This window comes from Odocoileus virginianus, chromosome 3, assembly GCF_023699985.2.
Source record: "Odocoileus virginianus isolate 20LAN1187 ecotype Illinois chromosome 3, Ovbor_1.2, whole genome shotgun sequence".
NCBI lineage: Eukaryota > Metazoa > Chordata > Mammalia > Artiodactyla > Cervidae > Odocoileus > Odocoileus virginianus.
Genome location: NC_069676.1, coordinates 61,981,979 through 62,189,832, shown reverse-complemented (window position 1 = coordinate 62,189,832; position 207,854 = coordinate 61,981,979). Strand labels below are relative to the sequence as shown.

The 207,854-nt window shown below is 46.2% G+C and overlaps 4 protein-coding genes, 1 long non-coding RNA gene and 1 pseudogene across 10 annotated transcripts; 2 read left to right on the top strand and 4 right to left on the bottom strand.

Moving 5' to 3' along the window:
- Positions 1–3,834: 3,834 nt before the first annotated feature.
- Positions 3,835–42,788, bottom strand: CNOT8 (CCR4-NOT transcription complex subunit 8). Of its 4 annotated transcripts, none has more exons than XM_020905691.2 (7): positions 42,600–42,788; positions 12,536–12,717; positions 11,212–11,405; positions 7,596–7,757; positions 6,750–6,894; positions 5,943–6,053; positions 3,835–4,317 (listed from the first exon to the last, which is right to left on the bottom strand). In XM_020905691.2, exons 2-7 carry the CDS (start codon positions 12,650–12,652, stop codon positions 4,168–4,170), a joined length of 879 nt encoding a protein of 292 aa, XP_020761350.1. In that variant the 5' UTR covers positions 12,653–12,717; positions 42,600–42,788; the 3' UTR covers positions 3,835–4,167. The 4 variants fall into 4 exon arrangements, with proteins under 4 accessions (XP_020761350.1, XP_070321789.1, XP_020761333.1 ...); XM_070465688.1 differs by lacking the exon at positions 42,600–42,788 and adding an exon at positions 20,205–20,343; XM_020905674.2 differs by lacking the exon at positions 42,600–42,788 and adding an exon at positions 19,883–20,072.
- Positions 24,099–45,385, top strand: FAXDC2 (fatty acid hydroxylase domain containing 2). The gene is given in 12 exon segments (XM_070465687.1): positions 24,099–24,228; positions 28,998–29,045; positions 31,520–31,611; positions 31,743–31,761; positions 31,763–31,847; positions 36,697–36,815; positions 42,466–42,649; positions 42,927–42,954; positions 43,465–43,529; positions 43,532–43,566; positions 44,177–44,337; positions 45,051–45,385. Coding segments are annotated over 11 exon segments (1,155 nt in total). The 5' UTR covers positions 24,099–24,228; the 3' UTR covers positions 45,370–45,385.
- LOC110145435 (phosphatidylinositol N-acetylglucosaminyltransferase subunit P) lies at positions 39,886–40,477 on the bottom strand. The gene has a single exon (XM_020905763.2). The coding sequence runs from the start codon at positions 40,354–40,356 to the stop codon at positions 39,970–39,972; it is 387 nt and encodes a 128-aa protein (XP_020761422.2). The 5' UTR covers positions 40,357–40,477; the 3' UTR covers positions 39,886–39,969.
- A 2,443-nt stretch (positions 45,386–47,828) lies between the features above and the next one.
- On the bottom strand, positions 47,829–106,094 carry LARP1 (La ribonucleoprotein 1, translational regulator). 3 transcript variants are annotated; one of them, XM_070465684.1, is made up of 19 exons: positions 105,199–106,094; positions 70,317–70,378; positions 69,975–70,040; positions 68,899–69,073; positions 67,873–68,001; positions 67,596–67,796; positions 67,334–67,496; positions 66,359–66,503; positions 63,265–63,439; positions 62,971–63,140; positions 60,424–60,816; positions 59,490–59,613; positions 59,176–59,381; positions 58,595–58,701; positions 57,566–57,717; positions 55,126–55,270; positions 53,294–53,403; positions 53,041–53,168; positions 47,829–51,470 (listed from the first exon to the last, which is right to left on the bottom strand). In XM_070465684.1, the coding sequence occupies exons 1-19, from the start codon at positions 105,635–105,637 to the stop codon at positions 51,267–51,269; spliced, it is 3,294 nt and encodes a 1,097-aa protein (XP_070321785.1). In that variant the 5' UTR covers positions 105,638–106,094; the 3' UTR covers positions 47,829–51,266. The 3 variants fall into 3 exon arrangements, with proteins under 3 accessions (XP_070321785.1, XP_070321786.1, XP_070321787.1); XM_070465685.1 differs by having other exon boundaries at positions 67,674–67,796; XM_070465686.1 differs by having other exon boundaries at positions 67,695–67,796.
- On the top strand, positions 88,646–88,903 carry LOC139034438 (large ribosomal subunit protein eL37 pseudogene; annotated as a pseudogene).
- A 15,486-nt stretch (positions 106,095–121,580) lies between the features above and the next one.
- Positions 121,581–152,124, bottom strand: LOC139034439 (uncharacterized). Its single transcript, XR_011486942.1, has 5 exons — positions 151,828–152,124; positions 147,504–147,613; positions 137,290–137,359; positions 133,279–133,591; positions 121,581–122,937 (listed from the first exon to the last, which is right to left on the bottom strand). It is a non-coding gene; the product is annotated as an uncharacterized lncRNA (long non-coding RNA).
- Between the last annotated feature and the right edge of the window lie 55,730 nt (positions 152,125–207,854).

Genomic DNA, 207,854 nt, shown 5'->3' with positions numbered 1-207,854 from the left:
GTAGGGGTGTCCTGCATCCTCCTTGATCACCGCTTTGGTAAGAACAAGTATTGCTCTACAACTAAGCAAGGGGACTTCCAAAAGCAAAGACGAAAGAAATGACACAACTCCATTTCCTCTCAAACCCCTTTTTCCAATTCCAGATAATGTATTGTATCAAACTATTCCAGGAGTTGGTGATGGACAGGGAGGCCTGGCATGCTGCAGTCCATGGGGTCGCAAAGAGTCAGACATGACTGAGCAACTGAACTGAATTCTAATTTGAATACATGGTTTTCATTTCCATCTTTCTAATTATCAGAACCACAGAGAAGTAACTCAAGCTTTCTGAGTGGATAAGATACACCACTAAGCAACTAAAGATTTAGTTTTGGTACTTTTACCCCACCCAAAGTAACTTTTTGTCTAATATAAACCACCATCCTATTACCCAGAAGGCTGCACTCACCTCCCAGTATCTGAACCTGCTTTCTTTTTCTTTTTTGTCGCATGGCTTGTGGAATTTTAGTTTTCCAACCAGGGATCACACCTGGGCCCTCGGCAGTGAGAGCACCATGTCCTAACCACTGGACCTCCAGGGAATTCCCTAAACCTGCTTTCTTTTTACTAATTCACCATTCTTCATATACCAATGACTAGTGTAACTTAAAGATCAAATCTTGTCACCCCTCACTAAAAAACTTTTATTTTCCCATTGGTATTGGAAAGTTAATTTTGAATTTGGCTTATAAAGCCCTGCCTAATCCTAGCCCTTACCTGTCAGCTTTGTGCCTAGACATTCTCATCCTTGCTTCAAGACTCTGGTCACACTGGTCTCTGCGCTGCTACCAAGTCCTCTTGTCATCTCAGGGATTTCTGCCTATGTTGTTTCTCTGCCTGGTCCAGTTGTGCCTATCTCTTAGATCTCAGCTTAAAAGTCCTCTCTTGGGGAATTTCCTGGCAGTTCAGTAGTTAAGACTCTGCACTTCCACTGCAGGGGCCATGGGTTCCGTCCCTGGTCAAGGAACCAAGATCCCACATGCTGCACAGCACAGCTGAAAAAATGTCCCTTCTCAAAGACTGTCCTTCAACTTCAACCTCAGAGACATCAATATCCTGTACTTTACAGTTCACAAATTATATTTTTGTGATTTACTATCTGGCAGCACAGGTAGATTGTAAACTCCAATGAGGGTAGAGATTGTTTTCCATTTACTACTTTATCCCTAGTGTGCACTTAGAATGTCTAGTATTTAGTAGGTGCATAATTCAAACTTACCAACTGAATAAGCTGGGAAACTGAAAAAATGCTCATTAATAGCTTGAACTTAAAGACCTCTAAACAGCTCTTTCATACTAGCACTGGCCGACAACTAAGGCTTGTTGAGTGGAAGTCAACCTTACTGCCTTAGCAGACCGCAGAAATTCAATAGCTGGGATTACAAGAGCCCTTCCACCCCCAGCCACAATTTCACTTTCCCCCCAGTCAACAGAGTCCAAAAATATTAAATGGGAAATTCAAGGAATAAACAATTCGTAAGTTAAACTATGGCCATTCTGAGTAGCATGATGAAATCTCACAGCCCTCCCAGTCCATCCCACCAAAACGTGAATCATCCTTTTGTCCAGCATATCCACACTGTATACACTACCTACCCATGAGTATATGAAGATACAAATCATACATTATAGGGCTCAGTACTATCCATGGTTTCAGGCACCCACTGTGGGTCTTGAAACATTTCCCCAACAGAGAAGGGGGACTACTGTATGTGGAGGGGTTGAATCACACCCAAGTTAGTATTCTCTTGGTTATTCTGCAGGACCATCCCTTTCTGAGGATAACCACTGACAGCCCTACACACACTCCTATATATATGAAGTTCTTTCCAGTCTACTAGACCTGTGCCCCTTCTTTTGCACTTTAAATAAGTTATCTCTATGCAGTGAGTACACCCCCACTCAACACTGAGATCCTCAACCCTTCATCTCAACATTTCTCCTGACATGTCAGTAAGCCTGTTCTTAACTGTGGCAAAGAGAAATGCCTATTTTACGCTTGACCTTAGTCAAAAGACTGAGAAGTGATTAAATACCTATTTTAATCCAAATTTTTTAGGACATCTGTGTAGGGCTCATAGTCACCAGTGTGCCAAAGCACCTTGATTCAGAGCCGCTGACCTAAGCTGCTTTACCACAAATCTTACAATATATATTGCAGTCAAAATTCTAGCTCTGCTCCTGTACCTGACTTACTGTGTCCCACCTGACTTACTGTGTCCAACTGTTTGCAACCCCACGGACTGCAGCCTGCCAGGCTTGTCCATAGGATTTCCCAAGCAAGAATACTGGAATGGGTTGCCATTTCCTTATTCCAGAGGATCATCCCCACCCAGGGATTGAACTAGCGTCTCATGTCTCCCACCCTGGCAGGCAGATTCTTTACCACTAGAGCCAGTTGGGAGACTTATTACAACCCCATATTGTTAGGCTAAGAGAAAGGACTGGAAACAAAGTCCTGAACCAAATCTAGAAGTTCAATTTGTCCCAAAGTCCAGTCATTAATAAGCGAATCCACCACATACAATGGAGTAGCACCAGGAAATAGAATTAAAACCGATTTCCAAGTAAGGCCCAATAATCAGCAAAGCATATGAAGTAAAGAGACAATTCCGTTAACACAGTCACTCATTAAGAGCTTTCTACAGAGTGAGACATTTTGTATGCAAGCCAACTTGTGGAAAACAGAGGCAAGTTGCATCCATGTCAACAACCATCTTCTAGAGCCAGCAATTCAGAGTTTTGAAAAACCAAACCTTCATGCCAGTGGTTAAAAAGAAATCTTTATTTTACAAAATTAAAAACATAAATAATATTTACAAGCATCTTAAATACCAGCTTATAATACTTGACATTTTTTAATCATTTCAAATTGAGTTTTCCATAAGCTTTTAAAATGCAAGACTATGCATCCACTTCAGTGAGTTACCAGTTTTCATTTCCACTATTCCGAAGGAGTTTTTGGTTTTTGAAATTGTCCATACTGTAGTCATTCAAAAAAAAAAAAAAAAAAATACAGCATACTTTTTAAATGACCAGTTTAAAAAAAAAAAAAATCACAATCCTGAGCTTCCTTACCCCAGTTGTGCATGGGATATTACTCCAAGAGAACCCCTATAAACCAAATTCCTTACTGCCCTGTTTACATGTAACCACTGTGACTTTTTAAAGACTCACCTTCCTGGTACTCACATTAATCCATGTCCCTAACTTCTCAGTTTGCTGAAAAGGAAAAGCACAGAAAACAGAGAAGAGAGGTGGGAGAACAGAGACAACCATCTGAAATCACATTACTGAAAATGTAACAGACTTACGACCCAAAACCTGCTCTCAGTAATTTCCAAGATATTTTATGAAATGAACACTTAAAATGATTTCAAATGATGCATGTGTCACAGCAAATCTCAGTGGCACAATGGAACAGATTTGAAGACATTTAAGTGGTTAACTTAATACCCATTCTGGAGCTCCTTGTACATAATGTGTAGACAGATGCAGTAGAAATTTGTTTTTAAGGAACATTTTCATTATCTGGTCTTCATATTTCAGCACTAATTCATTTCCACATAATAATACATAAGACCAACAAAGTGTGAGGAAAGCAAATGTCCTCAAGAAAAGTCAAACAAAAGAAAGGGAAGAAAAGAAAAGGCTCGACATCTGTAACCCACTTCACAAGCCCATCACTTGGTTCTACTTTCGCTGGAGGCCCTCAGCTCAGCTGAGGTTCACAGCAAGAAGTCTTCATCCTCAGAGATCAGCAACAAATGTAAAAGAAAAAGAATGACAACAGGCAAGAGTTATATACATTTTACTAGTTTGTTTCCGATTTGTCCTGGGTTTTAAAATGTGTCGAAGGAGCCATGGATGCTGGTGGCAGGAGGTAAGTGGAGAAGAGAGGCTTAGGGATGAGGAATAGGGCAGACGTTACAAATTCAGAGCAAACTTCTTCTGGATCTAAAATAAAGTCATCTTTTGTCTTCAGTAAAACAAAAGTCTGTCAACACAGATGGTAGGTACAGTTTGCTGAAAAAAGGCGTCTTCTCTTGGGGAGGAAGGTAAGTATTCACGGTCAGCACAGGAAGCACCGCTCTGGGACCGGGCCCGCCCTGCAGAGCCTCACCGCCATCACTGCTGCATGTTGTTGATGATCGCCAGGATGCTCATCTTCTCCTGGGCAGAGTCCACATCCTCATTCTGCTTCTGGGCCACTCCTGTGCCTAGGCCATAGAGCCGCCCACAGTACTTGGCATCATCAATACTGTCCTCAAAAAACAACTGCAGAATAGGACAGAGAACCCCTGGTGAGAACCATGCCAAGAGTCATGCCAAGAATCAGGCCAAGCCGCAACACTATCACATCAGCACCTCCCAGCTTTCTTAAGGCCTTGAAAATCTAGCCAACTAGAAGCTAACTTCATAAAGAAAGGCTCCAAACCTCTCCTATGCATAGTCTTTTTATGTTCCTTTCTCTATATATAGGTTCTCCTTTGAAAACAGAATTCTACTAATAGTTTCCATGAGTTTTCACTGCCAGGATCCCTCTGCTGCTGCTTTTAGTACAATGGCCTCTATTTCCTCCCTTGTCTTTAACAGGTAACACAACGGTTAAGAGCTTGAGCTCTAGCCTCAGACTGACTCACTGTGTGAAAGTCACTTCAGCACTCCTTAAGGCACAGATTCCCATCCATAAAGTGGGTAATACAGTAAGTAATAGGTTGCTACGAAAATGGACGTGAAGTACACACAGCAAGGCATCTCACCCTTCTGAGCACTAGTGGGCAGGAGAAGGCTCTGCTGGGGGCTGAGGAGGTGCTCCAGTGTATGGGAGCACTGTGGGGTATCCAGCAGCATAACCCCACTCCCCAGCTTATGACAGCCGAAAACGTCTGCAGACACCGCCAAGGGTACCCCAGAGGGCAAAACTGGGAGCCTGATGTTGCCAGCTTTGTTCTTCTTTTTCAAGATGGCTTTAGCTATTTGGGGTCTTTCGCGGTTCCATACAAATTTTAGGATTATCTGTGCTATTTCCGTGAAAAAATGCCCCACTGGAATTTTGATCAGGACTACATTCACTCCGTAGACTGCTGAGTAGTATGAATTAACAATATTAACTCTTCCAATCCACAAGCTCAGAACATCTTTCCGTTGACTTACGTCCTCAGTTTCTTTCATCAGTGTCTCACAGTTCTCAGTGTACAGGTCCTTCACCTCCTTGGTAAAATTTATTCCAAGGTCATTTTATTCTTTCTGATGTAAATTAGGCTGTTTTCATAGTTTCTCTTTCTGATAGTTCACTATCAGTGTACAGACACAAAAGATATTTTATATTTTTTTATCCTGCAATTTTACTGGATTCATCTATTAGTTCTAAAAGTTTTTGATAGAGTCTTTGTAGTTTCCTATATACAGTATGTCATCTGCAAATACTGACAGTTTTCCTTTCTGATTGGAATGCCTTCAGTTTCTTTTTCTTGCCTAACTGCTCCAGCTAGGACTTCCAAAACCTTGTCGAATAAAAGTGGCGAGAGTGGGTATCCTTGTCTTGTTCCTCATCTTAGAGGAAAAAATTTCAGCTTTTCACCACTGAGTATGATGTCAGATTGGGACATTTGATAATTAATCGAACTTAGCATAGAATGAGTGGGTGGTTTAACAAATGTGTTCGTATTACAGAAATCAGAAGCAAAGCAAATAACTGCAAGAATGAGAGCTGCAAGGGACACCAAGCACACTTCTAGACTTGAGCATGCTGAGTAGCCTCCATTTCAGAATGTTTCTTTGCCTCTCAAATCATAGTGTGTCTAACATATGCATAACACACACACCAAAAAACCCAGCTTTCAAGGTGGCCATCAGATTCTAAGAGAAACTATAAATTTCCAAAAAGCCTTTTGCCTTACCTCTTTCATCCTGAAGAATGCCATTCCCGTCAGCAGTGAGTCTGAGCCTGCCTGGTGCTGCCTTCCAATTCTCTGCAAATCCAACTGATCAGCAACTTCCTGAAGACCTCCCTGGAGATGGAAGGAAAACACATTCAACACTACAGACCGAACTTCTCTACTAGAGTCAACTGTGTCTGTCAACTATGTCTGTCTTCCCTACTGGAGTCAACTATGTCAACTATTTACCTAACAGGCCTCACCCCAGACTACCCCCTTTTTAACCCTCCAAATGATACACTGTCTTATAGTCCACCACTTTTCACTCCTTTCTGTTCTATATTAATCTTGTCAGACCTCTGCCATTCAAAGTCCTCACTGCTGGAAAACAAGGTTGGAGAAACAGTAAATGCCAGTGCAATTCTAGATGGAAGCCTCTAAGATTAGCGATTTTTAGGGGAGAGAGTTCTTAAAATTGTTTAGAGCTAAGAACTTCTCTGAGAGTCTGGTAGACTGCAAACCCCATCCCTAACAAACTGTACACACACCTCATGTCTCCAAATGTTTCACTAGGTTCCTGGGCCCTGAGTGAGGAATGCCTGCCTTAGGCTGAGAGAAGCAGAAGGCTCCATTCATGCCCAGGTCAAAGACAGTTACCACACAAATTCCTGTGCCAATCAACTCTATATACACCCTGTCTAGCACCAGACTGGCACCCAGCAGGATCTCAAGGACACGTGCTCAACAAACTGCAATAAAGCAAAATGACAAGTCTACATTTTTATCTTTTTCTTGTTGTTACTATATATTAAGAAAAATACTGTGTACCTTAAGATTTTTACAACTCTTCATGAGGTATTTCACATCATAAATGGATGGGAAGAAAAGATTCAGAATATGAAAGAATTCATGTTCTTCTTCTGGCAAACGAGAATCTGTAAGCAACTTCACCATGTAGCCGAAATCATAGCCACTATAAGGAGAGAATGAGGCAGTAAGGTAAGAGTTATCAGCAGTTATCAGCCCCCAGCATTCAAATACCTATTTCTCAGAGCTTACGGTGCTACCTCATGTTAGGAACTTCAGTTTTCCAAAGGACTACAGCTGATCCTATACTCTGAACTTTCCATTATATGACAACCTAACAGATTAAGATGGGATGTATGTAAGTGAACCCAAGGGTTTATCAATGTGGGTTTTACACATCAGAAATTTAAAAGCAGTGAAAGGTAGAGAGTTCTTTAGTGGTCTAGTGGTTAGCAGCTTTCACTGTGGACTGGGTTCAATCCTTGGTCGGGGACTGAGATCCTACAAGCAACGCAGCATGGCAAAAAAAAACAAACAACCTCTCAAGGGGAATGTGGTTTTTGAGTACCCAGGAAACTCCAGGCCAGCCATTTAAATGACAAGAAAAGGTGACCAAGTCTTCTCTCCTTTCCACCCTCCATCTTTCCACCTGACATATACCCATTGACAGCCACGGGACACAGCCTAATACTGTGTGAAATAAACCACTATAAGCTCCAAAGTGTTTTTTGAAAAACTGAAATGTGAGCAACAGTTATCATTTCAACTTTATAACGGCTAGTGAACAAGAGTGCCAAGAGGACTGCAAACGTAATGTAAGAATTCGACTGCCTGCTCCCAAAGCAAAAGAGAAACACTGAGACTGACCTGTGAAATGAAAGCCATTTGACGTTGTCACAGAGAACCACCCCTGATGTCATAAGCAGCTCTGCAAAGTGCAGTGTGTCGATCCCTTCCTCTTCATGCTTCTGAAACTGCAGTCCTGAGTTAGCGAGGAGATCTATGGAATCCTGGGAGTACATGTCCTCTCTAAAAAAGAAAGGCATTCATTTCTTAGCTCCTAGTATAGTAAAAGAAGGAGTGGGCAACAATATTACCATCACTTTATAAATCACAGAACAAGTATTCTTGAATTGCTTTCATACTTTACAAATAAATCAATTCATTCCTTCCAGTATTCTAGCAAACAAAGTAATCTTATCTGTAACAGAAAGAAAAATGGGATTTTTCCCCTGCAAAATAAGTGTATTCATTATGAAAGATCCACATTTTCTCATTTAAAGAAAAGCAGAATCAATCAATACAAAAATTTAAAAATAGCACAAAGTGGAAAAATAATTTTATTATAACAATACCACATAGAAATAACTTCTCTTTCTTTCATCTCAGTTTGGTTGGTCGGCTGGTTTAGTCGCTATGTCGTGTCCGACTCTTGCGACCCTACAGACTGTAGCCTGCCAAGCTCCTCTGTCCATAGGATTCTCCAGGCAAGAATACGGGAGTGGGTTGCCATTTCCTTCTCCAGGGGATCTTCCTGACCCGGGAACCGAACCTGGGTCTCCTGCATCACAGGCAGATTCTTTACCGACTGAGCTATGAGGGAAGCCCTCATCTCAGTTTACACACCCTGTTTTCTCTACCCACAGACACACCTCCATCCCTGTATCTACACATCACAGACTGTCTTTCCAGATCAACACTCACAGATATAACAGTCTTTGTGTCTCTGAAACAGCATTCCACTGTAAAGATCCATTAATCTAAACACAGGAATATTTATAACACCACAAAACACAAATGTAGGTCTGTGTTTTCCTCCTTTTCCACTAGGTTTCACTGCTTGCCTTTTGTTTTTCATGTAAACTTAAATTAGAACAGAACACTAGAAAGCAAAACAACACAATCTCAATTTTTTCCACTAAACTGAAACCAGTGTTGAATCACAATCTTATTCTTACTAAAATAAACACTATTTTAAATACAAACACCAACTGTGCAATAAATATAACCCTTATTTTTCCTGTGTACTAAACTGTCGTCACGGTACAAATAATAAGCTCTGGCTTGGACGCAAAAACTGCAGTTAAAGGAAAGATCCAGATCATCTCCTAAATTTATTCTCTGAACCTCAAAGAAAGCTCCAAAATAAATGAACAATAATCAAAAAATTATTCCTGACCTATCAGATGCTCCTGGTCCCAATTAAACAAAGCAGTTTTCAAGAACTGGGGCCCAACAGGAAATATACTAACACCACACCTCATTTAATGAGCAAAACAATGATCTCCCCAAATTTTCCCCTTAAAAATTACATCCTCCTCAAAAACTTCAAAGAACTATGACATGATCCAGAAATGCCACTTCTAGGTATAAACACAAAGGACAGAAAACCAGTATCTCGAGGAGATATCTGCACATCCATGTTCACAGCAGTGCTATTCACAACAGCCGCAAGGTGTAAACAGCCAATGTCCATCAGTGGAGGAACAGATGAACAATATACAGCACATACGTACAGCGGACTACTACTCAGTTAAGGGAGGCAATTCTGCCACATATGACAACATGGATGGCCCTTAAGGACATGCGTTGCTGTTCAATTGCTAAGTTGTGTCCAACTCTGCGACCACATGGACTGGAGCACACAAGGCTTCCCTGTCCTTCACTATCTCCCGGAGTTTGCTCAGATTCATATCCATTGAGTCAGTGATGCTATCTAACCATCTCATCCTCTGCCGCCCTCTTCTCCTTTTGCCTTCAATCTTTCCCAGCATCAGGGTCTTTTCCAATGAGTCGGCTCTTCACATCAGGTGGCCAAAGTACTGGAGTTTCAGCTTCGGCATCAGTCCTTCCAATGAATATTCAGGGTTGATTTCCTTTAGGATTGACTGGTTTGATCTCCTTGCTGTCCAAGGGACTCTCAAGAGTCTTCTCCAGCACCATTATGCTAAGTAAAATAAGCCAGTCACAAAAAGACAAATACTGTATGATTCCACTTATGAGATATCTAAAGTAGTCAAATTCATAGAAACAAAGGAGAATGATGGTTACCAAGAGCTGGGGGAAAGGAAAAAGGTGAGCTCTTGTTCATTGGGTACAGTTTCAGATTTGTGAGATGAAAAAGTTCTGGAGGTGTGCTTCACCACAACTGTATACTTAAATATGGTTAAGATGGTACATTTCATGTTGTGTGGTTTTTACTACAGTTTTTTTTTTTAAGTGCATAAAAAGTACATTTGCCCACTATCAGATAGGCTTCAGTTTCAATTACCCTTGATTGGCATATACTCTATACTTCATTTCTATTATGAAAGATAGTAATAACACTATTTACAGATAAGGAAACTGAATTACAGAAGGTAAAATAACTGACCGAAATTTACCCAGCTAAGAAATGGCAGAACTGCAATTAGAATCCTGATCTAATTGGGGAACTGATTTCCCTTTTACATTTTAAACAGCCCTACTAAGATGTAATTCACATACTAAACAATGCCCTCATGTAAAGTATGCAATTCAATAGTATGTTCACAGAGTTGTATGACTACTATCAATCATGTGCCACCTCATCAACTCAAAAAGAAACCCCATACCCATTAAGCACTCACTCCCCATTACCTCCCTGCTGTCCACCCTGGACAATTACTACTCTATTTTCTAGAGGGCCTATTTTGGACATTTCAAATAAACAGAATTATAGGATATGTGATTTTTTGTGTCTGGCTTCTTTCCCTTAGCACGATGTTTTCAGAGCTCATGCATGTACAGCACATGTCAGTACTTTATCTCTCTGGACAGTCCAGTAACATTCCATGGCATGGAGATAGCACATAGAGCCATTCCTCAGATCACGGACACTTGGACTGACTGTTTCTACATTGTGGCCTTCATGAATAATGCTGCTGTGAACACTCACAAGTTTTTACATTGATGTATGATTTCATTTCGTTTAGGTGCAATTGCCGGATCATAGGGTAACACCATGTTTCACCTTTTAAGAAACTGCCTGTTTTCCAAAGAGGCTGCACCATTTTATGTTTCCAACAGCAATATATGAGAGTTCTAATTTCTCCACACCCTCATCAACATCTGCTATTATGTCTTCTTGATTATAGCTGCCTAGTGGGTAAGAAGTAGTTTACTATCTCATGGTTTTGATCTGCATTTCCCTAATGACTAATGATGGTGGCCATCTTTTCACAAGCTCATTGGCCATCTTTAAATCTTCTTTGGAGAAATACATATTCAAATCTTGTGCCCATTTTTAATTGAGCTGTCTTTTGATTGTCAACTTGTTAGAGTTCTTTAAGGGAGGCTTTTCTTTCTAATATTTGTTACTCCATCTTCTGCTTGATTACCCTGTCTACCCCCTACTTGGGTTTGAGGGAAACAAAACTTAAAATTAATAAAATCAGTTAAAGTCACAGTCTGCACAAATGTAGAAAGTCTAAGAATCACACTGAGCAGTGTCTCAGATACTTACGTAAGGTTGAATTTGAAGTTGAACTGCCAGGTGTTGATTCCAGAAGGATATTCTCCCTTCTCATTGGTGAATGTAAGGCCCAGCTGGATAATTTTTAAAAGGTCAACATTGCACCGTAAAAGCTGATACTGGTAATCTATGGAACTACGAAATTCACCAATGGGTCGCACCACAACACCTGGAAATTCTGTGTCCTGGAAAAGGAAAAAGTCTCATCATAAGGTGTCACAAGACACTGGATGCTGACTTGATCATTCATAAAAAAATTTTTATCTCCATTTATAAAAGCTATACAACAAACCCCAAGCTCAGGCACGAAAATTCACCGTAAAATACTGATTCTATTAATCTACAGAAGCACAAGAATCATGAAGCTTTACACAACAACCTGGATATCTAAGCAGAACGTGATCAGAGGTAGCTGACTAGCTCTGGGTCCATTAAGAACATTCTCAATTTGGTTAGGACTCAGCGCTTTCATTGGTTGGCAAATTAAGATCCTACAAGACATGCAGGGTGGCCAAAAAAAAAAAAAATAAACACCATTCTAGGTTCATACAATTAACTAGGAACAGTCAAGGTTGAGAACAGAACTCTATGAATAAACACAAATACAGGAACATGAGACAGCCATTAAAAAACAATAAGCAAGAGCCACGCTTGGCTTAAAGTAAAAAGCCTGGAACAAGATCAGAGAGAGAGTTCTGAATACCAGCCTGAAGACATAATTCCATACTCTCCACAGCAGGAGTCACAAACTCCAGGCAGTCAAAGTAACAGAGTAAAGCACAAAGAATATGAAAAGGGTTATGAGTAATGCAGACTGGAACAAAATGAAGAGTATGCGCCTCCCCTCAAAGAGGGCCGTGACTTCACTAGGACACATGTCTCCCTCCAGCCACTCAACACTGGACAGGAAAGTGGACCCAATGGTGCCCATTTTTTCCAGAGATACCAGAAATCTGGAATTTGAGTAAGATCTCTTGACTTTTTTTTTTTTTTGATCTCTTGACTTTTAAATGCTGCCAGCTACTTTTTAAAAAGTGCTTTAACACTGTCAAAGTCACCATACCTATGAATATATGTATCCTACTGGCTGAGACAACTTCTATTTAAAGACAGAGTGACATCATCAATAATCTAAGATCCTGGAGGTTACATCCTTCTCAGACACACTGGCTACCCTGATGTTTCATAAAAGCAACATAACCTGCCAGCATGTTTAATTTTCCATGGCTTTAGTGTAATCATTTCTTTCAAAATCTCATATTAAATATTCCCTAAGTCCGTTTCAGAAGGTGAGTCAGAGAGCAGAGCTCCTTACCATGGCAATATAACTGTAACTGAGCACAATTTCTCGGATCTTCCTCATCTCTTCTTCCAGATTGCTGGCCCAGACTTCACAGATGACCTGGCTGTTCTCCACAAGTGCCGCAGGCATCCTGAAGAAACTTGAAGGGGCTTTCAGCAGACTACGTTGGAGGGCAAATTAATGGCTGATCTAATCTACATTCAAAAACATATTTTGAAATCACATTAATTTACACACTGGCATTAAGATGTTAACAAAACAAAGACATCAAAACAATACCATCACGTCATCAGCTTAAACTAAAACATTATAACTATTGTATTTATTCTCCCATTTATATAATGGAGGAACTTGCCTTTGTCAAGAGACAGATACACACACAAACACATACTTTGGCTCCGTTCCTCAGTTCTTTAACTTGAAGAAAATAAATAAAATTACTTAAACATAAAAAAACTCTTGCCTAAACTGCCCTTTAGCAGAGAAATGAAGCTATTACCCTAATCCAGTTTTTGAGCCCTCTCCAGACTAACTGAAGACTAAAATAATCCCCTGTGAGCACAAATATATCCTTACCCAAGACTTTCACATTACTCTGATCACTCTGCACACAAACCAAATCATGGAAACATTTCTTTTTTTTTTTTTTTTTCAAATCATGGAAACATTTCTAAAGGAATCACTTCAGGAAGTTTAAATGTACCAGGATCTCTGAAAGCCTGAAAGAATGTGGACCTGAACTCTTATGCTGAAGTCTTAACACCGTGTGATGAATATGGGCATGGGAATAGCCACTCCAATCCCTAAAAAAGGAAATTCTTTTTCCCCACCAAAAAAAGTCAAATACAACCAGAGGCAAATGGATCAGGAAGTGAGAGACTTAAGTTGTCAAAACCAATCCCAAGGGCTAATTTGAGCAACTATAATGAAAATCAGAATTTGAATTATTGTCTACTTTTCGCCATATAATAAGAAACTAAGCAGCAATTCAATAATAAAAACAGAGAAGATAGCAGGTATAAATAATTCAACCAGAAGCAACATGATTTACAATGTATATTCTGGTAGGAAACTGGGGAGGCAACAAGATAAACTCAACCTGGTTCAGTTTTAAGAGTAATGCCACTACTATAGCAAGGATGTGCTTGGTTACAAAATGACAAAAAGGAGCTTATCATAAGGGTATTTACTTAAAAAAGCAAGCCCACACACAGATCTTCAACACAATATAAGAGTGGGCTCACTGAATATATTCAAGGGAAAATTACTAGAAAGAGTAAAATGAATCTTTGCTTGCAAGATGCTGTTGTTATTCAGTTGCCAAGTCATGCCCAACTCTGTGACCTCATGGACTGCCACACACCAGGCTTCCCAGTCCTTCACTATCTTCCAGAGTTTGCTCAGATTCATGACCACTGAGTCAGTGATGTGATCTAACCATCTTATCTTCTGCCATACCCTTCTCCTTTTGCCTTCAATCTTTCCCAGCATCAGAGTCTTTCTTTTCCAATGAATCAGCTCTCTGCATCAGGTAGCCAAAGTATTGCAGCTTCAGCTTCACCATACTGGAGATTCAATTTCACCATCAGTCCTTCCAATGACTATTCAGGGTTGATTTCCTTTAGGACTGACTGGTGTGACCTCCTTGCAGTCCAAGGGACTCCCAAGAGTCTTCTCCAGCACCACAATTCAAAAGCATCAATTCTTCAGTGCTCAGCCATCTTTATGGTTCAATTTTCACATCCATACACGATTATAGCTAGGCAGATGCGTAGCTACAGTCATATAGCTATGACTATATCAAGACCATAGTTAGGCAGATGCAAAAATAAGAATCTGGATCAAAACAAAATTGGCATTCCCACGTGCTATCATTTCTCTGAGACACTTCTGAGAAACCAATCTGTTAGTATGTTACCAACCTCTGAAGATTTCACTTATTCGAGTTACTCGTACTTTGACAGATGTTTCTCTGAAATTATAGCAGATTTTCTGTAATCACTCTGAAACTTAAGTAGACTATGTAGTAGCTTCCTAACAAATATGGGTGAACACTTCTTAAAGGCAGAATTCATATCTTCTCATTTTTGTTCTACACACAATAGGCATAAATTAAAGGCATGCAAATGAACTAATCAAGAACATCGGAAAATGGCAGAAGTTCAGACTAAGTGTGGAGTAAATTCCAATATCTGACCATAATTAAGAAAATGCTGGGGAATTTTCTGGTGGCTAGTGGTTAGGACTCAGCACTCTCAATGCGGGGGGCCCAGATTTGATCCTGGGTCAAGGAACTAAGATCCCACAAGCCATGCAACATGGCCAAAAGAAAGAAATAAAGAAAATGCTGGAATCCAAAACCTTAGATTCTAAACCCCGCTTGAGATGTTCCCCTGCAATAGGGCATAAAACCATTTCTATGCCCATTAATGTTATATTAGTACCCCTTCACGCACTTCCTTTTTGGTGTCACATCAAACACAACCATAAAACTACTTTAGGGGTAGTGGGTATGCCTAGTGAGACATTTACATAAAAACAAAACAACAAAAGCAATTCAAGCAAAAAATGTCTTTGTCCTCCAAGCAGCAAAGATTAGGCTTAAATAATTAAGATTATTTAAACCCTTAGAACAAGGTTCCCGAGCTAAGAAGCTCTAATGTCAAAGCGTTAGTTGCTTAGTCTCAGTTGTATACAACTCTTTGTGATTTCATGGTCTGTAGGCCACCAGGCTTCTCTTGTCCATGGAAGTCTCCAGGCAAGAACACTGAAGTGGTCAGCCATTCCCTTCTCCAAGGAATCTTCCTAACCCAAGGATCAAATTCACGTCTCCTGCATTGCAGGGATTCCGAATGTTTTATTAAAAGAACGCAGGGAACAATCTGAAGAGGTTCCCTCCGGTCAAACAAAATATGATCTGAATATCTTTATGGATAATTACTACGATGTATCATGACTTCTCAGATAGAGATTTAAATCCAAGAGTTCATAATGGGGCTTCCCTGGTGGCTCAGTGGTAAAGAATCCGCCTACCAACATGGGAGACACAGGTTCGATCCCTGGTCGGGGAAAATCCCACATGCCACTAAACCCACGCACAACTATTAAGTCTGTGCCCTAGAGCCCATCTCCGCAACAAAAGAAGGCACCACAGTGAGAAACCCTCACACCACAACTAGACAGTAGCCCCGGCTTGCTGGAACTAGAGAAAAGTCCAAACAATGAAAACTCAGCACAGCCAAGACTAAATGAATAAATAAACACATAAAAATCTTTTAAGAGTTCATAATGAGCTAAGAAAATACATTTAATTGGGCACCATTAGAGAATGAGAGTGAATGGACTTATTTTTTAAAATATGTATCCTGTCTTTCCTATATAAACTATAACCCCAAAAAAATCAAATAGTTGAAGGAAAGTTTCTCTTCACAGGTTGTATAGCTAAAAATAAATATGGAGTAATAGACTATCACTGTTTTGTAACTCCTAATGAATTTAAACATCTGGCATTTATATGGAATATCCAGAAAAGGCAAAAAAAAAAAAAAAAATCTATCAAGACAGAAAAGATTACACGGTAGAATGGGAATTATGTAATTCCCTAATATAATTATATAATTCTACTATTACACAGTAGAATTCCCATTATATAAATGGGAATGAGGTTTATCTTACTGAGGAGACAGAAATGTTCCCGAACTCCATAACAATGATTATTGCACAACTCAAAAAACTTACTAAAGAAAACTCACTGAATTTTACATGAAATAGGTGTTTTTATAGTATGTAAATCACATCTCAATAAAGATGTTAAAATAACCACTATGGCTGTAATCATCACAAAAAGTGACCACCAGGTATTATGTGTCTCAAAAACAAAACACATCACCACAATGAAGTTGTCTTGCAAAAAAAATTTAACTTGAATCTGACCAAGTCTCTATATTTAACTACTAATATACAGAAAATAAGGACACAGGAACACGTTAACTGACACCAGAGAAACTCAAGCAACAAAATCCAGAAACTTCTATAGGAAACTAGAGAATCCAGCTTCTTCAACAAATAAATTACAAGAAATAAAGGTAAAAGACTCTCAGGATACCTATCAATCAATCAAAACATACAGACCTTAGATAAACTCTGCTCTAAACAACTCATAAGAAAAAAAATTCTAACATTTTTGAGACAAGTAGAAGTCTGAAAAATGTCTGATTTTTTTGGTTTCAAGGTTTTCTTTACTCCCCCTTCCTTTTTTTTTTTTTTTGGTGTTACATAGCAGTTAATAGTTTTTGGGTTTTTTTTTAAGTTCTCACCTTTTACGGATAACGCAAAATAGTTGTAAGTGACTGGACATAAGATGTGGGATTTGCTTCAAAATAACAGTGAAGAAAACTCACAACAACTTTTACAGTACTATCATTCTCTACAGGCTTCCCTGCTGGCTCAGTGATAAAGAGCCACCCACCAATTCAGGAGACTCCGGTTAATCCCTGGGTCAGGAATATACCCCTGTGAAGGAAACAGCAACCTACTTATCATATTCTTGCCCTGTAAATCCCAAGGACAGAGGAGCCTGGAGGGCTACAGTCCATGGGGTTGCCAAGAGTTGGAGATGACAGAGCAACTAAACAAAAGTAATCTTTCTCTGTATTTTACAGACAAGAAAACTGAAACTCAAAGACACTAATTAAAAAGGTAGCATCATGACTTCCATTTCCAAGAAAATTCTTTTTATAATATAGCGATTGGGGATTAAGAGTACAAACTATTATGTATAAAATAAACTGTAACAATATACTGTACACAAGGAATATATATAGCCAGTATTTTATAATAACTATAAATGGAGTACAACACTTAAAAATTGTGAATCACTGTTGTACACCTGTAACATATAATTTTGTACATCAACTACAATAAATTTTTTTTTACTTCTTTTTAAAAGCTAACCGTTGTTGTATGTGTGTAGGTATGCTCAGTCATATCTGACTCTTTTCGACTCCACGGACTGTAGCCCACGAGGCTTCTCTATCCATGAGATTTTCCAGGCAAGAATAATGGAGTGGGTTACCATTCCCTTCTCCAGGGGATCTTCCCGACCCAGAGATTGAACCCAAGTTTCCTGCATCTCCTGCACTGGTAGGCAGATTTTTTTTACCACTGAGCCAGCTGGGAAGTATGTATAATCATTGTTATAGTACTGACAAACAAGGAAGTCAAAACCAGACCACTGGCAAAATATTTAACACATGCTTCCACCAAACCCTTATCTAGGAAAACTATGCAAAAACAAACAATAGCTCAGAAGCAGCAAAATGTAGTGCCACTCAAAAACTGAAAAGGAACATTACACACATTTAGTTTAGCGTATTACTAGTGTTAGCCGAAAACGACAGAAATAATGATGATAAAAATAAATAAAGCTAACAATTCTGCCTGCCACTTTGCACTCAGTGAGCACAAGCTCCAGTATGAGCCTAAAATGGGGATCAATAAACATACTTTTCCCCGTGGTCATTAGTCTTCTTCCTAAGCCTCTCAGTGCCAACACAGCACAGTACAGGGCGCCTCATAGTGCAGAATGACTCTATGCCATTCAACCGTGTGTATCTGTTCAACACAGCCCCTAAAGGTAACCTAATTACCTGGATTACAACCAAAGAAACCATAGTAAGTTTCAAAACTGAAGGAGAAGACTTCTCTAGTGGAGCAGTGTTAAGACTCCATCTGCCAATGCAGGGGACACAGGTTTGATCCCTGGGCCAGGAAGATCCCCCGTGCTGCGGAGCAACTAAGACTGTGTGCCCCAACTACTGAAGCCCGCTTGCCTAGAGCCTGTGCTCCACAACAAGAGAAGCCACCACAATAAGAAACCCACACACCGCAACTACAGAGTAGCCCCCAATCTCTGCAACTAGAGAAAAAGCCTCCACAGCAACGAAGATCCAGCAGAGCCAAAACTAAATAATCTTTTTTTAAAAAATGAAGGCGAAACAACTGTGCTAGATTTTCTGAGAAACACAATGGCCATTTCCAATTCTGCACTTTCCTAAGGAATTTTTAATGATAATTCTGGTTGCATGCAAGGTTTGCCCCGCAGACTGACTTGAAAACCTGACTCCCACACTAGCTACTCCACTCTATAGGAAAGCAAAATACAAGCCCTGATACCTGCTGTTTGCCAGTACCAGACTGTGTAAGGCCTCTCAGGAGTTCCTGAGGTGTCTGCCCTGTGCTTATCTGTAAAACAAAATGAGTAGATCGCCCCTCAATGATCTACAGGGAAACTTCTCCAAAATGAAGCTCCTTACTGACTCAGGAGAGCTCTGAAGAGCAACTCAGGAAAAAGTCAACAGACCGCTTTCTCTGCAAGCAATCCAGAGTACCAGACCTTGCTTGGGAAAAGCATGTTTTGATTTTCCTGGGTTTGTTTTGTTTGAGGCTGTGTGTGCAGTTCAGTGCAAGCAAACAATAAACAAGACTTCCCCATTCTAGCGGACAGGACAAAGGCTTTGCAGCGCACGGCTAAGAAGGAAAAGGAAGTAGCAGCACTTCAGAAGAAATGGCAGCCTCCTGAGGGGGCGGGGGGGGGGGGTTCTCCCTATCCCGGCAGCAGGGGCCGACGTCCTCCGCCCCCGCCAAACAGTGTCCCAAGACACCACCCTGGACCGAACCGCAGTTCAACCAGTTTTAAAACCACCCTTGTGGCCCGGACCTGTGAGCTGGCTCCTCCAGAGCCAAGAGCTCTGGTTCAGAAAGTCACCGAACAGCAAGGAAAAGTTGTGAGGCCGCAAGAACCAAGAAGGGGGAGGCGCGCGAGGTTCCAAACTCAGGTCCCCTGCCTTACACCTTCTTCCTTCATCCTTCTCGCCTGTTCTGGATCACCCTCCCACTGCAAACCACCCTCACCCCTCTCCTCCTCCTAACCCCACTTCTTTTTTTTTTTTTTTTAAAACAAAGGTATTTAAATTACACCCCTTAGGGCCAGAGAGACCTAAGTTCGAAGCGAGGACGCGAAGGAGCTATGGGGCTTTGCCTAAGTTACTTAACCTCTCTCCTGCCTCAGTTTTCCCTTCTTTTAAAATGGGTTTAATGATGGCATACATCTCGGAGGGCTGCAGTAGGGGTTAACAGAATGAAGCACATGAGGTGCTCTTCAAGCTCCGGTACATAGCACTTCAATATGACTGTCGTGTGCTAGTGGTGATTATTATGACTACTATTTGATGGGCCTCTTTCTCTTCTCATACCCTCTCCCTCACGCACGCTCCCACTCCCTTTACACCCGCAGGCCCCTGATGGCGTCCCACACTCTCTCATCTCTCGCTCCTCCCTGATAAGCCTGGACCCGCTTACCCTGACAGGCAGAGCCCGCAAAGCGCGGGCAGACGGGCTGGCGGGAGGACTTCCCGGGAGCGGTTACGGTGGCCCTTGACCCGGTGTTCTCCTCCCCCTGCCCCGGATCGGGTCCTAGAACCGAGCGGCCCAGTGAGATGGGCGCCCTCGGGCCCAGAGCGGCCTTACGCACTGCCTCCAAACAACCTGGCTGTACCGCTCTATCCATCCGATCCGCCCGACTCGCCTGCTCCTTTCGCGTCCCTCCTGGCGCGCGCGCGCCTGACTCCGCCTGCCCCTCCCCTTCTGCGCGCCCCGGCGATCCAGTGTTTGTTCGTCCAACCTGTGGCCTCGCGGGAGCGCCGCGCGGGCGCGAAAACGGCGGGGCGGGGCGACCTCGAACGACGCACGCGGAATACAGGCCCCGCCGGCCTTCGCGCGGTTAGCTGCACTGGTTCATTTCATCAACACTGCTGCTCCTCCCTTTCGGTTCGCCTTCCGCGCGCGCTCAAGAGAAGGGGCGTGGTCTAAGGCTAGCCTCCCCCCGGTGGTGGGCGTGGCCTAGCTAGACTAAAGGCCGAGGGAAGGGCTTGGTCTGTCTGACTCAGTCTTCACAATTACGACGTCTGGGTTCTTTCTCCCTTCTCTGAAGGACCATTAAAACCGGCGGCCGATGGGGGTTTGTCCTGACCCCTTCCTATTATACTAATGAGGCCCTCTGGACACTTCAGTCACAAGACATCTACCTTACGACTTCCTTTCTGACAAACAATTGGTTGGGAGTGGGGCAGCAACCCCAAATAAAGTCTAGGGGACATCCACCAAGGCCCGCTCCCCACCTCCCGGGCTCAGGGAGCCGAGCCAGCGCCGCTACTATAGCAACTAGCCCTCGGGTCTGTTCGAGTCACAAAGAAGACGCGGCCTTGGTTGAGGAGGCACAGGGCGAATGCTGGTGGTGCCCTCCCGCTTTCCGAGAAGCTCCGAGACGTGGCGGATGCTAAGCGAACTCGCCAGATCTTCGCTGTAAGAGCAGTGAGGCCCAGGCCTAGCTTAGGTTCCTTCAAAGCCCGCACCTGCCCTCTTATTATCCGTAAATCTTGTTTGGAAAGAGAGCTCTTTGCCAACTCCTGTTCTTGGCAGCTTGGCCGAGCTCGGATGCAAGGCTGCCTGTTCTCCGATGGTGGGAGAGAACGCAGAACACTGACTTCCTGAACAGTTATAAATTCCAAGCAGCCCTCACAGTCACTCACGCAAAACCTCCACCCCGTCCCTGTGAGAACGTGCAGGATCCCCAGAGCATAGAAAGTCATCCTCCTTGAAGCTCCTTCCCTTGAAGGAGCTGTTGGTAAGTGGATAGCAAATTCAACCCCAGTGATGTGAACGTTCATCCCATTAAAAATGCACTTTCTGCACACTCCTTCCCTTTCCATCTCTGAAGGAGTATCTGTCTCCTTATCCTTAAGAGGGTTATGAAAAATCATCTCACAAGATGTTTGTGTTAATAAATGGAAAAACGCTGTACAAGATATAGAAGTGTATTCAATAAAGCATTGTTTCTGGCCTGTCTCTGTTATCCTTGAAATATTCAGTATTTGTTAGCACTGCTGCAGGCTTAACAATCATTCCATTCAGCAATACTGTGATGGAGAAGGCAGACAAGACACTCCCTTCTCCCTGTCCTGTGAGTTTCTAATATCCTCTTATCTACTCTGTCATTACATTCAGTACAGGGTAGCTCTATCAAGAGCTAGTCACAGGAAGAACAGCTTGTATTCTCCCCACAGCACTGGGCCTGGTGTGCACTGAAACAATCAAGTAGGAAACATACCCCATCTTCTCCCCTCTCCAACACCCCCAAACCCAAAACTGACTGTTCATTTCTCAGGTTACACAAGTGAAGTGTAGAACGAACACCCTGATGGCTTGTATTTCCGAAGACCTTGGAGTGTTTGTTGCAAACAATGGATTTTATGCTGCACTTGCTTATTGCAAAATTAGAACAACTGTGTAAATCATAGATTCTTGATGGGAGGGAAGTCCCAGATGAGTAAGAGGAGAAGAATATATTCAATAATATCACATTATGAATGGTCATTACAGTAAGTAAGACTTAAACATCTTCTGAGCTGGGAGAGTATATAGGTTTTAAAAAACTGAGGAACATTGGTTGTAAAATCAGTTCTCCTTAAGAACAAGACAGGGTGATTTCCTTAGCCAGCCAAGCCTTTCTGTTATTACTAATTCTCTTGCTCTCTCTTCCTCTCCCTGTTCATGAATGTAACAAACTCACCTTTAGTTTTACAACTAGATTTCAAAAATCCCTGTAATTTTTTTGTTATATGACCAGCATTGAGAATCTTTTTTGAACTTCTGCATTATTCTGTAATGCAGAATAATGCAGGAGCAATGGGACCCCAAGGCTTCAGAATATCTCTGAAGATTTTAACCAGATGTGTTTATTTGGAGTTTGGGATGAGGGATATATTCCAGAAAAATTGGTAAACATAGTTATAAAAATCTAATTTCCATTAGATCTGGAAGGGGCCTCCAAAATACTCTTATCAAACTCATTCATTTTATAAATGAGGAAATTGAGACCCAGAGAGGCCGAGGTCACAAAACTGGTGAATGACAGTGTTCAATTTGAGACCAAATCTACCTTCTTTCAAGATCTCAGAATCTGTCTTCCCTTTAAAGGAGATCAGCCAAGGAAGGGACCATCTTATACAACCTTGAATTAACAAGAAAGCTAAGCAAATCCTCAAAGACAGAATGGAGAAAAAAACCAGAGGATCAGACAAGAGTGTCTCATTCATGCAAACTCTACTGCAAACTTACTATGTGCCGAAGTTATTAGTGTCACGAAGATATATAAAGCTCCTATTTTCTGACATTCCTACCTCCACATAATTACTTGTACTAATCCTCCCAACCAGAATTTCCTTCCTTGTCTTGACCACTACTCTGCCTCTTTAAAATAGAAAAAAAAAATTTCTGCATATAGTGATCAATAAATATTTGCACATGGCAGTAATTCTTAGAGCATAGGAAAATAGGACATAGTGAGGAATAACATTAAAGGAGCGAGATAAGGCAGACCTTGGAAGTAAGGTTTGATCAGTGCAAAAGACAGACTTGAATGGCCAGGAATATATATATTACACAAGTATCTGGATTATTGAACAAATACTGGTACCTCTAAAAAGAGCAATGATAAAAAAAAAAACATGAACAAGTTGTACAAGATGTATTTTCTGAAGAAGCATTGAATGTTTACTGAGCTTTGTGTTGTACAGGGAATTAGGGAAAGATGACTAAGATGTGGTCTTTTAATTGGCCAGATAAGGTATGACACATCTAGACAAAGGGACAGCGTGCAACCTTAAGAAGAACATGGTAGCTCTTAAAGGTACTAAATGGAACAATTTCTGCATGTGCATCTAAGTGAAAAAGCAAGGAGCATAACAAGTATATATGGCGAGCTGTTCCTAAGAAGGGGAGACATATATGTTAGTATTTACAGAGACAAGCTCTGGATGGAAATACAAAAACATTAGTTCTAGGGGTTGCCTCTTGGGAGAAGTAGAGGACTGGGAAGGATGAAAAAAGACTTGCTTTTCACTGTACACTCTTTTGACCCTTCTGTTTTTTATATCAGATATACATGTTGCCTAATCAAAAATAATTTTCAGAAACTTAAAAATAAAAATTCAATTCTTTTTCAAAAATCTCACCTTTTCACATCACAGGTCATGCTGTATTCTAATTTCACCTGTTTCAAAGTGTAAAAACCTCACCTCTCCAGGGAGGGGTTCCTTTTCTGCATCTAGACTCAACAGCAGTAATTGCTCCATCTCTGCTCCCTTGGCTGCCCTCAGCAGCAACAGAAGCGATCAAAAGTGAGACAAGGAGACCTTGTGGTCCAGGTTATCCACTTGGACAGCCCATCTTCTTCGTTGACATTATCCCACGACTCTTATCGAAACTGCCTCCTATAGGACAGCAACATTTTCTTAAGTTGAGGAAGATGTAAGGAGTTTGTAAAAAGAAAAAAAGACAAAAGCTTAGAGCTCAGCCAAATGTGCTTTTCCAAGCCATGGCCTGAACTGAGTATTTCCCTCTTGGTTTTCAGATGTCCTTTGGCAAGAAGGGCGTTTTTGTCTCTCATCAAAATAGACCCAAATTCTTTTTCCCATTACGTTCACGTGCCTGGCCTGAGCCAGCCAGTCAGCTTGGCCAGCCTCCCAGCCCACCCGAGGACTAGCAGGGTGAGAAGGCAGCAGCTGCCCACTGGGGGCTGAGGGAAGAGAGAGCTGGCTTGAGCTGTGCTGGGACCTGGAGGAACTGGGAGACAGCCAGCTGCAGAGGTGAGTGGGAGCTGGGCAGGGAAGCTCGTCACCAAGATTAGGATGCATCCAAGTTCATTTAAAGAAAGGCCAAGCATCCCCTTCTCACCTCTGCACCTCTCTGTCTTGTCCACTTACAGTGCAGGTGAGATCAGCCTCTGAGAAATGTAGTGGGATGTTTTCTTAGGACACAGAGTCCTCTCCTTGCTAATGTCTACATCCTCTGCCTGTGTTTTCACCATCTCCCTCCTCTGTGCAGCCCCTTTTTTCTAGCAACTGACAGATAATTCTGTCAAATGGATTGGGTTTGGCTTCAAAACCATGTGAAGGAGAAAACCCCAAGTTAGAATTCGAAAATCTGACTGTAAAAGACTGCCAGGAAGCAACTGTGGTTGAATTGCCTCTCTGTAAATTGGTAGGGCCACCTGGAAGGGACGGGGCCAATTACAACAAAATCGCAAAGGCACAAGGTATGTGTGTGGGCTAGGAGCTGGACAACCACATCCAAGCTGTTTTCAAGCAACGTACTGGGATTTATCAACAGCTATTCCATGTCTAGATTTGTGGATGTCCTGGCAGTACCCCAGGATGGATTCCCACAGAGGTTACCAAGGGAGAGAATAGTGTGTATAGATGGGGGTGAACAGTGGGCCACTGGTTTTCAGGGTGCTCATATGGATCCTTTGAGGTGTAAGGCAAGCAAGACAAGATAGAGACTTGTAAGTTGCTTCAGTTTCATAGACATTCCAACTAAATTTCTCTAGCTGGGATATAAAGAGTCCATTCAATTTGGCAGAAACAAATGCTCTGAGCATTAGCTTCTGACCTTAAAAAGGAAAGTGTATAGTGTAGGAAAAGGTGCTGAAATGTTTGACAGCAAATGTTAGACACATTCTGAGGGCAAAAAAAAATCTTTTTCCCTTCTTTTGTTTATTCAACAAATACTTCCTGAGTATGCTAGGCTTGTGTTTGGTGCTGTGGATCTCAGAGTAAACAAACAGGCATGCTTTCAGCCTGCCGGCCATGCGGTCAAGTGGGGCAGTAAATCTGAAGGGGTATAAGTATCCACAGCAAAAGCAGTGAAGAGAGCATTGCTAAAACTGTCCAAAGGGGGTCATTTTTGTCTGAGTTTAAACTTTTCCTTTAAGCATTTTACCTTCTTGAATGAATATCTTTTCCCTCTATAAGAGTTTCACTTACATGAGACCTTGTCATACTACCTTCTCGAAACCCTCTTTATCAGAAGCTTTAAGCTGCAGGCAGACTGCTCAGCTTTTCCCAAGACTACAAACAGCCTGAGGACAGAGGCTGAAGTGATGGCAGTTTCAGTCCTCAAGAGGCAGTAGCCCTCTCCCTCACGAAATAAAATTTATGTTATTCTGAAACCACTTGTGACACCAGGCAAAGTGTTAGAAAGCCTGGATTTTGTCAGACACTGTGTGGAGTTTGGAACAAGTGAGTTTTGCTATCTAAGCCTATCTCTTTACATAAAAAGGAAAGGGGTTGACCAGATGGTCTATCAGGTGTTCCATTTCCCTAATAATTTTTTTTCCCAAGTAATTTCACAAGATATTTACAAAGAAACCTTGTACATTCACATAAAACACTCTTGAGTCCCCTGGACTGCAAGGAGATCCAGCCAGTCCATCCTAAGGGAGATCAGTCCTGAGTGTTCATTGGAAGGACTGATGCCGAAGCTGAAACTCCAATACTTTGGCCACCTCATGCAAAGAGCTGACTCATTGGAAAAGACCCTGATGCTGAGAAAGATTGAAGACAGGAGGAGAAGGGGACGACAGAGGATGAGATGGTTGGATGGCATCACCGACTCGATGGACATGAGTTTGGATAAACTCCAGGAGTTGGTGATGGACAGGGAGGCCTGGTGTGCTGCAGTCCATGGGGTTGCAAAGAGTCGGACACAACTGAGCAACTGAACTGAACTGAACTGATCTTTTACCTATCAAATGAGAAACTTCATCAACCATGTAGAATATCCAGGAACCTAGAATCTGAAAGAACCAGGCTGCAGACAAAACTGTCTGTTTCTCCAACCTTCATCCCATTCCCCTGCCCTGTCTTCAAATTTTCAAGGCTGTGAACATCCACTATAGCTTCACTCTGTCATTTATCTAGATTCAGGATGCTGCAATAAAAAACTGGCTTAGTCAGAATCATCTACTTTTAAAAGAACAACACTAAAAAGCATGTAATTTGGATAATCTTATAATACCTATCGAAATCCCTTTAAGGGAAAGTCAATTCAGAATATTTACTTTTAGTGCATATAGTTTCTTTCTCTGAATGTAGTCCTATCATAAATGCCATTTCCTATCCTCCCCCTACATATTTTCTCATGTGGAAAATCAAAGTTATATAGTATTATGTTATTAAATAGGGCCAAGAAGCATGTCTTATTCATCTTTGTATCCTCTGTGGCTAACATTGTATCTAGCACACAATAAATGTTTCTCAAAATAATGATTAATATCACAGAAAAACCATGCCCTATTTTAATTTTGGTATTAAAAAAGAAAGCATGCACACACAATATCTAATCCATTATTTGCAGCTAATAGAGGCTGATCTTATTCCTTTTTGTCCCTGTACCACCTGAATGCCACCCTGCATTCACCAACTTCAGCACATTCTATACACTGTCTGCACAATCAGTATAATAAGCACTGAGTTCAAATTCTGCCACTAAATAACTGTAATCTGAAGCTGAGTAATGAAAATTTCTATGCCTCCATTTCTTCAAATGGAAAATGAGGGCAACAGAATAGATGAGATTGGGACTTTCATGGTGGTCCAGTGGTTAAGACTCCATGCTTATGATGCGGGGGGCCTGGGTTACATCCTTCATCAGGGAATAGAGCCTGGGTGTCACAACTAAAGATCCTACATGCCAAAAATAAGAGCCTGCACAGCCAAATTAAAAAAAGAAAAAAAGAAAAGTTGAACTAAAGACAACTGGTAGTTCTTAAATAGGAGACTTTAAAAGGTAGAGAAAAAGACAGGAAGCACAATAAAAATGTAATGATTATAGTACCTTCAGTTCAGTTCAGTCACTCCGTTGTGTCTGACTCTTTACGACCCCACAGACTGCAGCACACCAGGCTTCCCTGTCCATCACCAATCCTGGAGCTTGCTCAAACTCATGTCCATCAAGTCGATGATGCCATCCAACCATCTCATCCTCTGTCATCCCTGTCTCCTCCTGCCTTCAATCCTTCCCTTCAATCTTTCGATCAGGGTCTTTTCTAATGAGCCAGTTCTTTGCATCAGGTGGCCAAAGTATTGGAGCTTCTTCTTCAGCATCAGTCTTTTCAATGAATATTCAGGGTTGATTTCCTTTAGGATTGACTGGTTTGATCTCCTTGCAGTCCAAGGGACTCTCAAAAGAGTCTTCTACAACACCACAGCTCAAAAGCATCAATTTTTCTGCACTTAGTTTTTTTTTATGGTCCAACTCTCACATCCACACATGACTACTGGAAAAACCATAGCTTTGACTACACAGACCCTTGTTGGCAAAGTAATGTCTCCACTTTTTAATATGCTGTCCAGGCTTGTCATAGCTTTTCTTCAGTGGAGCAAGCATCTTTTAATTTCAAGGGTGCAGTCACCATCTGCAGGGCCCAGATGGTGCAGATGTTTTTTTGGAGCCCAAAAAAACAGTCTGTCACTGTTTCCATTGTTTCCCCATCTATTTGCCATGAAGTGATGGGACCAGATGCCATGATCTTAGTTTTCTGAATGTTGAGCTTTAAGCCAACTTTTTCACTCTCCTCTTTCACTTTCATCAAGAGGCTCTTTAGTTCTCCTTCACTTTCTGCCATAAGGGTGGTGTCATCTGCATATCTGAGGTTATTGATATTTCTCCTGGCAATCTTGATTCCAGCATGTGCTTCTTCCAGCCCAGCATTTCTCATGATGTACTCTGCATATAAGTTAAATAAGCAGGGTGACAATATACAGCCTTGAAGTCCTCCTTTCCCAATTTGGAACCTGTCTGTTGTTCTATGTCTAGTTCTAACTGTTGCTTCCTGACCTGCATACAGATTTCTCAGGAAACAGGTAAGGTGTTCTGGTATTCCCGTCTCTTTAAGAATTTTCCACAGTTGTGATCCACGTAGTCAAAGGCTTTAGCATAGTCAATGAAGCAGAAGTAGGTACTTTTCTATAATCTCTTGCTTGTCCTATGATCCAATGGATGTTTGGCGATTTGATCTCTGATTCCTTTGCCTTTTCTAAATCCAAGTTGAACATCTGGAAGTTCTCGGTTCATGTACTGTTGAAGCCTAGCTTGGAGTATTTTGAGCATTACTTTGCTAGCATGTGAGATGAGTGCAATTGTGAGGTAGTTTGAGCATTCCTTGGCATTGCCTTTCTTTGGGATTGGAATGAAAACTGATCTTTTCCAGTCCTGTGGCCACTACTGATTTTCCAACCTTGCTGGCATATTGAGTGTAGCACTTTAATAGCAGCATCTTTTAGGATTTGAAATAGTTCACTAGCTTTGTTCGTAGTGATGCTTCCTAAGGCCCAATTGACTTTGCACTTAAGGATCTCCATGTAAATTTTAGAATCAGTTTGTCTCATTCCAGGGGAGTTTTTGGTGGGTTTTTTTGGTTTTTTTTTTAGTTTGTGTAACTCTTGTGTGATTCTAATGAGTAGCCAGCATTAAAAAATCACTGATGGCCATTCACTTTGACATTCTCTATTACCTACTTAGCTGGTTGCATGTGAAAATGACACCTAGGCTCACCTGTACTTTCTTATTCCAGATGAAAGGAGAAGCTGGACATATGCTACACAATGAGAATCCAGACCAGGTAAATATGAGTACCCTACCCACCAAACTCAACTTCCCTGAATGTTCAGATGGTAAAGAATCTGCCTGCAATGCAAGAGACCCATGTTCAATCCCTGGGTCAGGTAGATCCCTTGGAGATGGGAATGGCTACCTACTCCAGTATTCTTGCCTGGAGAAATCCATGGACAGGAGCCCAGGAGGCTACAGTCCATGGGTCGCAAAGAGTCAGACACAACTAAGTGGCTTCACTTCACTTTAACCCATCAAAGTGGTGAGCAGGCAGCCAGTGCTCTCTCCCATGTCTGTGCTTGCAGCATAACTGACAGCCTCACAGGGTGCTGGGGTAGCTGACATGTTAGTGAATTGATCCCCTCAGTAGCTGAGCAGAATCACTTGACTCCAAGCTGCCTCATTATCACTCAAGCCCCTTTGCCTGCATGTAGGGCACTGAAGAGCCCCACAGCTGTCCCAGCAAGGTCTCCTGACCCTTAGAATGCCCCAGGCTCAGGCCTTTGGAACCACCACTACATCAGCTCTGGGGACAAGAGAGGTCCACTCTGGTCTGGGGCTGTGAATTGGGGTGGGGAACAAGCTGCAGCAGACTCCAATAATGTCCGATCTGTATGCACCTGCCCTTCACAGAGACCTTTGTTCTGTATGTGTTCCTAGCACTTTGGGTTGCAGGAGACAGAAAACACCATGATCCATGAAAACGCATCTAGTCTTATACATGAAAACGAGGTTTTAAATTTGACTACACTTGCTTTGATAGAACTCAAAGGGAAGATTCTTAGGCCATCTGGAAAAGCTCATGAAAAGGGTCCTTTGAATCCTAAAAATGGAGTAATTGCAAAAGCCCAAGATGAACTGACTGGCAAGTTTGGGGGTGATCTTTAAACAGCCTATGTAAAAGAACGAGTTTTGGAGTGGGGGAAGAAGGAAAAAAAAAAGAACAAGTTTCTGTGGTCCTGGTGATCCAATCCACAATGGCAGAGACAGAGAAAGAGAGAGAGAGAGTGAGAAAGAAAGAAGAAAAGGAGGTCATTTTTCATAACTCAGGACCCTGAAGAGTAGTAGGTGTTTGAAAACATTTCACTGGCCCTAGAAAATAACTTACAAACTTCTTCTGATTGAAAGTGGAAAGCGGTAATCAGAGAAGAAGAGTCAGTGCAGATTCAGGTTGCTCTGAATGAGTCCATCAAAACAGTCTACTAGGGGACTTCCCTGGTGGTCCAGCTGGCCAAGACTCTACACTTCCAATACAGAGGGCCCAGGTTCCTTCCCTGGTCCGAGAACTAGATCCCACGTGTTTCAACTAAGAGGTCACATGCCACAACTAAGAGGTCACATGCCACAACTGAAAGTTTCTGCATTCCACAATGCAGCAAGTATTAAAAAAAAAACAAAAACCCACTCCTCCAAATCTCCAAAGTCTAGGTTAAGACATGGCATCCTATTAGATCAGTTTCCTGTACAAGGGTGTTTGTGGTCGGGTTCACTAACTGCACACCTTTAGGGACCACCACTTCTCGTTCTCTCCCTTGAAGGAATATGAGCAGACTCCATCCAGGCTTATAAACATAAACTGTAATGGACATTTGTCAGCCCTGTGCAAGGTACTTACTATGGAAATTGGTGACACACCAGGGATTTCCTTCTATAAGATTGGACCTTCTTATTTTACCATCAGGGTTGCTACCTTTGATGTTTTAGGCTTCTGCAGAACATGTCAGGACCACCAAGTGATGGCCAGTGCCTATTCTTTGCCCAGGGAGCCTCTCATCAGCCTCAGACATAGGATGGCAGCCCAGGCTTATGTCTATGGGAGGCAGAGGACTTATTACAAGTCAGAAAATGTGTTTGTTTACTCTTTTCTTCAAGGACAAAAGAGTGATGGGCACTGGAAAGCAGTTCCCCAGCCAGTTCCCTGGCTGGGGAACACAGTGAAGTCCCCACGGCCTCATCAAAGATCCTTCTAATCCCTCTGTGATGGCTGTCCCAGCCTTGCTGCTCACTGGATTTCAATGGGGAGCTTTAAAAACAGGGGAGCCCATGCTCCACCCCAGAAACTCTTATGTAACTGAGCTGGGAAGAAGCCTGCATATTGGAATTTTTTAGAAGCTCCCAAGTGATTGCCATGTATAGAAAATCTGCATCTCTGTTCAACAAGAGGACTGGTCATGAAATCCCATGGCTCTTGGAAGGCTCCTCTGTCATTATCTAGGTGACAACACTGCCTGCTAGATTCTCTGGGGCAGGTATGCACTCTTCCTTCCCCCCACCCTTAAGCTCTAACTTTCATGCTCACCTCCGCACAAGCCTGAGAGCTCTTGACAAGGAAGAGCCTCCTGTGGAAGCTGGGGAAGGTCAGCAGATGTGCCATGCTGGCATGACAGAACCTGATGGCCCATCACCCTTGCCAGGTTTCAGCAGTGAGCCGCCTGGGAAGGCAGGAGTCTGGTTGGGGCCTGACATTTTCTTGTCCTCCCCTAGGAGGGACACATCTGGGGATCCATGAGGAGGAGGGCTTTCATCCTGGGCTCCAGCCTTCTCTTGCTGATGGCCCACTGGAACTGCGTCACAGGGCGAGTCTGCTCGGACAGCTCTAATTCAGGATCTGGGGGCCTTGTGGTGGAGGTCCGCGGGCAGAGCTTGGGTTTAGGAGCCGTCCACCCACCAGTCTTCACTCAGAAACGTGAATGAGTTTTCTTTCAAGGCATCTTCAGAGACTCTGGGGGTGTTTCCGGCTACTTTTGGCAAGCCCAGTGGGAGATGCTGCTGTTTACATTTGAAGGGAAAGAGTGGCTGCTCTACATTCTAGGTAAGATTCCCAGACACCAGCCCTTAGGGTTTGGGTATGGGTTATAGCTTAATTCTGTTTGTTTTGTTCTCTACTCTGAGACTTCTCAGCTTATTACTCTAAGGAATGAGGACCGAAAGACAGTGGTAACCCCAAAGAATACTAAATCTGTGGGCAATCTTGAATGGATGTTTAAGGAACTTGAGAAAAAAGAACTTGAGACATCCCCCTAACTATGTCAAACAGAAAGGAAAAAGAAAGAAAAGGAATTTTAAAAGCACTAAAAAGAACTAAAATGAATCCAGATTGGAAAAGAAGTAAAACTCATTGTTTGCAGATGACATGATGCTATACACAGAAAACCCTAAAGATACTATCAGAAAATTACTGGCTATACACAGAAAACCCTAAAGATACTATCAGAAAATTACTTAGAGCTAATCAGTGAATTTAGCCAAGTTGCAGGATATAAAAATCAATACACAGAAATCTCTTGCATGACTATACACTAACAATGAAAAATCAGAAAGAGAAATTAAGGACTCAATCCCATTCACACTGCCACAAAAAGAATAAAAAAATACCTAGGAATCAACCTACCTAAGTCATTCAGTCATGTCCGACTTTTTGTGATCCCATGGACTGTAGCCTGCCAGGCTCCTCTGTCCGTGGAATTCTCCAGGCATTACTGGAGTGGGTTGCCATTTCCTTCTCCAGGGGATCTTCCTACCCCAGGGACTGAATCCAGATCTCCTGCTTTGCAGGCAGATTCTTTACATTCTGAGCCACCAGGGAAGCCCCACACAAGAAGACAAAAGAGCTGTATTCAGAAAACTATAAGATATTGATGAAAGAAATCAAAGACAATATAAACATATGGAGAGATATTCCATGTTCCTGGGTAGGAAGAATCAATATTGTGAAAATGACTATACTACCAAATGTAATTTACAGATTCTATGTGATCCCTATCAAATTACCAATGTCATTTTTCACAGAACTAGAATAAAAAAATTTCACAATTCATATGGAAACATAAAAGACCCTGAATAACCAAATTTTGAAAATAACCAATTTTGAAAAAGAAGAATGGAGCTGGTGGAATCAACCTTCCTGACTTCAGATTATACTACGAAACTACAATCATCAACATAGTATGGTACTGGCACAAAAACAGAAATATAGACCAATGGAACAGGATATGAATAAATATACCCATGAAATAAATATACCCAGAAATAAACCCATGCACCTACAGGTACCTTATTTTTGACAAAGGAGGCAAGAATATACAATGGGGCAAAGATAGTCTCTTCAATAAATGCTGCTGGAAAAACTGGACAGCTATGTGTAAAAGAATGACACCATACACAAAGATAAACTAAAAATGGATTAAAGACCTAAATGTAAATCCAGAAACTATAAAACTCTTAGAGGAAAACATAGGCAGAACACTCTATGACATAAATCACAGCAAAATCCTCTATGACCCACCTCCTAGAGTAATGGAAATAAAAACAAAAATAAACAAGTGGGACCTAATTAAATTTAAAAGCTTTTGCATAGCAAAGGAAACTATAAACAAGGTGAAAAGACAACCCTCAGAATGGGAGAAAATAACAGCAAATGAAACAACTGACAAAAGATTAATTTCCAAAATATACAGGCAGCTCATACAAGTCAATACCAGAAAGACAAACAACCCAATCAAAAAGTGGGGAAAAGACTTAAACAGACATTTCTCCAAAAAAGAAACATGCAGATGGCTAATAAACACAGGAAAAGATGCTCAACATTGCTTATTATTAGGGAAATGCAAATCAAAACTACAATGAGATATCACCTCACACTGGTCAGAATGACCATCATCATAAAAAAAAAAGATGATCAAAATTCAATAAAGAGGGAAGATGAATGAAAATATAAAACAATAAAAAATTATGGACCTTAAAAAAAAATCTACAAACAATAAATGCTGGGAAAGGTGTGGAGAAAAGGGAACCCTCTTGTACTGTTGGTAGAAATGTAAATTGATACAGCCACCATGGGAAACAGTATGAAGATTCCTTAAAACATTAGGAATAAAACCACCCATATAACCCAGCAATCCCACTACTAGGCATATACCCTGAGGAGACCAAAACTTAAAAGACACATGTACCCCAATGTTCATTGCAGCACTGTTTACAATGCCTATGACATGGAAGTAATCTAGATATCCATTGACAGATGAATGGATAAGGAAGGTGTGATACATAAATACAATGGAATATTACTCAGTCATAAAAAAGAAGACATTTGAGTCAGTTCTAGTGAAGTGGATGATCCTAGAGCCTATTACACAGAGTGAAGTAAGTCAGAAAGAGAAAAATAAATATTGTATACTAAGGCATATACATGGAATCCGGAAAGATGGTACTGATGAAATAAATTATTTGCAGGTTAGTAGAGAACACGAAGACATAAGAGAACAGACCTGGCACATGGAAGTGGGCAGGAAGGAGAGGGTAGGACGTATGGAGTGAGTAACATGTAAACATACGTTACCATTTGTAAAACAGATACCAATGGGAATTTGCTGTGTTACTCAGGGAACCCAAACCAGAGCTCTGCAACTACCAAGAAGTGTGGGATGGGGAGGGAGGTGGGAGGGAGGTTTAAGAAGGAGGGAACATGGGTAAGCCTCTGACTGATCCATGTTGATGTTTGGCAGAAAACAACACAATACTGTAAAGCAATTATCCTTCAAACAAAAATAAATTTTAAAAACGAACTTGAGACATCTCCCACATGCACCAAAATAGAAAAATAATAAAAGTTTATGTATAAACGGAAGCATGTGAGAGCAGTACTCCAGCTTCTAGCTGTCAGGTTCACAAGTACAGAGGGATGCCGTGTCTCATGTGAGGCTATGTCCTTGGACCTGATGCAACCTAGCTCTTGGGGCCTGACAATATGTGTTCAATCAGCAAATATCTACTGATAGTGCCACTGGCTCTAAAGAGTCCTAAGGAAACAGAGTAGAAGAAAAAGCTATTTTAAGATAGATATCTATAACAGCATTATCTACAATAGTGACTGTCCTCGATTATATATGCATTCAATCAAATAGTATTTATTAAGTGACTTTGTGCCAAACTCATAAGTAGGATATAGAGAAATTCAAGATAAAGTATTAACATAGTCTAGCTACCCCATTCAAATTATGTCACAGTCTGTCTGGAAGAAAATAACTACAAAGCAAACCTCAGCCAAAACTATGTCACAGCCTAGAAGGGGAGATAAAAATGTATCAGTTTCACAAAGCAAATGTAGAGATAAATAAAATATTTCGTGTTTCTGACAACGGTTTTCTTCAAAAGAAAACTCTGAAAATGGGCTGAATACTAAACATGACAGGTTAATGGAATCTTAAGGACTCACTGAAAAAAAAAATGCAGTTGCAAATGTACATGGGGAAAGTGGTGGGAAAACATTTTATGTTTCTGTTACAATGATGGGGAAACTACCTATCATCTGTGATAGGTAGTGATAAGCAAATACAAGACAGAAAAAATATTTGCAATTTGACAAGTTAGAGCTGAAAAAAATGCTCAAGAAACCTCTTGCAGTTTTCACTCTGTATTCCTCAAGGAGCCCTTGGATGAACAGGTAGGCAGGCACCTCGATGGATGGCCCATTAGGCCTAAGGGCCAAACGGCCACGAGGATCTTTATGCCAGTCACATTTCCCCACTGTGTTAGCCAAATACTTCCCAGGCATCAACTGGCACAGGCAGGGTGCTTGATGGAGCAAGAAGGCTATGCAAGGAGGATGGAAGGAAGAGACAGGGAACCGAGTAAAACACCCTTGCTCCCTGGGATACTGAAAGTACAGGAGGCAGCAAGTCAAGGAAAAATACACTTAACAGCACAAGAGTTAGGTAACACTGTGATGTCACCTGGATAACTGCCACTTGGGGTGGACAAAGTGCTTATGTGTTCACTGGAGGAGATCAGAGATACTTGGGGTGACTTCATGGAAAAGTGGGATGCGGAGCCAAGAGCTCTATCTAAATTTGTATTGATCGGCATTTTCTAAAACATCCTGCCGAACAACAGCATTTCTGTAGGAGGTTAATGAGGTTGGGGGGAGACCATACAAGGTATCATCCAAATGGGTCACGTGTGAGAGTAAAGGAGGGGTTATTAACAATGATGCTGGAATGATAGATGTAAATTGAAACTGTCCTGGCAGACAGGGACGTATGGCCATCCTATTCTGAGCTATCTGGGAAAACAGTACTGGATACAAAAAAGCCTGGGAAAGGCTGAGTTTAACAAAGTCAAACAGGAAATCTCAGAGTTGTTACCACACTCATCTGGACCCTGGCTCTCTAAGAGGGCAGGGTGTGAAGACTGTTTAGCCAAGGAGCCCCTCAGAGGTGGGTTTTCCACTTTGGGACATGCCCCTGGACACCTGAGCCCCCTCTGCTCATGGCATCATAGGCCGTGAGGACTGGGGGACCCTAAGTGCCCACCATGAGCCAAACTGGTCTCCCCCTGTTCCTCCCTTCCTCAGCTATTCTTTGGGCTCAGTGGGCAGACACCCAAAAGTCAACTGAAAGTCAATTCTATGTGGAATGTATCACACATCTTATAATGTTTTGTTCTTCTGTCTCAAATCACCCAGAAGTCTATTGCCCCCCTACTACAACTAAGAAAAGAAACAGAGACACTCCTTAAGTGACCCATGCCAGTTTCCAGAGCAGGCTTGTCACCCGAAGACTAAAAGCAGGGCCCCGGCCCTGGGCCTGCCCACAGTGCAAACTTAGTCACCACCCTGCCAGCTCCTGAAGCCCTGATGTTCTCCTTCTGCTTCCTAACGTTAGGGGTCACCCAAGTGCCTCTTCTGGTCTACTGGACCTTCAGTGGACTTCTGGTGGCAGACGTGACTGGAAAGCCTAACTTCATCTCCCGCTACCGAATTCAGGTCAACAACAATGACTGTGTAAGGGTTGCTGCAGCTTCTCCAGGTTGGAGCACAGACAGCGGGGGCTAAAGCTGCACCCTCCTAACTCTGCTAGCCAGCCCAGGACACAGCATGGCCAGAGGGAGCCCAGAGCTTCTGTAAAAGGCTCCCCCAGATTAGAAGCTTAGAGAGAGTACATAATATGTCTCAAATCTCAGAGCCAGCCAGTCAAGACTCATGTCTGGTCTCCTGACCCCTAGACTTGGCTCTCCACCTGCCTGTTCTGGCCCTTGACACCTGGGTCGTGGGTCAGCATTTTAGGAACAGAAATGACTGTCTCAGCCCAGCACTGACCAAGCCCCAGAGAAGTCAGACAGGTCTCCCCTTACCCATGGGAGCAGGGACAGCAATGGCAGATGCTGAAAACACAGATATCAGTTGGCCTTCTTTGGGATGGACGCAGCTGCTGAAACAATGGATAAACCCCCATCATGAATTCTGACTGTGTGCATGGTGGTTGTTTTTTAAGCAGGGACCCCTTCCCAATTATTTCATTCAACCAATTGAACAGAGCTGCCAGATTTTATAACACCAGTCCATCCTCTGCTTACCTTCCCTCTCTTCTGGACAGGATAGCTAGTTCATGCTTCTCCTCCCTCTTCAAATCCTCAACACATCCTCCTAGATTATGGCCTTGCCTTCACGTAGAAGAGACCCTTCACAGCCTCGCACCACTGCAGCCTGCGGGGAGCAACTGCACACATGCGCTCCCTGCCCACCTGGGGGAGCACGTGGTCTCTCCTTGTGCCTCCTCCAGCTGTTCCTCCGCCACCTGGACACTGCCGCCACCGCCTCCTGTTTACTCCAGCAACTCCTCCTTCTCTTTCTTGCATTCTTTTAGTTTTTCCTCTTCTGCTGTCTTCAGTCCAGTTCAGTTCAGTCGCTCAGTCATGTCTGACTCTTTGTGACCCCATGAGCTGCAGCACACCAGGCCTCCCTGCCCATCACCAACTCCCGGAGTCTACCGAAACTCATGTCCATTGAGTTGGTGATGCCATCCAACCATCTCATCCTCTGTCGTCCCCTTCTTCTCCTGCCCTCAATCTTTCCCAGCATCAGGGTCTTTTCAAGTGAGTCAGTTCTTTGCATGAGGTGGCCAAAGTATTGGAGTTTCAGCTTCAACATCAGTCCTTCCAATGAACACTCAGGACTGATCTCCCTTAGGATGGACTGGTTGGATCTCCTTGCAGTCCAAGGGACTCTCAAGAGTCTTGTCCAACACCACAATTCAAAAGCATCAATTCTTCAGCACTCAGCTTTCTTTATAGTCCAACTCTTACATATCCATACATGACTACTGGAAAAACCATAGCCTTGACTAGATGGACATTTGTTGGCAAAGTACTGTCTTTGCTTTTTAACATACTGTCTAGGTTGGTCATAACTTTCCTTTCAAGGAGTAAGTGTCTTTTAATTTCAAGGCTGCAATCACCATCTGCAGTGATTTTGGAGCCCCCAAAAATAAAGTCTCTCACTGTTTCCCCATCTATTTGCCATGAAGTGATGGGACCAGATGCCATGATCTTAGTTTTCTGAATGTTGAGCTTTAAGCCAACTTTTTCACTCTCCTCTTTCACTTTCATCAAGAGGCTCTTTAGTTCTCCTTCACTTTCTGCCATAAGGGTGGTGTCATCTGCATATCTGAGGTTATTGATATCTTTCCCGGCAATCTTGATTCCAGCTTGTGCTTCCTCCAGCCCAGAGTTTCTTATGATGTACTCTGCATATAAGTTAAATAAGCAGGGTGACAATATACAGCCTTGATGTACTCCTTTTCCTATTTGGAACCAGCCTGTTGGTCCATGTCCCATTCTAACTGTTGCTTCCTGACCTGCATACAGGTTTCTCAAAAGGCAGGTCAGGTGGTCTGGTATTCCCATCTCTTTCAGAATTTTCCACAGTTTATTGTGATCCACACAGTCAAAGGCTTTGGTATAGTCAATAAAGCAGAAATAGATGTTTTTCTGGAACTCTCTTGCTTTTTTGATGATCCAGCGGATGTTGGCAATTTGATCTCTGGTTCCTCTGACTTTTCTAAAACCAGCTTGAACACCTGGAAGTTCACGGTTCACGTATTGCTGAAGCCTGGCTTGGAAAACTTTGAGCATTACTTTACTAGCGTGTACTCTCTTACTCTCTGCTTTATCACAAACCTGTCATAATTTACCCCAGCTTAAAAACCAAACCAAACTCAAAACTGTTACCTCCCTCTCCCATATGCACTCCCAGTCAAATTTTTGGTCCCCTTTGCAGAGTTGTCTCTACAGTTTCCAGTTCCTCTCTGTCTACTCGTACTCCCCATCATTTCACACTATGAAGAATGGAAAACACATATACAGAAGGTGAGAAGGTAGTACACCCTGATCACTCATTTACCCACCACCTGGATTCACCAATCTTAAACATTTCAAAATGTGTGCTTTTGCTATATATAAAAATATAAATATCTATATAAATATCCATGCATCTATAATTTTTTGTTTTGTTTGAAACTAAGACATCATAAAACTCTAAATCCTTCAGCCTGTACCTCGTACAAATAAAGACAAAACTATCCTCTCACCTGCTCTGCTAGAAACCTCCTCCCATCAGGCCTTAACCTCCACGGCTCCTCAGAAAGTATAGGTCGCTGGTGTCCCTGTCACAGGCTTGTCTCACTAGACCTAACAGGACTGTTTTCACATGCTCACTGCCACCCTGCTGCAGCTTCCTTCTACTGGCCCCCAAGGCCCTGCTCTTTCCTCCAGCCTCATAGCTCACCCCTTCACAGTCTGCCTTCTGGCTCCACCTCAGCCTAATCTCCCCAACCTCTGAATGTTGACACCCAGGGCTCAGACTTGGTCTGCTTCTCTGCCCTCATCTCTTCAGTGTCATGATTTTATTTTATTTATTTATTTTTTTTATGGTAATGCAGTATTTATTCTGCCCATTAGTAACTACTATTTGATAACATTTATAATATTAATAGAACTTAATATAAAAGAAGTTCAACCTACTTTTTTTTTTTAAACATTTCAATACTGGATATTAATCAAAAAGACAGTCTAAATTAGTATGGTCAAAACCTTTATGTCAAAAATTTATAATAAATGTTTGGTATTAGTCCACATACAGTTAAGTTTTTGGTGTAAAGTTATTTGGCTTCAAGAAAGAACATTTGGTTTACTTCACTAATAGGAATATCTCTTAGTGCTGGGATGGCCTCTTCTTGGTCTTTCTTGTGCTGTTGATTTTTGGCATAGTTATCTGTGATATTATGAATGGAGTCGAGTGGAGAGGTACTCATCATGTTTATTCCAAATAAGAGGATGTAACTGCTGACTACGGAAATGAGGAGATACACAGGCAGAGCAACGGCCCAATACTTTTGAGGCCAATAAATTAAGCCTAAGGAGTTTAGCCAAGATTCAGGAATAAAAGCCCACACAAGATACAGTATGAAACCAAATTGGGAGCTTAAGAAAAGAACAAAGCCATAAATCGCTCTTTCTGGCAATGGCGACGGTGAATTTTCCACCATTTTCCCCGTGGCTTTAGATATTCTTGGGTCCTCCAAGCGCTGACTCCCCCCGCGGCACGTTCGGCCACCTCAGGGCCGAGGCCAAGGCGCCCTGTGTCATGATTTTAAATAGCACCTAAACTCTGACAGCTCACACACATTTAGCTCTCAAATCCAGGCTCTCTCCTGATCCAGGATCAAATATCCACCTGCCTCACAGACATCTCCAATCCAACATGATCTACAGACCATTTCTGAACTTCTACTCCCTCCAAAGTCTTTGCTCCCAACAGCCTCCCCCATCTCAGTGGGCAGCTTCTCAGACCCAAAGCCTTGGAGTCACCCTTGAGAATGCGCTTTCCCTTACACTCCACCTCCAGTCCATCAGGAAACCTCCAGAATCCAACCATTTCTCACCACCTCCATTTCCACCTCCCTGGTCTGAGCCACCGGCCTCTCCTGTGTGTATTTTTGCAATTCTAATTAGCGTCCCCATTTCTGTTCTTGGTCTTCTACTGTCTATTCCCACCATAGCAGCCAGGGTAAGCCTGTACCTGCTCTCACTTCTCTGCTCACAACCTTGGGATGACATCATCCTCTCGGAATAAAAGTCCAAGTCCTCAGCGCGACTTCAGGGGCCCTTACGCAGTGGCTCCTCCCCACCTCTTGACCTCACCCTCCACACTCCTCACCCCACTGCTCACCCCTCTCCAGCCAATGACACCAGGAGTGTGTGCCTTGGAGCCTTCTACCAGCTCTCCCCTTTACCCGAACACACTCCCCTTCCATAAATGCTTCCTCTTCGTCATTTGTTCAGATCTCACCATCGAGGAAGCTTACCCTGATCATTCTATTTAAAATGGTAAGCATATAAGTTCAGTGTGGGCAGGAATTTGCTTTGTTCGCTGTTTTCTTCCCAGCACACAAAACACTGCCAGGAACATAGAAAGTACTCAATAAATATCATTTGAATGAATGAATGATCATACATCACACTCTCCTTTCGGTCAAGGTTGCCAGAAGAGGTGTTTTACTTCCTCTATAGGTAGTCTGAAATGAGGCCAGCCAGACTTGGCTTTGCCATGGGATGAAACTGAAGGTTTAGAGACTGAATTCTGGTCCCTCAATACACACAGTGCTTGGAGAAGCCAGAAAGAGAGCCAGGCCTGAAGTATAAGGACCACTTGGAATCTGGCCTTGCCTTGGGGCCATTGACCTCCAGCTTGCAGAAATTTCTCAGGAAGAAATCCTTTCTGACACCCCCAAACCAGTTCATTAGGACCAGCAAGTGACATGTGGTCATGGGGGTATTCCCTGGAACAAGTTGGTCAAGAGGCCAGACAGTAGCTCCCTGGCTCACGTCCTTCTTCCCTGGGGCCTGATGCAGTGAGACTAGATTGCATGAAGGGAAAGGGGGTGACTGGTCCCCAAGGACAGGTTGGCTGCAGCATTGAGGCCCAGTGGGGTGTGAGCATGTGGAGCCAGCTCTCCACAGTGATCTGGGGGAACACTCAGGCAGGCCCCCATCCTGAGCTGAGGTCACTAAGGGTGACATCCTGTCACCGAGGGTGACGACCACCCCGAACACCAGGAAGATCCACTTACGTAAGTTGGTCAAGAGGCCAGATTGCAGCTCTCTGACTCAAATCCTTCTTCACTTGGGCCTGGTGAAGCAAGGCTAGACCACATGAGGAGGCACATCACCTTGATCTCTGCACCTGACCCTGGCCAAGCCTCCCTGGATAACCAGGGGCCAAAAGGCTGAAGGAGGATTCAGGCTGAAGAAGGATTCAGGCTGACAGCCTTCTCCACACTCCCCAAGGTGCCTGTGTGAATACACGGGGTTGGGCCTGGGCAGAGGAACGGGGAGGACAGTGGTGGGAAGGAGGAAGCAGCAGGCAAGTTCAGACACTCAGGCTGGGGGAGGGAACTTTCCAAAAGCAGGGCACTACCAGGTGGCTTCCCCCTGAGCTGGTCCGCACTCGAGGGCTGCCAGCTCCAGCCAGACATTACTCCTAGCACCCAGCCCAGAGCGAGAGCCTCCTGAGAACAGTCCACAGGGGAGCCTGGTTTCCAGAAGATAAAGACCTACTCTTGTCCACTTCCTCAGTTCCTTCTTTCCCTCCACAGGTGGACCCCATGAAACTACACCAGTCTATCCTCATGATTCTCTTCAATCAATTCGTGATCTCTCTTCCCATGCTGGTCTCACTCTACCCCATCCTCAAGTTGTGGGGAGGCCCCTGCCATCGAGAGTGCCCCACCTTCCACTCGTTCCTCCTGGAGCTGGTCGTCTTCACGCTGATTAAGCCAAGTCGCTTCAGTCGTGTCTGGCTCTGTGCGACCCCATAGACGGCAGTCCACCAGGCTCCCCCGTCCCTGGGATTCTCCAGGCAAGAACACTGGAGTGGGTTGCCATTTCCTTCTCCAATGCAGGAAAGTGGTAAGTGAGAGTGAAGTCGCTCAGTCGTGTCCGACTCTAAGCGACCCCATGGACGGCAGCCTACCAGGCTCCTCTGTCCATGGGATTTTCCAGGCAAGAGTAATGGAGTGGGGTGCCACTGCCTTCTCCATCACGCTGATTGAGGAAGTGCTATTCTACTCCTCACACCGGGGAGCGCACTCCTCCTGAGCACAGCCAGCTCCTCACTCTCCAGGTACACCCGTCACCCAGGAAACAGGGCCTCCTTGGAGTTGTAGGGATGGGACACCACCGCTTGGCCTGGAAAGCTTCTTGTTACTTAGGTTACAGGAGGACCAGTCTGTACTCCATAGCTGACAACCCAAAATGACCCACTTGGGAGTGTTTAAGACGACACTCCCAAAGAAGTGTCTGGAACTCCATTTATGCCTGTGGCAGGGCAGTTTCCCATTCATTCCCCTATGGAATCCTTTCTGGCCATCATCCACTTTGCAGCTCATACAACTGAGGCAAAGACAGGCTACGTCACCCTCCCCAAATTATGCACCACAAAAACTCAAAGGCAGGTCTGTCTGGGTGCCAATCCAGTGTGTTTTCAACTTTGTTCCTTGTATGTAAACCCAGTTTTTACCTTTGCTTTCTCAAGTTCTGATCAGGGATGGGGAGAGGGAGGCTGGCAAATTATGAACTGGTAACTATCTTTCTAGACTCCTTCACCACCCAAAACTCTACAAGAAAATCCATAAGAAACACCATGAGTGAACAGTACCCATCGTTGCAACCTGTCTGTCCACCCTATTGAGCATGTGGTGAGTAGAGCTTGGCTTCCCCAGAGGAGAGGGCAGAGGGCCCCAATCCCCTTCCTTAAGCTAAGGTCTCCTGCACAAAATGGGACCACATGGAGTTTCTTTCTTCTGCCCCTTCCACAGCTACCATTTATGCTGGCATATCCAAGGAAAAACCAGATGCCTAAGGTGAATTATCTCATTTAGTTCTCCCAACAAGCATTTAAAAACAATCATTCTGATAATGAGGAAGTTGAGGTTCAAACAGTTAATACCTTGTCCTAGGTTTCAAGTTCAAAGTGAAAGTTACCTGAAATTCGCTCAGTGGCGTCCAGCTCTTTGTGATCCCATGGACTGTAGCCTGCCAGGCTCTTCTGTCCATAGAATTCCCTTCTCCAGGAGATCTTCCCAACCCAGGGATCAACCCTAGGTCTCCTGCCTTGCAGGTGGATTCTTTATGGTCTGAGCCACCAGGAAAGCTTAAGGACTCCAGGAAATTAAGGTCCAGAAATTCATTCATCTTCCCCAGATCTGAGTCAGGAAGTCTTCCTGGTACCACTCTGGGGGAAGGGGACATCCACCTTGGTTCCCTTCCTCCCCTCAGGCCCCCCTTCAGACAGCTCTCTTCTTGCAGATCAACATGCTGGCAATACTGGGTCCAACAGTAATGGGCTCCCCCTTGTCCTCCATCACCACATGGGTTTCCTTGGACCTCACCTTCACCATGATCTCCCACTGTGGCTACCACCTACCCTTCTTGCCTTCACCTGAATTCCATGACTACCACCATCAAAAGTAAGGCGCCCCTCCCCACTTTGGGTCTCTGGGCAGTTAACACTCACCTTTATCCTGGAGCTCCTGACAGCAGACACTGGTGTCTCAGTGTAGATGTGGGTATAGTGGAGGAAAGGCGTCTGGGGTCAGTATAATAACCACCTTCCTGGGACCCAGATCACCTTGCCATCTTGATTCTGACACTGAATCTTCCTTGCCACTGTTTAAGCTCCATTTACACCTGGACCCTTTGCGTATATAGCGTAAGCTACGGGCACTACCAGAAAAAACGCATGTAATTCCTGCAGGCAATTCAAGGGGAGCTGTGTGCTTTCTGAAAGCCTTCAGTCTCAGCACTGTGGTCTAGGACACTCCTGCATCAGAAATCATCTGAGATGCTTTTTTCAAATGCAGGCTCTGGGGTTCCACTTCAGATACCCAGAATCAAAGCCTCTGGGGGAACAGGGCCTGGCAACTGCATTTACTAAGTGTTCCAGGGGAATCTGATGGATTCCAGAACCTACCTCAACAAGCAGGCTCTGCTGCAGGTTTTGACTTGTGTGCATCAAATCAGAGAGAACTTTTCAAAGGAAAAGCATTGATTTTCACTCTGGAGGGGCCCAGCAATCTGTGCACATCCACTCGGGTGACTCAGAAGCAGGTGGTGGGCACGATGGGGACAGGTGAGATGGACGTGAGCACACCAGCCTTCAGCACCCTCCTCTCCCCTCCAGGGTCGCCCAGTGCTATGGGGCCCTGGGGATGCTGGACTATCGCCATGGGACTGACACCGTGTTTAAGCAGGCCAAGGCCTACAAGAGACACATGATCCTGCTGGGCTTCACCCCACTCTCTGAGCATCCCCGATCCCCTGAAGATGATGGACTAAGAAACAGCCACAGTTCCACATTGGCTACCCCTCAGCAGACAATCCTCTGCTATGCCCGAGGACGCCTACTCACATCTAACAGCCTGCTCCTTCAGCCACACACTGATGGCAACCCCACGAGAGCAGGGATCGGCTTCCTGGAAAAGCAGAGCCACAGAGACTAGGGCTCCCCCAACTGCTGTTATCCACAATGGGTCCAAGCATTCACAGAAGAAAGGAAAAAATACATCTTCCTGGAATGTAGGCCAGCCAGAGGGAAGAAGCTACTGGAGAGGGCTCCTGGGGAGTCCACTGGTCCTCTCCAATGGAAGCGGACAGGCATCCCAGATGATCGCTTGGTGGCCCTGGCAGGACACAGAATGACAAAGGTGGCAGGGAGCTATGCCTGCAGCCATCGCTGCTCCTGGTGCCAGGGGGCGAGGGAACCAGATGCTGCTTTGTCCCTTCCTGTCCCCTAACGCTCCTCTTATACTTTATTCAGGACAGGGTTAGGACACCCTGGCAACAGTTCTGGGATCAAGTTCCCATTACACACACATACAAACGCCCCATTCAACTCAGCCCACTGCAATTGGACATCACCCTCCTCTGAAAATAAGTCACAGTAGCTTCTCCCAGGATAATTGAAATATAAAGAGGTGCAGAGGTTACCCCAACACCTTCAGCCACTCACAGACTCAAAGGCCAAAGCCTGTGGCCCTGCTCAGCTGGGGCCCTTGTAACCAGAGGGAAGGGTCAGAGTGCTGACCTTGGAGGACACCCAACTGAAGTACCCTAGTATCTTCTGTATAAAGGACCAAAAGGGCTAGCACCCTCTTCCTCCAGTAAGAAAGTAGCAAGTACACACCTGAACAGTGGATAAAATCCTCATTTCCACCCAAATGATGAACCAGTTGTTTCAGCACCCTTTTCACAGGCTAATTTTAGCAGTGATGCCTTTTCTGATGAGACCTGTCTACAATGAAACCACAGAGCTACCCAGGTGGAAGCCACCCCCACCCTGGGTTCCCAGGGCTGTCCCCAACATTGCCAAGAAGCCTGTGGCTCCCAAGGTCAAGGTGAAGATCACTCTGACTTGAAAGGCCACCATTATGTTCCCAAAAGTCCAGTATTTTTCTGAACTTTCAGTTCTCCTCTCTCCAGAAAACCACTCGCTGTAGTTTTATGAAATACTTCCATGTCTGAGGCCTCGTCTCCAGGCAGGACTATCAAAGAGGACCTCTTCCAATGGGCCAGACCCAGAGGACCTGCCCAGGAGGCCAACCAGGAACTTACCAGGCAGCATCCTCCTGGGGCCCGGGTGAGCCCCAACCCCACCCTGGGACCGGGCACCCTTAGTTGGTGGTATACAGCTTCCGGAGCATCAGTGCTGTGCGTGCTCACAGCTGCTGGCCCACACCCACAACCCGTCCTACAAATAAACAATTGGAAACCAGCCCATTTTCAGTGAACTTAGCGAGGGTCTGGAGTGAGGAGTGTGTAGAAAAAGGAAGAATGGAGGTCTTCCTCCCTTTTAGGTCTATAGACTGGAGGTAGTGTCAAGCCACAGAGGGATGAAGGGCCTCACATCTCACCCTGTTTCTTGGGCAGGTGGTTGGGCTGGCCCTAAGACTGGTTACCAAATAGGCTCCAGCAAAGGCTGGTCTCAATCATCCCACCAGAAAATGTGAAAGGAGAAAGCATGAGAAATAAACTGGTCTCCTTTGACCTGCAGTGGATACTTCTGTTCTGAGTTGTTCTGGCATCATGACCTCGTGACATGTAGGAGTCACAGCAGCACAAGGAGCACTCAGCCCTCCCAGCCCCTTTCAGTGTTCCCAGCAGGCGACAGAAGGGAGGTTCCTCGGCCAGGGAGGCCTGCAGAAGCCCTGGCTAGTGTCTCCTAGACTCACCTCTGCCCCCTGCAGGCCGTCGGTGGTATTAAAGTCCCTGCTCTCCTGACACAAGGGGAACTGGCTGGAAAACCATTTCTGAAGGGATGCTGACATGCCAGGCCCAGGACACCTAACAGCTCTCAGTGAGTAAGGCACAGATTTAGTTTTGTCAGTACACACTGCAGTCAGACTGGCATTCGGTCACTACTGCTGGTTGGTGCCCGGCCTCATGGGTCAGACAAAAGCCATCAGCAGCCTGGGGACAAGTCGTGGTGGGGGTGCTCATCCTTCCTTCCCAGGCGTAAATCCAGGGCTCATCTGGATTCTGTTGGGCCAGAGCGCTGCTCCTCCTCTCCAGTCCATAGGGAAGTGTGCTCAGTGAGGAACCACAGCAACTTCTATCTTCCTGGCAGCGTCCTGATACAATGCCAAGCCACAGCCAAGTGCATGAAATCCTGGAATTCCAGCTACTAGACTGGGGAGTGCTCTGGTCTGTGGCACTGGCTGTAGCTCCCCCGCCCTCAGACACAAGACAGAGACATGAGCTCAAGACACGCAGAAGTTCTCCAGACCCCTGAGGAAACACCTGAACGCTCCAGGAGCCTCAGACACAGTCAGGAGACCCCGCCCTGGAGAGATTCCATATGCATATGCGAGGGCAGGTTCCCACGGATTTGAGGTCAGATCATGAACCAGCCTCCACCCAACACACCCAATAGCTGTACCCCTTCATGGGAGACCAGCCAGGCTTCTTTTTTTTTTGCCTTTTCAAGTTTTTATTTTTATACATTTTTTTTTGTATTAAAAAGAAAAGCATAATTACCACAAATTACAAACGACTAAAGCAGGACTAGAATAATGAATGAATCACTTCAGCCTGGAAAGCAGATACTCTCAATAATATTAATGTTATAATACAAGCTCATTCAAGTATTTTACATTTTTTTTCCTTGTAAATGTGATATCCTAGCACATGGTAAAGATAATGTACTATGAGCATAAGGTGGAACCTTCTCCGCAAAGCCAGATGACAAGTTTTCCTCTCCAGTCAGAATGGGCTGTATGTTCTGATCTTCTCTGCCTCTGCCATCAATGTGGCTGAAGGAGAGGGTGGGGCTGGGGCAAATCCTGGGACCCTCCCACACGAGATACTTTGGGGTCCCATTCGGGAGGGTGCCAGATGATCCAGACCACTCTACCCAGGCTTTTGGCAAAAAAACCAGCCCACCCTCCCTAACTAGTCTTCTTTGCCCCTCCTCCCACTGCCAGGGCTTTCTGAGCAGCTTTCTTTTGTAAAATCAATCACCAGGAAAGGGGAGAGAAGAACTACAATAGAACAGAACAAAAACATAACAATTTTGACATGGGGGCTCCCTGCCGGGATCTGAGCCCCAGGGGTCCAGGCTGCTGCGGCGTCGGGCAACCCCTCTCTACCCGGAGTGCCTTTCCTCCCAGGTTCAGGAGACAGCAGGAGAAACCTGCCTCTGAGCAGAGCTGAGGTACACAGACCTTCTGATGTTTGAGGCCCAAAGGTCATGTTGGTGTGGACCCATCTCGGAAAGGTACAGGATGAACGGAAGGATTGGGGCAGGCTGTTGCTTCTGTCTCAGATCTCGGATCCCCATAAAGGATGGTAGGTGTGAAGTGGCAAGCCCTGATGTCCTTTGCCACTCCTGGCATGCTTGTCACAGATACATCGGTCCTAGATTCAAGTGTCTTCAGAAAGTGAAGATGTAAACTACTCTTTGCAACATTAACTCCAAACATGTCACACACACAAAAAAAAAAAAAGAAAAAAAAGGAAGAAAAAAAGCCCCCCTCCCCATCCCCAGCCTGTATTGAGATGAAGTCCTCACCTCCCCACCCCAAAGGGGCTTCTTTCTGGGGTGTTTGTGGGGAGGGTCAGAGAGGGGATGGCAGCCCCCGGGCCTAGGAGTAAACTCTAGAGAACAGCCCTTCCCCACACCCTCCAGGCTTCCTGTGACCCCAAACCCAGCAGAGGACAAACACTGAGGTTACTGTGGTGCTGCAAACAGTACAGGGCCGAGCAACCTGAAGAACAGGGGTGATTAGGGGAGGCGGAGGTCCGGGTGTCCCATGTGTGGTGCAGCACGGGGCAGGCACCGGGAGAGGCCTCAGATTCCACTGTCGGAGCACAGACCAGACACTCATCTCGGCTTTCCAGACAACCGGCTCACAGGAATGGAGATGGGCTTCCCCATACTGGGAGGGTAGAGACTGGAGGCAGGAGGGGGTGGCACAGCAATGAGGTGCCCAAGACAGAAGACAAGGCCTTGCCAGCCTGAGATACTGGCCCCTACTCCCAAATTTAGGGCCCAACAGAGGAAGCAGTTGAAAAGGGCTGAGAGTGAGCACATGAGCACCACCCTGGGGTGAGTGTGCCATCACGCCCGCACCCAGCCCCCAGCCCAGTCTGTGAAGGTCAGTCACGGGTCACTGTCCCTAGCTTTGGCTGCCAGGAGACCAGCCATTCCACTAATCATCCGCAGCCCAAGACAAGCAGTCAGTGGCTGGAGAAGTGAAGACAGGTATACTCTATGTCCACATATACCTTTCTGCCGTGGGGCTTCTCCCACTGGCAGGATTCCCCATACCCTCATGGCCTCCTCATCACCTGTTCCCAGGCAGGGTCAACTGGAAGGTGGGCAGAGATGGCTCGCAGAGGGGTGACGCAAGATGGGGAAACCCACCCGGCCCACGGGAGGAGAACAGCATCTCTCTCCACCTTTTAAGAGACAAAGCCTCCTGGAGGTCTCAGAGCTTGATCAAGGAACGCGAGAAATGTTTCCAGGCCTCAGCTGCCGTGTGTTCACCTTTCCCCGCTGAGGTGGGGGAAGACGGTCGGGCTGAGGACAAGTGTGTCCCAGATCCAGGCCAGTGCTGTCCTCCCGCAATCTGAAGCAAACTTGGCCTTGGGGTTCCAAAGGCAGGATGACGGGTGTCACGGCAGGACGGAGCCTGGCGAGAGGACAGCACGCAGAGCGAGGACACGACGCGGCAGCAGGGTATGGACACAGGACGTCAGCTTCGAATGATGCGACAGCGGAGAAACTTTGGGCACGGCTCTGATCTGAACCGCTCCGGACTCTCTTGCCTATAGGCAGGAGGTGCTGTACATGCAACTCAGTCAAGAGACAGATTCTAACCAATCCAGCCCAGGCACATCCAGAGAAGGTGGGAGCTCTTCAAGTTGACCCCACTGAGGAAAACAGGCATTTGGGTATTTCAGATTCCCACTCCACAATAAGGCAACTTTTAAAAAAATACTATTTCCAAGAACAAACAAAAAAAATTCCAAGAGTAGGGGAAAGACATCACTTTCTGTGGATTAGGTGGGGGTTTTCTGATGGTTTTTTTTGGTCTTTTATGGTCGATTTTGTCTTTTTTTTTTTTTTTTTTTCATTTTCCCAAGGATGGAAAGGTCAGAGAAAAATAAAATAAATCATCTTTCAATAGTCTTTTCTGGTATGAGCAGCGTCTGTCTGGGCTGGAGTAAGGGGCATGGGGAGAGGGGGATGGAGAGAGGCTGAAACCTTCCCTCACCCCCACTTCTAGATCCTTTGGTTTCCTCCTCCCAGAAGATGGCAGAAGGGTGTAATGGGGACAGCAGGGGGAGAACATGGTGATGGCAAGCCCCAGATGATCAAGGGGCTGGTGCTTGTAGGGCCCAGGGACGCTGCCAGAGCCTTCTATGAAACAGTGCTGGGCAATGGGGCCCACAGGGCCTTTTCGTGGGCTGCATAGTTGGCTTGAGGGGGAGCAGGAGGCAGCTGTGGATGGGGACCAGGGTTGCGGCCTACCAGCCGCAGGCAGGGCTGCAGAGTGATTTTGGTAATCCAGACGAACTATCAATAATTTAAAACTTGATATATATATATATATATATATAAAAAATTTCCCCCCTTACCCTCCCCCCCTTAGAAGAAGCTAGGATGTGAAGAAGAGTCATGGAGAGAGAAGAGGGGAGGGGGAGTGTGGAGGCTCCTGCCCAGGGGTACCTCTGATAGCCCAAATGGTATACACATTGCTACTCAGCACGAAGGCCCATCCTAATGACTACAGGCCTGTCCCTTCTCTGTCCCCTCTCCTGGGACTGGGCACCCCCACAGACGCTCACCTACCCCCTCCATCCCTTCTCCCCCAGAACCCCAGGGCTAAAGGGCTTTTCACTTTCCCAAAGTCTGCGTATCCGAGTGCTGGCTTGTCCGTTTAGCATCTTCCCGGATGGGCTGGCCAGCAGGTGGTGTGGGGGGCTGGCTGGTGGTGGGTCTGCTGGAAGACTGGGAGGGGCACCGTTTCCTGCCCTCACCGCTGCCACCTCCTGCTGCCACTGGGTGTCGCTTGTGGTTGCCCTCCTCACCCATGGGGGGCTGTAACAAGGAGGGAGTCACAGGTGATTAGGGAGCACTACCCACACCCCCTCCCTTGCCAGGGCTATTCAGAGACCCCCTACTTCCTACCTCCCAGTGTAGATAATAAATAGGTTTATAACCCTAAAAACTAGTCACTAGTTTTATTAAGCACATCTCCACTCCAAGATGCCAAACCTTGTGCAGATTTATGCACATTTACTCACGGGGTCTACACCACCAACTAATGTAGACAGGACCATCTAGTTTCACAAATGACAACAGTAAGGCTCAGAAAAATAATCTGCTGCCTAGGGGTCCAGAACTTTTAACTGGTAAAGACAAAATCTGAACAGGCCTATCTACCACCGAAGCCCAGGCCTTTATCCATACATCTCTCCACTCCCCTTCTGGGAAGTGGCGGCTGCTCAGGAGATGGTACATGGAACATGGCATGCAATACACTAACATGCCTCCACTCAGAAGGCCCAGAGACTCCTGGGGACTGCCTCATGGCCCTAAAAAGGACACTGATCTTAAGAGTCAGACTGGGATCCAGTCTAGCCTCACCACTGCCAGAGGTTTTGTAACCCCAAGGTCACCTCTCCCCTTTCTGGGAGCCAAAGCTGAGCCCTTTCTAGGAGCCAAGGCTGAGCCCTTTCTGGGAGCCAAAGCCGAGCGCTTTCTGCTCTGCTCCCAACAGGTCTCCCTCCCTATTCTCTGCACATGCACCCCACTCTCCAGCCCCCAAAGGAGGAAGTCCTTAAGGATGGAAGAAGACGGACCCATCTTTTTGTCAGGACACCTGAGCAGTGCTGCCACTATCTCACTGGCTGGCCATGGGCTCCTGATCATCCACTGCTATAGTGATGACAATAATCCTGCCTGCTTCACTTTATAAAGGTTAAAAAGGTCAGAGCACAGTGTCTGACACACAATAAAGTCAAATTTTTTAATGTATGTGAAGACTATTACTTACTTCTATTTGTGCTTTTGCTAAAAGGTTTCAAGGGAGTAAGACGATTGGCATATCCCTACTACATTATAAACACTTTGAAGGAAAGAGTTTTACTTATCTCTGGAATCCCTGATACACTCAGGACAGAAGAGGAACCAACAGTCAGAACTCTGACCCACCACTGGATGTCACTGTTGAGTCAGTGCCAAGGAGAAGTGGGAGGAACTAGAAGGAAGGAAGAACTAGAAGAACTAGATTCACTTTATCAAGTTCTGGGGTTGGAACAGACCTCTCCCAGAAAGAATAAGAACATTTACCTAGGGTACTCATTCTGATCACCTCTAAATAGGGCATACAGGCAAAGAGGGATGGAGATAAGACAGAAAGGGCATTATGATGGTTTTAGCCACATTCACTATGGGAAAGGGAGTGAGGAGCAATCACAAACCCTCCAATGAGCCTTCACTGCCCACTTCTCACACCTTCTGTTTAAGAAACTAAAGGCCCAAATAGGGACAAGAGGAGTCCCTGAGCTAGTGGCCCAGCTGGGATCAAAACCCAGGTATACAGATCTCTGGTCCAGCTTTCTTTCTAAGACAATCAGGGTGGGAAAGATGAGAGACATCCACTCACATCCACTCGGAAGTCTTCGAGACGTCGGAATTTGCCGAGGTATTCTTGAAGTTTGGGGTCAATGTCCAAATTTTTGGCTTTGGAATATTTCAAGAAGGCCCAGAACTTCTCTAGCCCATACAGCTGACCTGCAGGGAAAGAGAGAGGTAGAAAGAAGCTTGGACGCTGAGAAGAATAGAGAGGCTCAGAAGAGGGATATATGATGTGATACAGACAAGCCCAAGGCTCACAGAGTCCCAACTCTGACTCTTACCCGCTTCATAGTCCTTCACGGTTTCCTCCTGAAAGTCCTTAAATATGTCCAGCCGGAACTTCTTCTCCAGGCCATAACTGTAGTATCGAAAAAGGCACTCCAAACCATATCTGTAGGAGATCACAAGTCAGTGAAATCAGGACAGTTTCTTTATCTGTAAACAGGAAATACATCTGGATGATAGATGAACTATGAAACCATTTAAAATCTATGGATTACTGAGAAAATGGTAAGTGTTCTCAGAGAAGGCTGGCATTTAATGCTAGTCTAAATGAGTCCAGCATTAAACGTTTGCCAAGGCTCAGCAAACTTGGGCCAAATGAACAACAGCCTTCTGCCCACACCCGTTTGCCTATGAAGTATCACTGGTTACTTTCTACTGCTAGAGCAGAGGAGTAGTTGTAACTGAGACTTTATGTTCCACAAACCTAAGATATTTGTTGTCTGTCTCCTAAGCAAAGTTTGTCCATCACCAGCATGAGCTCTCTGCAAAGCCATTTGACCATGGTAATTAGATCATCTATTCACTTACCGGACTCAGAAATTTCAATTCTAGCAACGTATACAGGGAAATAACAAAAAATGTATACAGGGAAATAACAAAAAATGTAGATTTAGATTTTATAGATGTACCAAAATTGTTCGGAGCAGCATTCTTTTGAAAAACTTAAGTCTTAGAAAAGTGATTAAGAAAAATCATGGCAACTGTATAACAAAATAATACAATCTATCTAAAATTATAATTTAAGTATACACCGATGGATACACTTAAGGAGATGTTGATGATACATTATAAAGTAGAAAAGACATGTTTCAAAGTGTTATGGGTAGACAAACACATTTTGTAAACAAGTAAATTTTAAGTCTACACATGCACACAAAGTCTGGAAGGGCACAGAGCAGTATGTTAAATATACACTGACACTGGTTATCTTCAGAAGGTAGGATTTTCAAATGATCTTATCTCTATTTTCTAAACTTTCAGCCAAAAGCATAAAACTTTTTTAAGATGGCAAAAAGGTTAAGTATTTTAACAACATGGAGAAACGCTCATGCTTATAAATGATGAAGAACGTATTAAAAAAAGCATTCCTTGCATGACCTGAACACATAAATATGGCAGAACATTAACATTGGTTGTCTCTGGACTGAAGGATGTTATCCCCCAGCTTCCTTAAACATTTGTCCTTTTCAGATTGTTGACAGAAAACATTTTACTTGGGAAGAAAGTGTCCCATTAGTTTTTTTTTTTTTTAAATAGCAAAAACATTAAAAACCACTGAAGTATCTATTAATAGGAGGCTAGTTAAATAAATTATAGTTCATCTATACAGTAAGACTACATAAGCCATAAAAAAACCCAAGAAAGTTATTTACATGTGGATATGGAATGATCTCTAAAATACAGCATTAATTAAAAAAGCAAGGTGCAAAAAAAAAAGCAAGGTGCAAAATATTACCTAACAGAGGCCATCTTTTACATGAAGAGGTGTGGGGAGAGAGGAGACTACACAGGTCTGTCCTTGCTCGTGTAAGCAAAGTATTTTTAGAAAGAACTCACAAGATTCTAACAATACTGGCTGCCTGTGGGGAAAGGAACCAGATGGCCAGAAAACTAGGATGAGATAGACTTCTCAACTATATAACCTTATGACTTCTTTCAATTTTGAATATATTACTTACTCAAAAGTACTAATTTTTCTTTTATAAAGTACATGAAATATATACACAATGGATTTCCTATCACAGTTCTGGAAGCGGACCCAACACAGATAGCCTCTCTCACCATCCCTCAAGCACCAGTCAAGGGTCTTCACCCCAATCTCACTCACCTGTAGCCTTCTTTGGCATCCTCCAGAGCCAGCTGCTTGAATTCCTCATACATCTTTTTGTTGAAGTGATCTCGGAGGAAGAAGGACCAGAAGCGGAAAAGAGTGTTCATCTCCTGAGACTGGCCAATGCCCAAGCGTTTTCGCTCTGATTGGGGAGGAAAAGAGGAAAGATATGTTTTAGAGCCAGGCTGCCTGTGCTGTGGGGGACAAATGATCCTGTGGCTCAAAGACATCGGTCCTTTCTCCTCCCAATTCCCCTGCTCATCACTGTTAAGTCTCGGGGAACTATTTACTGAGGACTAACTACTCTGCAGCAAGCCCTGCTGCTGGGCCCGGGGCCTGAACACCCCCAGAAGTAGGCTGCATCTGCTTCTGAAGCAGGCATCCTGGTCCACCTCTCCACCTCAGTGTAGTTAGAACTGCTCTCAGTGTAGTTAGAACCAGGAAAAGCACAAATAAGTAATCCGTGCACTCAACAAATTATATTCATCATATCATCGTTACCAGTCATTTTAGGAGTCCTACAACATTAAGTAAAAAATGGTACGTGTGAGGGAGGTTCAAGAGGGAGGAGACATGTATATACCTATGGCTGATTCAAGCTGATGTATGGGAGAAACCAACACAATATTGTAAAGCCATTATCTTCCAATTAAAAAGTTAAAAAGATATACACACACACACACACACACACCACCAAAGAACAAGAAACAACAGATAAAGTTTTTAAAATCTGGTATCATTTAAAAATTAAGAACCTTTGTACTTCTAAGGACATGATCAACAAACAAGGTGAAAAGACAACCCTCAGGATGGGAAAAATATTTACAAGTTATGTTATCTGATAAGGGACTTAGAATAAAAACTCATTACAACTTAATAACAAAGACAAATAATTCAGTTAAAAAACAGACAAAGGATATGAATGGACATTTCTCCAAAGAAGATATACAAACGGCCAAGAAGCGTATGAAAAAATGCTCAACATCATATCAAATAAAATAAAAACTATTACAGGATATCATTGCATACTCACTAGGATGGTTATACTCAAAAGACGACAGTAAGTGTCAGGAGGATATGGAGAAATCAGAACCCCCATACACTGCTGTGAGTAATATAAAATGATGCCGCTACTTAAGAAAACAGTCTTGCAGCAGTTCCTCAAAAACGTTACACAAAACTACCCTATTATATGACCCAGGAATTACACTCTTCCACTCAAGATAAATGAAAACCTATGTCCACACAAAAACATGTACAGGAATGTTCAAAGTAGCATTACAAGGCAGAAAAGACAAGGCAGAAATTTTGTCCATCAACTGACGAATGGATAAACAAAAAAAGGTGGTATCATCCACAGAATGTTGTTTGATAATAAAAAGGCATTAAGTACTGATACACGGTACAACATAAATGAACCTTGAAATTATACGCTAAAGGAAAGGAGGCAGTCACAGAGGGTCACAAGTTCTATGAAGTCAAACCCACAGAGACAGTAGACTGGTGGCTGTGTGGGTCTGGGAGGAGCTGGGGAGCTGGAGGGATGGGGGCGACTAGTAAGGGGCACAGGGCTTGTAAGGTAACGAAAATGTTCTGAAATGGATTCTGGTGATGGATGCACAGCTCAAATATAAAAGCCACTGAGTTTATACACTTAAAAATAGGCGAATCATACAGTGTGTGAACTGTATTTCACTAACGCTGTTATTACACACACATACACATGCAGAGGGAAGTAAGGTAGATGAATCAAGCATTGAGCAGCCATGTTTTGCTGAATAAAAGGGGGCTGAGTGACCAGTAACTCTAAGTGAGCATGGCTCTGAGCATCTTTAGAGACAACCCAAGAGAAACCTACAGCTAAAAGGTTATCTCCTTTTGTGGTAAAAGGAAACATGTGAGTATCTAGAGAGGTTATCTCCTTACATTCTCATCCAGAGTAGGGGTTAGCCATCTTTTTTTCTGTAAGGGGCTAGAGAGTAAATATTTTAGGTTTTGCAGGTCACATATGATCTCTGTCATAAGTCTCACCCTCCCCACCCCCACCTAAGAATGTTAAAACAAAAACTGTTCTTAGCTCCAGGGCCGTACAAAGACAGGCTGCTGGCTGGATTTGGTCCACAGATCATCATCTTTCTGGAGAATATATGCTGCCTCACGCATATTTGTTTGTGACATCAATGGTTTCACCAGAAACAGGAAAGAAAACGCCTGATTTTTTTTTTTTTTAATACCAATAGAGAAAAATCAAGGAACAGGAATATTCTAAGCACCAGATCCTCTTTGCCGCCTATATTCCAAAACTAACTTCAGTCCTTCCTACTATGCTATGTCACTTCTTGCTCTGAGGCTAGAGGGAACAGTCACCTGCTCCACCAGCCCTTACTCCGGATCTCAGCAGTGGCCCAGGAAGCTCCGCCTTTCCCTCTGTGCTTACCATTAAGGCAGCGCCTACGATACTTGTGGTAGACGTGTTGTGTGAAGCCGTTCTCCTTCAGCAGCTCGTGGGAAGGATGTTGGAACTTGGGCAGCGACTGAGGGGTACAGCCATAGCTGCCAACTGCAGGCGTGCCTTCTGAGGGGCTGGAGCTGCAGATACCATGAAACAGAGTGTCACCAGGTTCCCCAGAGCAGCCAACCATCAGATAGAAGGGGTCCCTCTGGTTCCTTCCAGCCTTCAACATCCAGCCTCTCAGTGTAACAAAGAGGCCCACGTACTGTACTAGATCCTTAATTAACTATATGCATGGATCTCACTTATTATAACCATGGGTCTCACTTACTCAACCTTTGGATTTTTTTTAACATCGAGGACATTGGGGCTCACAGAGACTGGAAGTCTTGCCCTGTCACAGAGCTAATATTTAACATCTCAGCTCTGTACAATGCCCAAACCTGAGCTTTTAGCTGTTTATTTATCCCATGTTAACATTTAACTTTCCTTGCTGAGATGTAATGGGTTAACCCATCCATATTTTTTGTAAAACCACCACCTACCTATCTTTGCAGGGAATAAATAAGAGTGCATAGGTCAGTGGCTCCCATACCTGCTCTGGAATTCAGAACACTGGGGTCATTTTCCTGAGAATAAATAAAAAGGAATCCAGGCCCTACCCCCAGAAGCTGCTCCAGCAGACCTAGGGTGGAGAATCTAGGAAGCTGTACTTTTATTCAACTCCTGAGCTATCCTGAGGGAGGCAGCAGATATACATGTCTGAAATCAACTGAGCTCACCTCCCATGAGAATGCCACGCAGCCACCACACTTCAGAAAGCAGCCTTCTTCTCCCCAGGATCTGGATTAAGCTCTCTAGACTACTCCTGGTGTTTTGGATTTGGATGAGGGCCCCTTCCTTAATTTCCCTTCATTTGCAGACCAAAGAGGTACTCTCGTCTTGGTCTCATCACTGTCACAGCTCTGCTGCCCTCCCTGCAGTCGGCCTGTCGCCCCTTCCCAGGGCCCACACCTGATGGAAGCAGTCCGGGGCCTGTGTTCGCGGGAATCCATCACCCAGCCCACGTGACTCTCCAAAGGTGGGTTCGAGCTGTGTCTTGTCTTCCTTTTCCGAGGTGTCTGCAAAGGTCAGTGTGGGATTTGTTAATACACAGTCATACTCTTATGACTCTCAGGAGCATCAAGTATTTGTAGGATTACGATACCCTCCTAAAGTCTGAGTTATCTCCCAATTTACAAAGCATCTTCATATCTAGTCTCACGTGATGCCCACAGCTGAAGGAGGAACTGGCACACCTACCTGACAGGTGACACGATTGAGGCTTGCGGGGATATGACCTGCTCAAGGACCTGCTGAGTTCTCCTCAGACCTTATCAGGGCTGCATGGGGCCTCCACTCCCACCCCTCATTCCACACTGCAGATGAGGTCACTCAATCCCAGTGGGCCCACTAGCCTAAGAATACAGAACAGCTGGCGGGAGGGGCGGGGGCGGGATGTAGTACTTTCTTAGCTCAAGACAAGGGAGAGAAGCAGAGCCCTAGAAGGCAGTCAAGTGAGCCCAGGACTTAGTGGCTCAGCATCAACGCCTCACCTTAGCATCCAGTGTCCGACCTTCCTTCACCACTGGATAAAACCGTGATGTCTGGCTTGAATCTTTGAGCTGCGGTGTCCGGGGTGTGCGGGGGGTCCTGGCATTGCGGTAGTTTGGCGACTCTGGGACAGTGGTTGGTAGAGAGCGGGCGATGGTGGAAGGCTCGGGAGCACCGAACAGCTTATTAGCCAGGGCATCAGTGGGAACTGCAGAAGCAGAGTGGGGAGGTAGGCCTGTGACTGCCTGTCTCAAGAAGCCCCGTACGACAGCTCCAGACTCTCCCACTCAGGCCAGGGTGGCAGGGTCATCCTCACCTTGCTGGAAGCGAGGTGGTCCAGGAGGGACCTCCTGGTTGGGATCCACAGGGGGCTCAGGGGTTAGCGTGTCAAACTGCTCCCGACTGATCATATTGACTTTCTTGAAGTTCTCGACTTCTTGCTGCAGAGGACACAAGATGGGTGGGGGAAAGAGGCTGGTAAGAGGACTGCCCTAGCCTGTTTTAGGAATCAAGACAGACAGGAAGTTGAAGAGGGCAGTTCCCACGTCCACATACGTGCAATTCTGGTCCCCAGGCTCTCAGCTGCCCATCACCACACCTCAACCCCAGGTGCCCAGGCTTGAGCGTGCTCACCCAGCAGGGCTAAAGACTTGCCCAGGCCTCCCTGCAGCAGAACTGAGGTCAGAACTCCAGCCCCCCCGGAACCTGCTATAGCTTCCCCTCCCCAACTCTCTTCCTGCAATTCTCTCATCTCGAAACACATTACTACCACCACTCACTACAGAGGTCACCAGAAGCCAACTAACCACCAGACACATCCACTCTGTAAAATGCCTACAATGCCAGTTTTGACTCTTTCTAGGCAGCAGTGAGTTTTTAAAAGACCTATCTTTTCTCCATATTCCACACTCAAAAGCAAGTTCCTCAAAAGACCTTTAAACTTTAATACATGCACAAATATTTAAGAATAGAAATGACAATCCAATCTTATTCTTCACAAAAGTATCTAGCCAACCTCTGAAATTAAACATGGATGATCAAGCAGCAGGATGATCACCTCTCACATGGGCAGTTTACAGTGTTTATACACTTCTTCTCATTCTTAATGCCCCCCTCAAACAGTGTCAATCGTCACCCCCTTTTATTAGATGAGGGTGCTGAGGTTCTATGCCCGAGGTCGCGCGCTTGTCAGCTTTCCTCTGCCTCACGTCACAGGCACCCTAGGCCCCCACCACCAGCCCAAGGCTCACCTTGATCTGGGAATACTCGGGTTCGAACTTCTCAGTCCACAGGTCCTGCTCGTAGTAGAAGAGCCCATCATTAATGACCTTGGCCAGCTCAGCACTCATCTTGGCACGAGAGGTATGGTTGCCAGTGCGGTCGCCCCCCGGGTGCCGGCGCATGTAAGGTGGTGTCTGAGTGACAATGAGGATTTTGTTGACATCCCGGTCATCAATTTCATAGTCAGAATCCTCATCAGACCAGGCGGTAAAGGTGTTTTTTCGCCCATCCATCTGCTCCATTTCCTCGTCAAACAGGAAATCCAGTTCCTCTTGCTCATCTTGATCCTTGGACATCAGCTGCTGAGACGGCAGATGCTGAGGCAGAGTGGTTGAGTGAACAAACCTGGGCTCCTCTGACTTCTAAAATGGGGGGAAACCAAAGAGAGACAGAATCACCAGTAAGTCCTTAGACCAGGCTGTCACTGTCCCCTGAGAGAAGCCCTGACCCCTCAACATGGGACTTTTACATCTGCAGCCCTGATAATGACACTAAGTCACAGCTGTCAGCACTGGAGTCACTCACAAAACAATGATGTCCCATAGGACTCTGGGTTTCTCCACTCACAGTTCACATCAGTCATTCACAAACATTGAGACGACAAGTTCCCTTTATGTATGAAGTGCACTCTCATTTACCTAAATACACATCCCTCCACAGCACCTGGCCTCCAAGTGGGTACATGAAGAAGTTCAATAGGCTAATTCATCCATTTCTCCACCCCCAACTCCTCCCAATAAGCTGGAAGCTTCATCAGGCAAGAACCACAGCTGCCTTGCCTTCCATTATACCCTCAGAATTTAGATTGGGACCGAACAACAGCCCACGTTCAACTATTTGCTAAATGGGTAAGAACCCACTGGTACCAGGCCCTGTGAACATGACCAGATCCTTGAACGGAGCTCACAGTTTAGTGGCAGAAAAAGTCAACCAACCAATCAGCTGCAGTGTGATGGTAAAGGCTATAAATAGGCCTCATGGGAGTACTTAGGGAGGAGCACTCAGGCAACCGGGGGTGCGAATGGGGACACTCGGGGAAGGCTTCTGTGAAGAAGTGATTACGAAAGGGCCCGTTTAAGTAAGCCAGGTGAAGGCAGGGACAAAGACTGTTAAGAGGCAAAACAGACAAAAACCCAAAAACACGGCATGTCCCAAAGGCAAAAGAAAAAACAAGACTCTTTTCAGCCAAAACAAAGTATTTCAGAGTGTTGATAGGCTGAATCTATCTGAAAGTTTTTGGAGGTAAAACATCTGTTTACCTCACAGAACATATTTAAACATTAATTCCCTGCTGTGCCAAAAAAAACTTTTCTGTATAAATCTTAAAACTATTCTCTTTTACAAGGGTCAGGGTAGGCCAAGTGGAAGTGGAGGGCTCTAATCCTGGAATGGGGGCTAAGGCCTTTCCAAAGCCTTTGCAGTCTTCAGGACTGGACTGAACCTTGTCAGGTCCTTGTCCACTTACTACCTTGTCCTCACAATTCTAGCCTATCTGACACTTCTTGAACAACCAGAATAGACAGGGAAGTTGGGGGTGTGGGGCAAGAAGAAGACGAGGGAGTCGATCACAGTAGTATGGTTGGAAAGGGGGCACAGAATTCCATAGACCCAAAGTCCAAGGTCATCTGTCATGTCTCCTCTCAAGGCCTAGACCAAGGTATCCAAAGAAAGGATGGCTGTGGGCAGGTGAATGGAGTAGAAGTTTGCTCCTCAAATTTTAGTTTGAGATTGAGACACTTCTCTAACAGAGGACTATATGTGAGCTACTCACTATTTCTAGAGCAATCTAACCCCTCCTTCCTTTCAGCCTAAGATAGAGAAAGTGAGGACTTCAGATACTAGAGAAGTTTCCCAAGATCACCAGCCAGCAATGACAGAAGACCTGTGTTCCAGTCTAGACTCTAACTCTCCAGGCCATGGGTCTGCTCCTTCTCCCTTCCCTTTTCAAAGGATTTGATGGAGTTATATGTGAGCCTGTGAGGACAAATTCAGGGAGAAGTCGCTAAATAATGCAGCCACAAGGACTTAGATGAGACAAAAACAACAGCCAAGGGACTTCCCTGATGGCCCAGTGGCTAAGACTGCATTTCCACTGCAGGGGGCATGAGTCTGATTCCTGGTCAGGGAACTAATAGCCCACATGCCACACAGAGTGGCCAAATAAGCCCCCAAACAAACCCCCCTGAAAAATCAAACAAAAAAACCCAGCCAGGTATTAAGAAACATTTAATTTTCAATGAGATTTCTGCCAGAGGCTGCATGATCTCCTCCTGTGAAAAATGCCACTCAGGAACTACAGAGCGAGAGCTGTCATGAGGGGTGATCCACTGGAAATGGAAACAGGCCATATCAGCCTTCCTGCACTCACTGGTGACCTGCTGCTTACATCACAACCCTGAACCACCTGGCCTGACTGCTACTCCCTCAGAACACAGAGCTCTGTGCCTATGTGATACCCGTTCCGCACTCTCCTGCCTAAGACCCTAGAATCCAGGATAGGGACAGGCCTCACCCACCTTGGGTCGTGCCGGAGAGGGCCGAGGCCTTTTCTTCACTTCAATCCAGTTCTCAGAATCCAGGTCGGGGAGGCTGGCGGACAGGCCCTTGGGCAGTGTCTTTAGGTTGCTGACCTCCTCTGTTTTGGTTGGCACTGGAGTGACCGCACGGGGAGAGCCAGGCGCTGACTCTAAAGGGTGGAAAGGGGAGGTCCTCATCCCACCAGCCCTCCTCCTGATGCCAGCCCTGAGCAGGACTGCTGGCCGGAAGACAAGGGCAACAGGGAGGCATCCACAGGCCAGAGGGGTACCTACCTGTCTCTTTCTGGTAGTGCTGGCGGGGCACAAACTCTGGGCAGTTGAGAAGCTGGGAGAAATCGGTCTGGGAATAGTCCACTATTGGGGGACCAGGAAGAGGCCATTTCTCTGGCTCCTCCCTCCTGCGTACTTTTTCCTCAACAATCTCCACCACTTTGCTGTCTTTTAGGGCCTGCAGGGGAGGAGGAGGGAGAAGATGTAGAGGGAAGACATGGACAGACCGAGATCTTGGAAGCTGGGGCAGGACTGAGCCCCATGAGCTCAGCGCAAAGTCCAGAGTTGGCAGGAGTATAAGAAAACTGGCCCTATCTTCCACAACCAGCAGACGAGTGAGATGTTCAAACTTATAAGAGGTACCAACATGCAAAACACACTTGCCCTTTGACCCTGCCAGTCTACTTCCAGGAATCAATCCCGGGGAAATACTTGTACCAACAGGTGACAACATGTATAAGATATGGATAAAAGGCCATTCGCAGCAACACTGCCTGCAAAACGAAAAAACTGGGAACTACCTAAACTTGCCACTACACAGGCAACCAATTATGGCCATCCATTCAACCCAACACTACTCAGGCTTAAAAATCAGCTTTAAATGTGTTGAGGTGGTTAACAGTCACAAAAACCACGTCTAGGTCAATGAGTTTAAGATTCCACTGATATTGGAATTCTTAAGTAAAAACATGCAAATGCACACAAATTTTTCTAGGATTCACAGGTAAAGGGCTACAGGTATCTATCTCTGGGGAAAGGGGGTGAAGTAATGGAGAGTAGAGAAGTTTTCTTTTCAAATTCTTTTAAATGGAAAAGAAAAACATTTCAACATGTGACAACATACTCTGTTGGTGAGGCTGGGGAAAGAGGCATTCTCATACACTGCTGGTGAGATTGCAGAAAGCACACCCACTAGAAAGGGAATCAGGTAACAGCTAGTAAAATTATATACGCATTTGCCCTTTAGTTCAACCATCCCACTCCTACACCAAAGACACACTGGCTAAACCACAAAAAGATATATATATACACAACTGTAAATAAGAACGAGGAGTATCTTTCTATTACCACTACCACTACTAAGTGGTCAGCTCCCAGATACATTAAGTGAAAGCAAAAAATAGTGAAGAAATATATGTGCTATGTTACCATTCATCTAAGAAAGGGTAAGTATATAATACAGAGAGGCATTTACTTATTTTTTTTTTTAATGGAAGCATTCAAAAAGGTTTGCTTATAGTAAAAGGGGAAAAAGTATTAAGAAAATCTTTTAAGTTGGACTTTCAACATACCATTTGCCTTTGGAACCACATATTTTATATAAATGAAAAACAAGTAAGAAATTAGGGGTAAGAAAGCATTCCCGAAAATGTGAGAGCAAAGCAAAATTACTAAAACTAATATGTACACAGCCACACAAAAATTACTTCGACTTAAGAAAATACTCACTGACTGTACAAATGGGGAAAAAAAATTTTTAGGAGTAGGAGAGGTACTGTAAGAGGTACTGTAAGCATAATGTGTAGAGTAAAACACATGAATAGTTATGTTGATGTTGTTTGGAATCAGGATTTTTGGCATGGGAGAAAGTAATAGTTACAAACATAAAAGATTCTTGGGTTAAGTAAAGACACTGTAGAAATATTAACAGAAAATATCAATGTAATCTCATGATGTATTAAAAAAATGACCAATCGTAGCAATAAACACCCTACAACTCAGGCTGTGATATCTAAATATCAGAATTACCATTTCCCCAAAATAAAGGACCTAGAGTGTCTTCAAGAAAAAAAAAGGCCATTCCAGATCTGAGGCAACAAAAGTACAAGATGAACCAGGGTCCCACTGGCAATGATTTGATTGAGCATAATAACTACAATAAATTAAACAAAATGCTTGAATCTACTAGTCTGTAATGATACTAAAACAAAAACAAACAAAACAACAAACTGAAACCTTACTAGTTACCTTTGAAGGTTATTAGCGATCAGCTCACAATTTTGAGAATTGGTTAACAAAGGAACAGATCAAGCACTTAACTGCCCTTCCTGTACAAACTACACGCTGCTGCTTTTTTTTTTTTTTTACATGCTTCTTGGTAACCAAATAGCTGATAAGACAAAGTACCTCCTTAAAGAGTTATGCCAGCAAACAAATACAGACAGACAGAACATAAACATTCTATAGTTTCTAATGAAGTAACAGGTAATGACTTACAGCTTTTATGACAAAAAAGAGAACCAGGTGAAGCATTCATTAAGTGCCACCTGAGAGAATATATCACTATCTATACAGTATTCTCCACAAGGAGGGAGAAAGGAAGAAAAACACCTGAATCTGATCAGGTCTCTAAATCACTAATTTACAAAAAATCTGGAATATGGAACATGTAAAATGTACCACTGTGTCCTATGGAAAATTCTACAAGCTGTATAATCTAGCATTCCAACAAAAAACTGCAAGGAAAGAGAGAGAAGAAGAGATATCATAAGACAATGTATTGATCTTATCTGGATCCTGATTCACAAACTACTGAAAGAAAACTTCTGAAACGGGGCGGGGGGGGGGGGGGGGTGAATTGGCAACTGAACAAATATCTGGTGATATTGAAGAATCATTAATATTTTTACATGCAATAATGATATAGTGAGTACTTTTCTTTAACAGGTCTTTATCTTTTGGAGATAAATTAACTGAAACATGGATAAAATGTCAGATTACTGGAGATTTTTCTTCAAAGTAATCTGGGCAAGGAAACAGATGAGAAGATAGATGGAATAAGAGTGGCCATGAATTGATAGCTGCTGAGACTGGGTAATGGGCTCATTACACCACTGGATTGACTTCTGTAAATCTTCCGTGTCTGATGTCTTCCATGATAAAGGGGTGAGCAAGAGAGGGGGAGGAAGGTGAGATAGAGAAGGGAAGGGAAGGAGGAGAGGGAGGGAGAGAGAGAGAAGCTGGCCAAGCCTTGGAATCTTAGCACAAGTAATGAGATGAGGACTCTTCTGGGGTTCTTGGGCTTGACCCAAACTCCAGTTCCTTAAGTAAGGATCTTTCTTTCCCCTCCACCCCAGCCCCAGGGAGGGAGACATACCGCAAAGATGAGTGAAATGTCAGTGGTAAGGGCCTGCACTCGGTGGAAGGACGCAATAAGTGTCATGGGAAGGAAACCGTCAGCATCCATTTTTCGTCGCAGGAAGAAGTCTCGCTCTAAATTGTCCACGCTGAAGTAGTATTCACTAGGTGGAGGGGAAAAGTGTGATTGCTCCATCATGTGAGAATATGCCTTCTTTGTTCTGTACATTCCAGGAACCTCACACAGCCTCTGACCAACCCTGTCCCTCTGTATTTACAACCTTAAAGGCTGGAAAGAGATGATGTTATCCTCCCATGGCTCCCTAACCTTGGGTCAAACTGTCACCCGCTGCCCTTCAGCCTCTTGGTACACCTGACAAGCTCCTTATCCTTTAAAACCCAGTCCCAATACTCTCGGTCACTTTCTCTTTTGCTCCTAAACTGCTAATCACACTCTATTGCAATGATCTCTTTCCTTGTATGGCTCCCCCCACCTGACTGAGAGACAGTTCATTAGACAGGTTAGGAGTTAAGGTTTTGCAAGTCAGACAGAAACAGACTGAAATCTGTGCCTTGCCACTTACTAGTTGGGCAAGTTACTGGGCCTGTTTCCTTATCAATAAAAAAGGGATAAAACCCAGCTCATAAAAATTAAATAGGTAACTCCATAACTAAGTAAGAGAATGCCTATAAAGCTGAGCACTGAGCCTCATCAATGAGAACTCAGTGTCTATTAGCATTCTGACAACGTTGCCATTACAAACAGAGGCCCAATGGGAACAGAATCTAGACATTTTCTTTCCTTTTAAAAACACTAACTGATTAATTTTTAAAACAGAAGTGCAGTTCTCTCAAATTATCTTTTTCACCTCCAGCCAGAGGCAGCAACCACTGTGATCCCCAGAAGAGCCTGCACAGCCCTACCCCGTCCTTGGGCACCCCCAACCCCCCCCCCCCCACCGTGTCTCCAGAAGGAAGACGCCCGAACGCTCACATCTGGCGTTTGATGTAGTCTTTAAGCAACTCCTGGTCCACGCTGTACAGCTCGGTGCTGCTGACATTGTCAAAATAGTAGGTGATGTTGTTCATGTACTTGGGTGTGCGAGGCCCCTCCGCACCATCAAACTTTCGGTAGCCAAACTGGTAGTCAAAATGGGCTATGGGGGGAACAAGCACCATGAGGGAGAGGAGATCCCCGCCCGCCGCCCCCGCTGAACTCCCTCAGACATCCCGGAGCCCAAAGGGGCCTCACGTACTTCGAGTGCCACCCCGTCCGCGTCCCCGTCCGCGACCACGCCCCCGTCCACGGCCACGGAAGGAAGCCCGCGCCCCACCAGCCCCATCACTCTTCACACTCGATGTCTCATCCTGGTCATGCCAGGCAGGCTCCGACTTGGTCTCTGGTTGCCAGGCTGGAGTGGGGGGGGCCACGGGCACGTAGGTGACAGGCTCAGACCCTATGGGGAGAGGGGGCATCAGGTCAGGCCTGAGGGTGAGCCCCAGGCCCAGGCCCTCCATAGTGGGAGCACATACCTTTGATCTCCCCGCGGCTGGTGGGGGTGTGTCGTGGCTCTGGAGGACGAGCAGGGCGTGAGACCAGTTTCTCTCTGGGCACTTCCGGCTTCATGTCTATTTGCAACGGAACCCACTTGTGTTTGTTCCCTGGAGAACAGCGTGGGCACGAGAAAGGCTTGAAGGAGAGGCCTCTCCTGCCCATCTCTACCCCCAATCCTCTGTGCCTGGCAGGGCTTTCATTGCCCCCTGGTCACCTCGGGCAAATGCCTTTCCCTCACTGGACCTCATTTTCATCTCTAAAATAAGAAGGCGGTGGGCTTCAGTGTGACGGACACTCTTGATTGACTCCCAACACTGATTTCTCCAGAGCACACGCTCTACAGCCAGACACATGGCAGCCTGGGATCAAGACCACACCTCCAGGCTCCCCGAGATACATGCCGAGGAGAGCTGAGTGGAAGCAGTCAAGTCCAGGGTGCGTCCCTAAAAAGCAGGGAGCTATTCTCCCTTTTCCCCATCCTGCTAAGTAGAGTGAGTCACCTGGAATGAGAAGAGCCAACACACAGCAAGACAAAGGAACCAAAGAGCTGCCATTCTAGGCCTGGCCCACTTCTACCAAGCTATCAAGTGAAAGAAACAATCTTCCATATTGGTTAAGCCACTGTTCCTCTAGATACGTATGACAGCAGCCAAACCTGTATCCTAGCCATTTCAGCCAGAGCAACGGCATCTCCTGTGTTTAAGTGAAATCTAACACAAGGCAGCAATTCATCAAGAGACACGAAGAACACACTATGGGAGGGACCCCCTGTCTTCTGCACTGCTTAAGCCCCAGTGCAGAGGACAGGGCTTTCTAAATGCTGGTTACAGCAAAAGAAATGATGGACACACATAGTTGGAAGGAAGCTTGCCAGCCCAGCAGCCTACACCCATCAGACTAAGCACTTTTGGGGGGCTCCTGAAATTGCTCCAGCAGCCCTTGAGTTCTCCCATTCCCTGATTCTGCCTGCTACCTCCTCTCAAGTCCTGCTCCAAGCCACTCACCTTTCTTCTTCTGTCCCCCTCGCTGGCAGTCCTCGTCCCCATTCTTCTCCTCCCCCGATTCATCCGATTTGGTTTTCGGGCTCTCCTTACTATCGCTCCCCTCTCCTTTCTCCTGTTCCTTCATGTCCTTTTTCGGTGGTAGCTTGCGGGCAGGCTGAGACTTGTGGGCCTGCGGCTGCAGCAGGAAGCAGAGAACAGGGAGGTGACGTGCATCTGAAAGCCACTCAGGATGGGAAGGAAGGGAGCTCCCTGTTATGGAGCACGTGATGCGGGTTGGGGTGGATGTATCCTATGGCCCTGTTTTCACGCCTGACATGCCTTTACTGGGAAGAGTGGTCAAACAGGCGACAGGCAGAGGACAACCTGCCTCTCCAAGTCCCTTAAGTCTAAATGAGAGAGACAACCCCTCAACATGGGCTGTGGCCTGCAAAGGCCAGCTGTTTACTCCCTACGACAGGATCATGTCGTTTGAATCACCTATGGGATAGAGGAGACACTGGCCTCTGGTCTGTCCACATCAATCCTGTCTGTGAACAAAGCCCAGTGAGGAACCTTGCCGTCAGCCCAGAAAAAAAATGCTGGGGAGGAAATGACTGATCAAGGGTCCACCTTCTGCTGGGGCTTAGGAAAGCTATGTAAGCTTCCCCATAACCTGTGTTCTGGAGGTGGGCACTTGCCCTAATGACCATTCTGCTGCACTTACAGGCAATCCAAGTGGAGAACACAGGTTTCAGAACACGACACATGTGGCTTTCAATCCCTGCCTGGCCACCAAGGACTAGTGATTAACCTCCCCTCCCGGCCTCAGTGGCCTCATCTGTAAAACGGGAATTACCAAAGGGCCTATCTAGCAGTCATTGAGGATTAAGTGAAATGATGGATAAACAGCACTTGGCAGTCTCTGTCACACAGCAAGGGCTCAAAGGATGATTCTTAGCTATTTCAATGTTGCCCATATTTTCCAACCACTCCTTTTAAAAAAACAGAAAATTAATACCCGAGGCTCTGAAAGCTTGAGGCCAAATGTGAACATGTAGATGGAGTTCAAACCTGACCATCCCTCCCCACAGACTCACCTGCACACTCTTATGGGCTATCTCTCCAGGTGTTGGCCAGTTGATTGCATCTCCAAAGTCACCAACCTGCAAGGCACGTTCTGTGAGGGGGTTCCAGGGTAACCCTGCCTCCACCATTCAGGTCCTCATCCAAAATACAGCTCCACCAAGAGATCATAAGCCAAAACCAGTCTGTCCACGAGAATCATCCACAACAAAGACCCAGAAAAGGTGCCTCTGCTATTCAGAGAGAACCCAGAAATCCCCTGCAGCCCAGAAGCACTCACTACAACAGACAAGAGGCTACCACCTCCATCCAGGAAGCCCACCCCAACCCCTGGGTTGCCAACTCATGTTTCTTACCTTGCCACCTTTGCGCTGTTTAGGAACTGCTGCCCTCACCACCTTGGCCGGGGCAGAATGTTCTGTGGAAGCAAGAAAGGAGAGGTGGTTATACAGCGCCCATCAGAGAGGGCCCCGACCAGCTCCTCACCCTCATCACTGCCCTACACCACCAAGTAACCTGCAGGTTCCCACAGACGGAAGACGTGGCGGACCGAAGGAGGACACATGCTCAAACTCCGTTTTCTGAAGAAATCATGGAAAGTGAGATCATGGAAGAAGCAGGCAGCCAAAACCCCAGGAATTCAACACTGGTCTCTCATAGCTCTTAACCTCTTGTGTAAGGGGGACTAAGGCCTGGAGACTCCAGGTCCATAGCAGGATTTGCTCTATAGTTCAGGGCTCCTGAATCACAGCAGATCCCATAAAGGAATCTGAAAGACTCTCTTTGGCTCAAACATTCTAGAAGTCTTTGTGCGAGTAGACTTAGGAAGGCAAGACAAAACCCCTAAGTGGGCAATCAAGAAGTCCAAGACCTCTTCTAAGGCCTGTGTATCAGAGTCAGCTCTGTCCTCACTGATCTGTGGTCGCCAACGGGAAGATGTGCCTGCCTTCCAAGTTTCCAGAGGAAAAGTGAGACCATCATCCCCCACATTTGACTCAATGGTTCCACCTTTAGGAATTTATCCTAATGATACAAATTAGACACGTGTTAGACTTATGTGCAAAGATGCTGAAAGAGCTATTCATAATTTCAAAAAAAACTGAAAATAATGTCTAACAGTAGTGAACTGGCTAAATAAAAGTTGAGCAACTTCCAGAGTGTTCTTAAAATGATAATGATCTCTACTGATAAGATAAACACAGTAAACGAAAAAAATTATAATCCCATTTTTGTAAAATAAATTGTAAAGGTATACATATAAATACACACAGTAGGAACTCTGGAAAGACACATAACCAAATATTACCAGGACTTAAGTAGTATATTTACAGTGATTTAATTTTGTTTGGGATTCTCCAGTAGTTTCAACCAGGGTAGAGAGGAGCTTTCTATTTTTATTACTTTTAATTTTTATTTTTTGGCTGTACCGTGCATCACGCAGGGTCATAACTCCCTGACCAGGAATCGCACCTGCAGCCCCTGCAATAGAAGTGCAGAGTCTTAACCACTGGCCAGCCAGGAAAGTCCAGGGGCTTTTTAAAAAGGGGGGAAAAATTTTTTAAGGAAGTGGCTCTAATAAGTCTGGTCCTTTCTACACCTACACTTGTTTTTCCAAGTTGGTTCTGAAGACCAGGAGTTTCTGAACCCTTCCTTCCCAGAGACCCATAGGATAAGATACAACCTGGGCCTCTGCTCACCCATCCCTTTCTCACCACTGTTGGCCAGCCATGCCAGGACAAGAGCTGCCCCCAGTCCCTGAGCAGAGAAATTTGTCCAGCTGGTCTCAACAGGAATGTTCCACTTCTTGATCAGACGCTTGTTCCCTTAATGAGAAGAGAGTCCTTGCCTGATTCCTAACTGTGAGGCCACTGAATTCTTGGCTTCCACCCCATACTGGAGCCACTGCCTCAAGACACTTCACATGCCAAAGAAGAGCCAGAGCTCTATAACCCAACCCACAGCATCCCCCATTCCCAGTGCTGGGCAGTGGAGAACCAGAAAAATCTCTTTTGGTTCCAAGAGGGTAGAGCCTGTAGGCCCAGGGAACTCCTTACTCCACACTGATTCTCTTGCTAACTTCAGTTTGGCCCAGAGCAGCCTAATAACCACGCAGCTCCCTGACTAGGACCAGCAGAGGCAGCTGTTAGAAGATCAACTCCCTCAATTACACATGAGCTATGGCAGTAATCACTTCTCCAGGGACCCAACCTACGGACCCCCAAAACACTCCCTGCACACTACCAGGACAAGAGCAGGCCAAAAGGCCAGCACCATCAACGTCATTATCATGAAGGTGGAATGGGAAATCAGATTCAGAGGGCAAAGTGCTCTTGAAGACTACCTGAAAAGGTTTAAGGCAAAGTTTTGTCCGGTCATTGTCTTATTTCCTCTAATAAAAACTCTTTCAAAACTGGGAAGAATCAGATCCTGTAATTACCCTGCCTAACATCTTGTTCAAGATCACAAATGGTAAAGTACTGCTAAAAGTTCAGGCTCTCCTTAATGGGAGTGCCCTGCTACCACTAAAGACCCCACTGATTCCCTACTCCCCCACCAATCCCAAGCTGACCAGGGGAATGTGACTTTCCTGGGCACACCCAGGAAAACCAATCAGCCAGCCCTTTGTAAAGTTTGTGGAAAAGGCCCCATCCCTAGTTAGCCTCCCTCTCTCCCAACGACAATCAGTACCCTGTTCTTGCTCTGCTCTCAGGTAGGGCCTCGGGCTGCCCCTGCTCTAAGGAAGAATAAAATTCCCCAGAGAGACAGAGAAGTACTTTAGGGAGAACCACTGCTACCTTTAAGCAAAATCCCTATCTCTGTTAAAATCCCGCAGGGCCTAGGGAAACCCAGGAAAGCTCGGATGAGCTATTGTCAGGCCCTGGGGGCAGGCTGGAAAAAAAGACTAGGCTTTCTGGCCTCAATTACACATCCTTTTCTGGGTCCCCTCCCAACTATCCACCTTCACCAGCCGCATGTGTACAGACGTGGGCACACACAGTACAGCCCCACAATATACAGGGCCTAGCATCTAAAATGCCTCCCAATGGAAACCAATCTTTTGTGCAAGAGGCCAGTCCTTATGTCCAGCACCACTGCCAGCCATCACTGACCCAAGCCCAGCTCGGGACACACTACACTCACCATCTCGCACGTGCCCAAGAAAACAGCTGTAGGACATGAGAGCAGCAAAAAAGGCCCGTGGTTCTGACTTCTTCCGTTCAGATAGGCAACTGAGGCTCCCGAAGGGTAGCGAGGGGCTTCCCTAGGGAAGAGCCGGGATAGGCACTCGCAGCCTCAGCTCCCTCTGTCCAGTGCGCCTTCCAGCTCACCAGGGATCCCACGTGCCCACTGGTGGGAAATGGGTCAAAAAGCCTTCCCGGTGCAATCTCAGAGCACCGTCCTGCCATCTCCTGGTGAAGAGTCACTGATGTCAGGAGAGGTTCCCAGGCAGAGGGTGTGGTGAGGTGGGCTGAGGCAAGCCAAGCATTCAGGGGGAGGAGGATGGCAGGCAGCGGCTCTGTGAGTGTCTCCCTACTCCAGCAAGGCAAGCAGGGGTTAGGCGGGATGCGGAAGAGGCGAAAATGGAGTCTGCTAGGTACTGAATGTGATTCCGGGGGTGGGGGGGGTGTGGTGTCAAGGGACTTTCTATAAACACACACTCATTCGTGTATTAAATGGAAGCACACAAAATCTCTCTGTGCAGTCGAGGCGGGGTAGGGGAGGGAACAGGGAGACCAGGAGATTTTTTGTGAAGCTTTATCTGATCAGCAAACTCACTATTTTCACTTAAGACTGTGAGTGGTGAAGAGAAGGGGAGCTAAACCAATACCCTCCTCTCTCAGAGCCTGGCTCTTTTTCCACACACTGAGCCACAGCCCCCCCAAGAGAGGGGCTGGCTCCAGGGCAGGTCTCCCCAGGAGAGAGGAAAGAAGGAAGGGGAGGATTTGCCTCAGTTCCCAGCTGTGGTATAAATCCCTGCCACATCAGAGGAAGGAAGAGCAGAGGGAAGGCCTGAAGTTCCTTTCAGCTGAAGAAATTCAGCCACTCCACCTTTTTCTCAGCACAGAAGAGGAAGAGAGCCTGGCCTCAAGGAGTCTCTGTCAGCCTACAAACAGGCTAAGCCCAAACACACCTGGTATAAACCCAAGTAAAAACACAAAGCATGGGTGACCCCTGAACAACACAAGAGTTAGGAGCACACAGCCCCAACAAGGTCAAAAATCCAACTGGACATCACGCAGTACTGCTTTTACATTGAGAATAACCACATATTAATGGACCCACACAGTTCAAACTCGTATTGTTCAAAGGTCAAGGCCATTTTTTTTAAAAATTACTTTTCATTTATTTTTGGATGCACTGGATCTTCACTGCTGTGTGTGGCGAGCAGGGACTACACTCCAGTTATGCTGAAGCAGCTTCTCGTGTTGCAGAGTACAGGCTCTAGGGTGTGTGCGCTTCAGGAGTTGTGGCTCTCGGGCCCTAGAACATGGACTCAATAGTTCTGGCTCACAGGCTCTGTTGCTCTGTGGGAACCTCCTGGATCAGGGATCAAACCCATGCCCCCTGCATTTGGCAGGTGGATTCTTACCCACTGCGCAACCAGGGAGGTCCCAACTGTATTTTCTACACTGCTATGTTTCAGAAAGATCCTAAAGCTGCTGACCCTTTTGTGGGGGGCGGGGTGGGGGGAGCTACCTAGAAGGGCCAGATGTAAGGTCTTAAGGAGCAAGGACTTGGTGAACTAGCAAGAAACCAGGGAAGGATTTTGGGGGGGAAGGTATGCAGATATGAGTCAAACTCATCAGGTTATAGAAAAAAGAACTGATAAGAGGGGGACTTCCCTGGGGTCCAGTGCCTAAAACTGTAAACTCTTGATCCTGGGTTCGATCCCTGGAAACTAGATTCCTACTCTTCAAAGAAGACTGAAGACTCTGAGTGCCACAACTAAGATCCCATACAGCTAAATAAATAAAGACTGGTAACAGGAAGGGAGCTGGAAATGAAACTGAGGGATGAGTGTAGGTGAAAAGTGAGATGGGGCTGGGCTAGATGGGAGAAGGCTTGAAGGATGGGGCTGGCCAGAAGGAACTACTAGATTTCATGCCTTAGTGCCAAGAGAATAGGGGAAGGCCAAACATTTATTTTGGGGCTGGCATCATCCCCTGGAGATTAGCGAAGTATCTAAAAAGGCTGAATTTACCCTGAGTGCAAAGAACTTCTGCCTTGGAGAACAAGGTCATTTGTTAGGGGCTGCATTAGTGGCATTCGTACCCACCTGCTGACCTCTTCCTATGGCCATTAGGTCAACATTTTGAAGAGACAACCAGATCCCAGGAGAATACCCTGGCTCTGTACTCTCACTGTAATGTGTTAGCTGCCTGGTTACTTATCTATTCTCAACCCCACCCCACCCTCCTTGACAGCAGGTACCAGGCTGCTTTCATAGCAGTGATTCTGGCATCTAGCTCAGGACCTGGCAATACAGCTGAGCTTTGCTGTTCCAAGTGCTAGTTTCTGAGTCAATGGCCTCAATCCTCAGCCTTTAGCTGGAGCCTTCCCCCAGGCAGAGAAACAAGTGTCACAGGCACTGCTGGGTCCCGGCAGAACCTAGTCTAGACTCCAATACTCATCAATTGTATAATCTTGGAGACACTCCCTACCACCCACCCTCCCTGGGCCTCCCTCACCTTCCTCAACTGAACACAGGATATTCCTATCTAGACGGAGAGGGAAGAGAAGGTAATATTGCAACCAATGAGACTTCTCATCAGAGCAGAAGAGATGCTAGCACCAAGCTGTGGTCATAATGTTAACAGTGAGCACTTATGAGATGCCATGCACTGCTCTAACACTGAGTTAGTTCCTCTAACTGGTCTCATTTTACAAATGAGGAAACAAAGGAACACGGTGGAAAGGTTACTTACCAAGATCACAGCCTGCAAGCAACAGAACAGGACTTGAAGTCAAGCAATCTGACTCTAAATCCTGTGCTTTCAACCACTAGCAGGAGGGTCCAATTTACCTCCTTCTTGTGGTCAATAGGATAGGCCCTCAAATCGCCCTACACACTGGAGAAAACCAAGGCCCACTACAGGGAAATCTAAGGTCATGGAGCAAGGCAAGCGACATTCCTAGGATTGAGCACTGGCAACTTGACAGCCCCGTTCTTCTCCACCCAGAGAGAAGCAAGGGAAACTGCCCCCAAACACATTTATCTGGCACCCCCACAGTCCTGTGAGAAAAGAGGCATTGCCTCTAGGCCCACCCTCCAGTTCCCCCATTCCTACCTCTGCCCCAACTAGGGTGGGGGGCAGCTGACATGGATTCTGCCTCCACCACTGCCTGAGCTGGAGCCCAGGACCCTCACTGCGGAAGGCAGAGAAACCACTAAGGGAGGGTGCAATGCCAACAGGACCCACCTGTGCCCGACCCTCCCAGGCCAGCCTGGGGGCGGAATCAAAAAAGTCTGTGTATTCTCAGCTGTTACCCAGCCTGAGAGTGCGGTGGGGTCATAGAGGAGGAGTTTGGGGACGACCCACTTTTCATCCCATCCCCACTGATCCCAACACGAACCCCACCCCTGGCACGAACACTCATCTAAAGAGTAAAAAAAAAAGCTTTGTTAACCATCCTCACCTTGTTCACTGATTCCTACTGTTGCCACCACTTTTCAGACAGCTCTCTCTGACCAGCTTTCCCACCCTGATTTCCCCCAGACGTGAAGAGGAAACACAGGAGGGGGCTGAAAGGTGCCCTTATGGAAAGGAGTGAGAGGAGAGAGGAAACCTTCAGAAGTCCAGCTCATGGGGCTCCGCTCAAAGCAAGCTCCTCAAGAGTCTGCGCCCCTTGGGCCTGGGAGGAGGAGCGCAGGTGGCAGGCTCTGGTCACATGACGCTGCCTGGTCCGGCCCAGCCCCAGTCAACTATCTTTAGCTGGCGGTGACCCTTTAGCCTGCGGTGACTCTCTCTGCCCAAGTAAGCCGCCCTGGGGTGGTCACGCCCACTACCAGTACCAGTCCCTGAAGTCCTGCCCCAAAGCTAATTAATAATCATCACAGCTGAAATATACCAGCAGTCAGTGAAGCCTCTGGCCTTCAAGTGCCAGCTCCCTGGACCCAGCCTTTCTGAAGAGCACATTTGATTCTAGTTAGAACAGTAATCCTAATAACCACCTTTTACTAAGTGCTGACTAGGCGCCAAAAACTGCTCTAAGTTGTTTTGTGCTATTTCATGTAACTGCCTCAAAATGACATTCTGGTTACTTGGAAAATGAAACTGAGGGAAAAGACTTGCCCAGAGTCAGAGTATATATACTGTGTGACATTATTCACAAATTTCAGCGTAAATTCTTCTCAAGGCCTTTCTTAATCGCCCAACTGGCAACTCTGGATCAAGTTCTAATTCAGTCTATCATGTGGGGTCTTTAGAGCACTCATTAGCCCCTGAAATGTTTGCATTTGTGTGCATCTCAACTGCACCAGACTAATCAATTACTAAGTCCATACACTATCCACACAAATTGCTCACACACAGTGGCTCATTTACTTTTCACAATCACTCTAGGAAACAGGTAAGGTGATGATGACTCCCAGTTTATAGATGAGGAAACTGAGGCTCAGAGAGGCCACCTGCCTTAGGTAGACTAAAACCCAAGTAGAGTTTGACTCCACCTTGGGCTTCACCAGCCAGCAACATGCCCTATATAGGCAATGACTGGGATTTCCACAAGGGTAGGGGTCCTTCTGCATTGCTCACTGGCCCCTGGAACCCAGGACTGCAGCCTGTTCATGGCTGGCCCATAGTAAGTATTTGCTGAATGAAGAATTTTACATTGCTATGGGTGCTTCTCAAAGAACTTCCAGAGCATTCTTTTCTGGGTAAAGAGGTTAATTACCCCTTTGCATTATGTCTGAACAGCACAGCTGTGCAGTCTGGCAGCTGCAACCCTTTTGGAGTCTAGACCTATGCCCTGCTCTCCTTCAAGTTGGAAGCAGTGTGCTTCAACCCAAACACCAGACATCAGCTGTGGAAAACAGAACAGAGAGTGTGTACGGCAAACAAAACAGCCCTGGAACTACCCAGAGGTCCCAGACTTCAGACATAAGCCTCCAGGCCCCGGGCTACATCATAAATCACATGGCTGGCTGGCTGGCATGGCAAACTGTGAAGTACAGACACCAGCTCAGAGGGCAGCACCCACTCAAGGGCAGTCGCCACACCACACAGGAATACAAGCTTATGTTGCCAGAGCATCTGAGTTTTCAAGAAATACAGAAAAATAAACTTGGTGTGGAACAGTAATTTTCTGCTTTCTAAATACTGTTAATGAATTCACATTAAAAAACAAAACTTCTTCAAGCTACACCCAGCCTGTGGGCTCCTGCATTGCTCTCCTAAGCCCTGAGGGGCAGGCCCATCACCCAGCAGCCAGGCCCTGGATTTCAGAGCCAATCCCCAGGCAGGCTACAACACTCTGCTGCCCCACTGACACCATCATCCTCACGCATGAGGCAGCTGACATCAAAGCTCCTTTTTCCTCATGCCTGTGGTCACCTACCACTGAGGTAACACAAACTCATTTTAACTGTCCTAAGTCTAAGGCATTCTTTGCTGCAAGAGGCTTCTGAATCTCCAAGAAACTACTCTGGATTATCCCTGTTACTAGAGAGAGAGGCTGGAAGGGACTTGAGAACTCATGCCACTGTTCGGACAGGAAAACTGAGGCCTGGAAGGGACCGGGCTGTGCCCAGTGCCCAGCAACTTGTTGTGATGCTGGCACTGAACAAGTTTCTGCCTTGTGATTCAGGGTTTTCCCCACAGGTCAGGAAGCCACTCGGCACCACAACTACACGAATTCACAGACTGGGGGCAGGGCCTCAGGGACCCGAGCACTCCAGGTACTGCTCCCCACAGCCACTGATGATGCCTGTAACAGAGACCCAGAAGGCCCCGTTTTCAAGAAGAGCTTCTCACATGGAATTGGACTACATGACAGAAAAGGAGGGGTGCTCTGGCTGAAGTGGATCTGGGAGTGCAGGGCCCCACTTTCACCAGCGACCTGACTTCTCCAGGGAAGGCTCTTGGCCCCTCTGGAAGATGTGCGGCAGGCGAGCCCCAGAGGGCCTGACCAGCCATCTATCTAGTGAGGCAGGCTGGGCATCCTCACTGACCCTGTTTCCTGCTCTCTGAAAAGCTCGGATCCTAACAGCTCCAGCCCTGCAGGTTGGGGACACTTGGCAATGGGAAAACTTCAGCAGAAATAGTAGAGACTTGCCAATAATTCCCCTAACCCAATTTAGCCAGACTGGCCTTGCTCCCCACTAAAGCAGTTGATCTGTCTCTGCTGCTGAGTCTGGGCCAGCCTTGGAGGCCTTTTCATACATAAGAAACCCCAACTGGGACACTGCGGATACTGAGGCAGGCTGCCCTACCAGCAGAATCCACATCCTGGCTCAATGGTGACCTAGTCCACTCCCTCCCCTCTTCAGCAAACATAGAGGAGACGTGACCCCTACATTACCCGTCTACCCCACCAAGTAGGCCCCTGGGCTAAGAGGCAGGACAGACCAGCTATCCCGGACTTGGGAGTCCACCTAAGAATGCTCTAACCACCAGGTGCCATCAAAATAAGGAACTCATAAAGCCAAGGGAGATGGTCTTATCTGATCAATTTCTCATGCAGCTTGTAACTCGATAGGCATTAACAGGGCCACAGAGGAATGAAAGCCAAGCAAGCAGGTTCATCAGGAAGCAGAAAAGCACCTTGCATGGAAGATCCTAGAGTAAGACTTAACCTCTCACTTTCTGAAACTATGAAAGGGGTTCATGGTGCCTGCCAGCTCACACGATTGTTTAACAGCTTAAATTAAGGGCAGAAAACAGAAAACTACCATAAATGCATCTTTAAATGCACTTTTTAAATTATCGACAGTGAGTGAAGTGTTCAGGGCATGGGGCTAGTGGTCGGAAGACTGATACCAGTCCTGGCACCAGCACTACAGCCCTTGTTCTTGGGGCCTGGAAGAACTCCCCTCTAGGTGGCTTCAGTTTCTCTACTAAAGTCTATGCTTGGGGTGTGAAGATCCAGTCATCTGCACTAACATCCTTTAATTCTATCCTCATACTCACTGATCACCCTGACCACGACCTTGTATGAAGCCAGTTTCCCAAGGGTACAATCTACCTCTGACACCACTGCTGCAAATGACTTGGGCCCTAAGATTTCAGGATGCAAAAAAATTATCCCCTGAGGAGCATGTCAAAATACAGAATCCTGGGTCCCACCCTCCAGAGATTCTTGCTCTGGAACAGTGGAACCAGGAATCTGCTTAATAATTCTAAGGTAGATTTTCTCTGGACATACCTGAAGTTATAGAAATGAGTTTCACCTGCTAATTCTGACAGGGCTTACTTAGAACCACAACACTGCATTTAGTATTTTTAAAAAAATTTTATGCAGCATAGTTGATTTACAATACTGTGTTAAAGTTTCACATATACAGCAAAGTGATTCAGTTATATATATATTTTTTCAGATTATTTTCCATTATAGATTATTACAAGATACCAAACATAATTCCCTATGCTATACAATACAGTAATCCTTATTTGCTTACCTATTTTATATATGCTAAGTCACTTCAGTCATATCCGACTCTTTGTGACCCCATGGACTGTAGCCCACCAGGCTTCTCTGTCCATGGGATTCTCCACGTAAGAATACTGTGGTGGGTTTGCTATTCCCTTCTCCAGGGGAGCTTCCTGACCCAGGACCCAGGGATCAAACCTGGATCTCCTGCATTGCAGGCAGATTCTTAACCGCCATTTGAGCCACCTTGGGAATCACATTTTATGGACAGTAGTGTGTTAATCTTATACTCCTACTTTCTCTTTCTCCTTCTCCCAAGTTTGCTTTCGGTATCTGTGAGGCTGTTTCTGTTTTGTAAGTATATTCATCTGTATTTATTTAGATTCTACAAAAGTGATACAATACTAGTCTCTTTCTGTCTTACTTTAGTATGATAATCTCTAGGTCCACCTATGCTGCTGCAAAAGGCAGTATTTCATTTTTTACAGTTGATTAATCTTTCATTGTATATAGGTACCATCTTTATCCATTCATCTGTCAACGGACAATTCAGGTTGCTTCCATGTCTTAGCTATTATAAATAGTGCTGCTATGAACATGGCGGGGGGTGGGGTGGGGTGGTGGTTATATGTATCTTTTTGAATTATAGTTTTGTCCAGCTATGTGCCCTAGAGTAGGATAATTGTATTATAGGGTAGCTCTATTTTTAGTTTTTTAAGAACCTTCATATTGTTTTCCTGTGGTGGCAGTACCAGTTTACATTCCCACCAACAGTGTAGGAGGGTTTCCCTTTCCTCCATACCCTCTCCAGCATTTATTATTTGTAGACTTTTTGAAGATGGCCATTCTAACTAGTGTGACGTGATACCTCACTGTAGTTTTGATTTGCATTTCTCTAATAATTAGTGATGCTGAGCATCTCTTCATGTGCCAATTGACCATCTGTATGTCTTCTCTAACAAATGCCTACTCAGGTCTTGTGCCCACTTTTCTGACTGGGTTGTTTCTTTTTTGGTATTAAGCTGTATGAGCTATCTGAATATTCTGGCAATTAACCCCTTGCAAGTTGCACTGCTTGCAAATGTTTTCTCCCATTCCACAGGTTGTCTTGTTTATGATTTCCTCTTGTGCAAAAGCTCTTAAGTTTGATTAGGCCCCATTTGTTTATTTTTGCTTTCGAGGCCTGGGAGATTTTTTAGTATTAGTATTTTAGAACTGACTGGGCTTCCCTGGTGGCTCAGTTGGTAAAGAATCTGCCTGCAATGCAGGAGACCCAGGTTCGATCCCTGGGTCGCAAAGACCCCCTGGAGAAGGAAATGGCAACCTATTCTAGTATTCTTGCCTGGAAAATCCCATGGACAGAGAAACTTGGCAGGATGCAGTCCATAGGGTCACAAAGAGTCAAATACGAATGAGTAAACCACACCACTTTAGAATCAGGGTGTGCTTCTTAAGAAACGGTAGTGGGTACACGGGTTCTTGTTCAAAGTTTTTCTTTTTGTATTGTATTAAATATTGAATAATGTCCTGAAAAGAAAAATACATTGCAGAACTATTCTGGTGGAAATGAAACTGAAGTCTCCTTCTTCCCACTTGACCTCCCACTCTTCTGGAGTCCCTGAGCAGAAGGCTGTATACAAACCCCTCACCCTCGTGACTGTGCAAACAGGAATCCTGAGCTAGCAGGACTGTAACACCACTTCCGTAAGCTAAGAACACCTGAGAATGTGAGGGACCTGGGTTAAATGCAGATTCCTGACTTCCCCCAAGCTCCAAGAAGCAGTTTGCAGAGAGAGGCAAAGCATGGGCATCTGCATTTTTAACAAGTTTCCTGTGCAATGCCAATTAGTATTTGAGAACTGAGCCGTCAATGAGTGAGACTGAAGGGACCTCTGGTCTCCAAGTGCCAATCCAGGGTCTCACACGTATGGACTGGAAGTGCAGACAGGAATTAACCAGCTCAGAGGAGCAGGAGGGAGCGAGTTTTAACTACACAGAGCAGTCAAAGGAGGGATGCACTAAGGAGTTCGTCCACTCTTCACCACCATCCAACTTCTAGCATCAGGAACCAAGGCCTGTCAGACCAAGAAGCCACAAGTGAGCCACGTGTCTTGACAGGCTTGAGTCCACAAGTCAGTCTGGGCTGAGCTCAAGGTTCAGTTTCACAATGAGCCCCCCATCTATGGCTGTGCTACAAGGAGAATGAAGGCTCTGAAGCGACCTGTCTGCCTCTTTCTTACAGCTTCCACTCTCCCTCTAAACCTTGCTGTTTGCTCACCCAGTGCCCTGAGGTTTGGATCCATTAAATAATAATGGCTACCATTTACTAAGCATTTACCTCAGGCCTCCTGCTGTAGGCCTTTTGTGAATTTTCTAATCCTCCCAAGGGTGAAGCTGTTCCAGTTTTATTGGAGGCTAGTGGCTAGCCAAAGGTCACACAGTGAAAAGGGAGCTGACACCACGATCTGAAATTGAAAGCCCAGGCTACCCTCGGTCTCTCAGTACTGCCAGAGACAGATGCTTGGTTGAGATCCCAAAGGGCTCCAGCTCAAGCAGACCCTACAAGGGACTGAAGCCATCAGCACCAGAATCCACTTCTCTGAACCTATTGGCTCACCTGCCAGGCAAGGATAATGCCATTTAGCATCGGGGCCAAGGGCAAAGCCAGGAATCAGTGCACTCTTTATTGCAAAGGCAACGCTCTAGGGCGGCCTGTATCCCAAAGGCCTGGGCTCTGGCTACACCAAGCCCAGAAGAATTCTGCCTCCTCCAGCAGATGAGAAAGGGGAGGATGGAGGAAACTGCAAAGATCCCACAGGACAAAAGACAGACTACAGAGAAAAAGGGAAGTAGAAAAGCAGAGGTTTTATGTAGGTGCTGCTTCAGGGCACAGGGGAGAGCTTAAGAGAGCATAAGCTACCCATTCAGGTAAATTACCCTTTCTGTTTCCTTGGTGACTCATCGGTTCATAAGGTCTCCCTCATCCATCACTGCATCGAAGTCTCACAGTATCAGTTTGAGGTAGGAAGGGTGGACATGCTTCTCCCCAGATGACACAATAAGACAGAACTAAGACTCAGTGAGCTTCCTGGTTTGTTCCAAGAACATCAACTTGTTTTTAAAGATATCAGCCCTGGGCTCCTGCCACTCTATCATGTAATGTGACCACTGACATGAGGGGTTTTGTGTGCCAGGCACTAGAGAAATAACAGTAAACAAGACAGTCCCTATCCTCTGAGGGCTGTTTATATAGAGCCTTAATCTGAACTCTACCTGCAACTGGTTGATCTCAACTGCTTGGGATGCTGTACTGAGGAACCTCAGTAAACAGACTCAGGAAAAGCTTGTGATCCATTAGCAATGTCTGTTGTGAGCAGGAGAAGGGACGGCAGTCACAAACGTATTTATAATTCCAGTTTGGTAACCACTGAAAAATGCTCTTCATCTCAACAACCATTCAGCCCATACCACGTATTGTGGATACAGAAGTGGGTAAGACTGCCAAGGATCCAGCCCAAGAAACCGATGACCGACATGAGAGCTGACATGGGTGGTGGTGGATTCAATGCACTTTCCCTCCAGGGACCACTCTGTCCTCATCCCAGGTAAGACCTGGACCACTCTGTCCTCATCCCAGGTAAGACCTACAACCCTTAGATCTGACCTCTTTCAGAGATTAAGGCAAGGCCCAGGAAAAACAAACTGCAGAAACACAAGTGAGAATTACAGAATGGATATCTCTGGGGAAAGCTCACTGGGCTGCTCCATCCCCAAGGTCAGCCCAGATCCCCTCCTCCATTTCACCAGCAGCAGCGGGGCAGTGCAATGGTTAAGAATGACCCTGGGCTCCAGAGTTCCAGCTCTGCCACTCCCATCTCAGTGACTCTGGACTTCTATAAATGGGAAGTTTCTAACCTACTGGGATTCTGAGGATTAAATGAGCTGCTATTTTTTAAGTACTTGGGGAAGCATGTAAGTCTTCGTTATGTGTTAGTTATTATTTGGAAGTTTAGGTATCTCTGGTAAGACTACTGACAAATTTTTCTACTCCATCTCACTCACTGGTGAGCCTCTTAGGTACTTAATCCTGGATGTTTCTTAGTGCTCCTCATCCCTCCAAGAACCACGTTTCAAGCTCTGTCTTGAAGAGTAAGGCAGGGCTGTGGGGGGCTGGGGGCTGTTTCTAGGAAATTGAGAGCATTCTAAGCAATACCTCCTCCATTTGGGCAGGTTTTCCCTGGCCTTCTCAGGGCTCAGGGTGTATCAACAGCTGGCCCAGTGTCAGGAAGAAAGCTGAAGGCCTGTGTCTGGAGGACCGACTCACAGAATCCGCACTAGGTCACCAGGGGGTTCGTGCCTCCAGGTCGAGTCCTCTTCTAACCTCCGCTCCTACACCACCAACCACTTGCAGGGCCTCGCATGTCTCTATCCTTGAAGAAACAAGGCAGAAGACAACAGAACTAGCACAGGCATCCTGATTCCTCTGGAGCCACCCAGGAGACACTGGTTAACAGATGACCTCAGCTTTCTGCAAAATGAGAAGTCATCAGATGGCTTCCAAAGCCAAACTGCACTCTGACCTTCCTCAAGTTTAGGATCTCCCAAGAGCTGCCACCTCAGAGAGGCAAAAGCAGTGATGAAACAAGTCAGGGACTGGGAAAGGGAAGACCTGGAATGGCAGAGAACATCCCAGAGCAGCTGGAAGCCCAGCTGCAGCCAACCGGGAACTTCAGCAGCCTCTCCACTCCCAACCAGGAGTCTAGCATTTCCAGACTGCCCTCACACTCCTTTCTCCTGCTCAGCAGACAAACTGCTAAGTCCAGGGCAACTCGATAAAGTCAAGTATCCTTCCACAAATGGTTATGGAGCTGTAATACTATCAAGCCCTTAAGTATGACTGTCACTGTGCTAAATGTCTCCTTTGCAATATCTTACTTAATAATAGACTGATGCTTATCTTTTTTCACTCTCCTGGATTTTTTCCTTATTTGTTGTACTTTAAAGGGGTGGGAGGACTAGCTCTGCCAGTTTTTAATTCTGACCCTGGGCAATTCCCTTCATCTCCAAGACCCTATAGAGAAGGAATTTCTCCATAAAAGGGAGCCAATTACCACCCACCTCAAGGGCACTGTGAGATAAGAATAAAGAAGTGTTTCGTAAAGTTTTAAGGTCTAACCAAAGGCAGTACCAACTGTTCCAACCAAGGACTTGATGAATAAGACTACACCCCAGGAGTAATCAAGGATGGTGGCTTAGAATCCTCAGCTCTGGCAGTCCACCTTGGACAGTGTCCCACCTCAGCTCCTCAGAGCTCCAAGAGGGGTACAAACCTGCCAACTCCTGGTACCTGAAGCAGACCCCTCCCAGCCTTCGGAGGCCTGGCTCAGGTCTGCTGGGTGCTACAGTAATGGGATAGGAAGACTGGATATCCTGAATCCACCTGGCCTTCAAAACCCCAATCATCAGAAATCTGACCACCTTTATCTGAAACCCAACTCACGGGCTACTGCTCGTCCCAGTCCTCCTACAAAAATGCAAGGGGTGCACAGAAGCAGGCTAGTGATATGCCTAGAATGCAGCCCCATTCAGGCTGAAAATCTGAGGCAAAGATTTGGGTGTGGAGGCAGAAGGGAAAAAAAAAATAAAACCAGGCTCCTACAAACCTCAGACCTGCTAAGAAATGAGGTTCTTGCCACAAAAGTGGTCTCGTGTGAAACTGGCCCTGCACTAGGGCAACAGCACTGTTCTACAGACTAATCAATTATTTAGAGATTTCTAAGTCCTGACCTCACCCAGGCCAATCCATGCATGTTCCCTTCTGCACTCACTCTGGCCCTGCTGGTTTTTGTCCCATTGCTGGTCAGCCTCTACTGGGGATGTGCTGTGGGCTTTGGGGACATCCCAGGACAAGCCCAAGTGCAGGGCTCTGCCCACCTCTTACTGGTTTCCTTTGTGCTTTGGCTAGTTGCAAACCCAAGCAAGTAAGCTGTTGGAAGTCAGCTGAGTGTGATGGAAAGAGCACTGAACTGGGCATTGGAGTGTTGGGTTTTAAACACCACATCCTGTACAACAGCCCTGGTCACCCAACAGCATCCCCAGTGTGGGCCTGCTTCCCTCAGCAAAGAGTGGTGTGCGTGCGCTCACCCACAGGGTGCAGATCAACTCCAGGTGCCCGCAGGGGCAGTGGAGAGACGTGGCTCCCGCAGAGAGCCAGAGCGTGTGTGTCTGCACTGGCAGGAATGAAGTGTGGCCAGCTCCTTAACCTTTCTCACCAGAGAGACGCGACCCTCCTCACCAAGGTGGCTTGGAGGGTCCTAAGTGCCTTTGAAAGTCTCTTTCTAAGTCGAGGGGAAATTTTGGCTCACAAAACATTATAGCCCTATTTTTTAAAAAGGTGTGAGCATGTAATATATACAAAACATACATGTGTGTGACTCAAGAAGAAAAAATCTAGAAATATACTGTCAAATACAGTAGTCACTAGCTACATGTAGACACCGAACACATGTAATGTAGCCAGTCCGAACTGAGAAGTAAGCACTTTAAGTATAAAAGATATACCAGATTTCAAAGACAGTATAAAGAATAATTTTTATACTGATTACATGCTGAAATGAAAATATTGTGAGTATCTTGGCTGGGTTATATAAGTTCGTTTTACCTATCTTTCTTTTTAAAAATATGTTTACTAGAAAGTTTTAAATTATATATATGGCTTGCACTGTATTTCTATTAGGCAGGAATTGATCTAAAAAGGTATAGTTTAGTAGTATTTATGGCGGTTGGTGGAACAGATTATGAAGGGATTTATTTTCGCTGAAACACATTTGGACATCTTCCTACAATGAACTGGTGCTGCTTGAATAAGCTGAAAAGATTTCCCCTTCAAAAGAAGTTAAAAGACCCAACACATAATAGTATATTTCCCATCCCTTTAGATAACCCAGAGCCTGAGAGCTTCCCAGTGCCAGCAGAGAGCAGTCCCCAACCCTCCCACTGGCTGGGAGGCCATGCCCAAGAAACCACAAGGTCAGCAGGGCTCTTTCCAGCAGGCTGCACGTGGCCTGACAGAGCTGAAGAGGAACATCTCTTCCCCTCTGAGGAACGAGGGGCCAGGGTCCCCAGCAGAATCAGAAGTTCCAGGGCCTGGCTCATATCCACTGAAGGCGGCCAGGACGGGCAAAGCTGGGACCTCCAGGCTGGGCCACCAGGGCCCGCAGAGATTCCTGCTGTCTGAAGATCTGTGTGGGTCCTCTCTCTCCCAGAAAGTTTTTTTCATGTGAAGTATGTATACTTCTGTGGTCCAGGAGAATGCAAACCCAGATGGTAAGTAAGGCAGAAGTCTGGATTCAGTCTGCCACTGGGCTGGAATCCCAGCTACTAACAAACTATGCAACCTTGAGCAAATTACTGAACCTCTCTGAACTGTGGCTTTCTGGTCTGTAAAACAGGATCAGGACTGCAGGAAGATCCCACAGGGATGTGAATATTAACCAAGATAATGAAGAAGATGTGTGTGACGTCTTAGAATTTTGTTCATCACAGAGAAGTGGAAGCTCTGGATAATCTGGCCTGGTTCCCTGGGGCATGTGCCTTTGACAAGGCAAGCTACCCCTGAGGTAGGTTTGAGGACCCCCGGCTAAGCCCAAGGGCAAGATAAAGACACATCAGCAAAGGATGGGCTATGCATTCAAGAGCACGGGATCCAATCCCTCCATACAAATTGTGAGAGTCGAATGTCCAGGCAGGAGAAATGTGAGAGCCAGGCTGAAATCAGAACAGGGACCTCCAGACTTTCAGCTCCGGCAGTTCGCTCGACCCCATCCTAAAGTTCTTACCTGAAATAAAAAAGCCACTATAGCTTCCGACAAGTCAGGAACAGAAAACTGTGACACAGACAGTCCACATCGGGCTCATGCCTGAGCCCATGCTATTCCCCCTCCCCCTCGAGGACGGGGCCTGGGACAGGGCAGGGAAGTTGGACAACACTCACACTCCCCCTGGCTCTTGGGCCAAGAGACTTTTGGACAGTACGAGAAAAGAGGAGGAAGTAAGAAATAGCAATCAGCTCTTTGGTCTCGGCGGCAGAAGCAAGATGACGAAGGGAATGTCAACGTTTGGAAAGCGTGGGAATAAGACCCACACGCTGTGCCACCGCTGTGGCTCTAAGGCCTGCCACCTTCAGAAGTCAACCTGTGGCAAGTGTGGCTACCCTGCCAAGAGAAAGTATAATTGGAGTGCTAAAGCTAAAAGACGAAATACCACCGGGACTGGTCAGATGAGACACCTAAAAATCGTATACCGCAGATTCAGGCGTGGATTCCGTGAAGGAATAACACCTAAACCCAAGTGAGCGGCTGTTACAGCATCCAGTTCATCCCAAGGATTTCAACGATTAGTCGCGTAATAAATGTTCCGGCTTTTAAAAATAAAACAAAAAAGAAATAGCAATCAGAAAACTTCCTCTTAAAGTGACCTAGTCTGGAGGAGGCAAGGACAGGACATTAAGTTAGTCAAATGGCCCAAGGCACTATGCCATCATCTCTTCCTTTCCATCTCTTTTCTGGATGACTGCGGCAGTTTCTCCAGGGGTTTCCCTGCTTCTAACCTGGACTTTCTGCCCCACCGCAATCCACTCTCCACAGAACGGAGAAATCAGCTCCTGCCACCTCCTTCCTTGCTTTTGAACAGCATTCAAACTTCCTAAGCTGGCCTCCAAAAGCCTTGCAGGTCAGTTCCCTGGAGAACTCTAAACTCATCCCCACCTAGCACCTGCTATTCCTCAACAGCATGCTCCTTATCAATCCCATCTTGGCCCACCCTAAGAGGTATTCACTGACACCTTGATTGAAGCTACCCTCGCCCACACAAATCCTTCTCTCTTAGTTACTGTTTCTTTCACAGCACTCACCACTATCAGAAACTGGCAAGTAGTACTAGAGATGGCAGCAAACTAACATTCCTCCCGTTGAAAAGCAGGACCCATGTCCCCTCCCCTTCCTTCTCAGAGGGGTCTGTGACTTCTACCAACACAGTATGACAAAAGTGATACTGTACCAGTGCTCGGGCCCAGGACCTTAGAATACTGACTGCATCTACTTCCTGTCTCTTGGAACACTCTCTCTGAGAGCCCCAAGCCACTATGTATGGATACTAAGTCCTACTACTTGGAAATCACAGTGGTGGAAAGGACACCTGAAGGCACTCCAGTTCTAGATGAACCCAGCCTTCCAATCACCCTGGCAAGGTTCCAAACATGTTGAGTGAAGTTCTGGTGGGCCCTGTGGACCAGGATCTGCCACCTCTATCACTGTCATGTAGCAAAGAAGAATCGCCTGGGCTAGCCATGTTCAACTCCTACCCCATGAAATCAGTGAATAAAAGGGCTGTTTCTGATATAACTAGTAGCCCCCCTATTCCTTCCCAACATCCCAGTGAAGAGAGCTGTGTGCCCTGCCATGCCACCCACTACACGATGAGGTGTGGCTCCAGGATCTTGCTGCAGACATGAAAGCTCCCTCCATCCATTAAACCACCAACTACTGTTGCTGACTCCAGGCTCTTTCTTTGGTCTTGAAGCTGGGCAACAGAGGCCCTGCAGGCCTGTTAGGTACAATCCAACCACCATCAAAGAAATAAATAGTATGACAGGTCAGTTAATCTTCAGTGGAGACCTCTTCTTAGAAAACACCAAAATCACAACCAAATGCTTAACAACCATCAACAACAACACAAAAAACCTGCTGCTGCTAAGTCACTTCAGTCGTGTCCGACTCTGTGCGACCCCACAGACGGCAGCCCACCAGGCTCCCTGGTCCCTGGGATTGTCCAGGCAAGAACACTGGAGTGGGTTGCCATTTCCTTCTCCAATGTAGGAAAGTGAAAAGTGAAAGTGAAGTCACTCAGTCGTGTCCGACTTTTAGCGACCCCACAGACCGCAGCCTACTCCATCTGTGGAGTAGGCTCCTCCATCCATGGGATTTCCCAGGCAACAGTACTGGAGTGGGGTGCCATAGCCTTCTCCGAAAAAACCTGCTAGAACCTACCAAAACAAGATACTCTACATTCAAAGACAAAGAAGCCACAAGGAGATGGCAGGAAGGGTGCGACTGAGATAAAATCAAATCCCATACCTGCCGGGTGGGTGATCCACAACTGGATAACTATTATACCACAGAAGTTCTGTCACAACAGTGAAAGTTCTGAGCCCCATGTCAAGTTTCACAGCCTGAGAGTCCAGCAATGACAGAAGGAGCCCACAGAGAATCCAGCTTTGAAGGCCAGCAGGGTTTGATCTCAGAAATTGCACAAGGCTGGGGGAGACAGAATCTCCACTCTTGGAGGAAGCACACAAGGTCACACACACACCAGGATCCAGGGCTGTTTTTTGTTTTATTTGTGTATACTGGGTCTCAGTTGCAGCACGCAGGATCTTCGATTTTCCTTGCTGCATGTGGAATCTTTAGTTACAGCATGCAAGTTCTCAGTTGCAGCATGTGGGATCTAGTTTCCTGACCAGGGATTGAACCTGGGTCCCCTAAAATGGGAGTGCGGAGTCTTAGTCACCGGACCACCAGGGAAGTCTCTCCAGGGCTGTTTTTTTAAGCTACCAAGCTTTGGGGTGATTTGTCAGGCATTAACAGATAACCAGAACTACCCTGCTGGCTTACGGTGTCACTCCACTAGCATGTAAACTATGAGTGAAGGCCTCTTCTGTCTTATTTCCATCAACATTTCCAAGGTCTAACACTTAGGTTACTGAAATAAATGTGTTAAATGAGTGGTTTTCACTTTGGTGGCAGCCAAACTAGTTCTTTCCAGACAAACAAAGGTTAGGCTCAAGTCCCAGCGTTTCTCTAGATAAGCATGAAAACTCTGAATACTCAACGAGACTCTCTTGAGGGGACTTTCCTGGTGGTCTAGGGGTTAGGTCTCCGTGCTTTCACTGCAGAAGGCACGGGTTCAATCCCTGGTTGGGGAATTAAGATCCTGCATGCCAAGTGGCCAAAACCTCCCTCCCCTCAAAACAGCTCTAAAAAAAATAGCCTCAGGCTACAGTGTCAATTTGGGCTCAAATAAACCTCTTCAAAGTTTTTTGAGAGAGACCATCTCTTTCCCTATCCACCCCTCTAGCCCATGCACCTCGGCAGGCCCCCCCACCTCCCCAAATTAAAGGGGGAACAGCGTTCAGGCCTTCCTTCCCAGGTGTCCTTTCAGGGATCCCTCCCCCGCTTCAGGGGCCAGAGGTGCCCCGATGCTGAGCAACAAGGTGGAAGCGGAGCCCAAGCTCATATTCTGGGAAAGCCTGGAGGCCCCCAGGGCGGGCCACGAATTAAAACGGTATTTGAAGCCCTCTGTGGCAAATGAGTGGCATATGATGCTTATCTGATCTGCCAGGGCATAATTCCAGAGTAAAGGTTATGGATAGGCACATGACAGTGAAGTGGCACTGTATAGTGAGGAAGACATATATGATCTCAGAGTAAAAACTCACCAAATATCTGTGGGAGGAAATCACAGTCTCATGTGATTCTCAAAATCACACCTGCATGCTGCTGCTGCTGCTAAGTCACTTCAGTCATGTCCGACTCTGTGACACCCCACAGGCAGCAGCCCACCAGGCTCTGCTGTCCCGGGGATTCTCCAGGCAAGAACACTGGAGTGGGTTGCCATTTCCTTCTCCAATGCATGAAAGTGAAAAGTGAAAGTGAAGTTGCTCAGTCGTATCCGACTCTTTGCGACCCCATGGACTGCAGCCTACCAGGCTCCCCCGTCCATGGGATTCTCCAGGCAAGAGTACGGGAGTGGGGTGCCATTGCCTTCTCCGTCACACATGCATACATACACACTAAATAAAAGAAAACAATCTCTGGAGCCGGGCTGGTTTACCATCAAACTGAACTAGTTGATACTTGCACTGTGGCCTCCACCAGACCTAGGCTCTCAGTCTCAGGGCCAGAAGGGGAGTCTTAGCAACTGCCCATCTAACCAGGTTCAGGAAGTCAGGATCTTCTCAACAACATTCCTGCCAAAGATGGGCCACCACTGTGTGCACAGTGATGGGGCACTCACCTTGGCCCAGAACTCCCCAAGAGCCTAGGGCAGAATGAATGCCTAAGCAGAAGAATCCCACCGCCTTGGGCAAGATCTTAGGGATGACATGCTAAAGCTGGTCCAATCATGTGGAGGAAAGCAATCCCCATGAGATAAAATCTTTCTCAAACCAGAGACCTAACCTCCAGTTTGATACACAGAACTTAATCCTGTGGGCAAGGACCCTGAAAAGTCTTTTGGCGTGATCGCTTTCATTTACAGAAAAGGGAAAGGAAGTCCAAAGAGGTTCAGACGCCCAAGGTGTTTCAGCACATGAGTCAAACCTCTGAGACTAGAAAGCTGGTCCCCAATTCTCCTGCCCTATCCTACAGGGCTCACACCTACCGCTGCCACAGAGAAGCTTCTTTTCAGTGTCAGCTGCCCCAGAGTGAATTCAGTGCTCCTGTGAGCTTTAGTTCCACTGCCTGAAGAGCAGGATCATAAATAGGCAGGCCCAAGGCCTCTAGCCAGCATCCTCCCCATTCTGCTTGAGACAGTAACATCTGCCTTAGCTGCTCTCATACCCAAAGGGTATCTGAGCTAGAAGGGGTCTTGGAGAATGTTACCAAGGATGCTACACCCATTTCACAGATGCTGGAAAGGGAGTGAAGTCTCACCGGGGCCTGACATAACCGTGTTTCCTTGGCAAGCCCACTCTTCAGCATTCAGAAAGCTTTCCCTTCCTGCCCTGGTGCCTCAGGCCAAAATGCCCAGAGTGTCCTGTCTCCCCATCATATCCACTCTCCCTCAGAAAGGTGGATAAGGAGACCCCCTCCAGGACTGCAATCCCTATCTGTGAACTCTTCCCTACCCTCTCCTAATTCTCCAATAAGGACATGCCTCAGCTTGTGGGTTGGACAGACTGCTGTCCCCTTTCCTTTGTATGATAAAATATACAGAATCTGAGCCCACAGGCCTCACATAGGTGTCCTAGACTAAAGGAAGCTAGATCCTGCCACTGGATGTGTGTGTCATAAAGGAACAGATGTTCAGTGTGGCCAGGTCTTCTCATTTTTTTCCATAACAGTTTTATTGATATAATTCACATTCCATGCTATTGACTCATTTAAAGTAGACAATTCTTTTTTTTTTTTTTTTTGGGTATATTCAGAATTTACATTTTAAAAGAGAAACCAAAAAATCTCTAGGTTTCCAGATACATTTTCTTGATTTTAAAACACAGATGCTTAAATTGTTTTTAAATGGAAGGGTAATCAAACTGTGTCAGGAGGCTGAACTGGATTTGAGGTGGTAAGCAGAGTGAATAACCATTTCTAACTTATACCTTTCAAGACAAAAGTCCCATCATGGCTTTTGTGTCTTGTTTACCCCTGAATTCTGGAGCCCACAAGTACTCAAAAATTTTCAGAATGAATCAATCTAGAAAAGTACTTTGCCAACTTACAGCTGCAGAACCCTACAGCAAACTGCCATCCAAAGTCTTTCAGTACTATCACCATGACAAGGAACCCAGGACCTACAGCGGCAGCTCAATCCATTGAGGGCACTGCCAAAAGTTACTACTCAACCAGAGTCAAAACCTACTGACCCTCCACCTCCCACCTGCCATCAGAGCTTGACCTGTAGGGCCACTTGAAGCAGGTCTGTTCAAATGCTGTACTTTAGAACAACCGCACTGCCACCCACCCCAAGCTTTGATGGTCTGGGAAAAATTATCCTAGTTTCTCAACCATCCCCTCTTCACAGTAAGGGGCATGCGTCACAGTGAGCAGCCGCCTCCGTGTGTTCCTAATTTCCTGTCTCGCTCCCACTCCCCAGAAGTAGCATCCAGCCTCCCATACCCAAAGGGGCTCTCACCATGGCCAAACTCCACCCCCTACACTCCACTGCGGACAAAACCCAGACTAGGTTATTCCATCCACATAACTGGCCTCTCTTCCTCATATCATTGTAAAGATATATAAAGAACAGGAAAAGCAAGGAGACCTCCACTCCTTCACACAAATCCAAGGCTGCAAGAAGATACTACAGACGGAGCGGGAGGGCTTCACTGCAAAGCACCTGGGCTGTCCTCTCACCAACGTTCTACCACGAGGGCACGCCCAAGTGCCACAATGTGGGCTTCTCACGGCAGGATTACAGCCCCCACTGACTCCTTAAACCCCCCTCCACTATGAAGTTGTGTACCAGCCTAGGGCAGGTAGGAAGAGCTGGCTCTAAGTGATTGATATGGGCTGCCTTCCTGTGTATCCCCAGGACCAAACAGCAGGGAAAAGGGGGAGAGAGGACCCAGAAAGACAGAAGACTTAGCACTTGACCTCTGTTAGCAAATTGAAGACCTGGGTTAAATTCAAGACCTCAAAAGAGGAACCGTCAACACTCTTTTTCTTTTTTTTTTTTTACCGTCAACTCTGCTGCTGCTGCTGCTGCTGCGTCGCTTCAGTCGTTTCTGACTCTGTGTGACCCCATAGACAGCAGCCCACCAGGCTCCGCCGCCCCTGGGAGTCTCCAGGCAAGAACACTGGAGTGGTTGCCATTGCCTTCTCCACCTGGAGCGGTCATCACTTGTTATTTGCCAGGCTTCAGCTGAGCACCCGCCTTCACCTAGTGCATATTCACTGCGATCCTAGGACGCAGGTACTCCAGTTATAACTCCTTTTACTGAAGCCACAAGTTACCAATCTATCTGAGGGCACTCACTCAGTACAGGATTGGGCTTAACTCAAACTGGATAACTACAAAGTCAACGCTCTACTTCTTCCTCCAGAGGAGTGAAAACAAAACCAGAATAGGAGCAAAGAGACATGGGTTCAAGTCTCAGCCGTACTCTGAACTGACTGTGACCTTGAGCAACTCTATTTCCTTTCTGGGCCCAAAGTACCTAACCTGTAAACGAATGGTTTAGTCTGATTCAAGGACCTCTGGGGTCTCTTCCAGCTGTAAATACTCCTTCTCCTCTGAAAGGGAGATAAGGACTCTAAGCCCCTTTGTGCAGAGCACTAGGGACAGAGTTGATAATGGCCACAGGTCAGGGTGAACCTGGCTCTCAAAAGCCCACTGTTAGCTCAGGTGTAAAAATGGTTCGAATTCAGCTGAAAGGAGGTGTCTCTGACGGGAAGAAAACTTTGTGCCCGTAGCTATGTGTGGCAAAGCCCACCAAGCCAAGCGGCAGAGATGCTCGTGGAAGACGGTCTAGGTGCGGACCGAGAAGTCCCGCTACATGAGTATTTGCCCAGGTGGAGGTGGGAACTCCTGTAGGAAGCCTGTCCCCCTGCCACTACTTCCAGGGCCACTGCCTCCTCTTCCCGCCTAAACAGCTGCAGGAGTGCAAGCAAGATGGAGCTCTTGGCTCAAGCGTGGACACAGCCTAGGCCAGTCACCAGCAACTGCATTCCAACTAAGCTGGCCCTCTGAAAGGTCAGAGAAATCCCATACACTGGAGTTGCTCCCTACCCTTGAAGGATGACAACCGATAACTGTCCTATACCTACACTTCAGGAATGTCTCAGAAGTTTGCTCCCTTTCAATCTGGGAACCTTGCCCCAAAGGATGAGACAGGAAACCCCAAATCACCTATTCTTAACATAAGAGGTTCTTCCACGTGGCCAAAGCAAACTTTAAAAAATCTGATCCTCACTTAAAATCTTCTAAAGCTCTCCACTGCCTTTCAGTTAAAATCATAATTTATTCCACAGCCACGGGAACTACTCAGTTCCCTGGACCTCTCGGCCTTTCCTCAACCAAGAATGAGTCCTCCTTTCAGGTCTTTTCTCAGATAACTCTTACCTGTCCTTCCCATTTCAGTTTAGCCACTGCTTCCTCCAGAAAAGTTACTCTGACCTAGACTGAACTGGGTGCCCCCAGTTGCACTCCGAAAGAATCCCACAGCCTTCTTACACAGCATCTTCCATATTGCGTCGAAGGTGTGTGTGCTCTCTGTCAACACAACTTTTTATTATTCACTGTGGTATCCTCTGCGCCAGACTCAAAATATGAATGATGCTGCTAAAAGTATAACATTCATCCATTCATTCACTAATTAAATCTTCAATGAGCTGCCTACTCTGTGCCAGGCATATTTAGGTGCTGGAAATAAAGCAGTGATCAAATACCAAAGACCCCTATCCAACAGTGATAAAAACTAAAAGGAAAACTGAGGCAGGGTAAGAGGGATGAGATAGAGCATAAGGTGCATGCAGTTTGCCAGTTAATACAGGGTGGTGGGGACAGGCTTCTCCATCCCCGGGAACGGAACAGGAACCGGAAGAAAGTGAGGGCATGGTCCACATAGCTATCCGGGGGAACAGCACTGAAGAATACAAGGCCTGAAGCACCACGTGCTCCGGGAAGAGAGTCCTGTCATAGGAGGGGAGAGTGGGTAGAGAATCAAGAGCTCAGGGTCAGGGAAGGGGAAGTCTGGGGAGCCAGCTTAAGAAGACCCTCTAAGGACTCTGACTTCTGCTCCACTCTAGAAGCCGTGAGAGGACTTAGAGCAGGAGTGACAGGACACCAGTCAGAGGCGCCTGCAAGCTCCCAGGTGAGAAGCAACGGTACAGGGACCAGGCTGGCAGGCGAGGAGGTGGGAAACGCTCACCTTTGGTCACAGCTGACCTGTTCTGGTCACTTCTCCACATACACTAGCTCACTGAAACTCCGGATGACCCCGAAGTCAGTAACAGTGACATCGCAATTACCCTCTGTAATCTGCTCAGCAGGCATTCTTTTTAGCCCCACTTCAGTTACCTGTTTACCTTTGGTCACAGTTTTTAGAAGCCAAAACGGTGTCCTGGTAAATTAGATATAAGGTGACAGAGAAACAGGGGGCAAGAATGACCCCAAGGTTTTTAGTCTGAGCAATGAGAAGGACAGTTGCTTATTAACCTCTCTGAGGCTCACTTTCCTCATCTGTGAAGCAGGGTTAAAAAAGTTATGCCTGCTGAGAAGATTACGGAGGATAACTGCGATATCACTATTACTTATCTTGGGGTTATCAAGAGTTTCAGTAAGCTAGTGTCTGTTGCAGGGAGACCAGAACCGTAGAGTTCAGGTGGACCGTGTATCTGAGATGGCTCCCGGCGACTATAGGGCTGAATTCAGTTCCTCCAGAACGCCTGGAATTTCATTTTAAAGCAAGGAAAAGAAAAGGCTATCTGGAGTAGCTGGAATGTATGTCCAGAGGGGAAGGTGGTTACCACATCAAATGTGGAGGGTTATACCAAGTTCTCTGAACACCAGGCCTCAGATGGAGGCTCCATCTGGGTTTACCAGTAACACCTCAAACTGAGGTGGATGAAGCTCCTGACTGTATGCCAGATTTCTGTGGACAGTTTTACAAAGTTCATCATAAAAGCCCACATTCCTTACCTTTCACACCTAAGGCTTTGTCAGTCCAAAGGTACAGCCAAAGGAAAAGAGCCCATCAAGACTGTCCCTGATTCTGAGAAAATCCCTCATGAAGACACCTGAGCTAACTCCAAATTATCAATCCTCACTTAGCAAAGGCAAGGATAACCCCTCAGAATGGGTAATTACCACAAACTACTGACATATACACAGTCAATCCCCAAACAACGCAGGGGTTAGGGTACCAACCTCTAGCTCAGTGAAAAATCCACTTATAAGTTTATAGGCTGTGCCAGGAATCTGTTGCTGCTCTCATCTGCAGTTCTGTGTGAGCATGGACTCAGTCAACAGCAGAGAGTGTAGGACTATTTACTGAAAAAAAAACCTACATAAGTGGATCCATGCAGCATGAACCCATATTGTTCAAGGGTCAATTGAACCTGGCTTTGGAATGCATCTTCCGGAATCTAAACCACTTACATCTGTGTGGGACATTTCAAGTCATGAACTGAGCTACCCCATAATGAGGTATCAATTTGATCCTCAGAACAACCTAAGCATAGGGGTTAGTCCCATTCTGTGAACAAGAAAAACAGCATGTTCTGATTTAAATCCCATCACCTACCCCTTTGCTCCTTCACTCTGTTTCCTGTCCTTTTATTAGTGAGGTATCAAAATTTATTTTCTTTTATGAACCTCTAGCAAGTAAGGCTGTCCTCTCCTGGCCACTCCCTTAGATCACTCCGGACCAGCCAGGGAGGTTTGGGAGCCCTCTGGAGGCCCCAACACCCTAATTACCCGCTTTGAGATTGTCTTGGATTTTGCAAACAGGGGCAGTCCCATCTGCCAAGCTCTCCATGTTAAAGAGGTTTTTGTGGTTTCAGGTCCACTGCTCCACCTCCTCTCCCTCCCTCTGGGAGGGAAAGAGTGCTGAGTAACAGCTCTAAAATGCTTACTCTAACCTAGGTTCCACTGCAGAGCCAAGAGATTCCATCCCCCAGGGAGGTTCAGAGTTCAAGACTGCAGAGACCATACCCTACCTGCCCAGGGCCCCAAACCACCTCCAAAGCATCTCTCCCTCCCCAGCAGGCATTATCTCCCAGTGAGTGTAAAACTCAAACACCCTGCCCAGAACAAGGGACAGGTTCCTGGGGAAGGCCTCCTTCCCTTCTTCCCTTCAGAGGGTGCCCCGATTCTTTACAAGAGAAGAAAGTGGTCTGAACTATAGGAAAAGAGCTTTAAGCTCTCATTTATAAAGGCTAACGTAACAGTTCTTCACCCAAAGGTGTACAGTATAACCAGCTATGGAGTTTAAAACAATTAAAAACAACCATAATGCCATTATTACGCTTGACAAACAATTCCTTAATATTATCAAAACTTCCAAAAATTTCTTCTTATATAACCGGTTTGTTTGAATCTGGATTCAAACAAGATCCACACAAGGCATTTGACTGATGTCTCAATTCTTCATCCGTAACAGTTCCCTCTTTTAAAAATGCTTATTTACTTTTTAATTGAAGCTGATGTACAATAATATTATACATAAGTTGTAGGTGAATAATACAGTGAGTCATCATTTTTAAAAGTTATACTCCATTTATGGCTTCCCTGGTGGCTCAGTGGTAAAGAACCCACTTCCCAGTGCAGGAGACGTGGGTTTGGTCCCTGGTTCAGGAAAATCCCCTGGAGAAGAAAATTGCAACCCACTCCGGCATTCTTACCTGGGAAATCCTATGGCCAGAAGGAGTCTCGTGGGCTACAGTCCATGGGGTCGCAAGGAGTCATACACTACTTAGCGACTAAACAACTCCATTGTGGTTATTATAAAATATTGGCTATACCCTGTGTTTGTACAACACATCCTCGTAGCTTATTTTGTACATAACAGTTTGTATCTCTTAACCTAGTACCTCTTAATCCCCTATCTCAACGTTGCCCTTCCCTCCTCCCCTCTCCTCACTGGTAACCACTAGTTTGTTCTCTGTGAGTCCATTTCACTAGTTTTGTTTTATTCATTTATTGATTTATGGCTGTGCTATGTCTCCGTGGCTGCAGTGGGCTTTCTCTAGTTTCGGCGAGCAGGGCTACTCCCGAGCTGCAGTGCACAGGCGTCTCCTGTTGCAGAGCCCAGGCCCTATGGCGCGCAGGCTTCAGTAGTTGCAGCGCACGGGCTCAGCTGCTCCATGGTGTGTGGACTCTTCCTGGACCAGTGACTGAACCCGTGTCCCCTGCACTGGCAGATGGGAGTCTTATCCACTGCGCCACCAGGAAGTCCTGGCTGTATTTTTTTAACACCCCTTATTTACTAACAAAATAATCTGTCCTGTAGCTTCTCACTTTCAAAAACTGAATAACGGCTACCTCATGGTCCATCAACGTACTCCTCTATGCTCACAGATCTGTGATTCTGTTAGATGTGGGTTCAATTTTTATTCGGCAGACACAATTTTTACAGACAGCACTGTGTACTTTCTACTATCACATTCACTGTAAGGCACCTAATGCCTGGCTGCTACACAGGCTGCTCTGATATTCACCTCCAAGCAACTGGCTTAGGTTCCTAAAGCCAGAAAATTGTCTCCAGCCTTCACAGAACTTGGATTCAAAACTGAAATTCTTAACCACAACGGCAGATATAAACACACACATAAAAAAGCTCTGCTTTGTAAAAATTGTGAATCACTGCTATACACCTGAAAATTACATAAATATTATAAACCAAGTATATCTCAATTAAAAACAAATCAAAAAGCTCTACTTTGTTTCTTTTGTGGGGAAGGGGTTTATCAGAGAAAAAGTGCTTTTGATACTAAAAATACTAAACACATTTAGACCTATTCCAATTCCCTTATTTTACAGATGACGAAACACAGGCTCAGAGAGAGTATGGAGGTTGCTAATGCCCACATAGTTGCACACAAGCAGAATTACAAGCGAAATGAACACCCCTAATAATGGTGATGATTTATTACAGCTAGCACTTATTAGATGCTCTGTACTTGACACTAAGCTAAACATCACACTAAATATTTATGAATCAGTTACTATTACTATTCCCATTTTGAGGATGAAGGGACAATGGCTTAGAGAGGCTGAGTTATTTACCCAAGACTGCACAGGAAGTTAGGAGTAAAGTTGGGACTCAAAATTACAGACTGTTTAATCCCACCCAGTCCACTTCTAGTGGTGAGGAAGGAAGGAGCCAGGGTCTGAAGTAGCTCTGACACCATGAGGTCTTCATGCAGTGAAGACTGATAGACACCCCAGACCCCCATCAATGCCCCCCGAGTACACCAGTTGTGGGACTGGTGGGTGAAGGAAGATGGGCAAGGGCCCAGACACAGGAAGGAAATGGAGACTGGGAGTGGAGGTTTATTTGGGGCCAGTTCAGTGTGGCACAAGATTCCTGGGGTTGCCATGGGTTAGCTGGGATTATAATCCTTTTTTATTTCAAGCCACCAGTCAGCTGTACTTCAAAGGGACACAGGAAAAAAAAAAAAATGATACCCAGAATATAAATATGCAAGTCTCAGACCCTGACCCCAACTCTCCTTTAAAGAGAAAAGAAGAAAAAGATCACAGCAATGGTTCATTTCCTTACCACACAAAGTTAGAAGTGTAACACAATCCACCCACTTATTCCCTGCTAGGGGTGCTGGAAGTTTGTGGGGATAATGCACTCTCAAGTCTCTACGTTCTACATGTATACCAGCTACAGCAATTTTTAAAAAAGCTTTTAACACAGCAAATGTTTAGTTCAGTTAGACTCGCCTTTGCCCACAGCCCTAAAGAGCACATGTACACTCTGCCAAAAGCTAATTTTTACGAAAGGCAGATAAATTATAACTTATTTTTAAGACATTTGTCATAACACATTCCAAAGTAAAAGTAGGCAAGTGTTTGGATCATCAACCTTTAAGATTATCCATTCTATGTCCTTCATGTCTGTGGAGAAGCAAAGGTCTACTTTTAAGGAGACAGATCCCATGTATTTCAGGGAGTACTGATAAAATACCAGAAAAGGAAAATACACCATTCTCCAACCTCCTCAGTTTTACAGGTGGAGAAAACGGAGACCAAGAACAAGTCCCAGGAAAACCCAAAGATTCAGTCTCCCAGACACAGTATAAGAGCAAACACATGTAAGGCACCAGACTAAATACTTTATACGTACCATCACAGTGAATGCTCACAATGCTCCCTTGAGGCAGATAAATAATTTTATTTCTAGAATATAATGAGGAGGCTGAGGCACAGAAAGGTTGAGTATCTTGTCCAATGAAGCACAGCTAAGCAACTGGCTGAGCTGGCATTCGAACCCAAGCAGTTTTGACACCAGAACCTTTGCTATCTTCTTCATTTAAAAAAAAAAATTATTTGGCTGTGCTAAGTCTTAGTTGCAGCACACAGGATCTTCGCTGCAGCACATGGGATCTAGTTCCCTGACCAGGGATTGAACCTGGGCCCCCTCCACTGAGAGTGGGAAGTCTTAACCATCATGGAAGTCCCTCATTTCTTCTAGTAAATGAGACATCCTGCCTCTCTCATACTTAAAGAGTTGTGGCTAGGATAAGGAATAGAAATTTTAATGTTTTCAAAACATTCTAGGGGAGGGAAATACAAAAAGCCAAAATGCAAATCCCAAGACTTTAAACCACTAAGACAGACACTTAAACCAGAACAGAGAACCCCACAAGAAAGGGGAGATATCACAAAACATCTTTTATTACTAGTTACTGCCTGTGTCTCTTAAAGAACTAAAATACTAGCATCTGAGCCAAAAGGAGAGCTAAAAATAGGCGTTTGCAGCAAGCTTTGGAAAGCTTTTGGCTTACTTAGGAGGCACCAAAAACATGCATCACAGAACACAAAATTTCCCAAGACCACACTGCCACTCCACTAGTGTAACATTTAAACTTGTCCAAATAAAATCAGGGCTGGAAAAGGACCTTAGTGATCCATGTAAATTTCAAAGAAAGGGCCACTATCTACCCTGACCACAAAATTCTCCTTCAAAAAGCATCCAAGCCCTAACAACAGGCTTAAAGAGAGACGCTACTCGATTAATTCAGAGTTTGTCTGTCGACGACTATTCTGAAGGTTTAAAACTAATGAGCAGACAAGACACTTTCTTGCCTAACAAGAACAGAGTGAGTCTACCGGACTTAGAATTTTGCTTTGGGCACTTAAAGCAAGTTGGCTTTTCCACTCAGAGGTAAAGGCGAGATGCCAGCCAAGCTGTCGTCTTCCCACGATCAATAACCCCGGTGACGCACCCTACCAAGGGCCCCTAGACTTGCACAAAATGCCAGCTCAGGCATCCAACACCACCTGATGTCATGGCTGATTTAAAACCCACAAGGCAGGTTCACCATTAGCAGAGCAGCAGCAGCCAGAGTTAGTAGCCCCATTTAAACTTCTGAGGAGTGCCCTCTCCTGCGGATGATTATACCCCTCAGAGTTTAAAGAGGGGGGAAGGACCAAAGAGTGTCTTCAAATTGCTTTTCCTCCCTCCGTGGGTGGATCAGGAGGGATTTGCAAGAAAATGGAGATTTCAGCACTGCCCTTTGCATAAGAGGGTTCTGGAAGGAAAAGGGGGGGAAGGGAAGGAGGGCAAAAGGAAGAGAACACGGTTTGAGGTACTATTAGTAAACGCCAAAGGTCCCCTCCCCCAAATGAAGCAATGTTAAAAAGAAATAAAAATTACAACATGCCATTTTCAGAATTCGGTGTTCTGGTTTCCCTGGGACTACGAGGGATTCTATTCCCTTGAATGTGAAGGCATTAAGCTGCCCTTTCAACTTTCCCCATTTTGATGGTTTAAACCAGTCAGTCTCAAGCAGAAGGGGAGGAGTTCTGAAAAAGCCGTAGGGCTGTGACCACAGGCCATCGTAGTAGCTCCAATTGGGTTTTAATACCGGCTCACTGCAAGAAGATCCTGAACCTAAGAACCCAGCCCCAGGATGTCTCTACTGGCCGGCAAAAGGAGCAGGCGGGAGCGCCCCCCACCAAAGCCGACGATCTATTTTCGGCAAAGGAAGACCTAGCGGAGACTCTGTATTCCGCACCCCCCTCCCCCCAATAACGAGGCTCTGCGGGGACTTCCCGCACGCCGACCTCCCCCGAGGGGCCGTGTCCGAAAGGACCCAAAGAAGTCGAGGGGGGAGAGGGAGGGCGCGCCGCTCGGCGGTCACATGCCGCCAGCCGCGCGGGGAGGCACCACGTTGTCCCGGCTGCGGAGGAATGCCGGGAAGGGGGTACGCGCACTCACACCCGCGCACACGCACACACCCGGCCGCGCCGCCCGCACCCGCCTTCCGCCCCGAGCGCCGCGGCGGCCGCCGAACGCCCAGGCCGAGCGGCCGCGAGCAGCCCGCGGGCCGGCGGCGCGGCGCATGGCGCCCAACTGTCACCCGCCCGTCCGGCCTGGCCCGGCCACTCCCTCCCCCGCCGCCACACGCCCCTCGCGTCGCCGCATGCCCCCTTACTCGCCTCACATTTCCCCTCACTGGACGCCCCGCACACTCGCCATCCGGCTCCCTCTCAAGGCGGAAGGTCCCCGGGATCAGGCGAGGGAAAGCACCGAATTCAATGACACGTTGGGTTTCCTCTTCTCCCCATTCTCCCCGTAACCGACCCCTGGAGCCGTCGCCCACGGCCATTCTACCGTCTAACACCATCTACTCCAGAACAAACTTGTTAACTTTTAAATCCCGAATCCGTGTGGTCGGTATGCACTCATCGCCGGGCGTTTTGCTGCCTATGACATAGACTCATTAAACATTTACAACACGGGGACGATAGCAACGCTACCAAAACGAGGAACACGGGGCGGGGGGGTGGAGGGGGCTTCCCGAGGAAGGTTCAGGCAAGAAACCGTCTCTCACACCGACACGCGGTGGGGGGGTGGGGGGGCCTTTCACCGAAACCAGCGCCCACCCCTCTCCCCGCGAGATAGGCCGGGACCACGCCGTTGCCCACTAACCGCTGCGGCCCAGGCTGTGGCCGTAGCCTCCGGGAGGCCGGGCCCTCCGGCAGGGGCAGGTTCCCGAGTGTGCTGGGGGGGGGGGGGGGGGGGGGGGAGGGCAAGGCGACCTGAATTAGCCAGGAGATAATGGAAAAAAAAAAAAAAAACCCCGAGTCACCACGACTAGTGGCGGACCCCCGGGCCCTGGAGGCCGCTGGGGGAGGGGACGCCTATGTCCCCGGAAGAGGCCCCCAGTCCCGGAGTACCAAAAGGAGACCCACCTGGAGGAGACTGTCCGTTCACGGTGGCCAGGACCGGCGGCAGCGCGTTCTTAGTCCACGGGTTCACCTTGGGCGGAGGGGCCTCCACGAAGTCTCGGCGCCCGGCGCCCGCGGCTCCGGCAGCTCCTCCGCCAGCGCCCGGCTCGCCGCCGCCGCCCTCCTCCCCGTCGCTGACGGCCAGGCCCTCGGCGCCGGGCGGCTGCGGCGGCCGCGGGCTCTCGCGCTCCAGCTGCCCGGTGCCTTCCTTGTGCGGCTTGGCGCAGGGCGGCCGAGGTCTCCGGGTGCCGCCGTCCGGCTCTCCGCCTCCGACGTCGTTCGCCCCGGGCTCGCCCTTGCCCTCGGGCGGCGGCAGCGGCTTCTTCCTCACCAGACCCCCGTGATCTTCGGCCTGCAAGAGCGGGGCGCCCCCCGGCAGCAGCGGCTCCACCTGAGTGGCCATCTGCGCGCCCGCCCCCCCGGAGAAGCCGGGCGCGCCCGAGGCTGCCTCCCCCGCCTCGAACTTGGCTCTCAGATCGCCCGCGACGCCTTCCTCCGGGGCGCTGGGCCCCAGTCCCGGCGGAGAAGGGTCGGGGTTCACGCTAGGCGCGGCCCCCCGTCCCGGTCGGATGCAGCCGCCGTAGATCCAAGGCCCGCTGGCGGGGCGGGGGGGGGGGGGGGGAGGAAGGCCCCCCACTCTGCGGTCCAGGCCTCCTCGGCGCGCGTCCCCCCCCGCCCGTTCCTCGCAAGGAGCCCCCACCCCGAGCCTGGCAGGCTTCTCGTCCCGTCCCTCCCTCCCCCCCGCCCCCGGGGCGGCCCGGGCTTCCCGGCACGGGGGCTGCAGCAATATGGACGGACGGGGGAGAGGCGCGGCGAGCCGAGCTGACCACGCGATCCGCGGCAGGCGGCGGGCGGGCGCGCGCCTCGCGACGCAGCGAGCAGGGGAGGGGACGGCGCAACGGGGGCGCGCCCGCCGGGGCTGGCCCTGGGCGACGGGCGGGCGAAGGCGGCGGGAGCGCGCGCGCAGGGCCTCGCGGCCCCGCCCCTGGCCCCGCCCCTGGCCTCCAATTCCTCGGCGCACCTCCGGGGCTAGTGGGTGAGGGGTACTCAAACCGGACGGGGGCGAGCACGTGCCTGATGCAATTCGGAAGCGGGGGGGGGGTCAGAGAGCCGGGTAGGAGAGACCGGGTGGTATATAGAGGGGGAAGTGTCTTAAAGAGCCAGTTCGTGAGAGTGTTCGCAGGTGGAGCACATGGGACCACGCCACGCGGCCGGCGGGGCCTGCTGGCGCTCTTTAGGTTGGGTGCGCCAGAATCCCGGGAAGGAGCCATTAATATCACCCTGAGCTTACAGGATGATGGGGTGGGGGTGCTGTCGCCTCACTTGCGTCCCATAGGCCTGGCCCCTCCAGGCCCCGCCTGGGTGACCTTGGGTGAGCCGGCCTCACCTCCGTGGACTGTGCTCGACTCCTCCCAGGCTGCACCGGCCAGGTCACTGTCCCAAGTTGGGTTGACACCCGGCCTAAAAGACGAGTCTTTAACCCTTGGGGGCATCTGGCGTCTAGGAAGTGAGCGGGGAATTACCAACAGTCCCCAAACCTGGCCAAGCCCTGAAACCGAGTATTTACGAGCGAGAAATGTCTTTTTTTTCCCCCCCTCAAATGGATTTCCGTTTTTATAAGAATTGCCTGGGGCGAAGACGAACCAACGCCAAATTGAGAATCTGGAGACCTGAGATTTTATCCTGACCCTGGTCCTGCCCCTTACCAACTCTGCATTAGTTGGGTCTCAGTTTCCCTATTGTAAAATGAAGACAGTGGTTTCAAATTTTAGTGCACGTTCAATTAAATATTTACGGTGGGGGGTTTCTAGGAACAAGGTTTGGAAATAAAGCTTACAAGGACCTCATGGAATTTACATTCTAAGGTAGAGAAAGAGAAAGTAAAACAAACTTATGAACACGAGCTTGTCTCATATCTGTGAAGACAGTAACTACTACGGTAATAGGTCACTAGATCAGTTCCTTTAGTTTGGATGATGAGGGAAAACCTTGGATGCAGATTCCAAAGTATTTGGAATCAGGCATGTCTGGGGTCTGACCCAGAAACTGCATGTCAGGCAAGAACCCTTTTGGGGCTTGTGGTCCCACACCTCACTTGGAGAAGTCCTGACCTCTGGCTGGCTATGATATTACCTGCTCAAGACGGAACAGCCAAGACTGTTAGCCATCTCCAAAAGAATCAGAACACATGACCTGCTGGACAGAGGAGAAGGCTTACTGAAAATCAGCCTTTTGAAACTGCCCCCAAGGGGTGAGGCTAGTTGTAGGGTTGTTTGTAAGCAGGACCACTGGGGAGAGGTGCTGGTGGGGACAACCAGACAATCTGACATGTGGTCCCAACTCTTCCATAACCTAGTGCCCACACCTTGGCCAGCTCTCAGCACTTCACTGGACCTCTCTTCCCTGGTAGACAAATGGGGGTAAATTATGCTTGACTTGCTTCTAACCTCTCAGCTTTTGTGAAGAGTCAAGTGAGACAATGTCAGGCAAAGTGCTTTGTAAATTATAGAGACTGAGACCAGTGCTTCAAGAGATACAAGGAAGATAATGATTAAAGGGATCTTGATGAATTAAAACAGATTCTTTGTTGTTACATTATATATATCCTTAATCAGAAGGTAAATTATTGTACACTGTCACTAGCATTTACTATTTTTTATTTTATTTTTTAATTAATTTTATTTATTTCCTGAAGAGGATTCACATTAGACTATCTCTGAACTTTTTAGAAAAGGACATAATGGTCCTTGGTGGTCATTCTTTTCTATATTCCTGTAGTTGGGGGTAGAGGGTATGCTTTGTGAAGGGAGAAGGGCTCTATGTGGACAAGTAACTTGTTCATGTTACCCAGCATCAGTCTGAGCTGAACAAGCAGCACCAGGCCCTATATGGAGGCCGGAGCAGCACTGAGATCTGCCCGCCCTAGGCCTGCTGTGCCCCAGAGAGGTGCTTCTAACACCCATAGGCCATTTTACAGATGGGCAAACTGGGACCACAGAAGGAAGATAAGACAAGGTAACCGGCATGAGACCACATCTTACACTAAGGCTATTAAATTGTAAAAGAAATTTTAATGATTAGTCAGTCCCTTTGTTTTTCAGGAAACTGAAGTTCAGAGAAGTCAGGTTACTTAACCAGAGTCACACAGCTAGTCCATGGCAGAGTCAGGTCTCACACCTGAATCTTCTGATCCTAAATGCAGTAGCTTTTTCTATTGGAAATGATGGAATTTCAATTTGAATTCAGTTTTTGTTTTTTCAGATTCCTGAACTACTATGGCATTCTATATGCATGTGTTCATTTTTAAATACTATTGATCAAATAGTTCAGAGTAGCTACTTTTATTAAGTAATTACTATATGCTAGGTTCTATGAGAAATATTAATACTTGACATACTTCATCTCATTTCATTCTCACAATAACCTAGTGAGTTAGATACTAGCTTTTCCCACAAATACCTACTGTGTTCTACTATGTGCCAGGCACTAGGCTAGGTCTCGAAGCTATTATTTTCATTTACAAATGGAAGCAATTGAAGTTCAGAAAAAGAAAGTCAGCTGGCTGCCTAGGGTCTCAGGCAGCAGCTAATCCCCAGGCCTGTTTTATCCCCCGCGCTGCGCTGTGAGCCTGCCTCCTTTCTCTCCATGGCCATATCGATGGCATTTGTGGAGCACTCATCAAATACACTGGACTGGGGAAGATATTAAAAAAAGCTGAACACTGTCTCTCCAAAAGGTAAACTCTAATTGGAGGGACCAAGGAGTTAAGCAATAAGTGATCTCAGGCAAAAAAAAAGAAGTTAAACAAGATATGCTTTAGGCAGAAAACAATAAGGATCAAACTAACTTGTGCTTTGCCCACGGCTTGAACACATCATAGTCTTAAAACTCACAGACACACAGAGAGAGAAAATCAAACTTTAAAAAATTAAAATAATAAAGTGGGTCCAAACACCTATTTATAATTATGTGCTTGTTTGCCTCCTGGTGCTGACAGCTTCCTAAAAGAGAGACAGGAGGCTGAAGCAGGTACTAGAGACAGCAGACCTGGGCCCATCCCCGGCTTTGCTGAGCGAATTGGAGCAGCCTCCTCAGCCTGCCTGGGCTTCCATTTCTCTGTTCACAAAGTGAGAAGCATAATACCTGCATCAGGCTCACGGGTAGGAAGAAAGATACAAGTTCCCTGAATCTATTTTTTGGAGGGGAACATAGGTAAAAGAGAGGTGGTTCCTTTATCTGGGCTTGGATATTCCATTTTATTCCTCTTTGAGTTTGATTTTCCAGAGAGCCTTTTGCTTCTGAAAGAACTTGGGCTTTATCATTTATCTTCTTCTGATACCAGGGGCTCCTAGGCTTGAGGCCTCTTTATACCAACACGGAAGAGTAGCTGGGGTTAGCAAGGGAGGGGCATTGGCCAGACAGTATTAGCTGGGGAATGTTTTCCAAAACCTGAAGACTCTTGGACCTTCTGGCACATGCCAAGAAATTTACTTCAGTTCATGAGAGAAGGCTCAGCCTAGATCTCCTCTTGTCAACTAGATGCAAATAGCAACAGTTACAGCGTAAGGGGAATAAGGAGAAGGGGAGGGTACTGACTGTTCCCATGTCTGCGTATTCAGTCGCTAAGTCGTGTCTGATTCTTTGCAACCTCATGGACTGTAGCCCACCAGGCTCCTCTGACCATGGAATTCTCCAGGCAAGAATACTGGAGTGGGTTCCCATTTTCTCCTCCAAGGGATCCTCCCGGCCTAGGGGTCAAACCTGCATCTCCTGCATTGCAGGCAGATTCTGTGCCACTGAGTCACCTGGGAAATCTGACCGTTTCCATAATAACATCGCTAACCCTCAGGGTTTCTGTAAGTATGATTACCCCCATTTTACAGATGAGGAACTAGGCTCAGAGGCTGCCCAAGCCACCCCATGAGGTTAGTAAAAGATGGAGAATAGATTTGTAAAGGTCTGATAGAAAATCAACTTTCTTTCAATGCATTCCCCACTCTGAGTTGAGACAGGCAGCATCCCATGACCTCTTTCTAATTATCCTACCAACACAGCTGCTTCCTCCATTCCCACTTCTCTCCCTGGTGTTCCTGAACTTTCTCAAGTGGTCTCCTGCGGGGCTTCCCCACCAACTAACTGTTCTCCTCCCTGCCATGCAGCCTGAGCCAGTTCTCTGGCTCTTTGATTGATAGGCCCTGCCTTTGCTTAAAATCTTGGCATGCACATGCCTGCCTGTCCTACTGCTTTCAGCCACACAACCTACATGCCAGCAACAGTCGACCACTCACTGATTCTTTTATCCTTTCATTCAACCAATATTTACTAAGCATCTGCAATGTGCCAATTACTGTCTAGACCCTGAACACGGAAAGGTGAGCAAGACACACAAGGTCCATGTCTTCAAAAAGCTCCTGTCTAATTCCCTGTGGGCCCATGCTTTCCTGCCTCAATTCATGTACTTTCTCTGTGACAAAGCTGTTCACAGTGAGGTCCTGAGTGTGAATCCGAACTTGACCATCTCGTGACTTCAGGAGAATAATTTGCATCTCTCTAAGCCTCAGTCTCCCCATCTGTCAATTGGAGATGATAATACTACTTTCCTCATAGAACTTCTGTGAGTCTTAAATGGGAGAATGTGTGTAGTTTAAAAGTACAATGCCTGGCACATAGTATGTGCTAAGTAAATATTACCTTTCATTACTTTTATTACCACCAATGATGCCTTTCCATTTCCACATACCCAGAATTCTACTGGTCCTTCAAGGCTCAGCACAAAATGACAACTTCTTTACAAAAATCTTATTTAATCTCCATAGCTGGAATAGATTTCTCCCCCATGTTAACTCCTAGTGACAATTTCCCTAAAATATTTAGTACTTTCTATCTTCAATTATGGCTATTGATGAATATGTCTTATCCTCTATCTAAATTATATTTCTTGAGGGCAAGGATTATACCCCATTCTTCTTAGTGTTGCTTATAGTAATCATCACTGCTGCCTTCACACAGCAAGCCTTCTGTGTGTTTTCTGGACAAGGGAATGAATGAATGAATGGATGCAAGATCACACCTTATCACTTCAATGTTCTGGTAACTAGAGCAACATTGTCAAGGGCCAAGTACTAAATTTTATACATTTATTTATACATAAGTATATATATATTAATATATATACTTTATAATGTATGTAATAAATTTATTATGTATAAAACATATAAATTACACATATACTTTTAAATGATAAAATATAATACAAAATGGGCTAACTTTTGCAAATAGAAAAAAAAATCGAAGTCTAGCAAAGCAGAGCCCACATACAAGCCCACAACCCAGAGGCAATCACAAGCAAGCTGGTATATTTTCTTCTAGTCTCTTTTCTGTTTGTATTTTACATAACTGAGGCCATACTGCACATTCCACAGCTTTATTTTTTAACACTGTATTATGAGCGTTGTCTGCACATCATTGCAAATCCCCTCCACACAGTCAGTGAGGGTCATCTATTGAGCACCTTTGGTATGCCTTACCTCTCAGCAGCCCACCATCTATTGTGCCACACTGCATTTCTAAAAGGACTTTCATGGAGAGAGGACAGATGTGATTGTCCCCTGAGCCCCACGGAAGTTCAGTGACTTGCTCCAGGATGCTGGGGCAGCAGAAAAGAGATCAGAACTTCAGTCTCTCCCATCCCATTCCAGGCCCCTGCACCACGCCACAGGAAAGAGAGATAGCACACGTCAAAAATGCATAACTCCCATAGCCAAAGGAAGGTAACTATGTTTAAAACTCTAGGGTAAAGAAACATCCAAGTTCATGGGGACAAGTGGAAACCAGAAGTCACAATGAAGGCAGGAAGCAATTTTCCTGGCAATATGATCATAACTGTGCTCCAGGACAGAAGGGCCCTGAGCTAGGGACAAGAAAGGGCACTGCACGTTTTCTGTCCTGGGGCAAAACACTACGTCAGCACACTGTTCTCTTCACAGATCACTGGCCTGTCCTTCACCTCTGGCACAGAAAAAAAGGGCACGGGGTTTGGGGTCAGAGTAGGGTTCAGGCTCAGGTTTGCCCACTTTCAAGCTGTGTGATAATCAGGCAAGTTACTTCACTTCTCTGAGCTTCAGTGTCTCCAGCTATAAAATGGTGAAAAGTGAAATACTTGCCTCATAATTCAGAGAACATTAAATGAACCAGTATTTGTGTAAGGGTGTTACAGTCCCAGCTCTGAACCCACCTGCAAGTTCTTCCACCTCTTTTTGCCTCAGTTTTCTCATCTGTAAAACAGAGATGATAACAGCACCCCCCTCTTAGGGTTACTGTGGGAACTAAGTGAGTTAACACTTGTAAGGTGCTTAGAACAGTACCTGACAAATGTAACTGCTGAATAAATGTCTGCTATTCTTGTAAAAAGGATGGTGGTCACTGGCATAGAGTCAAGGCAACCATTCTTCAAATCTCATGAAGAAAGCAGAGACAGTGTTACCCTAATGTATAGATAAGGAAACTGAGGCTCAGAAAGATTAGGTATTTATCTGGACTCAGGCTGCTAGTGGGGGCAGCTCCAGGACTTCTAAAGATTCTAAATGCAATGCCTTCTCCTCCAGATAATATTCTAGCTATTGGAAGCTGCCAGCCCTCGGGCCAATTTCAGCCCACAGACATGTTTTGTTTGGCCCCCACAGTATTTTTTTTTTAATTGAGTTGAACTGTGATTAGATGAGCCCAACACACACTAGTCAGCCTCAGGCCCCAGCCTCCTCTGGTGCTTGTTCCTTCCAGCCAACGACCTGCATTTAGATCCCTACACAGGCTGATACCATGCCAGTCACTGAACACATGGTACAGACATGTTTAAGAGACCAAGGGGGGGAAGAGAAGAGCACAGACCAGAGGGACAGGGAAAAGGTGGTCAGGGAAGACTTCTTGGAGGTGGCTGTACTTGAGTTAGGACTTAAAATTGAAATGTGGGAATTATCTAGATTAAAAGGGAGGGTAGGGGGTAAGACAGATAAATTTGGCATTTTGTGACCTTTAGGGAGGTTTATGAGTTTCCCTGCCAAGACTTCCTCAGGCCTTTTCCTTGGTTGAGAAGAGGGAAGAAATGAGTGCCCTTTTTATCTCAGATGAGGTCATGTGACTCAGGAGGGTACACTGTCTGTTGATTGGATTACTGATCTGTGTCATCATCCGTAAAAGACCCCACACTGCACAAGGCAACAGGAAGGAGGTGTGATCGCCAGAGTATGAACTCTGCCTGTCTAACCATGGCCATCTGGAACTAAATATCTTTACATCTGAGCAGTCTTGATAGCAGTTTCTAACATTTCACACCTCTGTGGCAAAGATGAGTGCGAGCTGCAGGAATGAGGTGGGGAAAGGCTGTGGTAAACCAGTAAAGCTGCCTGCCTGCCTGTCCCAGTGACACTCACTGCATCAGAGAGGTCTGCTGATGCCCACCGCCTCCCATAGGACCCGAATCTCTGGATCTGTGACACATGGACAGAATAGGGAACTTCAAACAACGTGAGCGGCCTAATTACCTGGGCCTCCCCTGTGGCTCAGCTGGTAAAGAATCTGCCTGCAATGCAGGAGACTTGGGTTCAATCCCTGGGTTGGGAAGATCCGCTGTAGAAGGGGAAGGCTACCCACTCCAGTATTCTGGCCTGGAGAATTCCATGGACTACAGTCCATGGGGCTGCAAAGAGTCAGACATGACTGAGCGACTTTCGCTTCCTTCCTTCACTTCACTTCCTTCCTAATTACCTAATGCAGATAGAGTGTGTAGCGATCACGATCACTAAAGACAAGGAATAGCTGGGTTCACTTTGCACTGATAGCATTGCCTGGCGGGTTCTCTGCAAGCCTAGAGGGTGACAGGGCTCCCAGGGAACTCCGGTACTGGGAAAAGCAAGAAATGTTACAGTGTTTCATGCATAAGCCCTCCCATGGCCTCATAGTGCCATGAAAATGAACTCCAGGCCTCTCATCTGGCCTACAAGATACCATGTGCTCCAGACTCCATCTACCTTGGACTTCACCTTTCTGCTCGTCTCCTGTGCCAGCACCTCCAACACGGGAGCTCATCCCTGCCTGGGGGCACTGCCTGGAACACATCCCCACAGCACAGACACACAAACAGCATACACTCATGCTTCAAGCCTCAGCTGAAGTGGCCCCTTCCCAGAGAGACCGCTCTTGATCAGCTTGGCTGAAGTACTTCATGTTGTTCACGACACAGATAACAATCTCTGATTTTCTGCGTGTACCTGCTTTCTCCCATTTCCTCCACTAATGTGTAAACCCTGTGAGCCTGGAGCTTGTGGCTATTTTGTTCATCCCTAGTGTTCCCAAACACAGACTGTGGCACAGTAGACCCTTAGTATTTTGTTGAAGGAATGCTGTGTGGTCTCTGGCAAGCAGCTTCCCCTCTCTGGGCTTCAGTATCCCCACATGTGAAATCCAGAGGCTGGATGAGGGACTGCAGAGAGCACTTGGCACTCTGCCTGTGGTTCTGTGACTGACACCTGGGCCTTGGGCCCGGGAGTGAGCCTGGCATGCAGCATCTCCATAGTGCTGGACACAGGCACTGATTTAATCAGGTGGCGGACACCCTGTAATTTACTGTTCTGCTGTCCCTCCTCCCTAGTCTCTCGGCTGAAGACCATGCTGTCAAATTTCCAGGATGATCCATGCATAGCCACCTGTTTTCACAGCTCACTGATCCCAGTGCCCACGAGGAGGGGATGGTTGGCAGGCAGGGCAGGCTGGGAGAGGATGTCCAGTCCAGGAGCTCGAGAGCCAGGAGGACTTGTCAATGTCATGAACTGAAAGACTGGGGTCTATGAGAGATTTCATCAAATCCTACGCTCTCTGGTAGGAAGGGACCTTCCAGGACAACCCACCAGCCCTCTGCCTCAACCCTATCTGCCATAAACACTGCTCAGTAATGATCACCATCACCGTGATTCCACTCGAAGTGCCCGGAATAGGGGCCTCACTGCTCTCAGAGCTGTGCATCTTGTCAATGTGAGCTTTTTCCTCAGCAGCACAGTGAACCAGGAGGCAGCATAGCACAGGTGCCAAGGGCTAGGGCTCTGAGCCAGGAGGCCTGGGCAGAGTCTCAGCTCCACAGCCTCCTTGCTTTGTGAGCCCGAGCAAGCCAGGGGCCTTCTCTGTGCTTCCACCTCCTCTTCTGTTAAACAGGGAGAACCCTCACTGGGCTGCTGGGAGAATCCCAAGTGTTAATATCTAATGGGAAGGCGCTCAACTGTCTGTACCTGGTAACTGCCACCTAAGAATGCTCTTCTTGTTGTTATTATAGTTTTTAGTTCTTCTTGGACTCTGTTCTCTGGGTTGGTTGATTTGTCTGCAAAAGAGACGGTGGGGCACAGCCCAAAGACACAGGCTGAGAAATCAGAGGGGTGTGCTTGCTGGTGGCTATGAGAACATTTCACATCATCCTTCCGGGCCTTGGGATCCTCACCTGAAAAAAGGAGAGGGAATAGTCTCTGTCCTGCTTTCTTATCACAGAACCCATATAGAACTAATGAGAAATAGACAAGAAGGTTTTGAAAAGTGAAACGTGCTATCTAAAAGTGATAGCACGTCTCTTATGTTGTCAGAGAAGCCCTTTCCTCTTTCAGCAAGGCACATTAGCTTCAAAAGAGCTAAACTCAGCCTATTTGGCAAACAGTGTGTTTTGGGTACTTGTTGTGAATTTGAAGCTAATCCCCTCAGAATCTTCTTTTATTAATGTACCAGAGCAAACAAATTTGAGAAGGGTTTACTTACAAGTACGTGGTACATTCCTACAAGATGCAGGGATTGGTTTGACTGATTTCTGCCATCTTTGTTTATTGTTATTATACAATTATTATTTCTTCACTTTCTTTTCTTCAGCAATTTGATTGGCAGAATCCAGGTGAGGTGCATTCACTTTGCAAATATCAGCAGGACACAGTAGCTCTGCATGCTCTCAGGAGTCTTCTGTGACCTTTGACCAATACCTGCTGTGTCATGAGGAGGGAGAGACAGCCTCCTCATTGTATGGGAGAGAAACCAGGGCCTCGAGAGGCGAGGGCAGCAGCCCAAAGTCACACAGCTGGTTAATGCCAAAGGCTTGACTTGGTAACCAGGTCTCTTGACTCCAAACTCTATGCTCTTTCTAACAGTTCTGCGGACTCCTGCAATTTCTCTAAATTAGCTGACTGTGTATCAGAATCTTGTAATTCACAAGAGTTCATGTTTGTCAAAGCTCATTGAATTGTACATTTAAAATCTGTACAGTAAAAAGAAAAAAGGAAAAATCTGTACAGCATATTGTTGTAAATTTAACACAATTAAAAAAGAAAATGGTATGGCAGGGTCCCATTTCATGAGGGGGGACAGTGTCTAAGATCAGCATTTATGACAAAAATAATATATAATGGGCTCAAGAAAAGTCTTAGGAAGGTATTAATAGCACATAGGAGTCAGCATAGTTTCTTTGGGCATTTTAACAACCGACTGCTCAGAGGGTTCAGGTTAGATGCTGGCTGGCATGTAGGGGTCGGGATGTGAGAACAAAAAGAATATGTCTCTACAATAGGGTGATATTCAATGTGGTGAGATGCATATGTGGGAACCACATCTGCCAAGGGAATGGCAGCTTATAGTATCTCACCTCAGATACACACACATACACACACACACACACGCACACAAACAGGCAGACCCCCTCTGAGCAGCTTCCTGGAGCAGGTTAACCAAGGGTGGAAGCCAGAGACAAGGATCTGAGGGCTCCCGGGGCCCACCAGCGTGAGAGTGAAGAAGGGGATATTTCAGGGCCTGGCTGGGGAGGGCTGAGGGGAAGGGGTTGGAACAGCTTGGGAAGTTGGAACAATGGAGAACACCTCATTTAAGAGGAGAGGGCAGGGGTGGGAACCAGAAAAGGAGGAGGAGATTAAAGGCTTGGAGGAGATCAAAGAGACAGACAGTGGGAAGCAGCTTGGTTTTTGAGAAGAAAACAAGTACCAAGGGCTGACCTGCTGCAACATTACAGAACTAGTAATTGTCCCTTGATAAGCAAACATCCTAAAATTTGGAGTGATGGGAAGCTCACCCACAAAGCAGAGTATGTCTGATGAGAGTTTGTAAGTTTCAGAAAGGTTGTTAGTTATTAATACATAAAAAAGAAGATTCCACATTTCTTGGTATCAAAATTTGCTCTTTTGAGAATTTTAAACATTCTGCCTAGAATTGTGTTAAAATAATACATATGTTCACCTTGTAGCCTTTAGGATGGCTACTATTGACAAAGAAAAAGAAAATAAATGTTGGAGTGGATGTGGAAAAATCGGAACCCTTGTACACTATGGATGAGAATGTAAAGTAGTGCAGCTATTATACTATGGAAAACAGTATGTAGCTTCTTCAAAAAATTAAAAATATATCTATTATATGATCCAGCAATTCCATTTTTGGGTATGTATCCAAAGCAATGGAAAGTAGGGTCTTGAAGAGCTATTTGCATATCCATATTCATAGCAGCATTATTTGTAATAGCCAACAGGTAGAAACAACCCCAAAATCAATCAGTGAAGAAAAGGATAACAAATATGGTTCATACAAACATACAATGGAATATTATCAAGCCTTTAAATGGAAGGAAACTCTGCCACATGCTACAACATGAATGCAACTTGAGGACATTATGCTAAATGAAATAAGCCAGTCAGAAAACAACAGATACGCCATGATTCCACTTATGTGGGGCAGCTAAAACAGTCAAACCCACAGTAACAGAACACAGAATGGTATTGCCAGGGGCTGGGGGAAGGGGAAAAGAGGAGTTGTTTAGTGAGTAGATTTGCAAGATGAAAAGCTCCAGAGATCTGTTTTACAACAATGTGAATACACTTAACACTATTGAGCTGTATACTTTAAAGTGGAAAATGTTATGTTAGGTGCCTTTTAAATAGTAAGGAAAAAAAAAGACAAACAAAAACCCAGTACATTTACCTACAGACCTCCCTTTACTCACTGAAAAACAGCTGGCTATAAAACAGTTGTTCAGTGTGATATTGCCTGTGTCAAGTGTCCTTTTTTGTTCTAATATATGTGTGTCATCCTCATGAGGATATACACCAAAAAATAAACAGGTTGGTTATTTCTGAGTACTGATTTGTTCTTTTGGCCAACCTGTATAATTGGTCAACCATATAATTTTCTAACTTTTTTTTAATGAGCATTCTGTTAGTATTAAAATAACAACAATTAAAAAACTCCACCCCATTCCAGCCCCTGTCTTGATGTCTACAAAGCTTACAGAAGCTAAATTTGCATTTTTGAGTTTTATTTCATATGTAATTAGAAATCACTGCTAATAATTTTTTTTTTTTTTTTTTTTTTTTTGCTGCACCATGCAGCATGTAGGATCTTAGTTACACAACCAGGAATCAAGCCCACACCCTCTGCATTGGAAGTGCCAGTCTTAACTACTAGATAGCCAAAGAAGTCCTAATAATTATTTAAAACATAATATTAATAGTAATACTTCCTATATAGGGCAGGCTTAATCTGTGCCAGACACTTCTGCTTTTTATGAATTATGTCATACAATAACCCTCTGAAGTAGGTATTATTATGGAGCCCATTCTACATATGAGAAAACAGAGGCTAAGAGGCTGGTACAAATTCATTTATAAATGTCGGAGCTACATTCAGACTCACAGCAGTCTGATTTCAAAGCCTGCGTTATTGACAGCCAGACTGTTCTGCTAGGCCCGCAGGATGTGCTTATCTGTTGTCCAGTTTATGAGCCACATTTGTCAGCCACAAACATGTAATTTCTGTGTTATTTAAATTGTTCAAACAATACCTTTCCCAATGGTTATAGGATATTTCTTTCAAAGATAAAGCAAAGGTCAAGCTCCCTACAGAAATCCCAAGCATGTAACATTCCAAGTGAGTCCAGACAGAGTAATGAATGAGCCAGACTCTGGTCTGGGACTCTGGTATTGTACCTAGGACATTCCTCTTCTTCACCTATAAACTGACTCCACCGCCCACTACGACCAATCAAAATACACGCTCACTTCCTGAGACCAACTTCAACCAGAAGGGAGGGCGCTGTGTGGACAGGAAAGGTGACCAAATATGATTTATCTCAAAAGAATGATTACAATTATATAATTAACACCTTGTATCCAGACATTTTCATCTCTAAGGATCTCTGAGAGTCTTACAGATTATTTAAATATATATCACATACATTGCTGAAGACAAAGTCTATAGTTTCAGAAGATAATTAAAATTCCTTCCCCTTTGGAATTAAGAGAATTGCTTATGGGATGAACATTATGCCCACAAAACACACGAATAGATCTAAGCCTGGGGACTCCAAACATAGGGCTGGAAAGGATCTTGAAGAGCAATAGGTACAGGAAAGACAAATTTCTAATATTCATAATTCTCATTTCAAATCCCCTGCTCATGGCAGAAGTGATTAATCAGTTATAACACTCTTTCCCACTAAGCCTGGCTTTGTCCTCAGAATCTTTCTCAATGTAGCAATTCCAGCAGCCACCACCACCTAATCAGAGTTGAACCCTTGGTCATCCTGTAAATTAGTCCACCATCATCCCTCCAGTGTGGTGGAGAGGGAACTGAAATTCAGAGAGGAAAATTAACTTGCTCACAGTTACGCAGTCAGTAATACAAAGCTGAGGTTTCCAAATGCTTTTTTCTTAATCTTCTCCTCTGCTCTTTGCTCTGCTCAAAACATACTTGGTGGATTATACGTTTTGCACTAGACTTCTCTTTCTTGAATGACCTGTTTAGAATGCCTCTGCCAATGATTTGCTGAGTGACAATGGACCTATTGCTTAACCCTTTCAGCATCAAGTGCTTTTAAGGTGAAAACAGACATAGTAATCTGGGTTCATATCCCTGCCTTGCTTACTGGAAAACTGGGGCACTCTTTTTGAGAAATGTGAGCTGCTGCTGAAATTTATATGCCTACAGAAAAAGGATCACACATTTTGCGAGCACCTTCTCTAGGTGAGGTACTGTGCACCTGCTTCAGTGTGGTTTTTCCTCAGAAGTATAAACATGCAGCAAGACATTGGCTGGCTATGGTCACCTGGCTATGCTCCTGGGAAGGCCACCTAGGAGGTGGCATTTGAGCAAGACTTTGGAGAGCAATACCATTAAATGTTTCTTTTGATTATAAAAGAATGCGTGGTTATTACACGATTACTGGGATGGTATGTGAAGAGGGAAAAAAACCACCCCTATTTCCTTTGTAAACCATGTCAACATTTTATTTTTCTCTTCTAATATCTTTTTACTCTATGCATAGGTGCTTGCTTTTTTTCCTCTTTCCACATGGTTGTTAATCTATGCATGCCATTAAATAATTTTTTATTTATTTTTGGCTGTGCTGGGTCTTCGTTGCTGCGTGGACTTTTTCTCTAGTTGGGGTGAGCAGGGCTACTCTCTAGTTGCAGTGGGTAGGCTTCTCATCGCCATGGCTTCTCTCGTTTTGGAGCGTGGGCTCTAGGTGAGGGGGTTTCAGTAGTTGAGGCACATGGACTCAGTAGCTGCAGCTCTAGTGCACAAGCTCAGTAGTCATGGTGCGTAGACTTAGTAGCTCAGTATCAAGTGGGATCTTCCTGGACCCTGGATTAAACCTGTGTCTCTTGCATTGGCAGGCGAATTCTTTACCACTGAACAACCAGGGAAGCCCTGCATGCCATTTTATATTTTGATTTTATTTAAGTTTTAATATAGTATGAGAATGCTTCATAACCCAATAATTCTACTCCTAAGAATGACAAACCAGAAGCACATACGTGAGACTCCCCTGGTGCTCAAGTGGTGAAGAATCAGCTTTCTAATGCCGGGGACAAAGGTTTGATTCCTGGTTGAGGAACTAAGATCTCATATGCCAGGGGGCAACTAAGCTGGCGCACCAACTAGAGGGCCGGGCGTGCCACTGCTACTGAGCCCACGCACTCAGGAGCCCGTGCATTGCCAGAGACCCTGCATGCCACAATAAAGGTCCTCCATGCCACAACTAAGACCCAACACAGCTAAAATAAATAAATAAATAGGAAGCACATACATACACATGTTCACCAAAAGGCAACTGCCAGCAGTACATATTTGTAATAGGCCAAACTGGAAACAACCTAAATATCCATCAATAGAATGGATAAATAAACTGTAGTATATTCACAAAATTGAAAACTACACAGTGGTGAAAATAAACTATAATTACACATAGCAATGTGAATGAATCTCACAAATATAATGTTGAGGAAGAAAAGTCAAACACGAAAGAGAACACGCTGTATGATCTATTGACTTAAAGTCAAAACCAGGGAAAAACTCACCCTGGTATAAGACATTAGAACAGTGTTTACACAGCTCGTGATTGGAAGGAAATACAGGGGAGGCATCTGATTATAGTTTATAAAGTATAAGCAGTGGGTGAAAATCTATCAAACTATGCATCTCTGACTTGTGTACTTGTGTATTTGTCTACATATGTGCTATCAGTCAGTAAAACATTAATTAAGTAGTTGCAGGAAAGCACATTCATTAGACAGACAGGGCCAAGAACGTTACTTTGGGCAGAGGGAACAGCACAAAGACTCAAGAATGGGAACTGGAAGACGATCAAGATTGTTTGTGACACTAGAATTACAGTATTTTGCATGAAGAAACTATCTCAAAAGAATCTGCCTGCCAGGAGAAGAAAATGGCAACCCACTCCAGGATTCTTGCCTGGGAAATCTCATGGACAGATGAGCCTGGTGGACTACAGTCTATGGCATCGCAGAGTTGGACACAACTTAGCAACTGAACAACAGCAACACACAATCAGGCAGACTGTGATTTGGGGAAATAGTTCTTGATGGAAATGTGGCATAAAATGGAGAGTGAAGTGACCTAGCAATATGGAATAACAGAGTTTTGTAAGAAATTAACATTTGTGTATAGAATAATAGCTGCAAATATTCAAACAATAAAGTCCGTGGCTAAAGGAAAAAAAAAGAATCTGCCTGCCAGTGCAGGGGCTGCAGGTTCCATCGCTGGTTGGGAAAGATTCCACATGCTACAGAGTAACTAAGCCTGTGTTCTGCAACAGGAGAAGCCACCACAATGAGGAGCCTGGGAACTACAATGAAGGGTGGTTCCTGCTTGCCACAACTAGAGCATTCCTGAGCAAAGCAATGAAGACCCAACACAGCCAAAAATAATAAATAAGTAAATAAACAAAGTAAAAATAAAACAACTTATTTTTTTGCCCATAATTCTAAGAGTTAGTAATTTGGCTGGGTTCAGTTCAATAGTGCTGCTAGTCTCATCTAATTTCACTCATGCACTCGCAGTCATGGAGACTAGTTCAGATGGCCTTTCATTCTTTTTTGTCTGCTCTAGGAAAATGGATCTGGGCCCTTTAAATATCCTTTTCTTTTTCCAGCTGGCAGGGTGCTCAATTTTGTCAACAGAGGGAACTGAACAGACATTAAAGTAACAAAGGTTTTTTTGCATCCTGATTTCAGTGTGAAGGCTCACCAGGCTCCTTCACTGCATGTGGGTCTCCCAAGCTCAGCTCCTCTAGAAGACAGCTTCTCCTGCATCAGGCTCCTGCAGGTCACCAGCAGCCAGCAGCTTCTCCAGGAATCCTGGTCAAGTGATTTTGTAGTAAAGTGTCTGTAGTGAGACATTTCTCTATGAATGGATTTTCTGGTAACTGAGAAGGCACATTTTCAGCAACTTTCAGAGGTTGAGTTCCCTCCTCTTTCCTTCCCTTTCTTCTTTCTCCTCCTCCTCTTTGTTCTTCTTTTCCCTATTTCTTTCTCTCTGCCTCCCTATGGCACCTCAATTATTCATATTTAGACATTCTCACCATGTTCCACATCTCTATTTTGTATTACATGTGCTATAGTTTGGATATTTTCTACTGACCTGTTTTTCAGCTCACTAATTTCATCTTTAGCTGTACTTAGCTGTATGGTAAACTCACATCCATCTTTTAAGTTCTTAATTTCAGTTACTGTATTTCAGGCTTAGAATTTTCATTTCTAGGACTTCCCTGGTGGTCCAGTGATTAAAACTGCGCTTCCACTGCAGGGGGTGCAAGTTAAAACCCTGGTCAGGGAACTAAGATCCCACACATAGTGTGGTGAAAAAGAAAAAAAGAATTTCCATTTAATTATCCTTGATAGAGTCTAATTCTCTGCTGAAATTCTCCATCTTGTCATATAATGTCTTAAACATATTAATCACATGTTTTAAAGTCCATGACTTATAATGCCAACATGTGGATCTTCTATGGGCCTATTTCGATTGTCTATTATTTTTTCTTGGTTTTTAGCCACTTGGTCTTGTCTGCTGGGACATCAGGTAAATTGTGATTGAATGCTTAATATTGCATATTTTAAAAATTATAGGAAAATTTGAGGTCTTTGATAGTATTATCTTCCTTCAGAGAGATTTTACTTTTGTTTCTGGGAGGCATTTAAACCTAAGTCATATAAAGGATTTAACTGATTAGATGTTAGTCTTCAGTTTTGCTGGGGCTGGTCAATTTCTAACTCACTTCAACTCCTAGGCCACAGCTCTTTGGGGGTTACATTTGAAAGCCTGGAGTGTTTATTAGGGACATTCCTCCTTGGTAGATCCTGAAATCCTGTTTATATACCCTAGTTTCATAACAATTCCAAATGCTCCGCTCAGATTCTTAGACATCTCCTGAGAGACAGCATACTTAAGGGCAAACTGGCAGCTGAACAGTGGCATCTCCCTTACCTTTGGAATTGTTGCCTCTCAGGTCATTCTTGTTTTGGTAGTTCTCTAATGCCTTCAAATACACGTACATACACACATTTGTTTTGTTCAGCTATTTTAATGATTCCCAGTAGAAGGGTGAATCCTCAATAAGCTACCATAATTATTAGAAATAAAAGACCCTTGTTCAACCAACATTTATGTTATAGTTTTCAGTGGGATGGAAGCATGCCTTATTCTTCTCTGTAGTGCCAAGTCCTCACTTGCTGTTAAGTTCTTAATAGACACTAATTGAATAAATGAATAACAGTTTGTAAGTTGCTTTCAATATTATAATTTTAAACTGTAAGCAGGGACATCCTCGGTGGTCTAGTGGTTAAGAATCTGCCTGCCAAGGCAGAGGACATGGGTTTGATCACTGGTCTGGGAAGATCCCACATGCCACATGGCAACTAAGCCCATGAGCCACAACTACCGAAGCCCGCACACCCTAAAGCCTGTGCTCCACAGCAAGAGAAGCCACTACAATGAGATGCCCGTGCACTGCAACAAAAAGTAGCCTCTGCTCACCACAACTAGAGAAAGCCTGTGTGCAGCAACAAAGACCCAGAGCAGCCAAAATCAATAGTAATAAAATAAATTTTAAAAAACTGTAGACAGAATTTCCTTTCTGTAAATCTAGTTATTGGGCCCAGAGAAGACTTGCCCAAGGGTTCCCTGACTAAGGTCCATTAAGTAGTCATTGGCCTACTGAGGGCTCGAATCTAGAACCAGAACAATAGTTTTTCCCACTCTGCCATATTGCACTACAATAGAATGGTCTAGAGCCTCATGGGCTTGGGTGTCACGTAGACCTGAGCTTAAATCCCACTCAGCCACTTACCAACTGTGTGGCCTTGGAAAAGTTCCATGAACTTTTGGAGCTTTAGGCTTCTCATCTGGTAAAGTGACAATGATAATAATAGGAGATACTCGAGATAGGGCTGTTGACAAGATTAAAGTGAGCCAATGTGTATAAGTAGGTAATCTGTCTCTGGGGACCTTTGGGTTAAAGTGTTGACAATCCCTGCTAAGAGCCAGCACCACACTGCCTAGAAGTGACACATTAAGCCACTGTTGGAAAATCAGTCCTGGGCCAGTTATTCAGTCTCCTGGTAGGAGTTCAGAGGCCAGAGCCCAGGACATGGAGACTGGGAAGAAAATCAGACAGCAGCTCCAGTCAGGGCTCTGCCTCAAACTCTTGTGACCCTGGACAAGCCATCCCCCTTTTCCAGGCCTAACCATTCTGTTTGAAGCAGAAAGGACTTAGACTAGAGGAAATATCCACATGGTCCCTTCTAGCTCTGACCTTCTAAGAATCAGAGACTCTATTAATCTTAGCTGTATTCTGTTCCCGGTGACCTGGTTCTTGCCTCTGATTCAGATAAGCATACCAAGTGGTTGACTCTCCCTGACTGGGCAGTATGCTCTCAACACTGCACCGTTGCTGGCTGCTCTCTGAAAACAGCCTGTCTGCCTGGACAGAGCCACCCCTGCCCCTACCCCTACCAGCAGAACGCCTCAGAGTCCTCTCATGTTCTGCAGTACCTGCCCATCACGTTAGCAGGTGAATTTTCCCAAATTCTTGCATCTTCCCACAGCTCCCAGGGCTTGCACTATCATCTGGGCTCATGCAGATGGCAGGGGAGACCCCAATAACAGAGCAGCAGCCCCCCCAGCGGGAAGAGGTAGGGATGCTGGGAAAGGGAGAATGCCCGGAGGCTGCAGGCAGATCCTGAGGAGTCTGGGTTGCCATGCTCTGGGGGACTTGGCCTTGTGTGCAATGAAAAGATATCACAGGCCTTGACGCAGAAGGACACGGTCAGAACTTACAGTCAGAACGTGTCTGGGCTCTGTGAAAGGCAGGCTGGAACAGAGAGAGAGACTGGGGCGGGCGGGGGTGGGGGGGGGCGTTGTTACAGAAATGCAGGCCAGAGGGCATGACACAGGACAGCAAACGGAGGGACTGAAGAGGCCAGCTGGCAGACGAGGTGACTGGGTGGCTGGGATTGTGCTGTGTCGGGGAGAGAGTTTGTTGGAATTGGGAGAAAGACCCTAAGGGAGAGTTGAGAAAAAGGTCCCAGGCTTAGAGATAAATATATTAAAATCTCTTTAATAGTTCTTTATGTTTCTTAAAATGGTCTCACTTTTGGAATATTACTCAGCCATAAAAAGGAATGAAACTGTGCTATTTGTAGAGACGTGGATGGACCCAGAGACCGTCATACAGAGTGAAGTAAGTCACAAAGAGAAAAACAACTATCCTATAATACCACTTACATGTGGAATCTAGAAAAACTACACAAATGAACTTATTTGCAAAGCAGAAACAGAGATACAAACATAGAGAAAAAATAGGGATACCAAGGAGGGAAGAGAGGGTGGGATGAACTGACAGCTCGGGATCGACTTACATGCACTGCTTAGTGCTCTGCGGTGACCTAAATGGAGGAAATCCAAAAACGAGGGGATACATGTATATGTATAGCTGACTCACTTTGCTCTACAGCAGAAAATAACATTGGAAAGCAACTATACTGCAACAAAAATTAATAACAAAAACTTTCTCACTTTGCAAATGCTATATGATACCACTTATATATGGAATCTAAAAAATACAACAAACTAGTGAATACAACGAAGAAGAAGCAGACTCTCAGACATAGAGAACAAACCAGTGGGTACCCGTGGGGAGAGGGAAATGGGTAGATGGGTAAGAGGTACAAACTCTTAGGTATAAAATAAACTACAAGGATACACTATACAGGGGGCTTCCTAGGCGGCTCAGTGGTAAAGAGTCTGCCTGCCAATGCCGGAACCTCAGAAGATGTGGGTTTGAAGCCTGGGTTGGGAAGATCCCTTGGAGGAGGAAATGGCAACCCTCCCTAGTATTCTTGCCTGGGAAATGCCATGGACAGAGGAGCCTGGCGGGGTCACAAATAGTCAGACTCAACTGAGTGACTGAGAATGCATATGCTGTACCACACAGGGGATATAGCCAATACTTTATAATCACCATAAACAGAATATAACCTTTAAAAACTGTGAATCACTATCTTGTCCACCTGTAACTTTTATAACATTGGACAGCAACCATACTTAATTGAAACATTTTTTTTTCTCATTTTGTCCTTTCAAAATCAATGTATAATTATCTCTGAGAAACTTGAGGTTGTGTCAGATAGAGGACCCTGAATTCAGGTCTCCTGACTCGTGGCCACAGCCGGCTGCTGCTCTGAAGTGGTTTGCAGGCAGAGGTAGCAGGAAGCTCACCCCCGCCCAGCTGCTTCCCTCCACCCCCTCGGGTTCCACGGCCCCAACCCTGCCACCAGACATTGTGTGCCTCCAGCACCCTTCACTGCTCTAGGCCTTGGCTTTGCTTCCTGTCATAAGAAGAGGTGGATGGGGCCAAGTGAAGGTTTTTCACATGCAGACAGGATCAGATAAATCCTCTCCACTTTTTTTTTTTTTTTTCAAAACGATCTCATATGAACCACCAAAGTGAATTCAAATAAGAAATCTGATCAGGCAAGGCAGAGTGGTGGATTCAGAGTTATTTGTCTAGTTGGCGATGGTCCTGCTTTTGCCCCTCACTGTGGCAGCCTCTGTGACACACTCCTTGGGTCTCCAGGGTTCCATGGCCCACAGTTTGCAAACCATGGGACTAGCAGACTCCCTAGAACAGAGCAAGGGAGTCTCAGCCTGGGAGCACAGATGGAATTCAGATGTCTCTAAGCTTGGATGGGAAAACTTCCATCTTTATTTTCTCTAAAATCTAATTCAAGTTAAATACTTTGTTTCATTTGAATGTAGGCAATGGCCACAAGAATACTGATGGTTCCTGTGATTACGTCACTAAGAAAGTCACAGATATTTTTGTATCACATTACAGTTGCTATAAATCATTCAAAACTTCATTTCTGCTCATCATTAGTCTAAAATTACAAGAGTTATTATATCTAATGTTCAATTTCATCTTAAATATATTAATAAAGTACATATTATATCATAAACAATTTAAAAAATATCTTGATAACTATATTTCAGTATGATTGGCTTCCCTCATAGTCCTGTGTATTTTACTTTATGCATATCAAAACATTCTGAGAAGGGATCTGTAGGCTTCACCAGGTTGCCAGAGGAATCCATGGAGTCAGTCAGGTTAAGAACCCCTGTCCTAGGACTTCTCTTCCAGAACAGAGGGGGCTGGGGAGCTCACTGTCAAAAGAGGGCATGTAGGGCCTGGGATCCCAGGAGACAACGTGCACTCTCTGAGCCAGAAGAAAGTGAGACAGGAAACTGGGGCAGGAGCAAGGGGACTCTGAGAAGTGGAGCAGAAGCCAACAGGTCATCAGGCAGGGCTCAGTCTAGTGGGACAGAACTAAATTCCTTAGCCCAACCCCAGCCAGACTTCTTGGGGGAGCCAGGACTCCAGGGTCCTCGGCTTGCTTCTGTCATCTTCCCTTCCTCTCAGCTTTCTTCTCTGAGCTAATATAGTGGAAGCAACGGTGGCTTCCAGGCTAAGAAAGATCCTGCTTCTGGACCTGAGTCTTGTCTTGCTGAGTGATTTCGGGCAAGTCATCTCCCCTTCCTGGGTTTTCCTGTTGGCTCAGATGGAAAAGAGTCTGCTTGCAATGCAAGAGATCTGGGTTCAACCCCTGGGTCAGGAAGATCCCCTGGAGAAGCAAATAGCAACCCATCCAGTATTCTTGCCTGGAAAATCCCATGGACAGAGGAGCCTGCTGGGCTACAGTCCATGGGGTCACAAAGAGTCGGGTATGACTGAGTGACTAACACTTTCTTTCACACTTTCATCTCCTGTTCCCAGCCCATTTTCATATCTGTATAATTTCTGGCATAAGTACTGCTATAGCCCCTCACCATGCCCACAGTAGATATTGCTGACAGATCTCAGTGTATGATCATTCCATGTTCATATGCAGCTTCAGAAGCCATTTCAAGTGCTCTACTGATTGACAGGAATTCAAAAATGAAGTAAAATATATTTGCTATTATTGGGCTAGATGATCTGTACATTTCCATCTCTACTATTCCATAGCTCTAAAGACCTGACCTCAGAAATCCAAACAAGGGACTTCCCTGGTGGTCCAGTGGCTAAGACTCCACACTCCCAATGCAGGGGGGCCATGTTCAATCCTTGGTCAGGGAACTAGATCCCACATGCCACAGCTAAGAGTTCTCATGCTGCAACTAAAACCTGGTATAGCCAAATGAATGAATGAATATTTTTAAAAAGAGAAATCTGAACAAGACACTAGATAGATGCGAAGACCTACAAACCATGGCTATTTTTGACCCTTATGTGCGTGTGTGTGTGTGTGTGTGTGTGTATGTGTGTGTGTTGTAACAGAAAAAGAGAATACATTCTCAGCTGGTCTATAGATGTTCTCTTGTACACCCTATAGCAAAAATAGGGTCAGAAGAAGATATTCAGATTTTGAAATCTCAATCTGGCTTCTTGAAACAGAGAAACAGGCACATGGAAGTCAGACCCTTTGATCAAAGTATTAGGAATGGGCATCACACTGGGGTTGGTGTCACGAGGCCCTACCTATTTCCAAATGTCCTGTATCATCAGGAGTATCAGACATAGTAGAGTGGAATGATGGTGACAAAGAGCAAATGACACCAGCCACCCCTGGTGTAAGGCACACAGACTCAGCCAGGCCACCAAGATGTGGAAGTGCCAGAGAGTTAGGGCTTCCCCCCTCCACCCCCGGGCAGCACAGAAAGCCACTTAGGATGTTATTTCAGAGTGTTACCTCGCTCAGATTACAGCCATAGCCCAGGTAGGTGCCATTACTTACTTAAAGCCATAGCCAGGTCAAGTGCTAGGACCACAACCGAGGTCTCCACAGGCCTGTAGGGCCAGGCTGGTCATAAACAAGAAAGTGGAGTGAGTAGAAGGAGTAGGGAGTGGTGGCAAACTAGAAGTCACAAGCCCTGTTTAAAGGCAGAGGCTGATAAGCAGGTCTAGTTGATTGCTGGCATATGAGAACGTAGACACACAGTGCCACGTCTTCCTTCTGACCTTCAGAGAGAAATCAGTCTAGATTCTTATGTTAAATAGCTGTATTATCAAATGTTGGCATCTAAATTTTTAAAATGTTACAACAAAACAAAATACCATGTAAGCCAAACAAAATGCACCTGGGAACTTCAGTATTTGGCCTGATTTGCAGCTACTGGTAGAATGGCTAAGAGGCCAGGCTCTTGATGTAGTGGTACAAAGATCTGAGTCACAGTTCTGCCACTTGTTAGCTGAGCAATCTTACTCAAGATCTGTAACCTCTCTGAGCCTGTGTTCTCATCTGTGAAATGGGAATAATAAAACACTCTACTGTAAGGATTAAATGCGATAATAAAATTAAAACACCTAGCATAATCGTTAGATCACAATAGGCACCCCACAAATGCAGCTCCTCCGAAGTGCCTCTAAGTTTCCTGGTGACTGCAGAAAACCTCAACCCCTCACTGCACCCCAGTGATTTCAACCTCAAACTTATTTTTCCACAAGGTTTGAGTGCTCCGTGTCCATGGAACTCTAATTCAGACATCCAAGGCCCTCAAGCCTGCACACACACACAGCTTGAGCACACCCTGGGGAGGATTTTTAGATGCCATGGCTGGTTACCAAGGAGAGGTGTTTAGGAGGCTTCCCTGGAGTGTAGCTGCAACCTCTTGTGTTGGTTAGAAGAGACTCCTGCCCCAAGCAGGGGACTGGCTGACATGACCTCTTGGGGGGCCTTCACACTCAGAATTTTTCAACGTGAATTTTTAAAAATAATTTTATTTGTTAATGTTTAGCTGTGCTTGGTCTTCATTGCCGTGTGGGCTTTTCTCTAGTCGTGGTGAGCAGGGGCTACCCTTCATTGTGTGTGGGCTTCTCACTGCAGTGGTTGTTCTTGTTGTGGAGCACGGGCTCTAGGGTGCTCAGGCTTCAGTAGTTGTGGCATTCGGGCTCAGTAGCTTCAGCTCCTCGGCTCTAGAGCACAGGCTCAATAGCTGTGGAGCACGGAGTCAGTTGCTCTACAGCCTGTGGAATCCTCCTGATCAGAGATTGAACCCTTGTCTCCTGCATTGGCGGGTGGAATCTCCACCAGTGAACCACCAGGCAAGCCCCTCCACTTGAACTGTGTTAACTTGTGTGCGCACATGTTCACACTCTCACACACCATCTGCCCAGCTGGACAAGAAGGGTTGCCTCTCCCTTTCTTGCGGAGCTTCTATTCCAGCTCTTCCTCCACCTTACCCTCCCGCAGCCTCACTGGGAGGGAAGGCACTGTCATGACCCCTAAACTTCACTCTCTCTGACTGATTTGCTTAGCAGGAAGTCTCGGGACAAGGAGAATAGAGTGACCAAACAGAAGGGGCCAGGACCTTGGCTGGACCTCCAGAGCAAGGAGAAGCAGCAGCCCCGTGCATTCGGGGGAATTCACTGGGTCCACATGCTTACTCATCCAGCATCTCTCCAGAGCCTCCTGCTGCTGCAGAAGGTGACAAGGGTGATTAGAGCCCCTGGTGGGGAGCTGGCTGCGGTGTCTTGCCCTGAATCAGTGTATCTAGTCCACTTGAATCTCCAAGGATCAGGAGCCCTCTGGATCTGGGCAAATCTAGTGGAACATGTATGTGGGTGCTGAGTCCTTGTCCTACATTAAACCCCCCTCAAGAACATCAGCCAGGACTTGTGACATTCCCCCAACTCCGTTTTAGAATTTAGAAGAGATCAAAGCACAGAAACGCATAGCGATTTATACCCAAGGTCATCAGTAAGTCTCTGGGTCTGCATTTGAACCCAACATTATCTAACTGCAATGTGCATGTTCTAACCACACATCACACTGTTTCCCACACTAGGGCCACATTCCAGGCCTGGGTTTCAGTTCCAGGAATCATTAGAAAATACCATCACTCAATGAGATGTTTCCCCCTGCTTTCTGTTTATGAGTCTACTCTTAAAAAAGTCCCAATAAATGGTACTTTTCAAAAGGAAAAGGACTTGAATAGCGAGCAATCACAATTCCCTCATCATTGAAACAATTCTTTATCATGGAGGTCACATTTTACAAAACATCCATTACTCTGTTGTATCAATTCTAAAAAGCATGTTTGTGGTTCTTTTAATCTCTGAATTCTGGATGCATTTTAAAGACTAGAATCTAAGCTTCTGTGAAATACACAATATTATTTGGCCCCAATCCTGGCAGGTGAGCATTGTCAAGATTACAATCACCATTTTACAACTGGGAAAACTGAGATTCAAAAAGGTTAGGCGACTAGCCTGAGGTCACAGAGCCAATCAATGCAGATTAGCCTGGTCTCCTGATTCCCAGAACAAGCTGTGTTCATGGTATACTGTCCTGGCTTCCAGGCCCAGTGCTCACGCTTACTTGTTCCCATCACCATTCCCCTGGCTATCCCCCATCAGAGGCCTGAGGGTGACCTTGTCTCCCTAACCTAGGGCTGTCCAATCTCAGTCAGAGCAGGGGAATGAACCCAGTGTGGGGACACCTGGGAACAACCCAACCCCACACAGGGAGTTTTCAGGCCAAAGGATCCCACTTTCAAGAATGCATTCCACATGGGAGGCAGCATAGCAGGGATCAAAGCAGGGCCTGGGGTGTGAAGGCAGTGTTTCTACCTGGTACCCCCACACACCATGCATGCTAGATGTAGGGGCTCCCCACCTAGGGTCCCCATTCTCTGGAATTACTCACCGTGCCCTCTTTCTCCTATTTCAAGAGGCCAAATGAAAATCAAATATTGGCTCTAGATAAGATCTCACAGACAGACTGAAACACCACATTTCTTTGCCATGGTTCAACTTACATCAGCTCAGTGGTACTGCCAGGGTTTGGTCTTGCTGACCAGGAAACACTGATCGACTGTGATAGGGCCCCAATTACCACACAAGAGGAAAAACCAATTAACGACTTATTATATAACAGGCACAGCTTGGCAGACAAAAATCTTTCCAAAGAAGGCGTGTGACGGGGGAAAGTAATCAAGGGGGCAAGCAGACATGAGAGTGGGAGCGCGTTTCCCCAGATGGTTCAGGTGAGGTTCAGAGAGCTGGAGTGACTCGCTCAAGGTCACCCAGCAGGACTGGGACTAGCACCCAAGGTTTCTGCCCCTCGGGAGAGGCATCTTTCTACCATACCCTTCTGTGCTGAGGATCGAGAAGGTCAGAGCATCAGGACTCACCAGGGTTCCTGAAGGGGGCAAGGAAATGGCTTCTCCCTGGCACCTGTGGGCTCCTTCCTGGCGGGCAGCTGCCAAGGCCACGCTGTCTTTCCTCCCTGGGCGTCTGCCAGGGCAGCTAGGCGTGGGCGCCTCCTGGAAAACGGGCTCTGGGTAAGGCGGAGGAGGCTGCCCTGAAGCAAGCACCCTCCAGGACATGAGGTCACGGGGTCGCCATGGAGGGGTTTGCTACATCCAGCCCCACAGTTGCCTCCTGGCATCCGCCCCGGGATCTCTTCAGGTCGCAGGGCTGGTTTTCGTGCCAGCTGCTGGGTGCCTTTAAGAGAACAAAAGCAGTTCATTGGCTGAGCAAGGCTCCCCCCACCTCTTTACCTGAGCAGGTGAAGGCTGCGAGGCTAGGGGCAGACCCAGAAGTAAACAAAACTGTGCCAACCCACCGGCTCGCCCCTCCTCCATAGCCCTGGTCCTGGGCTCCCTTCCCCTCTCCCACCCACAACTCTGAGAATAACCTGGGAGTAAACAGAGGCCCAACATTCTGCAGAATGCTTAGTGCTGTTCAGTTCAGGAAGCTTCATTATTTCACAGTCACCCTTGACCAAAGTTAACAGCACACCTTCTCTTTCAGATGGAAAAACTGCGCTGGAAGAGGTAAATGGCTTGTTCAGCTCACTAGCATCTTGTAAGGAAGGTTGACAGAGTAGGATAGTGTGAGGACCCAAACCTGAATCCCCTGCTTTTGAATTCCCACATGGTCATGAGTTTGATCCCTGGATCAGGAAAATTCCCTGGAGGAGGGCACGGCAACGCACTCCAGTATTCTTGCCTGGAGAATCCCATGAACTGAGGGGCCTGGCTGGACTGAGTTACAGTCCATGGGGTCACAAAGAGTCAGACACAACTGAGTGACTGAGAACACACACACACACACACACACACACATGTGCGCGCGCGCACATGCACACACGCACACACATGCCCACGGTGCTCTAGACCAGTGGTCTCCAACCTTTTTGGCACCAGGGATCAGTTTCATGGAAGACAATTTTTCCACTGATCGGGATAGAGGTAGGGGATGGCTTGGGGATATTTCAAGTGCATTACATGTATTGTGCACTTTATTTCTATTATTATTATTACATCAGCTCCACCTCAGATCATCAGGCTTTAGATCCCAGAGGTCAGGGACCCCAGCTCTAGATGATACCGCCCTCTCCGTGAAACCTTTGGCAAGTCACTCACTGCCTCAGTTTCCTCATCTGTAAAATGGTACAGTCATGCTTGCATGTGAGTTTACAATTACTGTGTTGTATATCCTTGGATTTAGAGCTAAAAAGGACTTTGGAGACTCTCCAGGCTATCTATTTACTTACTAGGAATTCAGGCACTCAATAGGTATTACTATTCAGCAACTATATGTGCCTGCCCAGCCTGTCTCAGGGCCTAGGGATACATCAATAAACCTGAAAGTCAAGGATTCTACACCTATTGAGCTCACATTCTAGAAAGAGGGGTGGTGGTGGTGGCTTAGTTGCTAAGTCATGTCCAACTCTTGTGACCCCATGCACTGTAGCCCACCAGGCTCCTCTGTCCATGGGGTTTCCCCAGGCAAAGAATATTGGAGCAGGTCACCATTTCCTTCCCCAGGGGATCTTCTCAACCCAGGGATCGAACCCGGGTCTCCTGCATTGCAGGTGGATTCTTTACCACTGAGCCACCAAGTAAGCAGGGGACTGTTACCTATTTGATCTGTTTACTTGTTTAGGTTCTAGAGGGGGGAACTAGACCTAAACAAGTAAAGAGATCAAATAGGTAACAGTCCCCTGAAGAAAGGAAATAAGCTGATATGATCAAGTAATGGCTATGGCTATTGCAGATTATGTGGTCAGAGAGGCTCTCTCTGAGGAGGTGATATTAAAGGTGAGACTTCGGTAATGACAAGGAACCAATCATTGTAAGAGCTGGATGAGAGTTCCAGGCACAGGGAACTACAAATGCAAAAGCTCTGAGCGGGTGTGTTTGGAGAACAGAAAGAAAATTGCTGTGGTAAGAGTATAGTCCAATCTCTGCCACCCTTTATCAATAGATAAGGAAATGATTAATAGGGATGACTTGACTTGCCCAAAATCCCCTCCTGCAAATATCTCTATGAAATACTATGAAATACACAGATTTGGGAATGGTGACCACTTGTGGAGCTAGGAGCTGGGGCACGTCAGAAAAGATTTAGCTCAACAGATGTTGACCTGGGCCCACTCTGGGCCAGGCTTTCTGCTAAGTGCTCAGGCTTCAGGAGTGATGTCGCTCAAGGGGTTCAAAGTCTAGATATCAGAGCTGGAGGGGGCCTAACACATCATCTAGCCCAACCTACCCATTTCACAGATGTGGAGATTGAGGTCCAGAAAAGTGAACCGACTTGCCAAGGGCACACAATTGGTTCACGGAGGAACTAGAAATTGAGCCAGGTCTCTGATGCTCAATAAATCAAATCTTGAAGCCACACATCCTTAAGTGGAATCCTAAATCTGTAAATCACTAGCTATGACCTTGCCCAAGTTATTTAATGTCTCTTTTCTCAGAAGGATAGTAATACCTATTCATGGATTAATGTGATGATTAAATAAAATGATACACCAAAAGCCCTTGACTCAGTGACTGAAAAGAAATAAGACCTCAATGGATTGGTTATGTACTTGTATTCTTATTGATATAAAGTAAGGCCTTAGCAAAGGGACAAAATGCTACAGTCTATGTTATTCTCAAAATAGTTAATGCCATATTTCTCTGAACTGGGATGGTCAAGGCTCTGTACCAAGCTGAAGGCTTGTCTCAGGAGTTGGCTGCTTTCTACTTCAGGCCCCTCCCCAAGTACCCACATGTAAGAGAATCCTCACCACTCACCCACTCTGCTGACTGTCTGCTCTCTGAGGGCCATGCTGAGACATGACAGGGTAGCACAGCTCTATCATCTGTGTGGATCCTGCTCTACTACCCCGAGCCTCAGCTACCTATATAGTGAGAATAACACCAGAACTTACCTCATGGGGCTGTGGTAAAGATTAAACGAATGAATGCCTAGCAAATAGCAAGCCTTCAATATATGAGACGCAAGACACCTGTCCCAGGGTGTGAGACTTGGGAGCTACAGAAAAGAATCAACTGTGGGGACTTCCCTGGTGGAGCAATGGATAAAACTCCGCACTCCCATTGCAGGGGCCTGGGTTCAATCCCTAGTAGAGGAACTAAACTCCCACACGCCACTACTGAGTCCACACATCACAACCAGAGAAGCCCACGGACCACAATGAACACCTAGCACAGCCAAAATTAAATTAGTTAATTAACTTTAAAAAAATCAATGGCATTCCCCACCCTCTAAGTGCTTTAGTCCAGGAGGGATACAGTCGGAGGCCATTCCCTTCCCATTTCTCCCCACGCTGTCACATTTCAGGCCTGGATCAGGTCCCTGGGACCCAAGTGATTCCGGCTACTTTGCAGGGAGACTAACTCTAAGAATGACTGAGTCAAAACTCCTATATCTAAAACCACCCACACACTCACCTTTACTGCTGAGAGCCCCATTCCCAGCTCTGCAGAATCACAGACTGTCTCTGACAACTGGAGCCAAAGCACCATATGCTCTGAATAATAAAGCCATCCAGAAAGTTCCCCGTGGTGAGCTGGGCGACACACTCCACTTGTACCCGTGGGGTTAGACAACCAGAAATATCACCAAAGGCCTGTCCTCAAAGCCAAGCTCCTGTCTCCAGCAGGCTGGAGCCATGGGGCCCAGTGAGTTTCAACCTCAAGTTCCTTCCCTTTCCTGATGCCTTCTTCTCCCAGTGAATTCATGTGTTTTTCAGCCTATTTTTACAAAGCACAATAAAACATTCTCAGTAAGCTCAATGACCATCTGTCCTGATTTTTCCAACCCTAGAGAGCAAAAGCCACAGGGGATCAGAGAAAGACATGGTTAAGACCAACATGAGGCCAATGGAACAAGTCAAATATATTTACCTGTGGAAGCAGGACTGGCATTGTTCTTTCAAGTGGCTTTCAAAGCTGTAAACTTGCAGTGGTTCACAGTCTGCAGGTGGGGGGGACAGCTGGTCAGATGGTGTATTTGTTGTTCATGGCGGGATCCTTGTAGGCTGAGCCTTGTTCCCTACTCTTCCCAGTACTCAGTACCAAACGCGGTGCCTAGCACTGGCAGTCAATCCAAAAACACCCACCCGATGAATAAAGTTGCTTAGTTAGTCTACCAACGGATTTAAGAGGCTTCTGTTGCCATTCACATTAACAGCCTGAACCAGTGCTTATCATACTTGTAATAATTGCATGCACAATTATTTGTCTCATAGGTACCTCCCTGATAAGACTGGCAGCTCCCTGAAGGCAGGGACTGCCCCCAGTTTCGTTCACTACCTGTATCCTCTGTGCTTAGAATGGGATCTGGCATAGAGCTGGCACTCAATAAATCTTTATTGAATGAATAAAAGAGCAAAGATGGCCACAGTCAGTGAGTCGACCCACCTGATAATTTTTTGTTTTCTTTTATTTTACTGGAGTATAGTTGATTTACAATGTTGTGTTAGTTCCCGGTGTAGAGCAGAGTGATCCAGGTATACACATATCCATTCTTTTCTAGATCCTTCCTCATATGGGTCATTGCTGATTTCCAAGGCCTGTGCTGCTGGAGGCACTGAGCTTCACTAAGCTGGCCTAAGGTTTCTTACTTCAAGATGCCAATAGTATTATAGGAGAGTGTGGGGAAAGGGATTTGCTAACGTCCAGGCTCAGCTGTTCTTAGTAAGAGTCTATCACCTACAAAGTCTGTCCATTTACAAAAGCAACACATACAATGGGAAGTATGCTCACCTGCTGGTTAACCGGGCCTTCCCTATGCCTCTAGCTAGAGGTTTGGGACATCTGCCCTGGGGGTGGGTGGACTGGATTTCAACCTGGAGTTAATAATGGAATCTACTTCATAGAGTTGTTATAGGAAAAAATGAATATATTGATGTGCAAATATCTACTACAGGACCTGACAACACCACCAGTGCTCAGTAATGATATGAGAGTTGTTCCTGCCAATACTCTGCCTTCTAAGGCTGCCCTTGGAATGAAGGACACCACCACCTGATGAAGACCTTTAGGATGGAAGTCTGGTGCTGGGCTTCTCTACGTCATCTCCCATGGCAACCAGGTCAGACTGCAGGGAGGAAGGAGTGGATCATCTATGTGACATAAATACTACTCCAGACAGAGACACTACTCAAATTGACTTGGGTGAAAGGTGGCTCACAGGTCCCCTAAGTCCAGGGTGGAGAATTGCCTTCTGCACAGCTGGCTCCAGGAGCTCAAGCAATATCATCACGATGTTTCTTCCTTGTCTCTATCTGCTGCTATCCCCACTGCGGTCTTTACTGTCTCAGAGAGGCTCCCTGAGGTGGTTTACATCCTCTCTTCTCAGTCTCAGCTCCCTTTCCTGAAGTTCAGACCAGACCACCAGAATTGATTCTCATTGGCTGTAACTAAATCACATGATCATTCCTGAGCCAATCACTGGGGGAAGGGGGTGCAAGGCTCTGATTGGCAGAGCTGAGTCACATGCCCACCTCTAGGCCAGTGTGCTGAATCAGCTTCAGAGAAGGGGAGGGAAGGTACCCAACAACTTAAGGGCTGCTGTTGCCAGAGCAGAGGAAAATGTTGCTGAGTCAGCAAAACAAACATTCTCCTGCAGATTACAAACTTTTCTGCAAGTTAAGTGACAAGGGCAATGTCACAGTGAGACCAAACAAACATCAATTCCATCAGACAAATAAAGTGATAGGATCTGGAGGGCTCCCCAGAGAACAATGGGCCTTGACTCAGCTATCTGCCAAAAGATCTGTTCTGTAGGGCCCAGATTAGGGTGAAGCAAGTGAGGCATGTGCCTCAGGCACCAAGTTAAGGGAAACACAAAAAAACTTAGCAACCTAGACAAATCATACTTGAATGCAACATTTTAAAAATCAAAGTTAATGCCATAAAAGTCCATGATGAACAAGATACCAAAACTTTAAATAAAAGCATGATGAGTAATAGTGCTGTAGAGAGCCATACTGGAGCTTGGGGGCAAAAGGAAAAATCAAGACTACTGGTTCAGTCACGTCCGACTCTGAGATCCCATGAGACAGCAGCCCACCAGGATCCTCTGTTCCTGGAATTCTCCAGGCAAGAACACTGGAGTGGGTTGCCATTTCCTTCTCCAACGCATGCACGCATGCTAAGTCGCTTCTTCAGTCATGTCCAACTCTGTGCGACTCCATGGAGAGCAGCCCATCAGGCTCCTCTGTCCATGGGATTCTCCAGGCAAGAATACTAGAGTGGGTTGCCATTTCCTTCTCCACTACTGATTCTACTTTTATGTAAAATTTTGGTATTTTGTTCATCATGAATTTTTTGGAAAAATGTTATTTCTGAATTTTGGAGCACCACCTTAAATTGTGTGCTGGAGGCAGGATGCCTCATTCCTCTTACCCTAGTCTGGGCCCTACTGTCTTTGTGTGGGATTTGCTGGAGGCAAAGCCATCCTGAAATGAAGGGATGTGTTCTAACTGGCATTCCCTAGTGAGAAGGGCCCAGGGCTGGAAGCGAAGGCCTGGTATCAGCTCTGCTTCTGCCATCAGTATGCTGTCACTCCACTTCCCTGGGAAGATATTTTCCTCTCCAGTCCTCAGTTTTTCCACTTGCATGTGTGGGGCAGGGCACAACTGGTGGTTTTTCAAGCAATGGAACTCAGTATCTTGGTTTAGAAAAAAATTTAAATACAGTTTTTAAAGGGGACATGTGCTGAAGTAGACACATCCACGCCTCTGTATCTCCACCAGCCCAAGAGCCCCTCCAAGTGCTCCATGGAATCCTAAGAGTTCCAGGGTCAGAGCATGAAAACGTCTAAATCCCATGATCTCTAAGACCCCTAAGCAAACCCACTTTTCTGCCTGAGATAATAGCCACACTTTATTTCCTTCTGTCTATGTTTCATTAGGTCAGTGTTCCTCATATGACCAGGCATACCCTGTATCAAGGACACTGCAGATGCTGTATTTAAAATGCAGTTTCCATGGCCCCACCCTAGTCACGCTGAATCTGAATCTCCAGGGATGAGGCATTTTGAACAAGTACCTTTCCTGCCAGTTGATGCCCACTGAAGTGTTTGGATCTTTCGCAATCATTTCCACAGAACCTCGCGAGCTATTTTATCCTGGAGCTTTTATTTACGACTGTCCTTCTGAATGACTAGGGCTAGGAGGAAAAACAAAATCAACAACACAGGAACAGTCAGATGAGCTCAGATAAATGAATCAAGGTTTGCCAAGTGGAAACAGATCACAGCAAGATCTCCAGGGGCCCATCCCAGACAGAACATCCTGGCAGCTCCTTGCTCTGCAATCCCACAGTTTGTATCTGAAAGAAATCATCTGTGCATTTCTTTTTCCTGGAGTAGCACTGGCAACCTCAGGAATTATTTATTGAATTATCAGGTTTCTTATTAGTTTATTAATGGGTTCCTGGAAGCTAAGAGTGAGCATCCCTGTAAGGCTGTCAAGAAAATTAACTTTAGACTTCAGAAATATGGTAGATTTTTGCCCACTGCAAGGGAAACAGCCATTCATTCATTTTTTTCACTCAACTAGCTTGGCAGATTCATTGGTGCATAAGATACTTCCTCTTCTTTTTTTTTCAACTTTATTGAGATATAATTCTTACACAATACAATTCACCCATTTAAATTGTAAATTCAATTGTTTTTGATATATTAGCAGTGTGCAACCTTCACCTCCAATCCCCTTCTGCCTCCTTAGCCCTAATCAACCACTATTCTACTTTCTATGCATTTGTATATTCTGGACATTTCATTTTCATGGAATGAAATAATATGTGATCTTTGGAGATGGGCTTCTTTTGCTTAGTGAAATGTTTTCAAGGTTCATGCATGTTGTAGATTGTATCAGTACTTCATTCCTCTTATGGATGAATAATATTCCAGTGTCTGGACAGACCACATTTTGCTTATTCATTTATCAAGTTGATGGACTTGATAAAAGTTGATGGCTGTTTTCACTCTTTGACTATTCTGAATAATGATGCTTTTAATATTTGTACATAAGTTTTTGTGTGAACATGTTTTCTTTCTTCTGCCTTTGAAGGGTTCTGAGTTCAGCAGATATTGGTGCTAAAACAGGTACCTATGTAATTACCTGTGTTAACAGGATGGTGCCAGAGAGGGACAGGGCAATGGTGTGTGGTAATCAGAACCACATGCTTCTGCCATTCTTAACTGAGTGATCTTGGAAGGAAGTTTCTTCACCTTTCTGTATATCAGTTTATTCATGCGTAAAATGGGATCAATAATTTTCTGACTGTTGTGACAATTACATGAGATGATGCACGTTAGAGGCTTAGGACCAAGCCTAGCACCTGGTAACTGCTTGGCAAAAGTCTGTCATTATCATTTTCACTCTAGCGATTCCCAAGAGGAAGTTTACTGATGAGTCATGCTACTCATGCTACTCATGTAGCAAGAGTAAAGTCTTCATTCAACAAATGTTTATTATTTATTATGAACTTGGCTCTAGAGGAATACGGTTGATCCAGACTTTGGATCCTACTGCCAAGAGTTTGTAACCTGTGATCTGAATGGCAGGACTCACTGGCATACCTCACCCCCATATATTGTGATTTGTTCTTTGATAAAGGCCTCACACCTTCTGTGGGAGCCTTGGAGAAGGAATATTTCTTTAAAAACAAAAACAAAAAAACTTTTTTACTATGAAAATGTTGAAACATACAGGAAAGTAGGAAGAATTATCATCTGAATACCTACACATAATCACATAAATTCAACAACTGTCAACATTTTACTGTATTTACTTCATCTTTGTTGTTTAGTTGCTTGGTCATGTCTGACTATTGTGCAGCTCCATGGAGTATAGTCTGCCAGGCTCCTCTGTCCATGGTATTTCCCAGACAAGAATATTGAAATGGGTTGCTATTTCCTTCTCTATTACTTCATCTTACTATATGTTAAATTTGTGGCTGAACCAGTTTAAAGTTAACTGCAGATATTCTAACACTTCAGCCCTAAACACATCAGCAGGCATTTCCAAAAAATATTCTCCATAACCACAATACACTTACTATACCTCACAAAACTAATAATTTCCTTATACTATCTAACACCTAGTTCATAGTCAGATTTTGCCCATTGTCCAAAAATACAGTCTTTATAGCTTAAAAAAAATAAAAGAACCAGGATATAGTCAAGAATCACATCTTACATTTACTTGCTAGACTCTAGGATCTCTTTGAATCTAGAACCTCTCTTTCAGTGTATCTACTTTTGTTTTGTTTTCACAACTTTTACTTTTAAGATCTCATCAGTTGTGTTATAAACTGTCCCACATTCTGGTCTTGTCATTGCTTCTCTGTGGGTTATATGACTGTGTTCCTCTATCCCCAGTTTGAAATTCTTCTAAACTGAAGCCAGCTCTAAAGACTGGATTTGGTTCAGGCTCAATGTTTGGCAGAAGCAAAAATAGTTTGAGTTGTGTGGTCTACTGCATCCTACTGTTGTTGGTGGTGTTCAGTCGCTAAGTCATGTCCAACCCTCTGGGACCCCATGGACTGCAGCAAGCCAGGCTCCCCTATCCTTCACTATCTCCCAGAGATTGCTCAGATTCATGTCCATTGAGTCGGTGATGCTACTGCCACCCGCTTTCACCTTCAGTCTTTCCCAGCATCAGGGTCTTTTCCAGTGACTCAGCTCTTCACATCAGTGGCCAAAGTATTGGAGCTTCAACTTTAGCATCTATCCTTCCAGTGAATATTCAGGGTTGATTTTCTTTAGGATTGACTCGTTTGATCTCCTTGCTGTCCAAGGGACTCTCAAAGGTCTTCAGCATCACAATTTGAAAACATCAGTTCTTCGGTGCTCAGCCTTATTTATGGTCCAACTCTCACATCCATACATGACTACTGGAAAAACCATAGTTTTCACCATATGGACCTTTGTTGGCAAAGTGATGTTCCTGCTTTTCAATATGCTGTCTAGGTTTGTCATGGCTTTTCTTCCAAGGAGCAAGCATCATTTAATTTCATGGCTGCAGTCACCATCCCACTGAGAGGTGTTTAATGCTGGTTGTTTCACCACAGGTGACACTAAGCGTGGCCCCTGGGTTAAAGCGGTGATAGTCGAGAAAGCATGAAGGGGAAGACACAAGTGTCTTCACAGGCAATGGCTTTTGAATAGGGCTTGCAAGGGTGTGCAGGGGAGCCTACTGGGTGGAGAGCAGGGGTGGGGAAGGGCTTTCCAGGTATGGAGACAGTGTTGGGAAAGAGAGTGCTGAGCTTCAGGAAGTAGGAGATGGTAGTCACATGTGGTTGAGAATGGTCATAATAATAACAATGGCACTTAAAGCCTATTAGAGTTTACTAAGTTCCAGGAACCTGCTAAGTGATTCATTTAATTTCTCATACAGTCCTGTGCAATGGGCGCTACCACCCCCATTTTAAGGGTGTGGAGAGCAAGGTGTAGTGATATGTGGTAACTTGCCTGAGGTCATAAAGCCAGCAACAAGCCTACTTGGGATTTGAATTCAGGTGCCTCTGCTTTTAAAACCACAAAGCTCTATATTAAGCAAGGTGACAGGGCAAAAGAGTTGGGGAGGCACGTTGAGGGTGCGCAGAGGCAGGCCTTCTCTGCCATTCTGAGGAGTCTGTATGTTATTCCTGGGGCAGTGGGGAGCCAGCAAAGGTCTCCTGGGGCTGGCATGGCTGTGCCTGAGAACACTCACTGCCTGGGCTGCCAGGTAAAGGCAGAGAGGCACTGCTGAGCTGAGCGCCCCTTCAGGCGAGTGGGGCCCTGGGGAACAGAGAACTTGGGGAGGAATTCAAGTCCTTCTTTGACTTTGTGCTTGTCCTGTGCCCTGCCCCAGGGGATGAGGCTGGGTGGGTTCTCCACAGGACATCCCAGAGTCTTCCTGCATGCAAACGCTGGGTGCAGAGGAAGGGCAGGGTGCATCCAGCACCCACGGACCCCTGAGCACAGCAAATAGCTCCAGTTTCCCCTGAGTCATCCCTAAGGCCGAGCATTCTGTTGGCCACAGAGCAGTGAAATACAAGTTGCAAAGACCAGGGGAAAGGACCAGCTCATTTAAGCCCTGAGACCCAGAGAGGGGAAATGACTGGCTTAAGATCACACAGTCAGATCTTGGCAGAGGCAGGAGTAGGACTCAAGTTGTCCTCTAGATTCTATTCTCTCATGGTGGAGTTTGTTTCAGAATCTAAGAAGAATCAACCTAGACAGCATATTAAAAATCAGAGACATTACTTTGCCAACAAAGGTCCGTCTAGTGAAAGCTATGGTTTTTCCAGTAGTCATGTATGGATGTGAGAGTTTCTACAAAGAAAGCTGAGTGCCAAAGAATTGATGCTTTTGAACTGTGGTGTTGGAGAAGACTCTTGAGAGTTCCTTGGACAGCAAGGAGATCCAACCAGTCCATCCTAAAGGAAATTAGTACTGAATATTCATTGGAAGGACTGATGCTGAAGCTGAAACTCCAATACTTTGGCCACCTGATGCAAAGAACTGACTCCTTGGAAAAGACCATGCTGCTGGGAAAGATTGAAGACGGGAGGTGAAGGGTATGACAGAGGATGAGATGGCTGGATGGCATCACCGACTCAATGGACATGAGTTTGGGTAGACTCCTGGAGTTGGTGATGGACAGGGAGGCCTGGCATGCTGCAGTTCATGGGGTCGCAAAGAGTCAGACACAACTGAGCAACTGAACTGAAATGAAGAAGAATCAAGACACAATCGCTGAGGATCAGCCATGGGATGCCAAGTGCTCTGGGAAATCTTTATTTTTATTTACATTTTCCCACTGTGGGAATCCTCTTGGAGGGTTCTGGATACCCCTCCTGGCCACAGCCCCCAAGCCAGCATGGTTATCCCTGACACTGCCTTTGCATCCCTCAGACACAACCGGTTGACTGTTGGTGCTGGTGCAGAACAAAGCCTGGGCCCTGCTGCTCATCCTTGGGACAGGAAGGGTGTGTGGACTGGATGCATAATTGTTCTAGAGCCAAGATACCGATGTTCAAACCTCTTTCCTCTTACTTACTAACTGTGTGTCCTTGAGCCTAGCGCTCCCCTTCTGTGTGCTTATTTCTTCATTTTTAAATTGGTGGAAACAGCAGTGATTCACGCAGTTGAGTGTGAGGATTAAATAACATAGGCAGTGTTCAATGGGCTTAGTTAAGGCTTGCCACAGATAAAGGCTGGTTATTACTGTTCACTTGGGGACCAGTAGGCTTGGGTGCTTGCCACTGACCTATCTATTTATTGGACAAACTTTCTAGATGCTGCATAAAATCTGCCTCTTCCATGAAGTACACTCAGATTAACTGTGCTCAGTTTAAAGCCTCTTTAATTCCCAGAATTTAAAGCACAACTGGCATTATTTACAATAGCCAAGATATGGAAGCAACCTAAGTGTCTATCAACAGATGAATGGATGAAGAAGATAAATGGAATACTACTCAGCCATAAAAAGTCCAAAATTTTGCCAGTTGCATCAACATGGATGGACTTAGAGGGCACTATGCTAAGTGAAATAAGTCAGACAGAGAAAGACAAATACTGTATATCACCTATATGTGTAATCTAAAAAATACAGCAAAACAGAGAATATAATTTTTAAAAAGAAGCAGACTCAGAAATATAGAGAACAAATTAGTGGTTACCAGTGGAGAGAGGGAAGAGAGTAGGGATAATTTAGGGTTAGGGGATTAAGAGGTACAAACTATTAGGTATAAAATAAGCTACAAAGATATATTGTACAACATGGGGAATATAGCCAATATTTTATAATAACTCTAAATGGAGCATAACCTTTAAAAATTATGAATTACTGTATTGTACACTTGTAACATAGAATATGGTACAGCAACTATACTTCAACAACAAAAAAATCAAATCATAGGTCAAAAAAAAAAAGCACAGCTGGCATTATGTAAACTAACCGAAATGGGGGTGGGGAAGGGCAACCTGTGTAGGCCCCCTTCCCCTCACAGCACTAAGCTAGACTCAAAAGTGCAAGGGTGTTGCAGTTTTACCCTGGGCTAGCCGCTGGCTAATCAATTTGAGGTAAATCACTTCATATTTGTGACTCAGTTTCTTCAGTAAAATAAGGGTGGTAATATCAGTTTGCAACATGAAAAAAAGTCAGATTTCTGACTATACTTTGAGAATGGAAGGAAACAAACAAGCAAAATGTTTTTTTCAAAGCGTATTTCATAACCCAGGAAAATGATGCCAACATACAGTGTTTCTCTTTTCTGGATTTTCTAAGTTTTATAAGAAGATGAATTAATATAGTCTTATCGTGAAAAATTCACATTGTTGTTAAATTGCTAAGTCATATCCAACTCTTTTGTGACTCCAAAGACTGTAGCCTGCCAGGCTCATCTCTCCATGGGGTTTCCCAGGCAAAAATACTAGAATGGGTTGCCATTTCCTCCTAAAGGGGTTTTTCCCTAATCAGGGATTGAATCCTTTTCTCCTGCATGGCAGGTGGATTCTTTACTACTGAGCCACCAAAGAAGCCAGAAAAATTCATAATATTACAGTCCAGTGGCTAAGAGTCCTGGTCAGGGAACTAGATCCCATATGCCTAAAGATCCTGCCTGCCGCAATAAGATCAAGGATCCCATGTGCTGCAACTATAACCCAGGCAGCCCCCAAATAAATAAATAAATAAATTTTAAGTTAAAAAAGATCAGTTATATATGAAATGTGACCCCAATTTTGTTTAAAAAGGCATAAATACACTGAAGAAAATAAACATAAGGAAATCTACCAACATGTTTACAGTGTTGCTAGGATTTACTGCTGATTATTAACTTTGTTTTATTTTTCTATATTTTCCTTTTTTTCTCTAATTAGTATATATTATTTTCATAAACAGAAAAAGTACAATTATTTTTTAAGAAAAATAATGTATTCAAGGCTAAGCAAAAGCAAGTTGGATGTCATCTACTTGTGAGTCATCAGAAACCTTTAAGATTAAAATTCTGCCTTTTGGAAGTACCTGTTCCCCAACCATGAGTCAGTCCCTGTTTGTTTTTTTCTCTTTGAAAGCTTCACACAGAGCTCCCCATTCCTTTGGTTTCTAGAACTTTACCTCCTTGCCTGATGGTCCTCCTTTTGAGTTCAGGCTTGGCTGTACTCTGTGGAGTTGAAGACCCTTGAAATTCCTGCAGAGTCACCAGTTTACTTCATTAGCCTGGAGGCCTGTTATTCATCAATTTAAAAAAATAAAAGAATTAGAATCCATAGCATTTGTCCGGGTCCCCTGCCCCCAACACCACCCCTTTTGACAGTCCATGAGGATCTTCCTAAGTCCCTCACAGTTTTACTGAACCTCGAAACGCAAAACATTCAATGGCTCCTCATTTCCTTTAGGGTGGGTAGCATCCTACTTTTTTAGTCTGACATTTAAGGAGCCATAATAGAATTCCTTGGTGGCTCAGACAGTAAAGAGTCTGCTTGCAATGTCGGAGACCCAAGTTCGATCCCTGGAAGATCCCCTGGAGAAGGAAATGGCAACCCACTCCAGTATTCTTGCCTGGAGAATCCCATGGACGAAGGAGCCTGGTATGCTACAGTCCATAGGACTTCCACTCTCAAGGACCCATATGATCTGAACCACCTTTCCTTACCACTCCCATAAGGCCATCAAATAGTCTGCTAGCCAGCCACACAGCCAGGCCTGGAAGGAAGAGTAATCAGTGAAGAGAGTTGGGTGTAAAAATGCAATGGGGAGGGACTTTCCTGGTGGTCCAGTGGTTAAGAACCTGCCTTGCAAGGGAGGGGATGTGGGCTAGATCCCTGGTTGGGGAACTGGGATCCCACGTGCTTCAGAGTAACTAAGCCAGCACACTGCAACTAGACAGTGTTTCCCAGTGGCTCAGTGGTAAAGGATCTGCCTGTGATGCATGAGATGCAGGTGATGTGGATTTGAGCGCTGGGTCTGGAAGATCCCCTGGAGGAGGAAATGGCAACTCACTCTAGCACTCTTGTCTGGGAAATCCTATGGACAGAGGAACCTAGTGGGCTACAGTTCATAGGGTCCCAAGAGTTAGACACAACTGAGCATGCATGCAGATTCCTCCAAAAGGAAGACCTGAAGAAGCCAAATAAATACAAGTATATATATTTTTTAAATGCAGTGGGGAAAGGTGGGGGCTATGGCAAACAGGAGCAAAGGCACAGATTTTTTTAAAGGGGCTGTCGCTTCTTGGTGCCAACCAATTGTCTGATAGGATCTTTCAAGAGAATCAAGAAACCTGGATCTTTATTTGACTTTTAAATATTTGCAAGCTAATTCACAAGACATATTTGACCATTCTGCTGATCACAATTTGTGGCCTGTCAAAGGCACATATTGAACTTTCCCCCTCTGTACCTTCACTTCTGCTGTTCTCACTGCCAAGAACCCTGTCACACTCATGTGGGTCTCAGCAACTCCCCCTATGTTGTCAGGCCCAGCTGAAACACCACTTCTTTTGTGAGCATTTCCAGATGACCTCAGCTAGAAGTGACACCTCCCTCCCTGGGGTGGCCCCATTTAGTCCTCATCTCAGGCCAAGGTTATTTTGATGAGCCCTGTCTCTCTTGGTAGATAAAGAGCTCCTAAAATACAGCTGACCCTCGAGCAATGCAGGACTGAGGGGCACTGACCATCCCTGTAATGGAAAACCCACACCTAGCTTTATAGCTGCCCTCTTTACCTGCAGTTCTGCATGCTCGAATTATACCAGCTGTGGATCATATAGTACTATTGTAGTATTTATTGGGAAAAAAGTTCACGTGTTAAGTGGACCATGCAGTTCAAACTGTGTTGTTAAAGAGTCAACTATACTCAACAAATATTTATGGAGCACCTGTTTCATTGCAAGCACCAGGTTAGGCAGCGGGTATACAGCCCTCGGCAAGATGGAGAGTCTTTGCCTTGGAATACAGCATCTAGTACAGGCTAGATTTTAAATGAGTCATTCTCAAGATACCTAATTTCAATGTGTGATGAGTTTTAAGGAATTAAGAGAGTTTCTAAAAGGAACTTAATCCAGGCAAGGGGATTAAACTGGTCACGGGGCTGCTCAGGGAAGCATTAGCACTAGCTGCCACCTAAGGCTGCCCAGTTTATATACTGCACTAAAGTAACGGGTGGGAAGGGTGGGGGAGAGCCTAGATCCCACCCAAGCTGCGCCTTTTTCTTTTCTGGCCTCGATGGGCGACTGCTAGGATCTCAGTTCCCTGACCAGGAACTGAACCCAGGCCACAGTAGTGAAAGCCCAGAATCCTAACCACAAGGCCATCAAGGAGTGCCCCAAGTTGTGTTTTTTTCCTAATTTGCAAAAAAGCATTCGTAGACTCGTGGGGGTACTGTTTAGTTCCTCCTCTCTCTTGACCATCCCCATAACACAAAAAGCTGCCCTAGGAATCTATACATCTACCAGAACATACCCCTTAAACTCTTCCTTCAAAGGCTGTGGGGACCAAGGAAGGCATCTCTGAAGAAGAGACATAGGAGTTGAGACTAAAGGTAAGAAGGGGCCAGGCAGCTAACATCTGAGGAAAACAGCATGTACGAGGCCTCTGAGGAAAGTACCAAAGCTGAAAGATCTCATTAGCAGCCAGTGTGGCTGAAGCCTGGATAGGCAGGGAGCTGGGTAGGCTGGGCAGTGACCACACACCACTCGTGGCCTGGAAGGCTACATTAAAGGGCTCGATCCTCATCCTGAAATGTCTCATATCTCCCCCTCTCTGACCTAACTGCTTATGGGTGTCACTGCCATGGGTGACCCCACAGAGAGCATGATAACACAAAGTACCTTTGCAGAGTACCCACCATGAGATGTGTACTGTGCTGGGGCCACACGTCAGTTCCCTCTTCCTTCCCTACCCTCCTAAGGACGTGTTGATTCCAACTGAGCAATGAGAACACTGAGGCACAGAGAGGATGAGCAGCCTACCCAAGATTACCTGGCTATCAAGAGGTGGGGTGGGACTCCAAGTCTCTGGCTCTAAGCCCTTCCTCCTGGCTGCCTTGTAGCAAATACCCTTGTGAATAAACAGAAGGCAGAAGGAGCCAGGAGCCTGGCAGCTCAGAGGGGTCTGGGGGCTTGCAGCATTGGCACCACTGGGAAGCTTGTCAGAAATGTAGGAGCTCCAGTTCCACTCCAGTCCTACTCAATCACAATTCTCCTTTTACAAGAATCATGTGAATATTTCCAGGCTGAGAAACACTACACTACAGAATAATCCAAGCACACTGGCATATTGCCTTTGCAACTCTTATACAACAGTCTAGTGTCTCAAAGGCCAAGTCTCTAGTGACTTGAGAACTACTTATTATAACCAAATTTGCCAGAACTGCCAACTATGCCATCCATCCACTTGCCCTAGTTCTGTCTCCTATTCCAACTCCAAGGGAAAGATCAAGACGCAGCTGCCATCACCTCCAGAGAGAGGCAACACTTTGTTTCTGCTCAATTCCTTAGCATGGATCTGCTTTCATTCAGAAAGGAACCTGAAGTCTTTAGACCATTGTCCTGGTTAATCACTCTCCAAAACATCTTCTATATGGGGTCCACTCTGATCCCCAGATAGTTTTCTGGAAACTACTTTTCCCACATCAATCCCTTTTCTAAGCCTGCATGCCACGGAAGTAGAATGGTTTGGTGGACAAGATTGGCAGAATGGTTTGGTGGTCAAGATTAGCAGGTGAGGGAAAGCTGGATTCTCCTCCTGTGTTAGGCCAGATGTTGTGTGACTGGGAATCTCCCACTTTCATTTCCTCGTTCCTATCTGAGAAATGGGCAGAAGGACTAGATTAGGAATCACTAAATTGGGGTTTGGCAGGTAACAGGAAATAGCCTGTTAACAGGTAACAGGTAATAGCCCAGGTGAAATAATAAGTAGTGGGGGCTGTGGCAAATTAGAGTATACCATGCCTTGATTAAAAAAGGCAGCCCCACTTAGCATTAGGCTATTGTCGTCTTGGGAAATATAGGTCCAGTGTTGGCATATATGCTAATTTTTCAAGAGCTGGGAATCAAATTTTGCCCAACGAAATATCCTATGGTGTTTAAACATCGGCATCTGGTTAAAACATAAACAAACAACACTGACTGGGCCAAATCAAGATCAGGTGCAGGCCAGATCTGCCCATGGGCTGCCAGTCTGCGATGCCTGACGCGGATGCCGCCTCACGTTACTCAGAAGTTTATGATTCCATCCCACGTGCAGCTCTTCAAAACGCTGCTGTAAGCGCGGCGGAATCCGCGCGTTCTGGGGCCCGCCGCTTCTCCTGATCTCGGTCCTGGGCCGCACCCACGCCCTTTCCCAGCCCTCTCCGGGAGAGGACTGTGCGCCGGGACTCAGCCCTGTCCCTGGTGGCCGGGATGGGTCGCGTGGCTTCTGCTTCTTCGCACCCTCCCTACCTGCTCGCCTGCTCTCCCGGCAGCGCCGCAGCGATGACTCAGCCTCTGGCTGCCCGAGTAGGGAAGGGAGGAGCGGGGGCGGGGGAGGGGAGAGGGGCGGGCAGGGCCGGGCCCACGAAGGGGGGAGGGGAGAGGAGGCCGGAGGACCGCGGGGAAAGGGAGGAGGGCGGAGCAGTGGGGGAGGGAGCTGCTCCTGGGGAAGCCGAAGGGTCAGCCCCCACCTCCTGCCGGCGGCCCGCTGACTCAGGGATGAGCGGGGGCCCTCGAGCAGAAGAGAGGAGCGGGTGGCGAGGGGGCGAGGCACCGAAGGGGAGGTCGTGAGGTCCCGGCGTTCGTCCCCCATCCCTGAATGCCCTTGCTGGCACGCACTTCCCAGCCACGCCTGCGGACTCGCCCCGGCCGCGGTTGGATCAGTGCTGGGAAAGACACCTTCAGACATGGCCCCTTCGTGAGCACCTCCCTCCCTGTGGAGGCCTTGCGGGACGGCAGTCAGAAAAGGACAGCGATGAGGGAGACGGAGCCCTGCATCCTAGGGCGGAGAGAAAACCCACACCACCTGCCCGCAAGTGGAAATTTAAAGGCAGAAATGACCTACTGGAACATTTTGCTGGGCTACACAGTAGCTATAAGGCAAAGATGAATTTGGAAGGTGGCTCCAGGAAGTTTCCTTAGCAATTTTTTTATGATATGGATTAACGAATGAATGAAATGTGGTACAGGAGCATATCTGTGTATAGAGAAGACAGGTTTTGTTTTTCTTTTTTTTAAATGTCGTTTTGTATGTCTGTGCTGTTTACGAGGATGTATATGGGAATCTGTGTATCTTGAATGATGTATGCATGTGTATCTTATGGATATAAGCACACTGATAGCTGGATATATGTGCACTCTGTATGAGTATGTGTGCTCAGACTGTACCTCTGTGTATATGTACAGGTGTTTTTATATGCCTAACTGTTAAACAGCTATATATATATACACACACACATATATATGTGAGATCTATGGGCTTTCCTTGATTTGTATTTAAATATGTGAATGGACATGAATTTGTGGGTTTATGAATGTGACTACATATATTAATACTTGGGTATGTATTGCTATTGTGTGCCAGTGTTGTATGTGTGAGTGTGTGTGTATATGGGACTCTGTGTGTCTTAGTGAGATTGAATTATGTTTGTGTATGTGTGTTAATGAGTGTATGGGAATTTATTTGTGAGTCTGTGAAGAGGGCCAGAGTGTGCTTTAAGGTTGCTTATGTATTTAGATAAGAATATGTGTATATTTTTCTAAGTCTATGTGGATGTGACTAATGAGTCTGGGTGTGTTTCTGTAGCCTCCTACTGGGTCAGTCTGTGATAATCAGTCTGTGATTCTCTTTTTTTTTTTCCGGTTTCATTCACTTTATTATTCTCTTTATAAAATTATGTGGTGGCTACAGCTGGGGCAGCTGCAGTCTGTGATTCTTAAGGGTTAGACTAAATCTTAAGGGTTGCGCTTCTTGGAGGAGGAGGTGCTCAGAGGGTGGGGACTGTGGAGGTAGGAAGAGCCCCCAGTGTGCTGGCCCACTGACCTTCCGGAGCCGTGGGGTCAGGGTGAGCAATGTAGGCTGAAGCAAGACACAGGGAGCTCGAATCCCAGAATAGGTCTTCCTCAGGGACTCCTCTGCCTTCCTCCACCCCCTCAGGTCTGCTGCTCTTGGGACCTCTGTGTTGTCTACCTTGTCAGTGCTCTTCTGCAGAGGTATGACCTCGGTCATTAACAACAGTGACATTATACAAACAGACATTTCTTCAAAGAAAAGGTACAGATGTCCAAAAAGCACATGAAAAGATGCTCAGCATTGCTAATTATCAGAGAACGGCAAATCAAAACTACAATGAGGTGTCACCTCACACCAGGTAGGATGTCCATCATCAGAAATTATAGAAACAATAAATGCTGGAGAGAGTAGAGAAAAGACCACCCTCCTACATTGTTGGTGGGAATGTAAATTGGTGCAGCCATTATGGAGAACAGTATGGAGGTTCCTTAAAAAACTATAAATAGAGCTACTATTGGGCTTCCCTGGTGGCTCAGAGGTTAAAGCGTCTGCCTCCAATGCGGGAGATCTGGGTTTGATCCCTGGGTTGGGAAGATCCCCTGGAGAAGGAAATGGTAACCCACTCCAGTATTCTTGCCTGGAGAATCCCATGGACAGAGGAGCCTGGTAGGCTACAGCCCACGGGGTGGCAAAGAGTCGGACACGACTGAGTGACTTCACTTCACTTTCTGTGATCCTGACATCCCTCCTGAACATGTATTTCAAAAAGATAACATGCACCCCAACATTCATTGCAGCACTATTTACAGTCACCAAGACATGGAAGCAACCTAAATGTCCATTGCCAGAGGAATAAAGAAGTGGTACATGTATACAACAGAGTATTACTCAGCCATAAAAAAGAATGAAATAATGCCGTTGGTTGCAATGTGTTTGGGCCCAGAGATTATCATACTGGGTGCAGTAAGTCAGACAGGGGAAGCCAAGTATCATATATCACTCATATGTGGAATCTAATTTAAAAAAAAAAGAAACAAATGAACTTATTTACAAAACAGAATTACAGATACTGAAAGCAAACTTGTAGTGACCAAAGAGGAAAGATAGGGGCAATGGATAAATCAGGAGATTGGGATTAACATACACATACTACTACATAAGATAGGTGACCAACAAGGACCTACTGTATAGTACAGTTTTGTGATAATCTATATGAGAAAAAAATCTGAAAAAGAATGAATATATGTATAACCAAATCACTTTGCTGTACACCTAAAACTAACACAACATTGTAAATCAACTATACTCCAACGACTTCCCTGGTGGTCCAGTAGTTAAAGCTTCATGTTTCCACTGCAGGGGACATGGGTTCAATCCCTGGTGGGGGAACTAAGGTTTTGCATGCTGCATGACACGGTCAAAAACAAAACAAGACTATACTCCAATAAAGTTAAATAACAATAACAGCAATATTATGGAATACTTACTGTGTGCCTACCGCCTGAAAGCAATGAAATGATATATGTTCAAATGAGTATCCCCAGTTTTACAGCGTGGGCCAACGAGGAGGTGAAGTACCTGTTCCTGGTTACATAGCTAGTCAGGGTGCCTCGGGGTCCAGGGGCTACATGGCCCCTTAACTGCCAGACCAGGCAGGGCCTCACAGCCTTGATATGACTGACACTTGCGGTCAGCAGCGCAGTGTCCCAGGGCTGCCCCGTCTGCCGTAGGACCTTCAGCGTCATCCTTGGTCTCCATGCGTGTGTGCTGTGTGCCGTGTCCGACTCTGTGCAACCCCATGGACTGTAGTCTGCCAGGCTCCTCTGTCCATGCAATTCTCTAGGCAAGAATACCGGAGCGAGTTGCCATTACCGACTCCAGGGGATCTTCCCGACCAAGGGATTGAACCTGGGTCTCCTGTGTCTCCTACATTGGCAGCTGGGTTCCTCACTACCGAGTCACCTGGGAAACCCTTAGTGGCATCTGTATATCAGATGCCAGCAGCACCTCCCTTTCCAGTGTGACAACCAAAATGCCTCTAGGTATTTCCACATGTCTCCTGGGGACAAAATCACCCCTGATTGGGAACCAGTGCACTAGACCATCCTGCCTCCCTCAGTAAATGTTTTCTGAGAGGCTGATCTGCACCCTGTCTGGTGGCTTCAGTGGTTCCTCTTCTTTCACAATGATCTTCACTTCCACTAGGTAGCCCCTTGCCTCTGTTGCAATCAAACAGAAAGTTACCTAGCTAGGCCACCTTGTCTAGCAGCTCAGCCTCGCTAAACCTCAGTCACAGAAAGCATAGGGTTTAGCACCTTGTAGATACTACTATCAGTTCAGTTCAGTTCAGTCTCTCAGTCGTATCTGATTCTTTGCGACCCCATGAATCGCAGCACGCCAGGCCTCCCTGTCCATCACCAACTCCCGGAGTCTACTCAAACTCATGTCCATCGAGTCGGTGATGCCATCCAACCATCTCATCCTCTGTTGTCCCCTTCTCCTCCTGCCCCCAATTCCTCCCAGCATCAGGGTCTTTTCCAATGAGTCAACTCTTTGCATGAGGTGGCCAAAGTATTAGAGTTTCAGCTTCAGCATCAGTCTTTCCAATGAACACCCAGGACTGATCTCCTTTAGGATGGACTGGTTGGATCTCCTTGCAGTCCACGGGACTCTCAAGAGTCTTCTCCAACACCACAGCTCAAAAGCATCAATTTTTCAGCACTCAGCTTTCTTCACAGTCCAACTGTCACATCCATATATGACCACTGGAAAAACCATAGCCTTGACTAGATGAAACTTTGTTGGCAAAGTTATGTCTCTGCTTTTTAATATGCTATCTAGGTTGGTTATAACTTTCTTTCCAAGGAGTAAGCGTCTTTTAATTTCATGGCTGCAATCACCATCTGCAGTGATTTGAGAGTCCAGAAAAATAAAGTCTGACACTGTTTTCACTGTTTCCCCATCTATTTCCCATGAAGTGATGGGACCAGATGCCATGATCTTAGTTTTCTGAATGTTGAGCTTTAAGCCAACTTTTTCACTTTCCTCTTTCACTTTCATCAAGAGGCTTTTTAGTTCCTCTTCACTTTCTGCCATAAGGATGGTATCATCTGCATATTGTGAACTTCCAGATGTTCAAGCTGTTTTAGAAAAGGCAGAGGAACCAGAGATCAAATTGCCAACATCCGCTGGATCATTGAAAAAGCAAGAGAGTTCCAGAAAAACATCTATTTCTGCTTTATTTACTATGCCAAAGCCTTTGACTGTGTGGATCACAATAAAGTGTGGAAAATTCTGAAAGAGATGGGAATACCAGACCACCTGACTTGCCTCTTGAGAAACCTATATGCAGGTCAGGAAGCAACAGTTAGAACTGGACATGGAACAACGGACTGGTTCCAAATAGGAAAAGGAGTACGTCAAGGCTGTATATTGTCACCCTGCTTATTTAACTTATATTCAGAGTACATTATGAGAAACGCTGGGCTGGAAGAAGCACAAGCTGGAATGAAGATTGCTGGGAGAAACATCAATAACCTCAGATATGCAGATACCACTATAGCTCTTATTATTACTTAAAATAATTTTATTTATTTTTGGCTGCGCTGGGTCTTCATTGCTGTGTGAGCTTTTCTCTAGTTATGGCGAGAGGGGGCTACTCTCTAGTTTCGGTGCACAGGTTTCTCATTGCTGTGGCTTTTCCTGTTGCAGAACACGGGCTCAAGTGCATGCTTAGTTGCCCCGTTGCACATGGGATCTTCCCAGATCAGGGATCAAACCCATGTCTCTTGTATGGGCAGGCAGATTCTTTACCACTGTATGTGCTGAGCTTAGTCATGTCCGACTCTTTGCAACATCATGGACTATAGCCTGCCAGGCTCCTCTGTCCATGGGGATTCTCCAGGCAAGAATACTGGAGTGGGTTGCCATACCCTCCTCCAGGGGATCTTCCCAACCCAGGGATCACACCCAGGTCTTCCGCACTGTATAGCTTTTATTATTATCATCCGAGTCACAGGGCTTCCCTGGGGTCAGAGCCAGGAAGAAGAGGGCCCCACACCAGCTGACTCTCTCTGCCCCAAGCTGTGGATGATGCTGGTTCTGCGAGTTTGTTTTCCTGGTTCAGTGAGAAGGACACGGTGCTTCAGAGTTGGGCCACAGCTGGCCCCATGTGATGCTATCATATTTATGCTACTTCGTCTTTACAGTAAAACAGCCTGACTTTTTCCACCAGCAGAACCTGATTTTCACGAGTACACACTGCTTTGCAGCCAAAGCAGGTACTCAGAGGGACAAGGCGGAGCCATGAGTAGGACTACCCCATGTCCAGGCTAGGACTCCGGCTACAGACAAGACACAGGTGGTAACCCCCGCAGAGGCCTTCCACTTCCAGAGTCATGCCTGACTCTGCCACCCAGGAACCTCTCTTCGCCTCTTAACTGTGTGTTCCTTTGCTGCGCCATCTTTCCTGTTCTCCAATCCCTACAGTGTTCCTAATATTTACAGGGCTCTGTACCCAATCCTCTTGGGAAGCTGCAGAGCCAATGGTCAAGGGTGAGGGTTCTGCCGCCTCATTGCCTGAACCTGCATGATCTTGAGCAAGGCACTTTACCCTCTGTGCCTTAGCTTCCTCCTTTTGAAAATTGGGATCCATGCGGACTCCCCTGGTGGTCCAGTGATTACAGCTCCGTGCTTCCAACACAGGGGGCTTGGGTTCGATCCTTGGTTGGGGAACTAAGATCCTACATGCTGCACAGTGCAGCCAAATAAATAAATAAATAAATAAAATGAGGATCCTAGAGAGGCCCAGTCTGGAAGAATGAAATGAGATAGCGCATATAAAGGATGCTAGGCATATAGTAAGCCCTTAAATAAATAACAGCTCCTATTACTGTTGTTACTCTTCATTAACTGTGAAATACAAATGCACACTTACTCATTGCCAGGCACTTAATCTGCCCAGGATTCTCTTCTTATTTGATCCCTTCAGCAGCTCTACAGGAAGGTACTATTGTTAGTCTCAGCAGGGAAGAAGTTCAGGTTCAATGATGTTAAGTGACTGACCCAAGGGGACTGCACTAATTTGAACCAGAACCAAAGTGTTGTTACTGCAAAGCCTGTCTACAGTGAGCTTCTCCACCCAAAGCAGATTTCACCATAGGAAGGAAGGGCTCCTCTCTAGCTAGGGGACCCCTGGAAATCTGAGAGGGCTGGAGAAGAAGGCAGTGAGGGGGCTGGACAATAGGAGGGATTTGGCTCAAAATGGGTAAAGTTTCCCTTTTTAGCTTTTGAAGAAATCACCTAACAGAGTGGGGCTGCGGTCTCATGACCTCCAACTGGTGTTGCCAAGTTTCTCCTTATGTGTAAAGTTTATTTTTATTACAAGCCAGCGTGTATACTGTTCCAGTGCTTTTTGTTTGAATTGGATTGTAGGGAGGCACAGAAAGATGTTAACTCACAGGATGGAGGGGAGCACCATTTTAGAGCTGGTACCAAAGAAAGGTAGTGTGTTTACCAGGAGCTGTGAGATTGAGGCCAGGTGAGTATATAAGAGAGGACGGCCTTGTGGAAGGGTTAGTTCTTCCAACGCATGTGCCAAAGGGGACAGAGAGAGCCATGCGATAACCGTTTTGTTTTCTTTTAAAGATATTCAAGGCATTGTTTTACCTTGTACTGTGATGGTGTATTTATTGCCATGTAGCAAATTACCCCAAAGCTTAGTGGCTTAAAACCAATATTATCTCACTGTTCCTGTGGTTTAGGAATGCAGGGATGATTTAGCTCTGGAGGCTCTGGCTTTGGAGGCTTTCATGAAGTTGCAGTCTAGATGTCAGCCAGGTCTGAAGTCATCTTGACTGGAATTGGGGCATCTGCTTCCAAAATGGCACACTCACATGGCCGTTGGCCGGAGGCTTCAGCTCTCCACCATGTGGATGGACTTCTCCATAGGGCTGCTTGAATGTCCTCACACCATGGAGCAAGGGAAAGCAAGGTGGAAGCCACACTGTCCTTCATACCTAGCTCCAGAAGTTACTCGTCACTGTTTCCTGAATAACCTGTTGCTGACACAGGTCAGCCCTTCTCAGTGTGGGAGGGCACCATACAAGGACGTGAATACCAGGAGGTGAAGATCATGGGGCCATCTTGGAGGCAGCTATGATAATGGTCATTATTGCCCATTTGTTTTTTAATTGGAGTGTAATTGCTTTACAATGTTGTGTTGGTTTCAGCTGTACAATAAAATGAATCAGCCATGTGTATGTATATAAATATATATCCCGTTCCTCTAGAACCTCCTTCCCACCCACTCCTATTCCCACCCCTCCAGGTCATCACAGAGCACTGAGCTGAGCTCCCAGTAGCTCAGCTACTGCTGAGCTTCCCACCAGCTATCTATTTTACACATGGTAGTGTATATAGAATATTTGTTTACTACTGTATGGGAGACTCTGAATTTCAAATCAAATTCAGTATTCAGACTGGGCTGTGAATACCAAAAAGCTGAGAGCTGCTCACCCAGTGGCTTCATTGTATCTGGACCTGCCTGTGAGGTCCTCTTGGGGACATGGCTCCTGCACTGTCCCAGGATGACTCCTTCAGAAGTAAAGTGCTATGATCCCATGACACTGAAAATGTGTTATTTGCTCCAGGTGCCAGCAGGGTGCAGTGGTTAAGAAGTATGAACCCTGTAACCAGGCAGAACTGGATTTAAATCCTGACTCCCTTATTGATGATCTGGAAACTGGGCAGCTGGCTTAACTTCTGAGCCTCAGTGCCTTTAGGTATAAAGGGGATTAAGATCAACTTCATAGGATCATTAGGGAGATGAAATTCTGGATGGCAGAGCGATGATATTAGGAGTCAGGTACTCTGCCAGTGTTGACCCATAGGTTTGCTATTAATAGTGATGATAATACAGTGATAATAAAAGTAATAATAGTTCACATTTATTGAGTGCCTATTATTGTCAGTCTCTGAAGCTCAGAGCAGTTAAGAACCTTGCCTAAGATACACAGCTAGGAGAGCTGAGGCTCAAACCCAGGTCTGTCTGTTTCCAACCAAACCATGGGAGAGCTTACTCTTTTCACCTAATAGTCTGTAATGATGGACTCTACATGGTTTCACCTCTTTCCCTTTTCCCCTTTTTTTGGCTGCTTAGTAATATATATGCTTGCACGTGTGCTGTCGCTTCAGTTATGGCTGATTCCTTGTGACCCTATTGTCTACAGGCCACTGGGCTCGCCTGTCCTTGCGACTCTCCAGGCAAGAATACTGGAGTGGTTTGCCATGCCCTCCTCCAGGGGATCTTCCCAACACAGGTATCAGACCCATGTCTCCCGCGCTTCCTTTTTGGCTGCCTAGTAATACCTGGACAGTGCGTAATTAGTTATCTATTTCCCTATTGTTGGATACTTAGTTTCTAATTCTCTGCTATTAACAATGAGGCTTCAGTGAGCAGCTTTGCTGTCCAGGCCTTTTCTGAGCTCACCAGATGCCAGGGGCCACACCAGGTACTTGACACATGTGCTTTGTTCAACCCTCTGCCGGCCCCAGGGCATCAGCTGGGAAATGAAACTTTAAGGCTGTCGCCTAACACATGGTACTTTTTATAAGGACTGGGAATCCCTTGCTTTCTTAGTGCTGAAGTTCCTTATTCCAACAGAGCCCCCAGGGAGTACCTGTCTTTCCTCTGTAGCACATTCCTGGGAAGCCAGAGGGCTGGAGTCTGCAAACCCAGGTTTATTAGAAGGACAGGCTCACAGCACCCGGCACTCCTCAGAGACGGCTCTGTAACAGACAAGATAGGCCAGATTATGCTGCAGTGACAATCCCAAAAGAATGCCTTAAAACATCCATTGTGGACTTGTGACCAGCTCTATTTTGTGTTGTCCTCAGTCCAGGTCCCAAGTCTGTAGAGCAACCACCAACCTGAACTCTGCCACTAGCCATTCCAGGAAGCAAGAGAGAAGGCAGTCATTTGCACGCTGGCTCTTAAAGCCTTCACCGGGAAGGGTCTGCTTATTTCCTCTCGTTTTTTGTGGTTTTTTTTGGACAAAGCAAGCATATGTACTTGCATATGTAACTCTGCGAAGGTGTACATCTTACTGTGTGCCCTGAGAAGGGAGAACGAGACAATCTGGTGAACAGCACAGACGACCACCACAGGCCTTTCTTCTCCTGACCCTTGGAGTCAGACCATCAGAGCCATGTTTGGAACAACTGAGTCCAGGTCAGAAGTGCCCAAGGATGTCTTAGCTTTCTGTCCTGGAAGAAAAACCCTTACCTCTCAACCCCTCCTACTGACACCCTGAAGCTGAGTTGGCCCTGAATCTCTGGGGCTCTAGGAGATAAGGAGAGCAGAGAATGGTGGGTCTAGGGAGATGGTCCGGGGGTGACCATGGGTGGCGCTCTGTATTCTGAACTCTATATTCTGTATCTGCTGTGGTGTGACTGCGTGTCTGTGCTTTGGGGCAGTAGGAAGGGCATTTGACTCCTGTATAACCTCGGAAAGTCATCTGGGAACAACCTAAACACACCTCAAAGCAGAAGGGCTATAGCAGCCAGGATACTAAATACTAAGGAGAAATGATAAAGAGTGTTTATATTTATACAGATATACCTTGAAAACATGATGTTGAGTGGGAAATACAGCAAGTGGCAGAATAGTATGTGCAGTGTGATACCATTTATGTAACTTAGAAACATATGCAATGAACAGCACTACACATATTGTTCTCTGATGCAGGGGCTACGTAGGACGCTGGTTGTGGGGGTCTGGAGTTTGGGAGACTCAGGGGAGGGGCTGAGACAGAGAATGAAGCAGACAAGTGGGGCTTCAACTCTACTTGTAATTTAAAATAAACATACAGGATAAGCTGATATAATAAGCTTTTAAGCTGTCAATTCCAAGTAGGACGACTTGGATGCTTGTGATATTATTGTCTATATTTTATGTTCTTTTATATTTTATGTTTATATTTATGTTCTTAGGATGAAAAGGGGGAAAGCTTGCTGGTCTCCTAGGTCTTGATGAAAAGGGGGAAAGCTTGCTGGTCTCCTAGGTCTTGGTTTCCTCCTCTCTAAAATGAGGTCATTGGACTTCCCTAGCGGTCCAGTGGTTGGAAAACCGCCAGCCAATGCAGGGGACACGGGTTCAATCCTAAACCCATGCGCCACAGCTACTGAGCCCGTGAGCTTACAGCCCATGCTCCACAATGAAGCCACCACAACGAGCAGCCCTCACGCTGCAACTAGAGAGTAGCCCCTGCTCCCCACCACTAGAGACTGCCGCAGCGAACACCCAGTGTAGTTGGAAAAAAAAAGGTCATTGATCTAGAACAGTGAGGGTGCTTATCACAGACTAGTGAAATTTCAGGAAAGAAAACTGCAGACAGGGATGTTCATTTTTTTAAAAAAGAATCTATTTTATTTATTTTATTTGGTTGCATTGGGTCTTAGTTTCAGCATGTGGGATCTAGTTCCCTGACCAGGGATCAAACCTGGGTCCCCTCCATTGGGAACACAGAATCTTAGCCACTGGACCACCAGGGAAATCCCCCAGGGATGTTCATTTTAAATTTTGCCCACAACAGGTTTTAAGAAAACAGAAGTATCTATTATGATATGAGAGCTGAATATAATTTTATTCTTGTTTTCCAACAACTTATTAAGTAAGAGAAATACATACTCATTGTAAAACATTTGGAAAAGTTATTGTGAATAGAATAAATTCCCCTATTCTTACCACCCAGAGGGATAATCGCTATTTTACATATGTGTGTGTATGTGTGTGTTTATAGTGTGTGTGGTATTTCTAATTTATATACCACTTTTGTTCCTTTTTTCTTATTGTAAAATTAGTACATTAGTGGGGATTTTAAAAAAAGATAAATAGAAGAAAATGGAGATAATAACAAATTGAGCTCTCCACCCATAATTTATTTTTCTCATTTCACCTTGTATCAATGAAAACTTCTCAGACCGGCATTTGGAAATAAGTAGAAGGAATAATAAATAGTATTTATTGAGCCCTTACTAGGTACCAAGCCTTGCACTAAATGCTTTATAGGGCTTAAACCTTAAGTTAATCCCACTTAATCCTCACCACAACCCTACAAGGTAGATATGTTTACTGCCCCCTTTCACAGATGTGGACGCTAAAGTTCAGAAAGATGAAGTAATTTGCTCAGAGTTACACATCACCTGGAACCCGATGCCAGAGAGATTAAATAATCTGTCAGTTTCCGTGTCACTTCCTGAGTAATTTGCCCTGAGAACCAAAGTGTGGCCTGCTCAGGGTCTGAAGTTCAGCCTGAGGTCAGGGGACAGAGGAGCTATTGCACAGGTCCCCGTAGCATGTGGTCAGGAACGTGGTGGCCCTGGTCAGAGAGGTCTTCTCTGAGAGGAGCTTTTGTGGCTTGGTGATGGGGGTAGAATTTTTTCTTCTCATCAGCCAAGGGCAAGGCCAGAGCTGTCTCATCTCCTTGCCCCTCTGAATCAGCCTCTCGGGCCTTGGTCCACGGTCAGCCCTGCCCAGGAGCCCCTGGGAAAGCTCAGGTCTGCCTGCTCACACCCTGCTGCACCTTCGGGTTTGGACCCCAACTCCTGTCTCCCAGAAAGCAGGCAGCAGCACCTTTCATTCGCCTGTCATGTGTCACATGTTCACTCAGTCACCTCCTTTGGACCGAAGGCCTGCCACGTGCCAGGTGAGTGTGGAGGGCGGGTCTGGTGAGGGATAAGGAGAGATCTCTGCTCTCATGGAGCTCAGTCTTGAACAGAGAGTCTGAAGTGGGAAGAGAAGGGTCCCTGGCAATTGTTCTTTGCTCACCTCCATGCTTCAGACCAGGCAGGTCTGCTAGCAACATGCCTACTCAGCCCACCAACGGGCGGATTAGGACAGTGAGTGCCATCCTGCTAACAGGCACAGGTGTAGTGAAACCCGATGCTCACACAATCTTAGGAGCCTTCTTAAGGAAAAGAGTACAAAATCCAAAATTATAACCACAGAATTAGAGCGAATGTTTACTTAGCACATGAAAGAAAGCACAGAAAATAGCAACACTTTAACAAACTGTCAGAAGTTCCCTGGCGGTTCAATGGTTAGGACTCAGCGCTTTCATTGCCAGTGCCCAAGTTCAACCCCTGGTCGGGGAAATAAGATCCTACAAGCCGATGAAACAAAACCCAACAACTACCAAGTCCATAAACCTCACAAAATCCTGAGCAATAAAGTAACAGTTTATTAATTGTCTGACACACCTCTATTATATTTTGTTCTACATTTTTTTGACTGCACACCCTTTGATCATCGTGTAGACGCATTTCCAGAGCCCTTCCCTGGGGAGGTGGCAGGGCAAGTGAGGGGCCCTGAAGTTCAGCTTAATTAGCTTCTTGGTAATCCTTTGCCTCCCCAAATCCTCAGACTAATCCTGTTTCGTAGGTGCCATTATTACTCCATTTCATAGACAGGGCAACTGAGACTCAGAAAGAGAATGGTTTGTCCAAGGTCACTGCTCTCCCCTATGACCTTCACACTATCCTGTCCTGAATACAGCTCCTGGGTTTGGTAAACAGACTCAAACACATCCCCCGCCCAAGTGCTCCCAAGCTAGAAGGAAAAGGCAAGACAAGAAACCTGGAAGAAATAAGCTCCATCACAACACCCTCTTGCCCCTTCCCTCCTTCTGTCAGATCTGATCAAACTTCCACCTTCTGCAGGAAGTCTCTCAGGGCTCCAGGCACCGTTCTGGTCCCTCCCTCTTTGTATCACTGAACGAATTTCTGTCCCAACATTGCTCTTCTTTCCCCATGGCAGGAGGGAGTCAAGGTCCCTCTTTGGGATACAATTTCCCAAACTGGAAAATATCTCTAAGGTCTTCTTCAACTATAGAAATACAGGAATTTTTTTTTTTTTTTTGAGAAAACCTTGAATTCTTCTGGTCCAGTATCGAGGCTGCAGCACCATCCCTCCAGTCTATCACCAAACCCTTTGAACTCTCTGATCCAACCCCCAACTGTGGCCCTGGCCAAGCTGCCACCCCCTCCTACCTGGACTGTGACAACATCGGTCTCCATACAGGTGCTTGAAAGAAAGTGAAAGCTGCTCAGTCATGTCCGACTCTTTGTGACCCCATGGACTGTAGCCCGCCAGGCACCTCTGTCCATGGAATTCTCCAGGCCAGAATATTAGAGTGGGTAGCTGTTCCCTTCTCCAACAGGTGCTTGAGTGACCTTTTAAAAAATCAGGAATTCCCTAGCAGTCCAGTGGTTAGTACTCGACACTCTCACTGCCATGACCTGGGTTCAATCCCTTGTCAGGGAACTAAAGATCCCACAAGCCATGGGGTGAGGCCAGAAACACCAAACCCAAACAAACAAAAACCAGTAAAGACAAAAACTCCTGCCATGGCTGCTGGGCTCCTGGGCCCCTGCTTGTCTCTCTCTGGTGCCCTCCAGCCCCACCATCACATGGCAAGCTTTTTCTCACCTCAGGCCTTTGCACATGCCATTCCCTCTCTCTAGGATGCTCTTCCCCATGCTTCCACAGGTTAACTCCTATGCATCCTTTTCATCTCAGGTACAATATCTTTTCTTCACAGAGGGTTTCTCTGACCCCTCCATTTAAATGAAGTCCCTAAGAACAGAAACTGATATCACCTACTATATAGTAGGCTGAGAAATGGCCACCTAAGATATCAGGGCCTACTCCTTGGAACTTATAAAGGTTACCTTGTTTGGAGAAAGGCTAACATTTGCAGGTGTGATTAAATTAAGAACCTCAGGATGGGGAGATTATTCTGGATTATCAGGGAGGGCCCTAAATGCAATTACACATATCCTTATAAGAGAGCAGTAAAGGGAGATTTGACATATATACAAAGAGGAGGCAATGCAAAGATGAAGCAGAGAGAGATTTGAAGATGCTGGCCTTGAAGACTGGAGTGATGGGGACACAAGCCAAGGAGTGCCAGCAGCCACCAGAAACTGGAAGAGGCAAGGAGTGAATTCTCCTCTAGAACTTCCGGAGGGAGAGCAGCCCTGCTAACATCTTAATTTCAGTCCAGTGATAGTGATTTGGGATTTCTGGCCTCCAGAACTGAGAGAATAAATGTCAGCTGTTTTAAGCAACCAATCCTGTGGTACTTTGTTACAAAGTACCATAAGAAACTAATACACCAACTCACTCTCTTTACTTCTTACAGAATTCTTACTTTATTCAGGATGCTCAGCCCAATTCTTCATTTGCCAGTCTCCTTTCCAGGTAAAGCTATGTGACTATGTTCTGGCCAATGAGATATAAGCAAAGGATGTGCGGATTTCTGAGAAGACACCTTCAAAAGGGATAGAGAACCAAGGTGTGCCCTTTTGCTCTTCCATCTTTCCTTCTTTCTGTCTGGAATACAAACGTGAAGGCTGACATGCCAGCAGCCGTCTTGGAAACATGAGGTACAATAGAGGCGTCCATACCTGAACTGCTAAACCAACACCTCCAGACTTGTCATTATGAAAAAAAATTTTTTTTTCATGTTGATGCCACTGTCCTCAAAGTCTGTGTATATAATAGCTGTTCACAATCCCCCCTGAAAAATCTTTCCTACTTTTCCATATCATGCTGTTTTCTTTTTCCATTGATGTCATCAGAATGTATAATAATATCTATATTTGTGTGTTTAGCTATTTAATGTCTGCTTCCTCTGCTAAACTATAATTTCCATGAGGGCAAGACTTGTGTCTGCTTTCTTCATAGCATAGGACCTGGTGTACAGTAGGTGTTCAACAAATATTTATTGAATGAATGCATGTATGAATGAATAAACTATGCTTCATCTAATAAGGCCCCAGGCTCATTGTAAGACATAGAGCACACTACATTTCTCTTATCTCTAGCCCAGTCCTGAGCCCCAAGTGAATGTTCCTGGAATTCGGATAAAGTGGAATGGAATACAAAGAAGAGAAAACATCTGGATTCCAGTCAGCCTTGTGGCTTAGTGAGAATGGGTGCTGAGTAAAGGTTGGTTGACTGACTTGGGAACAGCCTGGCCCTCTGGAGAAGGACAAGGATGTGGGGGATGGCATTTCAGCTGGGACAAGAGGTCCCGAGAGTCCAGTGTCTGCCACATCTCCTACCAGCCATCAGCTTTGCAGGGCAGGCAGAAGCCAACTCGGAGCTCCCCCAGGCTGTGGCCACTTTAAATTCCTGGTAACTGAGGCTCAGAGAGGGGCAGGGACTTGCCCAGCCACCCAGGATGTCGGCAGAACCTGGATTAGGCCATGTAGCTCCCAATTCAGCTCTTCCTCATGTTGGTTTTCTCACTTCTGCACTCTGGTGCCTTCAAGGCAAGAAGGCCAGGGGAAAGCAGGCCTGCATGCCAAAGGCTTCCTACATTCCAGCTGAAACCTCAGCTGCTAGGGTTCAACCTTCCCATTTTACAGACACCATCACTGAGGCGCTATGAGGCTGTGGGTCCTGCACCGGAGTTTGCAGGGGCTGGAAACCCAGGGCAGGTGACCCCAGTGTTGAGCTTTCCGCACATTCGCATCCTGTCTGTTGACCCTGCCTTAGCGAATCTCACTCCCCAAGCTAGGGGCAGAGTGTGACTTCCCACTGGGGCTCTCAAACTCCAGCCCCGAGGCTGGCAGGTTTAGGACTTAACTGCTCATACTTGATCCACATGTCTAAGGTACCTGAGAAACTTGCTTGGCTGACCATGCCTGTCCTTCAGGTGGAGAAGGGGGAAGCTGAGAGCATTTCAGGGTCTGGTCAGGGTCACAGAGCGACCAGTCATGGTGGAACCAGGGCCAAGGTCTGCCATGTCTCTCTTGGCCAGTGTTCAGCCATCTGTGGTTCAGTAATGACCTCTACACTCAGCCCTGGAGAAAAACAATGATGCATTTTAGCGAGTCCAAGGTCAAAGGCACCTCCTTCCTCAAATGTAGCTGATGCCTTGCACTCACATAGCCATTCTCAAACTTGTTGGTCTCAAGACCCTCTTAAAAATCACTGAACCCCAAAGATTTTTGTTTATGGTGTTTATGTCTATCAACATTTACTATAACAGAAATAGAAACTGAGACACTTAATAAATATCAATGATGTAAAAATAAGCACTCTAACATAAATTTATGTTATGAAAAATGACCATATTTTAGAAAAAAATTAGAGTGAATAGTAGCACTGCTTTACATTTTTCCAAATCTCTTTAGTGTCTTCTTTAATAGAGAGCATCTGGATTCTCACATCTGCATCTGCGTTCAATCTGCTATGAAATAACATGACATGTTGCCTCTGGGAAATGCCAGAGTACACTCATGAGAGGATGAGAGTGCAAAAGGTTGTAGTCTTACAATGAAAACAGCTTTGATCTCAGGGATCCCCTGAAAGTGTCCTGGAGATCTTCGGGGATCCCTGAGCCATACTTTGAGAACTGTTGGTCTACATTCCTGATATATATGAAGTGGATCTGGTTGTCATTCCTATTTGATCGAGGCCCAAAGTGAGGCTCAGGCTTCCCAGGGGGTGCTAGTGGTAAGAACCTGCCTGCCAATGCAGGAGACCAAGAGACACTGATTTGATCCTGGGTCGGAAAGATCCCCTAGAGGAGGAAATGGCAACCCACTCCAGCATTCTTGCCTGGAAAATTCCATGGACAGAGGAACCTGGCAGGTTACAGTCTGTGGGGTCACAAAGAGTCTGACACTACAGCAGGCATGCAATCATGGATTGATCAAGGTGAGGCTCGGCGAGGTTGTGAGGCTTGCCCCCAGACACACAACCAGTGAATGGTGCTGTCGGCATTTGAACTCAAGACCATCACCTCTAAGCTACTGTGTCCTTAATAGCAAAACTGTTCTCCAACCTCTGGCTGATGGACAGGGATGGTTGTAAGAGGGATGGTATCAGGAAGGAGCCGGAGGCTGTGGGATGCCGTTAAGTAGGGAGGACGAAGTAGTGAGGTGGTAAAGGGTGTGTGCTCAGGAACAGCCTGCCTGGACCCACATCCTGGCTCTGACCTGTCCATCCTGTTTGGCCTGGGGCCAAGCACTCAACTTCTCTGAGTTTCAGATACCCACTCTGTAAAATGTGATAGTATGCTATCTGCACCATAGGGTCTTTGGGAAGATTAAATATTAATTCATGTAAATTATAACAGTGCTCAATCAATGTGGGCAGTGTATACATCCTTTGTTGCTATAAATTAGAGGACAGGGCTGGGCACATGATTTCACTGAAGCTGGAGAGAGAGGCAGGGGTGCCTAGAGTATGGGTCCCGAGGGCTGGGGCCAGGGGAGTGAGCAGATATGGCCTGGAGGGCGAAGGAGGGCTCAAAACCAGCAACACGGTGCTTCTGAGTGCTGCGTATCTGCTGATGCCAACTCCATGGACTTCATTCGCCCAAGTCAGCAGTGAAATATGCTGTGACCGGAGGGCCAGCCATGCCTGCCCCAGTGGACGGACGCCAAATCTCTTTCTCAGGTCACTACCCTGGCCACTGTGTCCTGAGATCAGGCCTACAGTGTCCAGCCTAGAAAAGCCCCCAGACTCCCTACGTCTCCTGACCTCATTCAGGGAGTGAACCCACGAGCTCTAGCTCCCTCTCTCCTGTATTCCCAGCTCTAGAAAATAGTCTAGAACCACACTGCCAAACAATCCTAGAGCCACTTTGCCCACTGCCCCCTTTCCCTTTTCGTAGGTGGGGAGCTTGAGTCCCGGAGACAGAAAGGGACTGCTCACACCACACAGCAAAGCTGGGGACACAAAGCGCAGACTGCCTGATGTTTGATTCGGGTTGTACCACCGTGACACGTCCCACTTTCCCTGCTCGGCAGGGATTTAAGGACGATGTGCCTTTAGGACAGTGGCTCCGGAGCTCCCTGCCTGGCACAAGTCTCAACTCTGCCGTTCCTGGCTCTGTGACCTCGGGCAAGATGTTTAACCTCCCTAAGCCTCGTTTTCTTTAATTCTAGAGTGGGAACCATGATTTCACCTCCTTCAGTGAGGTATTGTACGGGCGAATGTGAGCAGATCCATGCAAAGCATTTGAGACGCTGCTGAGCGTTGAGCACTGGTGGTCAACACTGATACCATCACCATCATCGCCGTGAGGGGATACACTGGGGGTGTTCCTTGTGGGGTATTCACCCTACTCTGTGCGAGGGAGAGGTGGGTAAAGGCGGAGCTGGATTCTGACCTCTGCATAGTAACTGATTCACAGGGTGATTCGGGGCACATGGCCTGCCATGTCTGGGCCTCTGGGATTCCAGCTGGAACAAAAGGGTCTGTTTAAAAAATTCTTTTCTATTATACCTCTAGCTTCCTCTGGCAATAATGACCATAGAGGTGTGTAGAGCTGCTCATTACAGTATAAGGTAACAGTGAACACCTGGAAAACAATCTTAATGTCCTTCCACCCTGCAGCTTTAAAAATAAGAGAATCGTCCCAAAGGGAAATAATCCAAATGTCCGTCAACAGGTGAAGGGAAACCCAAATGGACACATCCAAGCGGGAGAACACGCTTCTGCAACGAAAGGTAATGAACTCAGGATGCAACACCGTGGGTGAACCTCGGAAACATCACTCAGAAAACTGCTGGGGGAGGAAGCCTTGCCCCAAAGAGCGCCTGCTGTGCTATCCATTAAAGTGAGATTCTGGAGGACGTCCCTGGTGGTCCAGTGGTTAGGGATCTGCCTGGCAATGCAGGATTCGGTCCCTGGTCGGGGAACTAAGATCCCACAAGCCATGGAGTTACTGAGCTTGAGGGGTTCAACCACTGAGCCACATTACTGAGCCCTGCACCACAGCTGGAGTCTGTGCATCGCAATGAAAGAGCCCGTGTATTGCTATTAGGACCTGACACAGCCAAAAAGTAAATAAATAAATTTCCAGAAAAGGGAAATCTAAACTATCGGGACAGGAAATAGTTTATTGGTTGCCTGGGGCTGGGTATGAGGACAAGAGACTGGTTACAAAAGGGCATGAGGGAATCTTGGGGGTGACAGAAATGTTTCAGGTCTTGATGATGGTGGTGGTTACATGGATGTATACAAATTTGTGAAACTCACTGAATTGTACTCTTGAAATGGGTACATTTTACTCTATGTAAATCATACCACAATAAAATTGGTTAAAAAATAAACAATAATTCGCACATATAAGGAAAGCTTTGAATTTGTCAGGAGTGGGCTACATCTTTGGCACCAATATGGCGAGATGTCCATGTTGTGTTGTTAAAAGAAAACTAAAGGCAGTTACGCAACAAGGCAGGAGACACTGATGGTTATGGAGAGCTCTCTGGGGGCTGAGCCTGGGCTGCAGGCTTCACATGCATTACTTTGTGTCATCTTGACAACGTGCATGCAAGGTTTTATAGATGAGAAGACTGAGGCTCAGAGAGACGAAGTAACACTTATGAAGCCAAGATGCTGCAGGGTTGGAAGCTATCACGACTCCAATCCAGTAAATAGTTGCCAAGGTTACTCTATGTGCACAAAAAATCTGGAGAGATAACCCCAAACTAGGCCTGGGGATTATGCATAGGAAACAGATTTATGGGCACTTTCGCTTTCAATACCACCTATTTCTGTTCTATTTGTTGTAACATGCCTGAACCTTTCTAATCAGAGAAAGCAATATAGGTTGTTTTTTTTTTTAATTACTAAAGAAAGTCCCTGTCCTGTATCTCCTCTGCACAGAAGCTGGGCATCCACTCCCCACTTCTCCCTCCTCCAGACAGGCCCATGTACCTGGCCAGAGCCCCGGGCCCCACTGATAAAGGCCAGGGGCCACCATATCAGGCCCACACAGCCCCTGCAGTCCCATCCATCTGGTGTCCCCAGGGAGGGCGGGCCTAGTCCCAGGAATCAGCAGCCTCGGGGCCCTGGAGATAAGAGGACCTGGAGGGGTGGGTGGTGAGAACCAGTGACTGGGTCAGGGTCTGCAGCAGGGAGGTAGGCTGTGAGCCAGGGATGTTGGTGGACCTCTCCCCACTGAATGGACCAGGCTGCTAAGACCTAGACAAGGTGTGACTAGCCTGGTCTGTTTCTGGATCTGACTTTCTCTGCTGTGTAGCCCTGGGTATATGTCCCTCTCAGATCCTCAAGGTCCTCCAGGATTCTTTGGTTCCAGCCTCGTTCTCTTTTAGGAAGTTCCCTGGGCCTGGAAAACATCCTTGAAAGCCCCCAGTGTATGAGCCAACATCGGGGTGGACACAATGTTCTTGGGACCCCAGAATCAACTCCAAGAGATAAGTAGAGGCCCAATAGCCTGAGCACATGCGCACATGCCTGCTTGGTCATGCCCAAGTCTGAAGATCCCAAGGACAAGCCTGGTCACCCCGGGCCAGGCCAAGGCTTATTTACATGTTCAAAGGTCAGATGCCGCCTTCCAGGGAGGGCCACAGCTGGTGAGAGTCTGCAACTGTGTGCCCAGGGCACAGATAACATGTGCCCTGGGGAGGGGCGGGCACTCCAGAAGGGGCTGGAGGGAGATGACACGCAGCTTGCCCTCCCTGGGGGCTACCTTGGTGGTTCAGTGGTTAAGACTCCACTTCCAATGCAGGGGGCACAGGGAACTGAGCGTCCACATGCCGTGGTTCGTTGCTGTTCAGTTGCTCGGTTGTGTCCCACTCTGTGCGACCCCACGGACTGCAGCACGCCAGGCTTCCCTGTCCTTCACCATCTCCCGGAGCTTGCTCAGACTCATGTCCATCGAGTTGGTGATGCCATAGAACCATTTGGTCCTCTGTCGTCCCCTTCTCCTCCTGCCTTCAATCTTTCCCAGCATCAGGGTCTTTTCTAATAAGTTGGCCCTTCACATCAGGTGGCCAAAGTACTGGAGTTTCAGCTTCAGCATCTGTCCTTCCAGTGAATATTCAGGACTGATTTCCTTTAGGGTTGACTGGTTGGATCTCCTTGCAGTCCAAGGGACTCTCAAGAGTCTTCTCCAACACCACAGTTCAAAAGCATCAACTCTTTGGTGCTCAACTTTCATTATGGTTCAAATCTCACATCCATACATGACTACTGCAAAAACCATAGCCTTGACTAGACAGACCTTTGCTGCAAAGTAACACCTCTGCTTTTTAATATGTTGTCTAGATTGGTCATAGCCCTTCTTCCAAGGAGCAAGCATCTTAATTTCTTGGCTGCAGTCACCATCTGCAGTGATTTTGGAGCCCAAGAAAATAAAGTCTGTCACTGTTTCCCTTGTTTCCCCATCTATTTGCCATGAAGTGATGGGATGGGATGCCATGATCTTAGTTTTTTGAATGTTGAGCAGAGAGGCCAAAAATCTTTTTTAAAAGATTGGGGGAAAAAAAAAAAAAACCTACCCTCCCTCCCTGGGAGCGCTCCTGCCAGCTCTGCTGCTGGTCCCGGGGCACCCTCGTGGCCACGGAGCCTAGGAGCGCCCTGCACTGCCCTCCACCTCACTGATGCCGCTGGATGCAGCCATCTCCCCTGGTCTCAAGTTTCTCATCTGCAAAGTGGGAGAGATCGTTGCTCTCGGCAGTAGGGTATGGAGAACAGGAAGGAAACAGGCATGTTTCTGCCAGAGCAGAGGCAGGGGCTTGACATAGGAGTCTCTCAGTTTAGTGACAGCTCCTCTCCCTGGGTTGGGAAGATTCCCTGGAGGAGGAAATGGCAGCCCACTCCAGTATTCTTGCCTGGAGAATCCCCTGGACAGAGGAGCTGGCGGGCTACCATCCATAGGGTCACAGAGTCGGACATGACTGAAGCAACTTAGCAGGCAGTGTGCACCACATTCTGGAAGCCCCACTCCACTCTAAGGGGACTGTACAGAGCTCCCCTCCCAGAGTCTCCAAATCATAGGGTGGGGTCGTCAGGTCCTGCCTGTCCCCTTTCTCCTTTGAGGAATTTTCCAACTGTTTCAAATCCTACTTCCACCTCTCTCCACTGCCCCTGTGTTAACAAAAGCCTAGGGGTTTCCAGTTTGGTTGGGATCTGCACATTGAAACCTAAAAAGTGGCCCCTTTCAATGTGTCTGCGCCTCCTGCACACATAGGGGGTGTGTGCATAGATGAAGACTTGGCCTGGGAGGGGACTGGGGGCCATTTTCTTCTCTTATCTCTCCCCTCCCCCCCAGGACACTCTTGGTCACCCAACTTCTGACTGCTCTCCTGCAAGGAAACTGAAGGTAGCTGAGTCAATTAATAAAATATTTACCAAAGGTTTCTTATATTAACCCAGTAAAAGCATGAACATTGGCATTGCCACGGGAGATAGGCTGCCTCCCACACTCTGTGGGTGAGGATGAAACAGACACAGCCCCCCTGAGGGTGACTGACATCTCTCCACATACACAGCCACACACACAACTCACAAACCAGGATCACACTCCTCGGGATCTGCAGCCACAGGGGCATCTGTTCACTGATGTTTGTAGAAGCTTTTTTACTTTTGTAAGAGCGTAGCAATTGGGTTCCATCCTGGGTCCAGAAGATCCCCTGGAGGAGGAAATGGCAGCTCACTCCAATATTCTTGTCTGGAGAATCTCATGCACAGAGGAGCCTGGCAGGCTACAGTCCATGGGTCGCAAAGAGTTGGACACAACTGAGCGACTGAGCTCACACACACACACACACACACACACACACACACACACACACACACGGGGTTGATTGCCTAGACACTTTGTGATCCAAACTCACTATGGAATATGATACGAATGTCAGAAGGCTTGGGACCCCCTTGGAAATGTTTCTAAGGTTCACTGGAAGGTGAAAAAAGCAAGATAATAAGTATGAACAGAATTCTGAGAACACCTAGGTGAACAAAACTACTCTCTCCTTGATAAGGTAAACAGCAACTCAGGTACACTGGCATGGTGAAAGTTCTAGCAGGAGTCACACCAAATGATTAACTTAAACATGGCATTTCTACCTGTGTGACCTTGAAAAGTGACTTAACTCAGCCTGTCTCCTCTTCTGTTAAGTTACTAATAGCAGAACTCATAGGGTTGTGAGGAGCATTAATACACCTAATTATTGTAAATCATTTGGCACATAACAAGCATTCCATAAATGTTTAGGGAAATAATAAGGTAGGAGTCAATTTTTAGCTCAACAAATTTGTTTTCAGGCATCTAATTTTTAGGTAAGTTTTAAGTGGTGAACACATGTCTGCCTGTCTTTGCTGTCACCTAGTGGTCACAAGTGAGAAAGCACCCATTCATTCAATTTATCCGGGGCCTTCTACGAAGCCAGGGACACACACACACACGTCCTGTGCCTTGGAGGCTTCAGTGGTCCCAGGCCTCGATGAGACTGTTTTCTCATCTCATGAAGGCAGGTAATAACAACTTAACCTATATGTTTGTGAGGATAAAAATGCAATCATGCCTGCCACACCCTGGTGGCTCAGACAGTAAAGAATCTGCTTGCAATGTAGGTCACGTTCAATCTCTGGGTCGGGAAGGTGCCCTGGAGAAGGAAATGGCAACTCACTCCAGTATTTTGGCCTGGAGAATTCCATGGACAGAGGAGCCTGTCAGGCTCCAGTCATCGGATTACAAAGAGTCAGACATAACTGAGCGACTAATCCTTATCATGCATATAAAATTTAACACTGGCTCTAACACCAAAGAAAGTTCTAGAAATGGTAATTATTGGTATTGACACACATTATCTTATTTAGGAAAGTAGTATTATACCCATGTCACTGAGGAACTCTAGTAGCTTCCCCAAACTGCTTAGCTAAGAGGGAGAGGGCTGAGATTAGACTCCGGGTGTGTCCTGGGGCTACCTCCAACCCTTAAGACACCATCTGACATGCTTATCTGAAAAGGGGTTGTAAGGACCTGTTTTTACCACCGCAGGCACCTGAAGTTTGAACCCTACAGATCAGGAACATTAAAAAATACTCAGCTATACTGCTTATCTAGTGCTGAAATCAGTCCTGAATATTCATTGGAAGGACTGATGCTGAAGCTAAAACTCCAATACTTTGACCACCTGATGCTAAGACTCATTGGAAAAGACCCTGATTCTGGGAAAGACTGAAGGCAGAAGGAGAAGGGGACGACAGAGGATGAGATGGTTGGATGGCATCACCGACTCAATGGACATGAGTTTGAGTAAACTCTCGGAGTTGGTGATGGACAGGGAGGCCTGGCGTGCTGCAGTCCATGGGGTCTCAAAGAGTCGGACACGACTGGGTGACTGAACTGAACTGAACTGAACTGAAAACCCATTTGCCCCTGCATGTCCCAGCTGCCACCCCCTAGTCCGAGCCCTGTAGCCCAGCTGCAGGAATCTCGAGGCCCCACTGAGGAGCTGTCTGCTTCCGCACGTGGCTGATGGTGGGCTTTGTCCTCACTAATGGCTAGGCTGACATCCTCCCAGCTGCTGGCCAGAGGCCACCCACAGCTCCTGACCACCCTGTCAGTCTCTCTGACGCCAAGGTTTGCTTCATCAAAGCCTACATACATGGCGAGAAGGCAGGGGCGGGAGTCCCCCAGCAAGATGGAAGTCACCATCTTTTGCCACTGAATCACAGAAGTGACTGCTGCTGTATTCCAGCCTCAGAAGTGAGTCACCAGGCCCAGTCCAGCCCCCAAGGCAGGGGCTTAGACAAGGGTTTACATACTGGGAACCGGGATCTCAGGGATCCACTCTAGAACCTTTCTGCCACACCAGAGTTACCAGCTTTTCATTTCTCCAAAGAAGGACATTTAGAAAATCAACTACCCCATCCGATTAGCATGATTCCATTAAAAAAAAAAAAAAAGGAACTGTTTACAATTTGCCTGGATACAAAGAGATGATTTCAGAATAAAGTGTATCTCATGTGGGTAGGTAAAGGCAGCTCTATGAGGAACGCGCCATGTGGCCCTGAGTTTTCTCTCTGGGGTGCTCTGGTGCCAGGCTCAGCACTAGGAACCTCCTACTTGGAGTGGGATCGCCCATCAGCTTGGAGGAAGCAGAGAGGAGGGGATGGGGTCTGCCTGAGCACGACTGGGACTGCCGCAGCTCCCAGCATCCCAGAATACACTGGCTGAATGAACAATGGAACACCTCATGCATAAGCGTCACATCTGCCTCCAACTTTCAGACAAGAAACTGGGCCCTGGGACTTCCCTAGTGGTCCAGTGGTTAAGAATCTGCCTTCCAGTGCAGGGGACTCGGGTTCTATTCCTGGTCAGGGAACTAAGATCCCACATGCTTCGGGGCAACTAAGCCCATGGATCACAAAGACTAAGTCCAGGTGCTCTGGAGTCTGTGAGGCACAACCACACAGCCCGAGCCCCACAACCAGAGAGAAGCCAGCATGCTGGAATGACAGATCCCCCAAGCCACAGCTAAGACCCGCCTCAGACAAAAATAAATAATATTAAAAAGAAAAAAAAAAAGAAACTGGGCCCTGTTAGGCCTAGGAACAGATGGGTCTAAGCCTGCGGGGTGAGAAAGGAGATTAATATCTGCAGGGTGGTTTCTTTGATGCTAATTCCTACACATCTCTTAGCTAAACCCATAGCGTCCACAGTCCCCAGCAGGAGGAAGAAGGTTCCGTTTCTCCACTGAGCAAACAGGTCCAGAGAGGTTAAGTAGCCTGCAAAGAGGGCTTCAGCGTGGCTGTGGGGCACTGGACCCAGAGGAGGCCCAGGGAGGTTCAAAAGGAAAGCAGCAAGGGGTCACACCAAGGTGGACGGTCTGGCCTGGGGTCGTCTGCCAGGCTCCCAGACCCGCAGGGGTCCTTTGCTGCCAGGGCTGCTGCTTTCCCAGCTGGCCCTTCTCGCTGCGCACAGATGCCCTTGTTTATGCCTTCTCTTCCTGAGGAACCCCCCGGGGCTTCCCTCTGCAGCTCCCAGCCCCCAGCCGAGCACCTGACCAGCCACGTCCCTGGGACAGCACAGCCACATTGTCCGGCATTTCCCGTCCCCGGGAGCACCCACTCTCAATAAACCCACACACAAGGTCCCCAGGTAGACACTGCTGTCAATCCCGCTCACAAAAGAAGGAAAGCCAGGAAGGAAAAGGCTGGCCAACGTCCAGATCGCAGAGCTCGTTGGTGGCGCCACAGCTGGAAGGAGAAAAGGCCCCACCTCACCATCTCTGTTCCTGAGCTCAATTCGGCGGCACACACGCTAAAACGGGAACAATACTGAGAAGAGGAGCATGATGCCTGTGCAAAAGCGAAGCACTTCATACTTTTAGCCTACGGTACCCCGATTTAAAAACATGAGTAAAAACAAACAAATATAGTTAAGATGGTGACAAATTTTTTTTAAAGGAAAATCCTTCCTCCTGCATCCCAGGCATTGTGTTAACACTTTTATAGGAATAATCTCACTTTGTCTACAGATCAGGGTGGCCAGTACCATTAACCACACTCTGTCCTCAAGACACGAAAGGTTAGTGAGGTCAAGGGACCTGGCCAAGCTTGTCAGGATGGAGGCTGGGCAGAGCCCGCACCTGGCCCTTGTCACAGAACGTTCCATGGCAGAGCTGTGCATAGACACACAACGTTCCACGGCAGAGGGGTGCATAGACACACGTGGCTACCTTACCTATTAGGAGTTGGGGTCCGGGTGTTCCACTCCTGTTTTGCGGTGGTTGTTTCTGCGTCGCTGGCCTTGCGCTGTGGGTTGAGGCGGTGAACTCAAGAATGCCTGGTGTGGGACCCTGGTGGTCATCCCGGGTCTGGGACACGGGGCAGGCCACTCAGGCTCCTTTAGGCTTAGCTTCCTCATCTGTAAAATAGGACTAGCACCAGTACAGGCTTGTAGGGCTGTGGTGTGGCCCGAGTGAGGTGATGCATTTGTACACTTAGCGCCGAACCTGGTTTCCAACAGAAGCTGAAAATAAGCTGCTGTTGCTATTAATTACGCTTACAGCTTAGAGAATACTTTTGCATATGTCGTTTGACTGGGTTCTCACGCTAGCATTGAGAGAGTGGGAAAGGTCACTCAGTTCAGTCGCTCAGTCGTGTCTGACTCTGCAACCCCATGGACTGCAGCACACCAGGCCTCCCTGTCCACCACCAACTCCCGGCGCTGACTCAAACTCATGTCCATTGAGTCGGTGATGCCGTCCAACCATCTCATCCTCTGTCGTCCCCTTCTCCTCCTATCCCCAATCCCTCCCAGCATCAGGGGCTTTTCCAATGAGTCAACTCTTTGCATGAGGTGGCCAAAGTATTGGAGTTTCAGCTTCAGCATCAGTCCTTCCAATGAATATTCAGGACTGATTTCCTTTAGGATGGACTGGTTGGATCTCCTTGCAGTCCAAGGGACTCTCAAGAGTCTTCTCCAACATCACAGTTCAAAAGCATCAATTCTTCAGTGCTCAGCTTTCTTTATAGTCCAACTCTCACATCCATACATGACTATTGGAAAAACCATAGCTCTCATTAGGCACATCTTTGTTGGTAATGTCTTTGCTTTTTAGTATGCTGTCTAGGTTGGTCATAGCTTTTCTTCCAAGGAGCAAGTGTCTTTTAATTTCATGGCTGCAGTTACCATCTGCAGTGATTTTGGAGCCCAAAAAAATAAAGTCTCTCACTGTTTCCTTTTTTTCCCCATCTATTTGCCATGAAGTGATGGGACCAGATGCCATGATCTTAGTTTTCTGAATGTTGTGTTTTAAGCCAGCCTTTTCACTCTCTTCTTTCACTTTCATCAAGAGGCTCTTTAGTTCTTCTCGGTTTTTCTGCCATAAGGGAGGTGTCATTTGCATATCTGAGGTTATTGATATTTCTCCCAGCAATCTTGATTTCAGCTTGTACTTCATCCAGCCTGGCATTTCACATGATGTACTCTGCATATAAGTTAAATGAGCAGGGTGACAATATGCAGCCTTGACATACTCCTTGTCTCAGTTTGGAACCAGTCTGTTGTTCCATGTCCAGTTCTAACTGTTGCTTCTTGACCTTCATACAGATTTCTCAAGAGGCTGGTAAGGTGGTCTGGTATTCCCATCTCTTGAAGAATTTCCCACAGTTTGTTGTGATACACACAAAGTCTGGCATAGTCAATAAAGCAGAAGTAGATGTTTTTCTGGAACTCTTCCAGTGGACCTTAGGAAGTGGGAAGGGTAGGACTTATTATTCCTATTGTTTCACACAAGGCAGCCAAATACACTTATTCCAGAGTTACCTGGAAGAGTAAACAATACGCAAGACATGAACGAAACCAGAAGAGCTAGAAGGGACACTTTATCAAATAGCAAGACTTAGTATAAAGACTAGCTGTGTATAATTAAGAGAGTAACATCCCAGGAATGCACATTAAGAGATGGCAAAGCATAAGGAAAAACTTGTCTGTTTCAACACTTAGGTCATGAAAGAAAAAGAGTTTAAAATGAGATAGCCTTCCAAGAGAACAGCATCAAAACATGTATATTATCTAGGGTGAAACAGATCACCAGCCCAGGTTGGATGCATGAGACAAGTGCTTGGACCTGGTGCACTGGGAAGACCCAGAGGGATCGGGTGGAGAGGGAGGTGGGAGGGGGGATCGGGATGGGGAATACATGTATATCCATGGCTGATTCATGTCAATGTATGACAAAAACCACTACAGTATTGTGAAGTAATTAGCCTCCAACTAATAAAAAAAAATAATAAATAAAATGAGATAGCCTTTTATAGCCATCAGACTGGAAAAATTAAGAATGGCAATTTTCAGTGTTGGAGTTTAAGTGGGAAAACACACATTCTCTATACTGCTAAGTGTGTGGGGGTTGTGGTGTGGAACTGAGAATGAATCAAACATTTTGAGGCAGCAGTTTGGCATATCAAAATGCCACATGCTGTTCTCTGACGCAGAGGTTGTCCTTCCAGAATTTACCCTTATGTAATGAGAACTGTTTATCACATCATTTGTAATAGGAAAATAATGAAAGCTGCTTAAATGTCCATCAATAAGGAATTGTTTAAATAAATCACAGGATGTTCATAAACTACTAAAAATGCTATATAGGGACTTCCCTGGTGGTCCGCAGGCTAAGACTCCATGTTTCCAATTCAGGGGACCCTACTTCAACTAAAGATTCTGCATGTCACAACTAAAGATCCCACACGCTGCAACTAAGACCCGGCCCAGCCAAAAAAAAACCTAGAAAGATGATATTGCTATAGACTATTGCTATAGACTGGGCTTCCCGGGTGGCGCAGTGGTAAAGAACCTGCCTGCCAATGCAGGAGACACAGGAGACACTGGTTTGACCCCTCAGTTGGGAAGAGCCCCTGGAGAAGGAAATGGCAACCCACTTGAGTATTCTTGACTGGAAAATTCCAAGGACGGAGGAGCCTCGTGGGCTAGTCACAGTATTACAGAGTCAGACGCAACAGAGTGACTGAGCATGCACACTGGCACAGACTACTGAATAAACAATAAAGATTGCCTTAACCCTATCATTCAGAAGTAATTATTGGTAAAATTTCTTATTTCCTCAGCCTTCTTTGTGTGTGCATACATTATTTTAAGAAATGGAATTATTCCACATGTATTACTTCATAACTGGCATTTTACTTAACTATATAGTGACTGCTATTATTTTTCCAAGCAGCATAAATTAGTTTTAGGCTAAGAAAAGCAACTCATTAATTTTTAATTTCACATAGTGCAATCTCATCTAATAATGCAAACATTATAGGTAAAGCTAAAATCTCTTTGCTGCCTCCCGCTCCCCAGAACTCATCATGTTGGGTGTACACCCTTTCAGGTCTTTCCCCCAACTTTTCAGACCATTTATATTCATATATATGTATGTGTACACATACGGAGTTATGTATTTATATTATTCATCACCTTGGTTTTGTAAATTAGTAGTATGACTTGGAACTCTGCCAGGAACCAGACAAATTCTAGTATTTATTTGTCGTCTCATACTCCATTTCTTTCCTGATGGCCATTTAGCAGTAAAGGAGGAAAAACAAATAACTAAAAGGTGAAACAATCATGAGGAAGGAAGACGGGGAGGGAGGGACAGAAAAGTAAAACCATTTTCTTGTTAAAAAGGTTGTAAAGCTCCCTTGAATTTCACTAGGGGGAGACAGAGGCACACGGACGAAGTGTCCCAATGCGTAGCTGATGGGAGGTTCTTCAGAGTGACGGTAGCCTACCCAGGTATTATTCCATCACTCTCGGCCCTCCTCTTCCCACCAAACCAGTTTCCGAATGCGTCGACTCTTTCTCAAGTTTCCCGACTGTGAACCTTCGTGTCGCGTTCACCTCGTTCACCAGCATGCACAAACTCTGAGGAGCCCACACCCACTTCCACACCCCCACCCACAAACTCTGGGGAGTGCGCCCGCAAGAGCTGTGGGACAGTCAGTAGATGCGCGATCCAAGGTCCCCTCGAGGCGGGTTAGATGCCCGCCGGTGAGTGAGTGCTTCTCAGGAATCCTGACCCTCTCGTATCCCAGCATCAGGGCTTGGTGTTGGTCGCCCTCTCCTGGCGGGATTTATTAGCGCGCCTCTCACACCCACCAGTGCGCGCTCAGAGCTGGTGCGGTAGGTGCCCGCGGCCCCAAGAGCAACCGAGGTCACGGTCATCCCGGCGGCTCAAACACACCGACTCGGAGAAATCCCCCCACCTTCCAAGGTTCCCCGAAAGGAGATATGCAGGGACAGCGAAGATACCGAACTCCACCCACGAGGCGTGGTAGAGCGCCCTCTCTCTTAGCCAGAGAGAACAAATTTGTCAGAGGCACCGATTTTCCACATTCCCCACGTGACCAGCCCCGTGCTGAGTGCACGGGTGTGTGTCGGGGGCCAGGGATGGGGAGGCGGAGAGTGGGGAGTACACATAAGATCAGACTCTACCTCTGTCCTCGAGTGGCTTCTGGCCCGCAACAGTTTGTATGTTTTAACTGTCATGCACAGAGACACACACCCTACACCCATGCTAGAATATCTGCCTTTCCCAGAAGTGAAGCAGGTGGCTAGCTTCTCTCCCCTCTGATCCCAGACCTGGCAGGTCCTCACCCCAGCATCCCCCGGTACAGAAGCAAGTCATCTGCAAGGCTTCCCTGGGGGAGTGGCACAGGGAGCCGGCAGGTTGAGTCTGACCCTCTGGGCAGTTCCTCGCTGAGTGACCTTGCTTTGGTCTGGCCCCTCCCTGGACCTCTGTCTCCACCTCCCTTGGAGATTCCATCAAGCTTTCACACTCCTAAGTCACCTCTCACCCAGATGACCGTCTCTGCGGTCAGCAGCTGTGGTCTGTCCTTGGACTTGCTGTTGTAGGTGGAGCTAGGCTAGCATTTGCCCATTGTCCCAGCGGGCAGCTTGTTCAGGGAGGGAAGCTGGGGAGGTGATTAGACACGGTCTCCAGTTATTGCCATAAATCTCTCCCGCCCCTGGGACGCTGATCAGTACTCCCAGGCAGGACACTGACTGTGGTTTCCCTGCTGCCCCCTGGAAAGCTGTGCTCACCTCTCTCCTCCCAGGGTAGGCAGGCTCAGGGTGCCAGCCTCAGCCAAGCCTCGGGGGAACCCAGGCAGCTCCCAAGCTCCTCCTGACATTTATGAGGTGCTGCTGAAATGGGGGATGCCCAGAAGGAATGTTAACTGGTTAAAGCTGTTGACCATGCACCCGCTGGGATCCCAGTTATTACCATTTTGTTTTAGTTTTTTCCAGAGATGCCGGTTGTGTAGCTGGCTGGCTGCCTTTCTGCACTGGAGCCAGAGATGGGAAGGGGCTGAGGACAAGGACCGGGGGGTGTGGTGGGGCACAGAGCACCCCTGACTTGTCCCCAGCTCCCACCCAGCTTCTTCTGCTTGTTAGGGTCTTAACTCAGGAAGGGATAAAGAGAAAGGTTGGGAAGGGGAGTGGAATGCAGAGGCTGGCAGTGCAGCTTCGGTCTCAGACCCACGAGGGTCCAAATGCTGCCTGTGCCCTCCTTGGCTGTGTGGCACTTGGGTGGCGTCAACCCGTGTCTCAGCTTCTGTTACTGTGTCTGTTATAGGGCCATTAAGCTTCCTGTGTCGTCCTGAGGAATAAAGGAACAGACATGCCTACCCAGTTATCCCAGGAAAGTCTCTGGGGCAGGTGACATCTTCCTGGGTGAGTACAGCTGTGCCGACCCTCTAAAGCGTCTGCCTCAGAGTCCAGCTGGAGAAAGTAACTCAGACAGGGAAGGAGACCTGGGGTCTCTTTGTAGCAGATGTGAACCTGGCGGCTGGGCCTTTCTGGTCTGAGTCGAGCTCCATGTTTATCTGAGTCTGAGGGAGTCAAGCCCCCAGAACCTGGGGAGTCCCATTGACAAAATGATACCTCTGGCTTCTCTCAAGAGGGTGTTCTGAGGGGGAGTCATGGAGAGGGTCTAGACGTGAATTTGCTAAAAAGATCCCAGAGTTCAAACCCTCGACCCACTTCTGGATCAGACCACGTGCTTGAATCATCACAGACGGCCCCTTTCTCCCCCTCTGCCTTCTTTCCTCTCTTCCTACTGCTCTCTCTTCCTTCCCCTTCTTCTCCTTCCTTTTCTCCCTTCCTTCCCCCTCTCTCCCTAGCTTACTCACTAATTGATTATTTCATCGTTTTGCTCAGTATATATCAGATGCTCTGTTAGGCCCTTTCCTCCATCATTTCTTGGTCTGTAAACAATTGTGCTGACTTTCTAATTACAAAAATCTGACTATATCTTAAAATTTCTTGTATAATGAGACATCCATAGACTGCCTGGTGTGGCTGTATTCTATGATACCATCAAGAACTGAGACTCCTGCTGCTCTGCCATCTTTAGTGTGTGGCTTCCATCCTCAAGGTTACCCCAGGGTCTAAGAATGCTGTTGAAGCTCCAGCCATCACACCTGAGGTCTAGGGTCCTATACTAGAAGGAAGAGGGTAAAAGACACCCGTCTCACCCTAGTCAGTTGTCTTCAGGAGACTTCCTGAAAGTCCTACCCAGTGACGTTTGCTTAAACTTTAATGGTCTCTCTATCTGCAAAGTAGGCTGGGAAATTTAGTTTTTCAACTGGACACATGGAAAATTGGAATTCTGTTATTAAGGGAAAAGGAAGAGCAGATAATGGGGGTAGAACAGTAACAGTTTGCTCCACCCTTCCTGATGGCGTTTGCCTCGTATGGCCTTGGGGATGCCTTGCCTCCTCCACTCTCCCCAGGAGTGGACAGGGTCCTCCTTAGGCATAGCTAAGCCTTCCCTTCGCATCCACCTTCTTTCCTGAGTGCCTCCATGTTGTGACCTAAAAACCACAACTGTCAGACTCCTGGTGAAACAGATAAAAGACACTTTAAAATGATGACATAAAAGTACTTTTATCTGCTTGGCAACAGTATAAAAGTTGTAACATATGCACTGAGAATGAAGAGTAGCAACAAAGGCAAAAAGAAACAAGTGAGGCTATATCAAACTAAAAAGCTTCTTCTGCACAGCAAAGGGAACCATCAGCAAAGTGAAAGACAACCTAGGGAAATATTTGCAAATCATATATCCAATAAGGGGTTAATATCTAAAATGTATAGGGAACTCAAGCAACACAATATCAACAAACAAACAAAAAGCCCAAATGATCCTATTTTAAAATGAGCAGAGGACCTAGTAATAAATGGACATTTTCCCAAAGAAGATATACAAATGGCCAATAACTGTGAGAAGATGCTCAAAATCACAATCATCAGGGAAATGCAAATCAAAACCACGATGAGATAGAACCTCACGCATGATAGAACGGATATCGTCAAGGAGAAAACAAATAACAAGTACTGGCAAGGATGTGAGAAAAATGGAAGCCTTGTACACAATTAGTGGGAACGTCAATTGGTACAGCCGTTATGGAAAACAGTACGGAGGCTCCTTAAAAAATTAAAAATAGAACGACCATACCATCCAGCATTTCCACTTCTGGTATTTTTCCGAAGAAAACACCAATTTGAAAAGATACATGCATCTCTATGTTCACTGCAGTATTATTAACAATAGCCAAGATATGGAAGCAACCTAAGTGTCTGTCAATAGCTGAATTGATGGAGATGTGGTGTGTATATACAATGGAATATTACTCAGCCACTAAAAAAAGAATGAAATCTTGCCATTTGTGATATAACATGGATGAACCTAGAGGGTATGTTAACTGAAATAAGTCAGACAAGACAAATACCACTGATCTCACTTACATGTGGAATCCAAAAAACAAAATGAATGAGCAACCATATTAAATAAAAATTCCTAGATACTGAGAATAGACTTATGGTCATCAGAGGGGAAGAAGGTTGGTGGGGGTGGGTGAAATAAGTTAAGGAGGTTGACAATACAGTGATGGATGGTAAGTAGGTTTATAGTGGTGATCACTTTGTAGTGTATACAAAGATGAAACTATTGCTCTGCTGAAACTAATATAAGGTTATATACCAATTTTACGTCAATTTTAAAAAGAGAAAAGGCAAAAAGTGATATATGTGAGAAAGATTACGAGATACAAACTTCCAGTTACAAAATAAATGAGTCACTGGGATGTAATGTACAGCATGGGGAATACAGTCAATTCTATTAAAATATGTTTGCATGGTGGCAGTTGGTTACTAAACATATTTTTGAAAAAAGAAAAAATATATCACAATTGTTCTCCCACCATTTGTTATGACATTGACTTGAATTTAACTCATTTTAACAAGTATTAATTGAGTGCCTGAGTACCCTATGCCAGGCACTGTGCTAAATGCTTTGCTCTTTAACAATAATAACAGCTATCCTTTCCTTGTTCCTTACTATGTGCCAGGCTCTGTGTTAGTTTGGATATTTTTTTGTGTCAAAATTCCCTGAAATAGATACAGATACCATTCCTTCTCCCCCACTCCTCCTCCCCTCCCTCCCCACCCCCTATTCTTTCACTGAATCACAGACACTAGAGAGACAAGTAAGTCCCCCTGAGTCACACAGGTAGCAAGCAGCAGAGCTGCATTTTGAACCAAGCACTGTTGGCTCCAGAGTTATCCTATTCCTTGCTTCCTGTGATGTCTCTAGGGGCAGAGAAAGATCACATCCTCAGTTAGAAAGAATGTGTGGGGACGATGTATGGAGAAGGGCTCCCCCAAGGCCAGGGTGAAAGAGATTGGAAAGGTGAAACACTGACCTTGTTTTATTCTAAAGTGACCACCTATTTATGCGTTTGTCTCTTAGTTTTACTCAGGTTACATTTGAACTGGGAGATGAATAGTGGATCAGAACATGGGGCTTTACAACAGAACTTCCTCTGTGGATTAGCCATATTATTTGAGTTGTAAAGGACAGAAGCTTAACTCTGGTGGACTTAAGCAAAAATTACTTACTGAGTTGATGGCTGTATTTGCAGGCACAGTTGCCTCCAGAGGCCAGGCGAATTTAATACAGCCAGCACCAAGGCAAGCTCTTTACATGTGATCCTCATGACATCCTTCCACGTAAGCATCATAGTTCCCATTCTACAGCTGAAGAAGCTAAGGCTCAGGGAGGTTGAGTGACTTCCCCAAGGTCGATGCAACCACCCAGTGGCAGAACCAAGACTTGAACCCATTTCTGCCTGGATTTTGCCTCATTCCGAGGCTGGCCCTCTTGCCACCAGGCAAATACTGGCTCCCTGACGGATGTAGGTCCCCCTGACTCTACTAGAGGCAGGACAAAAACCCATGGCAAGGCTCACTTAACAGATCTATACATTGACCCCGAGGGGCTGCCTCCTAATGCAGCTTCCTTGCGCCCTGGTTTGTGGAAAGCATAAGGCCTTCTCACTCCATCTGTCTCCTAACTTCCACTGACCTTGGCACTTTTCATTGTTCTTTAGGGGCATTATGTTTTCAGGCAAGCAAAGGAGCCTGAAGCTTGCCACCTTTATCGGTGATTCGTCTAACAAACACTAATTGAGCACCTACTGCATACCAGGCACTGGGCTAAGTGCTTTCTGGGCTGTAACTCAGACCAGTCCCATGAGGCCCCAGTTATCACTGTCCCCATCTTACAAATGCAGTGGAGAAGCTGGGAGCTTGCCCAAGATTGCATGGCTGATAAATGGTAGAATTGAAATTTGAACCCAGGTGATCTGACTCCAGAGACTGTATTCCTTTCAAAGAGCTGACAATCCAGGATGGCTGCTATCCAAAAGTCTACAAGCAATAAATGCTGGAGAGGGTGTGGAGAAAAGGGAACCCTCTTACACTGTTGGTGGGAATGCAAACTAGTACAGCCACTATGGAAAACAGTGTGGAGATTTCTTAAAAAGCTGGAAATAGAACTGCCATATGACCCAGCAATCCCACTCCTGGGCATACACACCAAGGAAACCAGATCTGAAAGAGACACGTGCACCCCAATGTTCATCGCAGCACTGTTTATAATAGCCAGGACATGGAAGCAACCCAGATGCCCATCAGCAGATGAATGGATGAGGAAGCTGTGGTACATATACACCATGGAATATTACTCAGCCATTAAAAAGAATTCATTTCAATCAGTTCTAATGAGATGGATGAAACTGGAGCCCATTATACAGAGCGAAGTAAGCCAGAAAGATAAAGACCATTACAGTATACTAACACATATATATGGACTTTAGAAAGATGGTAACGATAACCCTATATGCAAAACAGAAAAAGAGACTCAGATGTATAGAACAGACTTGTGGACTCTGGGAGAAGGCGAGGGTGGGATGTTTCAAGAGAACAGCATTGAAACATGTATATTATCTAGGGTGAAACAGATAACCAGCCCAGGTTGGGTACATGAGACAAGTGCTCAGGCCTGGTGCACTGGGAAGACCCAGAGGGATCGGGTGGAGAGGGAGGTGGGAGGGGGGACTGGGATGGGGAATACATGTAAACCCATGGCTAATTCATTTCAATGTATAACAAAAACTACTGTAATGATGTAAAGTAATTAGCCTCGAACTAATAAAAATAAATGGAAAATTAAAAAAAAATAAAATAAAATATTATGTTCCATACAGAAAAAAAAACAAACAAACAAACAAAAAAAAAACAAAGAGCTGACAATCTAGTGTGAAAGATGGAGACATGAAAAACAAGCGTGAAAGGGAAACCTCACCATTAGAGGGACAGTGAAGCCAGCTGGGGTCTGGGCATGCTCTGCTATGCTCTGCAGTAGGTGGGTATGGTCACAGATGGGATGTCTAGGCATGCTATCAGTGAAAAATCAAATTGTAAAACAGTATGCACAGTATGAAACCACTTATGTAAAATAAAATACTCTAGTTGCGTATGTTTGTAAATGCACTGAAACAAATCTAGGGAAAACACATCAAACAGTTGGGCTGGTTGTTAAGAGGATTTAGGGCACACCTGTAATATATTCAGGTTTTCCAATAAAAATGCATTCACAGGCCTTTTTTTTTTGTGCTCATAATTTAAAAGGACAAAGACTACCTTCAGAATGGGAGAAAATATTGCAAATGATGCAATCAACAAAGGATTAGTCTCCAAAACATATGAACAGTTCATACAGATAAATATATATATATATATAAAACAATCCAATAAAAAAAATGGGCAGAAGGACTCCCCTGCTGGTCCAAGGGTTAAGAACCCACCTGCCAATACAGGGGACCTGGGTTCGATTCCTGGTCTGGGAAGATTCTGCATGCTTCGAGGCAACTAGGCCTGTGCGCCAACTGAGCCCACGCTCTAGAGCCTGTGTACTGCGACTGCTGAGCCCGTGAACCCTGGAGACAGTGTTCTGCAACAAGAGAAGCCACTTCAGTGAGAAGCTTGGGGACTGCAACGAGCGTGGCAGCTAGAGAAAGGCTGTGTGCAGCAATGAAGGCCCAGTGCAGTCAGAAATAAATAAATGCATTTGAAAAGTAAATAAATATATATGAATAAAATTTTTTAATCAAAGAATGTATATAGGTATAGAAATATCTACATATATTTTCTATATATAGATATATAAATCTCTATATATATTCTGTCTAGAATATTTTATATAGAGTGTATTATATCTAGAATATATATCTCTACATATAGATATAGATACCTATAGATATCTACAGATATAGAAAATCTCTATATAGAAATATACATAGAAATATCTCTATATAGATATAGAAATATTATATATATATGAATCACTTTGTGTACCTGAAATTATCACATTTTACATCAACTATACTTCAATACAAAATTAATTAAAAAACTAAAAAAACAATCAAAATCATCTGTTATATATGGTAAAAGAGAGCGGGAACCCAGAATCCTGTGGGTGCCCAACCCAGTCAGGAGGCGGTGGTGACCAGGGAAGACTTGATTGCCCATGGGCCTTTCTCTAATTGCAGCAAGTGGGGGCTACTCTGCAGCAGTGAGCAGGCTGCTCATTGCGGTGGCTTCTCTTGTTGAGCAGAGCACAGGCCCTAGGGCACGCGGGCTTCAGCAGCTGCGGCACACGGGCTCAACAGCTGTGGTTCCCGGGCTCCAGAGCCACGGTCAGCAGCTGCGGTGCACAGGCGTAGCTGCTCCGTGGCATGTGGGCTCTTCCCAGACCAGGGATCAAACCTGTGTCTCCTGGATTGCCAGGAGATTCTTTACTACTGCACCACCAGGAAAGCCCTTTGTTCTGGGTTTTGAAAAATGAGTAGATCTTAACCAGATAGAAGCTTTGATGAAAAGTGTTCCAAGCAGTGGGAACACCATGAGCAGAGGCCCAGCTGCAGGGACTTCCTTGGCAACCAGTGGTTAAGACTCTGCACTTTCACTGAAGAGGCGAGAGGTTCAATCCCTGGTCAGGGAACTAAGATTCCGCATGCTGTGAGGTGCAGCCAAAAAAAGAAGAAAGCCCAGAAAGGAGATTAGTGACGATGTCAGACAGGACCAGGCTAGCCCTTCCTAAAGCATGTTGCTGGGGGTGAGGGTTAAAATGCAGATTTCCAGGCCTCACTACAGACTATGGAGGCAGGTCTAGGAATCAGTATTTTGACAGACTCTTCAGATACAGTTTTTTTCTTTTCGACAGTCAAAAATGAACTGTGTTTCTATATATTGGCAATGAGAAAGATGAAAAGGAAATTAACAATTCTACTTACAATGGCACCATAGGAGTAAATCTAATAGTGCAAGATATTGCCAAAAGAAACTGAAGACTCAAGAGGAAAGACATCCTATGTTCATGGATAATACTCCATCAAATTGATCCACAAATTCAGTGCAATCCCTATTAAATCAAAGCTGGTTTCTTTTCAGACCAGCTGATCCTAAAATTCATATGGAAGCTCAAGGGACTCAGAATAGACAAAACAGGCCTGAAAACTATTAAGTTGGAAGACTCACACCTGCTGATTTAAAAACTTACTACAAAACTATAGAGAAAGCAGGATGGTACTGGTGCCTTGCTTTCTCTATAGCTTTGTAGCCAAGAAAAGATATGGAAATGACCAATAAGTACATGCAAAAATGCACAACATCATTTAAGAAATGCAAATCAAAACTACTGTGAGAGACCATTTCACATACAATAGGATTATTTTAATCAAAACCAAGAATTGGGGGAGAATGTGGAGAAACTGGAACCTTACACTGCTGGTGGGAATGTAAAATGGAGCAGCCCCTGTGGAAAGCAGATAGGCAGCTCCTCAAAAATCAAACATAGAATTACCCTATGATAATTGGTAATTATCATATTTTTTTGGTAAATACAGTAAAAAATGGAAAATGGGATTCAGACAGATAAGTGAACACCCGTGTTCACAGTTGCACCATTCACAGTAGCCAAAAGGTGGAAGCAACTCCCAAAGTCCATCAAGGGATGAATAGATAAACATTCTGTGGTGTCGCCATATAACGGGAAGGTCCCCTGGAGAAGGAAATGGCAGCCCACTCCAGCATTCCTGCCTGGGGAATCCCATGGACGGAGGAGCCTGGCAGGCTAGAGTCCATGGGGGTTGCAAGAGTTGGACATGACTTAGTAACTAAACCACTGTCATCACCATAGCCATATAATAGAATAGTATTCAGCAAAAAAGGAGAAAGAAATTTAGTACTGATCCAAGCTACAACAAGGAAGAACTTTGAAAACAAGATAAGTGAAAGAAGCCTGACATAAAAGATCATTCAGTGTATAGCTCCATTTATATGAAAAGTCTGAAACAGGCAAATCCATTAAGACAGGACATAGAATAGTAGCTGCCAAGGGCTGGGACATGTTGAGGGAAATGGGTATGAGACTGCTGAGGTGATAAAACTGTTCTAGAAAAAGATAGTGGTGATTGTACAACTTTCTGAATATACTAAAATCCACCGAATCGTACACTTTAAATGGGTATGTGGATTATATCTCAACAAAGTTGTGGTTTCCTTCCTTTCTTCCACCCTCCCTCTCTCTCTCTCCTTCCTTCTTTCTTTTTAAAATACTTGTAAGCCATCAGGAGAAAAGGGTCTGGAATTCAAGACTAGAATAGAGATTTGGGGGTATGGATGTGAGAGTTGGACTGTGAAGAAAGCTGAGTGCCGAAAAATTGATGCTTTTGAACTGGGGTGTTGGAGAAGACTCTTGAGAGTCCCTTGGACTGCAAGGAGATCCAACCAGTCCATCCTAAAGGAGATCAGTCCTGGGTGTTCATTGGAAGGACTGATGCTGAAGCTGAAACTCCAATACTTCAGCCACGTCATGTGAAAAGTTGACTCATTGGAAAAGACCCTGATGCTGGGAGGAATCGGGGGCAGGAGAAGGGGACGACAGAGGATGAGATGGCTGGATGGCATCACCGACTTGATGGGCATGAGTTTGAGTAAACTCCGGGAGTTGGTGATGGACAGGGAGGCCTGGGGTGCTGCGATTCATGAAGTTGCAAAGAATCAGACACGACTGAGCGACTGAACTGAACTGAACTGAACTGAACATGGGTCAAAGGGTCCTGGAAGTCCTGTCCAGCTATGCTATTTTGTCTCAATAGCATCCTAATAACAATCATATCAAAGACTTTTAATATTAAAGAATAACAGTAACTCTCATTTTGTGAGCATTTTAGAAGTGCCACGCATGGTGTTACTAGGTTTAATGTATTCCATCTTTTCATTCTCATTTATTCCAGTGGGAAGGAAGTACTGTTATTAGTTACATTTCTCAGAGGAAGTCACTGAGGCCAAGAAAGTCCAAGTCACTGTGCAGGTGTTCAAGTGTACTTCACATCCACCCAGTGGGGCTTCCCTGGTGTCTCAGCAGTAAAAAAAAAACTCCCACTGGCAGGAGACGTGGGTTAGATTCATGGGTGGAAAAGATTCCCTGGAGAAGGAAATGGCAACCCACTCCAATATTCTTGCCTGGGAAATCTCAGACAGAGGCGCCTGGCAGGCTACAGTTGCAAAAGGGAGCACAGGACTTCGCAACTGAATACCAACCACGAACTAAGGAATAGGGGTGAGCAGAGGGTGGGGAAACACTCCAGTGAGAAGGAAGGAGGCGCTGGTGTGAGGAACTGGGATTCTTGGGGAAACTTACCACCTACCTGTAGGTAAAATTCTGACGCTGGCGGGTCAGACACTGGGGCCGCTCCCCACTCCTTCCCCACACGCCTTAGAAGGGCGGGGTGAGCCCTCGGTAATGGAGGTGGAGGGAAGCGAGGAGACTGGGATGGGAACCAGATGCACTCACCGCGTGCAAGGGGTGTGCACATTTCATGCGCTGGAGTGGGTGTGTGTGTACACCAAACAGTTCGCGGGCTCGCCTACTTCTGTGATCACACGTTTGGTTTGAGCAGGAGTGGGGAGGGTAAATCACAGAGACGGGGTCTGTGCGTGAGTGGAGAGTGTGATTGGGGTCGGGCGTGCCTGTGTGCCGTGAGTGTAGTTCTGTTTACTAACTCTACAAGCGGTCGTGAAGAGCTTGCTGTGTGCTTGTACCGTGTGGGGTGCCCGGCATACAAGGTGATGAAACAGTTACCCCGTGTCCCTGCAGGAGCTGACCCTGTGGGGAGGAGGAGTGTTGAGCCGAGAAACAGAAAACAAATCAAGGCTGGAAAGGATATTAACTTCCTAGGTGCGGGTATCTGAGTCTGGGATTGTGTGTGTGTGTGTGTGTGTGTGTGTGCGCGCGCGCGCGCGTGCCTGTGATAGGTGAAACGGTGGTCTGGAGCATCCATTGTCCCAGATTCTGTCGGTGCCACGGAGTCAGGACAAGCAGTTGTGGATTTTGCCTTGGAGAGGAGCGAGACCAAGCCTTCAAGCCGTCTTAAGCCCCAGAGGACTCGGTCCTACGTCCAACAGCCACTTGCCCTGCAAATCTTCCTCCGGAGGGGATGGGGGTGTGACCGTCTCTACGCAGGAGCCCCCCTCCCAATGTCTGCTCTGAGGATCAGCCTTCTGAACTCAGGCTGAGCCAGTGCCCCAAGGAAAGCATTTCCCTCTCTGCCCCCAAATACTCTCTGAGGCCCAAACAAAGCTGATGTGGGGGCCAAGGGACGCTACCATCCCCATTTAACTGATGAGGACGTTGAGGTCCACAGAGGGTCGGGGCCTGTCTGCGACGCGCGGGGAGTCTGGGCTTCTGGCATTTGCGCTCCTGGCTCCTGCATCCTCCGCTCCGGGCCTGCAGTGTGCGGCATTCTGATTTATGGCCAGTAGGTGGCGCTAGAGGCCATGACTAGGCAGGTGACCCGCAGGCCTGGGGGCTTTGGGCGCGGGGGGCTGGGTGGGGGGAAAGAGCAGACAAAACATTCGGGGACAGTCACGGGGCGCTTGCTGTGTCCCAGACACTGTGCTGGGGCCCTTCCCCGCATTAGCTGTTTAACCCATCTGTTATCTTGTTTTCCATCTCTTTACAGATGAGGAAGCTGAGACTCAGAGATTCACTTTTGAATGAACTCTCCTCTGGTCGCTCAGTTTTGTAGTGGCAGATCCATGGCCCAGGCCCAGTTCAGAGGGTTAAGTACAGGTGAGGGAAGCAGGGATTGAGAGTTGCCCCAGGTCTTGCTGAGAGTGGGCTGGAGGCAAGCTATGAGCTGGTCTCTGATGCCAGTGGATGAGCTGGGGCACAGAACTGCCTGTGAGGAGGGGATGGGATCCCTGAAGGCGGTGTTACCAAGTCCAAGCTCGCTCTGCTCACCACACCAGAGGCCAATGAATCCAAGAGATGAGGTATTGAGACAAGGGAGAGACTTTAATCAGGGAGCCGGCAGACCAAGAAGATAGCAGGCTGCGCCTTCAGAATAACCATCTTATTGAGGTCTACATGCCAGGTTATTTTACAGATCAGAGAAAAAGAAGCAAGAAGGATCTGAAGTCAAAGGGCAGAATAGAGGGAGACGCAGTGGGTAAGTAAAGTGAAAGGGTCTTCAGTCTTGCAAAAAATCTCCAAGGGAATGGCCAACCTTTGGCAGGGGTGTGTTAATCTCTTCTATTCACAGGTGGGTAGGGACAAACTTTCTCTCCTTGAGCTGAACAAAGGCATTTTAGTTTACAGTCAAACAGAGTCCTCCTGGCAAGCCATTGAGTATGATTATAATAATAAAAGCAACAAAAAGCAAGTCAAAGGGACAGTTTGAACCGGCAGTCAGAACTGGCTGTCTCCCTGTAACTGAGCCGGTGGCTGGAGAAAGTACCAGGGGGTCTGAAGCAGACCCACCCTCCTCTGTCCAGGGCCTCCCTGGGTCTTAGCACATCCCACCTTGGGGTTTTGGGCTTGAGGGCCAGGGGCAGTGCTCAGCCTTCCCTGGGATTCCCACCCCTGCCTCACCTGCCTGTCCAGGTATACCTGTACACCCTGTTCACAACTCAGCTCCCCTGGGAAGGCTTTCCTGACCACTGAGGCCCAAGAGTGCCTCCGCTCCTACCTGCCCGTGGAAAGGCGGTCCAGATGCCATCTTGTAACAAGCGCCCAGCCCCCCAGCCCCCTGCCACATCCTAACACACGGCCAGTGTGGCGCCTCTGCCTCCTCGCTGGTCCCTAGAGTTTGCAGTGAAACCAATGGCTGTTGCTTGCCTTTCCACATACACCCACCCAGTCTACTCCGCCTCATGGGCTCCTTAGAGCAGGGACCCCTGGCTTAGTTGCCCTCCATCTCCCTGGCCACCTCCTGCTCAGAGTCCAGGACTGTGGTCTACAGGTTCCTAGCCTCAACCTTTCAGCCTGCAAATTGCTCCCGAGCCCCCGCCAGGTGCCAGGCACTGTCCTGGGCACTGCAGACTGACACTAGGCTCCCTTTCTCATGGCAGAGGCAGCAGATAATTAAGCATATGATATAGATTTCCACCTTTAATTAAAAAATAAAACAGAGATGTGCTGGGGTGACAGTGGGATGGGAGGGCCACTCGGGGCATGACTTTTGAGGAGAGACCTGGAAGAGGTGTCTTTTGAAGATCTTGGAGGGGGTTCCAGGCACAGGAAGAGCCAGTGCCTCAGTCCCAGGGTGAGAGCATGGGGGTGGGGGTAAGGATGGGGATGGATGCTGTCTGGTAGGAAAATAAGGCAGGCATGGCCCAGAGGCTGAGTTCAGAGAGGTGGGCAGGGCCATATGGATGGGGTGCAGTTTGGGGTTTATTCTACAGTTGAGGATGCCCCCTGGAGGGTCTCCAGCAGGGAACTGAGGTGCTCTATTTAGCGCTACTCTCTCTGGCTGCTGCTGGTTCCACTGAAACCAACACCAACCCCCCACACTGCCCTCCCGCTACGAGCGATCTGAAGCTGAGAACCCTGGGGCAAAGCTGGTAGCCAGGGCGTCTGACCCGGCCAGCCTGGGGTCTGCAGAGTTAATCCACTGGGCCCCGAGCAGCCTCTGATTAGTAGGCTCTGCCACTCCTGGCTGATAAACCCCCAGGCTGGCCTCTGGCTGGGAGCAAAGTGGAGAAACCCAAGGAGGCAGAGGAGTGGTGCTCCTGGAGCACCTTAGAAGGCCTCGCCTCACCCCTGTCTCAGGTGGCGTGTTTCCTGGGTGAGAGCCCAGGCATGCAGTGGGCACGTTCACAGCCCTGTCTGGGTTAGCTCCCCTTGTGGATTTCATGGGGCCCTACTTAGAGAAGAGAAGGCAAAATTAGGTGCGTGGCTTCAGAAGGGGCCCTGGCTGGTGGTGGGGGAGGTGTCCTGGGTAAGTCTTATTAGCCGCACGGTGAGTGCCCCCACTGATCTTGCATCAGGGGAGGAGCCTCACATCCAGATGGGAAACTGAGAGCCTGAAAGTCACAGAGGGAGCAGAAGCGTCTCTGTGGCAGAGACTGGCGTCTCCTGACTCCCAGTCAGTTCTCTCTCCAACGTCTCCCCAGACCACCCACCCAAACTACGGCTGCCCTTTGTCCTCGCCTCAGGCCACAAAGCAGGGAGGTAGCCCAGGATGAGGTGGAAACAGTTGGGCACGAAAGTGCTCACCTTGGGGCAGTGTCACAGTTGCGGACAGGTCCTGTGTGGCCAGGACCCCCCATTGCCTGTCAGACATTTCAAACCTGCACATCCACCCACCTGGGTCCAGGGGTCCAAGGACCTCACTGAGGACTGGAATCCCCAGGAACAGTTTCAAATGCAGTTCCTGGTCTGACTCAGACCTGCATGCAGCATCAGAACCACTGGGAGAGGCCAGGGACTCTGTATACTGAACACACTTGCCAGGTTCTTCCCAGCGCTACTTTGCCTGGGCTTGCATCCTGCCTCCAGCACTCAGAGTGGAACCCCGTCTGGTTCTCCCTCCTCACCTCTGGGAGATTCAGGAGACCCAACTCAAGTATTAAAACAGTCACTGTCCTCTGGCCATCCTTTAGAGAATGTGTACTGGGTGCCAGCTTGGTCCCGTGGGCCAGGTGAGGGAGACTGTCGTTCCCAAGAACACATGAGGAGTCTGGGGTCCCGAGGGCATTCGAGATCACCCCGCTAGTAGCCATCAAGACTAGGGTGTGACCCTAAGGCCATCCGACTCCAGAATGTGTGTATTTAGGCCATTCTGTCCTTTTCCCAGTGACACGCACTGAACAACTCCTATGTGTCGGGGGAAGGGGAACCTGGCCCCTTCCACTCCACCCTGCCTCTGTGAGGGTCGAATCAGATGCGTAAGTGGCTCTGGAAATTGTAAAGTGCCCTCCACCACAGAGTTTGTATGCGTATTTCAGTGGCTCAGTCACGTCCCGCTCTTTGTGACTCCATGGACTGTAGCCAACCAGGCTCCTCTGTCCATGGGATTCTCCAGCAAGAGTACTGGAGTGGGTTGCCATTTCCTCCTCTAGGAGATCTTTCTGATCCAGGGATCGGACCTCTGCCTCTTGCAACTTCTGCTTGGCAGGCAGATTCTTTACTGCTGAGCCACTACGGAGGGGTCTTGTTAACCATGCAGCCCTCATCATGCCTCATCCAAGGCCTGACTGGGCTGGGGAGAGCTGTCTCTGGCAGGGGACCTCAGGGTAACCTGAAGAACTTGTTAAAATGCAGATTGCCAGGCCTCACCCCCAGGGCTTCTGATTTAGTTGGTCAGGGCAGGGTGCATTTTTGACAACCACTCAGGTTCTCTGTGGCAGGTGGTTTGAAGGTCACACTTTAAGACCGTCACACTGACAAAGGCTAATGTCAGGAGAAGGGCATAGAATCTGGTGAGCTAAGTCTCAGATGATGCAAATTAAGACTTTCTTCTCAGGAAAATGGACAAACCCACCTACAACCAAGATGTGGCAGTTTCAGGGGCTCCTGGATCCTTGAAAGTCAGCCATGGGTCCTAGACCCCAGTGCATCCACTGCTCCAAATGCCTGGCCTAGGCTCTCAGGTCACCTCTGCTGTGCTGACTCCACAGACCTCTCAACAAAGTTGCTTCTCCCCTGTGGCTGTGCTCCCACAACACTTGGTGAGAACGTAACTCCAGCGGGAGAGCTGTTCACATATCTGTCTCTGCTCCTGGGCTGTGGGCTTGTGGGCAGTCATTTTTCTTCTCCCTCCGGGCACTTCTGAGGTTGGGCAGAACCATGTGACTTACTGTAGCCAGTGAAATGCTGGTGGGACTTCCCTGGTGGTCCAGTGGTTAAGAATCTGCCTGCCAATGAAGGGGACATGATTCGATCCCTGGGAAGATTCCACATTCCCTGGAGCAACGAAGTCTGTGCGCCCCAGCTACCGAAGCCCACACACGCTACAGCCTGTGCTCTGTAACAAGGGAAGCCACTGCACTGAGAAGCCTGCGCATCACAGCTAGAAAGTAGCATCTGCTCATCACACCTAGAGAAAGTCTGAGGGCAGCAATGAAGATTCAGTGCAGCCCAAAATACATCAATCCATAAATATTAATTTGAAAAAAAATGCTGGCGACACAAACTTTCCAAGTGAGCGTATGATTTGCTGGTGACCCACATCAGGTGGAGGGTCCACCAGTTGTTGCCGCTGACTGACTGGGTGAACAGAGACTCCTGCCCACCCGCACTGGACATGCAGTGCGAGTGTGAACTAAGTCTTTATGGCCTTAAGTACGGCGACATTGATTATTGCCGCCTAACCTAAACTGGCTTGTCCCAGTGGCGTTTTGAAGGCCGAGCCCCTCTCCGCCAAGTTTTGGGTCTCCAGTTCCTGGCACGGGCTGGCACAGAGTAGGTGCTCCAAAGTCACAGCAGCTCCTGTTTTTGAAGAACTTCCTAAGTGCCAGGCAGTGTTCTTTGTTATCTCCCCGAATGCTTCTCTCCCAGGCCAGCTGTGGCATGTAAAGTGCTCGACACAGTGCCTGGCATGTAGCAAGTGCTCTGGGAGCTGTTATTTCTAATAGGATGCTTCTCTGCCTCAGATGAAAGTTATCTGAAGGAGCGAACCAGTGGGGAAGGGTGGTGTGAATTGGTAACTGGGACAAAGTTTCTGGGGACACAGTGGGGGCTGAAAAGGAAACTTGGCTCTTTATTTTGGTGTCCCCAGCCAATATTGGTGGTCAGCTTCTGTCTGCTGAGACTTTACTGGGTGCTTGGTTCTGTGCAAGATGCATTACACACATTGGCCTATTTAATCCATGCTGGACCCCTTGAGAGAGTTGCTGTTATTCATCCCCATTTTACAGATGAGGAAACTGAGGCCCAGGCCCAAGGAAGTCAAAGCTCACCGTAAGAAGAGGCAGAGCCAGGGGACTGGCTGACTCTAAAGCCTGGGATGTGAACCTCTCACTACACGTGCTTCCCTTTAAGAAAGGGAAAAAAGAGGGGAAGCAAGACAGCGGCCGAGCCCAGGCCCTGAGCTTCTAGTCCAGCACTCTTTCTCCTCTCCAACGTCTCCGCTGTTACTGGAGAGGTGTGAAAAGGGCACATGCATCCACCCCCACCAAAAGAAAGCCAGCCGAGGAAAGCCTCAGTGGCCGCAGGCGGCCCCTCCGCGCCCAGTGCCGGCAGCAGCCCTCCTCACGCCAGCACAGACTCCGTGTCACCACCGTGATTGGTAGACTAAACAGCTGGAGCGGAGCCGGCCTCCTCGCTCGCTCTCGCCAGGGCGGCCAGGGGGCTTTCAAAGACCAGCCTCAGCTGCTATCTCCCACATCAGCCCCAGCAGCATTTAGCCACTTTCTTCAAACACCCAGCCAGGGCATGATGGTTAATGTCAAATCTGGCAGCAAGTCATAACCTATAGGGCTGGGACATTTATCACGGCCCCAGGGCCCCTGGGGACTTCAAAGGGGCCTGAGGGTGGGGGTGGGGAGGGGGCTTCGAGCAAGGCTTTTCTTCCACCAGGAGCCTCAGATTCCTCAGTGCTGGAGGGATCAAGTGGCTACCCTGGTTGGTTAGTCCAAATAATAATAATAATAATTTAAAAAGCCAATAAATATCAATGACTAATAATAGCTGTTTTGTATTGAGGGATTATTACCTCCATGGCACCTTGTAGAGCATTTATTGTTATTTTAATCCTGGTTTTTAGAGGTCAGGAAATAGGGCACAGAGAGGCTAAGCCACTTGCCTAAAGTCACACAGATAGTAAAAAAAAAAAAAAAGCATCAACAATAATACCTGTCATTTATGGAGTGGTTACTAGGTGCCAGGTCCTCTATGTGTTACCTCATTTGGTCCTGTGACTACTTTCTGAGATAAGCATTATTTTCTCGTCTCAGAGGTGGGAAACAGTCTGCCACGTGAGGTGGCTTTCCCCAGGTGACACAGCTTGTAAGTGGCGGAGCTGGGATTCAAGAGCAGAACTTCTACTCCAAACCCGGCTCCCAGTCACGGCCCGGTCCGGCCTCTGGGGGCCAGGGGGCTGCGTCCCCAGCGGCAGCCCTTCCTCCTCCTCATCAAAGCCTCTGTCAGGCCTCAGAACGCAGGAGGGCAGCCCTGCTGTCAGATCCCGGGCCTGACGGGGATCCTTGGGGTACCCTGGCACCTGTCCCCTGGAGAACTCGAGGCTCTCCGGGGGCAAGGTGGAGACGTGGATGGGCAGGTGCTATGCCTCCATCCAGCCGCCGGCCCACGTCTGGGAGGGCCTTTTCCATGCAGGTGCTCCCCGGGACTTTTTCTGGCGCTTGCCTGAGAGCAGGGTAGTCCCAGCAGGTGTGGGGAGAATGGTATGGAGCTTCACTCCCTAGCTGGGGTTCTGCCTCAAGTCAGATTCCAGTGTTCAGAGAGAGCTCTGCCTAAGATGGCGGTGAGTTTCCTTACAAGGCTCCCTGGGGCCATTGAACAAATTGACCGAATTTCACAAACACCATGTTACACCCACAAAGCCCAGCCATCCCAGTGCCGCTGAGAGACGGCAGAGCTGAATGAGTGTTTGAATCAAGGAGCAGAAAGGGTCCCCACTCACAAGGATTAAGCTCCCTCTATGAGGCCATATGTGGCAAGAATCCCACAGGACAATGCCCCAAATGGCTTCCTGGAAGAGGTGATGTCTGGGCTGAAAGGATAAGGCCTATGTAAAGAGGCAGGGCCCAGTGTATTAGTCAGGATTCTCCGGGGAAACAGAACCAATAGGATATATATATATATATATATATATATCCTTAGATGAGACCCACCTGTGTTATGGAGAGTAATCTGCTTTACTCAAAGTCTCCGATTTAAATATCATTCATAACATCTAGGCTGGTGTTTCACCAAACAACTGGGCACCATAGACTAGCCATGTTGACATATAAAATTAACCATCAGAAAGGATGATTATATTAACAAAAATTATATGATTCCACTTCTGTGAGGTACCCGGAGTAGTCAAGTTCACAGAGACAGAAGGCTGAACGTGTGGTTACCAGGGGCTGAGGAGAGGGAGAAATGGGGAGTTCATATTTATTAGGTGTACGGTTTCAGTTCGGGATAATGAAAAAGGCCTGGAGATGGATGGTGGTGACAGCTGCACAAAAATGTGAAAGCACTTAGTGGTACTGCATGGTTAAAATGGTAAATATGTATTTTTTTAAATGGTAAATTTTATGTTATGCATATTTCCCCCCAATTAAAAAAAATCAACCATCACAGGTGGGCTTCCCTGGTAGCTCACTGGTAAAGAATCCGCCTGCAATGCGGGAGACCTGGGTTTGATTCCTGGGTTGGGAAGATCCCCTGGAGGAGGGCATGGCAACCCACCCAGTACTCTTGCCTGGAGAGTCCCCACGGACAGAGGAACCTGGCGGGCTACAGTCCACGGGGTCGCGGAGTCAGACGTGACTGAGCGACTAAGTCCAGCACAGCACTACCATCACAGGAGGTGAGGCCTGAGCTGCAAAGGGTGATGTGGAGGCAAGGCTCCTTGTGAATGAAGTGAACTCGTTGATTCCTCACCCGCCAGATAGTTAATGTGAGGCCCACAGGGGCCAGCATTGTCCTGGAGTTGGGGAGACAGCAGTCGGTGACTGCTCAGAGAAGTTCTGTGATTTGCTCAGGGTTACGCCACAACCCAGCGGCAGAGTGAGGGCTGAATTCCAGGTCTGCCCAGTGACCGAGGCATTCGTGGGCGCACTGGCTAGAAAGGACACATAGAGTCCTTTTGCCCCAAGAAATCTGATAGTGAAGTAAAGGAGAAAGAGGGAGTGGTAGCTTGATGGAGAAAAAGGACTGGGGAGGGTTTTCTTTGGAGAATGGGGGAAACTGGAGAATGTTTGTGGACCTTAGAGTTTGCACAGAAGGAGGGAGAAAGGGCAGGGCGGGTGGCTGAGGGAGTCATGGCTGAAAGATAGCACATGAAGAAGCAGAAATCTTGAAGAGATGTACAGGGCAGTGGCAGCCCTTTTGGGCCAAGCCTTCCCCTCAGTCAGGTAGAAACGCTGGGGGCAAGACAGGGCTGGGCCTGAGGAGAAGGGACTTAACGAAGGCGTGTTAGAAGTACAGGGTGGGAGCACAGGCTCTAGAGTCAGAGGGATGTAGACTCAGAGTTCAAGTCTTAGCTCTTTTTTTTTTTTTTTTTTCTCTTTTTTTTTTTTTTTCTGGCTGCACCATGTGGCATGTTGTTCTTAGTTCCCTGACCAGCAATCAAACTCGTGCACCCTACCCTGGGAACAGTCTTAGCCACCAGACCACCAGGGAAGTCCTTCAAGTCACCACTCTTGCTGCCCCAAACTCTCAACAGTGACTATCTCAGAGCAGGGAGGAGAATGAGAGGCTCATGGGAAGAATTTCACTTTATTTTTCCTACCCTTTGATTGGAAAATTGACACCACTTTGTGATCTGCAAAGATCTTTCCGTTGTGAAAAAAAAAAAAAAAAAAAAAGCCTGTATTTCCTGCCTACTTCAAAAGCGAGCAAATGAGATATGTGTGAGAAAGTCCTTTCTGAAGTGTGAATTGGGAGAAAACAAGTGAGAGAAAATAGCAGCATTGTCATTGGTGGAGGACTTTTTCAACGATGCAAAGAGGTTTCAGAAATTTCCAGGACTGAACCCCACACTTGCTCCTAGCTGCTTATTACACTGGTCAACTCATTCAACAATGTATATAGAGGGCCTCTGTGTGCCAGGCCTGGTACTAGGTGCTGACAATAGAGAAGCGGGCAAAACAGAGGAAGCAGCTGCTCCCACTAAATTTACATTTGATGGGAGAGAACAAGCAAGCAAGTAAATACCTACTAAGCTAGGGAGTGATAAATACTGTTAAAAAATATAGGAGGGCACGTAGTCAGAGAAGGTTCTATTTTAAATTGGGTAGTCAGGGAAGGCTTCCCTGAGGAAGTGACATTTGCCAGATCCTTAAATGAAATGAGAGGGCTAAGCCAAGAGAATATCATGGAGAATAATCCAGGCAGAGAGAACCCCAAAGGAAAGGCCCAGAGGTGGAAACTTACTAGGCAGGCATCATTCATGTCCCCGACCTTCAACCATACTCTCATCCATCCATCCATCCACTCACCCACCTATTCACCTGTCTAGTCATTCTGTTTATCTCTGCTTCCATCCATCTATCTATCTATCTGTCCACTCACCTCTCCCATTCATCCATCAATGTATCCATCATCTATCCACTCATCCATCAATACAGCATGTTCTGGGGATCTGTTATCTATATACCAAGTCAGTCATGGAGAGGCATGGGGGAGACTTCATGAAGAATTAGAGGCTATCTCTTCTGATATGGAGAGACAAGTGCAAACCATTCGTGTATGGGATGGTAGTTGAGAGTGTGTCCTCCGTCACTCACCACACACTTTTGCTAAGGAAGCTCTCTCAGTGATTCCTCACTTTCATAGTTTTAGGAAATCTTGGTTAGTTTCACAGCTCAACTCTCAGCCTCCTTCTCTATGAGGTTTCTGGTCCTTCCTATTAGAATTTACCACCCTTTCTAGTTTGGATCTTTATTCTGCACTCTAATGCTCCATCCTCTTTGGAGTTCCTTGTATAAATCCAAGTCTCTACCATTGGTTCAGGGTAAAAATTGATTCATCCATAGGCTAACACTTACTGAATGCTTAACTACATGTTTGGCATTGTGCAAAGCATATTTTTAATATATTTATTACTCAAAACACACAGAAGGGGGTCTGCTCTCCTAGGAGGAACTTGCTATTATCAGCCCATTTTACAGATGAGGGAAAACTGAGGCAAAGAGAATTAGAATGACTCATCCATGTCACAAGCTAGTAAGTGGTGGAGCTAGGACCTAAACCTGGCCTTTCCAACTGCAAAGCCCTTCTCTTAAATGCGGCACCACTGACTGCCTTAGTCAATGCCCCCACCCCACAACATCCATCCTGTGCAGTGAGTGAGCAGAAGGAAGAACGAAACTCCCAGCTCCAGTGGCAGACTGCTGGTCTTTAAAAATCACACCTTTATGTTTTGGGATCTTGTCCCTGGTTAAGTCAATTCACCTCTCTGTGTTTCAGTGGTTTTGTCTGTGGGGATATGGGGATAATCACAGTACCCATCTTATAGGTCTGTTGTGATGTAACATGATGATTCATGTTGAATGAAGGTGTAGAGGTGCCTGGCACACGGCCTAAGTTAGCACTGCATTTTATCTAACATAGCTCGCCACCTAAGTTCCCTCACAGTTTGGCTTCTTTCTTGTTTCGCAGCTTGCCTATCATATTTCATCATCCTTACTTTGCACTATTTGATGGAGACGGGCCCTAAATGCACCAGAAGCTTTGTCTTTGGAACTTTTAAACTGGGCCAGAAGCCTGCAAGAAGAGGAGCGGATCTGAAGAGGAACGTGGAGTGACTCACTGGGTGGGGGTGGCAGAGCAAGAGGCCCCCGTTTCCAGCCCTCCCTGGGAAGGTGGGGGGGTACGGGCTGAGCGGGCTCGGGCGGCACTTATCTGCCCCTCCCCGGGGACCCGCGTCAGCCGGGCCTTCAGACCTTCCAGGGCCTCCCCGTAAATCACCCTGGATGATTTATAGGGAGACGCCCAGTCCGCTAATCCAGTAAACAGGATAAGCAGGGTCCAGCCGGATTTATGGGCTGCCAGAAGGGCCTTTCGCTGAAGGAGATGTGTGCACGGTGACCCGTCTCCTGACTGCTGGCCTGCAGCACCCTGATGGGCAGGGGTCACACCGCCTGGGTTCCAGGCCTCACTCTGCTACTTCAGCTGCTGTTGGTGAGCTTGGGCTGGTGCCTTCCCCTCTCTGGGTCCCAGGTTCCCGAAGCCCAGGTGGTCACTGGGCAGCTGGCATGCAGTCAGCATGGAGGGGAGCTGAAGGGACTGTAAGCCAGGCCCTGATGTCCCCCAGGGGGCCCGGCTTTGGAGCACAGGGATGCAGCTCACAGATGCCAGAACCAGACTGGTGTGTGTTCAGATTCTGGCCCTGATGTTTCCTAACTGAGCCTTCTCTGAGCCTTTGTTCCCTCATACGTAAAATGGTAATAATACTAATGCATTTTCCATAAAGTTGTTACTATACTAATAGAAGAGAGTCATACAAAGTGCTCACACAGCACCTGGCATTTAGGAAAGGGTCTATAAGGGTTAGCAAACCACGATTATATCACACGGATAAGTGCACAACTATATCTCATGGAGATATCATGGAGATTCTTATGAATTAGCTTTGTTGTGCTCCTGGGAAACCAGGAGGAACCATGTGTCCCTCAAGGCAGAGGATGGGTAACCATGAGTGAGCAGCAGAAGTTAAGATATGATAGAGGCAGACTCAGTGTTCACATAGCAACAAGGATGGGTCTTAGAAGTAGAGTGGAAAAGAGATACAGCAGCGACACAGCACCCGTACAGACTCAATGCAATTCACATAAAAATCTCAGCAGTATTTTTTGATACAGAAGTAGAAAAGCCCATCCTCAAATTCATATGGAACTTCAAAGGATCCCAAATAGCCAAAAACAATCATAAAAAAGAAGAACAAAGCTGGAAGTCACACTTCTTGATTTCAGAACATACCACAAAGCCACAATAATCAAAAACAGTTGTGAGACTGGCATAAAAGATAGACATAGAAGCCAATGGAACAGAAAAGAGATCCCAGAAATAAACCCTTGTACCTATGGTTAACTGATTTTCCAAGGTGCCAAGACCATCCAGTAGGAAAAGGACAGTCTTTTCAACAAATGGTGCTGGAAAAACTGGGTAGCCACATGCAGCAGAATGAAGTTGGCCCCATACCTCATACTGTGTACAAAAATTAACTCAAAGACCTAAATTTAAGAGCTAAAACTATGAAACTCTTAGAAGAATATGCTGAGGGAAAATCTTCATGGCAATTATTTTTAAAATGTAACACCAGAAGCATAGGCTTTGCACATACGAAAGAAGATAAACTGGACTTCATCAAAATTAAAAACTTTTGTACATCAAAATACACCATCAAGAGAGTGAAAAGGAAGCCCACAGAATGGAGAGAACATTTGCAAATCATATATCTGATAAGGGATTAATATCCAGAATATATGAAGAACTCCTAAAACTCGCCAGTAAAAACATAACCAAACTGAAGACCAGGCAAAGGGCCCAAATAGACATTTCTCCGAGATGATATACAAATGGCTGATAAGCACTTGAAAGCATACTCAGCATCATTAGTCATCAGATAAATGTAAATTGAAACCACAGTGAGGTACCACTTCACACTCACTAGGATGGCTGCTTTTTAAAAACCAAAACCAAACCAAACCAGGAAAATAACAAGTGTTGACAAAGACGTGAAGAAATCTGAACCCTTGTGCATTGCTGGTGGGAATGTAAAATGGCCCAGCTACTGTGGAAAACTGTTGGCAGATCCTAGAAAACTTAAACA

Coding starts and splice junctions, on each gene's coding strand:
- CNOT8 (XM_020905691.2), bottom strand. CDS start 12,652: ATGCCTGCGGCACTTGTGGAGAACAGCCAGGTCATCTGTGAAGTCTGG. Junction 11,406..12,535: donor GTTACAGTTATATTGCCATG/GTAAGGAGCTCT, acceptor TTCCTTTTCCAG/GACACAGAATTTCCAGGTGT. Junction 6,895..7,595: donor AAATGGCTTTCATTTCACAG/GTCAGTCTCAGT, acceptor CTCTCCTTATAG/TGGCTATGATTTCGGCTACA.
- LOC110145435 (XM_020905763.2), bottom strand. CDS start 40,356: ATGGTGGAAAATTCACCGTCGCCATTGCCAGAAAGAGCGATTTATGGC.
- LARP1 (XM_070465684.1), bottom strand. CDS start 105,637: ATGGCCACTCAGGTGGAGCCGCTGCTGCCGGGGGGCGCCCCGCTCTTG. Junction 68,002..68,898: donor AGGGGGACAGAAGAAGAAAG/GTGAGTGGCTTG, acceptor GCTGTTCTCCAG/GGAACAAACACAAGTGGGTT. Junction 51,471..53,040: donor TCGAAGACTTCCGAGTGGAT/GTGAGTGGATGT, acceptor TCCTTGTTACAG/CCCCCCATGGGTGAGGAGGG.